Genomic DNA, 275,696 nt, shown 5'->3' with positions numbered 1-275,696 from the left:
GGTGTGCGAGGAGGCCAGTGCAGAGGCAGCATTCGTAAAGGCGAACGGCGCCTCTGCAGGTCCAGTGTTGGAGAGGGGTGCGCAGGCCAGGAGCCCAGCAGCTCGCCGCGTCGTAGACGGCTGTGATACTGAGTTGTTGAAGTCGTCAAGTGGTGCCAACGTACACCTCGTTTCTCTGTGGGCAGGCAGCGCCGTACTGGCTCATGCATGTTTCCCGTCGTCTGCAGTTTCCACTACGGAGCAGTGAAGTCTGCCGAGAGTGAGTCCTTCGTGTGGCTAGAGGCGGAGTAGAACTAACATTTCTAATCGCTACGAAGTCTACTACTGGCCGTTCGCACCAGCACCGGACGGCATGCAAGATCGGGAACGCCTTGCAGCGTACAGCGGTTTAGACAGGGCTGCAGATATGGCACATGTTTGTGAGTAAGACACGAATTTTACTCGGCATAGCTGGTATGTGACACGTAGAGGGCTACTGCACTGGGTGACTGGATGCAGGGGCGAGGCGGCCGAAGGAGGACACGCCTTCTTTCGATCCTTGTGTTGGCGCGGGCTGCGACGGGATAACGCGTGGGAGAGTGCGGCATCCAACCTCGTGGTGAGAGGTGGTGTCTACATCCTTGCGTGCGTGGCGGAGCACGAAGTGGCGAAACAGCACCGGTGCAACAGCTGCCGACGAGCGGCGCAGAAGGCGACCAAAAGTACCAGGCGCCCTGCTCGTGACGAGTACGTGGTTCCACATAGCGGGCTCACTGTTTTTGTATCTGACGAAAGGTCGTCGTGTGTTGATGAGTCATGCAACGTCGGTGGCAGACGAGTCGCATTGTATGGAAGCACGGCCATGCTGCGCTGATGACTGATGGTTGATAATTCTCAGTTTGTGGCGGCGGTTCCACAAGGGGAGCACTCGTGAGGCGGGTCCTGGTGCAGCGTCGTCGCCTCTCATCAGTCGCGCCTCGTTTGGCAAGCGAAGCGATACTGGCACTGTTTCCAGCCGGTGACGAAGAAGTCATCTCCCCGGAACGGCAGTGACTGGCTAGTCCCGGACACGAGGTGTGTGTTCGTGTGTGTCTGCGGGTCGAGTGATTCACATAGGGAACTGAATTGGAAACTGAGTGTGCGGCAGGTAATACTGCCGGGCGCTCCCCTAGTCCCTTTCGGCGTTCGCAGCTTGGCTCTGTCTGTTCACACTGCTTCAGAGGCTGCTGTGCTCCTGCGCTTTGACCACGCACCGCGGGACCGGTGAGGCTTGTGTGGCTCTGTTTGCATTCCCACGTCACGGTGCGGTGGTGGACGCAATCCCTCAGAGTGGAAGAGTAAGCGGCGGGGCCACGTAGAAGAGGGTCGGGGGGAAACGGGCGGCATCGGGGAGGGAGGGGGGGGGGGGGAGGGGGGTTCGGGGGGAGGTCGCTGGCGTGCACAGTTTACAGGTGGAGCCTGTAGGCAGGTGTTGCAGTTTGGGTCATGCATAGTGCCCTCGGGGTGAGGTGGTCGGGAAGTCTGCCTGCTCCGTGCAGCCGGCGCAACAATGAGGCCAGGAGGAGGATTCTTCGCGTGGGCAGAATAAAAGTGTCATTGGTTCCCTTGCCGCTGATCTTCATCAGTTTTTTTTGCGGTTGTGTGTGCCCAATCTCGGTGGGCCCCGCGACCGCTCACGAAGGGGTGCATTTGGAGACTGCACGCGCAAAAGGATGGAGGCTTGACAGGTTTCGGTGGTGAGGCCGTAGCGTATGTGGCTACGTCTCACAGAAGGTGGCAGACGTTCTGTGCGTGCGAAGGAGTTCTAGGGAGGTCGAAGGCGGTCGCCACAAGGTGGACGTGGTGAAGCGGAGACCATGTCCACGCGGAGTAGCTGCGTGGCATTTATGTGGCACAGCGGGAACCTGGCCATGGCTGGCAGCACGTAAGTCAGGTGTAGGAAGAAGCAGAAAAGGAAAGAGGAAAGGTTTAGGGTGCCGGATGGGCAGGCGGTGGTCTGTTGAATGGCGCATCGCAGGCCATGGAACCTCACGTGCGTGTGTCGGTGTGTGTGTGTGTGAGTTGTCTGTGCCAGACGGGGGCGCGGTGCAGCGTGATCGCCGCTGGGTGAGTGGTTGACATTGCTTTGTTTTGAATGAACTGTGGCCCACGGCTCGCGAGGTTGGCAACAGCCGACAGCCCGTTAGGGTTTGCCGTGCCACCTGATGAGGTATTCGCTAGGATCATTTTGTCTATGTGGCTAGGGCAAACGTGTAGCGGGAAGACTGTGGTGACTGTTGCACCCTACCGACACTCCCAGCGGCACCATGCACCAATCTGATAATATCTGTAGCCGCGCGTATGTGTGTCTGTCTTTTGTTCCAGGGGCTGTTTGCTCCCGGCTTTACGTCTCGTTTCTTTCTGGTGAGGCCGAGGCTAGCGGGATATTCAAGAGACGCGGCAGATATTGTCGCGCATAACCAAGGTGTGCACCCGGTAGTGTCCGGCAGGTGGGAGTATTGTTGACGTGATTGTGCTTAGAATGGGTCTTTGAATGGTGCCCTGAGCACGAACGCTGTTCTGTGGTGGAACGCACAAGGGTGTGGCGACGACTATCAATGCGTGCACGTCAGCACGCGGTGGCTTGTGTCGGTCAGTGCACGGTCTGAGTTAGTGTGTTGTGGGGCAAACGGTGGCAGCCTTTGAGAATGAGATGTCACAAGGAGATGTAATGTCTCTGTGGTGGGTGCGCAGGAGAAAGAGGTAAGGAAGGCAGAAGTCTCAAAATGAAACTGAAGGACGGGTGCTCCCTAGGGGCGTGGATCGGGCTGGAACTGGTGCCGGGGCATGATAGAACAGGAGCGACCCCGTTGCCCGTAGCGCCCCTCGAATGGGTGTGTCATGCTGCGGGCCGATTAGGCTTGCAGACGTATCGGGGCCTGGATTTCCAGCCACGCTCCGTACGAATGAAGGTCTCTTCCGCAGCTTGCACATGCCAGTGGGCCCTGTGCGGAGGGAGCAGGAAGTCATACTGGTGTGGAAATGGCCAGCGACTAGAGGTACGTCGAAGCCACGGCATCAGCGCCACTCCGTGCTGACCCGGCGGCCTCCGGCAAGTGAAAGTACTCCGCCAGAATGCTCGGGAACGCTGAACGGCTACACAGTTGTTTTTACGGAGAGTCGTTGACGCAGCATTTCTCGCCGACAGGAGCGTCGGCGGGCGTGTCTCAGCACCGTATGCAGGGGGTCGCTGACGAAACGACACGCGAGCCTTCGGCGTTTGCGTGTTTTATTGGACTTTCCAGTCTATTCCTGTGCCCCGGAGGTTCCCACATCCGGCGAGGTAACAAGTAGGGCTTGCGCATTTCACCACGTGCGAGACGCGTCTGCCAGTTTTTGTCACAGCAGGCGGTCCTGTGGGCGGCGTGCACCCTGCGGCTTGTGCTGTGTTCTACTTTCAGTGTCTTCTATTGTGCGAGTGGAGATGGAGAGAGAGCAAGCTTCTCTCTGGCATATCGCGTCTCTGGAACCCTGTGCCTATCATCACAGAGGTGGCTGGAGCATTCGCCTGCCGCATGACGCTGGAGAGAGTGTCCGGGGACCGTAGCGCAGTGCTGTGCCATGCCCAGCTGAACTGGCGGACGGCGCACAGTTGGCACACAGAATTCGTTCTACGGTGTCTGACAGAGTACGCTATGCAAGTTCGCTGTTTGGCGGCAGCTCGTACGTCGGGTGTTTAAGTTGACTGGCACTGTCGCCGTTCACAGTTCTGGGATTTGTTGAGGGTGCAAGCTGTACAACGCTTGAGGTATCGTGCAGAGAGTGGGTAGCTGTGGGGTAATGGTGGCGAGGTCAGCTAGATAGACGGAAGCACTGGTCACTATAGGGTACATTCGTCCGCATTTCAGAGCACAGCATTGGATTCGTTTCTATGAGACTACGAGTTTGACCACGTTTGTATTTTCCAATGGCAGCAACCACTCGGTGTAGAAACCGGAGCTCGTGTATCTCTGCGGCCACACAGATAAACAAGGTACGACGAGGTGCAGAAAGCCCCTGACCAGTCAGAGTGTAAAACGCAGAGTCCGAACAAGGTGTGTCTTACTGAAGGCGGCTACTTTGGATACGCTAGCTGCCATAATGACGTTTCGCGCGTGCCCCCGCGTCTTGTGCATGTGCTTCCTCGCGAGCACAATACGCAGTCGAGATCGAAGGCGACGTCACAGCGGCCGAGACACCGTCGGGAGGTGACAACACACGGCCGGGTTTATTCAGTGGCAGGAAGTAGGGCCGCTCACTGCCTTGCCATTTGAGGATGCCCGAAGGATGGTTGTGGGTGCAGGAGTCGCTCGGAGTCTCATCGACGCTAAGAAGCAGCCACGCCGCCGGAGCTCATACGTGCCGGTCGACCAAGTGTTTATGCCATCGTGTCGGTACGAGTTCCGCAGAGGCCCGAGCGGAACCGACGTAGTCGCAAGGTGTTCCTGGACAGCGGCCGTCCCGCGCATAGGATATCCGTGTGGGTCGTTAGCAGCCGTGTCGATGCATCGAGGGAGTAACTTCAACCTCGTGCTGTGTTTGTCTCGCCGGCGGAGGTGGCGCGGCCTCTGACGAACAACAGCGATGGTAGCTACATGTGACCCCCAAAAAAAAGGGTATATTGCCGAAACCTAAGAAGCAGTACCACTCGCGTCCTTTGCCCCCATGTGGGCTCACTACACACACTTTGGAGCACCTGTATCACGGCTGTCTCGCAGGGGGTGGTTTCCGTATGGTGCATTACCCCCGGAGCTGATACAATCTCTACGCTTCGGTTGTTTCATCTTGTATCACAACTTGTCACAATGTCGAAAGGTGGTTTAGTGGGGGTGGCTGTGTTGCGCAGTCATGCCGAAGGTGGCAGCTGGCTTCGACATCGGCGCCCCGTTGTCATTGGCGCGCTGTGATGTTTGGAATGGAGGCTGTCGCAGGCTTCTGTGCATTAGGTCATCACTGTCATTCATTTGCAGAGTAGGCGAACGTGGTACTTGGATGGATTCGATAGATAATATGCGCGGCATCGTGGCTCCGAAAAGTGCCGACCTGTCACACTGTCTTTCTGCATGAAGCTGTGAATTGGGAGTAGGGATGTTTGGTGGTGAAGGCGTGGCTACGGAACCCGCCGGTTATTCGTTGGGGGCTGCTTCCGGATGGACAGACATCCCTGGTGACGTGTCCGTGTCTGAGGAGGAGTGTGGACTGCCCTGCACGCACTCAGAAAAGTCCCCTCGCTACGAGGGCCACATGCGTGGTCGTCACGTGGGGCGAGCTGGAGTGTCATGGGGCGCCACAGATGTTGCGGGAATATCGCGCGCTCGACGTCGTCGAGAGTGAAGGAAACAAGGGAGAAGGTCTCTTCAGGCACGCGCACGTAGCGTATGTGTCGTTGCAGAATACGCAGTTGTGCTGTCATCGCCGGGCGCCTGCAATGTCAACAAGCTATTCAGACATCCAGCAGCGCCGGGCTGCACTGCACTCAGGGCGGCATCTGGCTAAGGTCTTCTCTTGATTCCGTGCTGAACTGGTGCCTTACTGAGTGTGGTTTGGCGAGTGGATACAGGAAGTAGGGGACGCCTCGAGGCAGACGTAGCCGTTAGTCGCGTTTGTCCCGCAGGCGCCGACAACACTGCTGTGCAAAAGGAGCGAAGGGAGCGGGAAGCGTGAGATACTGAATTCGTGTGCAGCTGGGGGGAAGAGGGGAACAACGACACCGGGGTCCGATCGTGGAGCAGCACCCCACCGAATATTAGGCCACCGGGGGGCAAGGGATCGTGGAGGGGGCGTCGAGTTTTCTTTTCAAGTGGTTCGCCTTCCTCCCCACACCCTCTCCCGCCTCCTCCCCTCCGCTCGCGTCTTTGTTCCTGGAGTTGCTTACAATCTGAATTGAGAAGTGTCCTGGCGGCCGAAGCGGCTCCGGCGTGCTGCGCTGCACCTACAACTGGCATATTAGCTGTACCCTCCGGCGGGGTGCACGCTTGCTCCACCCCCGGCTAGCGGTGTTTTGCATGAGTCATGGTTGTGCTGCGTGGATGAGCGGTCGCTAGTCCGGGTGCGAGTGAGCCACAGACGAGGACGGTGGGCTCATGCTATGATGTGTCATATGTGCTCGGTGTGTTCAGAATGACGCAGTAAAGAGACAGGATTGGGGATGGACAGCGGGCGGACTCACACCAGAGGCTAGATGCAGTGCGATGGGGGACAGAAGGTGCAGCTGCTTCGGGCTGTACGGTGTAGCTGTGCTTGACGCGACCGGCACACAGGTTTGGCGCTCTCTCCAGGCGCGACCTGCTGTCAGGCATCGTAGCACCCAGGACTCAAGGAGGCTCAGGACATCGGTAGAAGCCACGTTGCCACGCAGCTGAGTATGGAAATGTGTTGCGGTTCTCCGTATCCTTTGTGAATCCCCAGCGACAAGGCGTACGCAGGCACCAGGAAGCCGTGCAAAACCAAATCCAGGACTTTGTCGTCGAATAGTGGCGTGTGTGTGGTAGCCCTCTTGTCTTCGGCGGATTTTCATGGTCGCTCGTGTCTGTGCCGATGCGTATACTTGGAATCGAGGATAGTTCCGCGACTGCAGAGGCATGTCGGAATCGTGCCGGGCAGTGGCGTATCGTCGGGGCTGCGTCACGTACAGCGCACGAGCGCGCTGACGAAACGGAGGCGTCGAGGTGGTGTGCGAGGAGGCCAGTGCAGAGGCAGCATTCGTAAAGGCGAACGGCGCCTCTGCAGGTCCAGTGTTGGAGAGGGGTGCGCAGGCCAGGAGCCCAGCAGCTCGCCGCGTCGTAGACGGCTGTGATACTGAGTTGTTGAAGTCGTCAAGTGGTGCCAACGTACACCTCGTTTCTCTGTGGGCAGGCAGCGCCGTACTGGCTCATGCATGTTTCCCGTCGTCTGCAGTTTCCACTACGGAGCAGTGAAGTCTGCCGAGAGTGAGTCCTTCGTGTGGCTAGAGGCGGAGTAGAACTAACATTTCTAATCGCTACGAAGTCTACTACTGGCCGTTCGCACCAGCACCGGACGGCATGCAAGATCGGGAACGCCTTGCAGCGTACAGCGGTTTAGACAGGGCTGCAGATATGGCACATGTTTGTGAGTAAGACACGAATTTTACTCGGCATAGCTGGTATGTGACACGTAGAGGGCTACTGCACTGGGTGACTGGATGCAGGGGCGAGGCGGCCGAAGGAGGACACGCCTTCTTTCGATCCTTGTGTTGGCGCGGGCTGCGACGGGATAACGCGTGGGAGAGTGCGGCATCCAACCTCGTGGTGAGAGGTGGTGTCTACATCCTTGCGTGCGTGGCGGAGCACGAAGTGGCGAAACAGCACCGGTGCAACAGCTGCCGACGAGCGGCGCAGAAGGCGACCAAAAGTACCAGGCGCCCTGCTCGTGACGAGTACGTGGTTCCACATAGCGGGCTCACTGTTTTTGTATCTGACGAAAGGTCGTCGTGTGTTGATGAGTCATGCAACGTCGGTGGCAGACGAGTCGCATTGTATGGAAGCACGGCCATGCTGCGCTGATGACTGATGGTTGATAATTCTCAGTTTGTGGCGGCGGTTCCACAAGGGGAGCACTCGTGAGGCGGGTCCTGGTGCAGCGTCGTCGCCTCTCATCAGTCGCGCCTCGTTTGGCAAGCGAAGCGATACTGGCACTGTTTCCAGCCGGTGACGAAGAAGTCATCTCCCCGGAACGGCAGTGACTGGCTAGTCCCGGACACGAGGTGTGTGTTCGTGTGTGTCTGCGGGTCGAGTGATTCACATAGGGAACTGAATTGGAAACTGAGTGTGCGGCAGGTAATACTGCCGGGCGCTCCCCTAGTCCCTTTCGGCGTTCGCAGCTTGGCTCTGTCTGTTCACACTGCTTCAGAGGCTGCTGTGCTCCTGCGCTTTGACCACGCACCGCGGGACCGGTGAGGCTTGTGTGGCTCTGTTTGCATTCCCACGTCACGGTGCGGTGGTGGACGCAATCCCTCAGAGTGGAAGAGTAAGCGGCGGGGCCACGTAGAAGAGGGTCGGGGGGAAACGGGCGGCATCGGGGAGGGAGGGGGGGGGGGGGGGAGGGGGGTTCGGGGGAGGTCGCTGGCGTGCACAGTTTACAGGTGGAGCCTGTAGGCAGGTGTTGCAGTTTGGGTCATGCATAGTGCCCTCGGGGTGAGGTGGTCGGGAAGTCTGCCTGCTCCGTGCAGCCGGCGCAACAATGAGGCCAGGAGGAGGATTCTTCGCGTGGGCAGAATAAAAGTGTCATTGGTTTCCCTTGCCGCTGATCTTCATCAGTTTTTTTGCGGTTGTGTGTGCCCAATCTCGGTGGGCCCCGCGACCGCTCACGAAGGGGTGCATTTGGAGACTGCACGCGCAAAAGGATGGAGGCTTGACAGGTTTCGGTGGTGAGGCCGTAGCGTATGTGGCTACGTCTCACAGAAGGTGGCAGACGTTCTGTGCGTGCGAAGGAGTTCTAGGGAGGTCGAAGGCGGTCGCCACAAGGTGGACGTGGTGAAGCGGAGACCATGTCCACGCGGAGTAGCTGCGTGGCATTTATGTGGCACAGCGGGAACCTGGCCATGGCTGGCAGCACGTAAGTCAGGTGTAGGAAGAAGCAGAAAAGGAAAGAGGAAAGGTTTAGGGTGCCGGATGGGCAGGCGGTGGTCTGTTGAATGGCGCATCGCAGGCCATGGAACCTCACGTGCGTGTGTCGGTGTGTGTGTGTGTGAGTTGTCTGTGCCAGACGGGGGCGCGGTGCAGCGTGATCGCCGCTGGGTGAGTGGTTGACATTGCTTTGTTTTGAATGAACTGTGGCCCACGGCTCGCGAGGTTGGCAACAGCCGACAGCCCGTTAGGGTTTGCCGTGCCACCTGATGAGGTATTCGCTAGGATCATTTTGTCTATGTGGCTAGGGCAAACGTGTAGCGGGAAGACTGTGGTGACTGTTGCACCCTACCGACACTCCCAGCGGCACCATGCACCAATCTGATAATATCTGTAGCCGCGCGTATGTGTGTCTGTCTTTTGTTCCAGGGGCTGTTTGCTCCCGGCTTTACGTCTCGTTTCTTTCTGGTGAGGCCGAGGCTAGCGGGATATTCAAGAGACGCGGCAGATATTGTCGCGCATAACCAAGGTGTGCACCCGGTAGTGTCCGGCAGGTGGGAGTATTGTTGACGTGATTGTGCTTAGAATGGGTCTTTGAATGGTGCCCTGAGCACGAACGCTGTTCTGTGGTGGAACGCACAAGGGTGTGGCGACGACTATCAATGCGTGCACGTCAGCACGCGGTGGCTTGTGTCGGTCAGTGCACGGTCTGAGTTAGTGTGTTGTGGGGCAAACGGTGGCAGCCTTTGAGAATGAGATGTCACAAGGAGATGTAATGTCTCTGTGGTGGGTGCGCAGGAGAAAGAGGTAAGGAAGGCAGAAGTCTCAAAATGAAACTGAAGGACGGGTGCTCCCTAGGGGCGTGGATCGGGCTGGAACTGGTGCCGGGGCATGATAGAACAGGAGCGACCCCGTTGCCCGTAGCGCCCCTCGAATGGGTGTGTCATGCTGCGGGCCGATTAGGCTTGCAGACGTATCGGGGCCTGGATTTCCAGCCACGCTCCGTACGAATGAAGGTCTCTTCCGCAGCTTGCACATGCCAGTGGGCCCTGTGCGGAGGGAGCAGGAAGTCATACTGGTGTGGAAATGGCCAGCGACTAGAGGTACGTCGAAGCCACGGCATCAGCGCCACTCCGTGCTGACCCGGCGGCCTCCGGCAAGTGAAAGTACTCCGCCAGAATGCTCGGGAACGCTGAACGGCTACACAGTTGTTTTTACGGAGAGTCGTTGACGCAGCATTTCTCGCCGACAGGAGCGTCGGCGGGCGTGTCTCAGCACCGTATGCAGGGGGTCGCTGACGAAACGACACGCGAGCCTTCGGCGTTTGCGTGTTTTATTGGACTTTCCAGTCTATTCCTGTGCCCCGGAGGTTCCCACATCCGGCGAGGTAACAAGTAGGGCTTGCGCATTTCACCACGTGCGAGACGCGTCTGCCAGTTTTTGTCACAGCAGGCGGTCCTGTGGGCGGCGTGCACCCTGCGGCTTGTGCTGTGTTCTACTTTCAGTGTCTTCTATTGTGCGAGTGGAGATGGAGAGAGAGCAAGCTTCTCTCTGGCATATCGCGTCTCTGGAACCCTGTGCCTATCATCACAGAGGTGGCTGGAGCATTCGCCTGCCGCATGACGCTGGAGAGAGTGTCCGGGGACCGTAGCGCAGTGCTGTGCCATGCCCAGCTGAACTGGCGGACGGCGCACAGTTGGCACACAGAATTCGTTCTACGGTGTCTGACAGAGTACGCTATGCAAGTTCGCTGTTTGGCGGCAGCTCGTACGTCGGGTGTTTAAGTTGACTGGCACTGTCGCCGTTCACAGTTCTGGGATTTGTTGAGGGTGCAAGCTGTACAACGCTTGAGGTATCGTGCAGAGAGTGGGTAGCTGTGGGGTAATGGTGGCGAGGTCAGCTAGATAGACGGAAGCACTGGTCACTATAGGGTACATTCGTCCGCATTTCAGAGCACAGCATTGGATTCGTTTCTATGAGACTACGAGTTTGACCACGTTTGTATTTTCCAATGGCAGCAACCACTCGGTGTAGAAACCGGAGCTCGTGTATCTCTGCGGCCACACAGATAAACAAGGTACGACGAGGTGCAGAAAGCCCCTGACCAGTCAGAGTGTAAAACGCAGAGTCCGAACAAGGTGTGTCTTACTGAAGGCGGCTACTTTGGATACGCTAGCTGCCATAATGACGTTTCGCGCGTGCCCCCGCGTCTTGTGCATGTGCTTCCTCGCGAGCACAATACGCAGTCGAGATCGAAGGCGACGTCACAGCGGCCGAGACACCGTCGGGAGGTGACAACACACGGCCGGGTTTATTCAGTGGCAGGAAGTAGGGCCGCTCACTGCCTTGCCATTTGAGGATGCCCGAAGGATGGTTGTGGGTGCAGGAGTCGCTCGGAGTCTCATCGACGCTAAGAAGCAGCCACGCCGCCGGAGCTCATACGTGCCGGTCGACCAAGTGTTTATGCCATCGTGTCGGTACGAGTTCCGCAGAGGCCCGAGCGGAACCGACGTAGTCGCAAGGTGTTCCTGGACAGCGGCCGTCCCGCGCATAGGATATCCGTGTGGGTCGTTAGCAGCCGTGTCGATGCATCGAGGGAGTAACTTCAACCTCGTGCTGTGTTTGTCTCGCCGGCGGAGGTGGCGCGGCCTCTGACGAACAACAGCGATGGTAGCTACATGTGACCCCCAAAAAAAGGGTATATTGCCGAAACCTAAGAAGCAGTACCACTCGCGTCCTTTGCCCCCATGTGGGCTCACTACACACACTTTGGAGCACCTGTATCACGGCTGTCTCGCAGGGGGTGGTTTCCGTATGGTGCATTACCCCCGGAGCTGATACAATCTCTACGCTTCGGTTGTTTCATCTTGTATCACAACTTGTCACAATGTCGAAAGGTGGTTTAGTGGGGGTGGCTGTGTTGCGCAGTCATGCCGAAGGTGGCAGCTGGCTTCGACATCGGCGCCCCGTTGTCATTGGCGCGCTGTGATGTTTGGAATGGAGGCTGTCGCAGGCTTCTGTGCATTAGGTCATCACTGTCATTCATTTGCAGAGTAGGCGAACGTGGTACTTGGATGGATTCGATAGATAATATGCGCGGCATCGTGGCTCCGAAAAGTGCCGACCTGTCACACTGTCTTTCTGCATGAAGCTGTGAATTGGGAGTAGGGATGTTTGGTGGTGAAGGCGTGGCTACGGAACCCGCCGGTTATTCGTTGGGGGCTGCTTCCGGATGGACAGACATCCCTGGTGACGTGTCCGTGTCTGAGGAGGAGTGTGGACTGCCCTGCACGCACTCAGAAAAGTCCCCTCGCTACGAGGGCCACATGCGTGGTCGTCACGTGGGGCGAGCTGGAGTGTCATGGGGCGCCACAGATGTTGCGGGAATATCGCGCGCTCGACGTCGTCGAGAGTGAAGGAAACAAGGGAGAAGGTCTCTTCAGGCACGCGCACGTAGCGTATGTGTCGTTGCAGAATACGCAGTTGTGCTGTCATCGCCGGGCGCCTGCAATGTCAACAAGCTATTCAGACATCCAGCAGCGCCGGGCTGCACTGCACTCAGGGCGGCATCTGGCTAAGGTCTTCTCTTGATTCCGTGCTGAACTGGTGCCTTACTGAGTGTGGTTTGGCGAGTGGATACAGGAAGTAGGGGACGCCTCGAGGCAGACGTAGCCGTTAGTCGCGTTTGTCCCGCAGGCGCCGACAACACTGCTGTGCAAAAGGAGCGAAGGGAGCGGGAAGCGTGAGATACTGAATTCGTGTGCAGCTGGGGGGAAGAGGGGAACAACGACACCGGGGTCCGATCGTGGAGCAGCACCCCACCGAATATTAGGCCACCGGGGGGCAAGGGATCGTGGAGGGGGGCGTCGAGTTTTCTTTTCAAGTGGTTCGCCTTCCTCCCCCACACCCTCTCCCGCCTCCTCCCCTCCGCTCGCGTCTTTGTTCCTGGAGTTGCTTACAATCTGAATTGAGAAGTGTCCTGGCGGCCGAAGCGGCTCCGGCGTGCTGCGCTGCACCTACAACTGGCATATTAGCTGTACCCTCCGGCGGGGTGCACGCTTGCTCCACCCCCGGCTAGCGGTGTTTTGCATGAGTCATGGTTGTGCTGCGTGGATGAGCGGTCGCTAGTCCGGGTGCGAGTGAGCCACAGACGAGGACGGTGGGCTCATGCTATGATGTGTCATATGTGCTCGGTGTGTTCAGAATGACGCAGTAAAGAGACAGGATTGGGGATGGACAGCGGGCGGACTCACACCAGAGGCTAGATGCAGTGCGATGGGGGACAGAAGGTGCAGCTGCTTCGGGCTGTACGGTGTAGCTGTGCTTGACGCGACCGGCACACAGGTTTGGCGCTCTCTCCAGGCGCGACCTGCTGTCAGGCATCGTAGCACCCAGGACTCAAGGAGGCTCAGGACATCGGTAGAAGCCACGTTGCCACGCAGCTGAGTATGGAAATGTGTTGCGGTTCTCCGTATCCTTTGTGAATCCCCAGCGACAAGGCGTACGCAGGCACCAGGAAGCCGTGCAAAACCAAATCCAGGACTTTGTCGTCGAATAGTGGCGTGTGTGTGGTAGCCCTCTTGTCTTCGGCGGATTTTCATGGTCGCTCGTGTCTGTGCCGATGCGTATACTTGGAATCGAGGATAGTTCCGCGACTGCAGAGGCATGTCGGAATCGTGCCGGGCAGTGGCGTATCGTCGGGGCTGCGTCACGTACAGCGCACGAGCGCGCTGACGAAACGGAGGCGTCGAGGTGGTGTGCGAGGAGGCCAGTGCAGAGGCAGCATTCGTAAAGGCGAACGGCGCCTCTGCAGGTCCAGTGTTGGAGAGGGGTGCGCAGGCCAGGAGCCCAGCAGCTCGCCGCGTCGTAGACGGCTGTGATACTGAGTTGTTGAAGTCGTCAAGTGGTGCCAACGTACACCTCGTTTCTCTGTGGGCAGGCAGCGCCGTACTGGCTCATGCATGTTTCCCGTCGTCTGCAGTTTCCACTACGGAGCAGTGAAGTCTGCCGAGAGTGAGTCCTTCGTGTGGCTAGAGGCGGAGTAGAACTAACATTTCTAATCGCTACGAAGTCTACTACTGGCCGTTCGCACCAGCACCGGACGGCATGCAAGATCGGGAACGCCTTGCAGCGTACAGCGGTTTAGACAGGGCTGCAGATATGGCACATGTTTGTGAGTAAGACACGAATTTTACTCGGCATAGCTGGTATGTGACACGTAGAGGGCTACTGCACTGGGTGACTGGATGCAGGGGCGAGGCGGCCGAAGGAGGACACGCCTTCTTTCGATCCTTGTGTTGGCGCGGGCTGCGACGGGATAACGCGTGGGAGAGTGCGGCATCCAACCTCGTGGTGAGAGGTGGTGTCTACATCCTTGCGTGCGTGGCGGAGCACGAAGTGGCGAAACAGCACCGGTGCAACAGCTGCCGACGAGCGGCGCAGAAGGCGACCAAAAGTACCAGGCGCCCTGCTCGTGACGAGTACGTGGTTCCACATAGCGGGCTCACTGTTTTTGTATCTGACGAAAGGTCGTCGTGTGTTGATGAGTCATGCAACGTCGGTGGCAGACGAGTCGCATTGTATGGAAGCACGGCCATGCTGCGCTGATGACTGATGGTTGATAATTCTCAGTTTGTGGCGGCGGTTCCACAAGGGGAGCACTCGTGAGGCGGGTCCTGGTGCAGCGTCGTCGCCTCTCATCAGTCGCGCCTCGTTTGGCAAGCGAAGCGATACTGGCACTGTTTCCAGCCGGTGACGAAGAAGTCATCTCCCCGGAACGGCAGTGACTGGCTAGTCCCGGACACGAGGTGTGTGTTCGTGTGTGTCTGCGGGTCGAGTGATTCACATAGGGAACTGAATTGGAAACTGAGTGTGCGGCAGGTAATACTGCCGGGCGCTCCCCTAGTCCCTTTCGGCGTTCGCAGCTTGGCTCTGTCTGTTCACACTGCTTCAGAGGCTGCTGTGCTCCTGCGCTTTGACCACGCACCGCGGGACCGGTGAGGCTTGTGTGGCTCTGTTTGCATTCCCACGTCACGGTGCGGTGGTGGACGCAATCCCTCAGAGTGGAAGAGTAAGCGGCGGGGCCACGTAGAAGAGGGTCGGGGGGAAACGGGCGGCATCGGGGAGGGAGGGGGGGGGGGGGAGGGGGGTTCGGGGGGAGGTCGCTGGCGTGCACAGTTTACAGGTGGAGCCTGTAGGCAGGTGTTGCAGTTTGGGTCATGCATAGTGCCCTCGGGGTGAGGTGGTCGGGAAGTCTGCCTGCTCCGTGCAGCCGGCGCAACAATGAGGCCAGGAGGAGGATTCTTCGCGTGGGCAGAATAAAAGTGTCATTGGTTCCCTTGCCGCTGATCTTCATCAGTTTTTTTGCGGTTGTGTGTGCCCAATCTCGGTGGGCCCCGCGACCGCTCACGAAGGGGTGCATTTGGAGACTGCACGCGCAAAAGGATGGAGGCTTGACAGGTTTCGGTGGTGAGGCCGTAGCGTATGTGGCTACGTCTCACAGAAGGTGGCAGACGTTCTGTGCGTGCGAAGGAGTTCTAGGGAGGTCGAAGGCGGTCGCCACAAGGTGGACGTGGTGAAGCGGAGACCATGTCCACGCGGAGTAGCTGCGTGGCATTTATGTGGCACAGCGGGAACCTGGCCATGGCTGGCAGCACGTAAGTCAGGTGTAGGAAGAAGCAGAAAAGGAAAGAGGAAAGGTTTAGGGTGCCGGATGGGCAGGCGGTGGTCTGTTGAATGGCGCATCGCAGGCCATGGAACCTCACGTGCGTGTGTCGGTGTGTGTGTGTGTGAGTTGTCTGTGCCAGACGGGGGCGCGGTGCAGCGTGATCGCCGCTGGGTGAGTGGTTGACATTGCTTTGTTTTGAATGAACTGTGGCCCACGGCTCGCGAGGTTGGCAACAGCCGACAGCCCGTTAGGGTTTGCCGTGCCACCTGATGAGGTATTCGCTAGGATCATTTTGTCTATGTGGCTAGGGCAAACGTGTAGCGGGAAGACTGTGGTGACTGTTGCACCCTACCGACACTCCCAGCGGCACCATGCACCAATCTGATAATATCTGTAGCCGCGCGTATGTGTGTCTGTCTTTTGTTCCAGGGGCTGTTTGCTCCCGGCTTTACGTCTCGTTTCTTTCTGGTGAGGCCGAGGCTAGCGGGATATTCAAGAGACGCGGCAGATATTGTCGCGCATAACCAAGGTGTGCACCCGGTAGTGTCCGGCAGGTGGGAGTATTGTTGACGTGATTGTGCTTAGAATGGGTCTTTGAATGGTGCCCTGAGCACGAACGCTGTTCTGTGGTGGAACGCACAAGGGTGTGGCGACGACTATCAATGCGTGCACGTCAGCACGCGGTGGCTTGTGTCGGTCAGTGCACGGTCTGAGTTAGTGTGTTGTGGGGCAAACGGTGGCAGCCTTTGAGAATGAGATGTCACAAGGAGATGTAATGTCTCTGTGGTGGGTGCGCAGGAGAAAGAGGTAAGGAAGGCAGAAGTCTCAAAATGAAACTGAAGGACGGGTGCTCCCTAGGGGCGTGGATCGGGCTGGAACTGGTGCCGGGGCATGATAGAACAGGAGCGACCCCGTTGCCCGTAGCGCCCCTCGAATGGGTGTGTCATGCTGCGGGCCGATTAGGCTTGCAGACGTATCGGGGCCTGGATTTCCAGCCACGCTCCGTACGAATGAAGGTCTCTTCCGCAGCTTGCACATGCCAGTGGGCCCTGTGCGGAGGGAGCAGGAAGTCATACTGGTGTGGAAATGGCCAGCGACTAGAGGTACGTCGAAGCCACGGCATCAGCGCCACTCCGTGCTGACCCGGCGGCCTCCGGCAAGTGAAAGTACTCCGCCAGAATGCTCGGGAACGCTGAACGGCTACACAGTTGTTTTTACGGAGAGTCGTTGACGCAGCATTTCTCGCCGACAGGAGCGTCGGCGGGCGTGTCTCAGCACCGTATGCAGGGGGTCGCTGACGAAACGACACGCGAGCCTTCGGCGTTTGCGTGTTTTATTGGACTTTCCAGTCTATTCCTGTGCCCCGGAGGTTCCCACATCCGGCGAGGTAACAAGTAGGGCTTGCGCATTTCACCACGTGCGAGACGCGTCTGCCAGTTTTTGTCACAGCAGGCGGTCCTGTGGGCGGCGTGCACCCTGCGGCTTGTGCTGTGTTCTACTTTCAGTGTCTTCTATTGTGCGAGTGGAGATGGAGAGAGAGCAAGCTTCTCTCTGGCATATCGCGTCTCTGGAACCCTGTGCCTATCATCACAGAGGTGGCTGGAGCATTCGCCTGCCGCATGACGCTGGAGAGAGTGTCCGGGGACCGTAGCGCAGTGCTGTGCCATGCCCAGCTGAACTGGCGGACGGCGCACAGTTGGCACACAGAATTCGTTCTACGGTGTCTGACAGAGTACGCTATGCAAGTTCGCTGTTTGGCGGCAGCTCGTACGTCGGGTGTTTAAGTTGACTGGCACTGTCGCCGTTCACAGTTCTGGGATTTGTTGAGGGTGCAAGCTGTACAACGCTTGAGGTATCGTGCAGAGAGTGGGTAGCTGTGGGGTAATGGTGGCGAGGTCAGCTAGATAGACGGAAGCACTGGTCACTATAGGGTACATTCGTCCGCATTTCAGAGCACAGCATTGGATTCGTTTCTATGAGACTACGAGTTTGACCACGTTTGTATTTTCCAATGGCAGCAACCACTCGGTGTAGAAACCGGAGCTCGTGTATCTCTGCGGCCACACAGATAAACAAGGTACGACGAGGTGCAGAAAGCCCCTGACCAGTCAGAGTGTAAAACGCAGAGTCCGAACAAGGTGTGTCTTACTGAAGGCGGCTACTTTGGATACGCTAGCTGCCATAATGACGTTTCGCGCGTGCCCCCGCGTCTTGTGCATGTGCTTCCTCGCGAGCACAATACGCAGTCGAGATCGAAGGCGACGTCACAGCGGCCGAGACACCGTCGGGAGGTGACAACACACGGCCGGGTTTATTCAGTGGCAGGAAGTAGGGCCGCTCACTGCCTTGCCATTTGAGGATGCCCGAAGGATGGTTGTGGGTGCAGGAGTCGCTCGGAGTCTCATCGACGCTAAGAAGCAGCCACGCCGCCGGAGCTCATACGTGCCGGTCGACCAAGTGTTTATGCCATCGTGTCGGTACGAGTTCCGCAGAGGCCCGAGCGGAACCGACGTAGTCGCAAGGTGTTCCTGGACAGCGGCCGTCCCGCGCATAGGATATCCGTGTGGGTCGTTAGCAGCCGTGTCGATGCATCGAGGGAGTAACTTCAACCTCGTGCTGTGTTTGTCTCGCCGGCGGAGGTGGCGCGGCCTCTGACGAACAACAGCGATGGTAGCTACATGTGACCCCCAAAAAAAGGGTATATTGCCGAAACCTAAGAAGCAGTACCACTCGCGTCCTTTGCCCCCATGTGGGCTCACTACACACACTTTGGAGCACCTGTATCACGGCTGTCTCGCAGGGGGTGGTTTCCGTATGGTGCATTACCCCCGGAGCTGATACAATCTCTACGCTTCGGTTGTTTCATCTTGTATCACAACTTGTCACAATGTCGAAAGGTGGTTTAGTGGGGGTGGCTGTGTTGCGCAGTCATGCCGAAGGTGGCAGCTGGCTTCGACATCGGCGCCCCGTTGTCATTGGCGCGCTGTGATGTTTGGAATGGAGGCTGTCGCAGGCTTCTGTGCATTAGGTCATCACTGTCATTCATTTGCAGAGTAGGCGAACGTGGTACTTGGATGGATTCGATAGATGGTACGCGCGGCACCGTGGCTCCGAAAAGTGCCGACCTGTCACACTGTCTTTCTGCATGAAGCTGTGAATTGGGAGTAGGGATGTTTGGTGGTGAAGGCGTGGCTACGGAACCCGCCGGTTATTCGTTGGGGGCTGCTTCCGGATGGACAGACATCCCTGGTGACGTGTCCGTGTCTGAGGAGGAGTGTGGACTGCCCTGCACGCACTCAGAAAAGTCCCCTCGCTACGAGGGCCACATGCGTGGTCGTCACGTGGGGCGAGCTGGAGTGTCATGGGGCGCCACAGATGTTGCGGGAATATCGCGCGCTCGACGTCGTCGAGAGTGAAGGAAACAAGGGAGAAGGTCTCTTCAGGCACGCGCACGTAGCGTATGTGTCGTTGCAGAATACGCAGTTGTGCTGTCATCGCCGGGCGCCTGCAATGTCAACAAGCTATTCAGACATCCAGCAGCGCCGGGCTGCACTGCACTCAGGGCGGCATCTGGCTAAGGTCTTCTCTTGATTCCGTGCTGAACTGGTGCCTTACTGAGTGTGGTTTGGCGAGTGGATACAGGAAGTAGGGGACGCCCCGAGGCAGACGTAGCCGTTAGTCGCGTTTGTCCCGCAGGCGCCGACAACACTGCTGTGCAAAAGGAGCGAAGGGAGCGGGAAGCGTGAGATACTGAATTCGTGTGCAGCTGGGGGGAAGAGGGGAACAACGACACCGGGGTCCGATCGTGGAGCAGCACCCCACCGAATATTAGGCCACCGGGGGGCAAGGGATCGTGGAGGGGGGCGTCGAGTTTTCTTTTCAAGTGGTTCGCCTTCCTCCCCCACACCCTCTCCCGCCTCCTCCCCTCCGCTCGCGTCTTTGTTCCTGGAGTTGCTTACAATCTGAATTGAGAAGTGTCCTGGCGGCCGAAGCGGCTCCGGCGTGCTGCGCTGCACCTACAACTGGCATATTAGCTGTACCCTCCGGCGGGGTGCACGCTTGCTCCACCCCCGGCTAGCGGTGTTTTGCATGAGTCATGGTTGTGCTGCGTGGATGAGCGGTCGCTAGTCCGGGTGCGAGTGAGCCACAGACGAGGACGGTGGGCTCATGCTATGATGTGTCATATGTGTTCGGCTTGTTCAGGAGCAAGCGGTAAAGAGACAGGATTGGGGATGGACAGCGGGCGGACTCACACCAGAGGCCAGATGCAGTGCGGTGGGGGACAGAAGGTGCAGCTGCTTCGGGCTGTACGGTGTAGCTGTGCTTGACGCGACCGGCACACAGGTTTGGCGCTCTCTCCAGGCGCGACCTGCGGTCAGGCATCGTAGCACCCAGGACTCAAGGAGGCTCAGGACCTCGGTAGAAGCCACGTTGCCACGCAGCTGAGTTTGGAAATGTGTTGCGGTTCACCGTATCCTTTGTGAATCCCCAGCGACAAGGCGTACGCAGGCACCAGGAAGCCGTGCAAAACCAAATCCAGGACTTTGTCATCGCTCGTGTCTGTGCCGATGCGTATACTTGGAATCGAGGATAGTTCCGCGACTGCAGAGGCATGTCGGAATCGTGCCGGGCAGTGGCGTATCGTCGGGGCTGCGTCACGTACAGCGCACGAGCGCGCTGACGAAACGGAGGCGTCGAGGTGGTGTGCGAGGAGGCCAGTGCAGAGGCAGCATTCGTAAAGGCGAACGGCGCCTCTGCAGGTCCAGTGTTGGAGAGGGGTGCGCAGGCCAGGAGCCCAGCAGCTCGCCGCGTCGTAGACGGCTGTGATGCTGAGTTGTTGAAGTCGTCAAGTGGTGTTAACGTACACTGCGTTTCTCTCTGGGCAGGCAGTGCCGTACTGGCTCGTGCATGTTTCCCGTCGTCTGCAGTTTCCACTACGGAGCAGTGAAGTCTGCCGAGATTGAGTCCTTCGTGTGGCTAGAGGCGGAGTAGAACTAACATTTCTAATCGCTACGAAGTCTACTACTGGCCGTTCGCACCAGCACCGGATGGCATGCAAGATCGGGAACGCCTTGCAGCGTACAGCGGTTTAGACAGTGCTGCAGATATGGCACATGTTTGTGAGTAAGACATGAATTTAACTCGGCATAGCTGGTAGGTGACACGTAGAGGGCTACTGCACTGGGTGACTGGATGCAGGGGCGAGGCGGCCGAAGGAAGACACGCCTTCTTTCGATCCTTGTGTTGGCGCGGGCTGCGACGGGATAACGCGTGGGAGAGTGCGGCATCCAACTTCGTGGTGAGAGGTGGTGTCTACATCCTTGCGTGCGTGGCGGAGCACGAAGTGGCGAAACAGCACCGATGGAACAGCCGGCGACGAGCGGCGCAGAAGGCGACCAAAAATACCATGCGCCCTGCTCGTGACGAATACGTGGTTTCACATAGCGGGCTCACTGTCTTTGTAACTGACGAAAGGGGCGTCTTCGTGTTGATGAGTCAAGCAACGTCGGTGGCAGACCAATCGCATGGTATGGAAGCACGGCCATGCTGCGCTGATGACTGATGGTTGATAATTCTCAGTTTGTGGCGGCGGTTCCACAAGGGGAGCACTCGTGAGGCGGGTCCTGGTGCAGCGTCGTCGCCTCTCATCAGTCGCGCCTCGTTTGGCAAGCGAAGCGATACTGGCACTGTTTCCAGCCGGTGACGAAGAAGTCATCTCCCCGGAACGGCAGTGACTGGCTAGTCCCGGACACGAGGTGTGTGTTCGTGTGTGTCTGCGGGTCGAGTGATTCACATAGGGAACTGAATTGGAAACTGAGTGTGCGGCAGGTAATACTGCCGGGCGCTCCCCTAGTCCCTTTCGGCGTTCGCAGCTTGGCTCTGTCTGTTCACACTGCTTCAGAGGCTGCTGTGCTGCTGCGCCTTGACCATGCACCGCGGGTCTGGTGAGGCTTGTGTGGCTCTGTTTGCATTCCCACGTCACGGTGCGGTGGTGGACGCAATCCCTCAGCGTGGAAAAGTAAGCGGCGGGGCCACGTAGAAGAGGGTCGGGGGGAAACGGGCGGCATCGGGGAGGGAGGGGGGGGGGGGAGAGGGGTTCGGGGGGAGGTCGCTGGCGTGCACAGTTTACAGGTGGAGGCTGTCGGCAGGTGTTGCAGTTTGGGTCATGCATAGTGCCCTCGGGGTGAGGTGGTCGGGAAGTCTGCCTGCTCCGTGCAGCCGGCGCAACAATGAGGCCAGGAGGAAAATTCTTCGCGTGGGCAGTATAAAAGTGTCATTGGTTCCCTTGCCGCTGATCTTCATCAGTTTTTTTGCAGTTGTCTGTGCCCAATCTCGGTGAGCCCCGCGACCGCTCACGAAGGGGTGCATTTGGAGACTGCACGCGCAAAAGGATGGAGGCTTGACAGGTTTCGGTGGTGAGGCCGTAGCGTATGTGGCTACGTCTCACAGAAGGTGGCAGACGTTCTGTGCGTGCGAAGGAGTTCTAGGGAGGTCGAAGGCGGTCGCCCCAAGGTGGACGTGGTGAAGCGGAGACCAAGTCCACGCGGAGTAGCTGCGTGGCATTTATGTGGCACAGCGGGAACCTGGCCATGGCTGGCAGCACGTAAGTCAGGTGTAGGAAGAAGCAGCAAAGGAAAGGGGAAAGGTTTAGGGTGCCGGATGGGCAGGCGGTGGTCTGTTGAATGGCGCATCGCAGGCCATGGAGCCTCACGTGCGTGTGTCGATGTGTGTGTGTGTGAGTTGTCTGTGCCAGACGGGGGCGCGGTGCAGCGTGATCGCCGCTGGGTGAGTGGTTGACATTGCTTTGTTTTGAATGAACTGTGGCCCACGGCTCGCGAGGTTGGCAACAGCCGACAGCCCGTTAGGGTTTGCCGTGCCACCTGATGAGGTATTCGCTAGGATCATTTTGTCTATGTGGCTAGGGCAAACGTGTAGCGGGAAGACTGTGGTGACTGTTGCACCCTACCGACACTCCCAGCGGCACCATGCACCAATCTGATAATATCTGTAGCCGCGCGTATGTGTGTCTGTCTTTTGTTCCAGGGGCTGTTTGCTCCCGGCTTTACGTCTCGTTTCTTTCTGGTGAGGCCGAGGCTAGCGGGATATTCAAGAGACGCGGCAGATATTGTCGCGCATAACCAAGGTGTGCACCCGGTAGTGTCCGGCAGGTGGGAGTATTGTTGACGTGATTGTGCTTAGAATGGGTCTTTGAATGGTGCCCTGAGCACGAACGCTGTTCTGTGGTGGAACGCACAAGGGTGTGGCGACGACTATCAATGCGTGCACGTCAGCACGCGGTGGCTTGTGTCGGTCAGTGCACGGTCTGAGTTATTGTGTTGTGGGGCAAACGGTGGCAGCCTTTGAGAATGAGATGTCACAAGGAGATGTCATGTCGCTCTGATGGGTGCGCAGGAGCAAGAGGTAAGGAAGGCAGAAGTCTCAAAATGAAACTGAAGGACGGGTGCTCCCTAGGGGCGTGGATCGGGCTGGAACTGGTGCCGGGGCATGATAGAACAGGAGCGACCCCGTTGCCCGTAGCGCCCCTCGAATGGATGTGTCATGCTGCGGGCCGATTAGGCTTGCAGACGTATCGGGGCCTGAATTTCCAGCCACGCTCCGTACGAATGAAGGTCTCTTCCGCAGCTTGCACATGCCGGTGGGCCCTGTGCGGAGGGAGCAGGAAGTCATACTGGTGTGGAAATGGCCAGCGACTAGAGGTACGTCGAAGCCACGGCATCGGCGCCACTCCGTGCTGACCCGGCGGCCTCCGGCAAGTGAAAGTACTCCGCCAGAATGCTCGGGAACGCTGAACGGCTACACAGTTGTTTTTACGGAGAGTCGTTGACGCAGCATTTCTCGCCGACAGGAGCGTCGGCGGGCGTGTCTCAGCACCGTATGCAGGGGGTCGCTGACGAAACGACACGCGAGCCTTCGGCGTTTGCGTGTTTTATTGGACTTTCCAGTCTATTCCTGTGCCTCGGAGGTTCCCACATCCGGCGAGGTAACAAGTAGGGCTTGTGCATTTCACCACCTGCGAGACGCGTCTGCCAGTTTTTGACACAGCAGGCGGTCCTGTAGGCGGCGTGCACCTTGCGGCTTGTGCTGTGTGCTATTTTTATTTTCTTTTGCGCGAGTGGAGAGGGAGAGAGAGCAAGCTTCTCTCTGGCATATCGCGTCTCTGGAACCCTATGCCTATCATCACAGAGGTGGTCGGAGCATTCGCCTGCCGCATGACGCCGGAGAGAGTGTCCGGGGACCGTAGCGCAGTGCTGTGCCATGCCCAGCTGAACTGGCGGACGGCGCACAGTTGGCACACAGAATTCGTTCTACGGTGTCTGACAGAGTACGCTATGCAAGTTCGCTGTTTGGCGGCAGCTCGTACGTCAGGTGTTTAAGTTGACTGGCACTGTCGCCGTTCACAGTTCTGGGATTTGTTGAGGGTGCAAGCTGTACAACGCTTGAGGTATCGTGCAGAGAGTGGGTAGCTGTGGGGTAATGGTGGCGAGGTCAGCTAGATAGACGGAAGCACTGGTCACTATAGGGAACATTCGTCCGCATTTCAGAGCACAGCATTGGATTCGTTTCTATGAGACTACGAGTTTGACCACGTTTGTATTTTCCAATGGCAGCAACCACTCGGTGTAGAAACCGGAGCTCGTGTATCTCTGCGGCCACACAGATAAACAAGGTACGACGAGGTGCAGAAAGCCCCTGACCAGTCAGAGTGTAAAACGCAGAGTCCGAACAAGGTGTGTCTTACTGAAGGCGGCTACTTTGGATACGCTAGTTGCCATAATGACGTTTCGCGCGTGCCCCCGCGTCTTGTGCATGTGCTTCCTCGCGAGCACAATACGCAGTCGAGATCGAAGGCGACGTCACAGCGGCCGAGACACCGTCGGGAGGTGACACCACACGGCCGAGTTTATTCAGCTGAAGAAAGTACGGCTGCTCACCGCTTCGCTACTTGAGGACGCCGAAGGATGGTTGGGTGTGCAGGAGTCGCTCGGAGTCTCATCCACGCTAAGAAGCAGCCACGCCGCCGGAGCTCATACGTGCCGGTCGACCAAGTGTTTATGCCATCGTGTCGGTACGAGTTCCGCAGAGGCCCGAGCGGAACCGACGTAGTCGCAAGGTGTTCCTGGACAGCGGCCGTCCTGCGCATAGGATATCCGTGTGGGTCGTTAGCAGCCGTGTCGATGCATCGAGGGAGTAACTTCAGCCTCGTGCTATGTTTGTCTCGCCGGCGGAGGTGGCGCGGCCTCTGACGAACAACAGCGATGGTAGCTACATGTGACCCCAGAAAAAGGCGTATATTGCCGAAACCTAAGAAGCAGTACCACTCGCGTCGTTTGCCCCCATGTGGGCTCACTACACACACTTTGGAGCACCTGTATCACGGCTGTCTCGCAGGGGGTGGTTTCCGTATGGTGCATTACCCCCGGAGCTGATACAATCTCTACGCTTCGGTTGTTTCATCTTGTATCACAACTTGTCACAATGTCGAAAGGTGGTTTAGTGGGGGTGGCTGTGTTGCGCAGTCATGCCGAAGGTGGCAGCTGGCTTCGACATCGGCGCCCCGTTGTCATTGGCACGCTGTGATGTTTGGAATGGAGGCTGTCGCAGGCTTCTGTGCATTAGGTCATCACTGTCATTCATTTGCAGAGTAGGCGAAAGTGGTACTTGGATGGATTCGATAGATGGTACGCGCGGCACCGTGGCTCCGAAAAATGCCGACCTGTCACACTGTCTTTCTGCATGAAGCTGTGAATTGGGAGTAGGGATGTTTGGTGGTGAAGGCATGGCTACGGAACCGGCCGGCTGAATCGTTGGGGGCTTTGTTCGAATGACGAGGCATCATTGGTGACCTATCTGCTTCTGAGGAAGAGTGTGTAGTGCTGTTCATTCCATGTTGTGTAGATCGCCTTAGGTGGGAGCGGTCGAGAGTATACGTCTGCATGCAGATGGGATCGTTTATTACTGACAGACGTGGCTTGCACATACAGTACCAGGCGCGAGGGGGGGGAGGTTTAGAGTGGGCGAGGGGAGCGAGGGAGTCGGATGCTCAGGCGGTGAGGATGGCATTCGGCATTACGGTCCCGTGCTTGCACCGTGCGTGATGATGATGCTTGGCTATATGGCTTCCGATGCGATATGCATGCAGTCCGGAGTATACCATGTACTTGACGTGGGGTAAAAGTATGCGAGGAAAAATGGGGACGTAGAAAGCACTTTTGCTGCAGTGTTGGTGAAGTCAAGTTCCACGTTTCTTGCATCGATTGCGGGATCAGGGGGAGAGCGGAAGGATCCATCGGCAGAACGGCTTCGTTACGTACGTTTCATCATACACGCACTTTGGGCTCGCGGCCTAGGCATGCTTGTTATTGGGTGCAGTTGCTGTCTGGGCTATTTCACGGGTGGCAAGCCGATGCCTGTGTCGCCGTATGGCGGTGAGGACGAAAGCATTTCCAACTAGCCACTCGAGCTAGACACTCAACGGCCATTGCAAAGCACTGACAAACGAGCGGAGACCCCAGCCCGCTGCATAATTCCTCCATTCGCATTTGCGGCGTTTTTCAATAGGCGTGCCGGAACAGCGGACCCAGCGCAAGCGTGAGCCCTGAGACAGGTGGCGGGTGCTGAGGTCACAGCGCGCGTTGACCTGTCTCTACAGCCTTAAAAGGAAGTGCGTTGCGCATTATTGCATGGGTTATTCACATCTTGTTCGAATACCAACAGATTAGACATGTTTCATCCAACATAGTGTCTTTGTTCTCCACAGGCGACGCGAACCTAATTTTGCAAGTGGCATGGTCATGCATGCGAACGGTGGCCACGTTTAGGACACTGCGGATCCGACGTATGAGACTGGACATGGTGTGCAGGCCCCATGTTTGGCACCTTTCCCGCCCTGCGTTGGAATGCCTTGATTAGTTGTTCCAAGGGAGGCTGAAGAACAAGAATAGTTGATAAAGCGCGGGATCATCCACGGTCATTTTGCTGTGTTTCGCGCTACATGGACTGCATGTTCTACACGATTTTCGGATGGGGCATCTCAAACGGCTATTACAGAAGGCCAAGTATCCGCAAGATATTTATAACACATCAAAAATCTTCCACTACCGTACAAAGTTTCGCGGACATGCGGTGCCTCTGTGAGGTAGAGACGCGGTACATGTGTATCCCCGCAACGGCCACACGGGCCTCGTGAAGTTGCGGGCATGTTACGTTCTCTATATGAGCACGGTGCACACGGCGAGCGACAAAGGGCAATTCTCCAAATCGAGCCTTGCTTCTGGGGCATTTAGTATGCAGTTTGGAATGCCACATTCCTGAGGCGGGCAGGACCTCTTGGAACAAGCATGGGGACCACGTCGCAACAGTGCGTGCCTATATGCATATTGAACATGCTGTTCCCAAATGCGTCAACAGAGGCAACAAAATGAAGGTATGTGGTACTCTTCATTACGTCGCTGGTACTCAAAGGATGCGTGATATCATGTTCGAAAGGATTTTCTGTCTTGACGAGAGTAGATGCATGGTGTCTACCAAAACAAATTTGCTTTATTTCTACAGAAGTCACGTGCAAGTGGGTCAGGAACCAATAGGAGATGTGGCCGTTGCGAATGAAGGCACCGTCCGGGGACGCCGGGCGAGGCACGGTCCACACCAGAGGGAGTGTGGTGACAGTAACAGAGCGGAGTCTAAAATGGAATCTGTCAGGACGATGTACCACTATCCCTGTTGATGACCCCAATATTTGTATGCGCTCGGTGTCGACTAGCTGCATTTCGTCTCATCCCGGTATCATCTGGTGGAACTCATGCGTTTCTCTCATGAAGGCGGAAGGTAGTGGCATGAGCTTTGTCAGTCTTTGATTGTCTCGTCGTGCTGCGACCGTCTGTTCTGCAACGTGGAACCGCAGCACGGCGGAACAGCTGTGGCGTTGTGTGGTGGAGAGAGAGATGGCTGGCGCAGGTGATGCCAAAGAGGTGAAGGGTGGCCCAGTCGCCGTAGAACCTTGCCTTGGCAATCTGATGGAGCCAAATACTGACGTGTTTTTCGTGCTGTCGCTGTGCGTACTCCTCTCAGGTGCAAGTAAGCATTTTTGCGTTGCCACTCACTACCATCCAAACGCCGGGAATGATTTGTCCGGTGGGTCAACGCACCCTGCTGTGATACGAATTCAACACAAACTGGTCTCATGCTGTTGATTGCTCATCGCCTAGGGGATGGCTTCAGCGCAAATGATTGAGGCAAGGCATACAAACGGATGAGTTCCTTTCATAGAGGCACCGAAGGCGAAGCCACGGGTGTGTAGGGTTCGCCGGGGTACAGGTCCACTCTATTGGTGTGACACCCCGCACGCCAAACGCACTATGAGATGTTTTGTCGGCTTCAGTCCTCGGACTGAGTACCAGATTCAGTGCTGCTTGCCTACACATGTGCCCGCTTTAAAGGCTGGATGGATCCCAGTTCTTGTCCAATGGATGTATGTGCACTCCAGTTGCTGCTGCCCGACTAACGCTCCGCGATGGAATGTCATGTTGAGGATTTTCCGTCGACAACAACTGTTGAACCGCAGCAGAGAAACTGTTGTGATCTGCAGTGGTCAGCTTTCTGGAGCAAACGTATGAGCGAGGAATTTGTATGTAGCGTGTGTAAAACCGGACACTTCAGTCAAGCCCGCCCGCGGAGGAGTAAACAGGCCCGAAATCGAGAGTGCGGGACAGTTACCCCTTTGCTTTTCCCGGGTAGAGCAGATCTGCCATGCAGCCTTCTGAGTGTGTATAACGAGCTCTGTAGCGGCACAAACTCATCTTCCGCGTTATGTATCCTTTAGGTCAATCGTGTGTCCTTCGTAGCGGAACCACTCATGTGTTCACCGCCCCTGAGGGACGAACTACGCTGCTACCAGCATCACCCAGTGGTCTGTGCCGATACCTGGTGCCTGTGGTGTCAGCAGGTTTCAGGTACACACAAATAGACGAAGCCCAGTGTAAAGAATCTCAGCGAGGGGTACGACGATTTAAAGGAGATCATTGACCATGGCACGAAAATGCATTAATCGTAGCGAAGAAACATCAAGGGCAGTTGCCAGGACCTCTGTGTCTCCAAACCTTCCTGACGAGCATCGAGGGCTCCATGTTGCGCAGTGGAGGGAAAAACCTGAACTCGTCAAAGTAATCTCCCCCCAACATTTGCATGTTTCTAATAAAGCTTAAGGTGTTTTACTCTCGGTCGCTAGATTCCGACATAAAACAGCGCGGCGGCAGCGCTTCATCCACCGTGCTTTGAGCAGGCCATCGATTACTAGCAGTCCAGCTTGTGTAGCCAACAGCAAGAGAAGCGGACAACTTGAAATCAGTAATCGCAGCAGAAAACATCACGAGGGACGTACGAGAAACCGCGTGTCGATGTTTCCGAAGCACATTGACATATGCGGCGTTTCGCACGGGGCGCAAGAGGGCGGGATCTGGGAAAACACCTCTCTCGCCAGACAGATTGTTCGACCTGCATGTGGAGACAAACATTTTTAGAGGTATTTTCACATAGCCCATTAGCCGTTCTCCATCCAGGAGGACAGACACAGGACCGAATGGCAGCTGATGACACAAAACGGGGAAGTTATGAAAAAGTATGGACATAGAGTGGAACTGCGCAGGCACCTCCAACCCTAAGTCCCAGAGTTCGCAGTCTTATGTGAAGCGAGCTTGCCACATTTTATCCCTCGCCGCTTCAGAAAATACCACGAGGCGCGTGTCAGGTTGCACTCAGTGTGGGTTCTAGGACGGCCTCCTGACGATGGCCACATCAGCACGCGTGGGTCAGTGGGGTAAAACATCCTTGTAGTTTCGGCAGCAAACAACGTCGCTAGACGTTCATTGTTCTCTTCTAATATCTTTTCGCCTCCGGAGAGGTTTTTGAAAACCTGCGAATCGGTCACGCTACAAGGCGGACGAAGGCGTTTTGTTTCTACCCCCGAAAAGTCTCCGGCGTGCTGCTCAGGTGTCTCATTAAACCCCCTATGTCGTTTTTCGCGGATCAGACTGCATATCTGAGGGTGTGCGTTGTCCAGAACAAGCGGGACCAAGTGTTGAGAAAAACGAACACTTGCCCACGCTTGTTCTGGCAAATTGTGTTAGCCCTCTTCAACAAAAGAGTGCGGGCCATGCGTGAGCAGATCATCGGTCTCATGGTGCGCCCTTGTTTCCGCTAGTATGGTGATAAGTAATGCTTCAGCACTATCGACGGGACAACTGTGCAGATCGTTCGGTCAGGTCGTGACCGCCGCTCAATATACAGCGCCAGGCCGTTCCGCGACCTTGCCTTCGGGCTGTCTGCAGACCGCCACTGCCTGTACACACTTTGCATGCCACAACATGGTGTAAGCAAAAGGATTATTGATATCAGAATATAAATTGAACGGCAGGGCGACTGAAAGAAGAGAGTGGGAGTGGGGGCTAAGGTGACAAAGGCGGGTGCAAAAGTCAGACTGAGCGAGAGCCATCTCGGATACCCCAGTGACATGCGCGACAGGGCACAACATTGCCGAAGGCAAAAAGAAGAGTCAAAGAAAATGCACCCTAGTGTGTAATCGAGAAGAACGAAGACGGGCTGAAAAAGATGCATCCACAGGCCGGAATGCGGGCGCGACCAATGGCAATTATAATGCGTACGACGCGCAATCCTTCATAGTGTGCCGAGTGTGTAAGGGCCGGCTGGGCGGGGTGGAGGGTTGCTTCCCACGTGGTCTCTCAGTTTGCCGGAAGGGTAAAGAGAGAAGCCACGCCTTCTTAACCCCGACTCCCCGTTTCCTTAGTCACAGACCACCTGTGGACTTGGACATTCGAAGCAGAGGAACTCTGGGTAACCAGAAGCAGGGACTGGCACGTTCAGCTTGGAGTGGAAGGCCGACTCCAATAAAAAACAGAGCTGGCCCTTGTCACGAGGCCCGCCGTGAGAACTTAGGAAGCCCAAGAACTTTAGGCACCTTGAATTGAGAAGGGGGGGGAACGCCCGGTACCCCAGTTGGGACTGCGGGGGAGATCTGCATGGCCAGACGCGTGACGACTACGCCACGCACGCCAGGCGCATCTAGGGCACATAAGAAGCCGCATGGTCTAGAAAATACGGGGGCGACTAAACGACCCTGCTTCGCTGCAGATGTTCGAAAAGCACAGCTATGCAGTACATGTGGGAGGATACACGTGCTTCTTCCTGTTCTGCAACACCTCTCACGTGATAGAATAATGCACGCTGGGATACGACCGAAACCAGATTATTTCGGGGCGGTGCCTGTCTTGCATTCACACACACTTCATGGGATGGTATGCTCTCCCCAGTCGTCAAAATTGCTTTATGAGCTTTACGGGACAATGGAAACGTGATTTGTGCCACGGCGCCTGATCTAGTCCGAAAAAAGTTACGTGTGGCGTCTCCACAAACCGCTCTCTCACTCTATAGCATCTGCCTCCACGATGCACCCCACACAGCTGAAGAGTAGCCGTATTGCTGATAAGTGACAAGAAACGACGCGTCTGCTGCCAACAGCGGTGCCACTGACGAGCGTGGCAGTTCGTGGCCCATCTCAAGTCGTGCCACGCTGGCACCAGTGCAACGAACTCTCAGTTGGCATCAAGCTGTGCTTATTCTGACCAAGCGAACTTGATCTGGTTAAGAGCAGAACCAGTACCCTCCTCACAGATTGGCCAGGCCTTCACGAGAGACAACCACACAGTTCAAGAGCAACGTGGTGTGGTCAGCTGTTCTATTCCCCATGTGGCATGTCTTCGGGCAAACAGTCAATGTCTTCCGCATACCGGAGAATCTGATGCGGTGCCACAGCTGCCCATCAGAAAACAAGTATGCGCTGGATTCCGGAAAATTTTTCTATTACTCCCAATGAGCTCCGGAGGGAGACGTTGGCACAAAGACATACACGACGTCTGCTGCACGAGCCCCCCCCTTCCCGCACAGGGTTTTAAGCGGAGAAGATAAGAAAGTATCTACTGAGAGAACGCAGATGAATATTGAAAATACTGTGTTTAAACCAATGTCAGGGCTAGTGTAGGCCTTTTCCCACTGTAGTTTTCAATTACTGGTACCGTGACAATCGTCTCACTGCGTTCCGCAGCCATTTCACAATAGCCGCCGCCTGCAAATTTTCCCCAATTCCGACCTTACATGCCACCTTATGGCCGCAGAAGAAGGCATGTTCTGTGATACACGCTTCCCTCTGATGGAGAGCATGAGCCCGGTCGGCGGGGTTACTTTGCCTCTCTGCGGTGCTGCGAGTCGGATCAGGCGTTGTACGCCGGCACCAGAGGAACACTGTCGAAAACACCCGTGTGACAATGAAACCACCCCGTTTTTGTTTCTTCCGCGGTCCGGGATCGTCTACGGTGTTCGAGAGATGAAGGTGTTCGCGAGATTATTCGTAGTACCACGTGAAATCTGGCCACCCATATGTGTGGGAAGGTTCATCGAAGGAGGATGCCCCACATGAGCACCCTGAGAACTGTGTCGAGGGGCGAATGGGGCGTTGCTGGCGCGGGTGTACGAAAGAGGAAGGCTCGGATTTTGTAGGGAAGTGTTAAAAGTCCACAGTAATAGAATGAAACGTTGGGGTTCCCATTTTGGCGTTTCATGGGGGAGTCGTCGGGGCCTAGGGCTGAGCTGTCTTCAGCGTAACACGTTGCTCCGCTGGAGTCGGCCCGACGAATCGCCTCTCGGAGGCCTCCGATCGACACAAACTCTCCTCAGACGCACCTCATTCACCATGCCAGGGCGCTCCCCACTGATATCTCGTTGTGAGCGAAAGTAATCGACGCATCCAGAGGAAGGTTAGCGCAGTTGATGTGTTATCGACGGTCGCCGATGACGTTAATTCGTCATTAAAGGCTCTTTCCCGACTTGCCACACCTCCCTGTACATATCGTTTATTGGGGATCGGATGCCTCTCATCAGTGTTTTCCCCCTAGGGGAAACACGAGTCATCGTCTGCATTAAAGGCCGAGCTGGTTTTTTTCTTTGTGTAGCCGCCTTTGATGCCGCCCACTTCTGTGCATACGAAGAGGAGTGTGCTGCTCCTGATGTCTTTCTTGAGAAGAACGAGCTCACACACGTTCCCGGAGACACGTTTGTTGGCCATGCTCTCGAAGGCCAGGTCAGTCACGATACCATTTAGCTTCTGCAAGGTGGCGGCGCTCATCTAGAGACTCTGTTCGAGGTGAGCATCGGCTGTGTCTGAATACGGTTGAAAGCGGGCCAGTAGTTTCAGCATTTTCCACTCGACCGCGCGGATCATCTCAGGTATCAGCTGGCTGTCTTCAACTCGTGTCCGCTACCCACGTAGGAGGCTTTATCGAAACCTGGCAAGAAGTGCTTCCGCCAACCTCCATGCACACGACCAGCCGTCTGATGCACTTGGCCAGTTTGTTGCATGCAATCGGCCATCCATTCATGTGATGGACACCGTGTGGCTTCGGGAAGATTTCTTCTGGCCGTGGGTTTCTTAGTGTGTGCCCCAATAGTAGACCGTGTTGGAGTATCGCTCATCGAGCCGCTCCATGTGCAGCATGCAGGTATCCCGGACTGGCGCGTTAACATCACACCAAATGATGGTCACCTGTCGGCGGAGGTTTTGAAGCACACCCCACTGTCGTCCATGCACCATCAAGGTTGTTTCGTGCATCGGTGTGCGTCTGAGGGTTGCAGTTTGCTGCGCTGTCGGGAACAAAGGCCTGTGAGATCCGGCTCTCTTAGAAAAAGCCATTCAGCCCATCTCCAAAAGTTTGTAGGTGCTAGAAATGTGCCGCACACAACAGGGGGCGACGAGGCGCTATTTCCGCCACCAGGAGCCGGAAATCTCGTGACGATTGCGCGTCTGCATCCCAGCTGCACGCCTACCAACGCGTCAGCAAGAGCTGGGGAAGCGGAAGCCAAGCCACTAGTCCCACCAAGTCTCTGTACTCCAGAGACTGTTTTCGCCGTCGAGTGCCACCGAAATCGATTGACACGAGCTGAATCGCACAGTTGCCTTGTTTCTCGGGTAGCATCAATGAGTCCGCGATTACCGTTTTCGTTTAGCATGGTATTCAGCGCTGCGGTACGGTTCGAGAAATTGGTTGCGAACGCATGATGAACCCGCTTCATAGAGCGTATCAGGCAGGGGAAGCCAACACCACAAAAAACACTCCAAATCACTCCCGGGGTCACAGGAAGTAATGTCGTTTGTCTCTGCTTTTCTCAGCTTTTCACCTGACGGACTAGCCTGCTCGCCGTAAGCTCTCTCGAGGGCGCTTGATAACTGTGTACGCGGTGTAGCCTGTCGCAGAAGTACCGGCAGAGAGTTCGCGCATTCCTCGTCGTTACGGCAGGTGGAAGCTGTGCTTTTCTCAGCCGGTATCAGGGGACGTACGCGCTTTCTGGCCATCGAATGGTGTGCAGAACCGCCCGCTAGCGGTGTGCCACCGGCTCCACTAGGCCCAAGGATTCACGAGTCTAAGGTGGGCGATATCAGGGCAAACCTCATTCCCGCCTGCCGCCCCACTCCCCCCCTGATTAACTGTGTGAACCGAGATCGCTATGGTTCCGACGCCTGAGACGGCGTTCGAGTCCCCGAGCGGCGTCATTTTCGGGAGTGCCATGGACTTGAGCGGCTGTCGCGTCCTGAATCGCTCTGTGAGTGTCAGCTTGCTGGTGTTGTTTTGAAGATCCAATAGCTCCTTCTGTGACGCGCGACGTAGCTAGCCGTCGCCTCAGGGTGATGTGGAGGCTATGGGTATGCCGTGTTACAATTCCATTCGACGCCTCCACGTGGGTCTTGTGTCGCCCTCGGCCGCGGGGTGTGTGCCATGTGTGCTGTGCTTGTGTGCGTGTGCGCGTGTAAACTGCAGGTAGGGGGGACTGCCTCCACGTTCAGGTGCGCAGTTTACGTGAGCCATTCAGTCGTAGACGTGAATGGTTGATGCCGAACAGATAGTGTTAGAAGTCAAGCACATGGCAATTTCCGATTTTCTGTGAAGCCTTTGTCGAGGCAGAGGCATCCGGTATCTCTCCCCTGGTTGATGTGCCGGTGTCAAGCTCCCACAGGAGTAAACTGGACCTGTGGCAAGGCGGTGGTCTCTGTAGAGAGGCCAACAGCTGTGTTGCTAATCGGATGTCCTGTTGTTGGCCGAGCGGACCGCGGGGTGGGAGTGGCGTCACCGGTCCGTCAGCTGAGCTCAGCCATTTGCATAGCTGTGGGCGCGGTGGCAATTGCCGAAGCGGATTCGCAGCTGTGCCCGCATCGTGCCGCACAGCGTTGTGCTTGGACGAGACCGATTAGTGGGCGGCGTGTGGTAGGGTACGGAGTGGGGGTGTGGACCAGCAGGGATTTTGAGGTCCGGGACAGAGGTGAAGGGCAGGATGCCGGGGGCAAGGAAGATGAATGAGTATCGCACATTTGTGGAGTCCGCGATGAGGTGCTGGGAATGCAGTGTTTTTGAAGAAGAGTGTAGCGAGGTCTAGTGCGTCGCCGGCGCGCGCAGAGGAAACTGTTCGCGAGGGAGGGCATCGTCGCATCACGTTTCGGTAGAGAGAGATGGTATGGCCACGATATTGGTACACAGCCTGGCAGAGGACTTGGATGGGCTCGACGACGGCAGTCTGCCGACGGACACCACGAGCCTGGCAGTTTTGCAGCGTGGGGGGTGGCGGGCTGCGACTCTGGGTTCGTCACAATCAGAGCACCGGGTATCATTTGTACCGCGAGTCGGGACGCCGACTGTTAGGGGGGCGTGGGGGATCAATATTCGCTCAGCTGTTCCTTTTACGAATGTAGGGTGGTAATAGAGGCGGCTGCGGCGCGGAGCGGGTGTGGAGCGGGGGTGTAGCAGGTGAGCCGGGATAGTCTCGAGTGAGAGGCCCGATAGGCGACTTGCACGTTGGGCAGAAGCCTGCCTGTCATGAGGTGGTACTGCTGGTGCTTGCATTGCATGGGAACGCAAACACTATCAGAAGCTATCCCAAACCATGGAACCTAAACACTTTGACAGTTTGAAAGATTTTGGAGGCGCCGAAGGCGCAGAGTTCGAAGGGAGTTTTGGTCGGCACATAAGAGTACCTGACAGCGCTCCCCGGCCAACTGTCACGCCTATTTAAAAAACCTCGGCCGTGCGTGCTTGGCTTAGGGGGAAAAAAGGGTCTGGCCTGCGCCAAGACCCCAAAATAACTCCTGTCTTTCTTCGTTTCTCTTGTGTGGACCCCACTCCAGGTCTTCTGGCTTTCACCTTCTTCAGTCAGGAGCTCCAATGTCAGTTTGGTGGGGCATCGGGCGGAAAGTCCGCGTTGGAGTCCTCCGGCGTGACGTTGTCCTCGTCCGCGTTGGCGGCCTTCCAGAGTGCTCTTTCGCTCGGAAATCTTGTGGCCGCTCTCTAAAATCTTGGGGATCCTCGACATTACTCCGTTGCGCCTGCCTCATATGGCGTTGTTCGGAAACTCTTGCGGTCTTTTGGTTCGCGGGCTCTAACTTTCGACTCGAAGCACAGAGAACATACCCTTTAGCTTGCGCAGAGAGACCCCAGGCTCGCCTCGACGACGTCAGAATCCTTGTCCCCTGCACGCACAACCACAAAAGCACCCTAAACTCCTGCATAAAGTTACTGCGTATCTGCCTGGGTCGTACTATCTACCCGTACTCTGGAAATGTCAGAATGCCGCCTGACGTCATCGACAAGTTGACGCGCCGCGTCTATCGTATCCTTTGCCTACCCGTCTTGCCCGATTTCAACCTCTCCAGTTCCACAGACGCAGGACAAATCAGCATCCCTGATGTCCGCATGGCTGCGCCCGCCTCCCCTTGCTTCACCACGATCTCTGCTAGCGACGGATCCAGCCACGGCTGCGGGCGCGGACACCACACACGGCTGGGTCCTCACGCCGTGGGACGCGCTAGTAGACAGTTCCGTGGCCCGCGACGCTGGGGGCCCACAGCCCCGAACAGGTTGTGCCAAGCCTTCCTGGACGATTTAGACATGACTTGCGTTGTGGCGGCCTGCCAGGTTTACGTGCGTAAGAAGGATGAGTGCAGGAGCGGGAGCGTGATTGAAGCTGATACACATAGGTCGCCGAGGCTGCAGGCGCGATGCGGCACCTGACGGACACGCGTGCGCCTTCTTTCTTCTTTTCACTTGAAAAAAACACCTCACAGAGCAAGCATGCACCGATGCAAATGCTCATGACGCACAAAAAGAAACAAAGCAGTTTGTCGTGTGAAGCAGAGGTGTGCGACCCGGCATTTGCCCTGTTCTGACTCCCACTACTCGGTCGGGCCAGAGGCCGGCTGTGAACACTTTTCTTGGGAATGGAAGAAGGCGAAAGAACAGCGTGGAGGGAAATACTGCGCGTGAACAAGCAAGGGCACCAATGAAAACGAAAAAGAAATGGCAGAGCGTCAGGGTTTAGGTGATGCTTCACCAAAAACAACTGACAGACATTCATGGTCAAGCACCTGTCCCGAAGATGTTGAGCAAACAGCTGAATTCAGTCGGGAGCACGCATTCGAACTGCAGTCTGTTTCTTGTATCAGCGGCTTGATGGGCGCTGGCCAGGGTAGCCCCACTATATACGGGTGACGGCTGAAGACTGCAAAAAAAAGAGTGGTTCCCAATATTTTCCCACATCGTGCGTGACTATTCCGCATAGAGATGTTCCACGCGAGATGTGCAAACCTGTTCTCTAAGTGTGTAGGACCAGTCGGACGCTCGTAAGCTGGAGAGCATGGGTGTGTGAGCAACTGAGAACAGATCTTCAGATGGTGCGTAGTATCTGGACAGCAAGCGGGGAAACGACAGGATTTTTTGCCTCCAGGACCGTGCGGTAATGACCCCCTTGATGTTTAGTTAAATTGTGAGCGCAAAATGCTTAGACCACCGCTGTCACTGCAGAGCGTTGTTGCTCCGTGAACACGGGGCGCGCGTTTTTTGTTCTCTTTTTTGGCAGGCGTACGAGCGCATCATGGGGGGGGGAAGCTCCACAAGGTTGTACATATCACTCACATGCTCTTCTCACAGCACGTTTGAAGGGAACGTAACGCGAGCCCCCGGGAGGAGAAAGTAAGCAGCAGGCATTCTGTCGACAAAAACGAGATTGCCTCCACACAGAACATGTCAACGGTCCTTATCGGGCGGCGGGTGGGGCGGATGAAGGATCAAGCGGCTGCAAAGCAATTTGCGCCTTCAGTGGTGGGGGGAGCACTTGCCTCTGTTCGTGGCTTTTGGGTTCTTGTCGACTGCTGCATGAATGTGGGTATGCGTGGTCGTAGGCCGGTGTCGCGCACGGCCCTCTGTGTATGTGTGGACATTGCGGCTAAAATCCGCATGCGTACAACGCCACCCGGAATCCACTACATGTGGGTAGGGGGCGCCTCTGCTCCGAATGCCCAGGCGGGTCTGCCTGAAGGAGCCACCCGGTTGAGGCACCTCGTGAAGCGGTGATATCCGGTTAGCGAGGTAACCTGTGCCATCATAATTCTTCATCATTGGTAGTTGGTGGCTTGCTACTCAGGGCGACCTGACATGCTAGCTAGAACGTTTAATGGGACCGGCTCTCAGTTTTTTGCATCGGTTCTGGACCGCTGTTCAAACAGAAGGGTAGGACATGAAGATATTTTTTTAGACTTCCTTCAACTGTTTGCCGCAAATGGTTGTGTCGGCGCGTTGACTTTGATGGCGTCTGTAACATCTGTGGCGGTTGTATTGAAAGATCCAACCGTTAGAACACTTGCGTTTGGGCAGTGATTGCTGGCGGGTCGGCGTCATCAATGACAGCGTCGAAGGCGAGTGGTGGCATTTAGCAACGGAGCAGGCGTATTACAAATGATGTGCAGCGGTGCTGAAGACTGGCAAGGGATGGAGGCACTGTTGCGAGCCTCGGGGGGTGTGTGCTCTCTGATATCTTCGTACCGTGAACAACGGTATGGAAGCTCGTATTCCTTGGCGCGCCGTAGAGAGTAGTGCAAGACGGTTGAGCGTTACTTGAGTTGTTTGCCACAAGCTTCACCTGCGAAACGAGCACGTGCCCGGCGACAAGATTTGGCGTCACCTAATAGCTCTCTGCGTGTCACTATAACCGGACGCGGCTGCTAAGAGTCTCTGCGGCAGCGTGTGTCGCGTATCCGGCTGCTTCCCGTTGGTGCCGGGGGGGAGCAACGTTGTGTCGCGGTGTTGCACATGAGGCACACGGTCTTCCTACATTAGATGGCGACGGCTGGTGCGAATCGGTGGCAACAAGACACTGATGACGTTCAATTTCGTTGGTTTCTGAGTGCCTTCACAGGAGGCTGGTGCAGGCTTGGACCTGTGCAGGTGCGAGCTCACGAGCTCAGTTTCACAAAGTCCATCTTGAAAAGTGGAGGTGTACCTTGCACAAGAATACCGCATGCGGTTGCACCGATTGACGGCGTGGTTGCTGTCTTGTACGGCGCGCGCGGTTGTTTCTCACTGCGGCGTTTGATTCTCCTTTTCCGCTGCATGCTGAACAAGCGACATGGCACCCGTCGGGCTGTCGGCACACGACGCTGAGCAGCACTGCTGCTCATGTCCGAGGGCAGCTGCATCTGCAGCTGTTCCCTCTCCGTTCTACTGCGTATGCGTGTGCTCAAAGTAGAGTGTGGAGTGTAGCGCGCACTAGTAATGCAGCTTGCAAGAAAGTCACAATAGATCCCGTGTACAGCGCGCGACTGTGCTAGGTTTGCATGTGGTAGCCCCTGGCGAGCCCTTCACACATGCCTTCGTACGGTATGATGCGTGGCCCGCGCTGAGATGTTTGTCGAATCCATGCGCCCTTGTGGGAGGAGAGGCATGTTCACACGCTCCAGTCTGTGCGCAACGAGCGCTGCAGACTCAGGAGCGCTCGGCTGCGTCAATCCATCAACGAGACTCCCTTGACGCTCTTTCAGCGTGTGTATCGTGTGTTTGCAATTTGAACTTCTGTTGGACCTACGTGCACCGCTCATGTCTTTCCGCGTTAGTGTAGCAGTAGCGACGGAGTTGAGGAAATGTCATTGTTGTACGTCCTGGAAAAGGAAGTGACGCACAGTTCCAGTGTCAAAGATGTTTGGTCGCTGGTTACGTTCATAAAAGCCAAGGATGGAAGCCACAACCAATCGCTTCTGTGATATCCACCCAGCCTAATCAGCACCACCAACATACTCGCCACAGGCTACTCTGGAAGAGGAAAGAAAAGAATACCTACCAAATTGTTGGTTTTTCATTTGTCGATGACCCGCAGTGCCTGTATGGTGTTGCCAGGATGCTGGCTACCTACATGAGGCTGCAAACCAAGGGGAACACGATTTCTGGAGTGAATGAAGGTGAAGAAGAAAAGAGACGTGACGAAGCAGGGAACCAGACAGAAATGAGATTAACTGTGGTAGAAGGAGACGAGAAGGGACGCCAAACCCTGGAATTACCACAGAGCGTCGCAGGACGTTCGGAAAGGCCTTCGTCCCGCGAACTGCAGGACTGGGTTGGATAGCGTACGCGACACGAATTGGGGGCGGGAGGGCCAGAAGACGGACACAATAGGCATAGGGATGGCGCTGTTTTCAACTGCGCATGACGAACCTCAGTGTTTCTGCGTCCCGGCGTTACCGTAGAGTATATCTCACAACAGCAGAGAAGTCAGAAGAGCTTTTCCCGACCGTATAAACTACGAACTGGGCCTAGGTTCGTCATGTACTGTCATCGTAGGACCCTATGGTGAGTGCGAGGCACAGAGGACGGGCCATAAACAGTAAATAGTTTCAGGTGCAGCAAAGAGCTCTCGAGGCGAAGGAAAGGTGGCGGCTCTTAGATTACCAGAATGGGGGGCCGCGTTATGTGATACATTTCGAAGGAAGGTAAAGAGGAAGAAGGGGGGCGTACGGAAGCGAGTAACGTAGAAGAAAAGCCAATGCCCTTCCACCGGGTCCCACCCAAAGGACGCAAGCGAACACACCTCTGGAGGACACACAGTGCGGCACTAGGTCAGGCCCTCATAACAAGCGGCAAGCAAAAGGGGTGTGGGGCAGGATGGAGAAGCAAGGTGGAGGAATCGAAATTCAGCGTACGGATCGGAACCGTCGAATTTCATTCCGCGTCGACAGATAGAGACACATGATGGAGACAGGTGATAACCAGGTGACAGAGGAAAAACAGTGGCTTCGCATGCGTCATGCTAGCTGTGGATTCAAAACAGGCGCAGCACGCGCCGTCACCAAAGACGTTGAGTCAGACGCGGGTTCCCACGCGAAGGAGTTCCATTCTCTGTGTCCCCTGTCCTTTGTGTTTCGTGGGGTTCTCGCCCACTGCGACTTCTCTTGGCCGCCTTCGTTGTCCACAATCCGCTATCGAGTACTGGAATGGGGGTGAGGCCAGACAAAAGAAGAGAGAAAGGGTTGAATGGAATTTCTAACAAGCTGAAGAGCGCTGCAGAACAAAGTATGGCCGTGAGCTCGAGCAGGAGGAAAATAGACAAATGGTTACCATGCTAGCGGACCACCGAGGCGGGGTCACAACGTCCAACCAGCAATTTGTCCCCGGCCTGGTTATCTGACTAGCTGTTGTCATAAAATGGCTCAATACCCGGACACTTGTCGGCGGATCTGCAAGCACTATAATATTCGGGTTACCGTTCTGCGTCTGTTTCTCCCAAAAATGTACAGCCGTCACAATCGTATGGATATGTACACGAATGTGCCACAGCAGGGGGGGGATGGGGAGGGTGTTTGATTACGCACTCTAGCTCTGACAGCCAAGCCGAATCTTGATTGTAGCCGAGGAAGGGTGTTTACGTAAAACATGTCTGTTTCCTCCAAGCAGTCAGTGGAAAGCCCTGCTCATATGGTAACCCAATGGCTAGACACGGCATTTGGTATACGGATTCGCAATCTCGAAGGCTGACAGAATTTCTGTTCTGGAGCTGTTGGAGCCCCTACGAAATGAAGATGTTTCCCGCACTTGGCTCCTCATTTTGGTGTCACCGTCGAGAAACGCGCGAGAAAGTAGGATTGAAGAAGCCAGAAGAAAGCACGGTAGGTTTGCAGCCAAGTACCCCTCTTTCGTCAGCTTCGGAGGAACTACTCCATACGTAAACTCGGATACATCGTGAAGTTGCTGTTTCTGCTTTTGAGATTTGGACCAGCAAAGCATTGTTCACTCGTGATTGCGTATCGCTGCAATTGGGGGGGTTCTCTATCAAACAAAGCGGCCCCTATATGTGCCTTGACGGCCCCAGGAGATTCGCTCGCGAATTCAGACCTACGTCGCAGCAAGCCTTTGTGTGGCTCAGTAGCGGATCCCTTCGCAGGCACGAGCCACGAAATGCCAAATCCCATCTAACGCCCTGAGACGTACCCAAAGAGGGCCTCGAAACAATAAATCGTTCCGCTTTTCGGCCTGGACTTGACAAGCAACAAGTGGCTGTAGGTGCGTAGCGACTTCCACGCACCCTCGATGCGGAGCCATTTGTCTAGAGCAATCGGCAGCGAGGGAAACTCTCGAAACAGAGCTCCACATGCGTGCTGTAGAGATCGTTAGTGCCTGAGAATGCCATCATCCTATTGTACACATGTATCGGCTAACAACGCCACAATCGAGCAGCTCTTACAACCAAATGGGTCGTCGATCGCACAGCATCGTCAGATATGTTCCAGAAAGCTTGCGACCCGTCGCTGCTGCATCCGTAAGCGGTCATACCGACGGAACGTGTCGGCTCGGGCAGCAGCGGTGATGATTTGCCTGCTGTCTCACAGCTTGCCGGAGAGTACATGCCCGTGGGCAGACAACCCGAAGGATAGCCGGAAATCACGTATTTTGTGCGGCATCTGCACATATTGTGGCTCTACCGATGTACAAGTCCGTTTTGCTCGTCTGTGATTTTCTATGTGTTTTTTTGAATTGTGTCGGTGTCTGGCGGAGCTCCTCCCGAGCGCAAACAGGGCATGCATCGTTTATTGCACACCGCAGCTCGCGTTTCTAGGCACGCTGCGTAAACTCCCCCGAGGCCCTCTGGTCAATCGTGGTTCGAACCCGTCTGCCTGGCCTCTCTGCTGTCTTTTCGTTGGTCCAATTACGATCTGCCTGTGGTTCTGTATTTCCCCGATGAAAGCGGACGAACGGAGAGACGTGTTGATGGTAGGCGGGCTCCCGGCGTTCTCGCTTTACCCCCGTGTTGCTGGCTGAGCTCCACAACGAACGTTTCCTAAAACTTCAGCAGCAAGCTAAGACGAAAACGGACCTTAAGCAGTCCGCCATTCTGATAGCGTTTTTTTGTCCTTTATCGAACTAAAAACGTTCCCTGATTTAAGGACAAACGGGCCACTCAGTCGCAAGAGCCCTGCGTCGACTGCATGCTGTCGGAGCGACAAGGAGGCAACCCGGCCCTTCAGGACGGAAGGCTTTTCTGTCCGTTTCCTTCACTCTGTACGCTTTCTCCCGCGGCCCCTCAGTCTCCTCTCTCCCAGTCTTGGCTGGTGTGCGCCCTCTAACGCCTGCTCATTTGACCAGTCTGTGAACGGAGGAAGCAGGCGGACCAAGTGTGCCCGCGAAAGAGGCGCCGACCAATTTCTCCAGCTTCGGGAGCCGTCTAACGTCGCCTCCTTGACTTGTCTGCCGCCTCCTCGCTTTCCAGGCTCCCGAGAGGATCGTTTGCGGGCCCACGCATAGTGTGTGTGGCTGTTTGCACGCCCCTCCGTGGTTCCCGTGATAATTTTTTAGTTTTTTCCCGAGCACTGCTGCACGGTGGGCGGCCAGCCATCTCCTTTGGAATGTGCAGTGCGCAACCTGGTTGTGGATTGGTGTAGACCTTCTCTGTCTTCGGTTGCCAAAACATCGCTCCGACAGGCCGCAAATCGGCTCAGCCTTCAAGGCGCTTCTTGGGCTCGCTTGCAGCTCAGCTGTCTGGTGTCGCGCATCTTGTTGGACTCCGGCGTGGACCGACCGCGGCGCCCGTGTCTCCTGTCCCTCCGCAGCGCCTCCTGGTCCCTCCTCGTCTGCTTGAGTCCCGTGCGGGGTTCGCCGCCGAACGTCTTTCGCGATGTCTGAGCAGCAAGAGAACACAGCAGCGGCTATGGCTGCGGGGCTGGCGGCGGCTGCCGCAGCCATGGACGATCAGATTGACCAGAAAGCTTTGCAGGAATTCATGCTTCAGCAGATGAGCCGCGTCGGGGCTCGCGGAGCGCCAGCCGGCGCCGGGAAGCCCGAAACGACCGCGGGTGCGACGCCGGCGCCCTCGTCGCGCGCCGCGGGGCCCGAGGGCGACGAAGAGACAGCTCGCGGCGCGGCAGGAGCCACGCAGACAAGGCCCCCGGCGCCAGACTTCCAGGCGTTCAAGCACGAGCATCTGCGGGAAGTGGATGAGGGCTCCGCGGTCGTGGTCGACAGGGCCGACGGCAGCTCCGGCGCGCCTGTCTCTGCGTCCACGTGGTGAGCAGAGGCTTCTGACACCACACCGCGCTGGCGCGCGCCGCCACACAGCAGTTTTAGGGTAGCGACCGGAGTTCACCTTGGCGGGTTTCGGCTGTCCACGAGGGCGGGGCTCTGTCGTCCCCCGGGGCGCCTGCATGCAGCGCCGAGGTGTGGCTCGCTTGTGTCGGCACTGTCCCGCGGGGTTTTCCGTTCCTTTGCGCCATCGCTTTCCGCGCTCGAGCAGCTCAGCCTCTCTGCAAGGCTGTGGCGGTGGGCACGGGGGGGTGTGTGTCTTCTTTCGCCTGGGCGCTCTCGACGTGGGTTCCACGCTTTCATCTCGTCCTCCGGCTGATTTGCATTCGCAGGACGGACTTGAACCTGAGGAAAGAACTCCTCTTGGGCGTGGAAAACCAAGGCTTCAGCAAGCCTTCGAAAATCCAGGCTGCCGCGCTGCCTCTGATCTTCTCGCGGGACGAAAACCTGATCGCCCAGGTGCGTTGACCGTTGCGTCTGGCGGAAGGGCCTCGATTCTCCTTCGTCTCCAGCTCGCGTCCAGCCTCCCTCGTGCGGTTTAGACCGCTTTTTCTCTTTCCTGCTCACCTTCGCCGTGGTGTCTCACTTTCCAGTCTCCTCGCGTCTGTCGTCCGCACCGTGCGCGCCTCGTCGACGGCCGACCGCGCGTCTTGAGGCGACTGCGTGGGAGACTGGCGCGCGCGGAAACCGAGCCGTCTCAGCGACTCTGCCAGCATCGTCTCTCTTCCGGTGCGGCCCCTGCTCCCGCCTTTTTGGTTTTTTCCAGGCCCAGAACGGAAGCGGAAAGACTGCGACGTTTGCTCTGGCGATGCTGACCAAGGTCGACCACACCCTGAAGGCGCCTCAAGTAGGTTCCCTCGACTTCTTTCTCTGGGAGGGCCTCCAGGCCTCGTTGCCGCCGACAAGCAGAGAGCGTGCGCCTGCTCGCGCGCGGCAAACACCTTCGCCTTCACTTTTCGCGGCGCGTGCATGGCGACTGCATCAGTGCATAGCTCCGCGTGCAAACACGCGCATGTGTTTGTCCACGATGCAGCTTGGCATCCATGTGGTCGTCTGCAGGGGTGCGCCCACTTGTATGCGCCTTTCTCTCCAGCTTTTTGTGTATCTATCTAGAGAGACAGATACAGATGGAGACGTACGCCCCGCCTGGCGCGGCTCGTGGCTGAGGTCTGGCTTACTGCTGTGCGGCATATTGAAACGCAGTCGCGCGCTTTTGGCGTGCGCGGGAGGTTTTCGCGGCAGGGGCAGGGGCGTGCGCTGCTGCTCTCCCTGCGGCGACCTTTTTTCCCTCGGGTGTGTGGACTCCCGCAGGCCCTCTGTCTCTGCCCGACTCGAGAACTTGCTCAGCAGACCGTCCGCGTCATCGAGGCCTTGGCTCGGTTCACAGAGACATCGATCTTCGTGGCCATCCCGCAGAAGTCCGATGCGCCTCCGGCCTCGCTTGCGCCGGCGGAGACAACCGGCAAGTAAGCCCGTGCACACTGCGCGCGGGGGCAGCGGAGACGCCAAGTACAGATCGGAGTTGGACCGCCCCAGCACGCATATATATTTTTTCATCTATACATGTATTCATATATATACATATGTATGTGCCTGCACGCGGTGGAGGTGTCCAATGTGAAGCGTGCTTCGCGTTTGGCGAGCTCGAGGGCTGTGGGGGCGCGCCGCATGGCGGCATGCAAGTGCTTGCACCGTTCGACTGAACTGCAGGCGCCAGAGGGAGCCGCACAGTGAGAGGCGCGTCCTCACTTCTTTCACGGCGATCTGAGCGCCCGCGTTTAGGGTCTGGGGTCCAGTGGAGCACGGCGGCGGGCGCAGGGTCTGGAGGCGCTGCGCGACGCAGGCCCGCAGGCGTCATGCGCATTTTCGACAGCTCCCTCTGGGCGTATCTCCGCAGATGCGTGGTGTATACGACGTTGACCAGCCCAGTGGTGCAGTCGCCGATCGTCGTCGGCACGCCTGGGAAGTGCATGGAGCTGCTCAAGAAAAGGAAGTTCGCGGGCGACACCGTGCGGCTCTTCGTATTGGACGAGGCTGACGAGCTTATCAACTTCTCCAACAACATGGCGCCCCAGGTGAGGACGCGCCCTGCGAGGGTGCAAGAGGCGGGGGGGGGGGGGGGGTGACAGGGGGGGTTGGAGGGAGGCTCGACACCTCCAGTGCTGGGGCTTGCGGGGCACAGAGACTCACCTCTCAGCCAGCTCGCGCAGAAGTCAGTGGCGCTTACGTGCGGCGGAGCTGCAGCGTCGTCTCGCTCGACTGCATTGTCTCCCTCTTTCGGATCGACTTCAGGGGAGTGAGGTGTCCGTTTTTCGTTCCCTGCGTTGTGCGGTGTTTTGCGTGCATACCGCCGAGTGAGCCGTGCGATTTTGTGGTGATACAGGTGCAACAGATTCGGCGCTTCTTTCCTCAGAGGCTTCAAATTCTCTTGTTCTCAGCGACCTTCTCGGATGAAGTTCGCGGCTTTGCGGAGAAGCTGATGCCGACGGCGAACAAAATCACGGTAAGGGGCGTTTTACTGTTCAGTCGCGGTGCGAATTTCTTTCGGATTCCGAGGCCTCTGGTCCACATTCCTCCCCATTGCAGTCAAATGCGTTTCGATCTTTAATTTTTGCTTCTTGCGCCGTTTACATAGTCGCATGGAGGGGCCCGTGTCCCGCTGCACATGCACGCATCGTGGAAAAATCAAAGAATATAAGCGTACGTTAACGGCGTACGCGTATATTCTTTGAAATTGGAGAGCCTCCACAGGGAAGTGACCCACTCGTTGGCTCTGCTTGCTGTGACTGAAGACTGCCTGCGCAGCGGGCAAACTGCAGCTGTCGGGCTCATGCGCCTCGGTTTCGCGAGGCGAGGGTTTGCCTCGTGTGTTTCCAGCTGGCGCACAGCTTCGTCCGTGCACGCCTGTTTCGCGTACGCAAAGCCCGTGGAGGCACAGAGCGTTTAGCTAAAGGCTCTGTCTCTGGGCTTTCCTTTTTTTGGTTTTGTGTTTCCTGGCGCTGGGTGTAGGTCCGTCTGCCGTGGCGGGCGCGGTGGTCGGTTGCTCAGGCTTCGGCGTTCTCGAGCGTGTGTTTTTCTTGTTTTCCAGGTGAAGAAGGAGGAGTTGACTCTGACGTGCATCAAGCAGTACTACATTCCGTGCGACACGAGGGCGGCCGACTTGGGCGTCACGCAGCCGCCGGCGAAGGAGTCGTCGCTTCCGTATCGACTGGAAACGACGTTCTACCAGAAGTTTGCGGTCTTGTCTTCGCTGTATTCGTCCATGTGTCTGGGCCAGTCGGTCATTTTTGTGAACAGCCGCCGCAGCGCGTTTTCGCTGGCTCTCAAGATGCAGGAGGAAGGCTACGCGGTCTCCCTCATCTGCGGAACGCAGGCGCAGGGGCCCGAGAAGATGGGCATCGAGATGCGAGACCGGATCATGGAGGAATTCCGGAAAGGCGAAACGAAAGTGCTCATTTGCACAGACGTCTTAGCCCGAGGAATCGACGTTCCCCAGGTGACGCTGGTGGTGAACTTCGACCTTCCGCTCGTCTACCAGGGCCGCGTCGGAGGCGACGCCCGTGGAGCCCTCTGGCACGGCGGACAGGCTGAAGGCAACCTGCATCAAGTCTCGGGGCCCCGTGTGAACATGGAGACATACATACACCGCATCGGCCGCACGGGTCGGTTCGGCCTCAAGGGTATCGCCATCAACCTGGTCACCAGCCACGAGGAACACCTGCTGCAGCAGATCCGCGACTTCTACAGGTGCGATATCGAGTGCATGAACGAGGACCCCGAAGACGTCGAACAAATGATCAGAAAGCTCCGGATATGAGCAAAGCGTTTCACGACCTGTCGTGTCGTGGGCAGCCGGCAGGCTGCGAACGCAACTTGATGTCGACCTTGTGTGTGTCGTGTGTTTACCCGTCTGTCCGTATCCGCGACCAGAATGCTTTGTGACTGAATCCCCAAGCGGGGCTGAACACTTTCCTTTGTGGAGGGGAAGCGGAAAGCAGGCGGATGGTGTGTGATGTGGACGAACCCTGGGCGACAGGGAGCAACGGGTCGCTGCATCGTTGCTCCCTCTCGTCAGCCGGCGAGTCACAGGCGCCTTCCGAGGCGGGGTGGAGTGCTTTGTAGGAGCGTCGCTTGTGATTTTTGTGCACTGAGGCGCTAGTCTAGGGAGCAACTCATAGCGGACCGAACCCACCGGCATTCAGACAGCACCGCCGAAACGGAGTACACTTGTTGGTTTGTGTGGTCATACGCCACTTTCGAAAATCACACACGCGCTGCTTGCACGCAGGCGTGGACGCGGCACCGCCGATGCTCATCGGCAGTCTCATTGTGGCGCAGCCATGTGTGTCAGTTTCGCCTGTGTCTGGGCATGCGGGACTTGCCTGGCAAGACAGTGAGCCCTGATGCCGCAGCGCGAAGCGAACCCGACGCACTGCGCAGGGTTGAATGCTCCGTGACGGAAGCATCGACTTGAGACCCGAAAGAGAGAAAAAAGAACGTGCCACTCTAGCAATCGCACATCGGGCGGCCGGCGGTGTGTGTATGCACCATACACAGACGACAGAGAGAGAAGTGATCCGTGCTCCCAGCAAACGTATATGACGGGATGTGTGATAACCGTGGGAGTAGAGAGATTCCAGGGTGGTAGTGGTGCAGCGGACAAGCAAGTCACGGAGTAGCGAGCAGAGGCCAGGCACATGTCTGAAATAACGTACCACATAGCTCTCGAGGCCAGCCCGTGGAATGTAAGACAAGAATCGAAGCGATGGTTCGTCTGCGACGAACAGAAACAGGCATGCGTGCGCACAGCAGCTGTTAAGTGCAGCATCCAACACAGGCTATCCACCAAGCAGTGGAAAAAGTGTACTGTGTGGAGGAGGAAAAAATGGGCCGACGTAAACAAATAGCGTTGCTTGCCATCATCCTCTGCACGGGAGTAGCCACTCACAGAGTAAGCCTATGAAATTTGAGGACGCGCGGCCCCGTAAGCCTGCCTTGCAGACAGCAAAGACAAATGCGCTCACTTTGGAAGGCGTGAGATGTCGGGAGCTTCCAAATTGGCCCTTAATGTTCTCTTATGTTGCTAGATGTGCCTGAGTCATTTGGCGGCCTCCATCGCCTCCCTTCGATGACTGCCAGGTTCCACGTGGCTACGCCTGCCAGACGTGCCTAAGGAAACTTGCCGGGCGCGGAGTTCAGGCAGAGCCGCGCTTCATACAGAAAGCCATTGAAAAGAAGTAGTCCGTAGATCACCATAAATGCAGCTTATGCCGATAAATGTTTGGCCACGAAGCCCTCTGTTGATGCAGGCGTCTAGCCAATATCTGCAAAACACGCGACACTGCACAGGATGAGAAGTCTGGCACTTTGAGAGGCCTCCTGTCGTTTCTTCTACTCGCATGGAGTTTTCCGCTTCGCCTGAAACTGGTCGTTTTGTCCGATCCTTGTCTCGCTTCGTTGGACACACACGCAGGGCTCCATCGCTGGAGGTCGTTGTCGTCTGCACAGAGCGCATGCAGAGTCATGAGCCGCCGTGTATAAGCCGAGCTCGGGAGAAAAGAGCGCGTTGACTCCGCGAGGCGATTGCCGTTTAAGGCGGTTGGATGATGAAAGCATGTAATGAAATCGCATCATAGAGTGGTGGACTTTGTTCTTTTCTCATTATTTTCTTCTCTCACGTTGCCTAGCGAAATGGGAGAGCTTTCTTTGGTGCGCTAGGGCAGATGCCGCAGGCGTTTTCACTTTCCTTCCGTACTAGCTCAGCTGGACAGTACCGACTTGTAAGCCGCTCCAGCCCTGCCCTCCAGCACTCGTCGCTGAGGGCTTGACGGTGCTTTTCTCTCGGTGGAACCTCCCCGTGGATTAGAGTTCAAGGTGACGGGTTCTCCCGGCGCGCAAACGAAGCTACAACAGGGGCTGCCGCGTCAATGGCGATTCGGTACCGTCTTGCGTCTCGCGGAAAATCGGCAAAAGTACACCTGAGGAGCTCTTTTCTGCCAGAGTCTTTCTTACGTTACACTTGACTCTGGACAGGGTAGGTTGCCGCACGCTTGCAGCAGCACGCCACGTCCGCCGTGCCTATTCCGTCTGCACAGATGGGTCCCGGATTGGTTTCTGACTTCTCACGGCACCCGAGGACTGCTGCCAAAGTTGCACTGCTAGTTTCCCTCTAGAGTTGTCGTTGTTAACTTTTCAACCTGCGCGAGCTTTGCGGTTCACTACAGCCCGTGACTGTGCACGTCTGGGCCTCGCGCAGGGGGCAGGTTCAGCGCGCTTCTCGCAGTGCTAGAAAGGCTGGGAGGCCTCCCATTTTCTTTCCAGCGTGTTCACTCTGAGGCGCCTTCCGCATTCGGCTGTTGACGCTCAAAGAGTTCCTCCTCAGGCTAGCCCGCGAGCGGCACGTTTCGCGCACCCCACGCTGTCCGGCGTGACTTGTTAACGCCAAGCGCTCCTCTGCCGTAGCCTCTTCTGCAGGTCTTGTGTGATTTCTCGCTCCGCGGAGACGTGGAGGGTGTCAGATTTCTAGCCGTTTGCTTATTGTGCGCCGCCTGTCAGCCGCACCTTCTCAAAATGGATGTGGAGAAGCAGCAGCGTCTTCTGGACGATGTGGAACGTCGCCTCATGCTCTGCGAGGAGGCCGTTGGCATGGACCCGGCAAAACAGAAAGGTACGCGTTTGCGCACTCAACAGAAGTTGCCCAAATGCATCTGCAGACCTGGAACCTCCGCCGAGAGGCTGCCCTTCTCTCATTTTCTTCGCAGCCATCCTTAGTATGCTCGGATTCACCCGCGGCGCCCTCGCGTACGTATTCATTCTGAGAGAGTGGCTGGCTAAAATCGGGACGAGCGACGCGGGTTGCATAGTTTGCGGATCTCTTTGCACGCAACTCAGTTTTCACGTACATGTCTACGAGTGCATTTCGTGAGAAGTTCGAATCCCTCTTGGAATTTATGAAATCGCGAAGCGACGGTCGGGGCGACGGGCAGCGTGGCTAATCGCTAATCGTGTTGACGTCGCTGTCGGGAGTCCCGCTGCTCGGTGTCTGCGAGCGAAACTCTTTTTAACTTCGCTTCCTCTCTTTGCCATGGATGTGCGTTGCGCAGCCATGGCGGCGCTAGGGATGAAGAACATGCAGGGAACGGACTTCCACATGTCGCTCGTCATGAACATTTGCCGACTCCACCATCAGGCGAATCAGCTTTTCCGCGGAAATCTTTTTGAAATGGAGGAGCGATGTGAGTTTTCAGACCGGCTGGAGCCTGACGAGCCGCGTGAACGCCGTTTTCAGTGGCGACAGAACAACGGACTCCTGCTTACCGCAGTTCAAGCTGCGCCCCCCCCCCCCCCCTCCCCCCTTCCCGCCCAACCCCCCCCAGACCCCTTGTGTTCTCCGTAAACTGAGACAGATGTTTTAGGAGTTCAGCTAAACCTTTTGTTCCTTTCCCTCATTTCTCCCGAACTGTCGCCTGGTGTCTCGATCTCGGCGTGCAGATGAACAAATGAAAGTGTGGCTCGAGAACGAGCAATCGGCGGCGGCTAACCTCCTCATGACGCTCGAGGCGAAGCGGGCCTACGTCCTTCAACACGAAGAGATGCTCAAGTCAACGGCGGGGCAGCTGCGCCAGCTGCAGGAACTGGAGCAGTTTGTGAACCCCCCGCAACTGGCGGGTAGGTGACTCTGCGCGCACTTTTCCCCCCTCGTCTGCTTGTGCGTGGTCACTGACTGGTTTCGTTCCGGAAGAGGCGCGTGCGTGAGTCCCATTTCTGCCGCGCGACTGCTGCAAAACGTCTCTGGAAGAATAGGTAAACACATGCCGTGGGCCTGTGAGGCTGCACTCGAGACGTAAATAGGTGTAGTTTCGCCCTCAGCGGAAAAAAACAGGCGCTTCAGCTGTCGATTTTGCGGATGCAAGCTCTCCGGTTGCCGTGCCAGGCAAGGAATGCGTTTCCAAGGACGGTTGTGGTCGCGACGGCGCCAGGGGGCAGAGGCGGTGCGCGTGTCCCATGCTCATATTAGAGCGCATCAAGCGAATGCGGGTCTGTCTGCCTTTTCGCACTTTCAGAGTTGGACATTTTCAAAGAACGGCTGAAGAATTTGGACGAGAAGGGCAACGAACTGACTGAAAGAGCGATGCGACTCCAGGGCAAAATCATGAATATCGCGCAAGTCTACAACACCACGGTGAGAAACTGAAGTGCAAGGCGAACTATGTCTTGCCTCTTTTGTCGATGTGGAATTGTTTGCTAGGCAGCTTGCCCCATTCGGAGGTGGAGGGGGAAGGTGGCGTCTTCGGCGTCTGCACTTCCGTGCTTGGTGAATCCGGCGAGCATCGGGTTAACACCCTTTCATAGCATGCAGCAACAGAGACACCCGCCTGCATACCAGATGATTTCACGCTTGCTTGCCCCTACACGTATGTGTGCACACCTGTTTACATACACAGGTAGAGGGGGGGACGGGAGGCAGGCGAAGGTCTTTGCCGAAGGCGAGGTGACCGTGGGAATCCGGCATAGGGTCTCTGCCTTGCGCCGGTTTGTAGGTGTGCGGAATTTTCCTTTCCATCAAAGCGGCGACGCAGTTATGTGCTATGCTATGCAGATGAATATGCTGGCTAGTGTCTTTGAGGAATGGCATGAGGAACTGACAGACGAGGAAACTAAGAACGCCCAGGCACTAAGATGACTGCTAAGGGTTCGCTTGTCCATTGTTTTTGCCGAGGCCCCATTGTTCTACTCTGTTTTCTGTACAGTATGCTCGACCGGCCGAATGGCATTGCCATCCCCGGGTGTCTCCCTGCCTCTGTCCCCCTCTGCCTTTCGTTGTCGATTCCTTACAATCTGCCCTTCTTTTCAAGCTTGTTCTGCCGGCGCCATTACTCACACAGACAGAAACTGCTGTTGCGATAATGGTCCACGCGTATCTGCGAGCTGGTGCGTGCTGTAGCCGGAGACACAGAATGCGCTTTTCTCTTTCCGCGTGTTGAAGTGCGAAGACGCTCGTCATACTGTTACCAGTTCTTTCTTGATCCATCCGAATCTCTCAGCACACGCCATTTCTTCCGGTGCCACCTCCGCCAGAGCGGGAGATGCCACCGGAAGGCCGTGAAAAGTTACAGGCAAACTCTGTGCGAAAAGAGCAACCGCCGAAGACAAACCATAGTGAGGAATCTTGGAGACCTTTAAAATTGCGGGTCCCACTGGTCGAGCGCGCTTCCTGCTGTACCAGGACAGGTGCCGCCGCTATTAGAGAAAAACAAAGAACTCTACCTTCAACAATTACCGCCGTCAACTGCAAACCCAAGCGTCCAATGTAGTTTTCCGTGGCCCCATGACACACTGAGAACGCCTGAAGGCGAGTGGTGCGTGTTCTTGGCACAAGAACGCAGACAGAGAAGCGCAGGATGCTCTGAAGCACCGGTAGTTACCGTGACACTTATCCTGCAGTGCAAGAGTATGAATCTCGGGACCCCAATGAGGTCCTCCTGCGATCCCCACAGCATGTAAATACGCAGATGACGTTGCCAAGAGTACGCCGAAAACGCGCACTGCAGTTGATCAAAAGGGCCGCATTCACGGAAGAGAACCGAGAAAAATTTCAGGGTTGGCAATGCCCTCGACCAGGCCCTTTGCCCTCAACCACCTAAAATTGGCCAAAATCTTTTGTGCTTGAGAAAATCTCTTCCGTAGAGATGGATCACTCAAAATCCCCAGTTCCACCGATTGCCCCTGCAGTTCTTCTAAGTAGGTATTGTAAGCCCCGGGAGGCGGCTTGACACTGATCGTTGCGGTAATAGCTGGCACTGTACCTGAAAATAAATCCATTTGCCTCACCGACAATGAGAAAATATCAATTTTATCCGAAATATATGCCGTCACAAAATCCCTGGAAGCATCGTTGACCACTGCGCACATGGTGCGGTATCGGTCATAAAGTTGTGCGAGGAATACCCTGAAAACAAAAACAAGACAGGTGGATGCTCTGACGGTGCTATAATTCGCCTGCACAGCGAGAGCCTGTCGAGTGTTTCTTTCTGAGTTGCCAAGTGACATCCGTCGACGAGACAAAATCACCTTGACGCAGATGGCTGCGATACAGTTGCGTATGAAGCCTCAAAGAAGTTGCACTTACCCTCGGATCATGCAGTCCCCTCCATAATTCCAAAAATCTGCCAGTTTCAACGTCATCGTAACTGGCTGGTCCACATACGAGCTACGGAACACATGGAACGCTGCACGCGTCTGCTGTGGATGCTCCACGTCTCTCCCGAGAGCGCTGAGAACATTTATAATTTGCTCCTCCACACTGGTCGATTGCTTATCCATCGGCAAGGCCATGTTGTATGTGGAAGAAGGGTTCAAAAGTAGAGTGACTTCTTTAGGGGCGGCACCAGGGTACGGGGCGAAGTGTCCCACAATGTCGTCGAAAATACCGAAGCCGTCGCGGGGAGGAGGTGGTTCGTACGCAAATGTAGCTGTGAACCACGGCGCTGCGAAAGGGCTTTCATCACCATCAGTGAAATCGACGTAAGTCACTGTGGCCGAGATTGTTATATCGGGGAACGTCTTCATCCACAGCGAGAACCGCTTCCACAACCGCCACCAGCCGTACTGTGACCTGAAAAAACGAAGCTCACAGGCCTTACATCAACTGCCAGCAGCGGTTCCCAAGTGTCTATATTGCACGTAAGCACTGGGTCAGGTCGCAGTGATCCACAGAAACCATGGAGACACGACCTAGTGTATGGGAGTTCTCCTACGCCTCAATGCGAGGGCAACTTCAGCCATGGAAGAAGTGAATCGCCCAGAGGACACTCACCTCCTGAGGCACACACACTCTGCCCACAAGATTCGCCAGCGTGCCATGCCAATTATGCCTCCCAGTGCACCCGATGAAAAACGTTTACCTGACTTTGAGTTGAGGAGAAGAGGTAAACCCAGTCATGAGTACAAATGTGTAGGAAAGCTAACTTGGACAAACCAGAGAAGGCACGATTTGCTCACACGCGCACTCACTCTGTCTTACTGTACATTCCCCACTGAAAGAAGATTACTTAGCTATTAGAGCGACACCACTGATTCAAACAAAGGATTTTTCATATCCGGACTAGGAGGTAGTCAAAATCGGTGAACGTGCAGTTTGAATCAGCCGCCGGATCCACGATAAACCCTAACGCTCATTTCTCCCCGGGTCATCCCCGACCAAGAATGAGCAGCATCATGCTGTTGGCCTGAAGTGGTTGAGGCCCTGAGCACGTCGAGTACACCTCTGCTTGGCACGCACGCACCCCCTGCTAAACTGAGACTTTCGATTCGTTTCTCGATGCACTCGTCACGCCTCACGATATGGTCGCCTACTTTTCTCGTCGTAGTGCTGCCTCCCATTTCTCTTTCAGTGATTCGTGTAGAAGAGTTCGACCTGAAAGCCACTGGCAAAGCACGGCGCTCGGTCCCGTCACAATCAAAGGCTGTGGCCCCTCCCGTCTATGATACAGCGAGGGGACCGCATCGACAACAAGGTTGTTCGAGGCGCCCACAAGACACGCTCCACTGACTTCTCTCCATGAGTTCACCGGCACGGTCATTCGTAAATTCACACTGAAACCACCGCCCCTCTGGCCGACTGGCGCAGAACTCGACAGCATGGAGTCGCTCATGAACATCACCGCGAAACCCCAGAGAAAGACTAAGGACAGTCGCACACAGCGTGCGCGGCAGTGGCGGAAGCTACAACTCATTTCGGAAGAAAATTCCAAGTATGGCCAAACGGAGCTCTCGGCGACAAAACTGACGAACACTAGCGTTTGCGAAGCATCGCTTCCGAGGACTGCTCGTTAATCCTCTATGGTTCGAACTTCTGTACCATAGACAACACCAATATGGTGCTAGGCTACTCAATTTTGACGATATGCGTTTGCTCGGTGCCTGCCAATTCAGCCAAGGGGACCCAAAGACGGCGCGTCTCTGAACGCTTCTGCATGTCCAGTATAATATTCGCTACCGCGCTGCCATCGTGGCGCGCAAAGAGACATGCAGCCGATTGCTACACTATCTACCTGCTGCGATGGCCGTTCGGAAATGTGCATACTCGAGAGAAGAAAGTAAACGTGGTCGCTGGCTTCACCGTTAATGAGACATTGTTGCTGGCATATTCAGCGACGCCACCTATGAAACAGCGGGTCACCACCCGCGCGAAGGAGCACAGTCCCTTCGGTCTTCAGCTTAGATGGCAGAGCAAGCGTCATTCACTTCACCGGAGCTGTGGATTTCTTCCTACGCTGCGCTGACTAGGTCTTGCGTCCAGTAAGGAATCGCTTGTCTATACAAGTGAGCTGAGCGATGTGGCAGGTCGGACCCGGTCGACAGACTCATACACTATACACAAAACATAACGTGTGAACTTGTTCACGACACTGTTCTATATGCGTTGCCGTGCAAAGTCACACATGAGAGTCCACCTGAAGCAGTAAAATAAAGTCGCTTTGCCGAGGGATTCGCCACCTTTTCAAGGGAACGCGGGCAACCAGTACTACAAGGCTCTGCGTGTCCGCGCATGCCTTGTTTCTGTGGTTCGGGACTTCGAAACTCGTGAGATGCCGCGGGCATGGAAGGCAATGAGGCACACGTACCCTCCAGTCGGGCGCGGCAAGCGCTTTTCAGACAACTCTGCTTGGCGTGCGCGCTCTTTGCTTTGCTTTCGCAAGCTCTTGAGGAACTGGTGCTCGGCATCGTCCGCGCTTTTACGCCTAGTCACTTCTTGCTCGGCGCTCGTGCAGTATAGCCGTGCTAGAAGACCAGAGGTGTGAGTAGGCCGGCATCAAGTAATGTCGTGCCGCTAGCAGCCCGTGGTTTTCCGCGCACGCTCGAAGCAAGATGCCGTTAGCCAGACGTTGCACGCCACGCTCCGCGCGCCAGAGGCGTCTGACAGCCAGCCGCCCCGACTATGCTAGAGACGCCGATATTGCAGACGGCCAAGCATCTACTTTCATCGTTTTGCCGCCAGACTCGCTGTCATAGCATATTGCTTTACTCTGGCTTGCGCTGCTCCTGTGCGCTCCGAACTTCTCCGATACGATTTTTTCGCTCACGTTGCCAGCGTCGCAGTTTCTGCAAGCCGCGGACGAAGCCACACACGTCGTCCCAGCGCCCGCGAACAGTTCTGTGCAACGCTGATCCTCTATCGCTCCTCGATAGCCCGCGCTCGTCGCAGGGGTTGCTGCGGGTGGTCTCGCGGGGACAGATTGTGGCACCGTGGGGTGACAAATTTTAGTCTGCCTCCTGCATCAATTTCAATTGATTGATTCGACTGGTGGTACCTTGCGATCTATTCTTTTTGCCACAAGTTTCTACTTGCAAAGGGGAGACCGACTTCACAACCGTCCCGCCACACCTGTACGTGCGAACGACAATCACCGCCGCGTACTCCGCGTAGCTAGCCGTCGTCTTCCGGCTAGTGTCCTGCAAAGACGTATCCACTTGCGAGCCTAGAAACACCCACTGTTTCTTCGCCCAGATTTCTTTTGTTCTCGTGCCCCCGTGCAAACATTCACCTTTGCTCGTGTTTTCCTGATTCAGGGTCTGCATTCCCTTTCGTCTCCCAGCACCATTCCAGCTTCTTCGAGACACCATGGCGCGAAAGAACAAGTCCGCGAGGTCCCAGGCAGCAGCCGCAGAGGCGCCGGTACTCGCGGCTCCCGAAATGATCACTGAAGAGGCTGCCTCTCCGATGCCTTCTCCTCTTGCGGCGTTGTCCCGCGTTTCTTCCCCGCCCGCGTCGCCGTTGGCCGCCGCCCTCGTCGAGGGCGCGCCGAAGGCTGAAGACAGCCCAGTTGCTGCTGCAGGCTCCAAGACAGGAAGCCGCCGTCCTTCTTTCATGGCTTTTCTCGAGCGTCGCGATGGTGGAGAAAACCTCGAAGCTACTGCGGAGGTGCGCAGACAGAGCCGCCGCAATAGCTTCGTCGACAAAGCGAAGTCTCTCTTCGGAAAATCGAAGGCGACCGCAGGCGCCGAGGTTGTCGCCGCTGAAAGCAACGAGCTTGCGCTTGATGGAGCCGACGCAGTGGAGACACAGCAGAAGGAGACGGTTGCTGACACCCCAAAGGCGGAGTCGCGCACCGACCGCTGGAAGCGCCGTCTTTCTCTCTCGCGAGACCGCTCGGTCGAGCGCTCTGAGAAAACTCCCCGCAACCTAGTCGCGGAATCCGAGCCCGCTTCGCCCCAGAACGCCTCGCCGGCGTCCCGTATGGACCGCTGGAGACGCCGCCTTTCTCTCTCCAAGAAGGACGGAGAGGAGCGCTTGCCCTCTCGCGCCGAGGAGAGTGACGACGCGCAGCCTGAAGAGAAGGAAGTCGCGATGCCTGCTGAAGAGGTAGCAGCGCCTGTTGAGGAGAAGGAATCCATGGCTGTGGAGAAGAAGGAGGAAATCGTTAACGCGCCGGTGCTGACGGTGACCGAAGCTTTCACCATTACTATCGAGGGTGAGCCGGGGGCCGAAACCAAGAACTCCGCCCAGGCCTCAGTCACGAACGAGAGTGAGGCTTCGCCGACCCATGCACGATCGGAGTCGCGCGCCAACCGGTGGAGACGCCGCCTGTCTCTCTCTCGCGATCGCTCGGTTGAGAAGAATGACGCCGCAGAGGTTGCTCCCAAGAGCCCCTCGGCAGGAGCTGGGGAGGACAGCCTCGGCCGCAGAATCTTCCGCCGCCTGTCGCTCTCCTCCCGCGACGGCAAAGACACCGAGTCTGATGAGATGGAAGGCGAGGAGAAGGAGGGACGCATGTCGCGTCTAAGGCGCAGACTGTCGATCTCCAAGAAGGCGAGCAAGACGGAGGAGCAGACCGAGACCTCCGAGGTCGAGAAGGAGAGCGGCAGACGCCGCATGCTGCGCAGACTGTCAATAAGCTCGCGCAAGTCGGTCCACGACGAAGAAGAGAGCGAGGCGAGCCCCACTCACGAGGCCTCCAAGTGGAAGCGCCGTCTATCTCTCTCTTCGCGCACATCCCGAGTTAGCCGTGAAGGCAGCGTGTGCTCCAACACCGGCGAGGAGGCGACGGAGGGCAGATGGCGCCGCAGGCTTTCTCTGCGGTCGCGCTCTCGCGAGCCGCCTCTTCCCAGCCCTCAGGCCGCGCGCACCTCCCTCAAGGACAAGCTGAAGGGTCTCGTCCGCCGCCGCGACAGCCGCGCAGAGGATATGGAGCGTGTCGAAAAGTTCCACAACCCCGACTACCAGCCCAGCGGCAAAATCGAAGTCGAGTCCAGCGTGGATGCCGACTCTGAAAAGGAAGACGACATCTGCGACCTCCTGCAGCCCGACCACCAGGGTGCGGGTGACCTCACCGAGGGCTTCGCTGTGTCCACCGACTCCTCGCGCGTCGTCTCGATGCAGGCGGACACGGACTTGACGCCCAGAGAAGCGCGGGAGGAAGCGGCTATGCCGGTTGAGACCCCCAAGGACTTCGAGGACTGGATCGAAGGAGCGGTCGCTGCTGCAGAAGAACAGCCGCTGAACGCTCGCATCCCCGCGCCGGAGAAGAGACTGCCCGGCCCTGGCATGATGGGACTGTTCTGCTGCGGCGCAGAAAGCCGGGAGACCGAAGAGGAACGCGAGAGGTGGCGGGAAGCCGTTCGCTACTCGTGCTCCAAGTTCCGCCCGCGCGAGAAGGTCTTCATGAGCCAGCCGGTCGTCTGCCGCGAGCTTGGCGACGACGAGGACTTCGGTCCAAACTTGTGCTACGCCCCCACGGAGTATGCGCTCGACATCGAGAAGGCGTTCTAAGCGAACTCCGCGCATCCGTGGCGAACACGCAGAGGTCCAGCGGCGGGCCTCAACCAAATCAGCGCTGAGGGCACACACATGTATTTTTCGCAAGTTCCGATTCCTTGACTCTTGATTATGGGTCAAAGTGATATTCGGAGAATCTCCTTGGAGATGTGCTCGCTGGTGTGCCAATATGCATTTTTTTCCCGAATTGCCCCGTGTTCTCTTGTGCACTCCTCCGCCGCAAAAAAACCCAATGTTATTTGCACGTGCCTTTTTGTGTATTTCGATTTGTCTAGTTTTATAATCGAGGAAATTCCGAGTCCTATATAGCCTGTTGTATCACTCTGCATGTCGGGAAGCGTCACTGCGCTCCAGGGAGGTCAGTGGAATGTGTCTCAATTTTCAACCGCATGGGAAGGTGTTCGGTATAGATTTTGTGGACACGTACCCAGACAGCGACGGTTTCGCGTCAGTGTTGCACAACAAAGATCATTTGTGTTTTGGTTTTTCCAGAAACACGTTGTGGCTCGCCTTGATGGCGGAAAACAAACTGACGACTGTGTGACCACGTAATACAATTGCTCGTCAGGGTCGTCCCTCAACGCACGCTAGTCCTCGTTTCCTTCTCATCACTCTTTCAGAGAGGGTTCGGTTCTTTTGAGCCACTGGGTCGCTCACAAGTTGATGCCGCGTCCTGCATTGTTGTGAGTGCGGTAAGGCCTCGGTGGCGTACTCACGTTTAAGAGAGTCGCGCCACAGCTCGGAAGTGAGTTGTCTAGCAAAGCAGACCCAACGCCACTTCTCACGACCCGCGGCTCTAGTTGAAAACTCCTCACGTGACGCTTGGCTCGAACGTTGCGAAGGAGTCTCCTAGGGTTGCGATGAAGTGCAACAGTGAACGAGACCGCTTCGCGAGGCAAAGGGCTTTGTGGTTTGGCCAGTGCAGGTAGCGACTCTAACGTGCAGTTGACACAGTAGCTCGTATCTGACAAAGACCTCGTTTGTTTCCTTCGGACGCAGTAAAAGCTGTGGACACGAGACTGCAGCATCATCACGCAAAGGTCTAGCTGCCGGTGCTGCTAACAATGGAACTTCAACGCTCAGTTTCAGTGTCGCTGCACACCCTTTCATAAAGCACGCCGTAGTTTTTATTCGATTGGCCTCTGGCATCCGATTTTCCGCTTCGAACGCCGGCAGTGTTCATTTCTGCTTCTGCCGTGAACGTAGAGACTCCCAACACAAGGCAAATACGGCTTGAACACGCTGAAACGGCTACGCGTTTCGAAATGCGCATACAGCTGCAGGTTGCCCTTTGCCTATTCTGCCTAGGAGAGGACTTCCTGCTAGCGGTTCCGCTGGTGCGGCTTTTAGGAGCCCCTGGTATTTGTACGCCGGTTTTAGGGTTCTCCGCGGGCGCGTTCTTTTGCTGTTCAGGCCGCGTCTGGTCCCCTGCAGCGGGGTAGGGCGCGCTTGCTGTCTACGGCGAACGCCTCGACACACTTCACCCTAGGCCGCGATTTCCTCGCAGGATCCGTATGTGTGGGCCCTCGCCTTGTGTCGACAGCCGCGGCGGACCCGCGTGGCTCGCGTGCCCCTTCGTCTGCTACGCTGATCAGTTCCGTCCGTCTACTCTTCTTGAATGCTTGTCTCCGCTTCGCGCAGAGTCTGGCATTTTTCTTCTGGCTCGCGCGATCAGCCCTCTCATGTTCAGTCTCGCTCCGGCTCTTCGTCCTCCGCCTCCTCGTCGCTGGGCTGTCCCCAGAAAGCCTCAACGGCCTCGATGACCGACACGTCCGCGGAGATCGCGCTCTGCAGCTCCTGCGGCGAGTCCACGCTCCAGTAGGAGCCGCGCCCGACAGCGGCATCTTCCACCATGCCGACGACTTGCGGCGGGGGCGCGATTTGCGGGCTCCGCGGCATGCCGTAAATCGCGTCCAGTGTGTCTTCGGTCTTGTCTCGAAACGTGTCCTCCACGACCACGGGACAGGCTTCCCCGCTCTCCTCCGTCCTCCAGGATAGTGACGAAGGCGAGGAGGGCCGAACGCGCAGCGGCGGATGCGGCGCGTTTCGAAGCGGAGACGAGTTGCTTCCGCCTTCTCGCGCCTCAGGAGCACACAGCCGCGACGCGAGTCCCACGGACTCGAGGGCACCGCCTGACCGGTACGCGGACTCGACCAGATCTCGGCTCTCGCTGGCCTTATCGCCCCGCTCTGAGAGCCTCTCTGCTTCGTACACTGACGCCATCCATTCTGCCTCGGCTGCTTCATCAAGGCCTTTCTCTAAAAGCGACAGCGCTGCACCGTGCTTCGCGGCTGACACAGCGTCGACCTCCTGCTCCAGGAGAAGGTTGAGACGGCTCGCGGGGCTCGCCCCCGGCTCGCGGGTCCGTCCCTCCGTCTCTGCGCCGTTCCGCAGCGCCTCGGGCGCCGCGGGAACCGCCGGAGACGCCCCGCGCCCCGAGGCGGGCGGGTCCCCGGTCCCCGTCGGGTGCGTCGGGCTCCAAGCCCGACCCACCGCTCCCCGATCCGAGTCCGCCGGCTCGAGGCCCGCTGAGAAGCAAGCTCGGTCTCTGGCTTCACGCGCGAGGCCTTCTCTCGGTGCATGCGTCTCGTTCGCCTCTTCGACGCCCGACAGCGACGCCTCCTTCCCCGCCTGTCGATCTGCTTCCGATTCGCCTTCACCAGCCGCTGCCGCGGGGACTGTGTCAGGGCCGCTGGACGCGCCGGCTCCAGCACTCGGTTCGCCTGCAGAGGAAAGCCCGCCGTCTTCCCCTTCGCTAATCGCTTCGTTTTCGCACAGATGCGTCGCTCTCTGCGCCTGGCATGCCTCTGCCCCGGCGCCGTCCTCTTCTACCTTCTGTTGGTGCGCTGGGGAGGCATCGCCCTCTTGTGTCCCTTCTTCGGCCGCGAGGTCTGGCTCACTCGCTCCCTCCGTGGGGCCGCCAGCCACGGCTTCTTGCTCCGCGTGCTGACCACTCGCCCCGAAGGCCTCTTCCGTCTCATCGGTAGGCCCGAGTTTCCCTTGCGCGTCCCCCTCAGCAGCGCTCGGACACAGAGCCCGCGCGTCTTCCTCACTCGATTCGCCGACAAGCATTTCCGCCCCAGGCGCGCCTTCGGAATCCTCGCTGCTTCCGCGACTCTCTGCAGAGAAATGAACACACCGACAACCGTTTCGTGTCTAAGTGCGGTTCCCAGCCTCCTACCCTAAACCCTACTTCAAACCCTCAACGGCTCGCCGAACCCCGACAGCCGCACTTCACGCTCACGGTCCCTACTTTGCGCGTTCCCGTTATCTCGCCCAGTACCAAGGGGGCGGTGTCGCCGTCAGTTTCCGCTAGAGAGGGGAGGACGCATCACGCGGACGCTGCGACGAAACGCGGTTTCGCACGTTCGTGTCTCCGGGACTGAAACCTCCCACCTGCTCCCGCGCTTCTAAACCCCGCCCTGGAGACCGCGCCTCCGACTGCAAGTGGCGCGCGCGGACGACCGGCGGCCCGCCGCGCACGTTCACTCCGTTCCTCGGAGCGCGCGAAACGCGAGAGGCACCCCATTCGCGGCACAGATCGACTCCCTCGTTCTCCCAGCCCTCCTGCGCCCACGAGATGACCATGCCCGTTCGCGCGCGGCGCTCCTCCTCGCCAAAAGAGGATTTCCTCTTTTTTGGCGACAGCCAGCCCGCTTTGAACAGACCAGCCAAGTGGAACTCGCCCTTCGCTCGGGGCCTTCAGACGCCTCTCCGCCGGCGCTTCGGAACGCCCGATTCCCGCCGAACGGAGGGGCCTTCCGGAGCGGCGTCCCGCCATTGGCCCCCTCCCCCCCCCCTGCTCCCCCCAACAGCCTTGTGCGACGCGTCGCCTCGCAGAGGCCTCCCGGCTTTGAAGGCAGAGCAAGCGGAAAGAGAATTCGAAACGCCGCGCGACGCTGCTTACCCGAGAGTGACCGGCTGCCCCGATCGAAGTCGCGCAGCTCCAAACCGTCAACCACTTGCAGGTCTTCGTCCTCAGCGAACGCACAACTCTCCAGCAGCAGCCGCATTTCGCGATCCCGCTCGGTCTTCCGAAGGCTCTTGGCGGCGCAGACCAGCTGCAGACAGGACCGCAGAACAACACCACGCCGCACGGTGGCGAAGCTTAGGGTTTATGGTTATGTCTCGCGTGCAGAGCCTCCTCAGCCCTAGCCCTCTGCAGCAGATGGGCGGCACTCAGCCGCCCAGAGCGCGAACCACGCAGTCACGCAGGAGGGAAAGGAAAAACCTCAAAAAGCCGCAGCGGGAGGCGACGGATTGAAAACTCACGGACAGACGGGGAGCACCTCGCCGGCCGCTAGGTGCATCACCTCGCGCGCTCCACGCGACCTCCCTCTCCTACCCTACGCCCTCCCCTCTGCCCCCCCCCCACCCCCCCCCCCCTTGTGTCCCCCGTGGGGCGGCGAGGTCGCTTCCGCCGCGGGGCGGGCCGTGGCGCTACTCAGGAGCGCGCGGCTCACCAGGCAGTTGTCTTTGAGTTTCCCGTTGGGTTTCCGCAAGTGCGGGAGGAGCAGCTTCGCCCAGGTGAGCCGGACGTTGGCGACGCGGTCGCTCGACAGGTACGCGAGAGCTCGCATGAAGTAGATCTCAAACAGACTGCGAGGGCAGTGGCTGCGCACGGGACAGCAACATGCACCACAGACGAAAAAAAAGGTGCGGCGTCTCTGAGGGCCTGGCGAGTCTCCCGCGCGCATACCCCCAGTCTCCCCCCCTGGACAGGACGTCAGAGGACAACTGGAGAAAGGAAAGAAAACACAGCCTCGGGTCTCGACTTCCTGTCTCAGGTAGACCGCCACTGCGACCGCCGATGGCCGCGAAAAACGTCTCGGCACTCTAAAGACCGAGCGGCAGAAGACGCCCCGCTGATTCGAGACGTGAGAAGGCCTTCGGTGACGCTACGCGCGTCTCCTGAGCCCAGCGGCGCGCCGAGGCACTGCGCAGTAAAGGAACGCCACGCGGCCGCTCCGCGCCTCAGCAGGCCCTCCTTTTATTTCTTCTCACCCGCAGGCTTTGCGGCCTGCCAGCGCCTCGGCCTGTTCTCCTTCGCAGGAGGCTCTCTAGCAGGTTTCAGGGTTTAGGGTTCTTGAGCTCTCACCGAATAACTTGGTCAGCCATGTGGATGAACAGCTGGCGACTTGTGAAGCGCGGACTCCTGAAGCGGACAGCGACGTGGACACCAAAGAAATGACGAAACCGATGAGACTGAGGCGCAGCGAAGACCCACGCATGCAACTGAAACGCAGGATGCAGCCGCTTTCCCCACGACCACACGCGCTGCAGCGCTTGAGCTTCGCCCTCCAAAACTCCGCGGCACGCGAGACACACGCACTCTGCACGAAAATAAATAAGTAAAAAAGAGAAATATATATATTTAGACTAGGAGGATGAGTCACCGCAGGGCAGACCGGTCCACAGCGAGCCGGCGTCGGGGGCGCCGGGGAGAGGACGGAAGGCCCTGCACTTTTTTCCGCCCATTGCTTCGGCGGGTTTTCGCGTACTCGGCGAATGTTTCGAGGATGTCGCAGATGACGCTGGCTTGCTCGCCCTTGGTGAGGAGGCGCCGGAGCTTGTCTGCGTCGCGGGGGCTTCCTGACAAAGGATTTTCCGGGCCGCGCTCGCCGCTTCGAGGGCCTTCTGCGACTCCTCCTTGGAGCTCGATCTGCGCCTCCTGGGCGCTGCCGCGCCGTTCGCCTCGCGGGCCGCGCCTGTCTGACGCCTTTCGCAGGCGCGAGAGCTCATGCACGAAGCGCGGCATCGGGCGCGCAGGCACCGCTGCGACGAGGTCTTTGCAGCACGAAGACAGCAGCGCCGGCGTGCACCGACACGCTGCCTTCCGCACGATCGCCACAGAGTCCTGCAGCAGCCTGCAGACACCACACAGCCACCCGACATGTGTTCTCCCAATACACAACTCCCCAAAGGGGGCTAGCTATCTGTCTACTCAGTTTCATGTGCACATCCAATCTATACATCTATATATATACACACGTGTACGTTTATAGATAGATATACGTGTATGTGTACGCATGGGCAACGCACTGCGCGCGCCTCGCCTCTGTGCATCAGATATAATTCACGTGGTTATCGGTCGATTTAGGACCTGGAGAAGCGCAGCTCAGCCTAAAGGTCTGGTGTTTCGACACACGCGCTCAAAAACAATACATATATATGTATTTGTGGGCATAGATAGGCACCTGTAGACGTCCCTCCTGCCTCCTGAGATCTATATAGATGTGAATTTGATGCGTTGGAGACACGCATGTGCATGTGTGTGTAGACAGCCAGAGCACCTCTCGCCGGCAGTGGAAAAAAGCTTACGTGAAGGCGAGCGAGAGGAGGTCCGTGCGGAGCTGAGGATCTTGGAGCAGAAAGAGAGCCTCCAGTTGCTGGGCGAGCAGCAGGCGCGAGCTCCAAAACAATTCCGATGTGAAGACGACGGTCTGCAGAGTCTGGAAACAGAAGCAGGCGCCCCGAGAGCAACGAATGCAGGCGTCCGCGGTGACAAAGAATCTCACACCGCGTTCACATCCCCATGTGCGCGCTGGCGACAGTCTTCTCTCAACAGACATCTTTTCGCGAATACTTTGCCACAGAAACACGTCTTCAGCGTACACATGCATTTATTTATTTAAACCATGCACGTGCTCGCAGCGTCGGGCCTCTGCGGGCGCGGAAGCCACAGAGGGCAGGGGACGGTTGAGGAAATTCTCGAAACCACGGTAGCACAATAGAGTTCCGTTTAATAGCTCCATATTAAAGTGAAAATTACACAAGTACACGCAGCGACTCCTAGATGCGGATCTCCTTTCTTTGGAGACGGATCGCCCAAAGAGAGGCCTAGCCGCAGTAGCTTCTACGCCTTCGTGAGCGAGGCAACTGACGTGGAATCTCGCGTCGCACAGAGAAGAGGCGCGAGAGCCTCAGACACCCGAGAGTGCGTTGGAGCCTCAAAAGATGAAAAGGGTGCCGCGCAAACGCGAGAGGGATTTCAAAAGACATCGAAAGATATTGCGCAAGAGCTTTCCAGTTGAAGCAACTTACACCAAGGATCCCTAGCCGACTCGTTGGCGAGAAGGCTGCCACGATCTGCGCAATGTTTCCAAGAACGGCCATCTGAGAGACAGAGAAAAACACATATCTCGCGAAAGCGCGCTAAACAAACCTCAAAGTCTTCCGCGTTTTACTTTGGGTTTCGATTTAAAGTTACGGCCGAGGAAGCCGTGCCTTTCACTTCGACACACACAATCGCTTGGAAGACCGCTCCCCTCGGGGTGTCTAGGCTCTTGTGCCCCCCCCCGCCCGCGGAGCGGCGTTCTAGTGACAGCGGGATAGAAATCTCCGCTAGAGCCGCACTGACATCCGCCACAGCACTCGCGGCATTGCAAACAAGAGGACTGATCCACGGCGTTTCGCATCGACAGAGCCGCACGCTCCCGCTTACACACAGACTCATCCGAGCGCGTAGACCCACGCAAGCAGTTTGTGGATTGAGTCTGTTTACTTGCCGCCGTCCCTCTCAAATCTCACGCATGCATGCATATGCTGACAGTCGGCGTCACCCGTCTGTCCATGTGAAGAGAGTATGTGTGCGCGCATGGTGAAATCAGAACAAACATCCCTCCCTCCGCCTACGCAAGGAAGAGCAGGCCGACAGTCGCCTGAGAGGCCCTTCACCTGAATATCCACGTCTCCATCGAGGAGAAAGGACTCTAGAGCAGAGAGGAAGACGCGCTCGGTGGCCTCGCGATCGACGAGGCGTGTCTCTGCGTCTTCTTCTCCCCGCGCGTCGCTCCGCGCCTCTTCTTCGCTGCGCGCTCCTCCTCGATCGCGAGGCGCTTCGCCGGCTGAATTGCCCAGCGCAGGAGCCGCGGGGGAAGGCCGCGGGCGCGCGAGCGCCGCGGCCGCGAGGAGGTGGAAAGAAGCCGCCATCGACTTGCGGACCTGCGAGGTGCGCACACCCCACAGCGACGAAAAAACTGAGACAAGGGCGCGCTCGCGGAGATCACGCGCGACTCGGTCTCTGGCAAGCACAGGAGGAAGCAACGCCGCGGCGAAAAGGCCGCGGCGAAAAGGCGAGCCCCAATGCGCGGTCGCGCGGGCCGCAGACGGCGTATACTTTGTGAACTAAAAATCCGGAGACCGCGCCAGAAGCATAAAACACGGACAGACACGCAGCCTGCAGTCCAGAGCTCGCCCCGATTCGACGCGTGCGACACCGTGCCACACAATAAACGCACGCGACAGGCGCAACCGCCCCCCGCCTCCGCACTCAGCCGCGCGAGGCAACCGTGCAGCGTCGCTGAGAGCCGGGCCTTCCCTGTGCGCCGCCTCCTGCGCGTCACCGCGGGTAGCAGCTACGGACTGCGCTTCTCACAAACAAAAGCAGCAGTACATACACACGCATGCAGGCATGTGTGTGTGCCTAGGTCTGTGAAGAGCAGAGAAGAGGGAGAAAATAACGGCGCGATTCGCGCTCGGCCGCGAGAACTCACGTGTTTGCACTGGTGCCTGACAAGGACGATAAAAGCTTCGCTCAGGAGCGCCCACCCTCGAGACCGCGCCGCAGTCGCCACCGCCGCGAAGGCGAAGGCGCAGCACGCGGCGGAGTGAGCGACGGGCTCGCCGGAGCCCGAGGAGGAGAAGGCGGCCGCGGGCGACGACGCCGGCGGAGACGCGCCGGCGAGCGACGCGAAGGCCGCGAGGGTCCCGGCGCCGCTGGGCGCCGCCGGCAGTCCAGCAAAGCCAGCACCGGACCCTGCGAGCGAGGCCAGCGAAGAAAGTGAAGGCAGCGAGGAGAGAGAAGAGAGGGAAGAGAGCGAAGAGAGAGAAGACGGCGAGGCGACAGAGAGAGAACTCTGCAGCGAGAGCAGCCCCGCGCGCCTGCAGCAGCGGCAGGTACATGCAGCGGCCGCCGCCGAGGAGGCTGACGCGGGCGTCAAGTCGAGCGTCAGCGACGGCAGCAGCTGCGACGGAGGAGAGTCGTCTGCGAGAGAGGCACGCGCAGCCGGAGAGAGGAACGGCGTGGCGCGCCGCGGCCAGCGATTCCCCCGCGACCCCAAACGCAACTTCCCAGTGTCTGACGAGAGACGCTTCGCCCACGAAGACATGCGAGGAGAGAAAAAGCAAATGGCCAGGACTCCAAGAAAGGAGATAACAGCGAACCAGACAGCCCATCCACGGAGGCAAAGGGAGAGGGAGACACATGCCGAGGGACACGGCAACCCGGTGAAGGACGCAACACGTGAAACAAAAAACCTGAGGCGACTTGTCGGCGAACGATGAGAGGAAAGATGCAGCAGAGATCTCAGGATGTTACAAAGTTTTCCTTTCTCTCTCGTGTGCGGTGATGGGTGCGCACTCACCTTCCCTCTCTTCTTGAGCTTGCTTCCCGCCGGAGAAGACGCTGGCGAAGAGCGACGACCTCTTCTTCCCCGGCCGCTCCTCCGCAGGCTTGCCGTCCTTCGGGGCGGCGAGCTCGTTCTCGAGCGTCTCAACGAGAAGACCGTCGCCGCTCGCGAGCTCAGCGAAGCGCCGCAGCAGCGCGGTGATCGCCCGGGAGGCGGCCTCCAGGCTGGTCCGCGAGAACTCCGCTTCTTCCGCGTCGCGCTCCTCTGCCTCCTCCTCCCTGCCGTCGACGGCCGGCGCGGACGGCGGAAGCGACGACGTGGCAGAAGCGGTCGGAGACGCGGTGGCGTCGCGCACAGTTCCCGGTGAGCCGCCGCAGAGGCCTTCAAACGACGAAAGCGAGAGGTTTCCCGAGCTCCTGGCGCGCGCGGCGCGCCCCTCGCTTCTGCGCCGCGCACGCTCGGCCGCTTCCTCGCGCAGTGCCTCCGCCGCGTACTCCGGATCCAAGCATCCGCCCACGGAAGAGAGGAACCGCCCGAGCTGCTGCTGCGCCGCGAAGCGAACGACGCTGAAACCAGACGGAACCGAGCAAAACTCGCAGCAAATAAAAGCCAAGACAGACAGAGCGGACTTCGCGCACCACACGATCGAACGCCATTCTACACCTATACATATACACATATACGTGTTTACATATGGAATGTATTTGGGTCGCTGTCGAGGGAAAGAACGAACTTCGCAAACGCGAAAGCGAGCAGACAGCGGCCTGGGCAGACGCTAATGACTTCAAGACGAGAAGACGCAGACACAGGTGCCAACAAGCCCCGGCAGACGCCTCTACGCGATTCCTGGGCACCCACAGCCACACATCGGCACGAGATCTGAGAGAGAGAGCTGAGAGAGCTGACAGCACGCAAGAGCCGTGGAGCGGGAGGCAGGCGGCGGGCGCAGGCCGCAGGAGACCGCAGTCTCTGCAGCGCCAGACAGCGCGGGGGGGCAGGAAGTTTTGTGCGCAGAGAGAAGCCGTCGCAGGCCCGACGGCGGCGGAGGCGCCGGCTAGGAGAGCTCACGCGGAGGGGTCTTCGAGCAGCTCCTGGACCGCGGGAAGGAGAAGGCGGAGACGAACGGAGAGGCGCGAGGCCTTGGAAAAGCAAACGTCAAAACACAGAAAACACGAAAAAGGATCCTTTTCATCTCTGCCTCGGCAGCTCCCCTGTCCCCTGAGAAGCGCAGGCCGTGCAGTTGGCGATCGCTTTCGCTCGCGGCTGTTAAATCCGCTCCACGATGTCTCTCCCTCTCTTTGTCGGATCCGTTCGACCGCGGCGCAGCGGTCACAGCCGCGCGCAGCGGCCGTGACCTTCCTGCGAGGGGGCTGGACGGTCCAAGCTGTAAACAAGGACCCCTTAACTTAGACTGACGAGTCCAGTAGGTACAAACGGCACACAGATTGTGTCGCTCTGTGCATCTAAGTTGAGACTGAGCTCATTTTTTCTGCTTTCCTACCTTGGCGAGGTCGTACAGCGAGCAGACCACCGCGGCGCGCGTGTGCGGGTCGACGCCGCCCACCCCGCGCGCGCGCCGCCCGCGCAGTAGCCGCAGAAACGAAGGCAGCACGCGAGACGAAAACAGCGCAGGCTCCAGCGAGGAGGCAACCTGACGCGGAAACCAGGCACATACGCATGCACATGAATATATATACAAAAATATATAAATTTATATATATATATATATATATATATACGTATATATATATACAGACTCATGTGTGCACGGCTGCTGATGAGACGGAGAAGTAGACGGTCGCCACGCGTGCAGCGGAGACGCGCGCGCAGACACACGACGAGGCTCCCTCTCGAATGCCTCGCAGCGCCTGAAGTGCGCAACTCTTTTTCTCGCATCTGAATATCGAGAAATATATCGCTTTTGGCCAAAGTATCTGCGAGTGTTGACGCACTCGCGCCTTTATATATAAATAAAAAGTATATATTTATATATAGCGGCCAACGGCTCACGAGCCCGTGCACGGCTTCCATGCGCACAGAGCGCCTGCGCAGTCGACACGCCAGTTCCTCATCCTCCATTCCGACACACTTGACTGTCATTCGAGGCCCAGTATGTGTACTCACACACACTCATACCTGTATACACATATATATATATATATATATATATATATATATATATATATATATAGGCATGTATGTATGTATATACATATATACATACATACATACATACATACATACATACATACATACATACATACATACATACATACATACATACATACATACATACATACATACATACATACATACATACATACATACATACATACATACATACATACATACATACATACATACATACATACATACATACATACATACATACATACATACATACATACATACATACATACATACATACATACATATACATACATACATACATACATACATACATACATACATACATACATACATACATACATACATACATACATACATACATACATACATACATACATACATACATACATAACATACATACATACATACATACATACATACATACATACATACATACATACATACATACATACATACATACATACATACATACATACATACATACATACATACATACATACATACATACATACATACATACATACATACATACATACATACATACATACATACATACATACATACATACATACATACATACATACATACATACATACATACATACATACATACATACATACATACATACATACATACATACATACATACATACATACATACATACATACATACATACATACATACATACATACATACATACAAATATATACACGCATGTATGAGTGGTGTCATGGTGTTTCCTGTCGGCGTTCTTGTCTTACTGCGGCCACGTGGCGAAGGGCGCATCGCCTGACGGTGGCGTCTGGGTCCTCGTCTGCGAGGAAGAGGAGCTGCGGAAGAATGAAGTGAGCGGCGACGACGGAGGAGGAAATGTCGAAGAGAAGATGCAAGAAGCCCACCGCCAGCAGACGGAGCTCCGCGTGCTCCAAAGAGTTCGAGAGGCGCAGCGCGATCGGCAGGACCTGCTCCAAGCGCTCCTTGGCCCTGAAAAACAGACAGGCCGCCCACAAATGCATGAAAGACATGCCGACATGAAGCAGTCGAATTCAGGCATATAAGAATATATATATGCATATATACACGTGACTGCATGCAGGCGACTTCTGTCTTTAGAAGCCACGCAGTGTCTGTTGAGGCAAAGCCTCCGTATACACGTGCCTACCTATACCTATATACAGAGGTAGATAGACAGATATACAGATAGATGGACAGATAGATAGAGATATGGATAGATAGATACAGCTCGATGAATATATATATATATATATACTATACGCGCACAGGCACCGAAGCGTCGCATTTGACCGACCTGAGATGAGTCGCGAGCAGAAGAATCGCATCCGCAGCGGCTTTCTTCGTAGTCCACTCCGGGGCTGTGTGCACGAGCTGCTCAAACAGAGGCAGCAGATCCTCGTAGACGCGCCGGTACCTGCGAGGCCGCGCGAAGGCAGGCAGACGGAAACCAAAACAAACGCCCCAGATGTGCACAGAGAGACCCGCACTGAAACCCCACAAAGATTTAGACGCACGCATGCGGAGGCGCGAATGAGGAACATGCCTTTCAGGGCGAGATTTAAGCCCTACCACTTTCCCATCTGTCCTCCACGAAGCCGGAGACGGAATTCACGTGAACATTCGAAAGTACAGCACAATCTTGGTAGAACAAGGCAGCATAGATATCCACCTATACATCCATATATATCTGCATACATATTTAGAGATATAGTGATATATATGTGCATGTATATATGGCAATGTGAAGCATGGATACGAACGCCATAGGGGTTCTTCCGTCGACAGCAAGAGGATAGAAGAAGGCTGCAACGCAGAGAAAGGCGCCCGTTTCTCATCCTAGGCGCGGTTAGTTCTTTACGACTGCAGTACATCATTCCACTGGACTGCTTGAAACAGCTAAACGCACTGATTTCAATATTCTACTCCGTGAAAATTATTCCACGTTTCTTATGTTCTAGGCTCTTGCCTACAGCTGCAGAGCTGCCCGTGCGAGCCCGCGCATTCCGTGGACGACCCGACAAACCCATTTGCTGTAAATCTCACAGGATCTTGTGTGTGCGTTCGCATACATGCGTGCATGCAGAGGCGCACACACGTATGCATGCATGCACTCTAGCGCATTTCCTGCTTACCCCTGATCCGGGTCGGCCTGAATGAGGCACGCGGCGATGTCTCCGCTGCGGGCGCAGAGCGCCTTTCGGACAGCCACGAGCGCGCCGTCGTCTGCGTCGCTGCCTGCGGCCTTTTCCACATTCTTCGCTTGTGCCGACGTGTCTCCGCCAAACCGCATCGAGAGCGCGCTGCCCAGACTCCCTCCGGAGGACAGCAGCGCCGAGAAGAGACGCCCCGCGGAGGTCACCGGCGAAGAAGCCACCGACGAAGGCAGAGAGACGCGAGGGACAGACGACAGGGCAGAACTGGCGGACGGGGAGGAAAAGGACGACAAAGCAGACAGAGGAGATAGAGAAGACGAAGACGCGCTGCCGGCCTTCGCCCTCGCGGGCGGATCGTCGTCGCCAGGCGGTGCGTCCTGCGTAGCGGAGGAGGAGAGAAAAGATGGGGAGTGTGCGGACGCGTCGGCTGCTGTGCATACACCGGGCGGAGCGCCCGCTGCGGCACAGGGGCTTTCTGGGCTCGGCTGCGCAGAAGGAGAGACGTCCGCGTCTGCCAGCTGCCCAGACGGGACACCCGGCGCGTTGAGTTCGTGAGACTCCGCCGGAGAAGACGCGCTGCGGCGCGCAGACGCTCCAGCTGGCGGCGCCGGCGATCGCGGCGGAGGGAGAGGCAGCTTCGCGATTTCGTACAGAAGCTCAGTTAAGACCGCGCGCGAGGCATGAGAGGCGGCAGCCGAGTCAGAGAGAAAGTCCACCAAGAGCGAGATGCTCAGAACGCGCTGAACAGGAACCTGTGCGAAAAGCGAAGCGAGGCACCCCACAGTCGAGCGCAAATGAAAAAGTTCGCAGAGCCAACACAGACACTGATGCGTGAAACACCAACTCTCGCGCGCCGTAGGGAAAAATAAATCTCCACACATCGCGCTCCTTCCCAGGCACCTGATGCCCGTAGCCCTTCTGATCGTTCGCTCGCGCTCATCTCCCTAAAAGACACACCAGGGTGCAACGCGGTTCTATCTGGCTGCCTCCGCATGTCTGCGCCCAGTCCATCTATGCAGGTGTTTGGGCTCGCACCGGCGCGGCGCTTGCAGGCTGAACACCTCTATCTATGCCATCAGAAAGCTCTGCGCCTCCGTTCGAGAGGGCGCTTGTACGTGTATACAGGTATATGTACATATATGTGTGCGTATGCAGTCGAGGCCAGTCTGGCGCATCTCCTCTGCGCTTCACAAGCCGGCACCCCATTCAACCTCGCCTTCCTCCCGCGATTCCTTGGAGCACCTCTACGCTTCACAGCGCATCCTGCGCGTCCGTCCCCATGGGCTGAGGGGTGCGAGAAGCCTCCAGCAGGCTCCTTTCCTCTGGCGGGTTGCGACAGTGAGTTACGCGCAGCCTCAGTGTCTGGTAGCGCTTCGCAGCTCTTCCAACTCGCTGCACAGCGGCCGCGCACGCGGGTCGACGCGCTGCAGGTGGCAGTGAAGGAACTTCGTGCTGCAGCAGAAAGCATGGAGGAACTCGCGCGTCATGCCTACCGGACTGCTGACTAGCTGAGTGACGCGCTCGAGGGTGGGCGCATCCTCCTCGCTTCCCTCCGCGAGGGCGTCGCACGCGCCCAGCATGGTCGCCGGCCGCCGCAAAAAAAGAAAAAATCGATATTCGAGCGGAGAGAAGCGACTCGAGACGGGGGGAGGAGGCGGAGAAGACGCCCTCAGCCTTGCTGCTTCGAAGGAAGCACAGGCGAGCTGGGGAGAGCGCCGAAGACGGGGACGCAAGCAGTCGAGACGCGCCCTGCGCTGGACGGCGAGCCGCCCTAGAGACAAAGTAATGGAGAGGAACTGGAGAAGGAGCAAGGAGGCGGACAGACGGTTTGATCCTCCTTCAGGCAGAGGCGGCGAAGACGGCAGGCGGGGAGTACAGCAAGAGACTCTGAACGAGAGTGCGCTCCAGCGCGAATCGAGGGCAGGACTGAAGGCAGAGGCGACTGGGAAGGAAGGAGTAAAGAAGCTCGTTTACCGTGGAAGAATAGAGTGTACTGCAGAACCGAGACCCAGAGGGAGCAGGAAGGGACAGAAAAGAGAGGGAAAGGGATCGAGCGAGGCGCAGCGAGGCGAGAAACCGCGTGAGACATCCAAACGCGTCCCGCCAAGCGCCTCGAGACAAGAAACGGCAAGGGACGCGCCCTCCGAGGACGTGAGCAGGAGAAGACAACCTGGTTACGGCTCATCGGAACGAAACTCTCAAGGATAGGGAAAACGACGACTGGGAGAAGCAAAGAGGCGATGCACATTTTTGTTTTCTTGACAAGCGTCAGTTTTGCGTACACCGCTCCAATGTCGCATGTAGCTTCACGCTGCAGTTGAGACAGCGACACGCGAATTCCGATGAACGGAGTCCGCATTTCGGATCTTTCAGAGAGTGAGCACTGCTTCTGTGCAAAAGCAGAGCGGAAAGGAGAAAACGCGCATGCTGTAAATACGATCTCCACGCATTCTCGCCTTTTCCCGCGGGCAGCTGTACGCCGTTCCTTCGCAGGTACTGCGGCTGTGCGCTCTGAGTTCGAGCAGCGCGGCACACACAGGAAATCTTTCACGTTTTCGAGTTTCTTTGGTTTGCCTTCTCATGCAAAAATAGGTAAGCGTCGGCTCCGTTGACTGATGCGCTGCGTGTGCAGCGGTAGCCGCTCGTGCGTTTCTCAAGCACGTCCTCAATCATTCAGATCCGGCGTCCAGCGCGTTGCCGGCGTTGCCGGAGGGATCCAGGCAAGCACGTGCAGCGGTGATTCGGGGGTTTCCGCTTACTTGCGATTCCGCGTTTTCTCGACACGCCGCCGCAGTCGGCTTTTGCATCTGCAGTCAAGAGCCCGGAAATGGTTCCGCTACCTCCCTCTGCGTGGAGCTGAAGTGTCTCCGCCGGCCTCTGCGAAAAGAACCCCATGCACGCTCGAGGAAGCCTCACGTCTACGAACAGCACGCTGGGTGAGGCGCGAAAAAGCGCGAATCGGCATCTTCTCTCTGCATGCTGGCGATTTCTTGGCTCCTCTCTTCCACTACAGCAATATTTATGCGACGGATCGAAGCAGCCGCGTCCTCTCCATGCCTTACCGTCGCGCGGGCCCTGAGAGCCGTTTCGAGTCTTCGACGTGTTCAGGGGGGGGTTCACCGTGGCGAATTACGCGGACGCTGCGTTGGTTCGCCGCGTGTTTCTGATCGCCTCGCGGCACACCGAGGTCTTTCCCTATCCCTCTAAGTCTAGGTGAGCAAATATGTAAATGTAGCTGGCCGTTTGTTCGCTTTGTGTGAGCCCAGACACGCGCTGTCTAGAGTGCTACGCGTGCGCAGGAAGCCGCTTTTGCCGCAGCCCAGGCCCAATAGTCGCCCCCCAAATCTCCCTTATCGTCCTTTTCCACTTTTTTCCCCTTTCCTCTGTCTCCCCTCTCCCATGTCAAGAACTCTCTCGGCAGTTTTTGCTTTTTCTTTCGCGGGCGATGGCAAGCGCGTCGGAGCCGCTCGCGTGGTCCGCCCAGTCCCCGGTGGCGGGCCTCGACCGCGCGGTCTTTCTGCGCCGCCTCTCTCGAGAGGCGCCTGTCGCGGTTCAGATCGAGGAGACGCGGGTCCTACTTGAGAGCCGCGGCTACGGCTGCGAACAGCCTGCCGCGGCGGGCGCCCACCGCGCTGGCTCGTCCTCTGCCCCGCCGCCTGCTTTCTTCGCTTCTCCTTCCTCTTCTTCCTCCGCTTCTTTTTCGTCTCCCGTCGCTCAGACGACTGAGGAGCGGGGGGCGAGGCAGAGGAGGAGGAGGATGCCCGTTCTTCTTCTCCTGGCGGGGCGCGCCGCGGGGGGAAGCGGCCGCGAGCGTTGCCTCGGAGTACGCCGCAGACGTCGTGTACGATCTACTCCTCGGCGTGGCCTTCGGCCTCCTCGACATCCCGCTCTGGGGGCGACGCGAGCAGCACCAGCTTTTTCTCCGCTTCTTCGTGCCCCGGGCGGAAGGCCCTGAGGCAGTCGGCAGTGCAACAGGCAAGGCAGAAGGCGAAGGGGAAGGGGGCGACCGCGCAGACGAAGGCTGGGAGGCAGGGGAGGCGGGCGTGTTTTCGGCACCTGCGATCTTCTCGGCCTTCCACCGGTTCCTCAGGGACTTGCCGCTGCTCGCGGCCTCCGCGCCGTTCCTCGCCGCGTACCGGCGGCCGCAGTCGCAGCCGCAGCCGCAGCGTCAGCCTCTGCATCTTTCGCATGGCGGAGAGGAGGAGAGCCCTGGGACTGGGGCTGCCGGAGAGCGAGGCAATGAGCGGGAGCATTCGCAGGCCTACCACCCCTCTTGGCGGAACTTGGCTGTTATCCTTCACGTTCTCGAGGCGTTCCTCGCCACGCCCCGCACCCTTCCCTCGCTTCTCTCCTCTCTGTCTCTGGAGACTCCGCCCGCGGCCTCTTGGTCGTCTTCCGCAGCGGGCCCCCGGCGGTCGCCAGCGCCTGCGCCCCTTCTGCGCGGAGACGCGCTGCTCCACGCCCTTTTGAATCTCCCCGCTCTCGTAGAGGCCGCGCTGCGCGCTCTGCCGGGCGGAGCAGCGGCGGCCTGCAGCAGCGCGCTCCTACCCCCCGCGCTCGCTTCGTCTGCCTTCTCACAGCGCCTGGGATTCGCATTCGTCGCCGTCTGGCGGCGGGCGCTCGCCGCGACCCCCCACGCGACCCGCAGGCGCGGCGGCCGGGCCTGCGAGGCCCAGGCGCTGAGCGTCTTCGGAGTCGCTGCGCCAGCGGAAGAGAGACAGCGCAGCAGGGGGCGGTCTCGCGCCCTCGAAGGTGCCGCGAGCCCCGAGGGTTCAGGGTTACGGAGCCCGCGCGACGGAGAGGAGGGCAGAGACGCGGAGAGCGAAGAACGGCCAGCGGGGGCGACGGGCTTTGCGTCGGTTCCCTCCGAGGCCCCGGAGGCCCTGCGGGTGGCGACGCGCAGATTCGTTTTGCGAGGTCATGCCTCCTTTCTGGCTCGCGCCCTCGTGGCGTCTCTTCTCGCCGCGACGAGCTTCGAGGAGGCAGCGCAGACGAGCGAGGCCCTGTGCGCGGAAGAGAGCGGAGGCAGCAGCTGCAGGGGGGAGGCGGCCTCGGCGCCCGTGGTGAGCTCGCAGTGCGGAGGAGACGGCAGAGGTGGAGGGGCTTCGCGCGCTGAATCCGCGCAGCCGGCGCGCAGAGATCACGAAGAAGTCTGTGCCGTTGCCTTTTTCATCACGCGCGAACTGTCGCGGGAAGATGCCTGCGGACCTGCGGCGCACGCCTTCGTCTCCGTGTGTCTGCGCGAGGCGAGTCCGCTGCTCTTCCTCGCTGCGGCGCAGCTGCCAGGGACAGACTCTCTCTCCCTGGCCTTCTCTGCGCAGCAGCGGGACGGCCCTGCGCACGCTTCGCTGCTCGCGTTTCACTCGGCCGCGGCGCCGCGTCTGGCCTGCAGCATCCTCCTGGGGCTCCTGCGGGTTTCTTCGAGTTCTTCTCCACGCGCTGCTTCCCGCACAGTGGAGACTCGTTTTTTGTCGCAGTTCTTGCTGACGACGCTGGATCCCTGCGCATCCCGGCCGCTCCCTCTGCCGCTGTCTCTCTTTCTTCTCGATCTGCTCGCGGGCTCCTTCGCCAGCGCGACGAGCTCGAGCCCCGTCGTCAACCCGGCGTCCTCTGCGTCTGCTGCGGCTCTTTCCGCGCCTCCGGGCCCCGCGTTTTCTCCTTTTTTCGCGCTCGCCTTTCTGGATCTGCTGCAGCATCTTCTGCAGCTCTGGGCGAACCAAGACTGCGAGCTGGTGTCGCTGTCCCTGCACCAGCATCTGCTGCTCGCTTGTCTGCTTGCCCGCGCGCTGGCGAGTCTCGCGTACCTCGAGCGGGTCCTCGGGGTGCGGCCATCCGGGCCAGAGGCTGCACGGGCCTCGCGCCCCGCGGCGGAGGAGCCGCTCCGCGCCGCGGACGCGCTGCTGCGAAGTCGTCTCCGGACTGCCTTCAGCGCGAACAAGAAATTCAGCTGCCTCATGCGCGGCATCCACGCCCGCCTCGCTAGCAGTGAGGAGTTCCTGCGACTCCTCGGCATGCTGCTCGCTGAGCGAATCGCGCGCGAGACGCTCGCGCGCCTCGGGAAGACGTCCAAGGCCGACGCGCCCCAGGGGGTGCAGGCAGGCGAGGAAGGCGAGGAAGAAGGCCTTGCCTTCAGGGAGCTTCGCGACCCGCAGGTGGTGTCGCGGCACCCGAAGCTCCTCCTCTTCGCCGCCGCCGAAAGTGCCCGCTGGATCCACGCCCCCCGCCCCGAGTTGGTTGAAAGGCCCGGAGATGGAGACGCGGTCGGGAGCGGGGGCGCGGAGGCGCCAGCGGAGGCGGGACGCGCGCGCCCAGGGGGCGGAGGGCCTCAGCCAGCGCACGGCGGAGACGAGGAGCAGACGCTCCCGCCCTACGAGCCTGTGGGAGAGACGCTTGAGGAGCTTCAGCGCGTGCGCGCGCTCGCCGCCGTCCTCCACGAGAAGCGCTGCCGCAGCCGCGCGCAGGGTTTCGCGTCAGCGCCCTCTTGCTTCGCGAAACTGAACGAGGAGGCGGGCAACAGGCATGCGGTGCGCGCCGATGCATGCATGCGTTCGCTGGAGGGAGAGAGTCGGGAGGAAGGCCGAGACACACTCAGAGAGAGCCAGGCTTCTTCGGGTGCTTCCTCGCCACACGCGCGCCGCGCGACTTCGGCTCTGCGAAGCTGCGCGCCGGAGCCCGCCTCCTGTGCAGCAGAGTCATGCGCTGCAGGCGGGGAGCATGCGGAGGAGTGCGGACGCGAGCAGGCGAAGGCGAAGGGCCGCGCGATTCAGATCGTGTCCGACGAGGCCACAAGTGATGAAGAGGACGAGGACGACCGGTACTTCCAGTCTCTTCCGGATCTCCCCGTGTTTGATGCCTCCGGTTCGGGCGGGCCTGCGCCGGGGGCCTCTGCAGCCGCGCGTGCCTCTTCGTATTCTCCTCTTGCTTCTGCGTCTCCGTCGCCGTCCTCGCCGTCTCCTCTGGCTTCGCTGGCTGGGGCATCTCATTTTTTTGTGCTGCCGTCGCCGCCTCCAGGCGCTCCGAATCTTCCGCAGAGTGTGCGGCAAGTCGTGGAGTGGCTCTCGGGTGAGATTCACATCGTGGACGAGGCGACGTCGCACTTTTCTTCAGTGGATCCGTGCACGCCGCCAGCGACGATGGCTGGGCCCAACGAGCTGCCGGCGCACCGTCTGTACCGCGTGGCGGCGGCGCTCCATTGCTGTCCGCTGCTCTTGCTCCTGCAGGCAGACTTGCCTGGGTCGCCTCAGGCGTTCCTGCGGCAGAGGCAGCGAGACGGCGACAGGGACGCTAACGCGTTACTCGCGTCGCGCGAATTCCAAGACGTGCACTTGGCGCCCCGCCTCCTGCGGCTGCTGCTGAGCATTCAGACGAACATAGGCGAGGCCCCGGGCGAGCTGGAGGTCCTCCGGAGGACAAGCATCTCTGCGCTGCTCGCGGTGCAGCTCGCGCCTCTTTTGAGTCCGGTGTGCGAGACCCTTCTGGACTCGCAGGTATCTCTCCACCAGAAGCTCCTTCTCCTCGACGCCCTGCAGAGAGCTGCTGCCTGGCTCGCCGCTGGAGCGCCGAGAAATTGGCGTCTTCTCAGACCCGACATGCCCGAGGAAGAAGGCGGAGACGCGGAGGCTGCCAACCGCGACTCAGCAGAAGAGGGCAGGGACGAAGCGAAGACAGAGGAGGGCGGTGGGCCTTTTTTGGAGCCGAGCGCAGAAGGCAGCCGAGAGGGGGGGGACAGGAGGGCGAGGCGCTTCGCACATCCTTCGAGAGCTGCAAGCTCCTCGATGAATCTGTTCATGCCGCACTCGTCAGCTGTATGCACGCGCATGTTATCTCTGTTGGACCTGCCGGCGTATCCCTCCTCGGACTTCGCGGAGGAGCAAATGCACGCGCATCGGCTGGCGTGCCACGAACGGCTCCTGCAACAGGAGACAGTCGTCGCCAGTCTGCTCCACACTGTCGGCGCGGCTATGCAGCTCAGCGGCCGCGCCTCTCTGGACGCTGAAGAGCTTGCGGCGATGACGTTTCGCGCGGCCGTCCGCTTCAAGGACCACAAAGACCGCAACGTGAGACGCGCGGCTTTGGCGCTCCTCGCCGCCGCCACTTCGGTTGCGCGGTCTCTAGACACTCTGCTCAGCTCCATCGAGTACGCCGAGAGAAGCCTCGGGTGCACTCACGCCCTCGCGCAGCGCGCCGGGGGTTCGGGGGAGCCCACCGGCGAGGCGAGGCGCCTCTCTACGCAGGAAGATGATGACAGCGGTCTGTGGTCGTTTAGAGATGAAAACGCAGGGTTTCTGCTCAGAGAAAAGGAGGTGTATGTTGTGGGTGCGGAGGTAAAGGGCGGACAGGGCACTGTCGAGTGGTTAAAGACGCAAATGCAGGAAGACCCCGACGAGCTCTGCAGGCGCCTCGCCTCTCTGGTCCTCGGCCTCTGGCTGGAGCTGCCCTCCTGACTCACGCTCAACATGTGACGTATCCCGTAACTACCTGTGGCTTGTTTGCGTGGTTCATCTCTCATCTCAGAAGGGAGAAGTGTCGTGGCCCGAAAGCAAACGGGGCGGAAAGGCCGGACACGTGAAAGGAGGGCGCAGAGAACATGCGGGATTGACACGCAGGCGCTGCATGCAGATTGCGGGAGCAAAAGTGCAACAGGGGCACAGGAAAAAGGCAAGAGGGAACACGGGGAGGGGGAGTCGGAACGAGACGAAGAACGCCCGGTGGACGACTGGCTGCGTCACTGACGTTTTTGTCGGGTTTTTTATAGCTCGCTGAGAAGGTCGAGTGTGGGGAGTCTCTCTCCGCTGTTTCTGTGTACAAACCGTTGTAGGGCCCGTGGAGAGTATGTACGGTAGACTACACAATGAGTAAACGCAATTTCGAAGCCGACGTGATACGCAACGCCGCTTCAGCTTCTATCGAACCCAGAGATAGCCGCTGCCGTCGAAGTGCGCTAGTATTCTAGTAGTAGTACGCGCCCACGAACGATTTCGCCTTGTCTGTGTACCAATATCAGCACGCCATACTCCGTAAACTGGGACGCGGCGGCTTCTCGAGACACCCTGTCGCCGAGCCGGGCTTCATCTTTGACATGGGTCAACGCCCGCGTGGACAGGAAATAGGTACAGGGAGGTCTTCCGATTGTTGTATTTCAGGCAGGTGACTAGGCCTCCGCACACACACTGGCGGTCCCGAATGGGCGTTAGGCTTTGCTTGTCGAGCGCGGAGTCGATGTGGCAGGAGACGCTGGTAGTTTGTCGGCGGTCCTCGCATGTGTAGAGAAGCTACTACGCCCCACCACGTGAGGCGCACACACTTTGCATTCTCTCTCAGCTCAGTGCAACAGATGCAGATGCGGTACATCAACGTCGGCAGGGAACGCGGGGAGTGGCGGGTCGCCACACGCAACATTGGCGTCGGTTGCGCAGTAACGAGATCTTTCGGGCTGAGTATACCCGTAGTTCGCAGCCTACTGAGTCCGTCATGTTTGCAAGTGACAAGTGCGAGAAGAATAGTTGCCCACAGTTGCTACGGCCGCGGGACATGGAAATGCTGTCACGTCCAACGTACCTTACCCTTTATATACAGTGCACACCACAGTGGCTGTCATCCCGAAAATGAATGTCTTCCCGGCGTGATGAGAGTCGCCCGGACTTCGGGACGAAGGACACACATGTCCGATTCCGACGTGGTGGCCTGTCATTCCCCAACGCACACATCACTGGCTTTTCCACGGAGGTAGCGCGGTCACTGCTACCCTCCCGACGCTGTGCGCCAGCTGCTCTGACGTGTCTCGTCGGCGTCAGATTCCGGCGCGACAGGGGGCATCTGACACGGTGTGTACCAGTGACAAATGCGTTGGAGTGACGAGAGAGCACGTATCACTGCATTCAACGGCTGCAGCTACGTGACGCTTCGCGGTTTCTCTGTGGATACATCTGTCTGAAGCTGGCTAGGGGCTTCGATGATGTGGACCCGACTTCTCCTCTAATTTCACCCCCCGGACCCCGGAGGCTGCAAACGGCTGCAGACACAGCAGCGACGCTGCAGACGCATCCTCGCAACAAGGGCCTAGCCGGCCGGTGCAGGCGCCGTTACCGCATCTGCTGTCCGCGTTCTTCTTCAGCGTTCGCGGCGCCATTAACATGCGTTCATTTTGGAGCAGCAATGGTCTCTCAAAGAGCATTTGTCGCATCCTAATAGACAACAGGATATGGGGGTGGCATGCTTCCGTTTTGGTTTCCTGGGGGCAGCAGCAGTCGCGTGCCGCAGCTGTTTGCGCCAGCAGCCGGGTTGGATTCAGGGAAGCTTCTTTCAGTGTGAAAAACTGACTTCACCAGTGTTTGCCTGTCCGCACACTGGGTTTCCCTTCATTCACGTTTTTGCTGCTACTCCGTTAGACTCTGAATATGGCACTCGGGACGAAGATTCGTCTAAAAACAAACGACGACTGGTAATAGACGAATCCGCGGTCGTGGAGACACCCGCACAGGGTCAAACAGAATCCAACTTGAATGTCTTGCGTCGGTCTCCGCCGTCAAAGCCAGCCAGTAAGTCGTTCATTCCTGCCCATTGTGGTTGGAGTGTCGCGTGAGACAACTCGAGTTACGTGTGCTCTTGCGCATTGTCGCCGTGACTATTGGGCACCTGTTCGACAGGCGCGCATCGACCGACCGTTCGCCGCCGGTAGTGACCTCCGGTTCGTCGCGTGCCCTGTCGAGGCCTTTGACTGCCGCGCACCATCGAACCTTCCAGGGGCTATCGTGGCACTGCCTGGTGCGAGTCACTTGACACGTGTTCGTCTTTTGGTGCGTGCACGGCGTACTGCTATGCTGGCACTACTATCCTTCGGCTGTCGGGTTTTGTTGACATAGGCCGAAGAGGATCGAAGACCAGATCTGCGCCAAAGAGTGCCACAGGACCGCGCATTGACTTGGCCGACTTCGTTGTGCTTCGGGACCGCGGCGCTGTGACACTGGGAGAGCTTGCCTTGAGTAAACTGAGAAAAGATGCCGCAGAGCTACGTGCGCACTGGTCGAGTCGGTGGTCTAACATAGCACGGACCACTGGCTGGCGTATGGTGCATCAAAAGCGGCCCCCCTCTCTCAAAACAGTCCTCCGCTGGATTGATATTATCAGCAAGAAGTATGACGAGGGGGCACGAGTGCATCTGCAACAGGCAGCACGGCTTGACCGTCGTGTCGCCGATGTCGAGGCGAAGCTCACGGCTGCTCATGTGAAGGTACCAGCAGCCCCGAGGCCTCCCTCACAGGATATCGAGTGTCCTCGAACGCTGCGCGATGCGAGCGACTACGGTAAGCTGTGCACATGTTTCCGACGGGGCGGACGTCGGCGCCAGCGACCAACAGCCGTTGTCCGTGGACGCCGAGCGGAGGTGTGTGCTCTGTATTTCCACCACCTGTCCCTCCCGCCGCAGAAACCCGTCAAACGGTTGCCGTTTTCCTCGGGCTGTGTGTATCAACGTAGAGTGTTGCACTGCTTTCTATAGATGCGAGTGGCCGCGGCGTGTCATGCAGAAGCGAAAGCAGTAGTCTTGGTGTGTGTGTGTGTGTGTGTATGCGGTTACGCGTGTGTGGGTTTACGAAGGCGACGCAACAAAGACCACTGCGGACAGTGCAGAGTTTGCGACCCAGTGCCTGCGGCTTGGGATACAGCAACTGAAGAAGGAGGCAGCCGACCTGAAGGCGAAATGGAAGGATCAGCAAGTCTTCATCGCACAGTCACTTGCGACCAATGTGGCATTTCACAGTGCGCCATCTGCATCCATGCGACAAACAAAAAAGTGGGCGTGGGCGGCGACAGCATGCTATAAACTCTTCGCGCCGGCGCGGCTTCGCGACGCTGTACAAAATGAGGCAAAGGCACGGCAAGCTGAGCAGTGGCTGGCAGAAGGAATATTTGACGCCACGCGTGCCGTGAGACTCCCTTGTTCAAATACACGGCGTGCTGGGCTGACGGGGACGTCCGATCCTCGACGCGTGTCACCAGGTCCGTAGTTCCCCCTATTTGTGAAGCCAGTCAGGCTTCGGGCGTATCGCTTGCCGATGCTACGGGATGCTATTATTACCCCATTTTGTCCTATCCCCATGTTTGACAGCGCAAGGATGCAGGGCTACCGCATTTTGTATCGGGCCTGACTGCGTAGCTCTGCCGTATGGTGGAACGCATGCACCCCAGAACATGTTCTCTGCCCATAGTGCCACAGCACTGCACGTTGCATCTATTCGCAGATTCCTCACGTCAGGAGCCTTCAGAGGACATGCAACAACATGACGGTGAGGCGTCCGCCCCGCCGGCAAGCTCGGCGTCTTCGTGTCCATCAGAAGACATCAACCTAAGAGGGACACTTCTAGCTAGCACGGCGTACCATGCCGGCGACATCCCGATAACATATGGAGAGCTGGCCGTCAGGAAAATGAGGAAAACCGCTCGACAGCTGCTACGGACATGGACCAATAAAGATACGTTTGTCTACCAGCACGTCGCACAGCGCATGCTCCGAGAGGAAATCAGGGACCTCGATTCCGACGAGCTAGACCGCTGGCGCCGAAGGGCTGCACGGACGTATAGCGAGGGATGGCGTTACAGAATACGGAATGCCACCGATATGCTCATTGATGCAGCCAACCTGGAAGCTCGTTTGGCAGCTGCTGGTGTAGCGATACGAACATCGCCAAGCACAAATGCAGACGACACGGAGGCTCGAGGTAAGTTGCTAGGCACGCACAGAGACACTCTTCCGTTAGTAAGTGGCACGTGCCTTCTTAAATCTTGCAGCTCTCCTCGCGCCGGCAGGGTTTGCGCCAACCTGCGTTTTTCGCACGAAGCTCGCGAAGTGACGGTCATCTGGTAAGCACGTGCTTCGAGGTACGTGCGGGGGGGTCGTATCTCAGAAGGTGTGCTTTCCGGCAGGGGGCCAGCCGGGGGAATTCCAAGGGGCTGCGCGATTGCCCGGATGGCACACAGACACTCCTTGGTACATGTACTGCCGCTGCAGACAGGCACTTTCACCACTCTGGAGTTGTGAGCGTATGCTTGCAGGGCCGTCAACCACGGAGTTTCTGCCGGGTTCGCTCACGTTCGCGGAGCTGGCCGTAGAGAAACTGAGACACGATGCGAGCGAAATCCGACATGTCTGGGGTCGTGGACGAGACACCTACGTGGCACAGCGCGTTGCGGATCATATGGTGCATCAGAAGCATCCAGCGCCGCACCCTGCCGCTGTCCGACAGTTGACGAAATCAGCAGTGGCCACCTACAAGCGTGAGTCACGTGGAAAGCTGCGACTAGCTCTGAAAATGGAGACAGAAGCGGATCAAGTAGAAAAAGAAGTCGCAGCCGCCCGTGAGCGTGCACGGTCTGAGCGACGATCGCCAACGCAGTCCGCACTCCGTGGTGAGTCTCTTGAGCTTCCTCGGTGCCGCCAGACAGTACGGATTGTTGGAATGTAAATCCTGCTTCTTGAAATTTCAGGAAAACTCACTGACTCACGTACCTACCTCGTTATATCGTCCTGAGTTCTCGTTGCCCGTCCTCACAGCCTATACGTGTCTCGCGGGGGTTGAATGAGAACGACAGGCCACATTTGACCCGCCACAACGCGCATCTCACATTGCCCACCTCGCCGTAATGGATGGAGGCCTGACTGCGTGTAGTGCGCCACGATCGGAGCTTTGACTGGCTGCTCTCATGTCCTCCGGCTCCCTCCCCCCCCGTCCCTAGTTCGTAAGAAGCGTGCCTTTGGGGAGCCTCTGGCCGTTCACACTCATCGTCTGCGATATCCGTTGCCGTTCAGGGAAGGAAAGACGACCACAACAACCTTCAGCCGAATTCGGCTTTTTGTCTGCTGAGGAGGACCCTGGGGAAGGCCCGTCATCAGTGCCTCCGCGCCAGGCTCATTCCCCACTGCCGCTGTGGCTGTCGAGGCTTGATAGTGTTCAGGTCTCTCGCCGTCTTGGGCCACTAGTCTCCCAAACAGGGATGCGCCCGACCCCCCCACGTTCTTTCTCTGCTTTTTCAACAACCAGTTCATGCACGGCCAGTCAACGTGCACAACCGCTTCCTCCGCATACGCAGAGCAGCGCCGAGACTCTCCGAAGGACTGCATCTTCTGCCCTCTCGTTGTCTTATTCCACTAAACCAAAAGACACCGGCTCCGGGTCAGACGAGATGCACTACGAGGCGACCCCGCAGAAGCTGCGGAGGGTGACAACATGCGCCTCATCGGAGGCCGGTTCAGGGGTGTCTCCAAGTACGCCCGCCCATGGTGGTTTGTCATCGCGGCAATCAACGATTGCCTATGGGTCGGTGATGCCATCCGTTACCGCGCCACCTAGCCTCACGCACCACGCACCTCCACTGCAGTGCCCAGTGACTGCGCGTTTTCCCATGCGGTCACTGCCGCCGAAGAAGCGTTTACGAAGTGGCGACACCGGCGGCCTCAGCGCATAGGGTGAAGGAACCTGCTCAGGGCGGTCGTCACTGCGCGTCGAACTCTTAATCGCAACGGAGACATCCGTCGAAGCATCAGCAATGCCCAGTCGTGACGGACATTTGACGAAGTGCCGCAAGCGACGGGGCGTCCAGCGGAGGCACACAGATTCTCTGTAGGGCAGCAGAGGCCTTTCCAATGCCCTTGCACATGCCCACATGCGGTGCGGTGTCTATCGTCAGTTCGTTCACAGTGGGCTAGTCTCATGGTGGCTGCGAGCAGCCACCTGAGTCAAATGTCTCGTAGAGTAGTCGGTCCGCAATAGATTGTCCACTAAGGCAGTGCCAAGGACAGAAAGGAGCGGATCGATATGCAGTCGCACGGCGAAGTCCACGTGCTGCAGTGTCTGTTCAGTTAAGTGGTCTTTCCGCATCCATTGCAGAGCATAACCGCGGCAATTTGCGCAGCGCTTGTAATTCCGGTCAGTTTAGGTTCACGCCTTGTGTATGCGTGTTCTCGGTGTCCTGAAGTGTTGCTCTGCAAAAGATTTCAACTGTACAACAGCTCCGCTGTTTTTTAGATTCGGAGTGCATCTGGGCAATCCTGCTTCAGGTTACGTCAAAATGGAGTCCGGCACCATGTCATTTGTAGTTCGTAGCACCGCGCCGCTCCGATCTTCAAGTTCGTCGACGCTGTTTCAACGTGCGCACAGGCGTTGTCTGCTTGCGTGTGCCGTTGGATTGGCCCGAGCATGTACTTGTTTCTTGAGTCCAAGGGAAAAAGCGCGTGGCGCGCACAAACGCAGATAACGGCGACGTCCGCAAAACGGCTTCGCGAGCGCTGTGTGATGAACTGTTGAAGCTCCAATTCTTCCGCATGGAAGACAAGTGACACTCTGCTGTTCTGGCGCCGTCCGACGCGTGATCCGTTGCTGTGTGGCGTCGCGCGTGCCCTAGGACGCCGGACCAGGCCACTGGAAGAAATTCCCTTCCGTGACACGACCGCAGCGCGTGTTGGCAATCAACACCCTTCATCCGTCTCTTCACTACCCTGCGGCGGCTTTGTACGTTGTCCGCCCCAGGGACAATGAACCTTCCTCGGAACACTGGCGTATGACGCCTAGTCCGTGGGGATCCACGGGTATCTTCTCTGGTGTTTACAGAGTGAACTAACCGCTGAAGACGGAAGCAAACAGCGGAGAAAAAGTGTTTTTGTCTGCACCAGTCAACATCCCATACTTTCATCGCTTGCAAGGACACCCTTCTCAAATGTTGAGCGGAAGTATGACACTCAAAATCGACTGACTCTTCAAACACACGCTGCTGATCACTGGCTTCCGCTGGTACTTGCATCTTCCACATGCCAGCAGACACTGCGATGCGGACGTGTATTCACTGCACTAAACTTTCCGCGATGGTTCCGCTTCATCGGCGGCTGGTACCAAGAAACCTCGAAATGTGGAAGGAGGTCCCGTCTGAGACTAGAGGCGCCGTCTGTGTGTCTTGTGGACGCTAAGTCGTAATTTTCTCTTCCTTTTCTCATGCAGCTATTTATTCGAATGGAAAGGCTGTGCATCGGTGCTGAAGATAAAGCCATTTCTCGAGCCGCCACTCTCGTGACAAGTGGGGTTTGGGCTCCAGACCAAACTCTCTTTTCGCTCATTTGCAGTGCTAGAAGTAACTCTGGATTCCGTTGCATAGATTTAAAAGCTGCTCGGGAAACACAACTGGCTAACCCAGAACTGCGTGGGCTTATGTATCCCGTGGTCTGCATCCCTCAGTAAATTTGAAGAGACTATCTCCCCAAAACAAACAACAGAATGGCCAAAGACACACGCACATACAAACAAAAACAAGCGAGAACAGGGAAAGCCAGCGAAAGAAAAACACAGGAGAGAAAGTGAGACCATGGCGAATTAACCAGAATTCAATAAGAATGCAGTGAAGAGAGAATCTGAGAATAAAGCCAGAGGTTCACGAAGAGAACGACAGAGGGACGACGGAAGGAGAGAGGAAAGACAGAGCTGACGCCTTGCCATAAAGGAAGATTTTCGACTTTCTCGTCGTCTCACTCCCCCTTCCCCAATCGGGGCGCGAGAGGATGAAAAACCCATCTCCCTTTGGAAAGCCCTGCCGTCTGTAAAAACTGTATAAAGAAGCGAGAGTACACGTCGCAAACCAGAAAAATCCCCGTCCGCCACGCACCGATCCGCTAATCGGCATATGCCGACAGACGCGGGAGCCGCGGGTCACGTGCCCCCCCTCTCCTTCTGGTGACAGTGCCTCTAGGCATCGACTGCTGCCGAAAGCAGGATGAGGTCTGCTAGTGCGCTCTGCCCTTTCTGCACAGTCCGTCTGCGACGCTGGCTCTCTGTCCAGGCCTCAATAAGGGAGGGAGGGGGAGGGGGGGGGCGCTAGTCCCGCCGCCTCTGCGATTGGTATATCCCTCGCAGGCAGCTTCGCCTCACATCTCCTGCTGAGCGTCGAGGAGGAGCTCGCGCAGGCAGGCTGGTGCATGCACCTTGGTGACGGGGTTCTCGTCCACAACTGAAAACACACGGCAGCATTGCCAGAGGTCTCAGTGCGATGCGAAAACAACAGCACACGCCCCGCCATACACCGCTCCCGCCTGTTTATGAGCACGGGAGCATGTACACACAGACAAATAGATGCAGATACACTGATTCGTACCGACGCGACGCGCGCCCGTCTGTCGGAGGACGCGGCACACGCCGTCTATCCGCGCTGACTCGCTCCCGGCGCCACAGCAGACCCCCTCCTCCCCTGCGTGTGAATGTGCATCGACGCGCATGCAGCGGCATCGCAGACGAGCCTCAAACTCGTAGAATCCCTCTCCGGCGCGCCTGCGGCGCAGAACTTACCTGGCGGTTGTACGGACTCGACGAGGAAACAGTACATGAAGGTGTCAGCCACCGTGTCCCAGACATACATGTACTGACAAGAAACGACGGCCGCGATGAAGGCCACAAAGAGCGAGACGCAGAGAGGCGCAGCGACGAACGTCGACGAGGTCAGCGATGCGTACTTCTCAGTGCCTGTCAGAGTCTGCAAACACACGGAAACGGCCGAAAAAACCACGTGAAGCGGTAGCCGCGCGTGGATACACCTCGATTCGCACGAACCCACGAGGCGCCTGAAGTGCTCAAAAACCCCACAAAAGCTCCCGTAGAGAAGGGAAAGCAAGGACAAGACACCACACGACGCTCTAGCGGGGACGTGCGGCTTCCACCGCATGCGTGCCTCACCTGGTAGCACATGAAGCTGACGGTCAGAGAGACGGCCGACGTGCCGATGATGGAGCAGATGTTCGCGCCCTGAAAAACGCAACAGACGAACCCCTCGCTAGACGTTCTGGTCCCAGCCCAAAGAGAAAGAAAGCGAACACTCCCCCGCCACGTGGGGAGGCCGCAGCGGAGAGACCGGAACTCTAAACCCTAGGCAGAGGGACGCACGCAGGACGAGTCCCGGCGCACACAAAAGCATAAAGAAGCGATCGAAGGGTTTAAAGCTGAGAACAGAACTTACGCCATGCAGGAAAGACGCAGGAGAGCGAGAGTTCAAGATGCGCGAGCACGACTTGTCCATGGCGGGAAAGAACGGCTTGGAAGAGATGGACATCTGCGAAAACGCCACAAGCCGCAGAACCAGAGACACTGTGTGCACGTCGCCCCCGATCGCCCCGCATCCTGATCCCTTCCGCGAACCCCTTCTCCTCAGTAAACTCGAGCGCGACGCAGAAAAAAGTCTAACAGGAGAGGGCACCTAGCTGCGAGTGCCAGTGCGAGGCGAAGGCTGGGGAGAAGTGAATCTGCCAAGTGTGAAGAGAAAATCGCGAGTCGCAAACAAACAGAAAAAAGCCCGCTTCGCATGTCAACGCGCAGTGATATTGGACGAGGCGGCCACCACTCCGGAGACAGGAAAAAAAAACCCACCCCTGCGGTGGCATGTTCCTGTAGACCCAGCTCATACCTCAATGAAGCCCGAAGACGTGAAGCGATCCACGACGAAGGTAATCGGCTGGATGACGCTCCCTGCGCCCAAACGACAACAAATAGACCACGCAGACCTGAAAGAGCGCCACGGCCTCTGGAACCAAGCGCCGCGTGGTATCCTGTGTGACGTTGCCGCGAATATACAATCATCCAAGATGCACCTGTCCCAGACTCGTCTCACGCTGTCCCGTTATACCACTTACTGTACAGATTACGCAGCTTCTGGCGTGCGCCACGAGATCCCCCCTCCCTCCCCCCGACACGCAAGTTCTGTATGGCTGCGGCGCAGGACTCCTGCTGAAGACAGCTGGCGTCTGCGCGGCGGAAAGCTGGGCTTACGGAAGCACTCGGTGAGGTTTTGCACGACTGGTGAGTGCCGATAAAGTGCGAGGTTTTTGCTGGAGGCCCAGGCGAAGAGGATGCGCAGGGGACGCGTCAAGCCCAGCACGAGACCGCCGACCGCGAAGCTGCCCAAGTGGTACGTGGCGCCGAGGCCCATGGCGACCAGCGGCGGGTACCAGCCGACGTCGCGCTCCTCCGCGCCCTCGGGGGCGAGAAGTACCAGACCGTGCCTGAATAGGCAACGACGAACTGGCAGAAGGCTAGGAGGATCTCCAACACCCAAAAGAGCGCCGCCCACCAGAAAATGCCAAACAGGATGAAACGCGCGTCCCATACCACGTGCCTGTGCAGCGGCAACACGTCTACGTCGCCGTTCGAATCCAGACTCGTCGTGATCTGCAGCCACACACAAACCCAGACACAACTTGATGCACTCACTACTAGATAGCTCCTCACGAAGCTTCGATAAGAGAGCTGCAGTTCACTCAGCTTTAACAGGCAAAGCGAAGGATTAGAGGGCATCGGCAGAGGGGGGGGGGGCGGAGAGGCGGCGCCCTCGACCCATTCGCAAACTTCAAAGGGAATATACATATTAGTATGAACGACAGTGACACGCCGCCGCGCGCGGGGGCAGGTGCCGCTCAGGGCAGAATCAGAGCTTCTCAGACCTTGAATCGCGCGTCGCGAGCCCCGCCCGGACTGCTAGGAACTCCAAACTCTGTGCCCTGATAGAGACCCCTAGCCACGAGCCTAGAACGCCAGCGGCCGCTGAGTCCGCGAGGCTGCCTACCGGAGTCTTGTCGACGGTGCCCGCGGAGACGATGTACAGGTAGCTCTCGATCCAGAACCACATCCACAAGCTCGAAACTGAGGACAACGCAGCCGAATCAAGTTTCAAGCAGCACTGCATTCGAGGCCAGTCTGGCGCTTTTATGCACATGCATGGCTGTCGCCCGTGTGACAGCGCAGCGACCTGCCCCCTCGCAGACACGCACGCGAAATCACGTCGAGAAAAGGCATGCAAGACGAAGGGTGCCCCCTCGCCAGATGAAAACAGATATCTCACAATGCGCAGCGCACACACACTCCCCTTCGACAATGCAGGGAGGCTCGAGAGGCCGGGTCGTGGAGTCCGTTCTGCCAACGTTACTCGTCGGCTGGCTCAGCTGCCGGAAGACGAGAGAGGAACCGCGAGATTGCTTACGGGCACCAAAGACGATTGGAGCGAGGAAGATCTGCATCATGTCGAAGATGGCCTCTCCCGCGCACTCGAGGAGTCGCACGGCGTTGCCCACGGCGCGCCGCGCCGCAAAGAGGATCAGACCCATGCAAGCGCCCGCCGCGATCAGCACCGCGCCAACCTGAAGAGACGACACGCAGCCAGCACAAACGACGAACGGAGTTACAAGATTGGGCGCGAAGCTGGGCCTCTCCGAGGCTGCGCACGCCACACCGCGCTGCAGAGGCGTGGTCAGAATAAGACTAGGGCTCTGTGCAGATGAGCAGCGCTGCGAAAGGGAAGACTCCATGCAGGCCCAGCAACAGCAGGCCGCGACACAGCAAGCAGGTGGCGACGTGTGTGTGTAAAATCTGCAGTCTACCTGATCGCGCCGCAGCTCTGCGTGGCTTACAAAGAGAGCCCAGGAGTAGTCGAGCGAGTAGAAGTTGCCTTTGTCGGGGTCGAGGACGCCCGAGAGGCCGTTGGCGACGAGGTAGCCGCCGGCGACGGCGGAGAGGCAAAGGGCCCAGACGGCGGCGACGCCAAGGACGACTCCGGGCGAGAGGCGGAGAAGAATGGAAAATCCGGCTGCGAAGAGCGCAGCGAGGATCGTGTATCCGGCGACGCACCACCAGGCGGATCTGAAGGATCCGAGGGCGACTTGCACCTGCCGGAAGTGCGAGTTCAGAATCGTTCCAATCTGCGTGCGTAGACTGGTGTCCAGCGGCACGCAGTACGCGCCAGCCATCAGCGTCGTCGCGTATGCCGGCGACTGCAGCGCGAACTGCACAGTGATCGCGGAGGAGCGACTGGGGTCAGTCTCAGTCTCGCGAATCGGCACGGGGACGGTCTTCCCGGCCTCCACGTCTTGCTCCCTGGGGCACTCAGCCACGCAGCGCGCATCGTCGAGCATCAGCGAGGCGTACCTCTCGCGTGGGTCCAGCGGCACGTAGAGGTACGGCAGGGCTCGGACGCTGGCATCCACGCCGCACGTCTTGCCCTGGTAGTTCAAGCCCCGCGTGAGCCGCGCGGGGCTGCCCTCGGAGAACGCCAGCAGCAGGAAGCAGAGGCAAAAGGCCGCGAAACCCGAGAAGACGAAAAACCAGTGCAAGTCCGTCTTCTTGCGCTGCAATTCGTAATCCGTCTCCGTAGAAAAACCCGCCGCAGACGCAGTCGAAAACACTTGACCGCCGACCGCAGTCCCGTCCGTCAAGATGCCTGCACACATTCCCCCACACACAGACACCGCAGCTGAATCAGCGAGTAGAGACAACAACGACAGGAAAGAGCGACTGAAACGCGAAAGACACACGCCAGGTGCCCTCCTCCTAGTGTCCGCGAGGGGTACTCTCGACGCAGACATGCGCGTGCGCATGCTGTCCTCTCCGCCTGCATGACGCGGAGGAGGCCGAGTGCCAAGGCAGATGTGAAGACAGAGAGGCAGAGGGGAGGGGGAGAGGCCCCCCCACCCTAAACACCCCCCGGCAAGTAGACCGCACTGCCGAGCGGGACGACCCCCACCACGGGGTAGCCTTGCGCCTCTCCCTCCGCAGACCGCGGCATCATCGTGCTGCCCACAACAGGAAAAACACATGAATGGTTAGGGTTTAGAAAACGCAGATCTTTACTCACGTTCTCGACTCGTCCCCGAGCTCGACGAAGCCGCAGGGTACGGCGACGGCAAGTAGACCGCACTGCCGAGCGGGACGGCCCCCACCACGGGGTAGCCTCGCGCCTCCTCCTCCGCAGACCGCGGCATCATCGTGCTGCCCACAACAGGAAAAACACGCACGGAAGGCCGTTTCCGCGCGAGAGATGAGAGAGAAGGAGAGACTGCAGGGCAAGCGCGGACCAACGGAAGACCGTAAAGTGGAGGAACCACGAGCAGAAGCCCAGGGCGCAGCTGCGGCGAGAGCAGAAACACAGAATGAGGAGTCACGCGGAAAGCAAAGCGGCAGGATTCAAACAACCTAGAAGAGGCACCAGATCCATGACAGAAGAGCGAAAGAGAGTTCACGCTTGTTCTCTCCTCTCGTGAAGGACGATCAAATCAGGGTTAAAAACTCGAGGAAAGGGTCCCGGCCGCCCCGCTAGAGGCACAGAAGTGTCTCTGAGAGGCGGCGGGGGTCGAGCGAAGACCTTCTGTCTTGCCTTTACAAGATTCACACGAAAGGCTGCAGGATTTGAAACCTATCTACGTCGTGTTACTCGAACATTCGTGTGCTTCATGGTAAAGTACTCTTCGAAGAATTTAGGAACGGAAAGGCGACCCCTATGCAAAGGAGCTAGTACGCCAGGAAGCTGACTGCGCTCTTCAGCAAATGAGTAACGCGCGAGGAGCAGGCGAGACGAAATTGACGTTGTCTCCCACCAGACAAATCGAGCGAATAAGGCCGCGCTAACGCAGACCAGGGGTGAGAAATCAAAGAGAACCTCCAATATCGCGGCAGAAACAAGCATGTGGACTGCGGCTTCTCATCACACCTGCAAAGGTGTAATGACATGTGGTTCCAGCTCATGGAAAGAAGAAGTACCGGAGTCTGGTTTTGTGTTAATGGACGCAGCGTGTCGTCGCGCGTTGAACAGAGCGGATCAAAAAGGCCACTTTGCGATGCAGACTTTCCTCCGTCCGCAGGACTTGCAACACGAAGAGTCTCCTTTCGACCAGTAACTTGCAGGGAAACCGCCCAACACACCAGAAGGAAGGCGAAAAAAAGAAACGAGGTTGAATCCGTGGATGCCTTCAAAGTTAGGTCCGCTGCGCTGGCAGGTTGGACCCTAGCACGGAACCTGCTGGTGACGATGGGGAAATCGAAAGCGAAACTGACGAAACGAACAGAAGACAAGCTTAGAAGTGTTCTAACAAGAGTGAGGTTGCGCGGGAAACTGGGTTACTACCCGAAAGTGCCGAACATCCAGAGAATGTCACCGGGAGCGGAAGCGTTTTCGAAGAATGCGCGGCAGAAAAACAACTCGCGACAGGGGAGGGCTAACTTAAGTTTTATCACTTTGAGGTGCGTGCCCCGAGTAGTCTGCTCGGGAATGAGGCGATTTATGGGGGAGCACTTGTGTATTTACACCGCAATGTATAAATGGCAATCGCGGTGCATCTAGTACGGGAAATTCCAACCTCGGCGAGGCGACAGGACAAGACAGGTGGCGCGTGCCCCCTCTGCTGGAGAGTCAGCGTGACGCGAGAGTGCGTTGGAATGCCCACGCACGAAATCAAAAAATCCATCAAAAGACAAGGGAAGGTTTGGGTGCTGCAGTGACACCGGACCCGCGGAAGAAGCAGCTCGGAAGACAGAAAAAAAGCCAATCGGTGGAGAGCAACCGCGAAATGGCAAGGGAACTGTGAGAGTTGTCTTGACCATTGATGTCCTCTCCACCCCCCTCGGGCGGCGACCGGATTTCCGCGCGCGCTCTCTCTGCGCGGTTGCCGACAATGCAGACAGCGTGAATCAGTGAGCTGTTGGCACGCGGGTTTTCGCGGGGTTCGAGTCTTCGCCTTCTCCAAGGCTGAAAGTTCCCTCCAGTGCTCTGCAGCTTCCGGAATCGAAAGAACGCGAGACAGTCAGTCAAGTAGCATCCGGGTGTTTTCCAAAGTTTGGCAATTTTCGGTCCTTCGCAAGCGCGGGTATTCCAAAAAAAGCGACGTTGCTCATCAAGACAAGGGAACACGCGGGTTTGCGAGGGGCGCGGGGGGGGGGGGGGGAAAGGGGGTCGAGCAACTGAAGCGTAGGAGAAAGATCGTCGGCGAAAAGAGGGAGGCGTACCTCCCTCTTGAGCTTTAGTACGCGCTATTAAAGTAAAAAAATGCATTCGCACCAGTGCACATCCCTTCGCAGCTGGTTGAAAACGATCTGAGGCAAGACGAGAATGCATTTGCTGGGGCCATGCGATTCAGATGTTAGTACTAGTGTATTTTAGAGGTTAATCGCCGCCGAACCTCTCCTCCAGCAGCGCACTTGGAAAGAAGGCTAGACGAGCTCGAGAACGAAAACCGGCTTCGGGTAGTCTCGCAGTTCTGTGACTGGGAGCTAGTGAAACCGTGGAGCCAGAACGAAGATAATGGAGGAGCTAACTTCGCTTTTTGGAAACAGCGCCTAACTAAAGGAGCCCTTCTCTCATCTTGAGGACGCCCTCGATACTAGGTTTAGGCGCAAGGTGTGTCGGCTTCATATAACCGCGAGAGCCAGGCACCGCTCTTACGTACGTGGCTGCCGCAAACAAATCTCACTAAAACTGCGGATCAGCACTTATCTTGGATGCCAGCACTGACAAAGGCCACTCACAACCTGCCGGAAGCTTCCCCATCTGGCAGGTACCTCGCCTCGAAAGGCCAGAAAGCATTTCGAAAGCGACACCAATTCCATTTGAGTGTTTCTATAGAAAGTAATTCAATACTGTATCGGGTCGACGACTCAGTAGAATCGAGCCAAAAGGGCAATTCGGTGACGCCTTTCTCGTGTCCTGTTGCTTCCATTGCTTTCCGCGCTCCAATGTGTCGGTTCAGTCTCGCACTGTGCGGACCAGCTGCGCTCGGGTGTTCAGTTGTACTTTGTGGACGTGCGGAATATTCAGGAGGATAGTTGACGCAATAGTTTGCTGAAACAAGTCTTCCTCACCTTGCCCTGAGGAACTCACGCTTCCTTGGCGTTCACCTGTGTACACTGCGCACATGCTGAGGTATTGAGAGGCAGGTGTCTCTCTATGGGGCGATCGGCCTCCATCCTTGCGGGTGAACCCGCGCTGGATGTTGTGTGCGGCACAGAAAGCACCGATAAGCAACGGGGAGGGAGAAACGTGAAAGAACGACACGTACCCTACATACGGACAAAATTTCTTTTTTTCACAGGGTTCTGTCTACCAATAGTATCTTATTCACGCCACAGTTACAAACGCTTGAGTGGCATTGCCTTTTCTCTGCGAATGGGAAAGAGACGGGCGGGCCTCCTCGACAGGCGCAGGCACCCACAGCAAGCTAATACTTCAGCCTGTGCGGGCTTCCGTGGCGGCTGCGACTCCAAAGTGAGACTTGAAAACGGAGAGGCACATGCCTGAATTTTTTTTGGCCTCTCCCCATCGTGACTGCTGGAGGAAGCTTCCTACGTCCGCAGTACAACACAGTGGGAAAGCCCATCGAAGCTGTGGATGGTCCTTACCCACGTCAAAAACACTACACAGCTAACACGTACTTCTCTTGCAACTGAAAAGAGCATCCACGTCATGAGAAGCCTTCAGACACGAGGAGTTCGTGATGCGGGAGCGGGTAGTTTGGCTTCCTACTTTCGGTGCCCAGACGGCGCAAACCCTAGGTAGCGTGCCCCGCTCAGGACTTGTTTCTCAGTACCTGGGAAGTAAGGCGTGAAAGCAAGACAACACATCTACTGCGGACAGATCGCCACCGCTCCAGCACAGCGTTGTAATTCAAACGGTTCTTGTGCCAGAATATGTGTCCTCGACAAAGCTGCTGGCTGGCCATAAGGGAGGAGGAGGGAGATAAATTCTGCGCTCTTCACTGTGTGCTCCCCAGGACGACTTTGCCTCTGACGCGCTTCAGCGCCGCGGAAGGCGCCACACAGTTGGTTCCGCTGTCCCAACAGGCTCAGGCGCATGGACCCACGTTTGTGACATCGGAGCTACACAGGAAATTGCTGTGCATCAATCTACACATGCGTGAATAGTCTGCATGTGCATGCACCAACGCGAGGTGAGAAGCTACGCGATACTTTGATACATATATATATATATATATATATATATATATATATATATATGTACATGTATGTGTATATATAGTTATATGTATGCGCTGCGACTTGGCTAAGACAGATTCTTTTCGGCGATTGACTAAGGAATTCTGCGCCCATGAAGGAACACGTTTCCATTCACTGCAGCTATGGAGCGCAAGTGGCCTGCAAAAGTATTGTTGCTCGTGAGATTTCAAAAACTCCACTCTGCTTAAGAGGCGGACTCTGTGCCCTGCCATTGCTTGCCGCGTGGCCCTCGTGCCGCGTCTTTTCACAGTTAACCGAACATCAGCAATGGCTGAACTAGAGAAAGCAGACTTTCCTGTGGGAAGGAAAACAGCTCGAGACACAGAAAACCAGCGACAAGCGGGGTCAACCTGCTGAGGCACCGTGCCCATCCGTGTGAAGCCTGCGCCTCTTCGCAAATCCGGCGCAACCCATCTGCAAGAGGGCAGGACACCTGCATTCTCCGTGTCTTTCTTGTCTTCTTTTGCTCGCTTGGAACTTTCCTTTCACGCGATGAACTACAGACACGCGCTGCTTTCTTCGGACTCCAAGGGACGGCTAACAGACCTCAGCTTGCCCAGCGCAGCAATGCATGCATGCATAGTCTAGCTTGACGCGAAACACGTAGTTGAAACGAGCGGCCTTTTATCTCACACTCTCTGTGCTCGCCCTTGTGCCTCTTCTCTTCTTCTCTTTCAGTGTTTGTCTTTTGCTTTTTGTCCGTACTTCCAGTTTTTCCGCTTTGGTGTGCACCGGGAGCGGCGCAAGGGTCGCGCGAGATTCAGGTCGTTTTTTTCCGTGTGACGTGTCTCTGTCTCTCTTGCTACTTCAGTCTGCGCTTTCTCGTCTTTCTCACTCTTCGGCGACAACACAGGCAGTATCTTTTCTGATTTCCAGCCGAAGAATCTTCGCCTGGACTGCGAATTCCCTCCGTGGACGGCCCGTCTCCCCTCAGAGGGGGGTATTCTGCAGCGACGTTGCGTTTTTCCGGCTCGCTGCCTGAGGATCTCGTGGCGCGCTCTTTGGCGTAACTTTGCATTTCCTTCATACAGACAAGTCCAATCCCCCGCAAAATGGCGGCGCTCTCCTCCTCTGCTTGCCCGCCGCGCCCGTTTTCTTTTTTTCCTGCTCTGCGGGCGAGTGTCGCCGAAGCTACGATTGCGAGGAGAGGCCTCTGCCGCGCGGCGACAAGCAGACCTGCTCCCTGTACGCCGCAGTGTGGAGCCCGTTCCGCGGCCGCCTCCGCCGTGCATGCACAGTCTTCCTCTCCAAGCTCCGAACCGGATTTCTCGCGCGTGACCGCTCCATCACATGCTGAACAGCGGGCTCACAGCCTGGGCACGAATGAAAACGGCTCGCAGTGCCGTTCCGCGGAATTAAAAGGGCTGCGCAGGCCAACGTCTGCCGCTTCTTCGGTGCCTGTACACCGAGCATTTCTTGGTGGCACCGTCTGCTGGCGTTCTAGGAATTCTCTTCCCTTGTCTTCCTCCGTCTTTTCCAGCTCAGCTTCCGTTTCCCTCCAGTATCCTTTCTTGTGGGCGTCTGCTGCGCCCGTGGTCGCTCCTCACTCGCTGCCTGCTTCGTTGTTTTCGTCTCCTCTTCCTTCCTCCTTTCTGGCTTCTTTGCGTGCATCTCCGGCGCTCGTATCTTCTTCGTTCGCGTCGAATCCTGATCACGTGCCCGCCTCGGAAACTCTTCAGCTCGGCTCTGCTCTGGAGCAGAGGTGGCGGGTGCCTATTCCGATGTGTATGGACACGCGCGGCTGCGAGGGAAGACGGCTGTACTCTGGAGAGCCTCGCATCAGAAATAAAAACAGCAGCCACACATCCGAGTGGATTAAGCGGCAGATCACTGATAGATACGTCTTGCGCGCACAAGAAGTAAGCACTCTAGCGCTTCGTTTGGTGTAGCGGTCGCTGCGATATTTTTAGTCTCTCTATGCACGTTCCAGCTCGCTGTTTTATAGGCGTGCGCGGCGTCATGGAGAACGGGGACGAATCGAGGTCTCTGTTGGCAGGTCCTCTCTGGTTTTCGGCGGCCGAGAGAACTCGCGCCTCTATCGCCGACACCCTCTCTGCTTTTGATCTCTAGCGCCACAAGCCAGCGCTCTTATGCCCTTTGCAGTGACGCAGTCACGCGCGCATGCATTGAATTTCAAATAACCGAATCGTGTCGAGCGCTCTAGCTGTGTTCATATTCACTGGAAAGGGGTGCCTGCTTGCTCTGGTGGCGCAGGTCCGCGCGCCTCGTATTTCCCGCTGTTCAGGCACCGCTCAGCCTGCTGCATCTGGCCTATTCAGGGAGCCCTTCTGCATTTCTTGCGCTGTGCATGTCTCTGCGTGGTTCGTCTCCTTTGCCAACTCCAGGCCTTCGGCGTTTTGTGTCTGCGTGTTGGCCGTTCTGCGGCGTTTGTACAGCGCAATCTCCGGAGTCGGGCGGCCTTCAAGCTCGAGCAGCTCGACGACGAGTTTATGTTTTTCCGAAAAAATCAAATCGTCATCGACCTGGGCGCGTACCCCGGCGGCTGGAGCCAAGTGGCTCTCGACCGCATTCGCGCCGGCGGCGGCGACGGCCGCGTCATCGCCGTCGACCCCGTCGCCATGGATCCGGTAGGTGCCCTTCGCGCGAGCGCCTAAAGCCGTTTTCAGTCTTCTAGGAACTCTCGCCTCTCTGTTTCTCCGCCTTGAGTTACACTGTTTGAACCACGGACACTCGCCCGCCTCTTCGTCTCTGCGCCGCCCGCTGCGGACGGCCGCTGTACGCCTATCGCTTGCGTCAGCCTGAATGTGGTGCACGGTGCGCCGTTCTACGGGGCTTACTTGTGTAGAGACCTTTGTGCAAGGGCTCTATCGCAACTGGTTGAACCTGAGTCTGCGTGCGTTTTCGTTTCCCCGATGCGAATCTGCCTGGGTGTCTGGGTAGCTGGCTTGCGCGCGCTTTGGCGTTCGGGGACCCCTGCGGGCGCCTTCCCGCATGTCAAGGCGATGCGCCTACGGCCATCGCCCGCAGTCGTAGAGGTGGCGCGGCGTGCACTGTCGCGCCGGCTTCACCTCCGCCTCCCTTTGGATTTTCCGCCGGCCGTTTTGCTTCTCGTTTTTTGGCCTTTGGCGCCGTCGCGCGCCACGGCTCGCGCCTGAGCAGCGTCACGGTGCCTCCTCGTTTGTACCCTGCGCCGCCCTTCAGCTGCCACACCACACCTTTATTCAAAGCAGCGTTGGGCAAGCGGGGACGCTGCAGGCGCTTCTCGAAGAGCTCGGCGAGGCCAAAGCCGACGTCGTCCTCAGCGACATGGCACCCTCATGCATCGGCGTCAAGCAAGACGACCACCTGAACTCCGCGGAGCTCTGCCTGTACGCGTCCGACCTCATGGAGCAGGTGAGTGGATCTGAAGCAGACCTCGTGGCGGCCGATTCCCGCGAGAACAGGGGGGGAGGTGGGGGGGGGGGAGGCAGCAAGGCGTGGCGCGTGGCGTAGGGCCGGGAGGGGGGGGGTAGGGCGCAGACACAGGCGACGGCGGCGCTCGGGATCTGTTTTCGCGGCCGCAGGACCGCGCGGAGGAAGTATGCAGAGGGGAGAGGAGCAGAAGGGGAGGGGGGCTGCGCCGTCAAGGAGAGATAGACGAGGAAGAGTCGTGCGCGACGAAGAGAGCCGAGGTGATTCCGCAGGGGAACGTGTCGGCGTTCACCTGCGGAGTCGCCTCGGTGGAACCTGCGGCCGCGGAGGACGAGAGTAGCTTGGGGGTCTGGTAGACTATGCGCTTGTGCTTGGCTTCTCGCGCGCGTTTCTCTGCTCGTGGTGCGTTCATCGTGGGATGGAGCGAGTGCGCGAAAGGCGTAGAAGGCGAACTGGCTGCGCGCCGAGGGGAGTCGCGCCAGACAGGCGCGAGCTGCGAATTCCACGCGCAGAGATTCGCCGCTGTGGCGCTCGGGCTTTCGCAGGTGCTGAAACTCGGCGGCACGTTTGTCACGAAAATCTTCATGGGGAGCGAGACGAACAACTTCAAAGTTTATCTGCGCACGCGGTTCAAGAAGGTCTCCTCTGCGAAACCCAAGTGAGCTGCCTCACCCGAGACCCAAGAGTGTCAGCGTCGACGCCGGATAACTGTTGTTGACTCAGTGCTGGGGTCTGTCCGTATCCGCGGGTGGCAGGCCGCAGCTATGTGGCGCGAAATAGCAAGAAGCCACGCCCGAAGAAACATAGCGCGCAGCAGCTCCTTCAAGGCAGCACTGCTTCGCTGGGAGTTGCAGGAAGAGTGTGTTTTAGGCAATTTAGATAGACTTCTTGTTTTTTTTCAGGTAGCAGTAGTGGCGTAGATCTCCGGATGCCGTGATGTTCACCGGGTTTGATAGGCGACAACCGGTGTTTAGTTCATACAAGCCTTCTTAATCTTTTACTTTATGCAAAGCTACTAACTTCTTCATTTGTATTCAAACGTAGACTGGGGGAGTCATTTGTGTATGCACGATGTGTGACACCACGTGTACTGATAGATAAACGAGAGCTGCGGACAGCAGGTCAGGGCCTTCAAAACACAAGCACGCAAAGGCGGTTGCCTGCAGGGAAAGCAATGCGCTACCCGCCTGACGACTCGGCAGAGCTTGTGGATTATTTGCCCCCGTTCGCTGGGGGTCTGTGTGGTCATTTGTGTCTCGGAACGCTGTGGAAATGGAGACCACTATGGTGCTCGTGCAGACAGAATACACCACAGATGGACACTTTAGGAGTGCCTCTCTCTTTGTTGTGCCTCAGCACCTCGAGTCGTGTCTTTCCTGTCTGTATCTGTCGCGCCCGTGTGGTTTTTTCACAGGGCGTGCCGCTCAGAATCGCGGGAGATGTATTTCGTGTGCCAGCACTTCCTCGGCCGCGAGCGCCTTGCCGAAGAGGTTCAGCTGAAGGGCTGCTTCACTGGAAAAGAGGGTTACCTCTAAGTTTCGTAGAAACTTGCGGGTCTGCCAGGAGTGTCATAGGGTTCAATGTTTTGCGTTTTTACCTGTTACCTTCAAAAGGACTGTTGTCGTGGTTCTGGAGAGTTCCGGCCCGGGCTTTCCGCGTGTATTGTCGGCATGCAGTCGAGAGCAGAGAGACGTTGGGAAATAGTTGTAGGTGTGCGGAAGGATGAAGCCACGGCTCATTTTGAAATGGTCTCCGCGGCCGACAAAGAGGCCCTCGAGCGGGCCTGGTGCGCGGGCCTTTGTGCGTCTGCGCACGGGCGAGCGCCTTCAAACCCGCCCTGCACCGAAATGGCGGCGAGTGTTTTTTTTCGCGTTTCGTTGGGTGGTAGCTGGAGCACGCGAGGCATTCCTTATGTAGAACATCGAACCCCCGCCAGGGAAAACGTGTGCACGTTTTGTGAGTGTGAGACATCCCCAGGTAATTTTGGGATGACCTGCAATTCGGCCGGCGTGCTCCCCCCCCCCCCCCCCCCCCCCACCCCTCTTCCCCCCCGCGTACCCTAGTACCCCAACGATTTGCGGACGCAGAGATGACGATATTTCGTGTGCAGCGTGCCACTTTTTACCGGCATGATACGAGTTTAGATTGACTTAAAGGTTCGAAGGCATCTGGAAGCCCACCTGCACATGAATCGGCGGTGTTACCCACAAATCACCCACGATGTTGCGTGGGTTCGGTGACTAGTAACCCGCGCCAGTGTAAGAGTAGCCACGGCGTGGCCGTCGACGAGTCTAATAATAGTAATGAAGGCAGGAAGCTAGACCTGTTGTTCGGGGTGTAAGCGGCGCGACTGTAGACTGTCTACTTCTGGGAGAAGCCGAAGGTCGGTAAGCACTCAAACACCGTGAGATCGCACCGCAGTGGAACGGCGAGCTTCACATCGTTTAGCACCTGCTGGTACACTCTGACACGATGGTCAGTCAAACATAGGATAGGAGCAAAAAATCCTGCTCGTGTCAGCATGAGCGCAGTGCTCCACGCTCGCTACACATCGCCACAGAGCCACCGCGAGAGCAGCGAACCGTTACGGCATTGCTTCCACGAGGAGGCAGGCGGCGCAGGCGGAACTGCGCATCTCATGGTCTACTGATACTTGAACTTCTAGATGTGCCCTCGCCATGTGAAGGACCCGTATCCTGTAAAAAGCAAGTGCCTTGTTTTGTTGTATTCCATTATATGTTTTGAGCGGGTGCCTGGGAGAGTCAGACTCGCCGTGGAGGCTGGTGCGGCGGGTGTCAGGGGCCTCGCGGGAGCTCTATTAACAAACTTGCAAAGGCGTTCCGCACTATGTTGCATAAATGCTTGTGTCGGCCTATGAAAGCGCCACCTTCGTGCATTAGATTCATCTGAAATTTTTCCAGACGCCACTTAGAGACGTGCAGTGGCTTGTCGATCTGGTGGCGAGTAGCACCGCAACGGAAGCCGCCCGGCAAACGCCCGCTGCGCATGCACCCGTAGTCGCCGCCGCGTCGCGCACCCCGCTTCGTGAGGAAAGCCGACTCACGGAGGTCCCGAACTGGCCTCTCGATAGTCTGGCGCGTACTCTTTCCTGAATAAACACATTCGTCGCTTTGACATTCAAGAAACTCACTGGAAGTTGGTCAGGCTGGGCGACCCTAGGCGGCCAACGGCAACCGGTGGTCGCCTGTCTCGCGGTACTCTGCGTCTTCCTCCGGGCGTTCGCAGGTAAGAGGACTCTACTAATTTCACGCGCGTTTGTTCCGTTTATGGGTGAATCCTGGGAACGGTACTTCTCGAGCTGCTACGTGATCGAGTGGAGTACGACGAACTTCAGTGAATTACGTCGCATGGCATTAGGGCAACAGGGGGGCCCCGGTAATGGTGGGGGGGGGGGGTGTGAGGGCAGAAGCAGCCGCTTAGATGCTTTCCGTTGCAAGTTTGCCGTGCCCCCTTTGACAGTCGCTGTGAACGTTTTAACGAGGAATCGGCGCAGAAAAGCCGCTGCAGAGTGATATGCTGACTCGCGCGGTGCCGCCGAATCTGCACAGGAAGAGCTACCCAATTCTCCCAGAATTTCACGGTCAGCGTCAAGCCCGAACTGTTTCTGCTTTCTTGGCCCGCGGCCCTCCCACAATAGACCTCTTTTTGGCCTCATTCAAGGTTGCCACCGAATCCGGCGCTATGGCGGTTGGGGGATTTACGAGCAACGCTGTCGGCCGCCTGTCACGCGGTCGTCGGCGCGTCGTCCCGTCGCTTTGCTTCCTGGTCACTCGTGCTGCGCCTTCTTTTCGCTGCCTGTATGTGCCGCTGCCCACAGAACGACACCTCCGGCCTTCCGAACTCTCGTGCTGACGTTTTCTGCCTTCCGCTTCTGCGTTGGCGCTGCGACCACTACCCGTCATTCTGAGCAGACGGCCGCTCCGAGCGGCTTTCTTGCGCTGAGGGCGTGACGTGGGACGAGAGCGAGCAGCGACTGACGCGAGTCTGTTTTTTTGCCCGACAGCTTCGGGCGCACCGGGTTTGTCGTGTTACACACGTGCCCAACGTGCCTTCTGGTTTTTGTTTATGAATTTCGTTTCCACACTCGTAGTTGAGCCCGCCTGCGCGGCCGGCGGCACGGAATACTACGCGCAGAGTCGCGGCCTCGGGCATGCAGGCCTGCAGCGACCCGTACACAGACGATCAGGCTGCGCGACTTTTTGGCAGTTGCTACCCCTTTTTCCCCCTCATCAGGAAGAAGGGGGGCGAGGTATCTTTCGAAGTTCTGTTTCGTGCTTAGAGGATTGAATAGAGATGCGCGGCTCATCGAGGCAGGCCTCCACGAGGCGGCGGTGGTTTCTGTACCCCGTTCTGGCCGCTCTGAGTTACTGCCTCTTGACCACTCCGTCGTCGGCGGCCTATCACGACGACGGCGACTACGGTGCGGTGAACACCGAGGCGACGGACGCGGTTCACAGCCCAGAGGACCCCCTCGCGGACGTCTACATCGAGGACTATTGGCGGCGGATGGGTTGGAGAGACAGCACGCGCAGCCACGAAGGCCCGAGCAGGCCTCCGGGGTCGCGGAGGGGGTGGGCGCGCTTCTCCACGCCCGCCGGTCGGGCAGCTGGTCAGAAGAAGAAGAAAATTCTGGGCGCACTGCTGACGCTGGCTGCAGTCGCCGTCGTCGCTGCCGTGATGTACGGCGGGATGCGGTACTACCGCCGCTCGAGGGAGCAGGACCCCGAAGAGTCCTTCTCTTCAGAGAGCCCGCCGATGACGCCCACGCCGCCTGCGTCTCCTCCATTTCGGCGCGAATCGCTCTTCGTGGATCGGCTGTATTTTGACAGCGCGCCTCCCAAAGCAGGCGCAGAAGACACCTACGCACTCACGCACATGAACAACCTGAAGGTGACCTTCTTTGGGGCCTCCGACGGCCCCAGTGGGCTGACGCCTCTGTACGACCCGAGGCCCTCAAAGCGCATCGCCACAGTCGACGCGGGTCACAACGACTTGTGGATTGGAGGCGGCGGCGTGAACGGCGCCTTCGCCGCGATGCTCCGAAACAGGGGAGCTGAAAACAACCTCGAGCTGAACGCGTCCACCATCAGGGAAGACAGCGCGAAGGTGCAGAGAGAGCTGCTGGAGCGCGCCGTCGCGAACCCGGGCACTCTGGTCCACATGCACACTGGGAAGACCTCGCCTCTCTTCCAAGATTCGTTCGCCTATGTGCGCTTCGCCCCCGGAGTCGCTTGGCAAGAATCCGAAACGGGGAAAAACGTCGGCGTCGCCTTCCTCCACCTCCTGAAACCCTCCGTGACTCCCTACGGCGCCGCTGAAAACAACGTCATGCTCTACACCGTCGCCCCGCGCGGCTCTGCCAATGACGAAGACTACGCGTCAGCGTGTAAGTCGCAGCAAAGAGAAGTCTGTGGAGAAGGGGGGGGGGGTCAGTTAAGGGAGTGGGGGATCTAGATGCGGCAGGATCAGAGATTGAGACTGCTGATGCAGCTGCCGTTCAACCGCAGGCCCTCGGCAGCACATTGCGCCAGGGCGCCTTCGAGGCGCCGGCACCGGAGGCAGGCTGCAGCAGCAGCGGTAGAGACGAGAAGCTGCGCAGCAGCTTTCGAGGATTTTGCTTTTGTTTGTGCCAGAAGCGTAGGATGCACGGGATTGGAATGCGCTCGCTGTCTTCTTCCATGTGGCTGCTGATCGCGTGTGAGCAGATGTGGCTACGATTGATCACCTCTATGGAGCTGTGACAATGTTCAACAAAACTCCGCTTGGGCAAGCGAATCGGATCGCCGGCATTCGCCTGCCAGTTCTCGGCGGCGGAATATTCAGAGGCGCGCGCTCGCTGGACTCGCTTGGAGAGCTGAACGCCGCTGGGGCGGGGGAAGCCGCGGCGCACTACGGCGCGTCCCTCGAGCTGCAGTACATGTACGACAACACGAATTCAGTATTCACTGCCTTCAAAGACTATGAAAGCAAGTAGTCGCCTGTAAACTGACTGGAACTGCTTCTGGCCTTCATTGTTGACAGGGGATATCACTGCCTACGTTTCGGCTCCTGCGAAAGTCTGCCTGTGGGCGCTGGCGACAGAAAATATTACAGAACAGAAGGCAGTTCGCACGGCGGACTTTTCGAACAGTTTGTGGACGTAGCGCCGATAGGGCACTGTCACCGTCGTTCGTCCCCGCGGGCGGTGTCCGAGCGCGACGCAGCCGGCCCTCGACAGCGAGGGCAAGCTAGGGACTTTACACAGTCGTTTCTTTGGTGCAAATTCGAGCATGAGTTGATGCATTCGTTAGACGAGGGAGCTGTTTCCAGGTTTGAAGGGACTGCTGTGTATGAGCCAGCGAGCGTGCCACACGTGATGACGATGGGTGTGCTGATGCATACATACAATGGGACTTCGCGCGGGCCCTGCTGTAATGCGTTTGATAAGTGAGGCTTGAGTGGTAGTTGAGACAGCCGTTCATAGTGAGACAGAGTGCAAGGGAAGCTGGTTTTTTTGGGCGTTGGCAGCCGTCGTTGCCTGTATGTGCACTCCAACTGGAAGCGCCGGATTGTCGTGTGACGTCACTTTTGCCTTTTTGTACTCCCGCGGGAGACGTATCTTGTGAATCGATGTCCGCCCCTTGCATTGGGGGATAGAGCTCTTGTCTTATTTCCTGAGCCCGTTCAATGACTGTCCCGTTTTGCAAACCGCAATTTCCCGTTCGGAATGAATTTTGTTCAACCTCTCAAGAGTTTCTCTGACTGTCGCGGGTGTAACCCTAGTTTTGTCGCTGACGATCCACAGCCTTCCTAAGCATCCTGCTTTCAGAAGGCGGGAGCTCCCGGTACTTAAACTTGCAGGCATTTTTTTGGGGGGGGGGGGCGGGGGATGCCTCACAGTTTCAGTTGAAGTTTGTAGACAAACAGGACGCAGACAGGATATCTTTCCTGCCTAGTCTGCACTGGTTCGGTACCACGGAATACACGGCGCCCGTGGGCGAAAGACTAAAGAATAGCGGACATCCGACCAAATCAGCCGCTTCGTCTGCCGTGGTGCGCAGAAGGCTTCCCGCCACTAGAACGAACAATTAGCCTTTTCAGAGTGCTTGCCTATACTACAGTCCCCCTCTTTTTTTGCTTAAAGTTTAACATCGAAGTAACGACACGGGGAAGACGCTGCTTTCGCCCGTTGAGAGAATAGGGCCCCGATGAAGACTTAGACGGAAAGGGAACACAAAGAACAAAAATACGTATGCTCTTTTAGGCCTCGAAATACACAACTGACCAATCGCCGAATGATTGCCCAGCAGGGCCCCAAAAGAAAGACACCTGTGCATGTGTTCGCATATATGTGGACGTAAACACACACACTACGCAAGAATACCCACGCGCCCGCATGCTGGGTTCCTCTCTCTTGAAAATGTAAATTTTATACAGGCCACCTGCATGCGCAAGGCCGGATTTCCAATTCGCAACTGTATAAGCACGCACGAGTAGAGGCGTCCTGAGAGGAAGACGCAGAAGGCCGACACGCCGCCGCGTCCAGGCGCGAACGCAAAAGGGAGTGAACATGAGCTCCCGAATAAAACAGCACAAACACCCGCAACCATGAGCCCCGACAGAGGCCGAGAGTTTTGTCCTGAATGCTCTAGCGCTTTTTGTTTTTCTTCTGGTTTTTGACCTGTTGAGCGCCTGCGCACACCCGACGCCTCAGCTGCATCTCCATGTACACCTGCGACGCGCAGAGTTCCTCGTCGTCTTGAGCCACGTTGATCTCGTCGTGCCGTTTGAACCCCAGACGCGTATAAAAGCCGACGGCTGAAAAAATGAACACAAAGGATACGGCAGCCAAGCGCCTTCTATCTCTAGCTTAAGACGATCGTCCTCCTTTGCTCCATTGTCTCTTCGCTACGCAGACCGTGCCACAGTAGCACGCACCGCCACTATAAATACTTGTACCGGAAATATTGAGATTAAAAAAAGCAAATAATATTTTCCAAAATTTGCCACTTATTTCTCTTTTCTTTAAATAATAAATATGAATTTCCGTCGCAGAACTGCATATACACGGACGCGTAAAGAATACTGGCACCATCCACAAAAAAATCCACAGGTCCATCTGTCGGCGTTGGCATGAATCGCACGAGACTTCCCGATGACACTGTGTCGACACCATACTTAGAAAACTTATACCTAAATGTAATTCATTAAAGTGTTTGAGTCACCAGTCCACAGACCACAGACAACGAGGGTATGCATATCAAAGAGAGCAACTGAGCACGCATTCCACGAAACAATCTGAAAATATGTATGTATATGAGTGTGTGAGCATGTGCGGCTACATCTGCGTGGGACGAAGGCGCTTACCCGATGCCAAGGCAGACAAGCTAACGTAGACCAACGCGCGATTGCTTTTAGCCAGCTGAATGATTCCCTTCACGAGTTTCTTGCCGAAGCCCCGGCCTCTGCACTCTTCCAGCACAGCGACCTTCCCCACTTGAAGCGCCTGCAGCTCCAGGTCGACGCGGTACACGATGAAGCCCAGACAGCGCCTGGGCCGCGCCGGCGAGGCCCCGGGGGCCTCCGTGAGGACCCGCAGCAGCCATTTTTTCTTCTTCGAGGTAACCTCGAGGCACTTTTGGTCAAACACGCGGAGCGCGAGACTGTCGCTCTCCTCCATCAGCTGCTTCATCGCAGGATCCTGCAGCCGCGCCAGCACGTTATCCACGTAGACCGTCTCTGCGCACCCGGGGAAGAAAGAAGGAGAGCGAGAACGCGGCGCGCGCGGGGCTCCAAGCTTCTGCCTGCCCGCGTCCTCCTCACCCTCCTCCTTTTCGCTCTGCGCTTCGCCCCGCCGTCCTGCTTCTTCAGCGCTCGCTGCTGCATCCTTTTCAATCCCAACTGCATCCCTCTTCTCCGCCTCCGCTGCTGGCGCTGCGTGACGACGCTTCTCCGCAGCGGACGCCTCGCCTGTGTCTGCGTCGCGCTCCAACCGTGCCGCTGCCTCCGTCGCGTCTTCCGCGGCGCACGCGCGGCCTGCGCCGGCAGAGGCGCTGTCCTCGAACCCCTCCTGTCTTGCGAGGCAGGAGACCGCAGAGACGAGCGCCGCCGCGACAGTCACCAGCGCCGCGCGCCTTCGCTCGTCGTCGTCCGCGAGCTTCCCCGCCGGGACCCGACTGGACGCGCCCAGACCGCGCCCCTCCTTCTGCAAGACGTCTCCGGCCGCGAGCAACATTGCGCTGACATGGAAAAACCTCAAAGCACTAGCCGAAGAAAGCCGCGAAAGAAGACGACACACCCCGCAAAAAAAGGGCGATCGCCGCACGCAGATGCACAGCAGCCGCCGGCAAGAGACGGCGCGGCGGAAGGAGGAAAGACGCCGACGAACGTCTCAACGGTCACTGAGGAGGAACACAACTGCAGGACGCGAGGAATAAAAATGTCCTTGTCGGCTACAGAGCACGCTGCCGTTGGTTCCAACGGGAAAAGTATCTTCCCACGACAGCTGGCGGGTGCTCTTGAGACATGCCTGGTTTTCTTTCTGCGGAAAATGCTGGATGCGGGGTAGCGGGAGGATGAAGACCACTCTTGAAGAGAACGCCTGTCATTCAGGTCAGCTTTTTTCTCTTTTTCTTGGGAGGCCCGGAACCCGGGAAGGGGGAAAAGCGACGCCCCAACGACAGCGCGGAGGCTGCCGTTCGGGTCGTCACTCTCTCGGGTGCGTTCCTCTTCAGAATTTTGGCAACGAGCAAGCCGCCGACGACGGATCGCCAGCAGCTGCGCTGAGAGAGAACGAACCCTGGTTCTAGAGGAGACGCGTCGGCGCCCACCTGCGCGGATCACGTGCCGAAAAGAGGCGCAGAAACGCTCCAGAGAGTCAAGAGAGAGACCGCAAGTGGAGAAACGAAGAGGAAGCGTGCGAAGAAAAAGGCAGGCGAGCCTCGGGAGGCAGGGCACTCACCGCCGATGCCTTCCACCGCACGAGCTTCCGGCGAAAAGCCTCCAGCGTGCCGCCAGCGAAAAGGGACACACCTCTGAGAGAAAGCCGAGGAACGGCGCCTACGAAGACGCGAAAAAATTCGAAAACGTTTCCCTCTACACAATTTCCTGAATTCAAGTCGCAGCGGGTCTGGCAAGGCAGGCGCGAAAAGGCGAGCCCCAAACGGCCCCCTTCCTCTGCTGCGTCGCGCTTTCGATTACGATCGACAGTGTTGAGAAAATGCCTCGCGGAAGTGCGAAGCCAGGACTAGGCAAGGAGCTGAAACAAAACGCAGAAGAAAAGTACCGAGGTAATTATATATGCAGAGAGACTCCGGAGGGGAGAGCTGGGAAAAAGGGAGACGCGCCCTGCAACAGGAACGACAGCAGGGACGAAAAAATAACACGGGCAAACCTACTCAAATTCTACAAAGCTCTGCAACTACTGGATAAAAAGGAGCACGAAAAAACGTGGAGCAACAAAGAAACTCGACGACGAGCCTTGAGTGTCTGAGCGAGGTGCCTCGCCGGATTGTTTATTCGGCAAAGTCGCACTCGGCTTATTTACGGGGACGGGACCTGAGCACTCTGAGTAGACGGTGTCTTCTCTCGTCAGGGCCGACTGAAGTACACAGAAGGCAGGTGCACAGTCAAATCGAAAGGAGCCTAAAAACTCGGATTCGACGTTTCTTCTAACATGAAGAGAGGTTCTTGCCTCTTGCCTCTTTTCTGCTTTCACCTCGAAGCCTTAGTGGACGGCCGCGGTGTATCTACACCTGAGAACGTTGCGCGCTGTCGCGCACACCAGGTCGTTCGACTTGCTCATCACTTTGTGTGCGTCCCTGTTTCGCTGATCTTTCTTTCCTCTAGCTTCTGTCTCATTCATCCTGCTCGTTCTGTTCGTTTTGCTCTGACTTTTCGGTTTTTCCTCTCCTGCCTCGCTCGGGTGGAGGCGCCTGGCTCTTCCGCGACTGCGTGCTTCTCCGGCTCCACGTCTCCGCTTCGTCCTCGGTTGTGCCCGTCTCCCCCCAAGCCGCCTCTGCGCTTCCGTCCGTTAGCTGCTTACCTGTCTGGTTCGGCTTTCTCTTCCTCTCTCAGCCGTCTAACCGCAGAGTCACCTGCGGATCCTGCGCCTTGGCGCCTTGCGCGCATCTGTTTCTGTCTCAGTGCTCGCTCGCCCAGCTTGGAGGCTGAACCCCGCCCCTCCTCCTCTCCTCGTTTCTGCGCATTCGCCCGTTTTCGGTCTGCCATTCGCGATGGGGCTCCTCAGCCTCCCGCACTGGTTTAGCAACGTGCCGTGGCTGCACGTCTACCTCGGCTTCTCGCTCTCCGTCGAGTGCTTTGAGCAGTATCTGAACCTGCGTCAGCTGCGTCGCTATGAGGAGCCGAAACCACCTGCGAAGCTTGCGCACCTCGTCAGCGACGAGGAGTACGGCAAGAGCAACGCGTACAACAAGGACAAGATGCGCTTTGGCATCTTTTCTTCACTCTTCCAGACGTCTGTCTCGCTCCTGTCCACCGCGTGCTTCCTGGGCCCGTACCTCTGGCGGCTCGCTGGGCGCCTCACCGGCGGTGGCAACGAGTACCTGCAGAGTCTCGCGGACCTCGCCCTCAGCGCCGTCATCGGCGAGTGCATCTCGACACCCTTCCAGCTGTACGCGGACTTCGTCGTTGAGGAAAAACACGGATTCAACAAGAAAACGCTTGGTCTCTTTGTCAAAGATAAACTCCTCGGCCTCGGCTTGACTGCAGTCATCGGAGCCCCTCTCGCCTGCGCCGCCATCTGGCTCATCAAGTGGGGTGGCGAGTCCTTCTACCTCTGGGTACGTCTCAAGACAACAGAAAACCCGAGAGATTTTACAAAAGGAAATTTTCACGCGGGCAAGTATTACAAGGCACCAACAGCCAACATGGCGGCGGCGATACGCGAGATGCTCACTATCTGGCATCTAGATTGGTCTCGTCTCGAGGCGCTTTCTTGTATCTTGAGGCTTTCCGTACGGCCCCCGTTGGTCAGGTACATTCTCGCCTGCACAGAGTGGATTTCTCTCCGCGTTGGGCCCGGGGACCCGCGTGCAACGCACAATAGAGTTTCTGGTCTCGATCTAATGAATCTGCGAGTGCAAGTATGCAATTCGCTCTGTTCTCTCTCCCACTTGCGCAATGTTTTTTTAGTTGTGGGGTTTCTCGGTGGCGACCTCCTTCGCTTTGATGTTCATCTACCCGAATTTGATTGCGCCACTCTTCAACAAGTTCGAGCCGCTGAAGGACGAGGAGCTCCGTGACAAAATCAACGACTTGGTAAGGAAGAGAAAAAGCTGTGAAAAGGAATGCAGTCACTCCAGGCTGGGCAACCCTAAACCGGCGCGGAGAGGTCGCGGGCGCCCAGGCCGGAATCCGAGCGAGGGCAAACGGCAACCCCAAGAAGGTGGTTTCGGGTGTGCACCAATCGCGTAAAAGCACGCGCATGCGCGGCCGAAGCTCGTACCTTCATTTCTCCTTACCGTCTCGGGGCGCGCCCTGTTTTCCCTTTTCCAGGCGAAGAAGCTGGATTTCCCGCTGGGCAAGCTGTACGAGATGGACAACTCGAAGCGCTCTGGACACAGCAACGCGTACTTTTACGGCTTCTGGTGGTCTAAGCAGATCGTCCTCTACGATACGCTGCTGCATCTTCCGCATGACCAAATTCTCGCGATTCTCGGTAGGCATTCTCGCGCCGTCACGCTGATATCCTGCGCTCGCGAGTGACGATGGCAGAATCGTGATTCTAGAAACGCAATCGCGCCCAAAGGGCGGCAGCAGGTTTGCCGACTCCGTCTCCGCCGCCTCGTGTTGGCGCAACGAGGCCTTCCGACGCAGGGTGGCCGTTGGTTTAGTCTAAGCACAGCATCGAGGTAGTAAGATGTATATAGTAGCTACTCTACATTGTATAAAAAAAGTCGCCGGTGGAGTAGGTCTACCACTAATAGCCGAGGAGACTATACTGTGGACTCAGATTTCTTGCTTTTCCACGCGTTCGGCTCGCGTCCGACTCGGGCTGCGCCGGTCAGAACGGGTCTCTGCGACACAGCCTCCCGTCTTAAGCAGTCCAGTGGACTGTGTATTACAAAATCCAGTAGACTCATGCTTTGGTCGTATATATACATCTACCAACGCTTGTCAAGTTCCGCGTATCTACTTGGCCACGTAGCAGGTCCCCTGCCGTCTCGGTCGCCAGGAATGCGCGCAGCGTTCGCTCGGAAGACCAGCGAGGGACTCGCGCGAAAACCTGAGAACTCCCGACTGAGGACTGTGAACAGCGGGGGGAGGGGGGGAGGCCGAAGAGAGTGGGGCGCTTTTTCGTGTTTGCGTTTGGACGCGGTGTGTGAGTGTATGCGTCTGTTCTGTCTCTCCCTGCCGCCAGGCCACGAGATGGGACACTGGAAGAAGAACCACACGACGAAGATGATGGCTGTCACCTTCCTGCAGCTTTTCTGCACGTTTTACCTCTTTGGCCTGGTCCTGGGGAACGCGGCGCTCTTCGACAGCTTCGGCTACAGCGACACCCGCGCATCCATCATCGGCCTCAAGCTTTTCTCCAACATCTTCTTGCCTGTACGCACTCACTTTTCTAGCCGCGCGTCCGGGGCGTTACGCAGAGATGATTGAGCCTCTGTAGGGGCAGGGAGGGGGAGAGGGGGGGATCCGGACGCCGTTGCTTCGCCTCTTCCCAAAGAGACAGAGACTCGTGTTTCTGCGTGCGTCGCTGCGTGCCTCCCGGTGATGAGTGCGCGCGTTTCATGTGGCGGGCTGCTCAGGTCAACACGCTCCTCTCGCTGTTGATGACCATGTACTCACGAAAGAACGAATTTGAAGCGGACGCTTTCGCGTGCGAACTCGGCTACAGCAAGCCTCTCAAGCAGGGACTGACCGCCATCCACACTGAGAACAAGTCCTGCCTCGACCCCGATCCGTGGTAAGCCCCACCTAGATCGTACGCGCAGGTGATTCTACTATGCCTGCGCGAGGTAGAGAAACCGGAATCTGTCTGTCGTTCATACAGTCATCGCTTACCTCGCACCCGTACACATCTGTCTTCATCTCTATGCATTGATTATTCCATCGCTTTCTATGTAGACACGCGCGCGTGCTCATCACGGCTGACCCAGGCTAACCCGTGGCAGCCAGAACGAGCCTTTTATGGAGGCAGCAGACGTTTCCAGTTTCCTATGTTTTCCGCTCCGCTGTCCCCTTCAGGTTCTCGTTCTGGCACTACAGCCATCCTCCACTTTTGGAGCGCCTCCGCGCCATCGAAAACATCGAGGCCCAACAGGCCAAGAAAGACTAAGGGGACGGGAAAGAACATGGGGACTTGCGTCGTCCTGGGCGAAATCCTCCAACAGACGTGTTTTCTCTGGCGAACCTCCTTTGCGACTTGTTCCTCCGGAACTGCTTTGTCACTCCGATCTACTATCGTCCGGTGCGACGACACTCGCTTCCCTCGGTCAATCGTCATCGCTGTTTGAACAGTCGCACGCGACCTTCTCGGGTGGCGGGCATAGACGCAGGACGCCGCTCGGCTCGTCGCAAACAGACACACACAGCGCCCCCAAAACTCGCGGATTTCTGGGCCGGGCAGCGACTCCTATGCTTTTTCTACGAAGATAGACTCGCCTGCGCACGCATCTCAACAGCCGCGGACACCTCTCGGCGTCCGCGGCGTCTCACGAGCCTGTTCTCTGCGCGCCTGCCCTATCTCTCCACTGCCTTGCAGGCACGTCCACGCACAAACATCCAAATATCCACGTATATCTATATCTGTATAATACTTGTGTATCTAAATTATTTATCTATATCCACCTGGACATCCACGTAGAACACCTGGTGAAGAGACGTGTGCGCAAACGTAGTGAGCTGCGATGATGCCTGGGGTAGGCGCAGGGAACGCAACGTACAGATTTTCGCCTTCCTCGCGGAAAGTTTCCTAGGGTTCAGGGCAGCAAAGCGTGTGCGGTTTGCATCTCGAATTCGATAACGCGTTATCTCTGAACCGTCTCCCAGCAAGAAAAGTCTGGTATGTTTTTCGACTGCATGAAGCGAATCCGTTCTCTTTCGAATCACGAGAGGGCGACGCAGAAGAACAGACGCACACAAAACGACGGGAGATCTGCAGTTGACCCAACCCAGAGGCGCTCCTCCTCTGCTTCGCTTGGGCAGCGCCTTCGAGCCGAAACCCGCCTGGGACCCAGGAAACCCCCCCCGCGCGTCAGCGAAGAACCAGAAACCTGCACCCACACAGCTGATCAACAACAAATGTGCATCCTCAGCCTTTCACTCTCCCTCTTCCCTCCCTAAACCTGAAAGGCCGCACCGACAGTCCTTCCACTTTCACATGAGCGGACGTCCTCGTGAAGAGGACTTCGGCGAATCCTGCGTCGGCCGCCGCGCCGTGCCTGCGGCTTTCCAGAATATGCACCGGCTACTTGCCGCAAAAAACGTTTTCATTAGTGGCTCAGACTCCCAGGCCCCCACTACAACACGCCAGCGAAGAGAAAGAGGACACCACCTTCCGCGCACGTCTCCCGCGGGCATGAGAGAACTGCACACGAAGCAGATCATCGGAAACACACACCAAAAATAAGCACGCAACACGGCAGGTGTCAACGCTGGACGCCTGCTGCGGTGCGCATGAGCCCATGATGCGCTGGAAGTCTCGCCGTCAGGACGCGAATCCATCGGGAACATACTTTCACGAGGCACGCCAGAGTCATGAGTTGCAGGCACGACTGTGCACACGAATATGTGTACGCTTGTGTATCTACACATGCGCGATCGAGAGATTATGCCGACCGCATAGTTCACATCAGCACGCGCGATTTCAGGCACACGCAAGAGAACCAGTGGATGACCTCATACATGTTCGATTTTACCCGCGTCGAGGGACACCTGTGCCGTCCAGAGCTTGACGAACAGATCTATACATACGTAAATTTTTTTCATAAATACAGACGATACATATACAGACGATGTGCGTTAACAACGCACACTAGAGAAGTTCGCCCCATTTATACAAAAGCACCCTGCAGCCCAGGCGTCCCTGCTCGACAGAATCTGTTTCCCTGACCAGCGCAGTGCGGGGGACCTCCGTACGTATGCTGCGACACATATACTCACAGTGATGCCGAGCATCGACACATGAGTCCAACCATAGAAAAAGTATATGCATACGCGGATAAGATGCATGGTCATAGCGTAGCTACACTCGCCAGGCCCGTCTTGATGTTTCAAGTATGGCGGGCCCCCAGGGACTGTCTCCCTAAACCCTGAATCGCCTTCATATTACGAGCAGAAAAATTTCCCGCCATGCAGTGCACGCGCTAGACCTCGGCAGTAAAAAACGGGTACACCTGAGAGAAGTGCCAGGCCACCCCTGCAGTACTCTAAAGCGTGCAAGTTCTCCAGACTTCATTTTTTCCCAAAAAGCAGTAGAAGCTCTCCTGCATTCCGCGTCACATATCTGAACATACATACGAAGAGGATCGATAGGTATATATGCCAGCGGCGTATTTTTGATGTGTGTGGGGCTCGTTATGTCTCGAAAACGCCACAATGTTTTGGTCTTCGCTCTCCCCTGCGCCGCTGCCGGGGGCTGACATCCCTCGCAGGGCTTCCTTCATGGTGCGACGCTCATCTCAAACCTCCCGTGGTTTCTTCCAGGTGGCCTGCCGCAAGCAGAAACTGCTGCGCTTCTTCGTCTGTACGGACAAAACGCGAGAAGACTCTATCCCAACCGAAAGCCCCGACTGCGGTTGCGCGTCTGCGTGCCGCCGCGCCGGGATGCGCTCAAGATAAAATGCAGCGTTCAGCGACTGCGGCGTGTCGACCAGGCTGCTGTGACTAGAGCTGTGCATTTGTCGCGTTGCGTTCGGGGAGAGAGTCTGCGCGGCGACTCTCGGGGTCGCTTCCCGACCCGATGGAGCCCGAGCTGCGGAGCGAGGCTCCCTTCAAAGGAGTGGAAAACATGCGATAAGGGATTCGGTTTCGGGTTGCGAAGCTCTCTGAGCGCGACGCGTTCGGTCCGGCGCCGAAGGCCGCAGACTGCTGCCTGAAGTCGAGAAGCAAGCGAAAGACAGGCGACAGAGAAGCTGAGAATCGCGTAGGCAAACTCGGAGAGAAGGCACACACGAGAACTGGAAGTGAGCAGCCCTAACGAGATAACACCCGAGAGACGCGGCTGAAGAAATTTAGGCGCAGCGACAGAGGCGTGCATATGCATGCCGCCGATATAACAAAAAACGACACTTGTGTGCATACCAACGAATGACTCACACCTGGTTCCGGCCGAACCAATCCTCCCCCGTAAGCCCCGCACGCAGGACGCTGCCTCACCTGCTCTCCAGGCCGTATCGGATGTATCGGCTGTTCATTTTCAGCTCTCTGAAGATCGGCGCGAAGCCGATAACGATGCCCATGAGGACGCCGACCAGACAGCCCACTGAAAACAAAGCGAGGGCGAGACCCAACGAAGAAAATACGCCACGCCACAGCAGGGTGCACACGCGCACCGGTATCGAGCGAGCTCTCTCCGAGAACACGTGGCTGACAGACGCCGTGTGCGGATGCATAGATACACAAAATGACTTTGCCCGCACAGTCCACTTGGACACAAGCACGACCAACGCGTCCACGCATGCGCAGCTGGCTCTACTTTATCTCTGCGTCCTCACGTGAGATCGGGAGAGCGCCGGGGCTGATGAGCCCGCCGATGGACCCGCCCGTGCACAAGCCGCCAATGGCTCCGACGCCCGCGCCGCGTTTGCCGAGAAGGACGATCGAGACAGAGAACGCCATCAAGCCGCCGCCGAAGTACAGGCCTCCGGGCCAGCAGCCCCGCACCAGCCCGCCGACCAAACCGCCGACCACCGCTCCTGCACAGAACGGGCGCAGGAGGCCGACAGGGAACTCGACGACGCCCAGGGCGCAGCGCAGGGCGGGCGCAGACCGTTCCCAGAAGCCGCCTACACCCGCACCTCGCGTCTGCTTCGCGCTGCGACCAGCACGACGAAACGCTTCCTGCATCAGACTGCCTGCAGGGGCGCGAGCTGCCTGCCTCGGGTCAACATCCCTCAGGCACGCTTCTGCAACGGACAGTCGCCGTCTAAAACAGAGCCAGATCTGCAGGCGGCGTGTACTGTGTCGCAGGATCATGTTCGACACGCGCTTGGGCATCGCCGTAGTCGGCAGCCTGGTGAAGGGCAGCAGCAGAAGCCACTTACCGAGCACAGCCGCCAGGAGAATCGCGAAGCCCCCACCTCGGAAAAACATGGCTGAGAAGAATCCCTGCAGCGCACACGGAGGCAGCACGACGCCGCAGGGCCTGTGAAGAGCTCACTTGGGTGCGGGCGAAACACAAGTTTGCACAGGCCCGCTCACGGCAGGCGACAGACTGGGGAAGGCACGTGTCTTCCACAACGAAGGCGCCTTTTGGCCGCGTCCGCTCTCCTAGGCAGTGCTAACCGCGCTGCGCACGGACACCTCCTTCCCTCAGTACCTGCCTGGTCCCTACAGATCCAGGCTGCGCGAAACGACCCGGGAGACTACACGAGACCCCGAATGAGTTCCTGTGCGATGCGCGGCTGCGCCTGGGGCTGCAGAATCCCACCTTGGAAAAGACTCTCGACATGAACACGGCCGCGACAAGCACACAGATCCCGCAGGTGAAGAAGGCCAGGAAGCATCCGACGACGACGGGGACACACGAGCAACGATTGAAGCAGGTCTTCGGGTCGGAGCGCTGCAGGCAGAAAGACACAGACAACGCCTGCGTTAACCGCGGGAAAGAAGAAGAGCCGCTAACGCCCCAGTTCGGGGTTCAAACGCCGCCCACGCGCCTACGATCGCCCCAGCCTCCTGCCGCACGAAAGGAGCGGGGGGGAGACCCTGGGCAAGCACGACTCTGAAGGAGAGACGCAAGGCACGCGGCGCAACTTCAACGAGAGAGCGAAAGCCTAGACACGAACACACGTACCTCCTCGCTTTCAAGCCCGTCGAGCGTGGGGCGGGGCGGCACCGCCGCGCCATCGATTGGGGTGACCGCGGTGGCGGCACGAGCACTCAGATACTGGTCAGCTGGAGGCTTTCCTCCGCCGTCCCCCTTTCCCTCCGTGTGTTCCTGGGCGTGCGAAGTGCCCGCCGCGGTCGCGCCTCCGAGCAGCGCCGGGTCAGCCGCGGCTCGCGCCGCAGTCGACGCCGCCCCGGCGCTTTGAACGCGTGCAGGTGGCGCAGCCCCGGCGAGCGGCGCCGAAGGCGCAGGAGCTCCGACGGCGGGGGGAAACTGCGCGTGGGTACTCGGCAGGCCCGCACCTCCTTGAGCACCTGCGGTCGCCGGCGCCATCGGGGCGCCGACAGGGACGGCGGCTCCACCGACAACGCCGCCACTCGGCGCGACGGACTCGGCGGGCGCGAGGGAGGCGCTGCCGACCCCGCCGCTTGATGCTGCGGACGCGGCCTCTGGCGCCTGGGCAGCTGGCGCCGCGACGCCGAGTGGCGCGGGAGCGCCGACGATCGGATGCACAGCGGGAGCGCCGACGATCGGATGCACAGCGGGAGCGCCGACGGCAGAGACTGGGGAGAGGGTCGCAGGCGCCGGGGGGGCGGCTGGCAACGCCGGCGCGGCTGAACCCATCACCTGAACAGCGAGCGCAGGCGGGACAGCCACGACTGCCTGGACGGGCGCTGGGAAACCCACTCCCGAGTTGGCGACTCCCGCGGGCGCGTCTGCGGCGGGCGACGGCGCGGCAGCCGGAAGAGTTGAGAGAGGGTCCACGGCGCCCGCGGCGGGTTCGACGTTGGCGGCGAGAGAGAGGAGCCCGACCGCGGGGGGGGAGCGACGAGCCGCTGTCGGGGTTGTCAGCACGCGGGGTCCCGAGACGGCGGGCGACGGCACTGCCGCCGGCGAAACCGAGGCGAGGGCGGGGGCGTACGAAGCGGGCTGCAAGGGAGGCGACGGCAATGCGGGCGCGATTGCCGTGGTCGCCCCCAAGGCAAGGGGTGCCCCTGAGCGCCTCGCCAGAAGGCCAGCCGCGAGGAGCGCAGCGTCTTGGCCGGGAAGAGGCACTCCCGGGGGCACGACCCCGAAAGCCGCGCCGGCGTTGGAGACGGCTCCCGGCGCCGTCGGCCCCGCGAAGAATCTGAGCGGACGGCCTGAGAGGCCGCGCCCGGCAAGAGAGGCATCAGAGCCCTCCACAGGCTGCAAGGGGAGAGGCTGACTGTCCGTGGCGCCGCTCCGCCGCGCCCCCGCGCTCCAGCGGACGGCAACCGCGCCTCGAGGAACCCCGAGGCCGAGAAGCAGCAGAAAAAAAGAGGAGAAAGAACGCCCCACCATCGTCAAGCTGCGCGTTCCTGGTGCTCTGAACACGGTGAAAAAAGTAGAGGACCCTGCGAGGAGAACAAAAGGAAGGAACAACGATCGAGAAGACGCTACACGGGCGCGCGCCCGGCCTCACTCGCGGATATCGACGTCCCCCTTCGCGCGCGCCGACTCCGAAACCACATCATCGACGGAGCGCTGGCCCGCAAAAAACCGTCCACGACATTAGAGAGAAAACAATCCAGACTGCGCCACGTCGGAGGGACTTTCACGTATCTCTTCTCACGCGTCAGAAGGAAATCGCGGGGCGAGACGCCGAAAAAACTGATGCCTCCTCGTCCGTGCCACGGACGAGGTGAATGCCTGCGACGCGTGGCTTCGGTCTTTCCGCGGCACTCGTCTACACGCAAACCCGAAGGAAACGACTGGAGAACGGAGAAAAACGGTCCGCGAGAGAGACGATACACAGAAACGTTTGAACGGGCTGCAGCCGGGGACCTCTAAGAAGAAAGGGGGGCGAAAATCAGCCGCTTCTAAAGGAAAAGCGACGCGCCGTGGCAATCGACGTCCCCTCCTCGGTCGATGCAGATCTCGCAAAGCGAGATCTGCATCGACCGACGCACGGCGCGACCCCCCTCACGCTGCTCAGTCTGGGGGCCTGCACCTCAGCCTTTTTTGCCTAGAAAATGAACACGCCTGGGCGCAGAGGCCAGGCAAGAGGCAGACGACTCATAGAGGCAAAGAAACCGAGGAGGAATACGAGCGTGTCGGGATCCACCTGGGAAGGCAGCGTCCTCACGTAGCGTGCGTCGATGTGCACTGCGCCGAGGCAGCTATCTTCCCCAGAGGTACGACATGGTTGCGGCGAGAGCGAATCTGAGGGAGAAAGAAAGAGTAGTGAGTTGCAAGAGTCGTGAGCCGCAAGACGAGGGACAGTCCAAGTCTCTGCTTCGTGCGTCCAGAGACGAATTCGTTGCCACAGAACACACAGGAGCCTCCCCCCTGCGTCTCCGGGCTCGTCCGTCCTGTCTCCTGCGGTTTCGGCGAAGGGAACTCGCGTCCCTGAGTGGTCCGCTGCGACGAAAGTATCCAGACGCCACGGGATTGACTCCGCTGCGTGAGACTGAATACAGAATCAGATCCAAATCCTGGATGTGAGCCGGAGTTCCCCCATTCCGCCGACCGGGTACGGCGACAAACCCCGGCGGCACTACGCGCCTGCGGCCGCCCGGCCACAGGCGCGCGCATGCATCCGAAAAGTTGAGTAAAGTGCTCTTCGGATCCCGAGCGAAAATCACATTTTGCTCGACTTCCAGCACACCACGGTGTCTCCTGTTGCCTTGTTTCTCCCCAGAAGTATTCGGCGAGAGGAGTTTACGGGTGAGTGCGCTGCGGCTGAGTCTTTTGCGGCGTGTGTCAGGGGGCCGTGCGGGCAATTTCATTTTCTTGCCGACTGCTCGAGTGGTCGGCTTCTCCCGGCTTCTGGCGCATCGCCTTTGCCGTCTTGGTTTTTGTCTCTGTTTTCGAGATGACGCGTCATCCATCTTGAGTTTATTCTTGAATCCTGGTCCGCGTCACAATTTGTTTCTGTCGCTCCTGCGCCGCGAGCGGCTGCACGGACGGGTCTCCCTCGGGCTGCGAGCTCCTTCCTCAGTACAGTGAAAGGCGTTGGATTTTTGCTGGATCGCGGATCATTGAGACAGACACGGGAGCCACTTAGAATGTGGTAATACCGACTCAGGGCCTCAGTGTCTCTCGGCGTGCGCGGCTTTCACGGATTGAGAAATACCTTGAAGGAGACAGAGAGCGTCAGGGGGACCCGCGGAGGAGAGAAGAGGCCTGGAAAAAAGCAGAGCTGAGGAGACAAGAAAAAAAAATGCAGACTGGGAGCACGTCGTCTCAGACACAAGTTGCTTGTCAACACGCACGACTGTCTCGTACATCCTTTCGCTGCAGGACTCCTCTCTTTTTGTCTCTGTTTCGCTCTCGGCATCGCTCCTCGTTTCAGTTCTATCCGCGCTCTCTTTTGGTCGGCTTCAACTCGACTTCCTTCGTCAGTCACCCTTCCTCTTTTGCGGCGGCCCCTGATTCACCATTGCTGAGTTCGGCGGCTGTGTGCTTCCAATCGCCCTCTCTCGCCTTTCCACTCCCCCCGCCTTTCCTGGTCGTGTTTCTCTCTTTCTCAACCTCGTCTTCGCAGTTCGGCGCGCTTTCCTCCTCGTTTTTTCTCCCCTCCCCGTCAACGATGGAGAGCTCTCTGCACGACACTGGCTCGTCCCCGGACTTGGGGACTGAGGACGCGAACGGTGAGACGCTACTCGTTGCTTCCGCGGCCTCCAGCGGGTCCGACGATGAGCATGACGTCCTTGCCGATCTCTCTGGAGCGTATTTGCCTCCGCTGCACGCGGCCTCCGAGCCGCCCGACGGGGAGGACGCCGGGGAAGCTGCCGCTTCCGCGGGCGCTCGCCGCAGGCCAGAGGGAGCTCCGGGGCCTGCTGCCGGGGCCAGTCTCGTCGCGGCGACGCCGGAGAAGCCGGGCGCAGAGGCACCTTCGTCGACTCCGACGCAGGCGCGGGGCGGCTCGCTGGGGCCAGCGGCGGCGGCGGCGCGGCGGGAACTCCGCGAGTCAGAGTGGGCGGTGTTCGCGGCCTCGTCCTACGAGTCGCAGGCGGAGGCGCAGTTCGAGGGCAAGTGGGAGTTCCTCTCCTCCGCGAAGAAGAGCCAGGCGGGGGCGGCGGGGACAGCGGGGACGGCGGGGGCGGCGGCGGCCTCGCGTCTGCTCGCCAAGCGCCTCGAGACCTACCAGCGCCAGGGTCTGCGGCGCTCCGTCGCGCCGGTGCTGCTTTGTCACCTGAGGGAGTACCTGCATGTGCTGCTGCTCTTTCACCGCGAGGCGCGACGCTACACGCTTCTCACCTTTAAGGCCAAGAGCTGGGAGCGACCCGAGGACGTGCTCGAGCGAAAACTGGAGAAAATCCTGACCAAGCACCGCTCGGAAGTCCACAAGAGCCTCGCCAACTACACCTGGGTCGCCCCTGAACAAAACGAAAAAGTCACCGCAGACGTGCGGGAGTTCCTCGGAGAGTGGTGGCGACCGGAACTAGACGAAGAGCCGCTCCCCTTCCTCCCGCCCCATGTCACCAGACCTAAAGAACGAATTCGACTCTACCAGGTGAGTTCAATGCTGCCTGGGCCCGCGCGCCCGAGAACTGCGGCGACCACCCGCTCGCGGGTCCCCGGTGTGGGGTTGGGGACCCCATGGGCGGCCAGGGGCCCGGGTCTTATGGGCGAGCGCGGACGACGCGGGGAGAGGCGGATGGGCGGCTCTAACGGAAGTTTCCAGCAGGCGACGGGCGTGACGCAGAGAGGACGAGGTCGCCTAGTGTATGGACCTCCACAGGGGCATAGAGAATCGAACGCCCGCTCGGCGCTGGCGCAGACTCGTCGTCTGTGGCAGGGTAGGACGTCTGCGAAGCCGTGAAGGTCGCGCGGGATTTAGGCTTGGGGATTTTCAGTTTCTAGTCTGTGGACGCGTGGCTCTGACCTCTGCGCCTCCACCCTGGTTGCGCTGCGTTCCAGGTGCAGCTGCCGCAGAAGTGCTCCTTCCGGCTGCCGCCGGCGCTCTCGCTGGCGGCGATTCCGCTGTTCGATCTGCTGCGGCCTGAGATCCACGGCCTGGCGCTCGCTGGGATTCCTCACATGCTGTCGCGGTTCCGCTTTCGCCTGCTGGAGCTCTCCGTGACGTGGATGGACAGCTCGACGCCCTCGATCGGCACGGGTCGCCGCTCGAAGGGGACAGGGGGGCGGCGAGACCAGGAGGAGGACGAGGAGGAAGACTTCTCGCCCGCCTTCCTCGAAGAGCTGACGTCGCAGGACGCGGCGATGGAGACGGTCAACGAGCAGGGGCCGACGGAGGAGCTGCCGCCGGAGCTCGCTGCGCTAGCTGCAGAGGAGGAGGAGGACGCGTGAGGCTCAGCAGCCACCACGCGCGAGAAGACGCGTAGACCGAAACCGAGGGATCCGGCGACGACAACCTGACCCTGAAGGCGACGCGGAGACCATAGGAGGCTGAGAGGGGCACGGGCTTGGTGCACAGTGACGGGAGTCTGAGCCTGACTCGGAGGCGAAGAACTGGAGCTGAAGCACTGCGGCGAGCCCCGGGGAGCGAGCAGGCGAGGCTCCGAGAGTGGCCGCCGGAGCCGCGCAGCTGCATGCTCTCTTCCCGGGGCCGCTCGGAAGGGACTCCTCTTCCTCCGAGGAGACACGCTGTGGAAGTTTATTTGGCTTGCAAGCAAGCCTAGAACAACGCCCCACAGTGGTGTTGAAATGTATAACTATATATATTTATATATATACGACTGAAAAGTCACACACTTTCTCTGTGCACGAATGGTTGCGCGCACGTGCAAGCGTCTACATATAAATTCAAATATTATTTGATTTGTACGGTTGTGAATGGGTAGCAGTGCGGTTCTTATTCTTCCCTTTTGACTTGTGAAGATTGATCTTCCTTCGCTTTTCAAGCGGTCTCGCCCGCGCGTGCCGGCGCTGGTTTTCCGTCTCTCATCATTCTCCAATATCCCTCAAGTTTTCCTAACTCTTTCTTTCCTTGATGTCGCTTTATTCCGTGCCGCTCGAATCTGCCTCCCCCTTATTTTGCGTCTCTCTTCCGGTGGCTCTTGCTGCCTGCTCTCTATAGCCACCGCCGGTTCTCACGCGTTCACTTTCTCCCTCGGTATCGTGGTCTTTCGCTCTCTCCGCTTACTTCATTACTTTTCTTCTTGGCTTAGTCATTATCGCCGATCTCTGCTCTGTGTTGCGGCTATTTTCTTTCCATTTCCACTCTCTGCAAGCAATTTCCATACGCGATTATTCGCTTCCGCAAAAGCCCCTCAGGTTAAGGTGTCTCTCTCTGTGCCGTTCCCTGGTGATCCCGATCCTCCTGAGCGCGTCAAGGACGAAAAAGAGAATCACGAAGGGGCGCCACACACGAGCGAAGCGATTATTAGCAGTCTGAATACTTGCTGTGGAGAGTCCTTACTCAGCGAGAAAGAAACGCCGCATAGGAGCTCGCGAGGCAGAAACGCAGTGAGGTCGACAAAGGCCTAGCTACGCGTTTGTCTCGCCACCACAAAGTGACAGAAGTCCCCTGTAGAGGATTGGGGAATGTGAGATCGAGTGTGTTGTCTCGTTACACTGGAGTGAATCGCGCTCCGCTGGATAGCTAACACTTGAATCCGCCGGTGCTGAGACTCGAGCGTTCGCCGTCAGTCAGCTAAAAGTCGCGTGTTTGATTAACATTTAGCGTGGACCGCCTGAGCTGAGAAAGTGTGCCTCTACGGTCGAGGAAGAGAGCAGCAGGCCTGCCTAGACGCCGTCCTCCACACCTCGTTGCGCTCTTGCGACACGCTACCCGCGCCATCAAAGCCGCTTTCTCCCCGCTCGCGAGCGTCTGCGCTGACTGTGGCCTGCGCGCGGCCGCAGCCGAGCAGCAAACATCACGACGGTCCCCAATAGGGGAGACGGGAGACACCCAAAGGCAGCGCCGGAGCCTGGACTCCCGCGTGAACGAGGGCACGCAGATGTGGAGGCAGTCCTACTGAGCGTGGAGGCGAGGCACAGCCACGAGAAAAGCGGAAGCGGAGAGAAAGACCATAACGACAGAAAATCCACCGAAGGGGACAGCGGTCAGACGAGCGGGGCCCGCGGCCGCAGCGCACGTTTGGACAAAAAGGACAGTAAAAAAGAACAGAGGATTTCAAAAACGACGTTGGTTGCTAGCAGAGTGTCTTTCATTCGCGGCACGACATTCACGATGCCACTGTATTCGCCGAACAAAGCAAACTCACGAGTGTGCGGCCGTCTCCGTGTGTGGACGAGGAGCGGCCGCGTCACTGATTCTCCCCTGCTGATCTTCCAGACGTGGAAGAGAGAAGAAGACGAGACGCAGTGTTTGTTTTTCCTGCCAGGCGATCGTGCCTCTGTGGTTATCTTGTCCCGCACCCGAAGAAGAGACATATTCAACATCTATATATCGTCCCTCCGTCGGAGCGAGGACCGATATCCGCCGCCTACATCTCGTGCGCCCCGTCCCTCAGCGCCTGCGGACCAGGGCGTCCCGCCGCCGGATCTGGGGCCCGCGCCGTCGCCTCCGTAGAAGTCCGAAATCTCTCGACTGTTGCTCCGCCGGCCTCTCGAGAAGGAAGAGAACGAGGACCCTCCGTCGCCGCCCTGGTAACTCGAAAAACAGGGCTCTGCGTTGCCGCCACCGGGCCTCCTTCGCTCTCCTCGCTCGTCGTTCCACCAGCCGTCCCCGCGGCGCGAAGGGGGAGGCAGCAGGCCCGCGCCGTCGCCGCTCTCTCCGACCGTCGGACGGGCTCCATCGTCGCCGCCCCGCGGGCTCTCGCCGTCGCGGCAAGGAAACGAAGAGAAAGATGAGGAAGACAAGGAAGAGTACGACGAAGAGAAGCCGGACTTTGCCGAGCCGGAAAAAGAAGGCGGCGGCAGGAGAAGGACGGGCGCGCCCGGGGGCCGCGAGCCGGGATACTCACGCGATTCATCTCCCGAGGAATAGGACGAAGAAAAGCCTGGGGGCCCGCCGCCGCAAACGGGAGGTCTGCCAGGCAAGGACGAGAAGAGCCAGCCGTCGCGGCTCTTTCCACGAGGCGGCCCAGCGCCCAGCAGAGACCCACTGTCGCGGCCGTTGCTCAAGCCGCCGCCACCGCCCGCCAACCGCGGTCCTCCGGAGCCGCGAGATTCTTCGTCGTGGCGATGACGCGGAGGAGCCGCGTCTTCTCCACCCGAGCCCGAACGGCCAAAGAATGGCGCAGCGCTCGAACCGAAACCCGTTCCAGAGGCCCCCAAGGAAGAAAAAGCTGACGCGCCAGAGGGCAGATTGAAGACGCGGGGGCGCACCGGCCGCGAATGCGTGTCCGCAGCGGCGCCGACGCTCGGAAACCCCGTCAGGCCCGAGGGGCCCGCGGAAGGGAGACTCGGGGCTCCAGGCGAACCCCGGCGCGACCCCGAAGAGGAGACAGCTCCGCCGGGGCTACTCTCTTCCGAGTCCTTCCCAGCTGAGGAACCTTCCACACTCAACACGATCAGTCGCCCCGGTCCGCCGCCGGGGCCTCTGTGAGGCTGAGGCTCGATCTCGCGCAGAGCGGGTCTGGTGTTCCCGCGCCGGTCGTCCTCTCCGTCGCCGAATCCTCGCGCGGGGCCTTTGCCCGGAGGGGGGGCGCGCGACAAGTGGCGCGCACCCGAAAACCGGTCCGACCCAAGGGGGTCTCTGAGCCGTCCTCCGGGGCCCAGGATCCCGTCGCCACCTTCTCGCAGGCCTCTTGCCGGGAGCGGAGAGACCGACGAACTTCCGGAGTTCTTCCCCTCGCCTCCACGGGCCGAGTGGAGACCCGGTGGAGGCGGGCGCGGCAGAGACGACGAGGGCGGCAGCGACCAGCGAGACGGAGGAGAGCCCGAGGCGAACGCGCCGGGGGGCGACGGTGGGGACCCGAGAGGGCCGGCCGCGGACGGTGGGCGAGAAGAAAACTCGCCGTCTCGGGGCGGTCGAGTGGCGGGGTCCTCCTCCTCTGCCGTCAGCGAGTCTGGGGAGTCCGCAGGCGAAGCAGGAGCCGCGCCAGACCGCGCGGTGAGGAGGGACGGCGAGTCCACCTCGGGGTTCGAGAGCAGGTCCCGCGGTCCAGGCGAAGGCGGAGAAGACATGGGAGACGGAGGCGGCAGCAGACACTGCGACGGAGAGCGGCTTAGCCTGTTGCTGTCTCCCGTGTCCTGCTCGCCCTCTCCGCTTTCGTCGCGCTCGCCCTCTCTTCGCTTCCGCGGCGTGAACGCCTCGGGGGCACTGTTGTCCCCTCTTCGCCTCTTCTCGCGCCCGTGGGGGGACTGCCCGCGAGACGCACGGCTGCTGTCGCCTTCCGAGAGACACGACGCCGGCGAAGAGACGCGCCGCGACTCCCGCCCAGCCTCCGCTTCGCCTTCCACGCCCTCCTCCTGCTCTCCGCGGCCTCGCGAGGAGCCTCTAGAGTGTGTGAGCCCGTTCCACGCCTCGCCCCCCCCCTCACTCGCGCGGGCGTCGCCGCTACCGCGGCTCTCGTCGCGGCTTCCTCCCTCGTTGGAAGACGAGGGAGACACCGGAGGGCATTCCCCCGCGCCGTCGGTCGGCGCCGGCGACACGCGACCTTTTTCCAAGGCTTCTTTTTCAGGTGAGAGAAGCGAAGCACGCGGCTCCTTTTCCTTCTTTGACGCAGCTTCCGCGAAGAGAGCCCAACCCGCTTGCTCCCTTTCTCCCTCGTGAGCTAACTGCCCCGCCCTCGACGACGCACTCGACTCCCCCGCTTCGCTTCCAGCCGACGCGTCTCTACTGTCCACGCACTCGCCAGAGGCCTCGCCGCGGCTCTCGGCACCACCCTTGGAGAGTCGCCGACTCAGCGCGCGAGACCCCGGCGCGGAAGAAGACGAAGGAGAGGGAGACGACGACGCGGGAGGAGGAAAGGAAGAAGAAGAGGGATAGCCAGAAGGAACAGAAGACGAGGCAGGGACAGAAGACGAGGCTGGCGAAGACTCGTCGGCCGGCGCAGCGCCCGTCGCGGCGCTGGGCTCGTCTTGGTCCGCGCGCGGTGAGGCGGCGCCGTCACGCATCTTCTCACTTCTTTCTTGCGAAACAGATCGTCTCGGCTCTTTCCTCTCGCCATCGGGAGACAGCGGAGATGGCGAGAAAGAGACGTCTCCGGAGACACCTTTTCCGTCGTTGCCCTTCATTCCCTCCTCTTCGCCGCTGTGGTTTTCTCCCTCCGAGGTCTGCCCCCCCTCTGACTCCTCGCCACGCTCGCTTTCTTTGAAGTTTTTTTCTACCGCATCCTCTTCGTTGTCGCTTGCCATTTCTGCCGCCTTCTCGCTTGCCTCTTCTGTCTTTTCCTCCGCGACGTCCTCCGCGTCTCGGCGGCACTCCTCAGACTGCGCGTCGAAGGGCGATGCCAGAGCCGCGGCCGCGTGGAGGTCTGTCGTCTTCAGGAGCACCTGCTCAGCCACCACGAAGTCTCTCTCTTCCATGTCTTCTTCATGCTCCCTGGCCTCGGTGCCCTTTCCTTCCTCTGCACCTCCCCTCTCTTCTGCGTCGTCGCCTGGGTCCTCCCTAGGCTCCGGCTTCTTCTCGCCTTCCTCCCGTGCGTTCGAGTCCCTTCGGCCTGCCTTTTCTGCGACTCCCCCTTCTTCACCTCGCCCCTCCCCTTCTCTCTCGCTCTCGAGGTGAGCGCCGCCGCCCTTCGGCGCGACTTCCCTCTCTCGCTCTGCGCTGCTTCCTGTTTCCGCTGCGCTGCCGCTCTTCAGTTCCTGCTCAATAGTCGCTTCTTCCTCTTCTCCGCCGATTTCTCTCGCCGTGTCTTCGAGCGTGGCGCATTCTGCTCCTTCGTCTTCAGCTTCTTTCTTTGAGCCCTCCTCAGCGCCTCCCGCCTGAGCGTCTTCCTCACTGCCCTCCTTCGCTGCTTCCTTATTTTCTTGCTCCATCACCCCCTCCTTCATTTCTTCCGCTGTCTCTTCTTCTCCCTCGGCGAGCACCGTTGTGTCGCACTCCTGCGCGTCTTCTTCGTCCGAAGACAACACGACGCTGCGCTTCCGCTTCTTCGCCCTCGGCGGCGACGCCGGCAAAACATCGTCCGGATCCTCTTCGAGTTCTGCCGCGGGCGCCTTTCCCACTTCGACAGAGACATCATCTTGTCGCGGTCGCTTGTCGCCCTTCGGCTCCTCTTCTTCCTGCACCGGCGGAATCTCTTCTGGGGGAAGAAGGAAACGCTCGCGCCTCTCGTCGCCCGCAGCGGCCTCTTCCTGCTTTCCGCCCGCTGCGACACTGTCTCCTTTTTCTTCTGCAGGCGGCGTGCTTTCTTCCTCCTTCAGGCTCTCGCTCTGCTCCTTCGCCTCTTCGTCTCCGGCCTTTATCTGCGCCTTTCCCTCCTGTTCATCGCCGCCTGCAGCTGGCTCCCTTCTGCGCTCCGCACGCGTCCGCTCCTTTTCGCCTTGCGTCTTGTCTTCCCCGGTTTCTTCTTGGTCTCCGCTCGCGGATGCTTCATCTTCCGGCGCGTTGTTTCGCTCTTCTTCTTCCTGCGCGCTCTGCACCGACTCCTTGTCTGCCTCCTCGGTGTCGCCCAGCGCGCCCGATCGCCGTTTTCTTCCTCGCTCCCGCGCCTCGTCTCCGTCTTCCTGCTTCCCGCCGTCTCGTCTCGTTTCAGCATTGAAATCCGCGGCCAAAGGCACCGCGGGAAGCCCGCAGGACTCATCTTCGCCTTCAAGCGACTCCGCCCCCGCGCGACGGCCCTTCTCTTCTAGTGTTGGCGACGGGTGACGGGGAGACTCGGTCAGAAGAGATTTCGTCATCTCGTCTGCCGCTTTTTCTTCCAACTTGGAGCCGTCAGCTTCGCTCGCGTCCTCCACATCCTGCGCCTCGCCTTCGGGGGCGCGCTCGGCCTCAGTCTTCTCGGCTGAGAAGGCCTTTCTCTCGTCCGGAGGCGTTTCTTCTTCTCTCTCTAGTTCCGTCTCTTCTCCGCGTGCGCCATCCTCTTCTTCTCTTGCCGGCGGAAGCGAGTCGGCGTCTTCCGCACCTGCCTCCGCCAGGCTCGGGGCCACGCCCGCTGCGTCTCTATCTGCCTTCCCGCGTGCCTCGCCCTCGTCTTCTCTCTCCTCTCGCCGCGCGCTCTGCGCGTCCGCTTTGTCTTCTGCTTCGTCCTTGCGTGCGGTCTTCGTGTCGGCTTCTCTTTGGTCTTCGGCTTCGTCTTCTGGTTCATCTTCCTGGAAGCCCTTTTTCCGCTTTCTTTTCTCGCGTTCGCGTTTGCTTTCGTCCTCGGCGGCGTCGTCTTCCTGCGCCTCGTCGCCGCACGCGTCGGGGGCCATGCAGACGAGGCCGATGATGTCTTTCAGCTCCAAGACCGCGAACGGCCTTCCGCGCGACCCGCCGCCGCCCCCCGGCTTCTCGCGACCCCCCCTTTTCTCGTCCGGCCGCGGCTCCTCCGCGCCAGCAACTGGGTCCTCTTCGCCGGCGCGCGCTCTGCCGTCTTCTCGGCGCCGCTCTCCGGGCGGCGGCAGGCAGCGGCTTTCGCTGTCCTTCTTGCGCCTCGAGTGCGTCTGCAACCGGGCCTCGCGCTCGTCCTCCCTCTTGGTCGCCGCCTCTCCCCGCGCCTCCTCGCAGAAGGGCACCGCGGACTTCGCGAGCACGGGACACAGCGCCATCAAGTCCTGCAGCGACTTGTGCATGCTGCGCATCCGCCGCTCGCGCTCGCGCCCCCGCTCCCTGCGCCGCGTCTCTCGGAGCGCCGCCAGCGCCGCGCCGCCCGTCCACTCGCCCCTCCTGCGTCCCTCCGCCTCGGCGTCGCGTCTGCACTCTTCCAGCAGCCGCCGCTCCTCTTCTTCGTCTGAGTCCGAGGAGAGCGTCTCCAGTCCCGGCCAGTGGACGTTCGCGGCGAAGTCTAGGCTGACGCAGAGCTCGTTCGAGGACGCCAGCGCCGCGAGGTTCTTCTGCGAGACGAAGACGCCGTTGCTGACGCTCTTCTCCAGCAGCGAGGAGACGTACGAGGCCTGCGGGTCGCCGCCGTCGAGGGCGGCTCCCGCGCCCCCGCGGGCTGCGCTGCCCGCGGAGGGCGACGCCGCGAACCCCTGCTTCCCGCCGCACGCGTCGAGCCCAGCCTTCCCGTGCGCCGCCGCCTCGAGGAAGTCAAAGCAGGGAAACGCAGAGGCCGCGCCGTCGCGGTCTTCGCCGCGCGCAGCCGCGAACTCGCCCGCGTCCCCCCCCACCCCCCGGACGCCTTGCGCGTCCATGTGCGAGAAAAACTGGAGACACGACGGCGGAAGAAGCGTCTCCGCTGCGGCAGACCGCCCCGCGCCCGGCGCCGCGCCGCCCGTGTTCTTCCCCCCGCGGCCCTCGCGCCCCGAGAGACTCAGCGAGGCGCCCTCTCGCGCGGCTCCAGGCGTGTCTCCGTCGCCGCCTCGGTGCCGGCGACCGCCTGTCGAGGTCCCCGCTGACGAAAGAAAGGAGAAGTCCAGAGGTGCATCCGTCGACGGGCGCGATGTCTCGTACCGATACGCCTCCAGCAGCCGCAGCTGCAGCGTCTGAAAGGGCAACTCGCACGCCAAGCAGCTCGCGACCGTGCCTGCGAGAACGCAAGAAGAAGGACAGTGACACACCCAGACAAGAGAAACAAGGTTGAAAAAGATCGAAAGAGACCCGCAGCCCAAGAGAAATCCGTTCCACCCGGAAAAGCGCGACAGGCAGGACGACAGAAAAACAAGGCACGTACCCATCCGTGGAGAAGACAGGAGACAGCGACCCCCAGAGAGCCCAAGCCGTGCAGACAGAAAGATGCCTCTCAACGGAGAGGAAAACTTGCCAAGAAGTTACGCAGTCTGATGCCCACGCCTTGCATATCTACACATATTTATGCGTATAGATATGTATGTTGACAGCAAGGCAGGCAGAGCGAAATTTTGACGGACTCGACCCGCCACAGCGCCTCAAGCCGGCGTCGACTTGCGCATCGAAACAGAAGACACACGGGCTCTGCGCAGAGAGCTGCGCGCGCAGGCAGAGAGATACCCAGAGTGTTCGAAGCCACACAAAAAAAGAAGCTGGACCCAGGCGGAGGACGCGGCGCAGAACGCGACTAACTCACCGTCAGCTGCGTACAGCATGAGTCGATCAGCCAGGGGATGCCCCGCTTCCTTTTCTACCGATGGAACCCTCAGCACTGTTATCGCCTGCAAGACAATTAGAGAAAAGAAGTCGAATTTATAGGCGCCGACGGCGGAGGGCGGGGAATCCCGCACGCAAGACAGAGTCAGCAACCCCGTGAATACTAGAAAAAGCTCATGCAACGAGCCAAGAGCACAGAGCGTCACGTCTTAGTTCCCCAACCCCAAAAACCAGAGACAATATTCTCTTGACAAAAATATTATGTAAAATGCTCTGCGACTGAAACAGAACTAAACTGAATTTGGAGAAGAGTTTGAACTGTTCATTAAAAGATACTCCTTAATGAGCAGTATTTGGTTCAGTATATTTTGGAACAAGAGCGAAAGGTGGAGAGCGAGTGGCAAATGAAAGGCGAAACACGCGGAACTTGACTCACCGCTCCCTCCGCGAAAGTGTCTGCGGAGTGACCGCTCGACGCCGAGGCCTGCGGCGAGAAGGGCGCGGCGGGGCCTGTCGCCCACGGCGCAGAGAACGCCAAATCGTGTCCGGGTCCTGAAAAGAATGAAACAATCTCCACAGAAAACGTTGAAAGCCGCGCCCCGAACACGTCGCGGAGAGAGCGGCGGAACTCCAAGAAACGCTCACGAGAAGTGAAACGGGCGAGACCAAGTCCCGGCGGCATTTTGCAGAGCAACGCGTCGGCGAACGGTCGCCCGAGAATGGAAACGAACAGCTTTCCAACAATAAGAGCCTAGAGATCCCGAGAAGAGCTGGCCCGCGGAAAACTCGTAGTCTTCCAAGAGATGCGGGTCGCGGTCCGCACGCCTCTGGAAGGCAAAAAAGTGACGGTGGACGCCTCCGCGAGTGACAAGCAGAGGACAGCCGCCGACGGGGCAAAGGCACAAATAGTGTGCGCCCCGTAGACTATACACAAGCCTACGCGTATATGCATTATGGATGCCCACAAATGTCTGACGGCTTTTAGAGGCGTATCCTTGTGCGAAGAACAGAGAACACGGGCTCCCGGCCGCGCCGCACGGACGCCGCCACAAAAGAGCGGCGGTCTCGCTTCCTTAGTTGCAACGATCGCAGCGATTTCTGCCCTTCTCGCTTCCCGCCGGCTGCGCCCTACCTTGTCTCTGTGCAAGAGCGATGAATTTGGGGTCGGCGAGCTCCTCGAGCCGCTCTCGCATCTTCGCGGCCTCGAGGTCTTCGTCTCGGCGGCCCTCCTCTTCCTCACCCCTTCCCCTGAGGCCGCGCACGTCTCCGCCGGCTCCGCGCCCGCGCCGGCTCCTTCCGGCGCCCGCGCCGTGGCAGGCGTGGTGGCGCCCACTCGCGAACCGGTCTCCGCCGGCGTGCGGAGACACCCCGCCGCCCGCGGCCGCCAGCCGCGAGCCCACCAGCGGGTCGCCGGCGCCCAAGGAACCCTGCGCGTGCGCCAGGAGCAGCGAGGCGGCGGACGAGCTGCCATCGTGCTTCTTCGAGGGCGACGAGAGGAGCCCTGCGGGCGCGACGCCCGAGAGAAGCCGCTCGCCTCTCCCCCCTGGGCTGAACGCCTTTCCGTCGTCGAAAGCCCCCTCTCGCTCGTGGCTCTTGAGCAGCGATGGGCTCCTGCTGCGGCTGTCGCCCGCGCCGCCGCCGCCCCCTCCCGGCACCAGCGACGAAGACAACTTGAAGCCGGCTAGCGCGGCGCGCTGGCTAGCTGCACCCGCAGACGCGCCGTCGGCCGCACCGTTCGCCTGTGTCTCGAGGAACCTGGCGAGCGGGTCTTCGCAGACCGCCCTCTGGCTCCCCGCCGCGCCGTCGTCCTCCAGGCCCGGGCCCGCCTCCCTACCCCCCGGCGAGAAGCCAGCTGTCGCCGCGTTGGGGAGAGCGAAAGGCTGCGCCTGCGCGACGACTGTGTCTCGATAGTCTTCTTCCGGCGCCTCGCACACATCGTGGAACGGATCCCAAAAGTTCATCGCGCACAGCCACGTGTCGGGCAAGCGGTCCGGGTCGACGCTCGCAGGCAGTCGCCTCCACTTCTTGCAGGCTTCGCACTGAGACCAGACACAAAACACACGCAGTGGAGAGGAGGAGGAGTGCAGCACACGCAGAAGGCAGTCCTAGAGAAAAAACGGCAAAAGCGACGAGAGAAAAAACCTCTAAACCTCTCCGGTGGGACGGACGTCGAGCAAGTATTCCAGAGTGCCCGTTCGCGACAGAGAGACGCCTCAGACGCAGCTAGCCTGGCGGGAAGAGACACTCCCCCCCCCCCCCCCCCACGAGTGGTGAGACTGCTCCACGCACATGCATTCGGAGACATTAAGATCTAAGAATTGCGGCTTGGGGTATGAATACACTCTTCCAGACGTACCTGTACCCAGTTATCGACTGCCGCGCCTGTGGCGTCGGCGGTTTTCCCCACCTCAGCCGATGCGCCCGCCAGCGCCCCTACGCATCCTTCCTTGGTGAAGTCGTTTCCTTCTTTCTCCATTCCGTCGCCCGCAGACAGAAACGGCGACTGGCTGACGGACGCGGAGAGCTGCTGCCGCGGGTTCTTCACACATGTCGGCCCCAGCTCAGCAGTCTTGGAGACTCCGGAGACGCGCCCGACAGACGCCGGCTGGGCTCCAGAGGCCGACACCGGAGCTTGGCGCGCAGACGAGGAGGCGTCCCACGCCTCTCCTCGAACCAGACCTGCACAACCGAAGAAAACCTCAAAACGACGTGAAAACGGGCAAAAACACGGACCCAAACACGCGGCAGAGCCCACCCCTGAGAGTCATATACAAATATATATCTATATGTATATATATATATATATGTGTAGAGTTTTGGACTCGCAGGAACGCACCGTCCCACACATACATATAAATATATGTGTACATGTGAATAAATATATGGGGGTCCACAGCTCTGATTTGTTCTGTCTTCGCAGGTACGCCTTCACCAGTAAACACGTGTACGCGAGCATTTGCTCTTTTATGCCGGCTGCCCCGCGAAAGCTTTCAGGCGATCCCCCGGCGGCACAATCTTGTGTGGTGCCGTACACTCATGCGGTCGCGCGGGTGCATCGCGCGGATTTTTCTCCAGTTTTCTGCTCGGCGAGGCCTCGACTTACGTCCGAGCAAGAGCGCGGCGGGATTCGCGGCGTCGGCGCCGGCGGGCGCGTCTGCGGCTTTCTGCAGGAAGCCGCCTGGGGCGTCGCTGGCCGCCTCTCCCTGGCTGGACTGCGCAGCGCTGCGTTGCAGGTGCGAGGCGAGGGCGGAGGAGAGCAGCGAGGAGACGCTCAGCTCCGCGCCTTTGGCGGGTTTGAAGCCCTGCTTAGCCACGGCCGACGCCAGCAGCTGCGAGAGGTTCTCGCGGTCGATCAAGTCCCCCGCGGCCATCGACTGAAGCAGCGCGTGGGCAGTCTCCTCTGCGCGCGCGGACCCGCCCCCCGGCGACTGCTGCAGCGCCTCCAGCGCGGGGAACGCGGGCGGAGACGCCGCCGACGCCTGCGCCAGCCCCGCCGACTCTGAGCCTCCGCCCGCCGCGTGGGACTGCTGGTGCGCGAGCGAGGAGACAGCTGCGCTCTTCCCCAGCAGCGAAGAAGAGGACGCAGAAAGCGCCGGCGAAGAAGACGAGAGAGCCGACAAGACTGGCGAGGAGAACGGCTGGGGCCCGGAGCCCGCGCCCATCGACGCGGGACCCGCGCCACCCCGGAGCGAAGAAGAGGAAAGCAGAGCAGCAGACGCCGGCAAAGAGGAGGACTGGGAGTACAACGCAGGAGGAAGCCTAGGGTTGGACGCGACCGCGGGTGCAGAGGAAGCAGAATACCACGGGGATGATGCAGGGGCGCGAGAACCTGGACGAGGCGAAGAAGTCGACCCCAGAAGCGGCGTCGCCGCGCCGCCGCGGCCAGAGAGGCCGCCGCGCCGAGACGCCCCTGAGAGCGTATGCAGAAGACAACAGACGCACAGTGAGAGTATATGCGCTTGTTCGGGTAGTTTTCTACATGACTCGAATGGAAAACACACGTCGATACCTACGCATGCATGTTCGAGTTAGCCTCGCCGCGCATCCGGGTAACCAGCATGCGCGGAAGACGGCCAAACAGATGCGCACAAATCCCGAAAATCTCCACACACGGGCGCTCTGGGGCTTGCGACCCTGCAGCAGCACTGGGCGAGGTATTCGATCGTGCCTTTGCCCTCCTTGCACCAATTAAGTGGAATTTACTGAATTTGGAAGTATTTCTTCTCAGCTCCATGAGCAGGGCGAACGTCACCCCTTGGCGTACCTCTTCCTGCAGAGGCGTGGAGCAGGTCCTGGAGGCCGGAGTCGTCGCAGCTGTGGGCTCCATTGTAGTCGGAGAGGTCTCCCGCGCCAGCCGCACCCTCGGAGCCTTCGTCGCCCTTCCGCCTCTTCCCCTTCTGCGCGCCGGCCGCGGCGCATCGCCGCTTCCCGAGCAGCGCACTCGCCTGCAGCTCCTCCCGCCCCGCGCCGGCGCTGCCGGAGGCGAGCGAGGCCGCCTGTGAGAGGCGACTCGGCGACGAGTCTCGGCAGAAAACAGAATCTTCCTCCTCACCCTCGAGGTAGGGGGAAAACTCGGAGTCGCCTCCATGCGCGGCGCGGAGGGCGTGGGAGACGGCAGACTGGCTCGGGGTGTGCGCCGCCCCCCCAGAGAGCCCCTCGTCGGCCTCCTCGTGAGAGGCCGCGGAGTCGCCCCCTGGCGCCACGACTGGCGCATGTCGCCTTCCTCCTCGAGAACTCTTCCCGCCGCCGCCTCCGCCTCGGCCGCGCGTGGGCGCCGCAAGGATGGGCGCGAGGCCGTCCTTGCGGCGCGCGTAGCTCGCCCCGGCGGCGGAGGCGGCGGCGAACCCCTTGTCATCAACGAACAGAGGGGGAGTCGATGCCGCGGACGCGTAGGCACTGCCTCCCGCGGAGCCGCCACTTCCTGCTCCCCGGCCGCGCCGCCTGCGTCGCCGAGGCGCGCGTTCCTGCCTCCCTGCGCCGGGTGCGATGAGGGGTTCAGCGCGCCGAAGGCCAACGCGGAGTTCCCCAGGAGCGGCGCGAGATGGGGGGCGAGCCCAGCCTCGAGACTGGACTCACTCGCGTCGCCATCTTCCTCAGGAGCAGTGCAAGAGGCCCGCGCCAAGTCCCACCGATTCTTGTTGCACTGCCAGCGCGGATTCGCCATCAGAGCGGCGTACTCGGTGTCCGTACACCCCGGCAGGCGACGCCATTTGTCGCACTTGTCGCATTGCACCCAGCGGTCGTGCTTCTCCGCGCCAGAAACCATCTTGTCTCCCCAGAAAAGAAAGACTGAGGCGAGGAGGAGGAGAAGGAGGTGCGTAGGCGGCGAGAAAAAGCTGCGGGGGCGCCGCGGAACGAGACGGAGGCTGCGTGGCGGCGCGGAGGAAAGGAGCCGTGAACGCAAGCAGAGGCAGTCCGGTAGACGATCTCGTGGTCATAGCTCGAAAGGGAGGAGAAAACATAGCAGCCCGCCTTCAAAGAAAATGAGAAGAGGGGGGGGGGAGCAGCACGCGCGAATGCCGAAGTCCGGAAGGCGCAACAAAACAGCGCGATGCGACCGACCAAAAGACAAGCGAAGATACAGCAGTAGGATACAGCAGGGGCGCTCCAGAGGGCCCTTTTGAGAAACTCACACGAGGAGGGCGCGAGCCTTTTCGGACTGCGCAAGGAGACACTCCATCACAGCTTCGGCCGCACTCTATTCTCCTCCGCGGATTCACGCTGCTTTCTTTGCGCCCATGGTTCTCCAGTTCTGCCCCGGCTTTTCGTCGCGCAGCTGCTTTTACCTTGTGTACGTTTCCTTGACTTCAAAGCAGGGAAATCCACAATCGGCAACGGACTCGACGACAGCCGGGAGGAGGGACGCGGCGGCAGCACACATACACAGAACGAGTCGGACGAAAAGAGCAAAAGCGAGACAAACGAGGGGACGATTTTCTTCAGCTGAAGAAGCAACGAGAAAAGCAGTGGGACACTGGCATTTCAGAAAAGCGCCCCTCGACCACCGAAAAAACCTGGACGTGGAGGTGTCTTCCTGCAGACGCCTTTCTTCCGCGGGAAAAAACTGAGCGGGAGCCGACTACGCGAAACGGATGCTGACGCGAGACATTTCCCAGGGAGAGAAAATCAGGTAGACAGAAGGCGAGATGTCATACACGATTAGTAGGCAATACAAACAACAATTTGTCGAGAGACCGCGCCGAAGCACGTTCGGTAACCAGAGAAAAATTTTAATAACGACGTGAAGCCCCGGAGAAAGACGCCGCATGCAAGAGAAATCGCCCTTGCATAAAACGCCTGCTGCGGACGGCCGAAGCCTGCTGACTGGGAGAGACAAACCTTTCTCTCATGCGACCCTCTTTCATAACTGTACTGTAGGGGGCACACGCCTCAAGAATCATCTTTAGCTGCCACATGCTTGACCTATCATTCGGCAGCTGCCCTCATTTCTTGGCAGTGAACGTCGTATTGCCAAGAGTTCTTCGAAAAACGAAGGAAGCCTCACAGAACAAGGTCCTAACGAAGGGCGCACGCCGCAGGATTGGTAGGATGTCCATATCCGAAAAAAATAGCCGCCTGCATGCGGCGGGCAACCTTGCAGGAGTCGTCGGAAGGGAAACAGGCAACATCCTCCAGAAGATGAGCCGTACATGTCAAAAATTGCCTATATTCCTTCCTAGAAGGACGTAGACTTATCCCGTGATATGGGTATGGCATGGCGTGCGCCACGTTATCCACTGTGATGGTTTCGTGACCGGCTAGGGAGAGACCCTTCTCAGCTACTCTACTTGCGAAATGGCTTTGCAGGTTCAATTTACGGAGCGCGCTCTGGCATTATTCAGGGAACTGGAAGAATAAGCTCCCTTGCTGCGAGTAGAGGTGACGACGAGACTTGCTCGTCGTGCTTCGGGTTGTTCAAAGGTAACACCCTCAACAGCGCCCAAGGAGGCGTCTTCAAGCAATTAGGGTTTACGGCCCCGAAAATGGAAGAAACCATCGTAAGATTGATGCCGATTTCTAATTTGTCGGGCGCAATTCTTCTGAAACCACTCAGAATTACTTTCTTGGAGTTCCACATTCCCGCGTTTGTTGAAGCGCAGGAAGTAGCACCTGCAACTTCCGGGATTTCTTGAGGTTGCACATGGTGGGAATGTTTATCGCTCTGCAAGGGGGGGGGGGGGGTTAGGCTTTCCTGAATTCAAGGCTGAATGAATTTTTGAAACACTGTGCTGTTTTAAAAATTCATTCAAGGTGCGAACAGGCCAGCTTTCGTGGAGTTTTCTAAAGCGTCATGAGGACTCGTAGATGGACCCCAGCTCCTTCGCTGAAATACCTAAATCTTTTGACACTTCTCGTGTGTTCCATGTAACTAGTTAGCTTTCTGCTTACTTGGTTCAGAGAAAAAGAGTTGGTACACGGCTCTGTTCGAGGTGTACCGGAGCTATGGTGAAACTCTAGCTCTGCTCGTATTTCCAGTGCGTCTGTGTTCATTAACCGTCAGCATCTCTGCCCGCCCGTCTCTTGGCTTATCCGCGTGAGGAGTTGATTCAGCCGGCGAACAGCTTCACACACACAACGGGTAACTATCACCGAGCGGGTAACTAGGGATGGCGCCTTTCTTTGGTGGCTCGTCGGGTCTATTCATCCAGCAGAGAACATGCCGCCCGCCATTAAACGCATCGAAAAACTAACTCCATATCACTTACTTCTACTGTGTTTTCGGGGGAGTTCTAGTTGCTGCGTACGGTTGGCGGAGCGCCTCTGGGATGGAACGTGCGCACTCTGTCACTGCACATTGTTGCCGGAGATTTGGTGTCGACGTTTGTTTCATTGGCAGGCTCACGATGGAAGCTTTTACGAGTGTATGCATCAACGCCTCAAAGACCGCCGCCAGGAGCGAGCACACGAACATGGCATATAGCACCGTAGGTAGTCTGTGGTCCCCGCGGTCAGTGCCGCCCCTGAGTCTGGGCTCAAAACGATTTCCGTAGGTCAAACGCTGCTGGGTGTTGCTTGTTCTGCGAGTCGCAGCGGCGCCAGCAATGTGGCGTATGGACGCTTGAAAATGCGCCCAGGGCGTAGGCACGCTTGCTCGGAGACTCGTTGGCTGCCACTGGTAGAAAATGCCTTTATCAGAACTGCTGGTGCTGGCGTGGGGGCACTGCGACATCAGCGCGATGCTGAGGACGTGCAGCAGTTACCCACCGAGCGCCAGCAATGCGGTGTTTTGCCTCTGTAGCGGAACCACGTCTGAAAACCGTATCGAACTATGTGGCTGTCTCCGATGCCATACAGAATCTGCCCTCAATCTCACGAATGCAGGTACAGGTTCCGAGGGCGTACGATGAGTGCAATGACGGGCCCCATAGTGGAACGACAGCACTCTATGGTTTGTGCGTCCTCCACCAAAGCACTATATGCTACTTGTGGTTGCCAGGTTCAATCCCGATTAGAGGCGCTACTGCTAGGGCTTCACAATGCATGCAGCGACCTAAGGCAACAGATTCAATCTCAATTAGAGGCGCTATTGGTAGGCCTCCACAATGCATGCAGTCACCTAAGGTCTGACCACAGACATGGGATGCTGCCTCTGCTCAATCTGAACATGTCAACACCCATGAGCCGTTACGGCCTTTTGTTGCTCCACAAACTAGGGCTACTGGCAGCTTTGACCAGCTGAACCCATTCGAGCCACTCATGTCAGTCGTGCCTCCGCGCCAGGGGTGGCGCCGCCGACGTGTTTTGTCTCTCTAAAGGAATGCTTTACTGATGCTGTCCTGATGTGCCTCTATCTGCCGGCAACTTCGATTTCCGGGAAATGTGGTGCCACTGCAGCGGTCACATCTTTTACTCGGCTTTATTTTCACAGACAGTCGCCATCGCTTGCCCACACAAATCCGGCCGGGACACCGTCTAGGCCACACCACAGCATCCACATTAGCGAGAACCCCTGCAAGAAGCTGCGAAGCTTGCTTCATTTGCGACCATGAGGGTCATGAGGTCTTTTTTAGGCCAGTAATGCGATTATTCTCTGCTTCATACGAAGGGGAGGTACCCGACACACGTGCAGGCATTGCATTCTGGTTAGGATCCCGGAACGCCGCGAACCGTCCTCCCGTTAAAGCTCCCCTGTGACCTGAACACACCGTTTATTCCCCGTCTAGCTCTCCGGTTTAAGCGTGCAAGTTCCAATCGCACGCTGGCGCATTCGCCTGTACTCGACTCAGCACGGCATACATTTCCACGGGCCCTGGGCGGACGCCGTTGAACAGCACCTCGACTCCACTTGTGTAGATCACTTGCGGAGAGGAAAGTGGCGCCGGTAGTGTGCAATCTCTCACTTTCAGGGAGAGAATGCATACTACCGTTGTTTACCCGAGGACGACTGCAGTGAAGCAATCGACTACAACAGACCGAGGCACCAGATTATGTAAGTGCTCTTCCGGTGCTGCCTTGCGGCGGTTATACGAACGACAGAACACAGGGGAATCGGACACGATAAAAAGCTTGTGTGTTCTTTTACTTTGGGATTTCCTGAGTTCTACGGCAGGCACGATATCCTCTGGTGTGCTTCACCCCGGTCACGGGTAGCGAACTACGAAATATCCTCTACGGCCACTGTACCACGTTTCGTTTCGCCCTCCGTCACGGCAATCTCCTACGTGCGGACCTATCTAATTTGTTGTCGGAGCGGATCCGGTCATTCCGCACAAAATGGCAGACTCTGTGCGCCTGGGTTCCCCTTTGTGGGGCTCCAGCTCTCCCTGCAACTGCCGTCATTCTTCTCTTTCTCGCTCCGCTTGCGTGTCTCGGTCGCACGCTCGAGTTCTTGACTAATCAGAAGACGTGATTCAAGCGCGCCAAGAGAGGTGGCTGCGCCGGCACTTACTTTCAGCTGAGCACCTAGCGCGCGCGAGCGCACGCCGTCCATACTGCTGCAACTCCTGAGCGAGACGCCCTCGCCCGTCATCCACTCTCTGGCACTGTTCTGAGGTAGAACGACGAAGGCTGAGGTAACACTGTGAAAGTCGCAAGTACGGTCGCTGCTCGATAGTGCACCCGACGAGTTTACGCGAAATTCAGAAAAACGAACTCGGGATGCGCCCTTTCACATCGTCCCTAACGCTAGCCTACGCCTCGGTTGAGGGAACCGGTCATTCTCGGGAATCTTGTGAGTGGATTTCGCCCCCCGGTGGGTGTAGGATCACAGCGGGTGGAACCGCCTCGGTCCAAGCCGGGGGAGCGTGGGTCCTTGAACCCGCAGTGAGAAACAAGTCCAGGCGAGGATGCACAACGCGAGTGAGGTCTGCGCCTTTACCAGCCAGGCACCAGCTGCGAATCAGGTTTGTGCACGTGAGCTCTAGGCCTCTCGTCTTTTCTCGCGTCAACAGAGCACTGTGGTCGTTTGTCTCTTCCGCTCAACAAACCCAAATGGCGAAGAACGCGCCGATGAGGCGGCCACTTGGGGGGCTCAAGCTGACACGTCGCAAGTTGATGACGATGTGCCTCGGAGGAATTTTGTTTCTCGCCAGCGGACAAGCCGATGCCATACACCTCGGAGATGGGCTTCTGCGCCGGAACTTAATGGAGTGTACAGGAGCAGGCGAAGAGGTCTCCTCCGCCGGAATTGCACGTGTAAGGCATCAAAACAATCCAATAAGCCCGCATCCCAGCATATGGTATTATCAGCTGGCAGTCTCAGCGCTACACTGATGCAACCAGATCGTCCCTAGGGATGAAACGAAAACAAGGGTCTGCAAACCGGGGACGAATGGAACGCTGGCAGAGTGTGTACGTGGAGAATCAGGCTAAATCATCACCTTACAAGAGTTGGTTGAGGCCGAGAAACCAATTTACTGGAAACCTCCCCCTCCCGCAAGAAATGCCAAAGAGAGACCAAGGCAAGCAGTGAACGCTTCAGCGCGAAGAATCAGAGCTTCCATTGGAAGATACATCCTTCTTCGTAGACTGCCAAAACGGAGGCAAAACATCGAATTGCAGACTCGATATAACTGTGCAGGCCAGAGCTGCCTCTGTAGAAAGCAACGTTGTCAAGTGCGCCTACGGCCAGCACAGTAATCCTCAACCCCTGCAAGTGGAACTGACACACGACAACAACGCCGTGATGCTAGAGTGTGGATCCAATCACGTGCTTGAACCCACCAACTATTCTACCAACTACTGTGAGGACGGCACCTTGACAACCTGCACAAAGAGCTTCAAGGAAGTTCTTCCAAATTTCACTGACTCCTGGTGGACGGAAGGGAGCAAGCCAAAGGAAAGTGCCAAGCTTACCATTCCTCCGAGGGAGTTCCCCGCCGCAGACTTCAAGTTTTACGTGGGCTGCAAGTTGGACAGAGCAAATGGTAGTACCCAGCGTGTCTCACGGGAGAAGAGTCCCTCGCAGCCCGAAGTTGGGTCGTTGACCTGTAGGGTGGTGGTAACTATCAAGGCTGCGACCTCGGCTTCGGTAGCGCCAACTCTGGCAGTCGGGGCTGCAGCCTCTGGTGCTGTCTCCATCACGAGGTTTCTCGCCGAAGTCCTTTGAGCACATGCGGAGCTCATTTCTCGCCGAGACCCCGGGTTGCAGCTGTATTTATCCTCCGCAGGTTCAAGCCTGCAGGGGGTTTGGCTTGCTTACTTTGTTTGTGCTGTTACTGCTGCAGCTGTTGTTTCTTCCGCAGACGCGTTCTTCAGTTGAGTTACACGAAAGCATTACAAGAGTCTATGGCATATGGCGGCACTGTCTTATTTGACGACATGTGAAAAGGCGCATTTATTGTCATCGTACAAACAAGGATATGTTAGGGGCCACAGGCAGGCAGGCAAGAGCAGGTCTGCTTGATGACGGTTTGTCGTCCATGGTTTCCGCACAGCGCTTGCTATGGTGTGTCATGCGCGCGTGCGCACTACTGTCCTTCAGCGGGAGTAACTGCTTCATATGTGCCCATCTTCCAGAGGGGCTGAATTTCGGGATCTAGGCCCCTGAGGGCCTTGGAAGCTGTCGCGATGCTCGGCTCCGCACACCAGACACGATCACGCCTCGTGTATGCGGAGCTCTGTGTGGGATCCCCCACTTCTGTGGGGAGCTCGTCCTTTATTTTGTCAGGAGCCACTCGCTGAGTCTCCGTTATGGTCTGCTTGAGTTCACTACTTTGACACCTCGCGGTTACTGTGCAGTGCCACTTCGCCGATAGTGGCCAGTTCACATCTGCTACGTTGTACCCCTGTGCCCACGGTAGAACTGAAGCCGTTCTAGTTCTAGTGGATTCCACCACCCAGGCGAGTGTCTCCCTCAGTCAACCTTCATAGCGTTCTTTTCTCCTGTATCGCCCCTGCTGCAGGCGTGCATAACAGTAGTCCCTTGAGCTCTGGCCGCTTGGCAGCCTAGCGTCTCGTCAACGTCATCCGTTTTCGTCCTCCTTCGCAACCCTCTCCGCGCCACCCTTCTAGTCTAGTGCTGTTCCTCGTGCTTGACCACGATTTCCAGTTGGCTGACAAGCGGAATCGGTGACCTGATGGAAGATGCGTCCCTCGGGCCGGGTGATAGGTACTGGGTACGAGTAAAACGGTTACATGGCGCTTGCACTGCATCCTCGGTGCCAAAGGGACAATACGCGATGCCTTCTTTTCCCAGATCCCGAGAAGTGATTCTTTGCCGTCATCAGTCTCTCTTGTCTTAACTTTACAACTGCTAATCACAGACGGGAGGGAGCGCTCCAGCTGAACCAGCGAAATCCCGGACCAGCAGGCAGAAAAGACCTCCCTTTCCTACCTTTCTCTCTTGTACTGCAGTGCTTTTTGGCAAAAGGAACGAGCCGAAGAGACGAGGTTCTCGAGATATCAGGGGGTTCAATGCTGTGCTCCGAGCTGCCTTTGCACACTGCGGCGCTTAATTTCACGGGGGGTCGCTTTGTCGCCCCGTATTTGCCTTCCCAACCGCGTGTTGACCCGCGCTCGAATGGCAGCACCGACCCCCAGTATGCGCCACGGATGCACGCGTACGCGGTGCACCCCGTCATGATGAGAGGGCGTGTTGCCGCATTTCCATACGTTGCAATGTGACACATAATCCGTACGGCTCCGTGCCGAGCAGGCATTCCCTGAGACCATCAGTTCCCCAGTATCCGTATTGCACATCATGAGGACAGCGGAAACCGAACGACGGCGCGGCGCCTCGAAATCGAGTGCCCGCAGTTTACTAGGTCTGTGTCTCGGAAGCGCTTTGTTGTTGTTCGCCAGACATGCCGATGCAGTGAACTTGCAGGAAGTGATGCGCCATGGAGTTGAAGACTCACCGGGCATCTCCAATTCTGTCAGTACATGCGACGCAGCCCACCAAAGTGAGCAGGGTGCTCAACCGGCGGCATTGACGGTGTCAAAGAGCAATCTCCGTGCTACTTTGAAGTGCACGGGACAGAACAACAAATTCGTGCCTGGAGGCGGTAAAAACGTCTGTGCAGGCAAAGCGAACGCCACTGTGCAGGCGTGCAGCACCAATTCCCCCCCAGGACAACAGGAAGTACTGACAGGTTTGCTCGGTGCGTCGACTGGCGTTGTGTGGGAACAGAAATCCCCTGTGCCTGAAGTAGGGGAAGAGTGGTCACTCGAGCTTGACGAGTCACAACTCCCTTTGGAAGACACAACGTTCTTCGTAGGCTGCCAAAACGGAGGCAAAACATCGAATTGCAGACTCGATATAACTGTGCAGGCCAGATCTTCCTCTGTAGAAAGCAACGTTGTCAAGTGCGCCTACGGCCAGCACAGTAATCCTCAACCCCTGCAAGTGGAACTGACACACGACAACAACGCCTTGACTCTAGAATGTGGATCCAATCACGTGCTTGAACCCACCAACTATTCTACCAACTACTGTGAGGACGGCACCTTGACAACCTGCACAAAGAGCTTCAAGGAAGTTCTTCCAAATTTCACTGACTCCTGGTGGACGGAAGGGAGCAAGCCAAAGGAAAGTGCCAAGCTTACCATTCCTCCGAGGGAGTTCCCCGCCGCAGACTTCAAGTTTTACGTGGGCTGCAAGTTGGCCAAAGAAAATGCCGGCGGCCAGGCTGTCTCGCGCGGACAGAGTGAACCGCAGCCCCAAGCTGAACCGTCACCCTGCAGAGTGCTGGTAACTGTCAAGGCAGCGGGCTTGGCAACAAGGGCATCGACCTCCTCAATGGCGGCGTCGGTTGCTGGTGCTGCCGCCATCTCGGGCTATCTTGTCGGCTTATTCTGAGCAGCGTTAGAGTCGATATGTGTATATGCGATGTCAGACCCTTACGTGCCTGCCGGTGTCCAGTGGCTTCCCGTGGGGATGTAGGCCTCGTATGTCTTCATCGGTAGGCACAGCTGTATGCGTCCAAAGCGTCTGTAGGTGCGAGGGTATCCGACCTTCAGGTTCTTCTGGAGAGGTGCGCAAAAGAACAATCGTCAAACATGCGACCAAACTGCACCCCGCACTGCGGTTGGAATGCGCTCGCGTGGTTACGTTTTGTTGTGAATAAATTTCGAAGTGCATTCACGGTAGGCTGTCGTAGGGTGTCGTGTTTGCGGACTGCCGCTGCAGATGGCAAAATTGAAAATGCAGTGCCGCAGACGCGCATTCTGATTGACGGCAGACGCATCGGAGTCTCGGAGACCTTGCTCCCGGCTCTGCTTCCGGTTTCGCGGTTAGGAAGGAAGGGAGAAACTCAGAAGCCGCGTGTGTCAGGCCATGCGAGCCCCTGAGCATGTGCCTGTTCCTTTCGTACTGCTCACCTGAGGCGCTCTGGTGCTTACCTAAAACGTAATTTTCGTTCCGCAGGATATTGCCTCTTCCCAGGAAAGTATACGGTGCTACAAGTTTGTGCTACGTTTGCTCGTCGGCAGTAATCTGTCATCGGAAGGACAGCGGATTAGAGGCACAGCAATTCTCCCCCATTTCCAGCGGCGCTGAATTGATTACGCAAAGCAGGCAACAGCAAACGGGACTCTAGACGAAACCCACGAGTTATCTCGCTTTTCGGAAGGCGTTCGCACTAATTTCTGACGTGGGAGACAGGAGCACGTACACATACCCCATTCGGCGGTATCATAGCCTCATTTGTCATCATGAAAAGCGCAAGAGAACATGGATCCGGCAAGCGAAGACCTTCAAGATCTAAATCAATTGCCCAACTTGTAGTACCTACCCCTGGAAAAGGGTAGTTATATCAACCTAGGAATCTGACTTTAGGCTCTTTGTGCGGTGATGTGCGTCACGTGTTAGCACGGTGAACCCAAGGCACAACGATGCGGACGACCTGTCGGAGATGCTTCACTTTCGAGCCGTAATTGGCGTGGAAGTCTTAGGTATGTGCTGAGGGAGGGGGTCTCTCGCGAATATAATTTTCTAGCCGGCGCCCATCAAGCCAGCAAACTAACCTCGCCTCCCTGGATTTCCTCAGGTCACCCTCCCATAGTCTACAGATCTCACTACTGTCCCTCCTGTTTTTCAAAGTTGGTCGGTCTCTCTTTCGACCGTGCAGCATTGGGCCTCGCAAGCTTGTGAGAACACACTCTGACCGCCGGGAACGCGGTTACTCTCTTTTCTGCCCAGCGTGCGCAGAACGGATTACACCTGCTCGTCCCCCGAGCACTCCAGAGGCTCATGCCGCGTAGTTTCGCAGAGGAAGCTCTCACTTCTTCCTCCAAGAAGTCCATCGCAACCCGTGGGAAAGTCGCATAACGGAAGACAAGGGCAAGATTGAACAGCGTCCCGCGTGCGAAGACTCTCTCCCTCAGGCCCAGGGGCGGCCTCGTGAGAACAGCAACGAACCGGTCATCTATTCCAACAACGCGTACTTACTTACTTGTGGTGCCCGTCATGTTTACATGGAACGGAATAGAAATGCTTGACAAGAGGAGTGTGGCAGCGGTGGGTATTCTGGCTGGCGCCGGGTCATCGTCCCTGCACACTGTGCGTGTGTGCGCCAGAGGGTGTCGACCTGTGACTCTTCGCCACCCTCCCTAGCAGCCCTGCAAATCTTTTTTCGGAAGTTCGAAGCGTCGTTGCAGGCAGTGAATTGCCGGGATCTGGTGTCTTTCAGTGGGTACAGGTGAATCTGAGAATTAAATCCACTGTTAGGTATTAGCGCGAACGCAGTGGCGCAAGAAACACCAAGACCAGAGCGACGCCGGGGAATCCCAGTTGATGGCTCGCGCGTTCCTGGCGCTATGCACTGGAAGCATTTTGCTCGTACACATCGAAAAAGCTGGGGTCACCAAGCTGCAGGAGGTCCTGCGGCATCCGGAGTTTAAAACCGGTAGCGGCAAACCCACAACCCACTTGGGATTCTACACGCACATGCGACGTGGCACAGCAAATCGACGGCGATCTTCCGGCGAAACTCGTACTGTCGGAGGGAAATCTTAGTGTTACCTTGGAATGCAGTGGCGCCTGCAACAAATTCATACCAGAACGAGGCCTGACAGTTTGTTCACAGAAAGACGCTGTCGACGTAAATGCCTGCAAGAGCGTACGTAGAAGGGTCGAAGAAGCAGGTGGAGTTGACAGGGCTGTTGGGAGCGTCGACGTCGGTTGCATGGACGAAAAAGCAGAGCACAAAGAAGACTGGCAGCGAGGAGTGGCCCTTGAAATTGGATGTCAACCAGCTTCCTCTCTCCGACACGTCCTTCTTCGTCGGCTGCCAAAACGGGAAACCCAATTCAAAATGCAAACTGGACACAACCGTGCAAGCCAGATGATCCAATGTGGAAGAAAATGTTGTCCAGTGCGCATACGGCCGACACAGCAACCCTCACCCCTTGCAGGTGGAGCTCACGCAACAGAACTACATCCTGACATTGGAGTGTGGCACCGGTCACTCGATTGTGCCTCCGAAGGATGCCATCAGCTGCTGTGAGGACGGCAGTCTGCAGTCCTGTGCAAATAACTTCAAAGCTATTCTTCCGAACTTAGCAGATGCGTGGTGGACGGAAACAACGGAAGAGCATGATCGAGCCACGCTAACAGTTCCTCCAACAGATTTCCCGAATACGGACCAAACGTTTTACCTCGGCTCCTCCGGAAAGTCCGTTGAGGGAACGCCCAGCGCGTATTCACTGATCCGGGGGTAGCCCCTCAGTCTGACGCTGAAGCGACGACGTGCAGGGTAATGGTGACCATCGAGGCGTCGGGTTTCTCTTCTGCAGTGATGACGGCGTGGAGGGCGGCCGCAGCGTTTTGCGGTGTTGCCGTGGTTGCCCTTCTTGCTACCTCTGTTTGAACTGCTGCACGTTTCCGTGTCTCGCTGTGATTCTAGGGGTCTTCGCCTTGATCCCGGGACAACCTCCCCAGCCGAGGCTGTCCCAATGGTTCCTGGTTTGTTGAAAGATCGGCGTGCCACTGTTGATTATGCCCGTCGTTGCATTCCCTGGCAGCGCAGCTGTGTATCGACTTCTTGTTAATTCGCTTGGGCGAGATTCGCTGTGGGAAAGGGCATGGCTATGTGGATCCCGCACCGCAGATGACCTGTGCATGAAGCCACACCGAGCGGTACATGCGTCGCGGGTCTTCAGAGGCGCTGGTTTCCGGCGGCCTGCCAGCTGGAAAACGCGTGTGGACTTCTCCGTGAGCGCACGTTACAAAGACTGACATGCAAAAGTGAACGGTCTTGGTCTCGTCACATTGGGTCAAGGTCGAGCTCGCTGTTGCAAGCTGTTGCAACTCTGCGTAACCGAAGAAGCATAGATCCTCACTGAACGTCGTGTTCGACTCCTCACAGCTCTTCATGTGTTGTGCCGCGCTCGTCCGCGTCCAACGTCCATCATGAGAGGCAACGATTTTGAGAAATGAAGGCCAGTAGTGAGAAGAGGGCCCTCACTGCAACTGACAAATCCCTTACACGTTTTCCGCTGTGTCGGAGTGCTACTTCGGCACTTGAACTGAGGGGATTATGCGGAACGTGACTCTTCCAGCGGTCTCCATCCACTGCGCGTCACATATTCCATCGAGAAGCACGTGACAAGTATTTCGAGCTAGTGAGCCAGTGCAGGCCACTAGTTTTCCTATCCCTTGGACTCGTGCCACTTTTTCGTGCCCATGAGCTCACTTCCGCAAGGTGGTGCCTACCTGTGGCAACCAGTGTTTTGACTTGACCCCAGCGTAGCGAAACGAACCTGCTGTCTGCCCGTCACAGACGTGCGCCGCGACGCCAAGCGACCCGCCTCCGCCCACAACGCGTCGCTCAGGAAGTTTAAAGGGGTTCCTCTTGTTCTCCTTTGAAGCGCGCTGCAATTTTTCAGCTCTCTAAAAAAAAGTTCCTGTATAGTGCCTCTGCACTTTCCGGGACACGTAGTGAAGCCTTTCCCTCCTTTCCGTCGCGGATCCTATACGATGATGAAAACAGCGGGCGAGCAACGTCGAGGGTCGTTTAACCCGAAGGCCTGTGCGGCCGTGGCGCTGTGCCTCTGGGCTGTTCTGCTGCTAACAGGTGAACAAGTCCGGGCTGAAAAAATGCGCGACGTGTCGCGTCACCGGGACGTCCCAGAAAATCCCGAGGAGGCTGACTCGCTCCGCACCTGTGAGTCGCAAAAGCAGACCGATGCTGCGCATGCCCCGCCTCCCCTTGCGTTGTCGAAAGAAAACCTGAGCGCTACTCTAAAGTGCAGTGGAGACAGCAACAAATTCGTTCCAGAAGGAGAAGGGACGAAAGTGTGCTCCGGAGACGGTGCCACCGACGTGAAAGCTTGCACAGCTGAAAAATATGTCGACCTGCAAGGCCTTCTTGGAACGACTGAACCTGTCAAGTGGACAAAAAAGGGGACGACGAAGGCACAGGAAGAAGTGTGGACACTGCAGCTCGATGAATCGCACCTACCCCTCTCCGACACAACCTTCTTCGTCGGCTGTCAAAACGGAGGCAAAGAGTCCAAATGCAAACTGGATATAACTGTGCAAGCACGGGCATCCTCCGTGGAAAGCAACGTTGCCAAGTGTGCATACGGTCAACACAGCAATCCTCAACCGCTTCTGGTCGAACTCACACCACAAAACAACACCCTCACTCTCGAGTGTGGAAAAGATCACCCCATCGAACCCAACAATCATACCACCTACTACTGTGAAGATGAGAAGATGAAGGCCTGCACGAAGACTTTCAAGGACATTCTGCCCAACTTCGACGCCTCGTGGTGGTCGAAGACTGACGAGACCAACAACCACGTCAAGCTGGAAATCCCTCCGACGGAGTTTCCGAGTGCCGACCAGCAGTTTTACATTGGCTGCTCCGCCGAGTCAGTCGCAGAAAAGCCCTTCACGTCTCTCTCGAAGACAAATGCCGCCCCACCGGCCAAACTGAGTCCATCACCTTGCAGGGTGCATGTGCTTGTCAAGGCGGGAAGTTCATCTTTTGCGAAACTAATTGTGCAAACAGCCGCAACTGTCACTGGTTCTGCTGTCCTGGTTGGGCTGCTTCCCTGGATTGTGTAAGCGGGTCGGCGTTCTGCACCACCCGCTGCGATTCTGCCATTCGGCCCTCTCTGGCTGCGCGGGGCCCATAGTTGCAGGCTGAGCGCAGTTCTCTGCTTTTGACATCTCTCATTTCTGATACCACTCCGAGAGGTGTCTGTTTCCCTTAATGTGCCTAAGAGGGTTCTGTCGTTTGTCCACTTCCCGTTGGTGTAGGCGCATGCGAGCATAAATTTCGCCTAATCTTTGCGTTTTCTCGCATACTGGGGTCATGCAGTATGACACAGAAAACAAGTGAGGCGCAAGCGTTCATGAAGTATGAGCCACGCACACACCGTATCGCGGCTGTTGTGCATTCGGAGCTCTAGACGTGATCGTGTATACACTATACATCAGATGTCTACACATGGGTGTGGCGGGAATAACGAATTGGTATTGTCCCCCATCCGTGCGCAATTGGCCTCCACAGGGAATGCATCAGTCATGAATGAGTTCTAACTGTTTCAAGTCGGTGTGCCGCAGATGCATCGCATGTCGTATAAATTTCCTCACATGTATTCTTGTACGTGCAAAAGGTTCTGCTGAGTTTCCCTATGGTTTCGGTTTGCTTCTGAATCTGCAGAATGTAGTTGCCTGGCACAAATCACATGGGCAGAGGTGAACCAAGCGCAACGTTGGCCTTGGAAGGTTTATGGTGTCATGGCGATGACGCCTTGCCATAGGCATTTCTTTGCATAAAGTGGCTCATTGCTGCTAGCTTGCGGTCAGCTCCACACCTCGGAACTAATCATCTTCTGCCAGGGCGCGCATGCCCCCGTTTGGCTTGGCTTGTTGATCCCAACGACCTCTGCTGTCGGACAGTTTCTCCAGGGACCCGGTCTGCATATTACGGTTAGGGCGCGAGCGCTTTCGCATATGCTGCGAATGACGCCTAGTGCTGCAGAGAAAACGTTTCGGCTGTTCTGCACGTCTTCGCAAGCAAGGTGCTCCACTCGGAGCGCGCATGTTTCGGAGGGGTTTTTGGCGTCGTACTGCTCGGTAACGCCCTCAATGACCCGAAAAAGAAAACGCACAGCCAGCAGCAATAGCGGATCTCTGCAACTCACGGATATCTAAACGAACTCTCTGCCAATCTTATGTTGTTAGGATCTGTGGGGACTGGCTACGCCATGCGGACACGGAGCTGTTACGGTACTGAGCTCCACAACTGACTGTGCCAGGATTTCTTGTTAAGCATTTCGGCTGGGGTAGATACCTCGCAGGCAGTAGGGGAGAGCCTCAGTTGCCCGTTGTCATGTTGTGTGTTCCTCGCGCACACAACAGTTGACGTGTCTGTAGGATTAGTCCTTCGCCTGCCTCATTGTCGTTAAGACGAAGTGAGGTTCCTACGCAAGGGATATACTCTTGGTGTTGCAGTGCATGTCCCTTCCCGCCAACTGTCTTCGATAAACCAACAGCCGCAGAAACGCCCAGTGCTCTCCTATTATCGCTCGCACTAGCCTCGCTTCAACCTCACACTCGCATGATCACCTCAAGACTGGGACTGTGGGCTGCGCCGCCGTGGTGGATTTTTTATCCCCCTGCCGTTTTCCCGTTGTGCAAGTCAGTCTGACTTTGTCTCAAACGGTACGTTGTCGTCAGGCAGATTGCACGGCTTTGCGTCCGGCTCTCGGGATATTCGAGACAGGGAATCTCGGCAGGCCTCCTAACTGCGCGAGAACCCCCCGTCCTCCGCCACTCCCTAGCTACAGTAAAACTGCCTAGTTTCTCTGGCACAAGCGTAAGCCGACACGGAGTTCTTAGGATCCGGCTGTATATCTTCTACAAGGGGGGCTTATCCGAATACGAAAAAGTGAAAGCGAGTCTTGAAATATCGGTAGAGTCCTTCATAGCAGCGGTCATCTCCTCACTCACCGGTCGGAGGTCGTGACAAGGAGATACATACCCAAACCGAAAGGCCACCTCAGTATGACCGATACACTGGGACTTTCAACGAAGGTGAGGGTGGGTATGCGAGGGGGCCAGTATCTGCGTTCGCTCAGGCTCTTGTTCGACTCCAGAATTCGCGAAACCACCTATCAACGTATCTGCCGCGGAAGCGCGCCGCCAGCGAGCAACTCACCGCTGCGGAAGGCGACGGCGGGGCGTCATCCGCGGTGTAGTGGAGCCTCGAAGCGCGTAGTATGTATCCCCTCCCTCTCATTAACCTAGCTCTATTATCTGATATTCAAGCTTTGACTACCCGAATGTTGATTACAACATTTTATGACTCTAAATGTAGTTAGTGTATGGATCATTATTTGGGTAAACCAAATCATAGATGTGGCAGACTTCGTAAGCAACTGGGACGATCGCATCGCGTTCTGCGTACAGGGGTTAGAAATTTGCCCTCTGTAAACGTTTTTCTGAAGATTAGACGATAAGTTTGTATCTCTGCTTTTCGGGACGCTTAACAGCATCATTTTTCGGACGTGTTTTCATACAATGGCGAAGGCGGGGAGAAGGGAACCAGGCCGCCGACGGTCGATCTTCCAGTCGAGGGCTCGAAAGGTGCTGGCTGTGTGTATCGGGGGCGTTTTGCTGCTGTGCAATGAACACGCTGGTGCACACGGAGTTCAAGAAGTATTGCAGCACGGGGGTTTGGAGGACAATAATGGGATGGCTGCTTCGCAGCATGTCCACACGTGTGATGCGTCAAAGCAAGTTAGTGAAAATATGGCGAAGAGCGTGACACTATCGAAGGACACCCCGAGTGTTACATTGAATTGTACTGGAAATGGAAACAAATTTGTACCCAACAGCAATGATAAAGGCTGCGCCTATAATGAAGGGGCTAAAGTAAAGAGTTGTAATGATAACAAATCCATTCCAGACGGACAGGTTGTCCTGACGGAGCTCCTGGGGGCGCCCTCACCAGTTGAATGGAAAACGGCTTCTGTGGACGCGCAGCAAGGAGAGGCGAAGACACTCCAGCTCGATGAGTCCCAGCTACCCCTCTCCGACACAACCTTCTTCGTCGGCTGTCAAAACGGAGGCAACGAGTCCAAATGCAAGCTCGATGTAACCGTGCAAGCACGGGCATCCTCCGTGGAAAGCAACGTTGCCAAGTGTGCATACGGTCAACACAGCAATCCTCAACCGCTTCTGGTCGAACTCACACCACAAAACAACACCCTCACTCTCGAGTGTGGAAAAGATCACCCCATCGAACCCACCAATCATACCACCTACTACTGTGAAGATGAGAAGATGAAGGCCTGCACGAAGACTTTCAAGGACATTCTGCCCAACTTCGTCGCCTCGTGGTGGTCGAAGACTGACGAGACCAACAACCACGTCAAGCTGGAAATCCCTGCGACGGAGTTTCCGAGTGCCGACCAGCAGTTTTACATTGGCTGCTCCCCTAACCCAGGCGAATCAGTTGAAGCGAAAGCCGTTTTGGCTGCCTCAAAGCCTGAAGATCAGCAGTCTAGCACCGGGTCGTCTCTCTGCAAAGTGCAAGTGACAGTCAAGGCAGCGAGCTCGGCTTCAGCGCTGCGCCGCTTAACAGTTGTAGGCGCAGCAACCGCCGCTGCCGCCCTGACAGGTCTTCTTTTCGGTCAGCATTGATTGTGTTAGTCACGTTCACGTCCTTCCTTCTGGAAGTCTTTTGTTTGAGAGTAGTCTCTGCAGCTCCTGACATTTCTACACCATATTTGGCCTGGCTTGCTAGTGGCGATGTGGCAGGCGTGAGACGCGCTCGAGGTCTACGCCGAGTAGAAAGTAGCCGCATCCGGAACCCCAACCGCCCAGTTTTTTTGGTGACACGCATACAGAGCCGTCGTCGATAGTTTCAGCCATGTGCATCCTGCGTGGCGGGTATGTTGCACTAGGGACCTCGGCGTGCGTGTATGTAAAGACGCTGGTGGATTTAACTCTGGAGCTTGAGTGGGCGCTTGTTCACCCTTGTTCTGCATGGTTCTTGGAAAAGGCTTCACGCATGTTTCTAATGTAAATGCGGGTATGTTGGCGTGGTGGTGCGCCTGTCCGGGTCAACGAAGACCTCGGAAGGTTGCCTGCGGAGTAGAGTCGGCGGCGGTCGGGGTTTCCTGAGTCTATCGCCTCCACTCTGAGGGCTGTGCGTAACTGCGGAGTTTCGCATTTTTCTTGAGGGCTGGCACGCTATGTTTTTCCTGTGGTCACTAGGGGCAGTCGGATGTGGGCGCTGTGCAGCCAGTCTGTTTGCTCTCGCCATGCAGCCGTCTGCGCCTTTCTCCTCACATTGATGTGTGCAAACCGTCTGGGCGCATTACTTCGGCATCTGTAGCATGGGCCCTCATCATCGCGGTCAGAAAAGCAGATGGGTATAAGCGTATGCTGAGGTTTGGTGGCTCGTCCCCGAGCCGGCGCCAAGCCCGGTATTCGTGAACCGAAAGCGTATTCTGACCAAATCAAATGCCGCTGACGGTTTATTCTCAACAGCAGCCCGACAGTGGGACAGAGGTCAGTGCCGGCAACAGACAGATTGACGCTTCTCAATTCTCAAACACTGACCACAGACTTTTTTCCTTTAAAGCGCTTCTGCTGATCTCGATGGTGCCGGTTTGAGCGCTTCCGTGGATCTGCACCTTCCGCTTGTCTATCGCGCAGTTGGGGCCCCGTGTGTCCACCCGCTTCGTCGCTGTACCAACTAGGCTGCTCAGATGCTTGTGACCGCTACAGAGTCCCCTCACGCGACTGCTACCTTGGTGTCCTTACCAGTGCCGCGCGCTGCTATCGATCTGCGAAGTGCTGTATGGGGGTTCAGTTCGCCACGCTAGAGAACGTGCGGCCCTGGCGTGCTCTGGAATTTCCTCCTCTCAGCAATACGTGGTCAGGTTTCACAGCAACAGGCGAGTCCCCATTTCTTTTCTCGTGCAACGCTTGCTGGCGCAATCAACTCCTTTCGATTCAGTCATGTGGCTCGCCGGTGATGCCCCTTGCTGAATATAAGCCATTATAATCGACACATTCTGTGGCTCTCCCGCGCGCCTTGTCTTTCAAGGCGTTCTCCCTCAGCATGCGACACGCTCTCGTGTGCAGTGTCCGTCACTCTGGAGTCACTATTGTATTTCATGCTCGATCAATTGCTCATAGTACGCTACGCAATCATGGAGCTCTCTTTGTTGGACCCGTTGGTCGGCAAAAGGTGGTGCTTCGCGAGCTGAATTACATCAGTTTAGCACGCTGCCGCACGTTTTCCATAAGCCTCGTTATGATGTTTCGTACTTCCGTCCATACCTCCAACTGCTTCGCAGACTGATCCAAGGCTGGGCACAAGTCCCGGGGTGAAGTGGCGATAGCTCAGAACGTAAATGGCCGCGTCCCTTCTCCGCCTCTCGGTCCCGCGTCCTACCTCTGCGGCTGTCGAGCGCACAAGAACGAAAAACCAGAGAAATTTGCCGAGCGTTCACTGTCTCAACCGTCGTCGGTCCGACGCGTGTCCACGTAGAAGGCGGCTGCAGGACGGGCACCGCAGGGACGGCTGCTGGGGTTCTCGGCTGTTGGGTTCTCGGTGTGGCCCCCCGCTACCCGAAACCCCTCCGCGCCAGTGTGCGCGCCGGACGCCCGCCAGTCGCGAGCAGCACGCGAAGCGCGACCGCGAAAGTCTTCGCACAAGAAGAAGGTTGTTTTTTTTCAGCGCAGAGCGGCTCCGGGTTATCTTTTATGGTGACACCTGTATTCGACCGTCCTGTGTCCCTTAGGCGTCTGCCAACGTGTCGCTCTCGAACGTCTCACAGGATTCGTAGCAACGGCGATTCAGGCTCTACGGACGCGGCGGCAGAGAGGATTCAAGTCGAGCGCCGACATGTTGATGGCCGTGTGTCTTGGTGGTGGTTTGCTGTTGTCCAGTAGACCAGCGGGTGCAGACAAACTACAGCAAGTACTGCGGCATCAGCATCCGAGCCAAGACGATGGACAACAGGAAGAGACATCCGTGCACACCTGTGACATGACGTCGTAAAATGAGGGTACCCAAGCAGTATGACACTTTCGAAAGGAAGACTCACTGCTACCTTGAAGTGCACCGGCCAGAACATCAATTTCGTGCCTGACAATCTCAAAAGCGTCTGTGCACAGAAAGCAGATCTGAATGCCTGCAAAGAAGCCAAGAAGACCGATTCCGACGAAAATCAGGTCCCACTGCAACTAGTGCTCCCCTCCAACACCAAGTTGAAGTGGAATAGGAAAAACTTGAATTCGAACGGTGGTGAGGTGCGTACACTTCAGCCCAATGCATCACAACTGCCTTTGGAAGATACCTCCTTCTTCGTCGGCTGCCAGAAAGACAACCACGCGTCAAAATGCAAACTCGACATAACTGTGCAAGCACGGGCATCCTCCGTGGAAAGCAACGTTGCCAAGTGTGCATACGGTCAACACAGCAATCCTCAACCGCTTCTGGTCGAACTCACACCGCAAAACAACACCCTCACTCTCGAGTGTGGAAAAGATCACCCCATCGAACCCACCAATCATACCACCTACTACTGTGAAGATGAGAAGATGAAGGCCTGCACGAAGACTTTCAAGGACATTCTGCCCAACTTCGACGCCTCGTGGTGGTCGAAGACTGACGAGACCAACAACCACGTCAAGCTGGAAATCCCTCCGACGGAGTTTCCGAGTGCCGACCAGCAGTTTTACATTGGCTGCTCCCCTAACCCAGGCGAATCAGTTGAAGCCAAAGCTGTTTTGGCTGCCTCAAAAACCTTGGGGTTCCCAGCAGTCTAACACTGGACCTTCTCACTGCAAGGTGGCAGTCACGGTCTAGGCAGCGAGCTCCGCTGCCACACTGCGCACACTGGCGATCGTAAGTGCAGTTTCTGGAGCTGCCGCTGTGACAGGTGTCATTGTCGGTTCTCTGTGACTGTGTGGACCCTGTTGGTGTTTCTCTGTTGTTCCAGTGTCTGGTTGAAAGAAGGCTCCACTGTAGTTGAGTTTCCCTTACTGTTCGGCGTTATGCCAACGCCACGTCCAGCACTATCTCGCTGCAGATGAATGACGGGCTCGCTTGTATCCTTGCCCCTGATGTCTGTCAATCCCGTGAACCGCATGCATCCAGCTCCGCGGGTGCAGAGTACACGGATATACAGAGGTGTACAGGCCCAGAGACACTGAGTGCATCAGGGGCAATAAAGGATAAGCTCATGAGGTCATATCTTTGATGAGGCCCCCCTGAGGGCTTTCACCTATAAGACCGTATGGGATAATGCAGCCGCAGTTACTTCTGGAAGGCCGGCAGGTTCAAGGTAGTTGTGAAGGACAGTTTCAGGCTCATTCGCTCCCAAAGGTGCGGGTCAATGTTAAAGCCATAGGTTCGGCTGCCGCAGACCGCTTTGTTCGCCGTCGCAGAAGTTCTGGGTTGTGCACTGTAGAAGGTAGTTTCGTGTGTTCGTTGTAGCCGGATCGTGAATTCAATCCTGACTGAGGAGCTGGCAAGTTGAATCTATCCTCCATGTTCTGCAATACAAGGAGGGCACTCCGCGGTTCTAGACACCAGCGGGACATGAAGCACCATGGCCAAGCCTGTCTTCCACCTGTGACTTACTCAGTCTGCGTTTGCACACCGATATTTGTAAACGAATGAGCCACGTGCAACCCGGCTCACAATAGAGTTGCATACACCAATGTGCATGAAAGCTGGGACGCAATCCCGTAACTCACACGTTGAATGTCATGCCATCGCATGGTAACAGCGCCACGACGGCCAAGAGCTTCAAACACTGTGTAAAGTTCGCGTTTAGGCTGTATGCACTCATTCTACGTACAACAGCGTATTTGTGTGCGACTGAAACGACTGGGATTTCAGCGTTGGTTACTACAGGCTTCGCGATAGTTCTTTTCCGAGGTACGTGTCACAGTGACTTCTGCAGCGCAGCACAGCGCGCTTGGTGCCTAAAAACTGTCTCTAACTCCTCTAAAACTCATGAGACCACCCAACTTGCTCTACAGCTCATGCGGCGGTGTTTCACGCGCCTTCGCATTTCTGCTGCATCGATCTGGTCCGTTTTCGACACGATGTGGCAGAAAAGCCTGCGACTCTTCTTGCATGTGGCATGGCAACCTCGAGAACGTTGTGTACGCCAAGCTAAATCACTGTGAGTGGTGGCTGGAGAGAGGCGAGTGAGGACTAGTACTTATCTGACAACCGAAGACGGGTAGCCCGTTATTCCTCCCCCCCACCCTCCCGGCGTCACTGGTTACGCCAAAATATGTATGCAGGAGTGTACTGCGGAACAAGCCGTATGGGGTTGGTTTCCCAACCACATCGAGTAGCGCGTTCCCTCGGCAGCGAGTGCGACCCTCAGATCCGCGGGTCGCAGAGATGTGAGCATCCACAAGTGATCTAGCCAATTACACATCAGGATGGTCTCTTGAGTACGCAGCTGGACAAGCTTGTGTGGCTCGTGCAGTCCGGTTGTCGTCGCAGCGTTCCTCCCAGCGCTCAATTGCCCGCCATTCGGTGAGCCCGCTTCGTGTCCGAGTCGGGAAATACAGAGAACACGCGGGCAATGCAGACAGTAGTCGGGTGTTTCGCGTTCTGCAACTCTGATCTCAAACCTTCAAGCACCTCGTCGTGGGCTTCCGTATATCAGAAGGCTTGAGGAATGCCGCCCAAAGGCTCATATCATGAAATGAGCGTCTAGCCTCGGGCTCAACAGTCTGTTTCCTGGGCCAATACACACACGACACACCCGCGAACCGTCATGACTATAGAGTGTCCACCGAATACAGATCGGGAAAAGTACATCGATGGTGTCCACGTCTTGGTGCAGTAGTCACTACTGTCCGTACGACGTTCATACGAGGGGTGACCGTGCCATCGATGCATTCGTCCTCATCACACGCGCTTTCCTTCCCCTAGCCCTAAAGCGGTCCGTATATTGTCTCCCACCCTGGATCCCCTCCGGAACCTCATTTTGTGTTACCGACTCTTGGACCGAGCCACATAGCAGTGCCGCGAACATGCGTGTTGATGGCAAAGAATCGGCAGGCGCGAGAGGAATGAAACCGCTATTTTGGCTGTATCACTTTGATACTGGCAGAATCACCTATCCCTTCCTCCACGGCGCTGGCTCCGCGCGCACAGTCGCGACATGGCGGCATTTTTCCGTCGCAAGTTTTCTGGCGATCCTCGGTGGTTGGTGATCTTTCCGGACCGCTGCGTCTTTCATCCCTGCCCGCCTCATTACATCCACCACCCCCCCAGCGCGCGCGGTACTTGGCCGTCCGTCGGAAGCAGACATAACGGCTTCTTACTTGAAGGGACTCCGCACTTTTAACATTTTTTCTCCTTTGGTCTTTCTTGTCTCGGGTCTCCGAGAAGGGATTCTCCTGTTCGGCCTCGCCACTTGCCAAGCAAAATGAAACTTCTGGTGTGTCTCCTCCTAATTTGAACGGCCAAAAAGGACTGGACCTGAAGCGCGTACTAGAGTTCACAGGCGGGGCAGAATTCAGCCGAAACGCGCGGAAAGGCGGGCACAGGATGATGCCCTCATTCCAGTGAAACGGGTTTCGAGAAGGCACAAAGGAGAGTAAAGACTTGTTACTGGCTTTCTGTTTTACTGAAAGGCGACGCAAAACTGACGAGCGTGGGCCAACAGTGTCCTGTAGCGGAAGACATCGCAGCCAGTTACACAGTGTCACACGAAAGCAAAACGGCACATTTGTGTAGATCGTGTGTATTGTGTCTGGTTTTTTTTTTTTTTCTCCGGTGCAGGTTCTTTTTCTCTTCCTTGCGGTTTCCTCCGCCGCGGCCGAAAGCGTCGGCATTAAGAAGGTAAGCCGATAGTACCGCGCGAGGCCAGGTGTCCCTTCGGTGCACCTTCTGTTCGAACATATACTGACGCGTACCAGAATTTTGGGACGACTCCCAATTTCGTCGTAGCGCATTTTTGTGTGAATTTTTGTATCAAAGACGCCGTGTCTTTTGGTGTACACTCTCATCCCGCTGCGTATCCTTTTTGTTTTCCAGGCGTTCATGGATATCGACATTGATGGTGAACCCGCTGGACGAATCGTCTTGGAGCTTCGTAGTGATGTAGTTCCCAAGACGGTGGACAATTTCATTGGTCTCTTCGATAAGTACAAGGGCAGCACTTTCCACCGCATCATTGCGGACTTCATGATTCAGGTATAAACTGATGCCGGGAGGGCGCGCTTTCAGTTTAACTGTCTGGTGCGCAGGCTCGATCGCTTTCTGAGTACCTTGGCTTTGCACCGGCGTAGATTCGTTTCACGTGTGTCGCTTGCATTTCACGTGACTTTAGCATGAAGATTGCAGAGAAAAATAATGCAGTGTCAGTAGCATGGTTACAGCTGAGTTTGGCGATGTCAGTGGTTTTAGGGGATGGGGAGCAAAGCGACGTGCGTCTGCAGTTGCTGGTCAATTTTACGTACGCGCTACTGTATTCTACTTTTTGAACTTGTCCAGGGTGGCGACTTTGAAAACCACAACGGGACCGGAGGGCACAGCATCTACGGACCGCGCTTCGAAGATGAGAACTTCGATTTGAAGCACGAAAGAGGTGTTATTTCCATGGCGAACGCCGGTCCGAACACCAACGGCAGCCAGTTCTTCATCACGACTGTCAAGACAGAGTGGCTGGACGGCAGACACGTTGTCTTCGGAAAGATCACTGCTGACTCGTGGCCCACTGTCCAAGCAATTGAGGCTCTCAGCGGTGGAGGTGGTCGCCCGACGAAGAAGGCGGTCATCAAGGACATTGGCCTGTTGGAGTGATGCAGAAGCGTCGGTGTCCGTCCACATGCCTAGTGATCTATGATGTCTACGCTTTTAGTATAGCGAAACACTACACACTGTAGTTGCCCTTCTCCTTGAAGGGGGGCGAGAGACACCAATGATTTTTCAAAACGCTGGCTAGAGATGGCGGTGTAGCGGACGCATTGGAGCGGTTTTTTCAGCAACGTTTCCCGTTCTCGGCGTAGTTGCGAACGAACGCAGCGTTGAAAGCTCACACATGAAAGCAGATTGCGATGCAGTTGGCGGCAAAAGGTGATTCGGAAGTCAACAGGGCAGTCGCAGTGAACTCGTAGCTTGCCTGCTTTTCTTCCCGGCACACCGGTCCCGGGCGCGCTGCACGTAGGCTTGGGTGGTCTCGCAGGCGTCCGTCAAGTGAGGATCTACACCCCACAGAACAGACTGCTGATCTATTTTGGTTGTTGGCTTGGTTTCGTGCACTCGCGACACCGTGCAGTACCCCTGCATTGAAATGGACGAGTAGCCTTGGACTGCTGTAGATTAAGGCCACATACACCTCACTAGTTGCGTCTGTATAGCATTTTTCGAGAGGGGAACCGAAGTTTACAGCTGAGGTTCGTCACACCAGTGATTGCCGTGCTGGAGAGGCGGAGCGTTTGCACCCGGCTGCCAGGTCTTTCGCTGGGTGGGAAGCCTCCTTGCTCCACGCTGTTGCGAAGTTTATCTTCATGTACTCACGTGTAAAGAATACAGCAGGTATCGGCGACGCATGGGCAACAGCTTTGTCGGAGCATCGAGTAGCGACTGCCCTCCAAGAGAATTCCCTGTCAGCGGTTTCACCACCTCTGATGTAGTCGGAGGGAGCAGTGGGTCTGGGCAATACGCACAAGTAGCAGAATAACGTTCAGAAATATTTGCGTAGGAGTGCATCGAGGGATGAAGCGACATGAAGAGTTATCACTTCTCACAGAGTAGTTCACACATATCCACTTTCATGAAGAGTGGCAAATGCTCGCCTTACAACCGAAGCATCTCGTCCGGCGGTAACGATGTGTTCACGAGCTAGTCTCAAGACAAGTGCTTCCGTCGTGCCACGTTTGTGCGAGACATCGTGATTTGCTCACAAGTTTTGTCCTTCACCAGGCTTTTCCTCGGAAGAGATGTGCCCCGCAAGGAAGGAAACAGAGGTGACTGTGGGGTTCTCATGTCTATATAGGTGCTTTCTCTACGCGCGGATCAACTTCACGCAGACAGAGCCCTCCTACGTGAAACGGGAGCCTGTGGAATGCCTCGTGCACAGGAACTAAGATGAACTGCAGTTTCAGGAAAAAGAGCGAGGGCCTTGGTCTGTGTGGCATGTACTGCTGCAAAGTCTGTTGCACCAAAGTGTCAGCTGCATGCACAGTCTTGCTGCGGCCATACGGAGAAATGATGCAGTGGGAACATAGAGTGACACCGGTAATGCGAAAGACGCGCTCCCTGCTCAGAATGTGACGTCAGCTGTCCGTCTGTTGTCGCTGAAAAAGAAGCAAACCCTCTCGGATACAGCGCTGATGATGGTCTTGTTTGGAGCAGATCGGCAACCGACGGAGGAAACCCCGCGGTGCTGTGTAATCGACTAGGGAATCTTCTGGCGTTTTCCTCTACTCTCCCGCACTTGCGACGGCAAAGTCGTTCTGCGTGAGGGCCGTGGCTTTGGGTAAAGCGACATCGAAAGGTCTCCAAAATGGCTGACGAAACGGCACCATCGGCGCCTCGAGGCAAATGGCTTCCACGTCGAGAACGCCAGGAGGCGTTCCGACTGGACTGTGAAGACGAGCTGGTTTGGTCAGACTGGATGGTTGGTCGCGAGTTCACGAAGCCACTTCTGTTAAAGAATATAGGCACAGAACATCAGACCATCTTCTACAAACTGTCGTGCGGCCGCGCCTTCATCCTACCGTTTCCTGAGCCGTTCCGACTTCCACCAGGCATGACAAAGAGGCTCCCGGTCACTTTCTCTCCTCTTAGCCAAAAATCGCTTGTGGAAGAGCTGGAAATCGTTTGCGAAAGAGGGTCCTTTGTTGTATTCCTGAAGGCGACAGAGAAACGGGCAGCAATCTCGCTGCCTCCCAGCGTCGACTTCGGGTTCGGCCCCGTACAGGATGACACACATGTACGTTTCCTTGTACACAACACGGGTTCTCTCCCGGCAGAAATTTCGTGGAAGGAAGCCCCCCCGTTCAGAATTCACCCGAAAACTTCTCACATATCTGTCGGAGGTATGCAGCAATTTACTGCAGTCTTCCGGCCGTCAGCCGCTCTCATTTACGAAGGTACCATTGTTTGTTCGGTGACGTCCAGCACACCGCGAGAAGCAAATACCGCCCTTCACGAAGGGACGGTGCCCTCGTCGTCCATCGTGAGAGCTAATATTTGTGCCTCGCCGGGCGAAGTCGAGCAAACATGTAACAGAAGGCCGGGCGACGCAGACTCTTCTGGGACCTCGGAATGTCAAAAGAAAAACCCGAAACTGGAGGACTATACTACGGCAGCAAATGAGTCTTGGTGTTCTTTCGAGACTGAAAAGGAGACAGAGTGTTGCGCGATGAGTGTGCGAGGAATTGGAAAACTTCCGCATCTCCATGTTCATGGCGAAACGGAGGTTTCCGTCGAGTTCGGCACCGTCCTCTGGGGAACGTCGGAGACAAGGACAGTTGCCTTGGAAAATTCCTCACCCGTTACCGCCTATTTTGAGGTTAGAGAACGATTAGAAACAGCCACCGGGCATATGGAAGCTCGCACCTTCCTGCATCGATCTACAAAACAACTGTATACATTCGGGCAACCACGTGAGCGACGAGCTTGCCTCCTTCGTATCCGCCGATCCCCATATAAACACATATAAGTGGATGTATTTTATTAGTAGAAACGTGGACTATCTGTGCGGCGAAGTACCAACCATGTCTTGCGTGGTTGCTATCGTCTGTGTACAGAGAATCCGCGATCCAGAACTGTATACTCCAAACGAGTAAACGAAAACACTGTAGCTCGTAGAACACTGAAGCGGAGTGCGGTTTCTTGTTGCTGGCAGTCGCGCCTCTCAGACGTGCACACGAATGCCTTCAATCGAAACACATTGGTGCTGCCTTCGCCTGGACGACTCTTTCCACCGGACTCGTTTCTTCTAATGCTTCTCATCCACGACAATTGGATACCATCTACCAGCTACTCTTTGAAAAGCTGCGCCGTCCGAGAAACCTTGAATTTGAAACGAGAAAGCCCTTCGCCGCTGCGACCCAAACCATTTCAGGGTGATCCGATTCTGTTTAGCGTCACTTCCCATGAGGAAGACGCACTGATTTCCAGCAAGAATTTCCCTTTCTCAAGTTCCGCGGCTTCACCTGTTTTCCTATCGAACCCCAGGTCGTCCGCACGTGCCTAAGTCAGCCGCATGCGAACGCCAAGCTTCCAGCTACGATAACTGCAGCTCCACGGAGCGGAGCCGTCCGCCCTGGGGAGGCCGTTCCGCTGACGTTCAAATTTCAGGGGTTTTCTGTCAACGAAGAAGTCTTTCAGGAATTCCAGGTAATACGCGCGAATTTGCAGACGCCCGTCCATATACTTGCATTCATAGGGTGGGACTCCACAGCGACGCACACACCTCCGTGGAAAAAATACCTAGATATACATGTATGTGTGTGCGTCTGTCTGTATTTGTACCGCGCTCTCTCTGTAGAGCTACACACCCCCCCCCATACTATATATATGTGCGTGCTACTAGAGCCTACGGATAAGAGCTCTTGACTGCGAAATAATTTCCATGCATGGCCGCAGCACCCCTTCACCATCGCATGCACGAAGGCACATAGATCGATTGACAATGCACACAGAACTTTGCGTCTATGTAAGGACCACGCGCGCTTCCAGCAGCAATCGTGAAGCTCGATGCGGACAAACGTGAGGCGACACCTGCATTTGTTTCTGTGCAGAGTTTGTAACTCGCCGCGCAGGTGGTGATGAGGAGTGGAGCGCCTCTCACCGTGAAAGTTCGGGGGATCGTCGGCGCAGTTCAGGTGACGCTCTCCTCCGACAGCCTCCACTTTGGCAGCGTTCCAGCCGGCGTTAAGGTATGCTTCAATTCCGATGCCTAAAAACACACAGAAACGGCAGACCTGTACGTTTGTCCGCACAGCATATGCATACGTGTAGCGGCGCATCGCTGCGTTTCCATACAACATAGACACTTTCATATACTTTCGCATATCGTACCCATTTCTTAGCAGTCGCGGAGGGATGTCCTCTCGTGCGCCTCCGCGTACGGGTAGACACAACGGTGAGTGCGTGTGCCAGAGACTGATACAGGGGAATGCTTGAATTCTGTCGGTACGGCCCGCGAGAATGTTGTGTGGAAAGCGCTCTCAATATGTCTGCCAATGCGAAAATGCGTCTGTGTGCATCGCGTACTGGGTCCGCGCTCTGGAACGCAAATTGCGTACAGTTCTTCTGGCTTGGGTGTCTGTCACAACACAGAGCAGATCTCAGTTCTCTTGCACATTTCATGACCATCGTTAAGCGCATTAAAGGTCGTGATATCCAGCGTAGCTTAAAGCATGTGGGCAGCACGACGGCCTCTTCGTCAGTCCGTCCCCACGGAGACGATCCGTATGTGCGTCCAGCAGGCATGAATATCCGCAGCAAAAACGTCTACGTAAGGCTGTGCGTCGGTGTAGCTCCGAGCTTTTCGAGGCGCCGCGGCGGTCTGCGACGCCCGCAGGGCAGCTGTCTCGTGTTTCCAGCGGGAAGTTTCTGCCTTTCCTTCTTCGCTCGTATCCCCTCCGCAGGTGATCAGGCAGGTGAAGCTCCGCAACCTCTCGAAGCGCGCCGTCGCGTATCAGCTGGTCAACTTGCACAATTTGAGTTTCGTGCGCGCGGACAAGCCGCGCGGGATCCTCCCCCCGCAGACCGCGACCACAGTCGCCTTCACCTTTCGCTCGCACGCGGCGCTACAGCTCCACAAAAGAAGCTTTTTTCTCCTTCGGGGCGGCGAAAAACCGCTCGCCCTCGATCTCCTGGGAACCTGCTACACCAGCGCCGAGCGACCGGCCGCAGTCACCCTGGGTCACGTCTACCTGAGGAGGTCCGGAGACCTGCGACCATGAAAGAAATGAAAAAAAGAAGCACAAGACACTGCACAAATGCCAGCAGGGAGACAGACAGCTGATATCTAAGATGTGTCCATCCGGGCCATCCAGAACGCTGCATGCGTTCTCAAGCGGCAAGACAACATATACACACTTAAATGTGTCTACCTACTGGAGACTCCAAGCCACTCGTTCACGCAGATACATATAGACACATACAGATGCATATATATATATATATATACTTGACATACTCATGGGTGACAGAGAAAGCTCAGCCGCCAACTAATCGCGCGCCGATCGACGAACCTTGAGAAGATCCTCCAGCAATTGCACCGAAGACGGAACTTCTTGAGCGCCGCTGACTCTGCTCTCCGACTCGGCTCCCTCCTGCTTTGCACTTGCTGGAGGAGTTCCAGCTGCATATGTGTGGACGTACTCTTCGTATAAACCCGAAGACGTACCCGTCTTCTTCTACGCAATCGCCTGACACTGGCGGCGTGTACCGAGCGCCGGTGTACCTTTCCCTCCCTTATTTCCTCTCCATTCTATATCTCCTGCGGAAAACCTCTGATAATAGCAAAGACAGCTTCAAGCGACAGTACGAGGTGGAAATCGCCAAATGGAATGCTGGTGCCCAGCGCGCTTTCCAGCGAGCCTTTTTTCGACGCACGTAGCTACAGAAAAGCAGTGCAAATCCGCATCATCAGCGCGCTTTCGGGGCTTCTCTGTAATTCGCTACCGACGAGCTGCTTGGACTTTCGAAATTCTGTGCTGCAGGTGGACCGAGTTTGGGAAGGGCACCCCGCCGGCAGGTGAGAGGGGAGCTGGCGGGAAGCGACGGCACGCAGCCTTGGAAAAAGTATTTACAGGATGCGCTTGTCGCGACTGTGTTCCAAAACGGTGAAAACGCGGAGCGCTGCACTAGATGGGGGGATGTAAAACAACGGGAGTTTGCTTTCTGCCTACGGGACAGCCCACGCTTGCCTTTTCGTGGTTTTCGTGCTCTCTATCTCCTTGCGCCTCACCACGTTGAGCAACCCAGCAATTGGAGTGCTAATTGACCTTTCAAAATCCGTTTTTGCTTCAGACTCCCTCGAATTGGATTGCCAAGGCAACCCCGACAAGGTCCCTGAGCCGCCAGAAACGAGCTTCTCTCTCTTCACTTCTTTGATGACTGAGGGAGACGCGTCATCCGAGTGAGGACAGACACGCGATTTCTCTCATTAGAGCAGAAAAATTTCTGTTTTTCCCCTTCCGTCTTTGCGCTGTCCTGCGCCCCATTTCCTTCATTTTTTATTGCGAAGCAGTATGCCCACACGCATGCGCATGAGGAGACGAAAGTCGAAGTGCGCATGCGCGAACGTCCCGTCTGCCATTATATATATATATCAATACGTCGACATATATGCATATAGAAATATGTGTATGCTTATAGGCAGATATAGGTGCTGTGTCTCTACGCCACTTCCACGATGATTGCCAGAGGGGTATTCTTGCTATACAGGGGTGAAAACTGTCATTCTGGAATTCGACTCCTGTGCCTATGAGACTCGTCTGCGCAGCGGCATCTCGCTTTCGCCGAAGGTGTTGGAATTCAAGGCTGGCGAGCTCCCGCGAGCCCTCTCCGTGACCAACACATCCAACAAAAAGGTACTTCCTCTACAGATATCCACGGGTTCTACGCAAACAAACGCGTATGCGTGCACTTGCATATCCGCAAAAAAATGCCACACGTAAATGAATATAAAAGGTATATATATTTTTTCACATCCGTGCATATCTATGGGGAGGATATCGTGCAGATCTACACTATCGCTGGTGTTACCAAGTTTCTCTGCGTCCCTCGGGGGCGCTGACGCACACTTTGAAGGATTCCTGCGGCATCAGCCGGACATCGCGTCAATTTTTTTCAGCGGCTTTGCGTTCAACTGCCTCCGCACCGCATGCATCCGCCTGCACGAGAAGACTTCAATTTTGCGACCTCACGCTCCGCTCTTTGGCTGAGAAGCATATTCGCCGAAGCGTGCCCGCTACACCACGAGGGAGAAATCGAGCTCGAGGGTGAGCAGGTGCTTGACCTCGACATCAGAGGGCTTTACCAATTGCCACGCGCTTTCTTTATTTATGCAGTTCACATGTATCTGGAAAGACGCTCTCGATCGAGCGAGACGGAAACCGCACCCCCCGTCAGGCTTTTCTGTCTACGCTGCGCGAGCCGAGCTCCTGCCCAACGCCGTCACCACCTTCCAGTGAGGCCGCGCACGTGATCAGGCAGCTTTATCGAATAAAAAACACGTTTTTGCACCGAATTGTGCCCTTTTTGCACTTTGCGTTGAGGTTGCGAACGCGCCAGCGCCGAAGACAAGAGCCTGCAGGCGCTCGGGAGCTTTGGCGCCAGTTGGCAGGCCCGCCCGGCGTAAACGCGAAGCATTTTTGAGAAAAGTCTGGAAACACAATCGTGTAGAGGCAGATATGGCGAACAGACCATGCGTTGACGCGCGAGCTTTGCAAGAGTTCATGGCGCCGCAAGGGCGAGAGACGCCTGCATCTTTTCAAGATTTTTCGATTTTCTCCTCGGCGTCGGCAGACGGCTGCGCCACGCTGTCTTATCGGCGGCGACTCGGAATGAACACGAACACGCTAGAGTTCTCTGGACGGAACGTGCGCGGGATGAAGTATGCACATATGGGGACATCCATGTTTGCGAAGATATCTGTGGGGTGATGCTGGATTATTTCGTCTTACAAGCGTTGTAGCTCCGTTCTCGCCTACCACATGTCATATGCATACAATTATATATATATATATCTAGGGATGTATATAGATATGTATGCTTGTAAATGCGAACAGATGCGGCTCAAAACGGGTTCCTGCTAGTCGGCTTCGTCCTGTCTCCCGTTCGTGACCGCGCTTGTTTTGCCTGTGCTCAATTAGCAGGACTTTGGCCGTCTCACAGCGGGGTGACTCTCTTGCTAGTCTGCTTCCTCAGACTGGTTCACCAAACAAAGTGCATGCGTTATTTTTCGAGTCACCAAGCGCCCCGGTCTCGTTTGAGAGCGAAACCACAAGCGAAGCATGAGTCTCGACACTTCCCTAGACACGCTTGCGCATTGGAGACATATTTTTGCGAAGTAGTTCCCTCCTTTTCCTTTCAGAGTTACGTACGACGGCACGTCGTCGGAGTTCGTGGACTTCTGCGTGCTCGAGGCGGCGGTGTGCCCGTCAATAAACTTGTCTTACCACCTTGTAGAGCCTTCCGCGCTTCAGCTGCCCGCCTCGATCGCATGCGTCGCCCGCGCCCTGCCTCCCTGCGCCAAGGCTCTACCGCCGAAAGCTCGTCTCGCAGAAACGGCCGTTCGCTTCAAACCCTGCTTTCCAGGTGAACTCGAAATATCCGCGTCATAGAGGCGTAGGCGGCGCGACAAATGATAGGGCAAACATTGAGGACAGGAGTAGGTGCCTAGCGTCCTCGCGGAGTTCGTGTAAGGCAGTCTCCACGCGAGCTGGCGCAGCGGCCTGCCGCCGCGCATATTCCCTGTCAATCTGCGAGGCACTCGCCTCTTTGAAAAACACGCAGCTGGTAGCGCCGTCCTCTGCTTTTCCGCAGAGCCGAAACACCCTGTTCATTAGCTACGGATGCGCAAATTATCTCTGTCTTTGTCTACTAAATTCTGTTCGAGCGTCTCGACACTGGCCGCTGAGTAGTGCAACTCTTTGCCTTCTTGATCTCCCTACCATTGCTATATCACTTTTCCTGTCGCCTGCACACCACATAGACCGCGCAGCGCCTACAGCAGTGACAGGGGCTTCTACAGAGCTTGTTTTCCAGTCCATTCGATTTCTCTTCAGGCGAAAAGGCCTTCCACGTTACACAGATTTTGAATGAAGGCGACACGCCGCTGTCGTTCGAGGTGTTGCCTGAGGGTGAAGATGCGGCGAATGAGGAGCTCGCGACGACAGGTGCAGCGGTCTTCAGGTAATAGTTTGCTGTCGACCCACACACAATTCAGAAGAGAGTCAAGAAATACCGAAACAACCCCTTGTCGACCCTGCATATTCCGTGTTACGCACGCGCAACTCCTAGACAGTCTAAAATGCAGGAGCGCACATCGTGCAGCTCAAAGTGAGTCTGTCGACACAACACTGAATAGAATACACACAAAGAGAGAGTCTGACTAGAATTTATTAATAGTTACATGCATCTGCATACTCTCCACGAGTCGTTCTTCATATCTCTTTAAGCAAACGAACCACAAATACCACATATATGAATGCAGGCGCACACGTACATCTCACTGTACGTAGATCCAAACATACATGTACATAGATATACGCATATATATGGATCTACGTATGCGTATGGTCCTGAGTACTCCTGAGTACGCATTTGTACGTAGGAATGCACGCAGAAAGTCACTGCGCGAATCTGTTGGGTTCAGTGCGCCTCGATTTTTTGTTTTTCAGCGCGTGGCCGCTGTCGGGGGAGATTCCGCCGCAAGGCTTCCAGCTGCTTCTCCTGCAGTTCGCGCCGGCGACGAACGTCTTCAGCGCCGGGAGCTTCAGCCTGGTTTTGGACGGCAAGCCCGCCTTCGCAAAGCGCCTGCGCGTCTACGGGTGCGCGTGGGCGCCCGCGATGACAGTCAAGCCTGAAACGCTGGTGAGGCCGTGCGAGACGCGCGCAGCGCAGACAGAGAAGCGCTCCGGAAGTGAAGCGAGTGGAGGAGGCTTCACAGCGGCGCCGCAGATGGCTCAGCTGCGTCGCCTTGGCGCCGGCAGGGGGCAGGCGCTGCAGAGAGAGACAGCGAGCGAGAGACGCGAAGCGCGCACATGCAGAGTTTGCCTCGATATACCGTTCCTTAGCTCTTGCGTGCAACTCTAAAAGGTTTAGGGAGCAAGCCAGGAATCGAGCGGGAGCCTCTGTGCAGACATGTGACTTAAATCTTGAAGGTCCCTGTCTACCACCGGGTGCAAGTTCTCTTGTGCTCCTCATGACCATCGTTCTACGTGCCTCAAGTGGAAGGCATCCGGCGTCTATCCGAAAAGTGGATGGCGGACTCAGAAATGGCACATGCAGGCTTTGGAGCGGAGGCGACGCGGGGCGAAGGCTTCGCCCTCTGTGCATGTCTGGCTTGTCTCGCGAGGCACCTGCGCATGCGCCTGTGCCTCGACAGCTACAGAAAACTACGGAGAAGATCGGCGACGCTTCTTGTGCTCTCGCGTGTGCATCTTCGCGATCTTTGGTCGTCTTTGCGCCTTCACGTTTCAGGTCTTCCCGCAGACGCCCGCAGGCGCCGCCTCTACGCGCGAATTCTCCGTGCGGAATGTGACGGAGATTCCGATCTGCGTCGCGAGCTGCCTCGTGGAGAACGACGGCGAGGAGGGAGCGCCGCCGCCCTTCTCACTCGAAGAAGAAAACGAAATCCGCCTGCTGCCGCTGGAGGAAAAGAAAATCGCCTGCCGTCCGCGTCGCTTCCGCCGATCGGCTTGGCTCTCGTGATGGAAACCATGACTGAGATGATTCACGCCGTCTTACATTCGGAGAAGACCGCAGAGATTCTCCAGACGCTGCTCGAGGAACCTGCGCCTCGCTTCGACGAGATTGTCGGGCTGCCACGGCCTACCGCCGCGAGCCCGCAGGCCCTCGAGGCGAGCGCAGCAGATAAATACCCAAACAGTACGCTTGAGGTGTCCACAGACTGCTACCAGGCTATATATAATAATATAACTATATAGATGTGAATGTGCGCCTTTGTGTGTTTCCCTATATCGATGCGCTTGACGCTTCGATCGTCTCTACGAGGCTCTCTCTGGAGATTCAGGCGGCGCGCATAGTCTACTGTGCGTGACGTCGCTTACGCCGTTGAGCAAGATGCACCTTCAGAGCGAATTCGAATTTGGGCTAGCGTGTTCCGTTTGCAGCCAGACTGAAGGAATCGAATTTACTTGGTGCCTTCCTGCTGTGGCGCTCTCGTGGCTTCCTTCTGCACGACCTCAGAAACAACGTAACCTGTTTACTGCTTCAAAATACGGAGTCAAAATACGGAGGAAAAAACTTGCACATCCACGAGCGCCGTACGCACGTGGATGAACTCTGTCTGAAGACGCGTGCCTGTCCTCTGAGTGACCGGCGTTTCTGCCTCCAGTCGGGGGTAGTGGGACTTCTCTGCAGACGGGCGAAACTGTCTCTGCGGCAGCGCACCAAAAACGCCGTGAGGCGCGCGCCCTTGTATGGCCTGCGCAGCGGCGAACGGCGCGCCCGCCGCACATGCAACCTACGCGGTACCCGGTCTCACGCTCCGCGAAGATTTCAAAAACTGGTCGCCTCTCACCGCCAACTTCCTCGACTGCGTCCCGACGCTGCCTGCCGCGCTTGCCAAAGTCCGTGAGATGCGATATTATATATATCACATGGATACAGATATGTGTCGATACGTGTATATGTATGCATATATATATATATATATATATATATATATGCGTAGACATATGTGAAACAATATATATATTTATATGTGTTGTTTCTTTGCTACACGCGTCTCGCCTAGGTTGTCTCCGCGCACCTGCGACGACTCTTGTCACTTCACCTGAGAAGACGCGCCCTCTGTGCGGCAGTTGACACACTTTGTCGCCACCTCGGCGCTGCACGTGTGCATTTTTAGAGCGATTGGCAGACAGAAAGCTCGCCGCGCGACCGCGGAGACGGTCTCGAGACCCTGCTGGCCCACGACGAAAATCTCTCTCTGGAGGCGCTCCCCGCAGTCGTCTCAGACGTTTTCCGCCGTCTGCTGCTCGAGGCAGTAGCTGGCGTCCTGCGGGCCGACGCGGCAGCCCTTGGCCTCGAGAGGAGCCCTGGCGAAGCGCCCGCGCGGTGAAACAGAAACTGGGCATTGACAAGAAACATCACTCGACATCTCTGGGTGGCCTACCTCTGCCATCAGGCGCGCATGCATCTAGTGTCTGTTTGGGTATTGATTCAAGTGTGTATGTCGGTGTGTAAATACATGTGAAGGTTTGCGGCATGTCGATATTTATTCTCTGCTTCTGGCGCCCGCGCGCACTGCTCCACTCACGTCAATGCTGTCGGTTCAAGCCTGTAGAGACCCCGCGCGCGCCTCAGATCCCGGGCGGCCAACGCTCCGCTGGAGACGTCTCGCCATGAAAGAAATTCAGGCTAAAAATACAACGTTTGCTCGGCAAAGCATAGAGCGAAGTTCTCGTTGCACCAGTAGCAGTCTGGCTGAGTATTCATCCGTCTACAATAGCCGATGCACATACACATTATATATATATATATGTATGTCTCTCTCTCACATCCTACGTGCGGACACCTGCATAGCTCAGTTACTGAGTCTCCGCCGGAGGAAAGCGCATGCCTGCCTCCACATATATATATATATATACGAGTGCGCCTGGTGACGGTGTTTAGAGCGACTACATGAATTTACAGATTTGTGCTAAAACAAAGAGTACTTGCACACACAGCGCTGAACGCAACGCATGCATGGACTCCGGCTCGGGGCGCTCCGCCGCCGCGCCTTTGGGTCGCGTTTCATGTCTGAGACGACAACTAAGAAATTCTCGTTTCTCCACTCGAGTCAGGTGCGAAATCCACAAGAGTCTGGCGCTGTTGCCGCCGCGCAGTCGATCGAGACGCCGTAGAATCGAGACGCGCACTCGTCAAAGACATGTAGACTTACATGCATCAGTTATACATACATATATTTGCATCTACGGGGCGTTCGCCTCCACACTAGAATCCACTCGCACGCCCACAGGCTCGCGAAAGCACGACGCGCGGCAGCGCATCTTCCCTTTTTATCAAACAATCGCGAATCGAGCCACGAAGATCGATATCAGTGTGCGGCGGAACTACGAAACGCCGCTCTGCTGCGTCTTCATTTGGATCAGCGCCTTAGGGCCATGCCTACATGTCGCCTGCACATACACCTGACGAGACTCGCCCCGCGTCTGGACAAAATGCCCTTCAGATGCTCCCTTTCTAACCGCCGCCGAACGCGTCGATGCCTTTTTCTCCTCCCCACAAAACCCCTGAGGCCTCGTCGAATCCTCCAAAACAAGCGAAACCACGCCAGGCGCGTGGAGCTTTCTTCGTTCGCTGGAAGCTCAGGCCACTTTCAGTTCACCTTCCCCGCGGAGTCGCCCCAGGAGCTCGCCTCCAAAGGCGGCACCTCCGCGAGCGACGGCCGCACAGGGGGACCGTGCTTTTCTAGGCTCGGCTTTCTCTCCCACTGCGCTGCCAGCGCGGCCTGCTCGGGCGACTCCCCTCGACTCTGTGCCTCGCTCGCAAACTTGTCAGGCAGCACAACGGAATACCCGCTCGGACTCTCTCCCTGTGAAGCGAGCTGCGGCGTCTGCACAGACGCCGGCGTGGCCCCACTAACAGGCTGGCTAGTGGGCTGGCTAGCGGGTTGGCTGGCGGGCTGGCCCGCGAGCCCGCCAGACACGTCTGGGCTCCATCGCCCTCGCGGCCCGAGGGGGTCGTTGGCGCTGCGCACGCCTGCGGCTGCGGTCGTTTCCGGCGCGGCGCTCGCGCCTCCTCCACCTGCTGCCGGCGGGGCCTGCGGCGCGTTCGGGCTCGGGCCAGCTGGCTCTGGCCGCGCAGAGACTGCCCCGCGGATCGACGCGGCCGGCGCCCGCGCGGTCACCTGCGCGCCGGCGGGGCCCACGAGGCGCGGGCCCGGGACTGAGGGGGGGACGGGGACCAGGGGCAGGACACCCGGCGGGGTCTGCGGCGCGTGGCCGTTGGACACGAAGGCGAGATCGGGGTGTGCGGCGATGACGTCGTGGCACGCGGCGGTTTTTATCTCCAGCGCCGTTTCGAGATACAGACAATACCACATCATCGCGTAGAGGCTCTCGAGAAGGCGCTGCCCGAGCGCCTGCACAGACCAACAGAAAAAGCGACACACCCGTCTAGGCAAGCTGCCGCACGCAGCTGCTGTCGGATGCCGGCTTTGCAGCTCAACCGGCAGTGGAGTCCCCATTAAGCCGCCTAGTGGAGGAAGTCTGTTTTATTCTCACACGACTCATCCCTCGAGGCAAAGAAACGTCGCGTACCCGTGCCCCTCCGAAACACGTGCGTAGTTACCACCTTGCGCACGCCCGTCCACTCTTGCTCACCCTACCCCCACCCCCGGGTCTGAAGCACTGCTCTCTTTGTCGGATGTTCCAGCGGCGGGCGGCTCACTCGGTTCTCGCGAAAGACTGCGTCGAGGGAAAACCCGAGGTACCGCATTTTGTAGGCCGCAGTCGCGGCGCCTGTTCGGTCGGACCCGTGGTGGCAGTGGATCACGGCGATGACGGGGGTATCGTCGTCTGCGGCAGAGGCTTGCGCGTCGGCTCCTTCGTTCACAGGCGAGCCCGCGGAGCTGGCGCCCTTCCCCAGCCCCGACGCACTCTGAGCGACCGCAGGCGCAGCAAAGAGAGACTGCCCGTCCTCCGTGGTAAAGATTGCCGTGTTCTCCTTGGTCGAGACGTGCACCACTTGGTGCAGCAGGGAAACTTTCTGGTCCAGCGCGTCGACGTCCCAGTCAGGGAAAGTCCGAGCCAGTTCGGTTCGGGTCTGAGGTGTACGTACACCGCAGCGAAAGCCAGAAAACACGTGAACTCGCGGATGCGCACAGCCTTCGCCATCTCCAGGAGAAATAAAGCGCCCTCCGCGAAAACAGTGACGCTTCCGGCATAAGAAGAAAGTACTGAGCAGCTGAAGTGAAGCAAGGCCTCGGGAGTGCCTCAAATCCAATCTGATGTGACAGTTCTGCGGTTTACGATCACAGCTGTCCTCGCATGCGAGTATTTTCGAACCTTGAGATGCACCGCTTCGCCGACGTGTTGCGGGCGACACCACAATTCTCCCTTTCTCTTGCTTTCTTTTGCTTCTCCTCCGTCTTCTACCACTTCATACGCGGCGGGACCGAGCGACAGCCTTTTCTAAGAGCTTGAGTCTCTCGTTTTGCCCCGGTTGTGTCTGATTCCCGCTGAATCCGGTTGCCGACAGCTGCCTCGTTTTTCAGGCGCGTCTCCGCCTCAACTCACCTCCTCCGGCAGACTGAACGGATTAACGTTCTGACCAAACAGCGGCCAGTGAACAGCCCCGAGGCCCGCGACCGCGCGCGCCTGGCAGGCCTCTCTCGCGACTTCGCAGCGCTCAAACAGCTAAATAGGCACACCCACCCCGCAAAAACCACAAACAAATCCGTCAGAAGCCGCAGGACAGCGCACAGCGTCCTGCTGCGAGAAAGACTTTGGAGGAAACACGCGAAGAGGCGACGAAAGCGCGTATCTCGTAAACGCGGAAAGGCTGAGACGCGGCAACCCGTATTCGGGGTCATGCAAACGAGGATCTACCTTGCAACACCTAAACCGGCACATGAGCCGCCTTTATTTCGCGGTGTAGATTCAGCTCTGCCTACCGGGCCGTTGTAGCCGTCCCACTGGAAGGAGAAGAAGAGCATTTTGGCGCGCGCAGGCAGCTGCAGCGCGTTGCGTTCAGCCTGTTCAGCGACCGCCATCTGCGCCTTGTAGAGTGCGAGATTGTCTGAAAGAAAGTTGAAACGCCTCGCCGTCCAGCCCCGTCTCTCTAGATGTCGGAGGAGTTTCGCGACACTCACGCAGGCAAACACATATGACTGCACGAACATGTACCTGTCTACATATGATAATAAAGACCCACGGTGGGGGAAGACGGGAAGCGCCATCCGAGCTTGCGTGACATGACACATGAGTGCCTCCGTCTTTCGGTACGCCAAGAGGGACCGAGAACGACTTTCAGCTCAGGCTCGCGCTGAAGGCTGACCACGGGACCACTTTTTTCAACGCCGGCACTATCAACAACATAAAAAAGAGAATCGAAACAGACTTCAAAACACGATCGAGGATGCGGCCAGAGTCCCGGATTCCCCTGTGTCGACTGGTAAGCCATTTTTGGCGTTCCAAAGTGCTGGTAAGCTGAGCAACTCGAAAAAAAATCTTCGAACAAAGTGACATACGAGTTAGAGGATCGAGCGGCATCGCTGAACGAAATAGGAAATTATTCGTCGTCGTGTCTGCGTCAATCATTCGCACCAGACCACCTGAGAGAGTCCACAAAGACACAGAGTTCCGTCCTTATGCAGATGCCAACTAAACTCAGTTCACAAACGTCTGCTCTCATCTGCATATTTATAGTTATAAATATGCATGCATGCATATACGCGTACAAGAGACTGTTAAAGCCGTCGGTACACGACACAGACGAATATGCGCCTGGCGAAATATTCCTTACGCATACACATGCAGGTAGACATGTAGATATGAGGACGAGTCCACGGTTGCCCGCATGCCCACACGACACGCAAGCTATGAACTACGCCATACACCCCAAAACCGTCCTCTCACGCAGTTCTCCCCTCTCAGCATGTGCATTTACACACACATATATATATTTATGAATATAGATAAAAAAGCGAGAGCGAGAACGCGCCCAGGCGCGCTCCTTCCTGCTTTTCAGTCGCCCTCATCATCAACGCCGCGAACGCCGCTTACTGTCAAATCCGTCGTAAAAGGGGTACGCTGCGCACCCGGGTGAGCGGTCAACTACGCATGGGTCGCCTTCGCTCGTCGAGACAATGTGCGCTGGAAAAAACAGACAAGCAAACATCTCTGGATTCCGCTGACTCCGGCGGCGCGGGAGGGCCCAATCCTTTAAAGGTTTAGGGTTGCGCAAAACACCAAACGGAAAGGAACTCTGTCTGCGGGTCAGGCTACCTCGGAGGTAGGCGAGAGGCGCGACGCGCGGAGCGCCGCCGCCTCAGCATGGCAGCCCAGCAAAGCTGGGTGATGAAACGCGTGAAGTCGCAGTCCTTTTAGACGTTGCCCGCCTCCTCTGGCGCCTGTGTCTATATATCTATGCCTCCATACCCATCTTCCACGTTCAAAGATCGACTCTGCGCTACAGACAGTGCACGTCTTATCTGCGCCGGGTGCCATATCAGCTCCTGCGAACACTATGGCGCGGAGTTCACCAACTTTACACCGGAGTTGACATATATATCAACGACATATGTATAAATATATATGCACCTTCAAATGTGGAGGATACGGAGCAGCCTTACGAGTTGCAGTTTGGTGGAAAAGGAAGTAGGCCGACGAGATTGCGATGAGAACTCCCACGAAAAGGAAGGCCACGCGACTCGTCTTTGAGCCACCCGTGCCAGCCCGCCCGACCAGTGCGCTGTCTCCGTACGCCTGCCCTGAAGAGAAAAAAAGCGACAAAAACTGAATCAACCATCTGTGCGCCTAGTCCGCAACCGAGAAGCTGCATCCGCGAAACAAATGCAGCTATAGCACCGCGTGCTCAGACGCCTTTTTGCGTCAGGAAGCGGGCATAAAGAGAGGAGACCGGAAACACCTTACTTCCCTCCTCAGTTACGCTGCATACATATATACACGCTTCCATATCAATAAATATATACATATGTATGCGGATATATGCACTCGCGCACAGGCCTGTAAGTCCGTGTAGTACTCAAGAGAGAGATTCGCTGGCAACTGGCGCTACAGCGTTCGAGGCTACCGCGAGAGTTCGCGGATTTCAGCGGCAGGTAATAAGCCAGCGAGGCGCTTCGCCAGCGCCCAGGCGACGGCGAGTACATCGGGACTGAGGCCGAGGCACCGACAGCACTCCAGGATTCCAGAGCCGTTCCGTCGTTCCAGTCTGCATCCGCGACGCCTTCAGTGCGCCTTAGAGCCAGACCGTGCTCAGCGCGCGAAACCCGCAGATCTTCCTGCTCGAGAGGCGCTGGCGGCTGAATCGTCTGCGCTCGGGAGCGACAGGACGTCGCGGAGCCGCGACGCGGGCGCAGGCCTACCTCGGTACGCGACGTCGTATGGCGAGTACCCCGAGATGGCGAATTCCGCGTCTTCTGCCAGCGCGTCCGCGCCACGAGTGTCTCCGCCAAGCCAGCCGCCGGCGAAGGCTGAGCGAAGCGCACTGGCGCGCGACGCCGCCTGCTGGCTGAACGCGGCCGGCGGCTCCTGCTCCACGTTGAGGGGGTCGCGCTGCCTCTGGCGCTCTGCGTAGCTCCCGAGCTCCATGGCTGCGTCGACGGCCGGAGGCGAAAGGCTCGGTTCACACGCTTAAACTCTAGACACGGACACGTGCACGCGCAGGCCAGAACGGAGAGAAGCTGTAGCCCTGTGCATGCAGAGAGACATACACATAGACATGCATAAAGAGTCGACAGCAGGAGTATCACAGGAAAAGAGCGTTGTCGAGCGGCAGGCTTGTATACGTGAGTTCCAGCAGAGAGGAAAAACTCCAGCGTGCTCATCCGCGCGCTCAGTCCATGCCGCCAAAGCCTGAAGAGAGGCTACACGGGGACGAAAGAAATACAGAGGTGAAAAACTTGAAAACAAAATGTACATGGATGTGCTGGGGTGGCGGACACATGCAGCGCCGCAGAGCTGGAAAATGACCGAAATATCGCGAAAGAAAGCTGGACCGTGAGACAAGGCGCGCGGCAACCTATTCCACAGCGGAAATCGGCAAGCGGAAACCGGGGATTAGGCCACCAGGGTGACTTGTTAACTCTTTTCCGATTCCGCACGGGATGCGAAACAACCCTTTTGAAGAAAGGCAGCGAAAAATCGATTGTCTACCGCCGAACGATCGGAAACCCGACACGGCAAGCAACGAGAGCTGGAGACGGTGCGTTGAAAATGAAAAGAGACCGACACACGGGACTGATAAAGCAAGAAGATCGACAGGAGAGACCTGTTTGCCAGAAAAGAAGATTCCTTTGACCAGAAATCAACGAGAGCTCTGACTCAAAAGGCGCGGGAAAGCCCGGCTCACCGCTGCGTTCGCCCGCCTTTATTCCGCTGAAGCGGGAGAAAAATGTGTCTCCACGCGACCTGGATCGATTTAACCGGCAACATGAGAATCGCCAGAATGCAAAATCCGAAACGGGCAAAGCTAAATCCTTCCGCTACAGAGAATTAGTTTCAGGGGTGAGAAACACGCATCATACGAAGAGGGAGGGCTCCTGGTTTGACGGTTCGAAACACGCGTCGTCGGACTCGGAACGCGACATGAATGTGAAACAAAGAAAGCAAGGCCTACAGGAAGAACCGGAACCAATTCAACATTCTCCAGACGGCACCTGAAAGCAAGGAGCCAAGAGATGGCACTCACAGGGACGGGAATCCAGCGCCGTTGCATCTCAGCAAGAACGCGTGGCGCACCGGGACCCTCTATCCCGAGATGACGAGTAACCCAGTGACGTTACAGACGAGACGGGAGGTTTGAAACGCGTTGGAGGCGTTGTACTCCTTCCGACTCGCCATAGGCCGAAAAAGATGAGGTTGGAACTCCGAGGTAACTGTAAAGAGTCGCTTCGTTGGTTTCTCGCGAATGACACGAACTGCGCCTTCTACGGAACCGCTCCTTACTCACACTGCGCGCTTGTCTCTGCATGCGCGCACGGGCGTCCAATGACCGGTAGCTTTTTACACAATAAAACAAGATTGCCCTCCTTCTCAAATTGACACTTTTCAGTCCAAATGCAAAAGACAGCACCCGAGAATTCGAGCGAGCGAAGGGGCGGAGCGATAAGTCCAAGTCATTGATTACGGACAGCCGAATGCTCACATGTGCGAGACACACGGTATGCCAGGGTCGAATTTCCAGCGACCTAACGGTTTCCTTTCTTACGAGAGGCAGTAAGCACGCACCTCTGTGTCGCTTCATGTTCCTTTCCCGAGCCAATTTGGACGTTTTTCGGCGACTGCGGCAAGCACGAGCTGGCGAGGCCTTTACGGTTAATTCGTCTGCGTGAACAAATTCGACTATCGCTTGGAATGGCGCACATATCCCCGGCGGGTCGGGACTGGCACGAGATATTTTACTACACTTCCGGGCCTCCAGTTCCGGCTCTTCTATACAGAAGAGCAAACCTCAGCACAACAGGCTGTCAAGAGATACGGACTAGAGTGTAGCGGCGGACCCTAGCAGAGCGCGCTGGCACAAACGATTATGGCGTGCCTGCTGCCCAGATTTTCTTTTTTTCACCTGTGGGCACGGGCTCAGGTAACTCGTTTGCTCCGGTCTTGTCTTATTCAGTCTTGCGCCTTGAGGAGGCGGAAAGAAGAGGAAAAAATCGTCCAGGACATGAATCCACCGACCCGCGCGACGTATTCGCGCTGTCGGCCGAGCCTTCAGCCCTCAAGCGAGGCTCTCGGCGTGCTCTTAAGAACGCGGCAGCGACTTCCCCGCACGGCAGAGCTCACCGTAGCCTTGTCACGACATCTTGTTAAAAGATCAGTTGCTGGCGTACCTTGAGCGTCACACTCAGCAATAACGCGTTGGAGAACCCCTTTTCTGAATGCCGGTATGGATACGAAGGCGTCAACACAGGTTGAGGCAGAAGCACGGATAGTGCTCTGTTGGCGGGTGGCGACACCTAGATCATAGGATTCCTGGTGTAAAGTATATGTGCATGTGTGGGAAGAGCAGGTACACAGGTGCCGCGGGTGGCTGTGAGAGCGGCCCACCCTTACCTTTCTGGCGATACCTCACCTGGCCGTACTCTGCTTAACAAGCTAACGTGCAGGGTCCAACCTCTGGAGGCAAGGCGTACACGCCTTGATGAAGACAGAGCACCTGGTTGGCTGCCGTGAATGCCGACAAAGTCAGATTTTACTAGACTTATGCACCAGTCAGGCGTGCGAGCCATGAATGTGCAAGTAGCGCTCAATGCATCACCTCTCAGAACGGCAGAACGAACCACAACCTGGCCTGTGAAGACCGGTTCGAGTGAAGCCGGACCTCATTGTTTTTTGTTTTGCGATGCGGTCAGCAAGCTACATGTCAATGAAACATGCGAAGTTTAGGTTTTCCATGAAATCTATTTGGAAGAAGAGGCTCTATTTGGACAATGTTTAGCAATTTCTAGAATTTTTATTATTTTTTGTATTGAAAGGCAACTCTACTTCATTGCTACAGTTAAAGGATTACGATAATTCGACATAGAAGTGATGTTAAGCAGCTCACGTATTACATCTTACGGTGGACTAGCGTCTTTCACTGAATCTTGTTCAACAGCAAAGAACTAATGAGCATTCTCAAAACCAAATTTTCCACACGAATAAGTATTTGAAACACGTTGGTTCTTATTTAAAACTAATCTCTTAGTATTACACAATGCTCTATATTGCTAAGCAAACCTAAAGGTATGTTTTGCAAGATCTTTACAGAACCATTCATCCTTTTATATCTACACTGTGCAGAAACCACGTGGATATTAATCCACATTACATTCTATCTCTAAATCATATAACGGTCGTAAGGTACGCCGGGGTTAACAGGTCAGATAATATTGGCAGTTATAATCCTCGGATTTGCTTGGAAGCTGAAATACGGAGTCGTTATTAATCGCCAGGTAGTCCTGTACACTGAATCCATGAGCGTGAACACTGGATGTCACCATGGTTATAGTTGCGGTACATATAGGAGATCTAGTGTACTGTGACCTCTTTGTAAATCATCATCTTAACTATGCTCTGCCAATGCACTTAACATGGTGGTCATGGAAGGCACAAGAGAACTGCGATTCTCGTATGCATTTGCTGTGTAAGTGCTCGACCACTTGTCAGACGCGGCGAGGGGACGCCAAAATGGCTTCTGGAGAATTTACTGAAAACGGGGACTTGTGCCGAGCGCCCTCTGTTTGGGATGGACAGCTGAGCGAATCAATTCGACACTCACTCATATCGGCACCGTTCCGTGCGTAGGCTGGAATTGCTGTGTAAGAATGTAAAGCCCTTCCGTATTGTGGTGTCCACCGCAAGACCAGCAACTCTACAGTTGAGCTTTGAGACGAAAAGGCTGCAGCAGAAAACTAGATTTCTATAAAGCCTAGCACAGGAATGGAACCCGCAGCAGCCGCTGAACGGCATTCCTTGCGCAACTCCGTCGTGTCAAGGCCGCAGGTGGCCTCTCGTGTTACAAGATCCGCAGCATGCCACCAGTGTTTGAGACAACTAACCTCCACCTGCGTACATAGCTCCTGCCAGACGACACACTCAGACGCAAACTCATTTTTGGCGGGACTGGCGTGGTCAGACAAGACATCGCAAGCGGTAGATATCCCAATTGGCTGGCTGCAGCGTCCGTTTCACCTGGCAAGTCCTCCTTCGTGGCTGCGACTCCCACACAGAATGAAGCATGAGAAACGACAACCTTTGTGGAAAAAGTCGGCAGCCAGCGTTCGACAGGAGCTATGGGGAGCTGCTATAGATTTTTCGCACTGCGATGTCTTGCACGAGCACAGAGGACGACAAGGCCAGGGGGGAAAGGGAGGGGCGGAGCGACTAGATCTGGGTACGGGAACTTCGTGCATTGTTTCCCGGCGTCGGCTTGTCTTCAGTTGTGCTGAAGTCTCCCGCTGGCTGAGGAAAAGTAACTGGAAAGTCTAATGCACGATTCCTCTGCAGAAAAACGCCCGTTCGATGTACCGAGTCCCCCCTTGCTACATCTGCATTGTCACGGAATGTTTGGCGTGCCAGCTACACGCCTGCCGGCAAACCAGTCGTCCACCCACCCGTCTCCGCTTCTTACTTTTATGTCACATGGATGCGGCGGAATGCACAAGTCGAGGCCTCTTCTGGTAAATGAAAACCACGCTATATATCCATGAAACTGTTTTCGATCTCTGTGAGGGCGACTGCACCGGAAAGTAAAGCACTTGTGAACTGCTGGACGGCTTCGAGTCTCTGTGCTCATTCGAGCATTGTGCATTCTACGGAACTTGGATGAAGATCGCAGCGGCTAGACGTTCAGCCGGCCGCCTCGGGAAGACTCTCGGCGCGCAGCAGGTCGGGCAGCGGGGGGTTGCCTGATTTCGGCTCCGGGCGACGGCCCAGCTTATATTTTCAGCGGCTTTCCGTTATCTTCTGCCGTTGTCCTGTGCCATGTGGAAAACAAACGGTTGAGTGTTTTCGCGTTTGCCTTCTTGCGTCGCTGCACGTGATTTGAGGCCGCCTGTTTAGGAAACCCCGGGTTGTCTTGTCGCGTCCGCGTCCCAGTTGCTTGGTATCCGGGCGCTCGCTGCTGTCTGTCAACAACGAGCGTACCCTGGCACTCTCGCGGTCGCTGCGCTCTATGCAACCGATGAGTCCTCCTCCACATTGACGCTTCTGCTCCGTCGCCACGAGTTTCAGGACGGCGTTTCGGCAGTATTTCAGCGACCTGGTGGACGGGAGCCCGAGTTCTTCGTCAAAGTCTCGCCGCTTTCCGACCCTTCAGAAACAGATTTAGTTTTTCCGCGGGCGCGCCCAGTGAGGTGGCGGCGTCGTGTCTTGCCGCTGGCGCGGGTCATCTATACACATCCAACTTTTCGGTGCCCTGCTGCGCTGTGCGTGTCTTGAGAACGAATCTACGTACAGCTACCCAGCTCTAGCTGGTATTTTGAGGACCCAGGGTGTCCCCTTAGACGAGTTTGACTCGGTTTCCTGAAACCTGCTCCGTTGTAGAGTTCCTGTGTTGTCCGCGTCCACCCCCTATTCCCTTCTCCCATGCTATGGCCGAAACTGAGGCAAAATCGTCCGAGTTCGGCTCCCGCGGGCCGTCGCGTGCCGTAGACAAAGGCGCGCCAGAGACACATTGGCCGTGTTAACGCGGCGAATGCGACTGTCCACAGCCCCTTAGTCCGTTTGTTGCTAGCTCTTGCCTCGAGGTTCGCTTTGTTTCGAGGCTTGTTTCGCTATCCGCCTTGTCAAGATACGTGCGCGCCGCATCGCGACAAGTCCCGCCCAGTCGCAAAGGGCCTGCCAGTATTTGTCGCTTGTGCTTCGACATATGACAAAGGAGCCTTCACAGAACTTCACGCTGTTTCCAGGGTCGAGACGATCTCTATGAACCGGTCACGTCGTGGCTTTTAGGGGGTCCGGAGGACCGCTGGCGCTGTTCAGAACAACAAATTCAATGGTCGATTCGTCTCCACAGACCCGCTCGTCAGGCCGGTCTCCCGATTTGCCTGTCAGCGGCGCCAGCATGCAGACTGGCTTCACGACGCAGCCTGCCACTGCGTCGCCGGCAGCCAGAGGAAATTCGCTTCACAGCGAAGGACCCGCCGGGGCTCAGGGAGGCGCCAGACAGGTGGCGCGCGTCAACGCAGCGATTGCCGTAGACCAGACCATGGCAAATGGAGACGACTCTGAGGCGGTCCTGTCTGCAATGACAGCGCTATTTGAATCTCTCAACGAAGTCCACCTGGAGGGCGGCGGAGAATCATGGAAACCCTCCATCAAGACTGGAGACGGGTTCAAAGCCTGCAAGCAGTTTCTGTGCGCACTGGTAAGCAACGATCGATACGGAGCAGCCGCCCCGCTCTCAGCGCGGCACTGTGGAAGAGAGTCGTCCGTTACGACAATCAGCTATTCTGCGGACGCCTCGGAGGCGCTATGAGGAATACATCGGCCGTGACTCTGCCTTACCGATTCTGCTGCGTTGTGCTGTTTCCAGTCGGCTGCGGCTGACGCCCTCCAAATCCGTCCACAAAGCCGCGAGTACCGCCACCAGTTCACGAAGAATTACCGTGCTCTTTTCCCGGACCAAAGACGACACTACAGAGTCGATGTCCTCGAGGCGTCGCAAGAAGGGTAAGAAAACTGCAGCCTGGTCGTCCTCCACATTCAGGTCTTTCAGTCTCGTGGCAAGCAGCACTCGCTCGTTTACGCTGCCTGCGGAAGTATGCGCCAGAAATGTCCCGCTCTTCGACATGCCCCGGCTGCTTCAGGTACACGATGATTTACGTGAACGGCGAAAGGTTCGATTTCCACTCCTCTGTCATCGAGAGCGGAGTCAATTTCAAGCTGGCCTGGATCAACACTTTGGAGAAGGTAAGCGGCCACACCGCGAGGGCGACGCGTAGACTTGCTTCAGCGGCCTATGGTTCAACCAGCGCCTTGCCTGTAGTCGGCTAGCGGCTGTGCCGCGGCGCTGGCCGTCTCTGAAGCCTCTCAGAGGCAGGTTCTACTGCTCCTTTCAGACTTTTTCTGGAAAAACCCTCACACTCTCAGACTTAGATTTCGGTGTCTCTGCGTTGCCTCCAGCTCCATCAGCTTCAGCGCCAGGACCTTTCGACCTATCAGTACTGGCGGTCGGAGCTCGTGCCCGTCCTGGTTGACCTCGATTGCAAATGGGCGGATTTCGAGCAGGAATATATCCTGGAGCTCATTCAGATTGAGCGAAAGGCACGTCGCTACGTCATGGACGTCATTTCTCTCGAGAACCAACTGATATACCTCGACAGCTCTGTTGCAACCCTTGTGGCCAAGGGCGACACCACGGTGCAGACAGCTCACGTTCACATTTGGCAGCAGTGGCAGTCGTGCCGGCGCGATTACGTCAAGAAAATGTTCAGGCTCAACTCCATCGCAAACTACAGAAGGAAAGGCCGCGGAGACTTGGATCTGAGTGTCCTCGAGACCGCCGAAAACATCATCAAAACCAGCGGTAAGTGCGCATCCTGATTAATTCGACAGAATCGAGCCTGGCCTGTGCGCCAGTCAGAGTCGACGCCCCGGCGTCTCATGTGAACGGCTTGTGGAGGCTTCCTGTGTACTTCAGAGTCTCATCCTGGACACGTGTACGAATGCGTGGCGGGCATTGCCAGCTCCTGCGTCACCAGCTTCAACGACTTCCGAAAGTGAGTTCTGCACCACATCTGGATTAGGGACATTTCTTCTTTTTCCTCCACTCTGCCCCAAGAAGGAAGCTGGAACGCTTCAGCATCGCAGCTTGCCTTGCGGACGGCGCCCAACCTGGTGACTTGGTTCCCATCGGGACTGCTAGGAAGTAAAGCTCTCCAAATGACTGGCCTGTTCTTTGTTTTTGCGTTCTCGACTTTCAGGCACATTATGGAGCTCGCACAGACCCCCGAGAGGATAGACCCTCACCTGTGCAACAACGTAACACTCGTCAACCACCTGGTTCGCGTCGAGGAGACGTGGGAGTTGGCGCAGAAGTATTTGATGGATGCCCAGAGGCTCCGCAACGTGATCCACATCGTTGACTTTATTGTCGCCATCGTGAAAACCCAGAAGGCCATTTTGATGATTCTCAACACGAGCTCCACTGGAAGCTCGCCGGCTGCTGCAGAAGCCTCCAAGTCTTTATGCCACGACACCAGCAAGGCGGGAGGCTCGACGCCACTCCGCTCGTCGCCTGGCAGCGCCATCGACGCCGAGCTTCCTGGCGAAGACGCCTCGCAGGCGCGGGCGTCTGCACCAAACTACCCAGAGTGCCCAGCGAACGCCCGACTTGCTTCGTTTGAACCGAAAGCCGAGACGACTCAGGACAGCCTCCTCGGAGGGGCCCCAACGTCGAGCTCGTCAATTCGAGCCACCCCGACGGTTTCGCGTCACCGCACCACCAGCTCCCACGGCGCCGAGAGACGGGAGACGCTCGAGGAAAAGCTGCTTGCCTGCGATGTGGAGGCTTTTCTTGCAGTGAGTCAAAGATGCGGGGCTTTGCTGCAGCACGAAATGACTCACGCCGCGAGCAGACGACCAAAAGGGAGAGCCGCGACGGGGTTGCTCGGAGGAACTCGCGATGTCGACACCATCTCTTTGTTCCGCGCCTGTCCTTTTGTGTTCATCTCCTCTGCAGCTCCCCCGCTTCGTTTGTCTCTACTACCTCTTAGACCCGATTTACCGCTCGCAAGTTCTTCAGCAGTTTCTGCCTCACTACTTCGTCGAGTCCCCTTCCACCGCAGATCCGCCATCCGAGCTTGCGGACGAGTGCTGGGGACAGAAGCCCTCAGCCGCCGGTTGTGTCGCCTCGCTCGGAAAACTCAGCCCCTCTTTGTCTGCCTCTCAGAGCCTCCCGCAAAACTGCGGAAACGCCAGCCTCCTGCCCGGAAGCGAAGCCTCTTCGTCTGCCTCCTCCGCCTCTTCTCAAAGTAGTTTTTCTTTTTCTGCAAGTCCTTCAGGCCATTCGCAGCCCGCCAACGTGGAAAATGCACTTCATCGAGGTGCGCACACTTCAACTAACGACAGTAACTCGGCTATGGACGCTCAGGGCCTGGACATGAGCCAGCAAATGGAGGCGGGGGCGGGCGAAGACTGCCGCCTCCTGAGCGCCTACTCTGGAGACGCGACGACCACGAGTGCCCCTTCGCGGTTCACTTCTCAGCCAGGAGAGGAGAGTGCATCTTCCGCCTTTTCTTCGTCGTCGTCATCCAGTTTCCCGGCTGCGTCTCCTCCGAGCTCCTTCGAGTGGAACGCGGGGGCGGTGAAGACCTCCGCGGCGAGCTCTTCAGACGGCGCGGGCGCAGCGCACGTATCCCGCATGGAGACCGACTCAGACGTGTCAACTATGTGCGGCTCCACCCTTCGAGACAGCGTCAACAGTTTCTCAGCTCTTCAGCAGAGCGCGCCTGAACCCAGCATGGGCAGTGGCGGTGCGGATCTCTCCACAGTGAGAGGCCAGGCGACCGACGAGGCTGCGGAGCCGTGCGGCCTTTCTTCGTCTGTGCACCCCCCGACTGCAGATCTCCAGAGGAAAACCCAGCGAGCGACCCCTCCGCACTCCGACGCCTGCAGCCGAGGGCTACTCTCGACTTCGCTCGGATCCGCCGGAAGGCAGGAGGCTGGCGGCCAGATCGGTCACTCGCAGCACGCGAACGGGCGCTACATCCTCTCTAAGGTCCCCCCGGGGCTGCGGAAGATGGTGAAGGCCTGGCTGGTCCTCCAGGCCTGGTTGCGGGCGGAAGGCCTCGAAGACTGCCGGGAAGCGTGGCTCTGCGTCATCGCCAGACTGGCCGACAGCGACGACTTCAGGCTTCTGTTGCAGAAATGGGCTGGAACGAAGGTGAGCATCGCCTCCGCGGCCGGTTGAATTCGTGTTTGGGAGCCAGTGGTCCTGTCTTTTGCTTGATCGTGGCGTCGACTGCCGCTGCCTGCGTCGTCTCCTCCCACAGCCAGTCCCGGCTTTGCTCACCGCTCGAGTCTGTGGACGGTGAGAGGCAGCTGACTCCCGCCGGCGACACGCTGTTTCCTATCTTTCTACGATGCTTTTCTCCTCAGCTCGTCGGCTTTCGCCATCAGCTGGAGGCGCTCTTCCAAGCTGTGGAAGAGATCTCCATGGCGCTTCAACGTTCGTCGCCCCAGGACTGGAACGAGTTTCTCCAGGCCATCATTCAAGGCATCGAGCGGGATTCGCCTCGGCGGAGGAGTGTTTGCTGACAACGAGTCAAGACAAGGGTGTGAACCTGGTGAAGAGTCTCTCGGAAGGGAAGATGGCGATGTTGCCAACTGAGTGTCTGGAATCCGTTCACCGGCAAGTACAAAGACCTTAGTCAGGTGGCAAAAACCTTACCCAAATAGCTTTTATCTCGTATGTACAGGACAGAACTTTCTCTTCCCTCTTTTCCACGGGAGTTCGAGAAGCGAAAAGATGACTGTTCGCCTCTCAGGTACATGCTTACTTTTCCCCTCAGTTTCCTTCCGAACGCCGAGGCCGGGACCTGCCTGTCTCTTGTGACTCGACTCTACTCTGCGAAGGCCGGTTCGTTTTATCTGCAGCTCTTGTAAATCTCCCAGTGTAGTCAGCGAGTTTCTCCAGGGCCGCAGATGCCCTCTGCAGGCTTAGGAGACGCTGTGACGTGTCCCGTTTTCCTCTTGTGTGGACCCACGTCATTGTCTTGTCTAGTTGTTCTTGTCTCTTAACTGCTAAAGGGAAGACCGCCGTTCGCTGCCGACTTTATAATTCTTGTTTCGAACCGCTGAGCCGGTCACTGGCCATCCGGGTTTGGCATCACGCGGCAGCTCGCATCAAGGTGTCGTTTGCGATTTCTGACTCTGCAGTAGTCGCCCAGACAGCAAACCTCACCCGAAGCGGTCGTAGACAGCTCGCTACCCCGAGCAAAATGGCGCTCCTAAGCCCAAAAGTCGATCCCTGCCAAGCAGGATCCAGCATGTCGCTTGCTGATGAAACACGTGACAGAGTAGGCCTTCATGTCCCTCGAACGACATGCGACCTCGTATGTGCGTCGCAGCATGAGGGGCAAGGGAGGTATCACCGGATCGCGCGGCCATCGCAGGCACAGGGGAACTTCAGCAGATCCTGATAACGCAGGAGTCTCACGCGAACTACTGATAGCGGGAGTTGCCTTTGATTTGTTTCTTGTAGGGGCTCTTTTGACTGGAGGGACGGCGCCGCTCTGGGTCACAGCGCGCCGCATGCATTAACATGATGTAGAGTGTCCACCGAGCCTGACACTGGGACTTTTGCACAACGGAGACATGATGAAAGTCCCTATCACAAGCCGTTTCCCGTTCTATTGAACGTTCATTACTCGCTTGCACTTTGTATGCCGATCGGCAGCAAGCTCCGCCGCCAGGGACCGGCCTCCGATCCGAAACTGCGAGAGCGAACTCCGCGTTTCACGATGACTTGCGTGGTACTGACAGTACACCAACCGACTACAGCGTTTTTCTTGAGGGGTGCCGTGGTACCGCTGAACTCTCGCTTTACGGCAGAAACGCCCGCCAGTGCCCCTCGGCCGCTGGGCGCCACGTTTCACCCCAGGTGGGCAGGCGACACCCAGCAGGAGCGTGTCGCTGTCTTCTTTGTTTCAGTGAGCTCAGCGAGTGGACAGGAATGACAGCGGGATCCTTCTCCTGCCAGTGTGTCTCTATGACCCCGGCAAGGTGCAACCGCAACTATAGAGACATTAGGGCCTGCCCCGTGTGAGCGTTCACCGGTTCTTTGTGGGCTCGGAGGGCTGAGGGCTGGACAGTGAGTAGGAAGCTTGTGTTTGACGCGGCTAGCATGGGGCTTTCGACACCTTCAAATGCTACGGTGAAAATATCTGAGAGTGTAAACAACCCTTTCGAATGCTAGACAAGTTCCTTTTCCACTGGCTGCCGCACACTTCCTTTTGTATGTCTCCGGGAGGAGGGGACGAGCCACGGTTTTCCGTCACTTGCGGTCGCGATTTTCCGTGCATGCCCGACTTGCATGCATGTCATCAAAATCCTGTCTGACGGTGTCTCTTGTCTTGTGTGTTGTCTCAGTATGTCCACTTCGTCAAACCAGATAGACCGAAAAAGGTTTGCCTCCTCAACTGCTGCCAGATCTTGTGTCTACTTTTGTCGGATTCAGACGTCGTGAATCTGTCGATGCGGAAGGCGCACACGGCAAGCACCGCCGCAGCGCCCTGGGCAAATGCAGATACTACGCAGCACGATCGTCCGGAACTGCGCGAGTTTTCACCCTCAAGTTCCCGCCTTTCCTGCCTAGTGAGGGGTTCGCGAGTCTCCTCTGGAGGCGCGCTCTTTTCCGTCGTGTTTCGGCCACACAGCGCTTCAGTTTAGCCAGTTTAGTGGGATCCTCGGTTGAAGATTCGATGCCGGGGGCGGCAGGCTCCGCCAGCGAACACCAGGGAAGCTGCTGAGGCGATTTGAACCCCACGGTCAAGGATGGACCATGTAATAGAACTTGGTTTCCGTCGCTTGAATGGGCTCTGCCTTCTCCCCTGACAGCACTCTTCGTGTCGGAGCCGCCCATCGCTGCGAACACCCGGTGAAGACAGGCCCCGCGGACAAATGTGCAAAGTAGAGCGTTCCAGAGTGCAACGCAAGCGCGTGCCGCCTTCTCTTGATTGCTTGCCCTCACCTAGTGGACGTTATTCAGAGTTCCCTTCTTCAAACCGATCCTGTACCTGACTGCCCCGTTCCCAGCTTGGCCGGGGAAACCGCTGCCTTCAACTGTACGTACAGCTCATCGCCCTCATCTGGCTCACACTTTAGCGTCTGCACCGCCCCCCTCGACATCTTTGATTTCCTTTGCAACCCCGAGAGAGATACCAACGCGACGCTGCATCTCTCAATTTCGTCAAATCAGAGAACGCGGAGAGAGCGGCAGTCCGTCCTCGAGTTTGAGTTTCGTCTTGCCGCTCCATCCCTCCCCGTGGCGGGGGCCTCCCTGGAGCAGGTCTTTGAGTCTTAACCGCGGGGAGCAGAGGCTTTTCCCAGTTCTTTCGAGACCGACTGCTTCGACGTGACGGCGGGGCTGGCCATGACGGGGGCGGGTGACGGCGAGCCGAGCCAGTGGTGCTTGAACAAGCGCGCTCGGTGCGAGTTGCCGCCGCGGAATGACAAAGACACCGACTGGGAGGGAGGGAGCCCCTGCTCCCGGTTTACGTCGGAAAGTCCCGCTTCTTCGTTAGCGTCTGGGGAAGAGACGCATGCGCCTTCTGCTCATACCGCCTCCCCCCGTGGCCGCGAGACCGGCCACACTTCGGATCGAGACCCTGGAGAAGGAACAAAGACGGCGGGGAGCGATGAGTCGCCCCCAGGCAAAGAGGCCGAGGAAGCTGCAGGGACAGCCGATCCCCAGTGGTCGCCTTCGTGCTGGCGTGTAAGAAAAATATTAAAGAAAAAGGGGGAATCGGGCGACAGCATCTTTGCGCCATCCCGTAAGAGCGCATGCGCAGATATCTCTGTGCACTCTCTGGTTTCTCTCGGCTGTAGGCAGCTCTCGTGGCGGCTGAACCGGCGCGCGCCAAGCACTTCAATGCACTCACACACGACAGCTGCACGGGCTGGCTCAAGTGATCCGACCGTACTCACGAGGTGGCATGATGTGCATATTCACCAGATACTCTCTCTTGCGATGGCAGCCTATGACGCTTTCTCTGCTGCACGTTTATCCTCGCACACGGCTGCAAGCATTGCAGGCAGTTTTTATGTAGCTGTTGAGGCGCGGGCGCGCGCGTGCCTGGCTGAGATTCGCCTGTCGTGACCGCACGTTCCTGGTTCTGTACGCGCGAGTTTGGCGTTTACCTAGAAGAAGTAGGTGAGAATGATGAAAGCGTTCTCCTGAAGGACATGTGTTGCGACAAAGCTGTCCGTGTAGCTTCGTCTACGCGTCGCGCACCGCCATCCCGCCCAGGTCTGTGTGCGCTGCGTGCTCCTACATGAACTAGGAGACGCATGTGTATACGACTTCGCTGTTTTCCTCTCGTGCGCGAGTTAGCGAACTGCTCCATGCTGCCGCTGCTGTGTGGCGGATGCTGGGCGGCTGCGCATCGGCGTCCGAGGCCTAACCGCATCCGCTGCGCAGGCCCGTTCAGTTTCGAGGCCACTGCGCGCCCACGCGTGCTGTTGCAGCTGCTTCTTTCTTCCCTCTGCGCAGAGCTTTCCGGCGGCTCAGAATCCGTTTGAGGCCGTCTCTTCGAGCCGGCTGGGGCAGGCGCAGCGGCGGCTGTCGCAGCTGCCGCCGCTGGCGCAGCCCCACGAGATCGAGGTATTGCTTTCGCGATTCCGTGACGTGTACGAGGGGAAGCGCTTCGTGCTGCAAGGTGGAGACTGCGCCGAGCTTTTCGCGGAGTGCACGTCTGCTGTTCTGGCAGCCAAGGTGCGCCTCCTCCTGCAGATGAGCCTCATCCTCGAGGCCGCCACCGCATGCAAAGTCGTCCGCATCGGCAGGATAGCTGGCCAGTACGGAAAGCCGCGGTACGAGTCATCAGGCAGCCCTGAAGCGAGCAGTCTCGCTCAAGCACACTCCTCGCGGCCACGGAGTCTCTCGCGTCGAGAAGAGACGCCTCACCTGCGTATGCATATCCAGATACATGCGTACACACATCTGTTTGCCCACGTGTATATATATATATATATATATATATGTGTGTATGCATGTACGTGTATGTGCATGAATGAGTGTATACAACAGCGAGTCGAAGCTGCTCTCTGAAGAAAACTAGAGCCGCTCCTCCTCTCTCTGTTGATGACCGGGACGGACGCGCGTCCATCCGAGTGGGTTTCTCACACAGAGTTGCGGTTGTCTCGTTGTGTGCGTCTCTGTGCCGCGCCTGTTTCCACTGTGAACGTTTGCGCACCAGGCCTCTCGTAAACGTGAGAGGGCTCCAGCGCACACGCAGATGCAACTGCGACCCGATGGAGCTTCTGTTGGTTTCTGCCGTCTCGCTTTCTTCAGGACGCACTCCCACGAAGTGGTTGAAGGACGCCTGGTCATGACGTACCGCGGCGACTCCGTAAACGGGAGATCTCCTTCAGAAAGAGTGAGTCTTTCTCTCATTCGCCGCTGCTCTCTGCATACAGCGTTTCTCTTCCATTCTGCTCAAATCTTCCTCCGCGCGAGCGGCCCGACCGCACTCCAAGCTTCATCGCGTCATTCCCTTCTGGCAGCTCTCGTCCCTTTCCGCGGACAATCTGGATATTCATCCCCAGCACATATCATATAACGCCCGTAAGACGTTCCGGGGATACCAGGTCAGATGATAATGGGAGTTCCAATCCTCGAATTGTATCTGCACAACGTGCTTTCTCTTCCGTCTGTTTCGCTCCAATTTCTTTCCTCTCTTCGCCACACTTACCTCGGGGCTGCCTCACACCCGCCGTCGCGGGCATTCGAAGAAGCCCGCTCAAAAACGTGTCTCTAGGTATCTTTCATCTTTTTCTCTTGTTCGCTTGTCCAGGATCCACAGCCAGAGCGTCTTGTCGAAGGTAGGCGCCGCAGCTGGGGGGCTGGTTCCCTGTGTAAAGACAGAAGTGTTTCTATTGCCGAGTTGAGCCGCACCTTCCCGTAGACGGCCAGGCCTTTTTGTCCGCCTCAAGCAGTTTTGGCGCGAGACCACCCAATGCTCAACCAGGCATTAAGAATTTAAAGAGCATAAGGAGCCCTTGTATCGTTATCACATTACAACTAGCTATCGTCTCTGTACAAATGATCCGCGGTCCAGAATGGTATAAGTCAAATCGAATAAAGTAGAAGTCAGCTCTCGAAAGTCTCGCGCTCTCGAACTCCTAAAAAAAGCGAACAGACTTCATCATCGGAATGTGTCTGTCTCTCTGTGCGTTCGCATCCCTCCGTATTGTAGACGCCGCGCAGTGCGCACGACGCGCTACGGGCCACTGCGCGAGGGGCAGCATTCTACCTCTGAACAAACCACCTTTTCATCGTCCGTCGCGTTTCCTTATGTCGGCTGTTCCTGGTCAGCGTATTTCCACTCTGCGGCAACTTTGAACTTTGTCCGCTCTCTCCTCTCGCGTAAGTTGTCTCCTGCTGGGGACAGAGGGACTCCGGATGCACCTCCAGGGCCTGCGGAGACCCCGGACGCCCCGTCGGCCTGTCTAGAGCCCGACGGGCCCGTGCGGCTGAGCGGAAGTTACACCGTGGACTCAGACTCGAATGCCGCCGATGCGGGAAAAGGCGTCCAATTGAGGTCTTTTTCCGCCCTTTCGATCCGCAGATGACTGGGTTTTTTGAATTTTTTTCCTGGATCCAAACTATCGCGTCAGCAGCAGTGTCTCTTGGCTGTTGCATCGGGATGAAGTTGCCTGGGTGTTCGTCCATAGTGGACGGAGATGCGACCTTCTGAGCCCGGAGACGAGGCAGTGCGCCTGGGCGCTAAAGACGCTGTCAAGGACCCCGACGGCAGTCGCTGACCGCGTAGGACATTGCGGCTGTGTTTCTTCTCTTCCCTTTTCTTCGTCTTTTTCCTCAGTCTGTCACGCGTGGCCCCGCTGGTGTGATGCTCCGGTCTCGCTATTCAGGCGACAGCGCCTTCCTCCGCTCTCCCCTAGAACTGCGCGGCGGCGAGGAGACCGTTTGGGAGCTCTCTGCGCAAGTCGATCCCAAGCGGCGGTGAGTTGGAAGCTCTTTTTGAGCTTCACTGCGTGGATCTTTCAGCTGTTTTCCAAGGCACAGTGAAGGCGTACACTGTGTGCCTGGCTTCACCCTAAACCGTGAACCCTAAGCTTCTCGATCACATTCATCGGGTCGCTTCTCTACGTGTCGCGTGTCTGCTTGCCTCGCCCGTAGCGCCTCAGCGCGATCGCGTTTCCTCCGTGCCTCAACTCTACTCGTCTCGGCCCCGGATGGCTGCATGCGGCGGGCTGCTCCTTTTGGGGTCCTTTTCTGCTTGGCAGGCGCGAATTCGAAGAAATCGTCAGCGCTGTCTCCAACAAGTCGAATCACAGAGCTTCCAGCCTCCCTCCCGCTGCCTCTTCTCCGCATCCACAGTATTCTTTCGCGACTCCAACTGCACCTGGCCCTCCGTCCAATGCGTCGTCGCTCTGGGATGCCTCAGACGTGGTACGCTGGCCTCGGCTCCACGGGAAAACTTGCTATATTTGAATTCATTGCGTATGTGTACTCGTCCTCCACGCTCCGCAGCACGCCTATCGTCAGTGCTGTCACCCGGACCCTCTTCACGCGGCGCCCTCCTCTTTTTGCGGGGCTGTTCCTTCAGGAAGCCTCTGCGCTCGGATGCTTCGCGTCGCACGAGGCCGTGCTTCTTCCCTACGAAGAAGCCATGACGCGGCAATACGACGGGAAGGTAGGCGACTCTTCCCTACACATGACTTTTCGAGTTTTCGCTTTCACGGCGCCTGCTTGCCACAGTGTGGAACTCGCACTCGGCTTGGACTGTCTTTCCCTGATGTCTCTGGCATTCGCGGCTTCCTGCTGTTTCTTTCTCGAGCCCCTCAAGCCTGAGGATTGCTCTTTGCGTCTCTCTCTCGAATCTATCCCAGCCTGTCCCCTTCGCTCTCCTCCATCCTTCGTGTTTCGTTGCCTCTGGATGCTGTGCTGGTAATGCCGCTGAGATACGCATGGGCGGCTGCTGCGTGGATCAAGAGAAGACGCGCCTTTCTTGTCGCTTTCGTTCCACGACAGCAAAAAATGGAGCGAAGTGTTAGCGTGCCTGCGCGTGCTAACACTTATGCTGTACGTTTTCAGTTTTATGACACCAGCGGCCACTTTCTCTGGGTCGGCGACCGGACTCGGCAACTCGATCACGCACACATCCAGTTTTGCCGGTAGGTTTTTTGGACCTTTGATGAAACCAGCGAAGCGAAAAACGCAAGACAGGACTGCCGCCATGCAGCCTAGCCCCAGGTCTGCTCGCTGATGCTCCCGTCAAGCGAAGGGGGTCGGCGGCTTGGCTCTGAAGGGACGAGGTGCGACTCTTCTTCTTTGCTGCGGGCAGCTCCCCCGCATGCAGACGCCCCGAGGGAAGAGATCGTCGCTTTCTCAGGGCCAGCAGGCGGGTTTGAAGTTCCCATGAGAGGCTGCCCACACCCGCTGAAGCGAACTTGCCTTGCATAGCGTCGAGGGGTTGCGCCCGATTCGCCGCTGCAGTCTGTCTTGCCTGTGGCCTTGGCTCGTATCTTCTCACGTCTTGCTTACAGAGGCCTCAGGAACCCGATCGGCGTCAAGGTCGGTCCGAGCGCGCGGCCGGACGAGATCGTCAAGATTTGCCTGACCCTCAACCCGGAAAATATTCCAGGAAAAGTAGTCTTAATCACAAGGCAAGGCACTTTTTGATCCGACTCGACTGGAAATCTGGAGAATGTGATGCCGCAGCGCAGTTCAAGGCCCAAGTGCTGTAGCTGCAGAGCGCCGAGCTGCCGCACGTATTCGTCTGCTTGCACCGTTGTCACGCTGAGCACATGCATTTCTGGAAACGTGGATCCACGTAGGAGCACACGTGCATGCTTGCGGGCTTCTGCAAGTGTATCTGTGCTGCCCCGAGGAGAAGAAATCTTAGCTCGTCGTTGAGACCAACAGATGAGTGAGCAGTGTGATATCGTAGACAGGGCTGGAGTCGCAAGCCTGGGCTTGCCCCACACGTGTGACTTTGGGAATCCCTGCGTCGGTTCCAATTTGCATGCTAGCCAGTGCCACAAAAATGCTTCTGTGCCAATGTCACAGCGGAATTCTTGCCGCTAGAGGAGAGTCAGGAACCCTAGAGAAGCGCTTGCAGATGCTGTGCTCGGTGCATTGACAGACTTGGCGCTGCCGGCGTTGGGCGTCAACTTCCTCCTCTTCTTGAGGCCGTTCTCGAAGTAAGCGGAATCTGACGATTCTTCAGCGGCCAAAAGTAGCCGCCCTCCTCGCCGAACGTCGTCTGGGGGGATAGAGATAATATACTGGCCCTGGCCTCTGGCGCTTGTATGCATCGCGGCGCATGTGCATCCAGGCAGGTGCATCTGTATGTATGTGCCTCCATATCTGTATACGTCTGCACTGTGGCATCGGCGGCGCCGCTGCCTCTGCGGAGTCTGTGCGTATTGAGTTAACCGGCGGAGCTGCCTCATTCAGGGACAGCATGTGTGGACGAGGGGGGAGGGGGGGGTAAGGAGGGGAATGCGGGTGCGTGGTTTGTGTACGGAATAGCCGGCCTTCCGTGGCGCAGAGCTCCGAGATTCCTGGCAAGGCAAGAGACCAGCGTTTCTTGGCTGAAGCCCGCGCTTTTTTCTCTCCACTCTTCTGCTGTCAGGCAGGCGTCCGCGTGGTGTGGTTGTGCGATCCGATGCACGGAAACACTCAAGTTACACCGGAGGGAAAGAAGCGCCGGTATTTCGAGGACATGCTGAACGAAGTTGTCAACACACTCGACGTGCACCGGCGACATGACTCTCATCTGGGGGGTGTGCATTTCGAGCTCACAGGTGAGAGCCGCGCCTCCGCTGACGTTACCCAGCCCTATTCTAGGCCTGTCTGTTTTATACTCACCGACCTGTGGATGACGGCAGCAATGACTGCAGGTGGAAGGTATAGCCAGGGAAACAGGAGACCTGAAGGAGACGCAGTTAAGAGCGCACAGAAGAATCGCGGGCGTATCCCCGCGCCGGCTTGCTTCTCCAGCGCACGGTCGCAGACCCTGTGTACGCGCCTGAGACAGAGGAGGCTTCAGTCATTGCGTTGTCGGTCGCCTCTTCGATCGCTGCAGGGGAGCACGTATTCGAGTGCTCAGGAGGACCGATGGGGTGCGACGCGACAGCTGACGCAGAGCCAGCTGAAGCATTTTGCGATCCTCGGCTCAACTACACTCAGGCGTTGGAAATGGCGTTTGAGATTGCGCAGCACATGAAGAACCCCCCGTAAGACGCCTTCCAAAGACGATCGAGCGCAAAAGCCACGCAGCGGACAGGGCAGCTGCTGCAGCCGTTTCCACAGAGATCCTCGCGGGGCGATTTCGCGCGTCCGTCGCAGGCGTGTGATGTCTTACGAGGACGACGCTGCGTCGTGGTCGCCGCGCACCAAAGTGCATTTCTGATCCGTTTGTTGGGCGCCTACAGAACTCTTTCGTGTGAATGCCACGCCTCTCGGGGATAGGCTGCGTAAGCTAGCGAGCTCACAGGTGTGACGCGGATGCCTGGCCGCGATGGGCTGTGACCCTTGCTGAGGCATTGCAGATCGTTCAGAACTCTAATCCGGGCTCTGTTTGCACCTTCGCGATACTGTTTTCGTTGCCTTTCAGGACACGTCAAACAGAGGAACCGAACAGGGATCGAAGATGCAGCCGAGACGCTAACTGATTGTGCGGGAGTCAGAAGTGAATGACAGTTCACACGGCGGCTCACGACGACGAAGGTGGCTCCGCAACTCGAAGTATCTAGATCTCGCATGACGCTGAAAATGTATTTCAGTGGATGGTTCACGATATTTTCGTCGCTGCTGAGGTGTTAGTCCGCCCAACGGCGCTGCCAGCTGCGCTGGCACATAGCCGGTACCAAGCAGTTCGCCGTTCTTCCGCCATGCATGAAGGCGGAATCATGGCGCCGCGTTTTCCCTACCGTCTGGTGCACCAGATCCCACGTCGGATATTTACCTTGCTACCCGACTAAGGGGTCCACTTGTCCAGCGGATGGTTGCAAGCAGGGACTTGCGAGGGATTTCTTCCTTCTAACCTGCAGTTGTGTAGACTAGGGCCCGGATCTCAGTTTCAGAGGGCAGAGGAGCCATCCAGGTTCCATTTCTCACAGCCTAGGCATAGCACATAAGCGTCGATGCTTCCGCGGGCAGATACTTTAGAGCTTGAAGCAGTGCAGAATAGCAGAGAGTAGGCAGTGCGCGCCATATCGCCCGTGCGCCGCGACTATGGTTGCCACAGAGCGGAAACCTCGGGTGACCGCTGTCTGCGTGAGGCTAAGGTGCCCTTTACTCTGGACTGTCGCCCGTGTGATATTTTGTTGATCTCACACTGCCATCAGTTGGGTGCTCCGGTTGCCTGGTGCACGCAAAAGCCCTCTGAGGGTGTAAGCAGTGCAGCGGCTTGAGGAAACAGCTTCAGTATACACGAGTTTCCGTGCTGCTGAAGCAACGCTTTGAAACGCTTTCGTGATCCTGCGTTGTGTATATAAATTCACTTTACAGTTCCAGACAACGGAGGGAATCACGATTTTCCGAGGTGGGCGTGCGGCTGTCGCGCGCTGACGCGACAGGCGGTCCTCGTGATAGGCAGGCGAGGCCAGGAAGAGCCGCTATGCCCCGATTCCACAGAGGCACAACGTTTTTTCTGCAGACACGCGGCTGGCTGAGCACCAGCCAGCTGCGCGCCCACCAGAAAACAGAGCGGCGAATTCGGCCAAACTGCCGCGTAGCGGCTTTTGACACTCACACAGGGAGGCAGCGGACCTAGCCTGAGCTGACACCAAGATCTTTGGAATGAGGCCCGTTTTTACGTGACGTCTGGTCACAGAATCGCTCACATTTGCTTCAGCGGATATCGGATGCAGCTCTGAAAAGAGGAGGCTTCGAGGGTTCCCGTAAAAGTTGCACCGGACGCAAGCCGAGTGCCCCCTCCGCATCGCGCGGCCACGCAAGAAACAACTCTCAGAAGTTGCAGTAATCGGTGTGTGTCCGTAAAGACCAGGCTTGGAGAGACTTGTGGACTGAGAATAGAACAATAATAGGTCTACAGCAAGTGCGTCTGACAGGGAGAGGAGCAATTCTTCAAGCAGGACGGGAATCAGGCGAAGCATCCGTGACAGGGAGGGGAGCAATTCATCAAGCAGGAGGGGAATCAGTAGAAGCATCCGGCAGAAGGCGCACGAGCCGCATTTGTAGCTCCGGGAGGCTCCCGCTCAAGGCGCCATGCCCAAAGAGCGAGGTACAGAGTAGGACGTTCTTCATCGCAAGCAAGCTCGACACACCATTCCGCGCAGCCTGAGAGAGTCTCGCGGGAAGCGAGGAAAGCGGCGAAGAAAGCGATGCGAGCCTGGAGTTGGAGGCTACCCACGGCCAACAGAGGAGCGCGCCGACAGTGACGATGCCGAGCGATCCGACGAAGAGCCTGAGGAAGGAATGCGGACAGTCAGCACAGCCGACACGCAGCGCTTGGGAGGAAGCGGAAAGAAAGTAGAAGGCACCTTTCTGACTCGTGCCTCGCTTCCCTGTGCTTTCGAACCCCTGCCGCGCACTCTCAGAAACGGGGCTGACTGTTTTAATTCACATTGCCGACTTGACTTGTGAGAATGCCGGCCTCTGTACGACTGCCTTTGGACACGCAATCTGGCCCGCTGAAGCGATCAGCCAAAACACTGACCCCATCTGAAAAACAAATCTGGTGTTGTGTATTTCTGCAGGCCCTCGCTAGCTGACGATACAGGCTGAATACATTGGGTGTTTCTGCTGTCGTCATTTTCGCCGCGACTCCTCTGTTTTCTTTGTAACCCTCTGTCGCCTTGCGACAAAGACAGCGCAGGGCGAAAGTTCTTTTCCTTCGGGCTATAAGTGAAGCAAGGTGCATTGCACGCATTCTGAAATGTCAGCCTTTGCGGTCGAAAGAGAGTTTCCTGAACTGGGGAGCAGCCGAGGGGACAGGGCCGCCCTCAAAGGACATCCTCGACTCCTGAAATTGGCTACACGTACCTCAGTTTGTGTGCTGTTTCTGTTTCCTTCGTGCTGAGCTGACTCTCTCTCGGGTCTCTCATTGCAGCTGCTCTCGAGTAGTTGCCCTTCTGAAACTCGGCAAGGACTTCTTCGAGCTCCACTGGGAGGGCGCACTCGAACTTGGCGAGAGGCAAGTGAGACTCTTCGGCTGCGTTGTGCCATCGACGCCGAGTTGCATAGTGTATGGGCTGTTTCCCCCCATCAATATCGCGGAAGCTGAGCGCAGTCCCATGGCAGAAAACTCGCCGGCAAGGCCGGCAGCTTTCCTTTTGAGATAATGCCCGCGCAGTGTACTCGTCCTCGCAGGACCAGAAAGCTGGCGTCAGTTTTTCTGGCACACTGTCTGCATCACTTCCTGGAAGTAACTGACACTCCAGCGAAACGTAGAACCAGACTTCCGTATCGGGAGTCTGATATTGAAGTTGGTCATCCGGCACTTCTAAGAAATGGCTTGATTCCTCGTGCGGCAGACGAAGCGCCGAGTCTGGGGCAGGAGGAGAAGTTACTGTCAGTGAGCCAATAAGATCTGTGCGTGTGACGGAAAGGCAAGGCGTTCCAGGATAGCCGCGCAGCAGTGGTATTTCCGTGATGCGATCCAGTTTTCGATGTGTTCCCCTTATGACACAGTGGAATGCCCCAGACATTTCACCGCCCTGCAGCTGCTTCTGAAGTTCAACATATCCATTAAACGTCTTAGCCACTACGATAAATCCAGACCACTCAGTTTCAAGCGGATAGACAAGACCGTTGTTGATCTGGCAATTATAGATCGCGCTGGCTTGAGTCACAGGAAAATGCTTCTGCAGGTACCCTATGACAGAGCCGACCGTCGGCGTGGTTGCGTCCTCTGCATTTTCGGTTCCCAAGCTATCTCCTTGCCTCTCAAGCCCGTCCTTGCAACTCCAGAATGGCGGTTTGTAGATCACCCAGTAAGAGAACGAATCGCGAACAATAACGGGATACGGAATGCCGTCGGAAGCTGGTTCACAGCTCTCCGCAGTTGCCGAAGGATCAGCAGCGGCCGTGGGGCTTTCCACCACAGACAAATCATCTGCGTCTGCTTGCAGTTGCTTGCACGACACACACTCCCCCCTTAACGCTGTCTCTAGACACTTGATGTCTGCCCCGTGGAATTCCCGTCCTCCCACGGCTTTCGACTCACGGTGGACGGAGAAAGCTGCGGGCGTTCGGCGAGCACTTTCGCTTTTCGCAAGCGCTACGGAGTTTGGAACTTTAGTAGTCGGCCGTCGCGCCGGGGCAGAGGCGACGGCAGGCAGCGAGGCCATATCGCTTGCCACCGGGGCGCTTGCGTGCGCTGTGTGTGCGAAAGAATCTTCTCTGGTTGAACCAACTCCTTCTGTTGTTGCTTCTGAGAGTGTTGGAGGTGCAAGAGACGGCAACATGCTGTCAGACGTTTTGCATCTGACGGGAGGGTTCACCTGTGAATCGTACGAAGTATACGGCGCCGTGGACGCGAGTATGCCTTTCATGATAGCAACTGCCACTCACACAGCATGCGGCCCCCGCGCTCTGAAACGATCCCGAGATCAGAAGAACGAGATGAGGTCGAAAACTTTGAAGAAACCGTGGCTGCCCATCAATGCGATGTTGCCACGGTGACGGGCGAGAGAGCAACAGATCGTAAGTGACGATCGTTACCCTGCGTGCGTATCGCCGCCAAATTGGTATCTACATTCTACTGTACGAACATGACCATACCGGAGTTAATGGCAGCCCTTCATTTTGAGGATCCCTATTCAACGCGTGAGCAGGAAAGGCACTACCGCGGGAAAAGGAGGTGCTGTGGATACGAGTCGCACATTGGCGGCGTTCTCGTTGTATACCCGATTCCCGCAACCATCTGACAACCACATGACAGCCGCTTTTGGCGGTTGCTACGTCGCCTAAGGAAGGAGTGTCGAAGTGCGAAAACATACCGTTTTTCCATGCACGTTTCGCTGAATCAGCTTTTAGCTTGGGGAAACCAAAACCTAATGCGGGACCCCACAGCCCTGGCGGAGAGAAGATACATTTGCTCAACAACATGCAGAGCCTTATGACTAGACTGAAGATAGCTTTTCAGCTGAATTATCGCTACACCGCTCATTTTAATATGTAGTTATTTAACGAGGGCCAACAAGAATCCGATCCGTGTATTCCGTACAGACTAACATCAAGAAGGCATCTTTATGTTCTTAATGCCTGCTTTGTACGGAGGATATGGTAACTTCTTTGTACCAATATATATTGGTGGTTCGGAAGTCCACATATACGTAGGGCGGCGTGGAATACATCAAGTTACCCCGGTGGCTTTACACTGAGATATTACACTTTGTGTTTGATCTCTGTCCCGAGTCAGAGCCCATTAGAGAGAGGCACAGTCACATTATGTGCTTTACCTACGAGGTGCTTTGTTACCACACCAGGGCGCCTCCTAGTAAACCACCGAAAAAACACTCCGGGCTAGAGTTTCCGGATCCTCCCTCCCAGCGTCTGAATCGGCTGGGCTGGGTAAGGTTGCAGGAAACGCTGTCAGCTGCGTAAAAACGCTGAAGTCGGAAGAGACAAATGTCTGACGCTGGAGAGAATTTGCTGCGGGACTCGCATGCAGGCTCCTTCGGTTAACCGTCACCTCACTTTGAGTGATGCAGTATCTTAAACGAAAGGGAAAAGACAATGCATGTGAATCTGGCGACAGAGTACGATATTTGAGGCCATCCCAAAACATGGGAAAAACACATGCCGGAGCCTGGTCTGCGAAACTTGTTTGCGCCTGCACTGACCTTCGTCACGCGCAGGAAGACCGACTATGTAGCTGTGACGTGCGGCAACAGTTTAGATGTAAAGGACGCCGAGATGGCGTTTTCCGCTGGCAGTCCATTGCTAGAGGAAATGCGTGGCACCGCTATCCGAGATCAGCGCTGGTCTAGCAAGCAACCTTTCAAGTTGTTTATGATACCGCGCAAGTTTTGCATTGAGTGAAGGGCGTAGCCAAATTGGGAAAGAGCAGTGGATGCACGAGTTCCCCCGACATCAACAAATGCCCGATCCTAATAGAACGAGAATACGCCAAAGACGGTCGTACACAAATGTGTCCTGTCTTCGCTGTCTCCAAGAGACCAGCCGGTCTTCTGAAGAGGAAACGAGAGGCTCGCGTGACCATTCACACGCGAGAAGGACAGTGTAAAAAAAACTGTGGATCCCCCGAATTCTTGAAACATGAGACGAACGGCTCAAACGCTTCGCAAATACGAATGCTGTCTCTGAAGACTGATTCCACATAGTCCCGTGGTTGCAAAAGTGGAGTTAGAAACAGGATAATAAAACCGGCGTGTGAACTGCGCCACAGACATCCCACGTGCCTAGCTCGGCTGAAGCTACTATCGTCGTTCCCTGCTGATAAATGCCACGGTAGAGCAATGATAAGCGTGACGCCTTGCTCGTCAGTTTCCTTCCACCGCAATCACGAAGTGACAGAGCGCAAAACCTGAAGGACTCAGATGACCAATGAGCAGTTGTTAATGACTGTCAAAGCGGCAGAGGTGTGCACTAACGGAGTGTTACCACTCTCCCCGATAAACGACCAACGGGACTTTACCCGCGTTCCAGATACACATATAAGCACGTACTACATTATTTCCCGGCGATCACCCAAACATTTGCACGCTGGCATAATGCAGTCCTCCCTTGGAATAATTGACAACCTATGCATACACCCTTACTTGTGTAAGAACTGGTTACAACCTGAATTCTACACCTCGGCGCGGAGCGCGTGTATCCTCATCCAGGGGACGGGTGTAACAGTTATCATCTGTAAACTAGCCCTGCCTGCATGCCTAGAAAATAACGGTTGAGCCAACAGCTCTCTTCCGACTGCCACTCGTGGTCACGGTTGCCTACGGTGCGACGGAGAAAAATATTCCCTCGGTGACATGCCGCGCGCGACAAGCCGCCTCACTTAGAGGACGGACGAATTCATGCATGCACCCCTCGTCAATTACTCGCATGCTCCAGTAGTTGCTTCCGAATCGGATCCTTGTTGAAGAAACAGTTGACAACAAACTTGACGCCTTTCTTTGGAGGAAGCCCAGCGTGCAAGAGGCGGGGGTCGATGTCACTGGTGCCTGGGTACGAGTTGTTCCACATGACGGCTGCTCCTTTCACTGGAGCGACGCGGAAGCCCAACACATCGAAACTCGTCTCGCCTCCAGCTTCCACATCTGTACAGAAAACAATCACGCCTTGCGGCGTGCCATGAGATGAATCCCGGACGAACTCTAGGTCGACCCGCACGTCGGTAGAGATCCGTTCGGCACATGAAAACAGAGCGGTGAAACTGCTGGGGAAGATACCGTAAGCAGTGGGGTAAGAGACCTTGCCTCGCTGTGAAATCGCTGCACACACTGCAGGAGCCTCCATCCGTCACAGCCTAATTTTCCTGAGCAAAGGAAGGCAAACCGCAGCTACTCTTTCTAAGAAGCGGAAGGCAGACCGGGGGCTCACCGTTTAGATACAGAAGGACTGTGACGGGTCGGAAACCCCCATCGTGGTGCTTTCTAAAGTACTGTCCTTCCTCGTAACGCACGATGACGAGCGGCTCAAGATGGTCGACGGGCATGCCCGCAAAAGCTGATACGACCCGCTCGATGTTCTCCACGATCATCGTTTCACCAATAGCTAAGGGCACAGACCAGCTCGTTCTTGACGGGCTCTTGCCCGAAGTGTAGGCAGTCTGTAGAGACAAACGGCCGAAGTGAACGCCCACGCATTTGCTGGAGCGCCGCGAACGCGTCTGATATCCACAACGCCGCGAGCAATGAAGTAGTGAGCATGATATGCACACGTTTTGTACTCACGTTTGAATGCCATCGCGAAGCGGGGTACGGGGAACTCCACTTCCTCTCTGTCCCCAGTCCTGCGAGGATCTGACGGGTTGAGCCACACCCGCAGTCGCGCCCGCGTGAGCTGTCGAGAGCAGAAATGGCCCTTGGGTGTCGATACAGCCTCTCCATTGAATGCCTGCTCGCGGCCTCCCACGCCGACAGAACTTCCACGACTTCACTCCCCGCTCGCTGCTGTGTAGCGTCCACCAGGGGGGTCCACTACGGAATTTCCTTACTTGCGCTCAGATGTGAACACCATGGAATCCCCCATACTTGAAAAAAAAAACTTTTCCTCACGGGCTCCCTCGTTCCAGTTTTGTAGGAACAGACACTGCGCCCGCTGGACAGGTGGATGGTGACGATCATATCTCACGCGACTGAATGTGATACCGGCATTGGCAAGCGCGCACAGCCTACGAAACGAGAGCGCCACGCGGCGGTCGCCCGCGTATGCACGGGCTTCCATCTCAGCGCGACATCGACAGCACACGAACTACTCCTTCTGCGAGGGTGACATACCGGCTCTTCAGTGACGTATCCTGTACTAGTCTTGCTTCGTTCCCAGCGGCCTTCGGACAGCTGCAGGAGGTGCTCGCAGTCTTCGTCTGTCAACAAATTGGGCATGAGGTAGACTCCGGGGTTTTCGTGGATCGTAAGCACGTTGACTATGCGGTGGCCTAGTTCGCCGGTGAGGCCGTCGCGATGCACAATCTGTTTGGAGCTGTGGAGCTTTCCTTCCGGATACAAGGCAGGCTTGTCGTCGTCAGGCGGGGCGGCGGACGCCTCTCCGTCGTGAGCCTCCGGAACGTCATCTGACTGGACATTGAAACTGGTTTCGTCCTCCTCTGAAGGACTTCCCCCGGCATCGAGCGGCGCGTCTACGAGACTCGGAGGCGAGTCGTCGTTGTCACTGGAGCACACGGTGACAAGAGGAGCCTCGTCCGGAGCGTAACAGGAGGCGTACGAGCTTGCGGCCGTCACTATACGAGCTCCGGGATAATGCATGGTGGACTGGTCAGGGAGGAATTCAAGCGAGTTCACGAACATGGAGTCAGCGGGATAATTTGGGATTTGCGGCGGCATAAACCAGGAGTACCAGCCCCCAGCAGGAGTTGGGTCCGAGTGGGGATTCTGTGGAGGCTGGGACACTCCCAGTGCCTTCTGATTCAGCGGGTTTCCTGCTGGGGTGGCGGCCGAGAAGAGCCACGAACGCGGCCTGAAGAAGGCTGGGCTGTTGTCGGGTCGCCCACCCCGCGAGCGAAATTCGTACAACGCATTCATTGTTTTTCGCTCTTTTTCGTTAGAGGTGAACAGGAGAGAAACGCACTGGGTGTGGACGCGCGTTTCGAGACCAGGTGCGAGCTGAGGTAGCTCTTGCTTGGGGTGACCAACTGGTCCGTGAACCAAGCTAAGCCTGACAGCCCGTCTGCGTGAGGCTCGCCTGCCAACACACAGCGCGGCGTTTCCAGGAGAGGACGCCTGAGACTCAACCGCTGCTGTTTCGACGCAGTGAGGTTGAGCAAAACAACGTATGCAGCGCAGCAGTGTCGGTACAAGTGTGATGCCCGACGAAAAGCCACCTCATGGCTCCCGCACACAGTCCAGCCAGCGACGCGCGTCGCCAGTTGCCTCTCCTAGTAAAGAAAGGCGGCTGCCGCGGGCCTAGGCAGGAACTGGACGGTACGTTCGCGAGTCAGCGGGACTATTGGGAGACAACGCTAGCGCAGTTACCGGGAAAAGAAATCCGCTCGAAGACGGACAGCAAGCAGGTTAGGAAAAACCGAGCCTTTGTAGGAACCAAATTGCAGCAGGAAACATTTCCACGATGTAGGGGCGAGACTGAGGCTCCCGCTCACCGGCTGCACCATGTGCGCAGTCACCTCTGACGCCGCGGCTCGTGTCGCTCACCCTCTCGCCAGCGCAGTGAGCGGCTGCCAGCTAACTCGATTTGCGTTAGGTCTTGTTGACGAGACAGTGAGCTGCTTCGTCGAGCGTCCGCATCTGCACTGCAGGAGCAGAGAAGGAGGATATCGCGTTCAATGTGGGCGAATTAAAGATTCCTGGCTTGCGCTCCGGGAGCGGACCTTTCCTTTCTGTAGGATGCGGCAACGAATCGAGACGGAGTCCCGCGCAACAGCTCGCTGCAGACTGCACTTAAAGTTTCTGGCGTCCCAAGTGCCTGACGCGCACTTACTCTTGGTCAACATTCTCAGAGTCCTCTATACCAGTTCTAAAGACAGTAAATGCGGAAGATGTGTTTAGTCCTCGACACTGCCACCCTACAGAGCGTGCGCACTCTTTCTAGTACGTGCCGCGTACGTCGCTCCATCGAGCGCCGGACTGTGCCGCTGTCTCGCGGCGGCACTAGAGAGAGAGAGAGAGAGAGAGAGAACGTGGCAACTTTCAGAGTGACTAGGGGGGGACAGGGCTCAAAGCTTCTCAGTTGACTTGACGGAATTCAGCAGTAGATGCAGACCTGAGACGCCTTCGGCGTGCTCACATTCTCTGTGTACCTTGTGGCGTCAAGCACACCTGCAACGCTTACTACTGAGGCCATGGCGTGCGGCCTCCCAGTAGTGTGCGGATTCCCCGCGAGTCACTAGACAGACAAGACTGGAGCACTCGCGCAAATGCGTAGGCATACTACTTCTAGGTAAACACCCACAGTACGACTGCGCTTTCGCGCTGCAGCCTGCGTCACTATCGGCTGCTATCGAAGCAGAAAGCCATACGGCGAAGAAAAGGGAACGCCAAGGCTCTTCCATGCAACTCTGCCGCGGTGCCCCCGAAAAGGGCAAAGTGTTTGTCCCCACCCTCATATATTGCGCTGGGAGTTTGCGACAGCGCCCCAACACAGCGACATCCGTGAGTTGGAATATGCGCCCAAGCAGACGCCTCTCCGTGCTGCTTATATGAGCCTACTGGAGATGTGAGCCACAGTCCGTGCATACGCACCTTTGACCTGGATTATGTCTTAGCAAAAGACATAATGTGGAGCATGTAGGCATGCCGTTAACCACGAGGGGAGAAAGGACAAGCCATAGATCGACTCGTGTTAGTGAGACAGTCAGCCGGCATGTGCAGATTGCTGCTTCCTGTGACGCGGTGCTCTGTGAGGCGGCCGCTAGCAAGCTCTCTTCGTCTGGTAGAACGAACTATTCACCCGCCTAACTCGGCCGCTCGGAAGCCGAGGGCAGCAGCTGAGGCGGCTTTGAACAACGGAAGAAATAGCCGATGAGATCCCTCAGTGCAGTCTTGCTTGCTTACACGAAGTTAAACGATGCCAGAAACATACATCCTACGCCCCGTGGCGCCTCTGACACGCCAGCGAGGGCGCACCCTTTGCGACCCAGCACTATTGTCGTCGATCTTCGTGGCTTCTTCTGACATGTCGCGCCTAGGGTTCTCCTCCAAGGGCTTCTCTTGTACTCCTTTTCATCGGACCAGACACCAGCAACACAGACGCCCAGGCCTGCACCTCGCGGAGGACTTGAGCGGCACACGAGAACGGCATGGGAGTTCCGAACGCGGAAGCTAGAAAGCTGTTCCCAATATGCAACATCGCGTTTTCCCCAATAAGGTCTTTTTCAGCAGCAGGGCGCATCGCCTCTTCCACTAAGGACTGCGAGTGCAGTTCTGTGAGGCGCTAGTTCTTCACTTCACATCAGAGCAGGAAACAGTCATAAAAGTGGCGCTTTATTGGGGCGGACCTGCAAGGCGCCTTTGGAGTGCCGGTAGAGTCCTCCAGGCGCGATTTCAGTGCCTTCGTTCCTTTGTTTCTCCATGTTATGAACACTAGAGCAACAACTGCTAACTGAAAGCTTATTACGGCGCGCCCCAGTTACCTGTTTTCTCATCCAGCAAACTACAAAGACGTCGTCTCTACGTGGAGTTGAACCGCTCTGCGCTAGGCACCTTCCGCTCCCCATCGTGCCTCGCCTTTCTCTCCAGCAGCGTCTACGTTGAACCCAGAAAAGTCCGGACTATCCGCTCCTGCTTGCCGCGCGTGAGTCTCAGAACCGACGATCTCGTCTGTTGCGTCTGTATACTACAGCCTGACACAGGCGTGTCTCGCGATATTACAGACGGCGTGCGCGCGACTCGAACTGCTGAAAAAACACCACGGACCAACAATTACTCCGGAAACGGCACGGCACACGACGTTTTTCAGCCTGGCTGGCGACTGGACCCCAGGCTGCATGACAGCCCTATCGAGGCGATCTAGTCATACTGGACGGTTTGTGTTGCGACGCCTGCGTGCGAGGGGGTCGTGTGTTTGTCGCAAATCACACAGCGCCATCCACATGCGGCCTAGTCACATTTTCTCCAGGTTTTTTTTCCGTCGGATCTCTTTGCGAAAACGTCACACTTCCTCGTTTGGATGGAACGAAAGAATTTGTTTTTTCAATTTCTGTATGGTCTTGGCGTCCTATTCGCGTCCGCCCTTCACGCATGTTGCCGCACGGTGGGCGAGAGTCCTCCACCCTGAGAAATTTCCAGAAGACACCGCCAGCGCTCCCTCCCAATTTTTTTCCCTCACGCGCTGTCTTTCCTTGTGAAGCTGCATGATATCGTTCGATTTAGCAAGTAAAGCGTTTCCCGCCGCCTTTTCCCCCATCTGCTGCGCGGGTGGCGCTTTGTCGCCGCTCCGCAAGGCACGCTACTGGATTCTCACGACACTTCGTGTCTCTGCTGATCTAGCGAGTTTGTACTGGCGCGCCCAGCCAGCGCCCTCCTCCGGAGCCGACGCCCCAGAGAAGTATCAGCTGAAGGTTGACGACTAACTTGCGCGCGTAACAAAGGGCCGTGAATGCTTGCAAAGGGAACGGGAGGCAGAACGTCTTTTTTCCGCTGCGATGCACCTAGGCGCGCCACACTCGGTCTTGCTCGCGCCCGGTGCCCCCCATTCCCCCCTTAAAAGTCTTCCTTGCTCCTGTTTCGCCGTCACTCTGAGTCTCTCGTCTTTTCTGAACCTCAGCCTGAAAGAGGCTGCCATGTGTGACTCCGCCGCTCTGGCTTCGCTGTAGAGCGCCACCTCGTGTCTTCGCCGTCTCGGCTCCTCCTCTGCGTCTTCTTCCTCACTCCGGCAGGTTTTCCTGTCTCACATCTCTCTTCTGTATTCGAACGTCTGAACCCAGTTCCCTTAAACAGCCTACCCAGATACTGGGAACTGGGGGAACAGAGCCCGTTACTACAGGGTACTTACGTGCTGCCGTCTCGGCGAGGAAAGCGCTTGCGCTTCGCACACGAGGGTTCCTGACGTTTCCATCTCAACTGGGATGAGCATATTTCAAAGCGTGGATCTTTCCAGGGCGCACTGTCTTTTTTCGACTTCTTGTCGCTCCGAATTTCCGTCTCTGTTTCGCGCCTCGGCGGCGAGGCACGGGCGCCGCAGAGATCTATCTTTCAGTCACTTCTGGTAGCACTCTTTGTCATCGTCGCTTCGAGTATGTTCTTCTCTCCGGCTGCTCCGGCCGCCGCGAACTCGTTTGTTTCTGGCTCTCTCCTTTGTTGCACCTTTTCTGTTCTCCCTGCCTTTCCCGGGTCTGCGGACTCGACACCTCGCATGTATCGTGTGCGGAGAGAAGCAGACAGCCTCCCCAAGTGCAACAAACGCAGGACAGAAGGCGACACTCGCTGTTGCGTCCTGCCGCCGGCTCCACTGTCGTTTTTTGTTTCTTAGAGCTCATCGCTTCTTCTCTCCTCTCGCTCCAAGTCTGACTCGTACCTGTTCCTGCCTGGATGGTGCGGGCGCCCGGTGGACTCCCGCGCGAAGGCTGAGTTTGGTTCGCTCGTCGTCAGATCTGCTGGCTCGCCGAGATGTCTGCCTCCTCTCTCTCCCGCCGGAGAGACTGTCTGTCGGCCGTGAGGAAGCGGGACGATTCGTGCGCTTTTCAGCGGACCCCCGTGGCCTGCTGCAGCCCTTATCCGTACGACGCTACGTGCCCTTCTTTCTCTGTCTCTCCGTCTCCGCCTTCTCAGTGTCACCGTCACGCTCTCAATTCTTCTGGCGGGCCTCCTCCGTTTACGTCGTCTGGGTACTCTTCTCACGGGCACAAGGCTGCTTTCCACTTGGGTGGCGACGGTGTATATACACTGCAGTCAGCAGGCCCGCTTGACTCGCCGTTCGCAACGACGGCTTCCTACTACCCCCCGCCGCCGGGGGCTCGAGCCCCCCAGGGCGGCTCCTCGCGCATGGGGTCTTCTGCCGCTCCTTTTCCTTCTTCTGACTCCCGTGTGTCGTCTTTCGCGTCCTCGGCTTTGCCTGCTGCCTCGTGGGGGAGGCGCCAGGGCGAGCGGTGCTCGCGCGTTTCGTCTCGCATTCCGGGCGGCGAATTCACGGCTTTCTGCACGTTGTTCCCCGAGGAGGAGGAGCCTGTTGCCCTCGAGCGGAGGCGGGCGGCCCGCGCGGAAAGCCTCCGGCGCAGCGAGAGCGCGCGGCTCTGCGGGAGTTTCAACGACGCGCCCGCTGCGCCCTCCTTCGTGGAAACCGACTCCGAGCGCTTTTCCTTTAGGCCGCCTCAAGGCGCGCGCGCCTCCTTCGTCTCCCTCGAACTCGACCCCTACAGCAAGGCGTGGCACTCGAGGAAGCCGAACGCGAGGACGTCTCAACTCAGCGACCGGGACTTGAGGGCAGCAGTGGAGACGGACGCGCCGCCGCTCGCAGGACTTCAGGTAAGAAGCAACAGCGCGTTCAGGTCGCCTAAAAATATGCACGAAACAGGCGACGATGCGCACGATGCGCACAACACCTTGCCATCGAACAGATAATCACTCTGTTTCGTGGGTTTTTTCCTCTTCACAACCTCCGGGTGTGCGTAGTTGTGTTCAAGTCCGTTCCATGTATCGCTTTATGCTAGCTATTCTTTCTCATCTTCTTATCTGTTTCTGCATTCGCTTCTCGACTTGCTTCGCTTTATGGTGCCTTCTATCGCTTACATTTGCCTGTGCCAGGTTCGCCCCGTGAATTTGTTTCCTCTCTATCGCGCATCTCCTCGTCTTTTTCTCTATCTGTACCCTTTCGTCCGTTCTCTCTTCGCTTACGTGGCGTTCGCGTTATCTTGCCTTTCCTCCTTCAGTCTCTTGTCGGCTCGGTCTCTGCTCCCAATTTGGCATCTTTGCTTTTTTTTACTGTCGCCTTCATTTTCTGCTTCCTCTCTTTCCAACTTCCTCTCTTCTCAGGCGACAGATCGAGGGAAGTCTCGCCCTCGAGCCACAGGGCCCGCGGAGACTGGAGTGCCTTTCCAAGGGCCGCACTGCGCGACTGCGTCTCCTGCAGACGACAGGCCTCTGCGAGAGCCCCAGGCCACGTCTCGCGCGTTTAGAGACTCGGAGTGTTTATTCGCTCACGAGGCGGGTGAGCACGAAACGTTTTCGCCACAAGCCAGTCTGCGGTTCGAGTGCGGAGGCAGAGGCCTCGGACCCAACGAAGAAGAGGCGTATGCTTGGGGGGCGCGGTTCAGAAACGGAGCTGCTGGCGTGCGAGACGAGTTCGCTCCTCTCCCTGCCGGCGGAGAAAGAGACGACCTCGCGACGGCGCACCGAAGGGAGTCCCGACGGCGCTCACTTCCCTCGCAGTCGTGGATTGCCAGCCACGGCCATCCTGCCCACTGTTGTCGCGATCTTCCCGCGTATTCTTCTGCCTACGCCTCCGCTTCGCTCCGCGCGGCGGGCCCTGGAGGATGTGCAGGCGCCTCTTCCCCCTCCGCGGAGGGAGTCGCGGCAGACAGAGCCTTTCCGGCGAGCCTCTCGCCCACGCGCTCTCTGCGCTGCTCCAGCTCGTGCTGCTCATCCCGGACGCTCGCGACCGGGCTCTGCACGCCGCGCCAGCTGGGGGGCCGGGATGGAGGGCAGGGTCGGCGTATAGTCGGAGAAGGGCCCCACGAACCCGCCTCGTCGGGGCGTTTCGGGGAGCGGGAACGAGCGGCGACCCAGGGAAGGACTCGTGAGGCGGGGGGAGGGCGGGGGGCGGAGACGCTTAACTGCGCCTCAGGCATTCCGCGGTCCCGCGGCCTGTTCGTTGCGCGCCGCCACGGAGACGAAGCTGAAGGCCGAGACAGGAACGACAGAGAGACAAACGTTTCTTTGCCGCCTTTTCTGGCACGCGGAGCCCGAGCGACCGCAGAGCAGCTGCACATGAGGCGAGAAGACAGGAGAGTCAGCAGCCTCTGTTCGACGGGGAGGCCGCAGAGGGGACTCGCCGCGGAGGAGGCGCGAGACGCCCCGAGACAGGAGCCGCGTCCAGATTCGTACACGTGCGCAGTCTTCTCTGGAGATAGCCTTGCGTACGCGCCTCCTCTCTCTCACGAGGAACGAGACGGCTCGAGGAGACACCGGAAGGGGCACTTGGGCCCCGGGCCCCAGGCCCCCTCCCGTCGCTACGAAGGCCCTTTCTCTTCCGGCGCCTCGCAGCTGCCCGTCTCACCCTTCGTGCCGCCTTGTCCTTCTTCGGCGCGCTCGCCGGTCGCCTTCGCGTTCCCAGAGGGCGAGCGCCTCCCTGCGCGCGCCTCCGCGACTCTCCGCTCACCAGAGAGACGCCAAGAGGCCCCCGTGCGGGCGCCGCTCCCTCGCGCGCTGCTCGGCGGGGAGCCAGAGGCTGGCGCGCGAGAGCGAGAAGCGCGTCGCAGCCGAGAGGGAAGGAGCGGCGAGCACGTGTCTGCCTCCGCCGTCTTCTCGCCGTTCCTGGGCGCAAAGACCAGCGCCGGGACCGGCACAAAAATCGTCAAAGGAAGGTCATTCCGCGTCGCGCACCGGAAGCAGGATCTCTCTGTCGGCCCAGGAGACTGTGGGGCGGGGCTTTTCAGAGGTGCGGCGGGGGGCGACGATGCGCACACGCATCGAGGTAGCGAAGACAGGGCGATGGCGAGGACGGGACCCGCCACCGGCGCTCGCGGAGAGACCAAGGCGTCCTCTCCTCGGTACGAGACACAGCGCCCAGCGGCCGCGCGGTGGGGAGAGAGCGAGAGACCGGAGAGACAGCAGCGGACGGAGCGAGAGGAGCGAGGCCGAGATGCAGCAAGAAGACCCGACGGAGAAGAAGACTTCTCGCGCCACCCAGCGGACGACGACGTCTCTGCGGTGTGGCGGGGGAGGGGAGAGGCCGTCGACGACAAGCGGGCGAGGCGGGTCGCGAAGCCGCGCGCCCGTCTCGTCTCGTGGACGCCCTGGGGAGATTTCTGTCGCCAGCCGTCTCAGCGTCGTCGTTTCCGACTTTCGAAGAACTCGCGCAGAAGAGCCTCGCGCAGAGCACTGGAAGCCTGCGCCGATCCGAGGCCCGCGACCAGCCTCTGTCTACGCGGCCGCAGCTGCGCCGCCAGCCCCATGATCACTCTGTCGGCTCGCCGGCCTCGCTGCCGCGAAGAGACGAACTCCGCCTTTCCTCTGAGGCGTCGCCGTCTCCTCGCCGCGTGGGCCCTTCTGCCTCTTCTCCCCAGCGCGCCAACCGCCCTCCTCTCTTTTCTGCGTCCTCCCCCTCGTCGCAGCCGTCGTCGCCCGGCTTGCCTCGAGGCTCCTCCGCTCCTGTGCGGCCATGTCCTTCGCGCTTCTCGCAGCGGGGGCACGCGGACGCCTCCCCCAGCGCATCGGCTTTCCATGCGTCTGCGGCGGCTCTGATGGAGGAAGTGAATCTTTTTGAAACTGAAGCGAACGTCGACGAGCTGCGCGCGCTTCAAGACACCGTCGGCCTCCACCTACGGGACAGTCTGAGGCAGCAGATCGCCGCCCTCGAGTCCATACAGCACGCGGGACGAGCCGCAGCGCCCGCCCCGCCATCTCCCGGCGCGTCTCCTCGCTCGCCTGCTCCAGCTGCGGGCTTGTCCGCGGGCCCTGAAGGCGCAGGAGGTGGCGCGGAGGCGAGAGAGACTGGAGAGGGCGCAGTAGCTAGAGGCGACGCGGAGGCACGCATCGCTGCGTGCGTGGAGTACCTGAAGAGCCAAGTGCAGAAGGAGGAGCGTCGCCAGCGGGCGCTGCTCGCGAAGCAGAAGATGCTGGAGGAGGAAGAAGAGCGACAGCGCGAGACCTGGAGGAAAACGATGGAGGACGCGGCGAATAGACGGGCAAAGGCCGTCGCGGACGGCGTCGAAAGAGCAGGAAGCCACTGCGGAAAGGGTCGCCTGCGCGCCGGAGAGGAGGAAAAGGGGACGAGGAAGGTGCTGGCGAGGCGCTTCCAGCAGACAGATACAGACGCGGAGGGGAGAGACGCGGCGCGCCAACCTCAGCCGCGGCAGCGGCCGTCGCCTTCCTCCTCTCGCCTTTCGCCAGGCTCTGCGACGTCGCCGTCGTCTTCTGCGGGTCCCCTAGGCGCGCGAGAGACGCTCGCTTTGTCTGACTGCCGGTCGCTCTCGGCGCTCACGCCGCTTCACCCTTCTGAACGCCCACAGGTCGCCGCCTCTGGCGGACGGACAGCCGACGAGAAGGCGCGCTTGCGCAGACGACGCGCGTCGCTCGGCGACGTGGGAGATGTGCAGCGAAGCCGCGACGCTTGCGTAGAAACCGACGGAGCTTTCGCGCAAGATTTCGCCCGCGCGAGAGAGAGCCGCGCGGAGCACCGCAACCTGACTCGCCTCCTGGCCCTGAAGGCCGAGAGACTGCGCATGGAGAGAGAGAGGTTTGCACTCGAGGAGAAGAGTGCATACATCCTCAGCCAGCGCCTCGACGAGTGGCGCGAAGCGGGGACGCCGAACGACGCCCACATGCGAGACGGACAAGTAAACAGACAAGAGCGACTAGCCGACTTCAGGGACGAGGAGGGACTGCTCCGCCGAGACCAGAGAGCCGACGCCGCCAAGGCTGCGGACGCGACGACCCGCTCCCCCCTCCACGGCACGACCGGGCCTTTTTCGCCTGCTACAGCGAGAGAAGAGACCCTCGCGTGCGCTTCTGCTCGACAGCGCGCGTGGGACAAGATGGCTTCAGAAGTCCCAGGCTTCCAGGAAGAGGCGCAGGAGTCTCTTCTGCGTTTTCGCGAGAGCCGCGAGGCGTCCGCGCGTTCGCCAGTCCGCGTCAGGCAAGGCGGGCAGACGCCGCCGGGGGTTCAGTCGGCGAGCACAGCCTCGGCGCTTGCGAGGAAGACCGGCCGGCGGAGTCTCGTAGAGAGTCAGCGCCTGGCAAGGCAGAGGCTCGCCGCGCGGAAGCGGCGTGAGGAGGAGGCCGCGAAGGCCACTGAGGCAGAGCTCGCGCGGCGGAAGCAGAATTTGGTCAAGCTCTCCGAGAAGACGCGGAAGCTGGTGCAGAGGCAGCTCCAGGCGTCCCGCGCAAGAGCCTCGGGGCCCAGACGACGGGCGACGATCGGCGCGACCGACTCGCAGCGCGGCTCTCCGCCGACAGACGCCCCAGCCGAGGCTGCGACGCCGGCGGCGGCGGCCGCGGGAGGCGGGAGAGCGCCTCCTGTTGCGCGCGGCCTTCCTTCTCCTCCTTCGCAGCTGCGTTCGACGACGCCGTCGGCCGCGGCGCGCGGGTCGCTCGATGGAAGGCGACGCGAGGCGGAGGCGCCCCAGGGTGTCTCCGCTGCTGCGTCAGGGAGGCGATCCGCGCTCGGTGAGAAGGCCCGCGTAGCCCCAGCCGCGTCCAGCGCCCCCCCGAGGGCAGCAGACGATGGAGAGGCTGGAGCGGAAGGCGCTCGCGCGCTTGCGTTGTCCAGCAGAGCGCGGAAAAGCATCGGCGAGGACTCGAGAGGCGCCGACCGCGCAGCCCCGCGGAGGGAGGGCGCAGCCGCCTCGACTTCGCGGTCGCTCCGCCGCTGCCGCTCGCAGCCTCCGGCGGGCTGGCTCGCCGGCGAAAGAGGCGAGAGCGAGGAGAGCGCCGAAGACGCTCCGAGTTACTCGCGTGTAGGACCGTGCTTCAACTCGCCGTCTCAGGTCAGGCCGCTTTTCCCGCCCGCGTTCGGACCCGGCGCCGAGAAGGCGACGAGCGACCGATGCAGCGTCGGCAGCCTGTACTGCGCGCCTGCTTTCTCCTTGTTTCCTCCTGGCTGCTGTCCCTTCTGCGTGCCCAGGGCTCTTCGCCCCTCTGCCGTCCCCTCTCACTTGTCCGCGCAGGCGACGCCTGGCCGTGCGGAGGCGGCGCTCCCTGTCCGCGAGCCGCGCGACGCGCGACCGCGTCCTCTGCTGCCCCACAGCAGCCCCAGCGCGCCCCCCCCCCCCCCCCCTGTCTCGGGCAGCGCGGCCGCCACACGCGTGGTTCTTCTCGCACCTGTGCACGCACTAGGCCTCGACGGAAAGCCCGCGGCTCATTCGTCCGCTGCCGACGCCGACGCCTTCTTCTCCGCGCGGCCTCACCCCGCAAGCTGTCTCTGCGGTCGCGGCCCCGCGCGGTGGGCGCCAGCGGGCCCGCCCCCGCCCTCGCCCTTGGGCGCGACAACGCCTGCAGGCGGAGACGGGGGGCCGGTGGCCCCGGGCGGGAAAAGCCGAGAGAAAGAGAGAGGTGAACAGCGAGAGGGCGGACCAGAGCAAGTGAAGGAAGTTGCCGACATTCAGAGAGAGTTCCCCCACCGCCGAGAACGCGCAGAGGCGCTGATACCGCCCGGTCAAGATAACCTTCTGAAGGCAGTTGCAGAGCGAAGGTGTCACACGGCTGCATGCGAAGGATCGACCAGTAAGTGAACGCGATAAAGGGCTCAGAGCTGAGGCTCACGCACTGCGGGGCGCGTCGGGCGTAGGGTTTAGGGTTGAACATCGTTTTCACTTTGGTGGGAGAACAGGGTCATTTCATTTTGTAGAAAGCACGGATGGAACAGAGGGAGAACCGGCCATGTTGAGGTTGTTTCTGCCGCTAGTGGAGAAATGCCTTCGTGCGGCGTGTGCGGCTTCGCGGATATCTGTCTGGTGCTGTGTCTCTGTGGGGTTTGCAGCGCTTGCCGCCGGTTCCTGGACGCGCCCTCGTTCCGCGGGGCAGGCGTCTCGCTCCTCCTGCGATGAAGAAGGCGAATCTGAAGATCCGCGCGATCGACTCGAGAGAGAGATGATGCGGCGTCTCCTTGCGAAGCAAGGCAAGCTCAGCTCTCCTTCCTCTTCGTGTGGAGGTTTGCGGGCTTCCGTCGGCGCGGGGGGCGGCGAGGGCGTGCATGCGGGGCGACGCGCAGGGTCTCCATCTTGGGGGCCCCGCGAGCAGAAGGAAGAAGGCGAGATTGAGCAGGACGTGTCACGTTCCCAACTCTTTGTGGCTTGCCCTCCCTCGTCTCTCGCTCAGGACGAATCGGAGGCAGGCCCTAGTGGGAGGAGTCACTACCGACAGAGTGGGGCAGAAAGTGAAGGCGCGCCGGCGCCGTCGCCCAAATCTGAACGCTGCATGGATGTCAGGGTCACCGCAGGCGCAGGCGCCTCGACGTGCGAAGTGCTGGACGCAGCCATCTCGCCGGTCCTCGTGCTGCGCCCCTCTGCAGCCCTAGGCGCGACAGGCGAGGAAACACACACTCGAGACACGACCGCGGCGTGTGCCCGCTGGAGGAGAAGAGACGGAGAAGATTCGGCGCACTCTTTCTCTCCGCGACGGCGTGAGCTTCCGCAGCCGAGAGCGTCTCCCGCCTCCCTCGAGGGGAGGGTCGCTGCGCGGCTCGACCGGGCCTTGTCGCCAGTCCTCGTTGTCTCTCCACGGTCGTCTCCGAGGCGCGCCCCCGCCCTGTCTCGTGGTCGCGGATCCCACACGCGCTCTCGCTCGTCGCCTTGCTTCCGCGACGCTGCGCGCGGAATTTCGCCGCCTCCCTCTCAGACCACTAGGCTCTCTGTCGGCGCCTCTTCTCTCGCTGCCGGCGGCCCCCCAGCAGGGGCGTCGGCCTCGCTTCCTTCTGGCGCCCAAGGCTCCACCGGGCGCGGAGACACAGGCCCCACTCGCGGAGGAAACACGGGATCAGACTCTAGTCCGGCTCGCTCGCTTCTGCGCTCTCCGCGCGAGCTTTCCGACGGGACGGTCTCTGTGCAGCAGATGCAAAAGAGGCGACTGTCTCCTGTCCCCCGGGCCCACAGCCCCACGGAGCAGGGCCAGTCTCCGCGGCGGGGTTTGCAGGAGCCCGACACGACCGAACGGGGGCGGAGAGGGAGCGCGTCAGCGCCGGCGGAAGCCGAGGCAAAGGACAGCTCTCGCAACTTCTGCCCCGAGGAAGGCTTAGTGAAAACCGTTCTCGCGGGTCTGTACAATGTCATTCGCGAGCATCAGGCAGATGCCAGCGCGGCAAGGCTCGAGGTGTCTCAGAATGCACAAGGCGCAGAAGAAGAGCTCGACGGTGCCTGGGACGCGATCCTACGGTCCCTCGCGCGCTACCGGGAGCGGAGACTCCCGCGGGGGCTCCAAAGATCCCAAGCGACTGCGGGGGGCTCGCCCCTGGGCGAGCCCGTCGTGGCCAGCGGAGGAGACAGAGAAACACAACAGCGGAAGGATGCGAGGGAGATGGAGCGTCTGTTCCCGGCGGCGCTCCGCCGCGAACAAGACTCGCGTTTCTCTCGGGCGGCCGCCAGTCCGCGGCGTGGCGAAGTGGCTGACTCGTCGCGCAGCAATGAGCCGCCCCTGTCTCCATGCCCGCACCCCACGTCCTCTCTTTCTCTCGCGGCGGGCGTCCTCTCTTCGCCCGTCTCTGCGCGGCCTGCGTCTCCCCTGAATTTCCTGTCCTCTTCGCTTCCGGGCCCAGGAGAGCCGGTGGACGGCGAGAAGGCGCCTGCGCGCCGGAAGCTTCCGGCGCCTCTGCAGCCTGGGGCCCTGCAGAGTCCCCGCAGCCCGCGCCCCGCCCGCCACTTCGCGTGGAGCCCAACTAGCGGTGTCCCTGCAACCGCAGACGCGGAGACGGAGAGAGTCCACACGCCCCCACGCGGCAAACACTCGCGCGTCTCGAGCCGCTTCGCCTCTGCTGTCGACCAGAAAGTGTTCATTGGGGTTGTCGTCGAGCAAGTCATGGCGAGACTGAAGAGAGAACGTCTCGACCTGTATCGCAGGCGGGACGGGCGATCGCCTCACAGGGAGAGAGACTGCAGAGACGCCCAAGACGACGCTCCTGTGAGGAGTCCGCTTGCGGGCGTCTCTGTGGCCCTGGACGTGAGCCGCACGAGTGCGCACAGCAGCGAGCTGGAGGAAGGAGAAATCCGAGAGGCAAGTCGTGCAGGCTTGACTGCGACGCCTCCAAGGCCAGACGTCGTCCCTCCCTTGCGGTCCCCTCCTTCGGTTTCCTCTCCGTCTCGGCAACTCGGAGTTGCGCGGCTCTCTGCGAAGTCTTCGCCTCCGGGGGTCGCCCAGGCACGGTCAGATGAAGGTGCGCGCCCGTTGTCGCCCTCTGTCTCCTCTGCGTCACAGGTGGAGACGGAGGCCGGCGCCCAACGGGACGGTGCGCCGGAGAGGCGTCTGCTCTATTCGCCCACCTCCTGTTCTGCCTTCTTTCCTTCGTCTCGAAGCCCGCGCTCGCGCGTTCACGAAGGAAATCGAGGAGAGGCCTTGCCCCCGTCCCCAGCCTCCGTCCCGGTGTCTCCCTCGCCTTCTCGCCGGAGACGAGGCGATGCCGCAGCGGTCTGCTGCGCTTTGTCTGTCTACTCGTCGCCTCGCTTCGACGCAGCGAAGGCTGAGGAAGGGACAGCGCGGGGCGCTTCTTCGCCTGAATCTCCGGGGGGTCCGGCGCTCCAGGCTGGAGAGCCCGGGGCCCACAGAACCTCGCCTTCGTCTGCTCCTGTCTCGCCTTCGGGGAGACACCAAGAGGAAGACACTTCGCCGAGAGGCGCGCGGCCGCAGGCGATCTTCAACCAGCCACTTCATCCGCGCTCCGCGTCCCCGTCGCCCGAAAGGGGAGACGAAGGCCGCTCGCTGAGAAGCCCAGCGGCGGTCTCCGCTTCCCCTTCCTGCCGTTCGCCGCTTGCTGCCTCGCGGAGCGAGGCGACCGGCGCCCCTCAGCTGCGCCTCCTGTCTCCTCGGTCTGCCTCACCTGCGTCGCCGCGTCCCTCGTCGCCTCTCTGTGGACGCGAGAAGACCCGAAAAGGCTCGCTCTCTCCTGTGCGTGGCGTGCACAGGCGGACGGAGGAAGGCGGACGCGGAGTCCTAGGCCTCGAAGAAGCGACATCGCCTTCTCTCTCGCCGAGCGCGCGGGAGAACAGAGGCAGGACGGAGGAGCGGGTACCAGCGTCTCCGCGTAGCTGTCGGGCTTCGCCTCGCCCTAGCCGCCGGCTGGCCACGCAGGCGGCGGAGACACTGGCGCCTGAGACTCACCAGCGAGAAGAGGGGAGTGCCGCAGCAGCTGCGCTCCCGCAGCGCGGTCGCCTTGAAGCCCCAGAGGGGAATTTCGGTGCGCGGTCGCCCTCGCCGGCCCTCAGCGCAGGCGAGGAAAACGGCCTGCTGTCGCCCTCCGCTGGCGTCCCTCCCGCCAAGCGCCGCGAGCTTTTGCGGCGTGTTGCCGCGAACCATGAGCTACTCGCGGCGGACGCTGCTCCCCTATCTCCCAGTTGCATCTCGGCGTATTCGGTCGTCGCGAAAGACGCAGAGGCGCAGGCTGAGGCAGCCCCGAGGAATCGTCTTTCTCCCTCGTCTCAGCTGGGCGCCTCGGCTGGTGAGCTGGGAAACGCGGATGCCTCCGGGGCGCGAACGCTGCTTCAGAGGGACGACGTGGAGGAAGGAGAAGTCCTCGAAGTGACGGCGGGCGAGGCGGTTTTGCTGGCTGTTGGAGGCCCAGAAAAGCAGCCCCTAGCGCCGTCTCTTCCCGCCAGCCCGCAGGGCTGCGCAGTTTCGCAAGAAGAAAGAATCCTGGAGGCACGCGGGGGTGTCCCTGCGCGAACTGAAGGACTCCTTGCCGAGGACAGGGAAGGCGGCCTCCACATGCTGCCGCCACAGGCCGCGGAGGCGCCGCATTCCCTTTCGTCTCCTTCGATTGCATCCCCGAAGAGGAAATGCGAAACGCTCGATCACATCTCCGCGGAAAAAGCAAGCGAAGAGGCCTCCCCCACGCCACTTTCGCCCGTTCTGTCGGGTGACTCGCCGCGCGCCGTCGCCGCGGCGCCAATCGCTCGGTCTCCGCACGAAGTGGAGGAGGCGCTTTTCGCAAACGATGCAATCTCTGGCGGGCCGCGGCTTTCCGCTCCAGCCGTCGTCAGACCAGAAGACGATAGCGAGGTCGTCGAGGAAGAAGAGACCCTGGTGTCGTCTTCACCGCCTCTCCCTGCCCCCTCGCCCCTGAACGTGCGTCTGGACGCATCTCCAGCGGCACAAGAACAAGGTAAACAAATCAGTCTTTTCTCGCGATACCGAGAAAACTGTATATTAACCTTTTGACTTTTTGTTTGCCTTGGCGCGGGAGTTCCTTGCTCCGTCGCTGGGGCTGTCGCCGTCGCTCCATAGTGTTTGTCCTCTCCTCTCCGCCGCAGCGCGAAGGGACACTTTCAGATCTGCGTCGTCGTCCGACTCACGGTCTGTCTCGCTCTGGTCGCTTCGGTTGCCTCTGTTCAGGCGAGAGCGAAGCGCTGGAGGAGGCGCTGGAGAGAGAAAGAAGAGAAGAAAACGCGTTCTACCGAGATGCCGCGGATCTCTGCGCGGCGGTGAAGGAGGGCGAGTTCGCGTTAGCGGCCGTGGAGATGGACTCTGAAGACGACTCTTCAGACGCCGAGGAAGAAAGCGAGGCCATCGGCGACGAAATCCTCCAACTCAACACCGCGGCGCTTCCTGGACGCATGCGGAAACAAAACAAGGTAAAAAGCCGAGCTCGCACACGTGGCAGAGAACGCGACTCAAATGGGGGCCGCGGGGCTTTACAGGCCCAGACTACGCCGGAGAAAATATAAAATCGTAACCGTGCGATCGGCGGCAGTTTTTACAGCATTGTCTCCAAGGAAAACATTTCCAGCGGAAACACGGAGGCCTGTAGGGCTCGACTTGTCGAGGGCGCGGAAGGAAACAGAAGACGAGGCGCCGCTCTGTCCTGAGGCCAGAAGAACTCGTCGCAGCCTCCAGCTCGGTTCTCACGCAGATGGGGTCGGATGATGCAGCAGCGGGAGAAGAAGCAACAGCGAGACAGCGGTGAATAAAAAGAAGCGCACAGACACCGAGGCGGCCGTGCTTGGGGATGCGAGGAGAGGGAGAAAGAAGATAAGCAGAGAGAGAGCAAGAAACCAGAGGCCAAAGAGGAGAAAAAACACTGAAAGCGACGCGGCTACGTGGCAGGCTGACTCTGCCTTGAGGCATTTTTGTGGAACTGCGATTTTTTCACTTTTTCTGTTTTTTTCGCTTCGGCTTGCACATCAGGTAGTTGACACGTCGCCGGAGGCCGCGGTTAGGATCGCTTTCGCGCTCATGATCGTCCGCCGAGGAGGCGAAATTTTGAGCGTAAGGAGGAACCATTTTTTTATTTTGCCTCAATTGCTGTTGACGAGAAAGCGCCAACGAACCCCGCATGGCGTAGGGTCTAGATTGTTCATTCTCTCGTGGGATGACTCTCCAAACGCGCGAAGACAGCCGCCAGAAGACCCTCCCTCGCAGGTGCCTCGCTTTTGTTCTCTTTCTCATCTCGCGCTCCTCCGTCGGCATCCGCGCCGGGGGATCCGGCTCGCTCACAAGATGGATCCGACAAAGCAAGACTTCTTCTTTTCTTGTCCTCCGCTCAGGACCATGTAACCCCGGCAGACGTCCGCACCGACGAGAGCCTGTACCAAGAAATCGTGAGTCGCCACTGCACAACGTTCTTGCACGCGGAACGTTCCCCATGTGTTAGTGCCACGCTCTGAATCCGGAGAGAATTCCCACCTTACAGCGCTTCGTTTGCTTTTCTACATATATATGTATACATTTGTATATTTATATATGTATGTATATATGTGCACGTATCGTTACGTGAGGCGCTTCCTAGAGCTGTGAACGAATTCATTTCCCGGTCTCTGCGTATGTCTATGTAAGGGCTCGCGCCCCCGGCATTCATATACGCTTATCCGTCTCTCCTTTCCTTCTCTATCTATATCCATCTATATATATGCATGCATGTATATTGTGCCTGTGAATGATGTAACGTCGCTGTACGCCAAAAGTCGTCCAGAAGGATCGGCTTGTTGCCAGTTCTCCGACGTGGATTTTTTCACACGGCCACTTCTTCCTCTTCCGCGCAGGGGCCGTGCCTGGACTTATTTGATTTCCTGTTTTGCGCTTTTCTGCAGCACTCGCTTGTGAACCGCTGCATGCGCGAGAACCCCTCAGCGGTGCGCATATCGCGGGATTTCATCGAACTCATTCTCGATTTGATTCACGACGTCGTCACAGACGTAAGCGTGGTCAACAGACGTGTGACACTGCGCTTGCTCAATGCGGACTCGTGGAATCGAGGATGGGGACTCCGGAAGGGATTCATAGTCGGTTTAGAGACAGCCGTGAGACTTCGGGCAGGCATGGAGATTCACATAGCACGTGGACAGAGAGAGATACAGAAAAGTGTATCGGCGTGACCACATCCACAGTCCTGTTACACGTATAACCATATATATATCCGTATGCATGTTTGTGGCATGAGGTTTCTGCGTCGTCTTTTTCAGTTCTTTTTTCGGCCTCGCACTTGGTTTAAGCCTTTACATTTCTTCGGTTTATCGTTTTTTTCAGCCCGAGCACTGTTTCGTCAGCACCAACACGTGGCAGACGGAGGAGGCGCACCAGAGACGCGAACTGAAGCAGAGCGCGCAGTCCCGCTTTCGCGGGCTCGCGCAGTTTTTCTCTTCCAAGAAAGACGAAACGAAGACTTTCACCTGGAAAGAACTGTTCGAATGGGTAGGCAGACGAACCCACTAGCCCGCGCAGTACTCTAGAGAAATAAATAAATATAAAGGTGTTTCGTGGTCGCGCGTGGGGGCTCTGTATTTGAACTTTTGTCGTAGGAGAACACACATATTTGGAGACGGGTTTTGGGTGCGGAGACGAGGCTGACCGCAGGCCATTTTTTTACGTTCTGGGCTGCGTTGTCGCGTGTTGATCTGTTTTTTTCCGTCCTTGACATCTCTGGTTTCTTTGTTCGCTGTTCACTTTTTCAGGTATACTCAGCCGCCTCCCTGGGCTTCTTCGCGCCGCTGTCGGCCTCTTCTCCCACATCCTGGCACCGCGGCCTCCTGCGCGATCCGGCCTTCAAGCCTCTCTCTCCCGGCCTTCCAGGTAAGCTGCCCACCGAACGGCCAGGCCGTCGTCAACGCGCCTCAAGTCCGCGGACCCCCCATCCAATCGCGCCTGCCTATGCAAGCGTCCACAGCGCCCATCCGCGGCGAGAAGCGCGGCTGTGCGTAGAAATGCCTTGAAAAAAAGATCGCAGTCCTCCCGACTGCGATCTTTCTCTCCCCCGGCGGGACTCGGCAACGCCGTCTGCAGAGAAGCCTCTGACCTCTGCGCGCGGGAAGCGCGAAACGCCTCAAGGTGGCTCTTTTTGCCTGAACTGAGGCGACGGGGGGGAGGCGGCAGGGCTTCTTTGAGTCCAGTCGCACGGCAGCATGCAGTTGAGTTCGACGTGTGTCTGTCTGCAGAGCCCGTCGGCGGCGAAGACGACGTCATGGGCTTGGCGTTCGCGCATCATCGCGGCGCTGCCTCCTACGCGAGACACTTGAACTTTGTGTCCCATGCGCTGGTCGCGTCGCCCGGGGCTTCAGCCCAAAGAGAGGGCGGAGCTTCCTCTTTGACCGCGACTCCGCAGCCTGTGCGGGGGTCTTCTGAGCCGCGGCCAGCGGGTCGAGTGCAAGGCGGTGCCTCGAGAGAAGGCAACGAGCCAGGAAGGGAGATCGCGCTGGAGGCGGGTGACGCAAATTCTTCTGTGCAGCGCAACGGCGCCGCCTACCGCGATGCGCGCGAGGAGGCAGCTTCTTTGTCAACTTCCTCAGTCTTCATTCTACCGTCCAGACCCGCGGACGCGCTGCCTGCATGCGCTTCAGATCCTCAGGAGCAGGCGAGCTGCGGGCCGCTTTCCTACGGGTCTCTCCGTCGGACACGGCGAACGGAGGATGAGGAAGAAGACCTCGAGAGGATGCGGGTGTCGTCGCCGCTCTCTTCTCCCTCCTCAGCGCTCTGCGGTGCTCCTGGCGATGTGGAGCCGACCGCAGAGAACGGCAGGAAACTCGTTCAAGCGCGGCTTCCGCCTTGCCCCTTCGAGATCCCCGGGCGAGACGCCGAGTCCCCTGAGTCACTCGCGTCTCCTTCCTCGTCGCCCGCGTCGCCGCGCTCTCTGTCGTCGCGTCCGCGGCTGTCCTCTCCGTCCTCCCAGTCGCCGTCGCCGCGGAGCTGGGAGTCTTCGCCTCCGCGGTCGCCTTCGCCCTCCTCTGCAGCCTCGCGCCTCGGCCTTTCGTCTTCCAGCTGTTCCCCGCCGTCCTCGGGATGCGGGTCGCTCAGAAGGAGAGCGGCGCAGGGCAACGAGGGGCCTTGCGAGAGCTTCAGCTGCGCAGGGGGCGACGAGGAGGAGGCCTTTGGGTCAACGGGGCCCTTGCCTGCGCTGTCTCACCCTCCGTACTCGCCGACAGCGCGTGCGGTTCTCGGCGGAAGAAGTCAAAGCGAGCAAGGAGAGGAAGAGTTTCCTTTGCGCAGCTGCAGTGAGAGTGGCGAAGAGACCACCTTCGACGCAGACGGCGGCTCAGGAGCGGAAGGAATCTTCTCCTCGTCGTCCTCTCCCTCTGCTCTCTACGCTTCCTCGGGGGGCGAGGGTGTCCCCGTGAGCGCGTTGTCGCTGCCGCCGCTGCCCTTCGATCCTCCTCCGCTCCAGTGCTCGCAGGAGGCCCGCGACGGCAGCGCGTCCGCATTCTCTTCGCCAGAGAAAGCAGCAGACGAAGCGACAGAGCGGCGCGATAGAGAAAGCACCCAAGTGGAGACGAGGGAGGAAGCGAAGCGCTTTGAGACGCGGGAGGGAACGGTGCTGCGCTCAGCCGCCTACCGGCAGCTCTCTTCTGGCGAGATTTGCCTCGAGGAGGAAGGGACTGTGTCGGCTCGCTCTGTGGGAGAAGTCAAAGAAAAGCAGATCTTCGTCGCACTCGGCCATAGCCGGGCGAGCGTCCCTAGTGTCTCTGCGGGTCACGCTTGAGGCTCGGTCGTTGTCCGTCGACGCGCGTGCGGTTTTTTGTATCGACGGGTGCATGTGCGTAAGCCGTGAACGAGCTCTGCATGTGAGAATTCTTTTTTTGCGGCAGCACTGGAGAGGAGGCCCGGATACACAGGTCCTCCGGAACGTAGCAGGACGTAGGCCGACAGTGCCATGCACATATTATATATATATTTGAAAATATAAAAAATAAAATGAATTGCTGGGCATGCATGGAATAAGTACCACATGGCGACAGCTATTGGGCCGATGTCCGCGCTCGCGGGATGAGAACACATTCACTTCTCGCTTTGTGTCAAGGTTGAAACGGGAAGAGGCAAACAAACCAGCTTTTCGCCGTCGCCTATCCTTGTCTCTGTCAGGGATAAGGGGCTTGCACTCGGGTGCTGCGCGCAATCCGCTGAAAACGGCAAGCTTTTTTCAAATGCTGGCATCTTCTGTATTTCTTCCAGCTTTTGCGTTTGTCACGCGTTTCTGGCAAGTCTCCAGCATTTACGGCTTCTCAGCGCGCAGCTGAATGCGTTACCTGCTTTGCTCCACATGCGTTTGTCTTGTGAAGGACTTTCTTGCATTTTAAGCGACGATTTGTAGTGCCCGAAGACGCACGCCTCCACTGCGACCGTGCCGGAGAGTTTCACGTTTTTACTCCTCGGTCAGACGCTTCCTAGGCGCCTCATTTCGCCTGCGCCTTCGCACTAGGGAGGACAAGTTAAATACCGAAGTCTCAGCATTCATGTATGTGGCCAGTATATACGTACAACACACCAACCAATGCCTGCAAACGCATACAGCAACATGGGTTTCACGGATGATCGTTGTGCTGAACCCTTAGCCGTTGAGGGACGCTAGCCACTAGAAGCACACAGAGCCATCAGCAGTCTCGAAAAAAGGCTTATGAAGGCTCGATTTTTCTTTTTTTCCACCAGTAGGTTCGGGCCGCTGCGATCAGCATCCACATAGTACTCAACGCAGAGGACGCCAGTCGGCCGAAGCAACGTGAGCAAAATGCCTTTTTTTTGCGATCTGCAGGGTGTTTTCAATGTGCTTCAGCTGCAAATATTGAAGCAAAGCACTTTCCGTTCTTTTTCCGAAACGGAACAAGAGGGCAACTGCCTCTTGCGTACTGGCAACGGGAAGCCTCCTCGAACTCGCGAGAGTCTCTCCTCTTCATTATCCACAGGAGGTCATTATTCTGTCGGGGGGGGCTGGAGGGTTCTTCTCTTGTTCCGTTGATGAACATCACATGTATTACCTTGTTTCTAGCGTCTTGATCACTTCCAAACATCGTCAGACTCGTGACTCTCCCCGCGAAATGTGTGCTCGAAGCCCTGCGTATTCGGCCACAGGGGTACCTTGCTCCTACGAACTACCTTGGCGTATGTTTGGTGTCAGCGAAATGATTAGGGGAGGCAGATTCGCTGCTTTCTTTTTAAAATTCCGCGTGAATCACCGCGACAGTGCCCCGAGGTTGAGACGCAAGCTCTATTTATACCTGGCCACGAGCTGTTCGCGGTGCATTGTCTGATCCCCAAAAAGACGGGGTAAGGAGCCGATTGAGGCTCGAGCAAAATTCGTCTTCAGCCCTTCCGTATCGCGCAAGTAGATCTCAGTCTTTTTTTTGGAAGTTCCTGTCAAAACCGTGTATGCACGGAGTGGGGTTCGAACCCACGCGGTCGTGAGACCAGGGGATCTTAAGTCCGCCCCCTTAACCACTCGGGCATCCGTGCGTGCAAGCTGTCTTCTTTTTCACCACGTCGTCCTCCCCCGCGAGCTTTCCCCTTCGGAAGAAAAAAAAGGGCAAAAGAAGTGGAAAAATGAAACCAGAGGGCCTGAATTAAGGCAAAGGAAACCATGAGAACGTAGTTCTCTGCTCTCTGCGGAAACCTGACTCGGATGCGGCGCCGCACAGGCTCACTATGTCCCGCCTCAAGGCAACTCTGGGAACGGCAGCTCGCTGCTGTCGCCATCTGCCGCGACTTGAAATCGTCATGTGCGGAGAAAGAGGATATCCCACGAGGCAACATACGGAGAAAACATTTTTTTCTTCATACGGTGTATTTATTTTCCCCCGTTTTTTCGTTTATGGCAAAAGTAGTTGTTCTCGCACAGGTTGCACTTGATGCGTCTCGAGATGATTTTTTTTTTTCCTTCGAGCTCTCCTCCGGCGGTGACGGGATTGCGTGAGCTGGAATCTGGAGGAGACAGCGAGGGCTCGAGAAGAGAATACAAAAGGTAGCTTGCGTCCGAAAGTCTTTGGACTGGTTAATTTTCCGCAGTGTGGATGCAAGGCTTTGGCTGCGTATAATTGAGAAGCAGGGCCAAGGTCAGGAACCGGCGGCGTGTGCTTTGCATCTGCAGCATTATTGATGTGTAAGGGACATCTGTGTCAACGGGATCGGCATGCGCTTCTCGTGCTACCATTATATATACACCTATCTTCCATTGTTTGGGTCTACCGACGCTAAGTGGAGCGTAGGTGCGCCCGTCACTGCTTCGATGCAGGCGGCGAGATACTGCGAGGCTCCGCATTTGCACTCCGGTTAGCGTTGCCTTTTTCTCACCCGCGCTGTATACCCCCCCGTCTCGGCAGCCTTGGCCGCTTCGCCTCGAGCCGCCTGAGTCGGGTCGACTTCAAACGAAAAAGCGAGAAGGAAGCGGAGAAGAGGACGCTCATCATAGTCGCCAGACGTCGCGCCAAACCGAAGGCATCACCAAGGTGTGTCTTGTCCCCGCCGGCCGCCTCTGCGGACTACCTCGCCCTTCGAAAATGGAGACAGAGACTACCAGCACTGTCAGTGTTTCCTCCGACTCTGTTGGCAAGTGTCCCTCCCCGGCGCTGAAAAACTGGTAAGGCTGAGCTTCGTCAGGCATCAATTCGAGAAGTTGCGCCGGCCGAGGGTACTCTGCCCTGGTCGCTTGAGTGGGGCTGGCATTGGAAAGAAACCGTCACCGCAGCTCAAGAGCTGCTGCGCAGAGACCGTAGAGAGTTTCGCCTGACAGGAGGGGGTTTTACCGCTGCTTGGCCGTTCCCCTTCAGTGTGTTGTTCAGCCGGGCTCTTCCGTGCCGGAAGGCCGCACAGAGGCAATGCGGACGAAATTCATGTGTATCTTCCAGTCCTCGCCAGCGGGCTTGCTTGAGGTTGCTGCATCGCGGCACCTTTTATGCCGCCAATGAGAGAGTTCGTTGGGTCGTGTGTGACTCCAATCTCGCTATGTCGGCCGGTTAGTAACTGTGTACGCAGGAAGGGACTGGGCACTCGTAGACGTCTGTCCCCGCAATATAGTAGCTCAGTGAATCGACGTTGCGTGCGATGGTTGTGCCAGCCTTCGGGTGGGAACATGCGACTCATCTTCAGCTAGATTGCCGTAGCAGCGAATGGTTTCTTACAGAGGAGTGCGTGAATCAGCGGGCTTCTTATGAGACTCCAGGGTTTAGGGTTTAGACGAAGGCAGAGCATCCAAAATTGCGGTGTTTATGCCTCAGAAAACTTTTGGCTTGGCAGCGTTTCAAATACAACCATGCGCGATACTCGCACGCGTGTAGAGGCATTGATGCAGTGCGTTCGTATTTTGAATTCAATTCGTTTTTGCTTCCCCGTTTTACCCTGCCAAGATGGGAAATACAGTACGTGTCTACACCTCTCAGCTGACCCACTTTTTGTCCTGGAAAAGAAGAGGTGACAGTGAGAACGGCAGCGGAAAACTAAGCTGCCTAACTTGATCCATTTCTACTCTTCTCTCGGACAGCCAAGCGGAAGACGCACAGGCCATGACGGCACGGCAACCATTTTACGCGTGCCAGCCAATATGGATTTGCGTGTGTTCCCTGATGGAATTATTTGGCAGGAAGCTGACACACTCGTTCATGATGGATGCGGTGGCGGAGCTCAAAAGACATCCGTATTCTCTGGATACAACTACAGTTCAGGTTCACTTGGCTGTCTCCGCCACAGCCCCTCTACGAGGAGGCAGCGGCTACTTCCACTCGCGCTTTTCGGATCCTGTGCGGGCACGAGATTACGAGGGACCCGACAATGTAGAGGCGATTGAGAAGCAGGCCCGCCTGCGCACGTACCGAGAGAACCTTGTCAGAGACTCGAATGTCTTTCTCTACGTGAATGGAAGAGCTATGGACAGTGCGCAGATGCGCAGTGATCACCATCTCAAGGTGGACATCATGGCAGGCGATCAGCGCCTTGATATCACTGGAAAACTCGTCGAACTATACATAGACGTCATTCACACGAGAGAGGTCGTCGAGTTCGACTTGTCGCGCGACCGATTCTTCCCACTTCGCAGTGTCTGCATCGAAGTCGATGGCTGCAAACACCGCGCTGAAGACGGCCAGGTGTCGCTCTGCTTCTCTGGGCAATATCCGCAAGCGGTCTTTTGAATAGGTGCTGTGCAAACCCTCGCGTGCGCAGGCCGTCCGTGGAGGTGCACATACGACGCGCGAAATTTGAACGAAACATCCCTCCTCCGATGAGTTCGATGACAATGAAGTACATCCATATGGATGGGGGGTTCCGAATAGTCGGTTTTTCCGATGATACTCCGGTTATGAGATACTGGCAACCAAGTTCTTTATGATTGCAGTACACCACCACCCCACTGGACTGCCGTCACTTCCCCAGAGTTTTTTCGGTGCTAGTTCTCAGTGTGTGCGCCGTGCGAAGATAGTAGTCGTTTTTCCGCTGAAATGGTCGTCACTACACGCTTCCATACAGACCTATGCATCCGCCTGTAGCGACAGGCTCTTGCTTGTATGTGTTGTGACGCGTGTATGCCTTGGCGCATGAGAATAGAGGAGTCCCTCTAGGCTTTTTACCATCAGAATGTCATTTCCCTGTAAGGTTCAGCTTTGACGGAACTACAACAATTTGGTATTCATGCCTCTCTCCAAGGTCAATGGAACCATGTGTCGTATTTTATATTGGGCGAAGCTCCCGAGTTCAATTTATATTGCTTTAATGGGTGAGAGTTCCAACTGACTAGCAACGAGATGCAGTAAAGCAAGGTTTGAATCTCACTGGACACTCATGAGGAACGCGATGCTTGCTAGCGACTTTTGAGCGTTCACTCGCGTCTTGACGCCTTTTTCAAGCAGATCCGAGTCCTAACTCAAATGCCTTCGAAATCATTGCATACACAGCGGAGACAGAAATCACATTGGTGATTCAGGTCCTAGTCTGCTAGAAAAGGTTGCCACACAAAAATACAAGAGGCAAAGAAGTGCACGCCTCTTTACGCATCAACGTGAGGATAAATATTCCTACGATACACACGTATACAGAGACGAATGCGCCCAGGGATGCGGTGGGGATACGACGTAGGGCTGCGAGAACAGCTGCGAGAGGAGCTTGCTATGCGTGGACATTCGGACCGCCCCCAAAGTGGGCTTCGCCACACTTTTTTGAAGCGAATTCGGACCCTCCGAGATCATTTCTCAGCTAGCATCTGTCTGTCACGTTTTGTCGAGTTTTGGAGGACCTGCAGGTCTCCCGCTAAATGTCTTTTTCATGGAACTATGACGCTTTAGGTTTCGGATTCGTCGAATACATAAAGACTGCTTCTTTAGAGAGCGACTTGCAGCAAATCTCGGCTGAGTCAACCAAAAGAGAAATGCCAGTTTCCGGGGTACTTTGGGTTTCTGTAACTTCCTTGTCGTACTTGCTGCGGACTCCATGGCGGCTAAAAGGTGGAACAAGATGTTCTTTCTGTGCGCTCGTTTGTTGTCATCGTTGTCGTCGGCGCGTCGGCCCTAATTCGTCGGCGGAAAGAACTTGAACAATGTTCATCCATCCCTTTTCGAGGCCACTGCAGAAGCCTTTCTAGCTGTGCTTGCTCTCCTACTCCGAGGCAGATCCGATAAGGTATCTTATCTCACGCAGTGATTCGATAGATGCAGACAGAATATTCTGTAGGTTCAGAAAAAATACTCCTTCCCCCCGCGGTTAGTACGAAAGCCGATATGCGCGCGTACCCCCATGAGACAGACACGAGCGAGAATCACTCTAACCTGCAGATTCTTTGCTTCTTCCCTCATGCTCCTAGCGCACGGCCAACGACGTCTTTCAGGTCCTTTGAAATGTCCGGGAGCTGTGCAAGTCTCTGTAGAACATCTTTCATCTTCTCTTTACGGCCCTCGTCGTACTTCTTCCAGTTCAGGAACGCGCCTGCTGCGCGAGCACCTGTGCGAGGATTGACACGGTCCATCGAGGCGAGGAACTCATACGCGAGTTCATATCCAGCACCGTCGCGCCGGTGAAATGCCGCAGGATTTCCGTTCATGAAGTTCGAAAACAGAGCACGAACGAAATTCGGAACGGTCGGCTTATATTCGGGGTGTCTGCTCAGCTCCCGCACGCGGTCCACAGTCTCGGGCAGACTCGAAAGAGCTTGAAGCGCGAACCACTTGGTCAGGAGTTGAGGATTGCCTGCAACGGAACAGCAGCCACTGTCAGATAATATGTGTGCCACAGTCTTTCAGGGCCGTTAGAAGGAACCCCGGACGAATGGGCGATCCTTTCTTTGAATGCCAATCCGTTCGAGCCGATGCAAGTTGCTGCCGAATGTCTTCAGCCCGCCACAGGGCGCCCCGACAGTCTGGAAAGGCGTTTCAGGCCGTCAGAAGACTCCATGGTGCCGCGATTCTGCGGCATTCGCTGGCCATTCTCTCGCTGTTTTTCGTGCCTGCTTTCGGGGTGTCCCTAGCACCTCCGCTCCTTCGGCATGGGATCCCGTCGAGTTGTGAGTGCGCCTGCCGTTTCGGTCTTACCTTTGGCCTCCTGATAAAACATCTCCAGAGCTTCCTGCCTTTCTTGCGCGTATGGCAAGCTAGTCAAAACACTGAGAGCGGCGATTTTGTCTGTCATGACACGTGCATTTTTGAAGTGCGTGAAGGCCACCCGCATCGCCCTTTCGTCTCTGTCAGCTGTCACGTACTGCAGGAGGACGGAGCGCAAAGCGCGCCTGCAAGCACAAAATCGCTCCCAGCAAAGAGACAGGAAACACTCGACGGTCTCCCGCGCAGCAGCGAACGGGACGAAGCCTGCCCTGAGACAGTGTGGAGGGGGTAGAAGGGGGAAGCGGCCGCCGAAGCTGCGGCAAAATGACGCCCCAGCAGCTACTGGTTGCTTTCTAGCAGCTGCTACGGCATGAGAGAGCGCTTCTGTGCGAGGGATCTTTTGAAAAAGACGAGAAAGACAGTAATGGAGGGGCAAGGATGACTCCCGTGATCTTTCTGTGTGGTGCAGGCATGCTGCAGGAAGCACATGTACACGTATATACGTTGATACATAGAGCTACACAGAACTGAGTAAGAAAACGTAAGGATCGACACGGATGCGCGCTTCACCGTTCCCCTCTTCGAATCCAGCGCGCATGGACAAAAAGCAACAGGAAACAACCTCGACCGGAGCTCGTTGAACACCACGTTGTAGGAGAGAAGGACTAAAGAACAGCCCACCAAAAACGAGGGACCACCAAGAGAAAGGCAAAGATTACACGAAGTATGAACAGGGACCTTAACGAGCGAAACCGTGCAGAGAGCTAAAAATAAAATCAACCTGGAGCGTCATGCTGCATTCGCACCGTCGCCACTGGGAAGGGTCCTTCGGAGATTCGAGAGCGCTGTCTTGTTCTTCATCTTCCAGCTTTGGAATGGTTGTTGCCTCATAGGCTGCGTCTATTGCAGCCTTGTGCCGGTGGTAGATGTCGCGAAGCAGCTCGCGCCGAGCAGACAGAATAGCGTCGGGATCGAGAGGCAGAGGAGCCTCCTGCTCCAAACGCGAATACCCTGGAAGGTCCAGAAGCAAGGCCTACAGCCAGGGAAGACTCACGCACACCAAAGGCAGCGGAGTTGCTCAAATAGTAGAGGCCTGTAAAGCGAAATCAACTGGAAATACACCCGCGGAGAAGCCCCTCCCCCGGGCTGTTACCCCGCATCTTCCATTGTGCTCCCGTTTCGGGTACCTGCACGCTTGCTGCAGCCATGAGACGAATCTGCTTTTCCAACTCAACCACAGCGCCTAACGATGACTCACTGTCAAGGCCTGGTCAGCGGATCGATCGTGAAGTACGGCGATGAAGCTATCACTGAGGCTAGCAGGAACAACGGGGCCGCTTTCCTCTTCGTTGTTCGCCTCTGCATCATCCCGTCCTCTTCGCGTGTCTCCTTCCTGGCCTTCTCTCTCTCGTGCTCCTGCCTCCGCTGCGTCTTGCCCTGCTGCCTTGCCTGTCTTCTCGCTCGCGTCAGTGCCTCCTTTTTCGCTTTCCGGTTCCCAATCTTCTGGTTCTGGCGTGCCGCTTGGCCGTTTGCCGGTCGCTAGCCTGCTCTTCAAGGCCTTCAGGGCAAGGAGCTGGAGCGCATTCCACCGCGTGTAGGGGTCGCCGCTGGCGCTGACCAGCAGCGCCAAGTCAGCGTCGGTTTGCGACGGGAAGACAAGCCTCACGGGGGCCGAGAAAGACTCCAGAGCAGCAATGACGGGCTCTTCTGTGACATCCGGGAGGGTGACCGTCTGTTCTTCTTCGCGAAGTTCGAGGAGCTTCAGAAACACACATGAGGCCCTGCGTGCCGGTCAATGAACAAATATACACTACTCGCTCCACGCGGAGGGGGCGAGGCGGATGTGCAGAAGCACGGATCGGAAAAACCGCGCCGCGAATCGAACGCATGCACACAGGGGGGAGGGAGGCAGTGCGGAAAATGCGAAAGGCGTAAAAGGCGAAGTCGTATCTACAGGAAATGTAAGACGTACCCGAAACACTGGTGCAGACACAGCAGCCAAATGCGCGGCATACATATGTATTATGAAGGCTATACATACGCCGGAACTGACGGAAAAACCCGGTCGTCTTCATGCGACGGCATTCGCTGATATATTTTATACATGCATATATTTGCACTTCTGCAGCTGTTCTTTTCGTTAAGTAGCCCCTAAGATGTCCCTTGGGTGTCTCTGGGTTTGTAAGGGGCTGCGAGGCTTCAGGGAGAAACCGCGCTCTACTCCACTGCACGCCTGGCCTCCGAGCACATATCGGCCGCACACATATCAGAGATTGCTCCAGGTCTATGGGTCACACGCCCTTCAGTAATACAAACTTGCCCTTTCCGTCCTACCATCGAGCGCTCTCCGTTATAGAGAATCGGCCTTTGGGAGTATCTGTCGATGAAGCTGAAGCGAATAGGAATGTGGAGGAGCTCGGCGTCCTCGCCGAGCGTGCGTGTCTCATAGTTGGACATGGGCGGGGGCTTTTGCCTCACGGTGAACGAAAAACGTTTTCGTCTTTCGTCGAAATGGAGATTGGAAATCTCCACACTCGGAGTGCCTTGGCGCGTGAACCAGCGGAAGAACTGCGATAGATCGCGCCCGCTCGCCTCCTCCATGGAGCCGTGAAGATCCTCGCACGTCGCAGACCGGCCGTCAAAGCGCGAAAAAAACAAGTCGAGACCCTCGCGGAAGGCGGACGCCCCCAGCAGGATGGAGTACCTGGGGAAGACGGCACGGTGCAACGCACGCAGAACGCATCAGAGGGAATCACAGACTCGGCAACCCCAGTTTTAGCAACACGAACGCAGAAGAATACATAGATGCATATGCTGGTCGAACCAACGTGAAAGCCGATGGGCTGAGAATTAATGGAGCAGCGCATGAATGAGCCAAAGAACCAGTCCAGCTGAGCCGATCGAGGCAAGAGAACTAGAGTTTCGACGAGCTATTCAAAGCAGAATTTGCGTATTTGCATGTGCACATACGCATGTAAATGGCCGGGAGCATACACAGTAAAGAGCCGTGACCGCTTACTGACGATCACGCTTGAAAGGCAGGGAACAAAAACCCTCATTTCCCTTGTCTGTGGATACTGCAGAAGTGCCTGACTGCGTCAATAGATTGATATCAGCAGGAGGCGACAGCCATTTCAGCGATCTCCTGAAAAAGCACATTCAATTCGCCTCCGCCTCCCAGGGGCGAACCCACGGTCGGGACCGCTCAGGAGACAGATGCTCGTTACTTGCTTCTCTGTTTTTTCTGCGTTCAACTCGACTCGGCTCGAGGATTTCTCTTTTGTGGAGGCTCGCCGCGGCGGTACAGCCTCCTCCTTTCTCGCTCGCGAAATCCTGTCGTCCTTTGTAGAGAAAAATTTAACGCAGCAAAGGCGAGGCTTCCCGCGCGCGAGCCCTGGCCTACATGCGAATGATCTCGGCGCCCTTGCGGTAGACCGTCACGGAGTACAGATTGTTGACGGCGGCGTAGTGATCTGGCCGAACAGCGTGCGCCAGGGAACCGCTGTCTTCGGCGAATTGCTCGGAAATGATGCGCCGAATGTCTTCGAGTCTCTTGACGTCCCTGGAGAACTCATGCCGCATGAACTCCTGGTCGCGGAATACTGTAAGCCCTTCTTTCACAGTCAGTTCCGTCCAGTCTCTGCAATGCAGGCAAGGGAAAGGAGACCGAGACGAAACTTTGAACGCCGCCCCAAACCCAAGACACATGCAGTCGATCGTTTATTTGCGCCGGTCTCCATATCGGAGACGGCCAGCGTCCTCCTCGCCAGTTGCCAGCTGCCAGGACTCGCAGCCCTAAACCGTAACGCTGCTCACCTAACGGTCACGCGGTCGCCGCTCCAGTTGTGAAAGTACTCATGGCCGATGATGTTTAAAATGTGTCTGTACTCGTGATCTGAAGAGAAAAATGACACGATATAGTACACCGCCGCGAAGCTGCAAGCACGACACTTCACGCAAAGGTGCGCACAGACCAACAGTCTAGAAAGAAGAGAGAGGCTGCGCGAACAACTCTTGAGTCGTTTATAGAGGCTGTTGTTTTGACAAGGTCCGGAGGAGAAAAAGAAGATAGAGATGATCGCGTGAAGTGTGAATAGCTCGTTTACGAGAACGCAATCGGCGCACGCGCAGGTGACGTGGAGCCGAACCTAGTGCTGCACCAACGCTCAGGTGGTAACGATTTCCAACTCGTTTCACCTATCAAAACAATGTGTCCGTGAACGAACTACGACGAGCGTTTGACCTGAACTCCGATAAAAACTGCTGCAGTCAAATGCCCGATTGGGGCACACAGGATGCTTTCAGCGATGCACCAGGCAGATGCCCGAATACACTCCGCATTCGCCGCAGCGGTACCGCGATCTTCACGAGGCCTCCCTCTGTCTATTTTTCCTGCAGGCTCTCTTCGCTTCCAGGCTCTTCGTGCCCGACATCGTGCGCACCTGTGGTCGTTTGAGGATGCGCGAGCAGCGCGTTGCAGTTGAAGATATTCAAGCCTTTATTCTCCATCGCTCCCGCATTGAAACCTTCGACGCAGGCAATGTGAAAGCTCTTCAAATCATATTCTCTTCCAAAAAGGATCTCGTCCGCGCGCATCGAGCGGATGGCGCTCTGCAGTGCCCAGTCGAGCTTCTTCACGTTCTCCGGAGCTCCCCATACTGCGACGCGCACCAGCTTCTGGGTCTGAAAAGACAAAGGCACGTTCTGCCCATCCGCATATCTCTACCTCGCACTCAAGTTCTATTGCTGCGTACAGAGAGAGGCTTCAGGGGCAGCAAGCCTCCGCCTACGAGATTGTAGGAAGAAGCGGAGAGCCAGGCTACAAACGCGTGTGACAACCCGTATGCCTGCGCCGAGTTAGCCTCTTCATCTTTGGTCCTCTACTATTCAGCAACCTAGCTTGCGCTTCACCAGCAGCGTTCGCGAGATGTCGTTCCAGCCTCACGCGCGTTTCAAAGTTCTGCTCGACAGAACGCAGGTCTCCGGCTACCAGCGCAAATAAGTAGCTGGGTTTCTTGTGAGGGTCGAAGAAGACACGAAAGTGTTTTGTTGCGTCGCTCGCGTCCTCGCCAGACTCTATCAAGTCTCCGTTGCTCAGCAAGACGGGATATTTCTTTTTGTCCGCAGAAAGCCTGACCTGAGGAGTTTCAGAGAGAAACCAAAAGTCAATGCTGCTGTTAACAGCAGGCCCAGGAGCAGGGGAGACCCTGCCTAGCTCCCGGCGTGACCTCTTCTGCAGCCCGGTCCTTCTGTGCAGATAACTCACAAAGTATGCGTGTAAGCACCTGCTATCCTTTTCTGTTCCTGCAGTACGGTTGTTCCGCGGTCCCTAGCCCACTCGCTAGGCTCGACCTATATATATATACTTTTATGTAAATAATTGTGGGATTTATACCGATTCCCTGTTCATCCTAGTTCCTCACGCGCTGTCTCTGTTGGTCCCCTCCCTCATGCGAGCCTGCCGTGATTTCGGTCCTTCTGAGTTACGTTTCCTTCACGTCTCGCGCCCATTTGCTTTTTCATCGTCTTGCGGTTTCTCTTCCAGGCACACGACTCGCGTTGCTCTAACTCACAAAGTGGCTTTCTCTGTTGCCCTGTCTGATCAGTGTTTGCTTAGTCTTACAGTTAAAGCACACTGGCGAATACTCGTATCTCCACAGGGCAGAGGGTCTCGAACATCGCTACCAATAATTCGCATAGATTTCTCGAGAGGCTCGCGAAATGCGTTATCCGAATACACGAGAGTCGGTTGTGGTCGGTGCGCATGCGCCGAGACATGCTCCAGGCTCTCTCTCCGGAGCTGGTTTGCCTACCCGCCAGTATGCAAGGACATCAGGCCGATCGAGGAAGTAGGTGATTCGCCGGAAACCTTCTGCTTCGTTGTGCGTTACGAGCACGCCGTCAGAGGTGTAAAGCCCGAGCAGGCGAGAGTTTTCTTTCGGATTTATTCTAACCTGAGTGCGGACTACAAAGCGGTGCTCCGCGTCGGCGGGAAGGATGGTCTTGTTTATGCGCAAGGAACCTTCTGCTTCGTCCACGACGATCGCATGGCTCGCGGAGTTCTCTTCTTGCCCAGGAATGGGGGAGAAGAGGGGGGAAGCATGGAAGGCAGCAGATGCCTCAGGTTGCCGGAAGTTGTGACGGTGATCCGCTCCTTGTCCTTCAGCCACCGGAGCGGTGCCGCGGCTTGCGGTGTCCTGTGGGTCTCCTGCAGAGGCTTGTTGAACATTCATATTCCGATGCTCACTCTGGTCAACTCGAGCGTATGAGACAGCCACAGCTTCCGCCGTGAGGTTTTCGCCGTCCAGAACGAGGTCGGCGGGCGGGCAGCCAGCGCGGCGGTACATCGTAAGCGTGGCCTTTACCTGTTTGAACATCACAGAGACAACATGGTGTTCGCAGCATGCGCACTCGCTCGGCATCTGTGCAGCGTCCGCCTACACGTAGAAATGGCACCGGGGGTCGTTTGCCCGCGAGACTGCCCTAAACACAAGCCCTTCATTGAGCTCGTCGGCGTGCGAATTGACAGTTCACGAAAAGAGCGGAGAGCACACCCGGCAGCAGCGAATATGAAGAGGTACCGAGAGGGGGGAAGTAAGCCACAACAGCTGCCGCGACACTCAGCCGGATTTCTTCCAGCCACGGACAAACAGGCACGTTAGAAGAGTGAGCCCATGCCAATGGTTCGGGACGAGGGAAGGCGATCCAATCCTGAAACGCAGCAGCCGCGGAAAAGATCAAGGCGAACCAAGTTGCCGTTCCTCTCTCTCGCGCGCCCCCAAAGGGGTATAATCAGATGCATAGTTGTATACAAAAATTCACTCTCTTGGCTCAGGAACCAGACTGGACTGCGGACCGGTGCGTATTTGGTTCACGCTATTGGTGGACATTCGAAATACCAAGGGGGCGGCTTGTGCGCACCCCCAGCGGGTATGAACATGGGGAACAGTGACGCTCTGCCGTAGGGATGCAGCAGTTTCCTCCCCGTTGCTCAGCACGATGGCCGTATACATTTTGTATTTACATCTATGTATATCCAGTGTATTGACGTGCGTAGATGCCACCGAGGGGCAGACAACTCAGCGTTGCCCCTCAGCTGAAGCACACCGATACACTGCACGCGTGTAGGCCTGTAAGATCGATGCGGGTTTCATGGCTTGTGTTAAACGTACTACTCCAGGCACGGGGGGCCTTTCTGCGGTCTGTAACTGACCCGTGTTTCTGTTTCGTGCAAATCGAAGTCAAGGAAGACAGCTTCGATAACGAAGTCCGACGGCTCATAGCTCTCGCGGCTGTATGACCTGGACCCTGTTGCCTGCGCATGAGCGTCGTGTTTCTTCACAGAGAACCCCCTGTGAACCATCACTTCACGTCCGGTTTCATTTTGCTGCCGTCGAGTCACTACATTCACGCTCTCAGACGCGCGAGCTGTGTACGGCGAGTTCGTCGGACAGGAAACAAACGCACACACCGCATAGAAGATGAGAACGGAACTGGACATGCGGTACGAAACTCCTTTTCGTTCTGGCCAAACGATAAGAGAGGACGAAGGCCCACACGCGCCTTTGGAGCCCAGCTGCGGGGCAGCTCCGTTGACAGCCGTAGTCTGCCTTTGAACCACTACGCTGACATCCATCGTGAAACGGCAAAAAGGAAGAGCCAGTGCAGCGAAGAGAGCTGTACACATGAAGACAGTTGATGGAGGGAGGGTCAGACAACACAAACAAGCCTTTCGGCGCCTTGTCTTCGTACGGGTTCGAGATACCTTCCGCCAGTCTCAAGCTAGCCACACACTGCGACACCCCTTTTGTAGAAAGAGCTGCTTTATGGCGTCTAACTGATCGCGAACAAGACACAATCAGACAATAGAGAGTCAAACGAAGGAGGCCAGCTGTGATTTCCCTTCAGTTTGTCGATTTGACATGAGCACTTTTCCGCACTATCGTGCCGCACATGCTGAACAGGAGACTTGGAACAAGACTACGAGAGACGTAGTCAAAAGGACAAGAAAGCGTATGCAGAACACGAACGCTGCTTTCAATCTCCTATTCGAGTTTTCTACTGAAGCAGAGGAGGACCGAGGCGTGTGCTACAGAACATGTTCCGCCGTCTCCCGCGAAAGCCGCAGCCGAGAACTGAAGCGAGTGCGGGAGAGTCTCGGGGGCTTCACACATGCAACGCTACAAGCACACAAACACACGCAGTCAAAAAGCTAAGCCGTCCTCTCCTCCACGCGTACACACTTGTATCTTGAAGCATGCGCCCCGTATCTAGGTGACCTTGGGCAACCTTTTGGTTAATGAAATCAATTACTTGTCTTCAAATATAGATGAAGAGCCAAGCGGAAGCACATAGGACACGCCATGGGTCGGTCTGCTACAATACGTTAGGGAACGCTCTTATCTATGCGCTACTGTCGTCTTTGTCCAAAATGCGACGGTGCTCTATCGGCGACTCTCCTCTCTCGAACGAGACGATGACCGACAACGAAACGCTGGGATCCCGGAAACGAGGGATGACCCTTTTGTATCTGTCGGTTTGGAAAAACACCGGACAGTTCAACCAGAGTTTTGCTACGCGTACGCGGTTTTAAGTTTCGCTTAAGAAACGATACAACATTTTCCTTAAACCAAGCACGCAGGCACGCGCGGACGCGAAGGCATCCTGCAATACAAGTCAACACAACTGCATACGCGTTACGAGGCTGTTCATAGCCGCGTCGCACTTCATCGGAAGGAAATCAGAGGGAGTTTTATTGCACGAAAGAACGCACACGCGTCTATACATGAACAGATATCGCTAGAATTGCTTCATGACGATTTATATGAAACCAAGAGAGGGGAACGCAGAGTTCTCCCCTGCCTTCACATGCACTCTCTCGTGCAATTGTTTTGAAAACGTACATACCTCTGTGTGCCCTCTCCGACGAAAGGTCTCGCCACAAATTGCCATATCCCGGCCGAAGCCAACCAGGACATGGGGATGACAGCTGTTTTCCCAGTGAATACACGAGAGAATTCTCATCCCTATCCGCGTGCCGTGGAAGATGGCCGTTTTCTCGAGCTTGTTAATAAGCAACCCAAAGAAAGCTCGCTCCCCTCTTCTGTATAAGCTTTTTTTCGCTGAGGTTCCGCGCAGCTCACAAGAAGACTATTCTCGCTCGTCTGCATCTATGTCAGGCATACGGTTCCCTTTCCGCACATCCCTGCGTCGGGGCGTTGGCATTCTCCGCCTTTCTGCAAAGGTGGCAACATCCACCGGCTCTCCCCGCCGCGAAAGAAGCACAAAAGTCCCGTCCCCTACTTCGGTCGGTCTCGTTCAGAGCGCTCTCGAGAGTGAGTGCGGCTTACTCAGGCCTATATATACAGATGGCCTGCCTCCCTGCTCCTCCCACACGAGCTCCCCATGGCATATTTTTCTCAAACCAAGAGTGCGGCGACACGAGGAAAGACGTTTCTCTTTCCTTTACAATTTTCCAGAGAGCTGCGTTTCGCAGAAGTACCCAGCCGCTCACTCCTCCGTTTCATCGCCGAAGTTTTTTCAGGAATCTATCAGAGCGTTTCGGTGCGTACACGGTCGATCCCTCGCTCCTCTGCCTCCAGCTCTCGGATTTCGTGAAAAAGACTGTGCTTCGGTTCCCCGCTCTTCAAGCGGCTCGTTTGACGGCGTCCTCGAGCGCGCCCTTCTGAGCTTCCTTAGGCAAGGACGCGAGAATTTCTCGGATCTTATCCACCGCACCCTCTCGCTGGGATTTGTCTACAAGCTCTTGCGCCGTAGCTTTTCCCTGAACGCCTGCGACAAGGAGGCGCAGCACAAACATAAAAAGAGCATTGGGAACAGGCATACACCAACGCACACACACATACACGGGAGATACGTACATACAGTACCGAGCCTTCAATGAAAATGGCTGATATGATGAACAGATCACCGCCATATCGCTCTCTCGGCCATCCAGTCTGTATGTCCTCACATCAATCTCTAGAGGAGGCAGGCCGCAGCAAAGCGAGTCATGCACTTTCGGTTGAGCTCCTATTCGATGCGAAATGAAGCCCTCTGACCCCTAGATATCCTATGCCTCACTCAGTTACTTCCTTCACTAGCGCGCTCAGATGAGTTCTCCCCCGTGCCCACGGCTCTCGTGGAGATAACTGGTTTCCCTTCTTACTGGTGAAGAACGCAGACACTGCTTTGTCGCTGGAGCCTTGGACACCGTGGGCGTCGAGGAGGCCTTCGATCCTCGCACGCGCTTGCGAAAAGTCGAGCCGAGGATCCGCTGCCAACAGGCGGCCTCTGGGTGGACGGAGAGAAAAACAGGCAGAATGTAGGAATGACTCCGGAAAATTGCAGTAAACTATGCGTAACGGACAGCGACGAAATTGCGAAAAACCAGGCTTAAAATCAGGAAAGCACCATGCGAGAAGCAAATCGGTCAAGGCCATCCCCTTGGAGTTGACAGCACGTCAACTTTACCTCGCCATTCAGCGAGGTTGCTGAGATTGCAGAGAAAAAGACCCATGTGCACGCTTCACTCACTCTAAATCGTCCTGAAGGAGCCGCCTTCGGGCTCTCCAGTAGAAAAATTCGCGAGACTTCTTCCAGTCGACGACCGAGGAAATAACGCCCCTGGCCTTCATGCGCTCGGGCCGATCGTGCAGATCCGCATAGAAGCGAGCGATCTGAAAACACAGGCCAGACGGGAGAAAAAAGAAAGAAAATGTGGAGGCTGGTACCCAATACGCACGCCACTGACGATGGCTGTTTGGAACCACTCTACTTCGCCCCTGTGTATTGCAAAACAGAGTGCTGAGCAGTTCACCGGAGCCGCCGAGCACCATTCCATTCCGCCGGATGGTGGCCTTTTCCAAAAATCGCATCAGTTACTTTGCTGCCGTACTTACGGAAAGATACAGGGGCTCCAGCGCCGCCTCGCGCTTCCTGATCTTCTCCTTCAGCTCGATCGCATCACTGTCGGTCTAGAGAACCCACACGCCAGGCACAGGACACCAGAAGAGAATGCAAACAGGCGCGCCGACGCATCGTTTCGTCCTCTCGCACCATAGAGAGGAGAGGAGCCTCATATGCTGAAGCCGATACGTGCCCATCGCCGACTATGCCGGTTTTCGAACACGTATATACCCATATTCGCCACCACACTATAAATATACATGTGCATATACTTGACGTTAGGGCTGACTGACGGGCTTCAGACGACTGAGGTCGAGACAGAAGCCGTACCTGGCAGTCTTGCAGCTGCTTGTCTAGCTCCTTCAGAACGTCGTCGATTCGATGCATGAGCGCCTTTTGGTCGGCCGCGCGGTACTTGATTTCGCATATTCCTGGCGGCTCGAGGACGCCTCCGCGCGCGTTCGTGTCGGCATACATCTCCATTCTCTGCGGATTGATTGTGGGGTCCACGACCACCCAAGAGCCGCCACGCAGTTCGCCGTGAGGGGGAATGTAAATGAAAACCGGCTGCTTGTATGTTCGCAGCGCGTCGACAATCATCGAGCCAAACTTTAGGATTTCTTCAAACATGTCGCGCGTCCCTCCCGAGAACCCACGCCAGTTCGCAAAGATCATCAACGGCAGATTCTCGCCCCGGTTGAAGTCGTTGATGGCCTGCGCCGTCTTATATGCGGAGTCAGGGAACCACACCTGACCTGCCTACGAAGCGCAGACGCACAGAAGGCAGAGAGATTGCCAGCGATGACAACGGCCTACACAAGACGGAAAACTATAAAAACAACACGACCAACAATAAAAGACAGGCCCAGCACAGACAACAGCATCTAGAGAGATTTAGTCGTCGCTGAGCCGTCTCCAAGCTCGCTCGAGCAGCCAGCCGCTGTGTGCATGATATACCGAGGATCTCTGACCCATGAAATGTCGTCATAGTCAGGACGAACAGACCACGCCGCGAGAGATGCCTTGAGGGTCGACGCGGAAGGTGGTAGCATGCATCACCATAAGAAACAGATGCGCGAGCATACGCAAGGCTGCTTACATGCATGACGACGTTTTCCCGCGAATCGGGGCTGCTGGGGTCTGCAGGCTGTCTCGCCTCCGTTAGGCGAGTCTCGACTGCGATCGTGCCGAAGGGAATGCCGCCGAGGCGTGCTCGGCCGACGACGACGCTCTTGCCCCATCCGGCAAGGTACTCTTTGAAGGAGTTTCGGTCAAAGAATCCAGAAACAAAGGATCCGTCGTCCCTGTAGTATCCGGCGAGCATGTGTCTGACGTCGTAGGGCATCTTGGTTGGCTCGAACTCGACGTCTCTGTCGATGGGGTCGGTCGTGAACCCCTGGGCCGTCTGCACACTGTCTCGCGCGGTCTTCGGGGTATAGGAGAGCCAGCGCAGGACTTCTTTCATTCCCTCCTGGTCGTTCTGCACCACGAGATGCGAGACGCCGTTGCGGTACATGACCTCGGGGCCTCCCAGTTGGTCCTGCGAGGCGTAGACTTCTCTTCCCAGCAGCTTGTTCAGCGCCTGGTACCCCGTCAGCAGCAGCGGCCCCCGGATCATTTGAATCGTTCTCTGCGCCAAGCGAACGATGTACGCGCCAATGCCTACAGAACGCCCGGTCACGTAGCTGAGCGTGAACGTCTCGTCGTATGCCCGACTGGTTTCACCGGCGATCGTCCCAGAGCCGCGCAAGTTCTCCACGCCGATGAACTTGTCCGGCTCGCCGATGATGGCGTCGATGACGAAGCGCCTGCGTCCTCCTCCCGACTGGTGCTCTGCGCCCGCCCGACTCTCGTCTCCGTCGGCCGCCCCCGCGGCCTCGCCCACAAAGTGCCCCGTGACGACGCCCTCGGGCAGTTTGGCGCGATCCTCCGCGTCGAGGTACAGATACTTGAAGCCGAGACTCGGGTTCCCCGGGTCGTTCCACTCCACTCTGATCTTGTCCTTCAGGTCCTCGTACAGGCCGATGCGTGCGCCGCTGTTGCACGCGATGTAGACGCGAGGCAACCCGTGGAGGCGGGAAAACTCCGAGACCCGCGTGAAGAAGCGGTGCTCAGGCACGCCGAAGGAGCCGCCCTGAAACGTGATGTCGTTGCCCAGCAGAACCATCTGCCGTCCACTGGGGTACTCTGGCGTCTTGAGTGTAATCAAAAACCCCACCATGCCGATCTTGTTGTCCGCCACGCTCCAGTCCGGGTCCAAATACAGCTTGCCATCTGCGGAAATCTTGAACTCTTCAGCCTGGGGTCGACCATAACACAAGAAACCGCGCACCGCTCACACCCCGTGAAATGCCTCCATAGTCGGTTTATATCCGAAAATCGTGCGCGGACACAGAGCACACGCAAGCGGGCATGCACCTACCTATTGGCGACGCGCGCCAACAACCTGCTGCGACACAGATAGGCCCAGAATTAATCTATAGCGCAGGCCTAGACCTCATGCTAAACTTCCTAGGTGGCGGCAGGTAAATATATAATATATATAGACAAACTCGCTTGAGTGCTCCACCGCAAATAGTCGCCTAGGTTGGTTGTTGGATCGGCGGGAGCGAGTGGCGCTTTTTTCGTCGATTTTTATCATTGCTCGGGGATGTGTGCCGCTGTGCACTTACCTTGAAGAGATCTCGGGGCACGGCGTCGTCCCATCCGCCTGCTCCTCCGTCTTTTTCTCCTTTTTCCTTCAGATGCATCTGCCAACTCTGCAGCAAGGCGATTTCCAGGAGACCCAGGAAATCAAAGATGTAAGTGGAACCGGCGCGCCGCGCAGCCGACCTCGTGACGGCTACGCGATCGAACTCAGGGTAGGGGTCGACGCCTTTCTCTTGCCCAAGCGCGAGATCCGGCTGCGGCGCAATCGAGGCGGGCGTCGCTAGGGAGAGTACTTCCTTGTCCTTCCTGTGCGCGTCCGCCAACTCAGCCGAGAGAGACGGGCTCCTGGTTGCCTCTCCATCTCTGCCGCCCAGCGCCTCCGCTGTCCCCCCCCGCAGCGCTTTCAGGCCTACGGAGACTCGCACATTTGCGTCACCGTCTTTCTCTCCCCTTCTTCTCGAACGCGGAGCGTCGTCGTCGCTGGTTGAGGCTGCAGTCTCCGAACCGCCTCTCCCAGGCTGTGTCTTCCCAGATCCGCCCTCTTCGCTGTCTGTATGTGCGCTTTTTCCTCCCTCCTCTGTGAAGACAAACCGGCGGTGCGCAATTGGGTCCCCCGTGAGGACATGCGGCACGTCTTCTGCCGCGTCCGCCTGCAGCCAGCGTCCTTGGTGCGAACTGACAGACAGTCGCAGCACTTGGAGTCTCTCCTTTTCCTTCTCAAAGGACTCCGACGCACCTGTTTTCTCCTGGTTGTTGTCTTTGCGCGCCGGCTCGCCGCCGCCCTCGCCGCTTTTCCGCAGATGCATCTTCACTTCGATCTGATCGACTCGGAGGCGCAGCAGCCGCTCGTTGTGTTCGCTCTGGAAGCGCTTGATGACCTTTTGGAAATACTCTGTCGCCTGCTTCGCGGACTTGAGACTGAGCGGCGAGACGATGTGCACAAAGAGGCGCCCCGACGCCGCGGCCGAGACGCGCGGGTCGTTCGAGCAGCGGTCCAACACGTCCAGGAGATCCAGAAAGATACGCGGAAGATCCGAGAGGTCGCTCTTCACGTCGTCCTCGAAGATAAGTCGACGCACGAACACGTTCTGAGGCGCTTGTGTCGCACTCGCGCGTTTCTTCGGCAACGCTGCAGAGGACGGCGGCGCTGCGTCTCTGTGGTGAAGCTCGCTCGGCTTCTTTGGAAGAGCCAGGTACGCCTGGGTATTGGGGTCGAGAGCGTCGAGGCGCGTCAGGTTGAAGGCTGGCTCGAGACTCTTCAGCTCCATCAGCGAGGGGACAGTGGGACAAAGATCTCTCCTTATCCGGCACTCCTCGAATCCCTCTGCAGCAAGAAAATTGAACATGCGACAGGGCTTCTTCGCCTGAGGCACGTGCACGGCCGCAAGCCGGACGTCCGCACTCCGCAGCGACGGCTCGAGGCACTTAAGGATGCCGGTCATCTCTGCGCGAAGTTGTTCCTCCGCGACTTCTCCGTGTTCCGAGCTCTCGTGAGTCACACTCGGCGTCGCCCCAAGGGCTGAGCCGTCCAGAGGGGTCGCGAGTGCGGCGACGAAGACGTTCCTTGGCTCCTGTGCCTTGTCGGTTTCCGCTTGGCGGTGTGAGCTGTCGGCAGGGGCAACCCGCCCCCCCACAGCGCCGGGCGCCGCTGCCCAGGTCGGGCTTCGCCTACTTGCGGCCTCCTTCCGCCGCTCTTCTTCGTCGTATTGCCTGAGCCTCTCCAAGAGTCGCTGACCCGTTTCCCGGATCTCCGCGAGGCTGCCGAAGGCGCCCATGACGCCTGAACGCAGCGGGGCCTCGCCGCTGAGGTCGCCCTGGCGGAAGCTCCAGAGCGCAATCGGAATTTTCTTCGTCTTGCCTTCACGCTCCACCTCAAAGTCCTCCGTGCGGAGTGCAGTAATGGGGAAGCCACGGTGATGCCGCCGCACAGCGACCTCCAACGCGCGCCGCCCCACTTCCGCGTCTCCAAACAGATGCGAGAGCAGGTCGATGCCAGCCGCAGTCGTGCTCGAACGCGCCACGCGCTCGGCCTGGCTCGCGGCCTCGCCGGAGAGAGACGGGGCGCCAGCTGAGGGAATGCGGCGCAGCTGCTCCTTCAGCAACTGTACGCGCTGATCGAAGGGCGCAACCCGGAAGGAGCGGAGAAGGCGCACCGCCTCGAGCGCCACTGGACCGTACTCGCGGCCGTGGAGCGCCGAGAGCCGCTTCAAACAGAGTTCCAGCGAGACCGGCATCGTCCAGTCGGGGAAGTAGTTCGGAAAAGTATGCAGAGCTCGCAGCAGAGAGAGCACGAGCTGGATGCGCGGCTGCAGATGGCTGTGCGCCAGCTTCATCTTCAGCAGCGTCGCGGCGTCGCCCCCCTTGGCGTTGCCCTCTCGGCCGTCGACTCCAGTTTCACTTCCCTGGAGGGAGGAGACGTACTCGTCTACGTTGAGGAAAGACTGGAAGAGCTCCACGAGGAGCTCGGTGAGTTTTTCTTTCTTCTCCCGCAGATTCTTCGGATCGACGTCGGCCGGAAACGCGAGCTTCTGGACGGTCGACTCGATGTCTTGCTCGTACCCCTCCATCGCGAGTCGAAGCCGCATGGCAGCCTCCTCTTCTGGGCTTCCAAAGAGCGAAGTCGGCGCTGCGGCGACGGAGGCGCTCTCCTCTCTCCTCAGTCCCTTCTCTCCGGCTGAGGCCGCCTCGTCGGGCTCCTCAGCCTGCGCAAGTCTCTTCCTGGCACCCGGCAAGTCGAGGACGCCAGTGAAGTCGTTGATTTTCTTCACGCGGCTGGGGTCCTCCAGCTCGAGCGTCGCGAGGATGTCGCCGGTGCTGATGACGCTGCCGGGACTTTTCGCGTGGGAGAGGACGCCGCTCTCGCCCGCAGTCAGCGTCATGACCATCTTCATCGCCTCGACTTCCACGTAGGGCTCGCCCTTGTTCACTTTTGCCCGCTCGGGGACGAGGTACCGCACGAGCTTGCCTGTGACGTCTGAGCGCAGCTCGGAGGGGTCGAAGACGTTGGCAAGGAGCACCGTGGTGCCGTCGACCTGCAGGCGCAGCCCAAGCGGCTCTTCGCGCCCGTTGAACTTGTGCGACTTCTCCCCCGGAAAGAGAACGATAAACGACCCGTCCGGCTGCTCGCGAACCAGACACTCCACCTCTTGGCCGTTCAGCTTCAACAGATACAGCTGCGGACCGGTGCGAACGACCTGGAACGTGAAGCGCTGATCCTCGTACACGATCTCCTGCGAGATGGAGTTGAGCGACGCCAAGTCGTGAATGTACCGCTGCCCGCGTTGCAGCGCAGACAAAACCTGCTGCTCCTTGTCCTGTGCAGACACACCCAGCGAGGTCAAGCAGGCCAGGAGAAGATAAAGGCCTCCCCAAATACCGCGCAGATTTGGAAGCGTGGCGTCCACAGGACGGGGTAACAACCTCCACAAAACGTAGGGAGTGATAAAGAAAGAGAGGGACAGAGAGCCAGCGCACACGGAAGCTTTGAGACACGAACGCCACAAAGAAGTGACCGACTAAGCGAGACCAGCTGCCTGCAGAGAGACGGTCCCAGTGCACTTCTCACCTTGAGCGCACGGATGGCTCTGAAGAGGACAGCAGCTAGAACGACGTGGGCCTTGTCTACCTTTTTCTCGCCCAGACTTTTCCGCTGCTTGATCAGCTTGTCTAGCCAAGAAGTATCGATCCGATTCTCCTTGAAATCTTCGTTCTCGAGGAGCTGGACCAGGTACTCAATCGGCGTCCGGATCTCGCCTCGCACATCCACGCGCTTCAGCCCAAGGACCAGTCTCTTTCGCGCCTCTTCGCGGTTCTGCCCAGCCGCGAAAATGTGCCCGAACTGCGAATCCGCGTACTCGTGAATGCCGCCGCTCGCGCCGACCGAGAAGTAACCCCACACGCTCTCCAGCGGCTGGAACTCGAGGCGGTCGACGCGGCCGCTTGTAGGCTTGAAGCCCTCGTCCGGGTTCTCCGCGGTGATGCGGGACTGCGCAGGCAGAAACAGGAATAGAAAAGCGACGAAGCTGTCCTCCAGTGCGGGCGCTCGCGCCTCCTCCAGCGCAGCCGCACAAACGCATATCATACGGATACGTGAGGCGATTCTATCCCACTTACAGGAAGCACCGCTCAAGGTACCTCGGAGTCCGTGGCTGACACGCCACACGCAATGCCAAGGAACAGGCAAGCCTTAGGCACGAAATGTCTGACGCCGCCTTGAACATTCGGGTAGGAACGCTTGCTCGCATTCGAGGACAGGCAACAAGCTGGAGCACATTACCGCCAAAACGTGCCGCTTTATCGGGACGTAGTCCTCCTTCATGAAATCGATCTTGTCTGTGCCATTCGGCTCTCGCCCGAAGAATCGCCTTATATCCGGAATTCGCCACAACGGGATTCCCATGGCCACTTGCAGCTGCGCAGCGGGCAAGTTGACGCCCGTGATGCCCTCAGACACAGGATGCTCGACTTGGAGACGAGGATTGAGCTCGAGAAAGAAGAACTTGTTCTGCTCTCTGTTATACAAATATTCCACCGTCCCTGCTCCCACGTAGCCGAGCGACTGCGTCAGGCGCTGAGCTGCCCTCTCCATCTCTCTGAAAATAAAGTAAAAATCACATGAATCGGCACTTTAGCGTCCCGGAGCGTGTTAGCCCGGAATGGCCTCTTCAAACGCAAACGTGAAACAGCGGAGCAGCACAAAGCAAAACAAGCCTGCCTCAGGAAACATCCACAAGAACGGGCGCAGATGCGCAGAACTAAATAAAAAACAAAGGCCAGGTGATACAGAAACCACACGATATCGTTCCCGGAATACTGCCTCTCTCTGCACCGAAGGCAAGCCTCGAGGAGAAAGGCGAAGACTGACGAGAACAGTTGTTCTTGCACACCTGCTTGACCCCCCAGAGGGACCAAAAACCCCTAGGGGGCTTAAAAGCGTGCTGCGAAACCCGATGACGACAATACACGATCTCCAACTGTGGCGCACCCCCCCGTATCTGAAACCGTCGCTTCTCTCGCCCTCTCTAGTTTGAGGTTGATCGTGAATTCAGCAAATGTCGTGAGCGGGATACTGCCCCAGTTCCAGAATCTGTCCCCTTGTAAATGGAATCGGAGGAAGGAAGGCGAAAACTGACGAGAGCGTTTGGCTCTCGCACACCTGCTTGACGCCTTGATGGGTGAGAGCTGCGAAGGGGTTCAAAAGCGTGCCTACGGGTACGACATCTCCTCTACGTTTCCGTTCTATCCTTCACCTTGCTGCCTAAGTCAGGTGCGCAAGCGAGCAGTCACGAAAAGCGCATCGATACGAGCTGAACCGTTCAGCGATCCGTGGCTTCCTCCCGTCCGCGCGCACCAGGCACATCTATTCGCACACCACTCGCAGAGTCTATATGTTTTCGATGCAGCTGCCCGCGCCATCAACAGTCAAAGTGACTTCGCGCCACCTACTTCATCGTGTGCGGCGGAACGACGCTAGTGGGCGGAGCCTCTTCAAATATCTTTTGGAAGCGTCGCTGCGTGCTGCAGTCCCTGCCGCTCAAGCCGACGGCCTGGCCATCTTCGTCGCCCAAGATCTGAACTTCGATGTGTCGCGCCCCAGTGCAGAGTTGCATCATGAAGACCGGCGACCCTGGGACTTCGGCTACAACTTGCTCGTACGCCGCTCTCAGCTGCTCCTTGCGATCCACCATGCGAATGCCTTTTCCGCCGCCTCCCTCGCTCGCCTTTATCATCATCGGGTAGCCAATGCGCGCCGCCACCTTCTCGCAGTCCTCCACACTCTGCACAGTGGCTTGCTGAAAAACCTGGAGGCACACGCCACGAACCGCCGCGTCCTGCATGGGGGCACGCGCCTCTCCACATACATGCGCATATATATATATATATGTATAGCTACCCGTATGGGAGCCAGCGTAGTCATCACGTGTGCATACCTCAATGTATAAACATGAATCTTTGTGAATATGAAACTGGTGCAGGCATCGTTGCAGAGCCTCGGCACTCGCTTGCGACCCTATCCGTCTTGTGGGCACCGCGGGGTCGGCGCGAGCCCAGCCCCGTCTTTGTCCTCTTCGCGCTTTTACCCTTACTTCTTTGGGAATGGAGCCTGACGCGTCGAGGTGCGCCTTGAGCGAATCGCCGCTCCAGGGAATGCTCGGAACGCCGGCAGTCTGCGCGAGGATGTTCGCGGCGATCTTGTCGCCCAGGGCCGCCATCACAGCCGCGTTAGGCCCAATGAAGGTGATGCCTAGCTCTTTCAGTCTCCGCGGCAAGTTCGGATTCTCCGAGGCGTGCCCCCAGCCAGGCCACACGGCGTCGACCTGCCGAAACACGAAAAAAGACAAAATAAATTTCAGGGCGCACAGAGGCAACAGCAGGCTACGTGACAGATCGACGACGGACGAGTCGCTCACTGAGGACCTGCCTCCCCTCCTCAGACACGCCTCCAGACGTGCGCTGTGAGGAGTCATCAGAGCTCGCGGAAGGCGAGAACGCATTGGACAGAAGGGTCGTCGCTTGCAGGAGGAACCGAAAAAAAGGGGCTGCAGTATCAGGGACGGTGAGAGGTGAGTCAAATCAGGGAGCCGAGGCTCCTCAGTGGTAGTGACAATAAGTTCCTCTGTTCATCCTCCAGGATATCCGCGAAGTCACGATACACCCAATGACGATGCAGGTTGAACCGCGGAAGTAAATAGTGGCACGAAGCAAATGAAGCACAATGCATAGCGGAAGGCCAACGACGTAGCGAAGGGTCACACGTGGATATCCTCATTAGCGTCAGGTACAATTGAGGGGTGAGTCAAATCAGGGAGCCGAGGCTCCTCAGTGGTAGTGACAATAAGTTCCTCTGTTCATCCTCCAGGATATCCGCGAAGTCACGATACACCCAATGACGATGCAGGTTGAACCGCGGAAGTAAATAGTGGCACGAAGCAAATGAAGCACAATGCATAGCGGAAGGCCAACGACGTAGCGAAGGGTCACACGTGGATATCCTCATTAGCGTCAGGTACAATTGAGGGGTGAGTCAAATCAGGGAGCCGAGGCTCCTCAGTGGTAGTGACAATAAGTTCCTCTGTTCATCCTCCAGGATATCCGCGAAGTCACGATACATTCAACGATTGAAAGACAGCCAAAACACTAAACGGGCATCGCCCCAGCAGAACAAACCACGACGAAACTGAGAGGATGTCCTAACGTACAGGTCCCGTCTTTGAAGTCAGATAAATTTGAGGGGTGAGTCAAATCAGGGAGCCGAGGCTCCTCAGTGGTAGTGACAATAAGTTCCTCTGTTCATCCTTCCGGGAATCTCAGACACCGAAAATGCACCACTTGATACATGCATCATAAAGCAACAGTCACGGACTGCCAGACTGTCAGATCAATGGAGACCCCAAGAGGGTAGGCCTGCTGCTCCAAGGAGCGCCGATCTGCCGAGAGAAAGAAACCGAAGTCGATTTCTCGCTTTCAACAGGAACAGGCGGGCCGCCTCGAAGGGCACTATGCAGATCTCTGAATGCGTTTTTCGCTGGGAAGTGGAGTTAGCGAGAAGTAACAAAGACACCAGAGAGACAGGGAACCTTTCTCACTGGGCTTCGCCGATTTTATCTGCGCTCTCAGCCTCTAGACTACTCCGTCATCGCTACCCGGGCCGGGGAAGATGACAGGCATAAGAAGTGATACACGAGAACGGCGAGTTGCTTCTCAACCAGCGACACCGCAGGCATACAGAACAGCAGAGGGGCGCAAGATTCATGCACACACAACGAGCGGCAGGAGGGAAATCGCATGGAGCTAATAGACTAACGAAAGAATGAACACGACAGCGTACCTATAACATCGATACGAGGAGACAACCAACCAAGCACTCAGAAACGCGCGAACTGTCAGATCAATGGAGACCCCAAGAGGGTAGGCCTGCTGCTCCAGGGAGCGCCGATCTGCCGAGAGAAAGAAACCGAAGTCGATTTCTCGCTTTCAACAGGAACAGGCGGGCCGCCTCGAAGGGCACTATGCAGATCTCTGAATGCGTTTTTCGCTGGGAAGTGGAGTTAGCGAGAAGAAACAAAGACACCAGAGAGACAGGGAACCTATCTCTCCGGGGTTCGCGCATCTGTCGCCTGCCGCGTCCCGCCTCCGAGTAGAGGAGAGCGACGATCCAGCGGCGGCGCGAGCCTCTTCTCCCCCAGCGGGCGCCGGTCGACGGGCGGGCACAGGCAGCAGCGAGGCAGAGGAGAGGAGAACGGAAACGAACGCTGGTGGCTGTATAACTCAGTTCACACGAGCAAACATGCCAAGCGGACACACGTGAGAGTTTTATATTCGGGAAAACCATGTAGCTACGGCATATGAACACTGAAAACTAGACGCTGGCGCACGAGCTAGTTCTCAAGACGCCTGCATTCTCTTGCGGGTCTTTAGCGATTTCGAAAAATTCTTGCGCGCGGCCAGCCGCTTCCACAGCCGCTCGCTCTCGGAAGTGTGGCATGCGTCAGCACTCCCAGGCATCCGTGCTGTGCAGCCCCGCACGAAACCGCGCTGGCGTTTCGAGGGGAAGCAAATAAAGGCAGAGCTGACGGGCGGTGCGTTCACGAATTTCTGCGTTTTCCCACCTTCTCTTGAGCCGCTATTTGGCAAATGAGGTCAACGTTCGCGTAGTTGTTGCGGTTCGGGCCGCCAGGCACTTCGACGATTTTGTCCGCTCGACGAACATACTCGGGATTCGCGCGCATGTCTTCCGGCGTCGCCATGACAACGAACTCGAGGAGCTGAAAGACGCAAAGCGAAGACAGTGAACGTCATCACCAGCGTGGAATCCACATTCTACCAACTTTGCGGCAAAATTCCGGTCTACGCCACAAACGCAGATCCCCCGCAAACATGTATACAAATATATGTGAGTCGATTGAGCGCTTCACCGACGTTACACCCGTGTGCATATACTCGTTGAGTGGTCAAGGGGGAGACGCGCTAAAAAGCTCTAGCAGCTCGCCGACGTTAGATGCGTGTCAGAAAACAAAGGCAACAATACAGGAACACAATAGCGATGATTTCCTGAATGTCCTAAGGGCGTACATATGCCCTTCTGCGACGATCGAAAGTACATGCCGCTGTACAGATTTCTCCACTCCCCCTACCCACAAATATGTATCTGTCGACGTGTATCTGCGCGGAGATAGTATATGGGCGTTGCAGCAGGACAGCCTCTAGCGGGATCTTCTGCACGCGTCCGCACTTTGCCTCTCACCTTGTCGTCTCCCAGTTCCATGTAGGCCCACTGGCGCATGGAGAAAATGGACTTGGTGGCTGCCATGCCGTTGTTGGCAATGAGCACCCGGCGGATGACCCGCTTGCCTCTGCAGACACACATCAGAATCGCGCGCCCTCGTCGTTCACTCGCCTCGTCTGCGTACTTTTTGATAGCCCAGCTCACGGGGTCTCAGAAAGAGCCCGACGGCCAAACGCTAGCCTTCTCCTGGTGAGCTCAACAAGCTGCATACGGAGAGTAGTTCTGTGGCAGCATCACAGACAGAACTGTCCAGCGCGGCGGAGAACGCGAGATGAAGGAAAACAGCTCAGGAGGTCGCGCGCTTACCCGTGTTTCTTGACATATTCGGCGAGGGGGTCCTCGGCATTTTTGTGTGCGCCTCCGCGGTCGAGGGACGACGCGTCTCCCTCGCCCTTTTCCCTCCCCGGCTTCTCCGCGTGTCCTGGCGCCTCGAGAACGGCCTGCGCCGACGAGGCGCGAGAGTCGGGTCGGTCAAAAAGCGCGGTCCTTCGGGCGTGCGTCTCAGCGGCGCGGCTGCCTGTTCGCGAGGCGGAGGTGCTGCACCACATGCTGTTCTCAGTTTCCGCCTGGAGAGAGGCTGGCGCAGACCGCGAGGGCGAAGCGGCCGAGAGCGCGGAAGGGCAAGTGGAAGGCGGCGAGAGCCCAGGCAGAAGCCCAGAAAACGAGAGGAAAGCAGGGGTGGAGCGGCGTCGGGGTGGAGAGGGAGACAGGAGAGGGAGTCGTCTTCTCCCGAAGGAGCCGTCGCGAGCGGGCGCAAGGGGCGTGGACTCGCTCTCTTGGGTGTCTGGCAGAGTTTGACGAGCTATGGAAGGAGCGGGAGAGGAAACCGAGGAAAGGGCGGCTGGACGCGAAGAGACAAAGGCGACCGCTTGCTTGTCTCGCTCTGCAGCAGCTGCAGGATCATCCCGCGCTACAGCAGAGTACGGGAGGAGCCCGGGCGCGCTCTGTGTGGGACGGGCGGACGTCTGCGAGGAAACCAGCGCGAGACTTAGAAGAAGAGCGAGGACGAAGGCAGTCGGTCTCCCCCTGCATCTCGTCGCCCTGTGTGGGCGCTCGCACCCGGGGCTCTGGTGGCTGGCTTCTTTTCCCCTGTACTCTGGAGAAGACACAGAGAACCGAGGACGCGAAGCACTCAGGAGAAGCCCTCGCGAGCTCCCGGCGAGCGCCCGAGAAGCTCCGCCGGCGAACTGGGCGGCCAGAGAAGAGAGGCTGTGCTTCTCTGCCATGGAGTTGGGGAAGAAGGGAGACGAAAAAACTGCACGCAACCCGAAGCGAGGAGGCAGCTCCCTGGCACGCTCGTTCCTTCTCGCGTGTCCTGGAGCCAGAAGCATACGGAAGCAGGGTCGGCCCGCTGTGTCGGGGGGCGCCCTCCCTTGTTCTCATTGGCGAGAAACGAAGTTTCACGTAGTTGGCGCCCGTCCCTTAGGCCCTCGAAAACGAATCGAAGCAGCCTACTGTGCTACATGTTCCCGGTTCGAGATGCGTGGCGGTCGAGAGGCCCCGTGCTGTCTCGCCACCGTCCTGACTGCGGTGTTTTGTGCACACCAGTGAGAAAGAGTCACGTTTCCAAACAAACAGGCGCGCGAACACCCGCTGCTTTTTCTACATTGGAGGGTCCTTCCGTCCCGAGTGTACGGACCCGGTAACCGAAAAAGGACGGAGGACCAAGAGGACACCGCACGCCTCCGAGCAGAGACAAACGGGGCGCGAGCGCGAGTGGCGCGTTCCCCCCGGATTCTCTCAGTCAGTCGCAGAAAAGCAAACCTGTCGAAGAAACACGGCGAAAAATCCCTGCGAGGGAGCGCAACTCGGAGACAAGAAAGGGCGAGATTGTCTGCAGCAACACACAGAGTACTGTGAAAAACAGCAAAAAGGGAAACGGGTAGAAATGTGAAAGGAGGACGGAAGGAAGTTGCCCCTCTCCCCTCAGAGCAGCGTATGACGCCCAGACGGAGGGCAGCTGCACGTGCGGCCTCGACTGCGTAGCAAGACGACGCCGGCTCTCGCTCCCTCTAGGTCAAGAGAAAATCAGCCGTGTGGCGATTTTCCACTCCCCTTGGATTCTCCCTCACCTCTGTTTCCTCCTTTTCTCTGCCCCATCGTCCGTCGTCGTTCGTCCTAGTCTATCTGGTCTCCTGGTGAGAGCCCCCCCGTCGGACGGGGGCCTGTGGGGTCTGCTTGCTGGGTGCCGTCCTCGCGCAAGACCTCACCAGAACGAGAACGAGCAGTACACCCCGACATCGAACAGAGCCTTCATTTCTGTTTGTTCTCTGGATATCAGATGTTTAGATGCACGCACGACTGAGGAGACGACCGCGGGACCTCAACCCGCGGTCGTCTCGAACTTAACAATAGTGCTCAAGATCATTGGGCAACTACGCCGGAGACATTGAAATTGCAGCAGCTAAGAGTGATTCTGGAAGGGAAGTGTGTCCAATCAAAACAGGTAGTCTTTTTTTGAAAAGGGGAGATGAAAGCTTTGTGCCTGAAGCGGACAAAAAGCTGTATCACCGCCTGTTTACCCGCCGGTTTGGGGGGTGGGGGGGGGGGGGTGTAACTGTAACTCTCCAGACTCACAGTTTGGAGTAGTCGGGCCCTTCTCTAAAAATCGAGAGAAAAAGACAGCTGAAGGGGATGAGAACTCGAAGGCAATGATACGTCTATTCAGACAGTGCCTGCTGGCCCCTGTACGTCGGTGGCGAGAGCTGCCGTAGGCACAAGTCAGAGTGTTGTGTCCTCATTCATGCTCTGGTTTTCTTACAAGTATTCCCCTAAGTCAGTTGTTCAGTACTCGCTGGGCTTGTCACCTTTTACAGGATCTGCACACTAGACTGCCAGAATGCATACTTTGGTACGTGTAATGGGACAGCGCTTCCACAAAGAAAAGACACCGTCTCTGCTTCGCGGCCCAAGTAAACTGCGTCTTTTGCGGAGCACCGTAGAATTCCCTTATATTAAACAGTACTATCCAGGTGCTGGGAGAGACGAACCTCTCCCCGACCATTTTTAAGACGCTCGGGACACACATGGCAATGAACCTCTCTATGCACCAAGAAAATCTGCGGCTCCGGGTCTCCTGAAGTCCCCCTTAGACTTGGGTCCGCACTCCGGGTCTAAAGGAATACACATTTTGATCGTACGTCTCTATGACCTACGCATCGCCTTCTGAAATTTGCCGTTAACACTCCCGAGACGGCGGAGATTGAGATGAATTTGGCAGACTCAAGGAAAGTACCCACGAGAGTCGTCGACCGAGTCCTGTAAAACGGCCGGTGGTCAGCTGAAGGCGACGCCTTCCGTAGCGTTTCTACCGTCACTGCTCTAGTGGACAAATGGACCTCTTGAAGAATTACTAATGGCACTTGTTGCCAAGTTATGTGTAACGATGCAGTGCATTTGATTGTTAAGACGACACGGCAACACCCCCTCGAGCCGCTGCCCCCGGAAGGGTCTTCGGCCGGAATTGTCGTTCGGGTGAACTTCAGCTCACGAAGTTCAGGGTAGACGTGACATCTCAGAACGGTGGTAACCAGTGTGCTTGCAGAATAATTTGAACGCCCTGCAAGATGAGAGAAAATAACATAATGCATTGTGGTGTTCCTTAAGGATGTGCGGTAGGCTAGGCAGGCCAAACGCGAAACCGCCTTGTCGTCATGTGAAATCACACAGATGCATCTGCATGAGGGAGACGACCCAATGGTGCGAAGCACACTTTCCTATCCCCCTGCAAAAACGGTTAGAGGGAGCAAACCCCATTGTAATCAGGTCTCCTACGATGGCTCTACTTTTGTCGTCTAGCGCCCTGGCCACCATGCCAGATCCCAACAGAAGGAACAAGCTGGCGTTCCCGCGTATTATGGCTCTTAGGGTGCGCTTTCCGTTCCACGCCTGCCGCCCCTACATGTGTTAGTCCTCTCATATGACGAAAAAGGGAGGCAGTACCTGCGCATTCAACGATTATCAGAACCACGAGTTCACCTACATACGAAGCGAGCTAGATCGGAAATCGTAGCTCCTCCCACGGATTGGTAGATGCAGCAAATTTTCCAAATTGAACGAATGTTGCTGCTCAGAGTTTCCCGCAAACGTGCGCGCCATGGCCAACCTGCTGTGGCTCACATATACTGCAGCAAAACGGGTACGGGCAAAATATGAGCGCATCTGTGTATCTGATGGAGGCAACTCATTCTTGAACATTCACCAACCACGCGAAAAAAATGTCCCTTCTGGGAAAATCCCCACTCTACCAGACAAACTACTGGGGACTGTGACTCTCAAACTTTTGTTAGACTGTTTCAGTGTGTTCATTCTTTCCCCTTTCCCTGGAAGCCGTTCAAGACGCTTTTCTAGTTATCTTTCGAGGAAATTAAACACTGCACTACCTCATCAGGCAGCGGACTGTACGTAGTCCTCTCACAGCAGCGGTGTTCGCGCTCTTCAGTCGGCGCGGTGGAAAGGGAGAGGCGTTGGCTTCACACAACGCATGACGTGGATTCTTTCCCCGCCCTAGTCTCTTGCTCCCCCGTCAGAAGAGTATTGTTCCGCTATATATGCTCCAGCATTTTTCCTGTACGTCGTACTTCAGCCACTCAAACTCCTTCTGCTCCATAATGTGTTTGTTGAGGACGCGCCTCCGATGAGGTGGGACGGCGGGGCCACTGCGCGAGCCTCAGGTTTCTGTTACGCCGACGCCCGCTGCCGAAACCGACACCTACACATGATGTCGCGCGTGTAAAACGCACCTAAAGCGTCAATTTTGGACCGACGCAAAGCGAAGACAATGCGACCACGCTGCTGTGCTCTGCTACCTCCACCGTCCGCTCGGTCGGAGCGCCGCCTCGTCTCGATACGACGTCACAAACCTTTCCATCACGTTGTCCGGCGCTGGCCGCAGCCCTTATCTCAACATACGAGAGAAAACGAGGCCGCATGAAGGTCTCTCGATACGAACGGGCTCAAGCCAAACTATAAGCCCCCACTGCGGCAAGACTGTAGGTTTGGGGTACGCATCATGTAGAAACATCACCGTTTAGCTGCCTAGATGTCTAGGCTACGAAAGGAGGCCACGTCCACTTGTGCGGTCCCTCACGTAAGCGGTCAATCGAGGACGAGCCCGGTAAGCTCGTGGGAGAGACAGAAGAGGACGATACGTTCTACGAGCAATGACGACTCTTATATTCTGTGTGTCTCGTATGCACGCTCCCTTCTACAGTCGGTGGGAACTGCGACGCTTGCATGCCGTACTCACTTGCTGCACCATGACGAATGTGTGCCCCGGTGGCGCTTCCTCTATCAACAGCAGATGCGTTGCAGCTGCGTCACACCTCCTTCATACCCGTATCAGCGTTCACATTTCCTTTGCTGGACTTTAAGCGAGTTTCGACCCGTACCTGTGGTTCCCGTCAGTCATCGTTCTGCTCCCTTTCGCCCCCGGTCTCAGGGGAGCGTGGCTCGTCCAGCACATACGACGACCTATCGGCGCAGCCGCTTCGCGTAAGTTTGTAGCAGGCGTGCTGAAACATGCGTTGTGGCAGTGCTGCCGGCACACCCATGACTATGGAAAATGCTAGGTGTGCGTAACCTGTTTTCTCTGTTTGCACATGTAAGGAGCGTTCGGTTCTCCTTCGGTCTCTGTCTTTCACCCATGTTTACCAGACCCCACGTGGCGTCTCTTCTCAAAAACGCAACAGTTATGCCGAGCGCTTCCCCTTCTCATCGAGCATACAGTGCCCTTTGGAAAAACATGGAGATGCTGACGTAGGGAGTTAGCTTGGAATGTTTTCCGGTTACTCCTGCAGATGTTAAGAAGGGCATTTATACGCGGTTTCCTCCATGCTAGGCTGACGTGCAAATAGGTCACCGCTACCGGTAGTCCGCGGTGTGTGCATGAACCTACCGAAGGAGACACACGTGAACCCTTCCAGACGACTCATATACATGCTCCTCACATTTTTTTTCATAAATGGAGAAGGTGGGAAGAAGGGACACGGTGGCACCTGCTTCGTCCAATCAAGCGCGGGCCTCCTCTCGGTTCGTTGCTGTTAACCCAGGAAAAAATTGTAAAAAAACACACGCACAGGTACACCAGCTCTCAATTTTCTGTCAAAATACGTGCAAACACCCGACCCAAGTCCAGGCGGGGAAGCATCCAATGAGCCCATTGCAGCAGCGATTGCTGCAGCAACTATAGGTGGGGATGGAAACGGGAAGCAGTCTCGAGAACGTTCCCGACAGGGGAGAGAGGAAACAGAAGGACAGAAGATGCATACGAGAAGAAACCCGGAGAGAAGAAAGAGAAATTGCCGCTGAAGCAGGCGGTCCGGAACAGAGTAGCGATCAGATGACCAATAGACGTACGCGAGCAGATGAAGACCCCGGGATTGAACACCTACGAGAGAAGACGAGAGGCGAAACGGTGCAGGTGTCACCAGCACTGCATTCTGAGAAAAACTTGACACATGGCAAGGTGGTCAAAGGACATGATACCGTGCCAAGTCCTCAAGGCACGCGTGCTAAATTTTTCTCTCATCTGGTGGGTGTTGCCCCGTCTCTCTTATCAGTTCCAAGATTCGAGTGTAGGTGGTGCATGTGTAAGTCTTCTGGAGGAGGTAGCTTCCTCCCCCAGTTTAACGCCATTTCGGCAGTTCCTCTTTCGGCTTCGTCGCCAGCTGCAGAAGGCGAAGTCTGTGCAGCAGGAGAGGAGAAGTTATCGAGGCAGGAACCAACAGAGAAAATATCGACTTCACCTTCCGAAGAAGACCCCAGAGAGCCAACAGAGGACAACAGGGGACAGAAGACAGTGAACAGGCTGGTGTTGTCGATATCGCCAACAGCCTGCGGACAGAGCGGAGAACGAGAGGAGCGTGGAAGCAAAACACTTATCGGAGGCCCATTTGCTGCTGCTCGGCAAGACTGTGAGGACGGAGGAGCTGGCAGCGCAGAAACCAAACCGTGTCCGTATGCGTTTGGCTGTTTGGAGTTGCTAGCGTGCCCCAGCGACGATGCCGACGAGGAATGGGCAGCAGGTTAGACGGGAAAGGTCCTCAACAAGAGAGCACAGACGGCGCAGAAATTCTATCGCCAGTCGGGGGCGCTTGTTCTAGGCAGAGGGCAGCACGCGGACTGCACACTACAAGAGGTGAGCTCATGATTCTTCTAGTCCCGCCATCGTTGCATACCCTTCTCGGGTTTTTTCAGCATCCACGATCAGTGTTGCCCTTCTAAAACCGCCCTTCGCAGTGCCTTTATCCTCTGGTATATCGCACCTTCTCCTGCGTGGTCGCTTTTTCCTGAAACGTTGCTGTCTTCTGGTCTGGTCCTTCATTTTCCTGTCTCGCGTGGACGTGGAGCTGTCTGAATACCGTTTCCTGCTGACTGCGTGGAGACTCTGGGTTCGCGATACACATGAAAAGCCCCAGCTGTCTCCTCTCTGCGTATGCGAGATTTTTCCTGAGGGTAGTTTGGACAGATAAGCACCCTCCTGCATTTCCTAGCAACAGGTCTATGGCAGCACGTGTGCAGCTAAAAGTTTATTTATTTACATAGACGTCTGTTTGCATAGTCTTCGTATACAAGTCCTCTTGTCACGGTGCTTCCTGCAGACTGTTGTCCTGGACACCAGGCCTCGCCGTCCTTCCTCGCACAGTTTTTCGTCATCTCGGTCTGTCAGGAAACGCACTCTGCTTCATCTGCTTGCAAAGCACAGCGGACTCTCCCTTACTACCTCGATATCGTCACCACCACCTGAGAACTCGCGGTGTCCTCTCTGTCACCCTGGGTCTCTTCTGGTTGGAAATGGGAGAACTCCTAGTGAAGACACAAGCAGACGTACGGTTAGAACAGATGAAACACTGCGAACCCGAGGGGAAGAAGCACAAGAGAAAGAAGAAGGCGAAGAGGTGGAAGCCCTCGCAGTTTTCCGCAGAAGAGGGGAGTCGCGAACCTGGAAGTGGCTTAGAGCGTCACACGGCCCAGTCACGGCATGGGGAGAAACAGAAAGATAAATCGAACTGCTCGGGAGACATCGCCCGGGAGAGACACAAAAGACGCGGCACTGGCGAGGAGCGACACAGTGGTTCCTGGCGGCTTCCGCTGCCCCGAATTTCTTTCCGTCGACGAGAACTCGACTCGATTCACACCGTTATTCACTACGATAAGGTACGCGGAGCGCCTGGAGCCCAGAGAGTGCTTCAGGTGCCATGCTACGTAGATTCGCATGCAGCCGAACGGGGGCAGATGAAAGCGTAGACACTGGCACAGGCTTCTGACGAAGCATGCCTCGATTGACCACGGGAGGGAGTTGTGGGGACGCAGGTGATATATGCAGTCAAGGGAGACGCAGAGCGTTCTCTGTTAGAGGAGTGCTGAGTTATTTGAGCATTCCATGGATCACCATGCACATTGTGACATTTGGTGCGTGCCGCCGGACGCATGGCCCCCCGCATCTTCCACCTCTATTTAGCTATGCCCTCTCGTGTGTCATGTTCTTCCTTGCGTTTCTGCAGTTCCAAGGTTCCTGGTTTCTGACGAACCTCTCCCTGGCTCACCCGGTTTTCGTCAGTTCGCACTACCTTTGGCCGCAGGAGTTATCTTCCATTCGATCGCGCGTGCATTTGTTGGCGTCGACTGCTCCCCATCTCTCGTCGCCTTCGCTGCCTTTCCCGTCCACGCGATCGCCGGCTTCGCCGCTGCTTCCTTGTTCGTCCGGACTTCCTTCTCGTCCTCCGGCCTGCCGCTTGCCCCCCGCGTGTACCTGCGTGTCCCTTGCTCGCGCGCAGCGACCGCAGAGGCGCCCGTCGACAGCGGGATCTCTTCAAGCCGTTTGGATCCCAGACCGTGGAAGGGTAACTTCAGGAGAGGGACAGGGGAGAAAGAATTTGCCAAGGTGTTCGAAGACGCGAACGCAGGAGTGACATCGGCCGCAGGTGCTGCAGCGCTGCGGGCGAGGCTCCTGCAGCTGGCGTCGTTGGTGTGGGGTTACTCAGGAAGACTCGCAGCTGCTGTGTGCCTGCCTGGTATCAGGCGCATACCTCCAGGCTGCAGCTGTATACTCTCTTTCCGATTTCAGCACCAACTCCTCCGGGGGACGAGCCCCGAGAAGGCTCTACCTGACGGCCGAAGGCGAGAGGCAGGCACAGGGCCAGGTGGTCGATACAGCAGGAAAGACGACAGCGGAAGTGGCCCTGCACTCCACAACCAGAAGAGGACGACAGGATTCAGTGGAAGCCGGTAGTGGCGAATAACACGCGGCATGGACAGGAGCATGCAGAAATAGACAGAGGTGAGGGCAGGGAGGACAGGCAACGCAAAGTACAAAGCGACAGCCACGCAAACAAGGAAAACATCAGGAATCAAGAGGAAATAAGCATGGACAATAAACAATAAGGCGATAAGACACGCACGACTAACGACCGCGTCGTGCTATTGAGCTCAGTGAAAGCAGACGATGCGAGACAAGAGGGGCCTGCCCCCAGACCGCAGCCAGTGGACCGACCGCACGTTTGGCCGCATGGGAACGGAAATACGACTGCCACAAAACAGTTTCGCGTGCTCTTCTCCGCTGCACCATCTCCGCTGGTGCGTACATTTTCGTCTCTAGTGAGTTCGTCTACCCGAGACGATTGGATTGCCATGGATTCCTCGGTCAGAGAGAAACATGCGCGCTGTACCGCGACGCTCTACTGCGCGCAGCCACGACTTCTACCGCTGACGGAGGGCAGACTTGAATTCAGTTGCTCTGAAGAGGTTGCACGAGAGTTCGCCTGTCATCTGCGAAATGTTGGCAAAACGCAGAGCAACCTTTGACAGAAGAAAGAAGCTCAATATTCATCGATATGAGTCTGCGGCAAGGTCGGAACGCGCCGGGCGAGAAGGAGAAGCAGGTGGAACACATCTCAGCGGCATCGAGCAAAGTACGCCAGACGCTTGCCAGAGAGATTCTGGGGCACCACAAGGACAGGCATCACGTGTCGCTCCTCCCGCTGGCGGCGTTTGCGAGGTCGACCGGTCCGGCAACTCAGGGAGTTACAAGAGGTCAGTATCACCCAGCGTTGTGAGACACGCGTGCGCAGTAGGATAAATCGATGCGAACGCGCTGAAAAGGCGATTGCAAATGCAGCGTGACGTTTTAGCAAACGGTGGAATGTCGTACCGCCTCGGCAATATGGCCGTCATTGAACTGTCTCCAACTATCGCCTAGCACTGGCGAGCCGCATGCTTCATCCCGTGTGAGGCGCCGGCCTCCACCGATCCTTCCGACTCTGAGGAAGAACAAGAGCCAGCAATGTCAGCTGTGTCCGAGAGTAAGTCACAGAGAACCGTGGAACGACGCACGCAAAAGAGTGAAACAATGACACAGTACACACACGAGCTCCACAGACGTCCTGGATCAGCGCGGACATCTGTTTCGGCTCGGAGTAGTGGACGCGAGAGCGACGAAGGAAACGGACGAGGACGGGGAAGGAGAGGAGACTGTGGGGATGAAGCCCCACTCAGGGGAGGAGCGAGGCAAGGACGGAAATTTAAGGCAGGCGCGCATGACACGACAGGCGTGGTCAGAAAGGCTGGAACAGAGGGTGACAAGCACGAGCCCGCAAAGCGACGGGAAGAATCGCGAGACTCAGCCGCCACGCGCCGGCATTCACCAAGCCCAAGGCGACAAGCGAGACCACTCCTCTGACATGGGACTACCCGCAGCTTCGATGAATCTGGCGGTCGCTGACGCGGTCGTTGCCCAGCCGGGACATCTCTCGCTATCGACGAACCTCGGAGCGTGGCGTGACGGCGTGTGAGCCAATGCAAGCGCGAACGCCCTCGACGTCCACCCCTCTCTAGGGCTACCGGCGGCTTTTCCGTACCTCCGTGATGTATACCTACCAGCGATGGCTCAGGGGCAGAGCGAGAACGTCGTCGCCCCGGGGGGGACTGAGCAGGTTTGGCAGATGCCCGTGAACTCTCCCGTTGCCAATTGCCATTCACCGCGCGTTCTACTCGAGTCCGCTGGCTGTGCGCCACTTCTCCGCAAAACGAGCCCCGGTTTTCTCTCCCACTACTTGTCCAGTCAACCGCTGTATACGCGCCACTCAACGGCGACACGCAGTTGCTTCCGTGTCCTGGTGGAAGCTTCGTGGGAGAGCCGTCCTTGTCTGTTCCAAGGCAGCGACCAGAAGCCCTCGCGCAGGCTGTCGGAATGCCTTACGCCCCGGTTGTGCGGGCCCCGGGTGTGCCCAACCATCGCCAGCTGTACCTCCAGCATCAGTACAGGCTGGATGAGAACGGCTTGCCCGTGGATCCTGGCCGCCAGATGCGGATGGAGGACTTCTAAGGACCCGGGACCCGTTGTTCACAAGGAGCGAAGGGTTGGCGCGTCCTCGTCCTGTTCAGGGAACATGGCTCCGTTGCAAAAAGGGTAACATGCTTTCGAGCAGAGTACAGTCAGCAGGTTTGAATGCGTTTCCATGGATGTAACGCAGTTGCGATATTCGATGCGCCGTTGTTAGAAAGTTCCGGTGAAGCTAGCAGCGTCGAGCTGTGCGCTGTGCCTCATGGAGGCACTCTCATGGCAGATAAAATGGTTTCACGCTCCAGTCTGCACAGAAAAGAGACAAGAGGCCCTCACCATTTTCAGGAGGCAACGCGCCACCTCGCGGCGCCTGGCGACGCTCCTAGGGAAGGCGCGCCGACGGGCGTTTTGTGCAGACGCACAGAGGGGAGAGCATGCGTCATATGCGTGGACGTATAACCTCGATCGTGCTGCCGCGTAAGTCTTCACTTGCCGTGGTATTCTTGCACTACAAAGCTTCCCGGTCGGTTGGTCATTTTGTACGTGGCTCGCATGCGTGTGGAAACGAGGACTCCTTTGAGATACCGGTACGGAAGTTACATATGAATATGTTAGAGAGGCCGTCGCTGTACTCGTGTGCGTAGCGGCGGTTTCGTCTAGAGGGTAAACTGTTTTGGCAATATGTTTCGCAGGTGGAGGTAAAACGCGCTTCGCAGAATGGTCAGTAAGGTAGGTTGTTGAAGTTTCTCATGCGCAGGGCGCTTCATTAAAGAGAATCTGCGGTCCCCGCTTCTCTATCTGTTGAACGCCTTGCCTCTCTAGCGTCGTTCCTTGGCCGCAATTCGCGAAACAAAGAACATGGAGCAAAGACAGTGTTGGTGCTTTCTCTATTCCACAATGGGAGCCGTCGACCGGTTCTGTTGGCGCACACATTTCCGCGGCGTTTGCATTCCATCGTTATTTTTCCCACAAAAGATGCAGCGGGCCTGGCTGGCATTAGTGACCGCTATGGATGTACCGAGGCGGCGTGCTCCCCCACAGTTCGAGGTAGCTGATGCCGTGATGCCTCATCGGGCACGGGCGCTGTTCATCTGAGTGCAGGAAATGATATAGTCGGAGCTTCTAGGCTACTCCCCCAGTAGCACGGTTGCGGCAAGGCCTGCATTCAGCCTCTCTCGCAAACTCGGTAAATTTTTGACAAACACGTGTCGGCAGAGTTGACAACTAAAGCGGCCCTCCCGCGCAAACCGATTGGCTGTGCCGAGAAACTGGCGAAACGGCACGACCACTCGTCACGAGGAAGCCCGCATGCAGCAGGCGAGCGACAGACAACCAACGCCTTCTAATGCAGTCCATGTACTAAGTTTGAAAGTATACTCCCTTCAAAGACAGGATTGCTTCGAAGTGCAAGCGGGGGACGGTGATAGAGAAGCACAGCCCCCCTTGCAGGACCGCTCGACTCAAACGGCCTTCAGTGGCTCTCGTGGGCGCTGGAGCACGAACACAGAGCTCGATATGTGTTCCACTGTGTACCTGCCATGCCGGTCACCGTCACCACCTAATG

The 275,696-nt window shown here is 57.4% G+C and overlaps 32 protein-coding genes and 1 non-coding gene across 33 annotated transcripts; 21 read left to right on the top strand and 12 right to left on the bottom strand.

The window, feature by feature from the left end:
* Positions 1 to 43,308: 43,308 nt before the first annotated feature.
* BESB_080950 (DEAD/DEAH box helicase) lies at positions 43,309 to 47,529 on the top strand (the record flags this gene model as incomplete). Its single annotated transcript, XM_029366457.1, has 7 exons — positions 43,309 to 43,697; positions 44,045 to 44,171; positions 44,479 to 44,559; positions 45,024 to 45,178; positions 45,610 to 45,787; positions 46,096 to 46,215; positions 46,801 to 47,529. The coding sequence occupies 7 exons, from the start codon at positions 43,309 to 43,311 to the stop codon at positions 47,527 to 47,529; spliced, it is 1,779 nt and encodes a 592-aa protein (XP_029217888.1).
* Positions 47,530 to 50,282: 2,753 nt separating this feature from the next.
* BESB_080940 (uncharacterized protein) lies at positions 50,283 to 52,395 on the top strand (the record flags this gene model as incomplete). Its single annotated transcript, XM_029366456.1, has 5 exons — positions 50,283 to 50,379; positions 50,816 to 50,947; positions 51,204 to 51,380; positions 51,776 to 51,894; positions 52,312 to 52,395. 5 exons carry the CDS (start codon positions 50,283 to 50,285, stop codon positions 52,393 to 52,395), a joined length of 609 nt encoding a protein of 202 aa, XP_029217887.1.
* Positions 52,396 to 53,282: 887 nt separating this feature from the next.
* On the bottom strand, positions 53,283 to 55,366 carry BESB_080930 (uncharacterized protein; the record flags this gene model as incomplete). The annotated part of the gene is made up of 3 exons (XM_029366455.1): positions 53,283 to 53,661; positions 53,842 to 54,327; positions 55,068 to 55,366. The coding sequence occupies 3 exons, from the start codon at positions 55,364 to 55,366 to the stop codon at positions 53,283 to 53,285; spliced, it is 1,164 nt and encodes a 387-aa protein (XP_029217886.1).
* Positions 55,367 to 57,336: 1,970 nt separating this feature from the next.
* BESB_080920 (uncharacterized protein) lies at positions 57,337 to 59,484 on the top strand (the record flags this gene model as incomplete). The annotated part of the gene is made up of 1 exon (XM_029366454.1): positions 57,337 to 59,484. One exon carries the CDS (start codon positions 57,337 to 57,339, stop codon positions 59,482 to 59,484), a length of 2,148 nt encoding a protein of 715 aa, XP_029217885.1.
* A 1,692-nt stretch (positions 59,485 to 61,176) lies between these two features.
* On the bottom strand, positions 61,177 to 74,739 carry BESB_080910 (HEAT repeat-containing protein; the record flags this gene model as incomplete). Its single annotated transcript, XM_029366453.1, has 16 exons — positions 61,177 to 62,609; positions 63,398 to 63,551; positions 63,954 to 64,104; positions 64,589 to 64,645; positions 64,992 to 65,357; positions 65,812 to 65,942; positions 66,535 to 66,606; positions 67,168 to 67,434; positions 67,986 to 68,476; positions 68,856 to 69,406; positions 69,909 to 69,979; positions 70,342 to 70,491; positions 71,753 to 71,975; positions 72,301 to 72,420; positions 73,139 to 73,911; positions 74,653 to 74,739. 16 exons carry the CDS (start codon positions 74,737 to 74,739, stop codon positions 61,177 to 61,179), a joined length of 5,097 nt encoding a protein of 1,698 aa, XP_029217884.1.
* Positions 74,740 to 74,944: 205 nt separating this feature from the next.
* On the top strand, positions 74,945 to 81,603 carry BESB_080900 (uncharacterized protein; the record flags this gene model as incomplete). The annotated part of the gene is made up of 4 exons (XM_029366452.1): positions 74,945 to 75,239; positions 75,685 to 75,751; positions 76,268 to 76,372; positions 76,716 to 81,603. The coding sequence occupies 4 exons, from the start codon at positions 74,945 to 74,947 to the stop codon at positions 81,601 to 81,603; spliced, it is 5,355 nt and encodes a 1,784-aa protein (XP_029217883.1).
* A 2,621-nt stretch (positions 81,604 to 84,224) lies between these two features.
* On the top strand, positions 84,225 to 87,306 carry BESB_080890 (KRUF family protein; the record flags this gene model as incomplete). The annotated part of the gene is made up of 5 exons (XM_029366451.1): positions 84,225 to 84,462; positions 84,755 to 85,156; positions 85,399 to 85,875; positions 86,210 to 86,563; positions 87,110 to 87,306. 5 exons carry the CDS (start codon positions 84,225 to 84,227, stop codon positions 87,304 to 87,306), a joined length of 1,668 nt encoding a protein of 555 aa, XP_029217882.1.
* A 2,756-nt stretch (positions 87,307 to 90,062) lies between these two features.
* BESB_080880 (uncharacterized protein) lies at positions 90,063 to 94,934 on the bottom strand (the record flags this gene model as incomplete). Its single annotated transcript, XM_029366450.1, has 11 exons — positions 90,063 to 90,145; positions 90,481 to 90,664; positions 90,865 to 90,933; positions 91,145 to 91,237; positions 91,589 to 91,650; positions 91,951 to 92,183; positions 92,252 to 92,349; positions 92,744 to 92,820; positions 93,158 to 93,314; positions 93,585 to 94,390; positions 94,805 to 94,934. The coding sequence occupies 11 exons, from the start codon at positions 94,932 to 94,934 to the stop codon at positions 90,063 to 90,065; spliced, it is 1,992 nt and encodes a 663-aa protein (XP_029217881.1).
* Positions 94,935 to 100,004: 5,070 nt separating this feature from the next.
* Positions 100,005 to 103,859, top strand: BESB_080870 (ribosomal RNA methyltransferase (FtsJ) family protein; the record flags this gene model as incomplete). Its single annotated transcript, XM_029366449.1, has 5 exons — positions 100,005 to 100,811; positions 101,349 to 101,540; positions 102,115 to 102,306; positions 102,870 to 102,982; positions 103,739 to 103,859. 5 exons carry the CDS (start codon positions 100,005 to 100,007, stop codon positions 103,857 to 103,859), a joined length of 1,425 nt encoding a protein of 474 aa, XP_029217880.1.
* A 2,779-nt stretch (positions 103,860 to 106,638) lies between these two features.
* BESB_080860 (uncharacterized protein) lies at positions 106,639 to 108,319 on the top strand (the record flags this gene model as incomplete). Its single annotated transcript, XM_029366448.1, has 2 exons — positions 106,639 to 107,731; positions 108,051 to 108,319. The coding sequence occupies 2 exons, from the start codon at positions 106,639 to 106,641 to the stop codon at positions 108,317 to 108,319; spliced, it is 1,362 nt and encodes a 453-aa protein (XP_029217879.1).
* Positions 108,320 to 109,972: 1,653 nt separating this feature from the next.
* BESB_080850 (acetyltransferase, GNAT family protein) lies at positions 109,973 to 111,559 on the bottom strand (the record flags this gene model as incomplete). The annotated part of the gene is made up of 2 exons (XM_029366447.1): positions 109,973 to 110,142; positions 110,692 to 111,559. The coding sequence occupies 2 exons, from the start codon at positions 111,557 to 111,559 to the stop codon at positions 109,973 to 109,975; spliced, it is 1,038 nt and encodes a 345-aa protein (XP_029217878.1).
* A 1,999-nt stretch (positions 111,560 to 113,558) lies between these two features.
* BESB_080840 (CAAX metallo endopeptidase) lies at positions 113,559 to 116,629 on the top strand (the record flags this gene model as incomplete). Its single annotated transcript, XM_029366446.1, has 6 exons — positions 113,559 to 114,125; positions 114,478 to 114,603; positions 114,841 to 115,003; positions 115,706 to 115,896; positions 116,100 to 116,257; positions 116,539 to 116,629. 6 exons carry the CDS (start codon positions 113,559 to 113,561, stop codon positions 116,627 to 116,629), a joined length of 1,296 nt encoding a protein of 431 aa, XP_029217877.1.
* Positions 116,630 to 119,178: 2,549 nt separating this feature from the next.
* On the bottom strand, positions 119,179 to 122,665 carry BESB_080830 (uncharacterized protein; the record flags this gene model as incomplete). Its single annotated transcript, XM_029366445.1, has 6 exons — positions 119,179 to 119,386; positions 119,671 to 119,776; positions 120,009 to 120,209; positions 120,558 to 120,621; positions 120,944 to 121,060; positions 121,310 to 122,665. 6 exons carry the CDS (start codon positions 122,663 to 122,665, stop codon positions 119,179 to 119,181), a joined length of 2,052 nt encoding a protein of 683 aa, XP_029217876.1.
* Positions 122,666 to 124,895: 2,230 nt separating this feature from the next.
* BESB_080820 (putative mrna cleavage factor family protein) lies at positions 124,896 to 126,619 on the top strand (the record flags this gene model as incomplete). The annotated part of the gene is made up of 2 exons (XM_029366444.1): positions 124,896 to 125,822; positions 126,230 to 126,619. The coding sequence occupies 2 exons, from the start codon at positions 124,896 to 124,898 to the stop codon at positions 126,617 to 126,619; spliced, it is 1,317 nt and encodes a 438-aa protein (XP_029217875.1).
* A 2,058-nt stretch (positions 126,620 to 128,677) lies between these two features.
* Positions 128,678 to 140,598, bottom strand: BESB_080810 (uncharacterized protein; the record flags this gene model as incomplete). Its single annotated transcript, XM_029366443.1, has 8 exons — positions 128,678 to 134,793; positions 135,313 to 135,397; positions 135,769 to 135,884; positions 136,465 to 137,371; positions 137,689 to 138,011; positions 138,436 to 139,242; positions 139,597 to 139,828; positions 139,885 to 140,598. 8 exons carry the CDS (start codon positions 140,596 to 140,598, stop codon positions 128,678 to 128,680), a joined length of 9,300 nt encoding a protein of 3,099 aa, XP_029217874.1.
* Positions 140,599 to 145,763: 5,165 nt separating this feature from the next.
* BESB_080800 (SAG-related sequence) lies at positions 145,764 to 146,880 on the top strand (the record flags this gene model as incomplete). Its single annotated transcript, XM_029366442.1, has 2 exons — positions 145,764 to 145,967; positions 146,353 to 146,880. The coding sequence occupies 2 exons, from the start codon at positions 145,764 to 145,766 to the stop codon at positions 146,878 to 146,880; spliced, it is 732 nt and encodes a 243-aa protein (XP_029217873.1).
* A 1,725-nt stretch (positions 146,881 to 148,605) lies between these two features.
* BESB_080790 (SAG-related sequence) lies at positions 148,606 to 149,571 on the top strand (the record flags this gene model as incomplete). The annotated part of the gene is made up of 1 exon (XM_029366441.1): positions 148,606 to 149,571. The coding sequence occupies one exon, from the start codon at positions 148,606 to 148,608 to the stop codon at positions 149,569 to 149,571; it is 966 nt and encodes a 321-aa protein (XP_029217872.1).
* Positions 149,572 to 153,690: 4,119 nt separating this feature from the next.
* On the top strand, positions 153,691 to 154,785 carry BESB_080780 (SAG-related sequence; the record flags this gene model as incomplete). Its single annotated transcript, XM_029366440.1, has 1 exon — positions 153,691 to 154,785. The coding sequence occupies one exon, from the start codon at positions 153,691 to 153,693 to the stop codon at positions 154,783 to 154,785; it is 1,095 nt and encodes a 364-aa protein (XP_029217871.1).
* A 2,463-nt stretch (positions 154,786 to 157,248) lies between these two features.
* BESB_080770 (SAG-related sequence) lies at positions 157,249 to 158,373 on the top strand (the record flags this gene model as incomplete). The annotated part of the gene is made up of 1 exon (XM_029366439.1): positions 157,249 to 158,373. One exon carries the CDS (start codon positions 157,249 to 157,251, stop codon positions 158,371 to 158,373), a length of 1,125 nt encoding a protein of 374 aa, XP_029217870.1.
* A 2,394-nt stretch (positions 158,374 to 160,767) lies between these two features.
* Positions 160,768 to 161,517, top strand: BESB_080760 (SAG-related sequence; the record flags this gene model as incomplete). Its single annotated transcript, XM_029366438.1, has 1 exon — positions 160,768 to 161,517. One exon carries the CDS (start codon positions 160,768 to 160,770, stop codon positions 161,515 to 161,517), a length of 750 nt encoding a protein of 249 aa, XP_029217869.1.
* Positions 161,518 to 164,150: 2,633 nt separating this feature from the next.
* On the top strand, positions 164,151 to 165,529 carry BESB_080750 (cyclophilin; the record flags this gene model as incomplete). The annotated part of the gene is made up of 4 exons (XM_029366437.1): positions 164,151 to 164,162; positions 164,507 to 164,566; positions 164,762 to 164,920; positions 165,221 to 165,529. 4 exons carry the CDS (start codon positions 164,151 to 164,153, stop codon positions 165,527 to 165,529), a joined length of 540 nt encoding a protein of 179 aa, XP_029217868.1.
* Positions 165,530 to 167,234: 1,705 nt separating this feature from the next.
* Positions 167,235 to 177,506, top strand: BESB_080740 (uncharacterized protein; the record flags this gene model as incomplete). The annotated part of the gene is made up of 14 exons (XM_029366436.1): positions 167,235 to 168,245; positions 168,914 to 169,075; positions 169,501 to 169,617; positions 170,332 to 170,627; positions 171,412 to 171,446; positions 171,722 to 171,830; positions 172,197 to 172,284; positions 172,765 to 172,883; positions 173,790 to 174,013; positions 174,484 to 174,610; positions 175,099 to 175,340; positions 175,901 to 176,308; positions 176,876 to 177,016; positions 177,310 to 177,506. The coding sequence occupies 14 exons, from the start codon at positions 167,235 to 167,237 to the stop codon at positions 177,504 to 177,506; spliced, it is 3,276 nt and encodes a 1,091-aa protein (XP_029217867.1).
* A 1,263-nt stretch (positions 177,507 to 178,769) lies between these two features.
* BESB_080730 (uncharacterized protein) lies at positions 178,770 to 183,729 on the bottom strand (the record flags this gene model as incomplete). The annotated part of the gene is made up of 8 exons (XM_029366435.1): positions 178,770 to 179,534; positions 179,843 to 180,217; positions 180,691 to 180,810; positions 181,068 to 181,192; positions 181,644 to 181,727; positions 182,179 to 182,268; positions 182,748 to 182,885; positions 183,504 to 183,729. The coding sequence occupies 8 exons, from the start codon at positions 183,727 to 183,729 to the stop codon at positions 178,770 to 178,772; spliced, it is 1,923 nt and encodes a 640-aa protein (XP_029217866.1).
* A 5,887-nt stretch (positions 183,730 to 189,616) lies between these two features.
* BESB_080720 (uncharacterized protein) lies at positions 189,617 to 193,881 on the top strand (the record flags this gene model as incomplete). The annotated part of the gene is made up of 8 exons (XM_029366434.1): positions 189,617 to 189,988; positions 190,157 to 190,293; positions 190,431 to 190,533; positions 190,747 to 191,149; positions 191,264 to 191,342; positions 191,547 to 192,144; positions 192,305 to 193,507; positions 193,723 to 193,881. 8 exons carry the CDS (start codon positions 189,617 to 189,619, stop codon positions 193,879 to 193,881), a joined length of 3,054 nt encoding a protein of 1,017 aa, XP_029217865.1.
* A 2,836-nt stretch (positions 193,882 to 196,717) lies between these two features.
* On the top strand, positions 196,718 to 203,988 carry BESB_080710 (Class-II DAHP synthetase family protein; the record flags this gene model as incomplete). The annotated part of the gene is made up of 14 exons (XM_029366433.1): positions 196,718 to 197,059; positions 197,837 to 198,156; positions 198,638 to 198,722; positions 199,140 to 199,167; positions 199,661 to 199,711; positions 200,218 to 200,308; positions 200,593 to 200,730; positions 200,855 to 201,002; positions 201,404 to 201,483; positions 201,856 to 201,975; positions 202,455 to 202,512; positions 202,947 to 203,118; positions 203,400 to 203,550; positions 203,931 to 203,988. The coding sequence occupies 14 exons, from the start codon at positions 196,718 to 196,720 to the stop codon at positions 203,986 to 203,988; spliced, it is 1,842 nt and encodes a 613-aa protein (XP_029217864.1).
* Positions 203,989 to 205,459: 1,471 nt separating this feature from the next.
* Positions 205,460 to 207,747, bottom strand: BESB_080700 (uncharacterized protein; the record flags this gene model as incomplete). Its single annotated transcript, XM_029366432.1, has 2 exons — positions 205,460 to 205,745; positions 206,324 to 207,747. The coding sequence occupies 2 exons, from the start codon at positions 207,745 to 207,747 to the stop codon at positions 205,460 to 205,462; spliced, it is 1,710 nt and encodes a 569-aa protein (XP_029217863.1).
* A 2,590-nt stretch (positions 207,748 to 210,337) lies between these two features.
* Positions 210,338 to 212,508, bottom strand: BESB_080690 (oxidoreductase, 2OG-Fe(II) oxygenase family protein; the record flags this gene model as incomplete). The annotated part of the gene is made up of 3 exons (XM_029366431.1): positions 210,338 to 210,564; positions 210,848 to 211,076; positions 211,747 to 212,508. 3 exons carry the CDS (start codon positions 212,506 to 212,508, stop codon positions 210,338 to 210,340), a joined length of 1,218 nt encoding a protein of 405 aa, XP_029217862.1.
* Positions 212,509 to 217,047: 4,539 nt separating this feature from the next.
* Positions 217,048 to 233,203, top strand: BESB_080680 (uncharacterized protein; the record flags this gene model as incomplete). The annotated part of the gene is made up of 11 exons (XM_029366430.1): positions 217,048 to 217,902; positions 218,410 to 220,305; positions 220,458 to 223,818; positions 224,075 to 228,400; positions 228,631 to 228,869; positions 229,423 to 229,503; positions 229,782 to 229,835; positions 230,325 to 230,429; positions 230,761 to 230,925; positions 231,186 to 231,294; positions 231,666 to 233,203. The coding sequence occupies 11 exons, from the start codon at positions 217,048 to 217,050 to the stop codon at positions 233,201 to 233,203; spliced, it is 12,729 nt and encodes a 4,242-aa protein (XP_029217861.1).
* Positions 233,204 to 234,865: 1,662 nt separating this feature from the next.
* BESB_081020 lies at positions 234,866 to 234,948 on the bottom strand. Its single transcript has one exon. It is a non-coding gene; the product is annotated as a tRNA-Leu (tRNA).
* Positions 234,949 to 235,988: 1,040 nt separating this feature from the next.
* BESB_080670 (uncharacterized protein) lies at positions 235,989 to 237,614 on the top strand (the record flags this gene model as incomplete). The annotated part of the gene is made up of 2 exons (XM_029366429.1): positions 235,989 to 236,068; positions 237,068 to 237,614. 2 exons carry the CDS (start codon positions 235,989 to 235,991, stop codon positions 237,612 to 237,614), a joined length of 627 nt encoding a protein of 208 aa, XP_029217860.1.
* A 1,649-nt stretch (positions 237,615 to 239,263) lies between these two features.
* On the bottom strand, positions 239,264 to 247,644 carry BESB_080660 (aminopeptidase N protein; the record flags this gene model as incomplete). Its single annotated transcript, XM_029366428.1, has 12 exons — positions 239,264 to 239,658; positions 240,000 to 240,193; positions 240,815 to 241,041; positions 241,267 to 241,367; positions 241,542 to 241,767; positions 242,343 to 242,712; positions 243,412 to 243,648; positions 243,825 to 243,903; positions 244,451 to 244,691; positions 244,954 to 245,145; positions 245,822 to 246,373; positions 247,222 to 247,644. 12 exons carry the CDS (start codon positions 247,642 to 247,644, stop codon positions 239,264 to 239,266), a joined length of 3,237 nt encoding a protein of 1,078 aa, XP_029217859.1.
* Positions 247,645 to 249,654: 2,010 nt separating this feature from the next.
* On the bottom strand, positions 249,655 to 264,077 carry BESB_080650 (acetyl-CoA carboxylase ACC1; the record flags this gene model as incomplete). Its single annotated transcript, XM_029366427.1, has 14 exons — positions 249,655 to 249,800; positions 250,177 to 250,301; positions 250,545 to 250,687; positions 250,910 to 250,984; positions 251,247 to 251,675; positions 252,016 to 253,215; positions 253,589 to 256,879; positions 257,131 to 257,550; positions 257,842 to 258,157; positions 259,011 to 259,366; positions 259,652 to 259,882; positions 262,175 to 262,330; positions 262,810 to 262,918; positions 263,158 to 264,077. 14 exons carry the CDS (start codon positions 264,075 to 264,077, stop codon positions 249,655 to 249,657), a joined length of 7,917 nt encoding a protein of 2,638 aa, XP_029217858.1.
* Positions 264,078 to 270,693: 6,616 nt separating this feature from the next.
* On the top strand, positions 270,694 to 272,083 carry BESB_080640 (uncharacterized protein; the record flags this gene model as incomplete). Its single annotated transcript, XM_029366426.1, has 2 exons — positions 270,694 to 271,008; positions 271,412 to 272,083. The coding sequence occupies 2 exons, from the start codon at positions 270,694 to 270,696 to the stop codon at positions 272,081 to 272,083; spliced, it is 987 nt and encodes a 328-aa protein (XP_029217857.1).
* Positions 272,084 to 275,696: the final 3,613 nt, after the last annotated feature.

This window comes from Besnoitia besnoiti, chromosome VII (genome assembly GCF_002563875.1).
Source record: "Besnoitia besnoiti strain Bb-Ger1 chromosome VII, whole genome shotgun sequence".
NCBI classification, from domain to species: Eukaryota; Apicomplexa; class Conoidasida; order Eucoccidiorida; family Sarcocystidae; genus Besnoitia; species Besnoitia besnoiti.
Note: the sequence above shows the minus strand (reverse complement) of the source record. Positions and strands in the feature narration are given on the sequence as shown.